This window comes from Cinclus cinclus, chromosome 12, assembly GCF_963662255.1.
Source record: "Cinclus cinclus chromosome 12, bCinCin1.1, whole genome shotgun sequence".
In the NCBI taxonomy this organism is placed as follows: domain Eukaryota; kingdom Metazoa; phylum Chordata; class Aves; order Passeriformes; family Cinclidae; genus Cinclus; species Cinclus cinclus.
In genome coordinates, this window is record NC_085057.1 from 19,889,281 (window position 1) to 20,161,107 (window position 271,827).

Sequence of the window (271,827 nt, forward strand, 5' to 3'; positions counted from 1 at the left end):
TGAGCTTCACTGGGAGCAGGAACAAGTGCCGTGCTCTCAGCCTTTTCTTTCCTACATGCTGAGATTTTCCCATGCCCATTTGCACTTCAACATTTCGAAATTACATTGTTTTCCCATAGACAAAACTGGTAGGGTTTCATTCTCTTTTTGGGTTGTTTTTTTCTTGACTTGGAATAGCAAAGTTGGCAGTCAAAGTGGAGGGTTGTGCAGTGATTGAAATGGAGTGGAACTTTTATATTATATATATACTTCAGATTCAGTTAAATCAGTGAGAAGTTTCTCTGATCAGACTTGTAACAGCCCATCCGCCTTTTGGATTGGCCTTTTAATGTTACTCTGTAATTTTGAGAGTTTTATCTGTAACTACAGAGGGAAGGCAACCAACCACTGAAGTTGAACAGTCCTTTTCTGATTCTAAAAGAAGATAATTTTGGCCAACTATTTCTTAAATCCTAGAGAGACAACAAAGTAGCTCATATTCATCAGTGGCATTGTTTGAAAGTACAACTCATTAGATAATAACAATATATTGTAAGTAGTTGAAACTAAATCCTTTGGTTGTTGTAAATAGGTCCTTTTGTACAACATTCATTTGCTACAGAAGTTAAAATGTGGTCTAAATGAACACAGTTGTTAGTGTTCTGAGACTTTACTCAATGCAGTGTCAAGTACAGAAAGATGGTTTTGTTGTCATTTCTGCTGCATGCTCTTTGTTTATGGTGATTCTTAATCTCCCTAACAGACATACTGGGAAAGACTGGTCTGCTCAAAAGCTGTTCCTAGCTGTCTGTACTGTGTCATACTTGCAAGCATTTCAAATAAAGCAGAGGCAAAACCTTAAAATGAGTCAAGTGACAGCTTTATCAGGTATATTTGATCTAAGATGAGATAGTTTTGTTCTAGGTATGAAACTTCCAGGCCTGAAACATTGACTCATTAAACAGGATTTTGTTAAGCATCTTCAAAGTAGTTCATGTTTCTATCATGTATGGAATATAAGAGGGGAAAGAAGAGTTTTTTTCCACAAGACCTGACTTGGAAATCAATGCTTGTCTCTGACAGAACCTGATTGCCATCAAGCTGATTTGTCAGCAGCAGTGCCATTCTCTCACCCCTTCCTGGGACTTGACACAACAGCTGAAGAGGTGAAAGAGGAGGATGGCTGGCCCAGGACAGCAAGGATTCTTGCATTGTATCAAATGCTGCTTCAGCTGTGTGTGCAAATCAGGGTTTTTCAGCTGCACACACTAAATCTTCCTTTTTCAACTTAGCAGTGTCTGCAGGGCATGTAATATAGAGAGTAGAATGTGTGCTAATATCTTGCTATCTTCAGTACATGTCATATATAGTGTGGGTTTGCTAAATTAAGAGGCTTTCTGCTGCTGAATGGTGTATCTAAAGAAATTGTGAATAGCTGAGGTCAAATTCTACTACAGCTGCATTGAGAAACTCTGCAAATTTTTCAAACTTATCATATTGTGTAAAAGTTTACATAGCAGGGACAGGACAAAGTCTGCAGTGGGAGGCAGACCTTCACAGGTTTTGTTAAGTGGTCCATCCCACAGACACCACAGTTACACTAAAATTGTTAGCTTTAGTCCATGTAAGAAACAAAGCATCCTTTTGAAGCATACAGGACATTTTCTGATTTTAACGTGTTTTATACTTACACATCAAAAAGAAGAACTGGCCATAAAAAACCAAAAAATTCTAAAACTTGGGCTGGTTTGAGCCACAAGCCACAAATTATCACCCCATAGTCATCTTTTAATAATATTCATTTTTTAAAGAGTTGTTGCTGAACAAACATATGCTGAGTGATGATTAACACAGACTGGCAGCGAGTGATGTTGGCTGACTGTACCTGAAGTAGAAGTGAACATTTGTGAGCTGTACCAAGGTTCCCTTGGTGCTGCCAGTCCCCTTGTCACTTTTGGTAAATAATGACAATAAAATACAGCTTTGCCTTTAGCAGGGGGTTGAGAAGGCATTGGATGGTGCTGGGGAGGGTTGGTAGGCTGGAACCTTCTGTATGTTCTTGTGTCTGATGGCCAGTGTGCTGCCACTGTTTGACAACGGTGATCTGAGAGCTGGTTAACCTTCCTTGTGCCCTTGGAAACTGAAGACAGTCTCAAGTAAGCTCTTCCCAAAGGGATATTCTTAGTTCTTAACCCTGTTGTAAGTGTTATTGCCTAAAATGGGCGGGTTGTTATTTCACTCTATTTGTGTCTCACTGCTGTCCATCTCCATGTCAGAAGAGACCATGCATTCAATCCTGCATTCTGCTTCAGTGGTGAGAAAATAACTTCTCATCTTTCACTCCCTGCTCTCTGCTGCTGCTGCTGCTGCTGGCATCTAAGTGTGGGTCAAAGTGCCCTTTTTCAAAGAGCATTTTTGCTAATGCCTTTTATGGGGTTACTTAGTGAGAATTACAGCTTAGCAGTGTCCAGGGGATGGGTGCTGGGGTTTTTGTGTGATTTTGGAATCAGGGCTTGGAGCAGGGAGCAGCTGCAGGTTTGCAGGGCACTCAGGGGTACCTGGCTGCCTGTGGAGTTCTGCCCTCCCTCAATGGCTCTCAGACTCGGTGACTCAGGCTGCTGTTATTGGCACTCTCACCACAGAATATTACAGAATAAGTGACTGCTTTGTTAGGGTTTGCTTCTGAGACACATGCAAATGGTGTCTGGATTTTTCTTGCAATGATATTTAACTTCAGTCAGATGAATTACCTGGGACATTACTTTGATGTGCATTCAAAGGTTTCATTTGTTTTGAACAGAAACAGCTGAATTGAGAGTGCATTGAAAGTAAAACACATTGGTCAATATTTCTTTCTCGGATCAAAGCTTTTGTCACTGCCTGTGAGGGCTGTTGTCCATCATAATGGCTTTGAACTCTTGGCAGGATACATTTGAAGGTAGATTGGTTTGTTAATGGTATTGTGCTTATTGAATTCGGGGATTTGTGTAAGTTCTTAATATAATTGACTTCTGTTTACTAGACAGCACAAACCAGACATGGCAATAAGGACTAGATTCTATTTCAAACTGTACTAATAATAAACTTCTGCTCAAATGTTCTCACTCCAATGGGGAATATTGCATTGGGGGGGTGGAGAAAAATCCTGCGATGGCTTGTGTGATGAAGTACATACAGACAGTTCTGCATTTTGAGAAGCTAATGGAGAATGTTTTGTGGGGTAATTTGTGATAATACAATGCACACATCAGAGCTTTAATTAAATGCACCTTCTCGTTTATGGCAGAGAGCACCACAAGTACTGAAGCACAAGGCAGCTTTGAAGCAGCAGGGTGTACCCTGTGCCAAAGGAGTGCTCACTTGAGATGAAGTTGTGTGGGGAGGCACAGCTCTGGAGAGCAGAGTTCTGGTTGCAGCCATCACTGAAAATTACACATTCAAACCAGGGCTTCGTTGTACTTGTAAAGCAAAAGTGATGTGCAAGAAATTAACTTTTGGATAGGTTTGTTCCTATGTGGAATGCTCACATTTGGCCTAAACATTTTTGCTATTTGAGTGGTTTGTTTCAGCCATCGTGTTGGGAGTGTCTGGCCATACCAGCTGCTGCAGCAGCTGCCATCCTGCTTCTTTCTGTTACTCACTTAGTTCCAAGAGCGACTTCTGGTCTGCATTCTCTGGGCTAGGTAGAGAATCTGGATCTATTTCAAGTGTAAATCTATAATTAGGAGCTAAGATCACAGTTTGACTGGTTTTAACCTCCACATTTTAAAAGGAGATGGTTGGTGTAAAACAGATGTGTAGTAATTCTTCCTCCCTGGGCATTTGTTCCTGTTTATACAGAATATTTATTTTTGAGCGAGGCAGAAGTTTTACTGGAAATGATGTTTATGAAATGACATTTTAATGCAAAAAGCTTCACTCTGTGATTTGCATTTAAATCCATCTAATAATTCATGATGCAGAGTTCCAAGAAAGTATCTGGATACTTCAGCTGTGGATATGTTGGTGTTTATGGACAGAAAAGTTTCTGGGACCAAGGAAAAAGATAAGTTTGCTGAATTGTTCTGTGAGTAGACGTGACTTGAAGAGAACCAGCTTTACATGCATTTTTCCTGAAGAGGGAAATAAATCATATGGATCCAGGGAAAAGCAGGCAAGTGAGAGAAGGATGGATTTGGCTGAGGAATTTTATGAAGAACCACTTATGCAAATGTTTCACTGTTGCAACAAATAAAATATCGATTCTTCATTAAGCTCCATTTGAATTCAGGCTGTGCTGACTACCTGGAGTGTTACTGCTGCTCTGTCACAGCCCTACTGTAAAACCTCTCTGCCTCCCAAAGAACAGAGTCCTTGGATTGTCACCATCAAGCTGAGTGGCTTTATCACCTTGTGCTGACTGGAATTTTAAGCTGGACATATTTTTGTTGCTGTATTTGTAACACTTGTGCTGCCTTTCCACAATGTAGAAGAAAAGAAATTTATTCTATGTACCCTTGAATTTGTGTTCATGCTTCTAAGGATCTGAAATACGGTGGAAAAATCTTTAAAGATGTAACAGCACAAACTTATTATATTGTCATACTTCTCTCTGCATACAAAACAATTTTTTAACAGGATTAATATAATGCTGATTGGTTCTCATGTGTGTACTATCCAGTTGTTAGGGCCTGTTTTCAGTTTAATGACTTTATATTGCACTGTTGAAAGTCCATTCTAAAAGAGTGATGAAAATAAGGCTGATTTCAGAGAATGCTCATTGCTAAAACAGCTTCTCAAGCATTTGCTCTGTTCTGCTGGGAGGATAGTTGTGGTTCTATTTTAGAATGTTGCATGCAGTTTGGGTTTGGCATTTGCATTATTTAGAAACATGTTTCATTCCTTTGTTCCAAACTAAATCTGCAGCAAACTGGTTTGAACATTTGGGTGATTCTTGTGAGCATATGTTCCCATTATCTTCATATTTTAGTTCTAAAAATGCACAGGGACGCTTGACTGCTTGTAAACTGGAGGGTTTCTGGAGTGAGAAGCAGCACTGAATCATTTCTTGCATGTGATGTTATTGTTGTATACTTCCTTTTTATATGCACATAGTTCTAAAGATAAGGTTCTGGGCCACAGGAGGAAAGGGGCTTTCTGTTTTTCTGGTTATCAAATGTCTGTCTTTCATAGTATAATTTCTCTGACAGATAAATTCTTGCGCCTCTGTATCCAAACCAGCAGCTCCTCTGGTCATTTTGCCATTAGTCAGTGGAACAGATAAATCTATACTCACAGATAAGCTTGGGATTTGCACCTTACTGGAATTCAGATTTTTTTTAAAGATTTCCATTTTGAGCTCAAATGTTGACGTTTTCTTCAATTTTTTTTTTTTTTGCTTTGCTAATTGTTTGGCAAGAAGGAAAAGGTATGAATATAAAAATGAAAAATAGTAAGAGTAGATAGTCAAACATCCTGAATAATATGTAACTTTTTAAAAATATGGTAGTTGATATAACATACTGGTGCTAATTACAGCCTATGTGATTGGAAGTAATAACTGAAAGTGGAAAATGAGATCCAGGGAAGAAAAGACCTGACAGGTTTGTGCTGCTAGAATGCCTGGAGAGGACATGTTTAATAATTTGGTCATGGCTAATCACACAACTGAAGAGAGAGACAGGAGACAGAACTTCTTCTTATTAGGTAGTTCTTGAAATGAACTCATGCCCTGAATTTTGGGAAATAACTGGAAAATCAGGACCTTTTCCCAGCAACAGCAGCTCCTCCCCTTTTTGTCAGCCTGGGTTTTTTTAATGTATTACAGGCTGAGGTTTATGCAGGAAGAAATTTTCAGTTTCTGATAAAATGTTGGTTCAGTCAGTGCTGGCCACTGTTTCAAAAAGTAATTTAGTTGTATAAAATTTTTCAACGGCTCTGATTTAAATTTTTGTTCATGCAAAGTCGTATTAGTAATACTAATTATTTTTAAAGATTTAATTTCCATTCTTCAGCTGTTCCATTCTCTGCTTCTTTCTAAAATACTTCCAAGCAACCATTCATTTTTTCTGGCTTGGCAGATAGTGAATGTCTATTTTCTGCTGAAACAGGAGTGTAATAAAACAGTTGGACTTCTAAGTTAATTTCAGTTGTTTTGCATTCTCTTAATATTACACAATTAGAATATTCAACAGATTGCTGGGCTCACTAGTAATATACAGCTGCACATTACAGGGAAATGAACCAAATTAATTCACTAGATTTTTTTAAACAATGAAATTATCAGTAATTGTACTGGACATGTCTGGTAGGTAGCAGATGTCTCAAATTGGAGACCTTTATTAAGAAGCTGTTTCTAATTCCAATTGGGACTTAATTAACATTTAATTAATAATATATCTATGTATATATAAAATCCTAAGTAATAATAATTGACTGTATTACACTGTCCATTTCTGTAGTGTGCTTAATATACTTAATTTCTCCCCCACCAGAGAGAGGCCATGTGTGCAGGGTGTGGAAGTGAAGCAGTGCTGGAGAGGTGTCTCAGCTACTCCCTCAGTCCCAGGGAGACTTCTCCTGGTTCTTGCTGCAAGCCTGGAGCAGAATCCTTGACATTTTTGTGTGCTGGCAGTTTTAATAAGTGCACAGATAAAAGCCACCCTCGTAACCCTGCAGTGACTGGCTCGTGCTCTGAGTCTGCGTGGGAGTTACAGAGTGGTGGTTGGAGAAGCTCTCTCAGGCACGGAGTCCAACCATTCTCCAGCACTGCCAAGGCCACCCCTGCCCCGTGTCCCCAAGTGCCACATCCACACGGATTTTAAACTGTCCCACCCGGGGAACAGAGCGCCTGTGCAGAGCAGCCAGTTTCTCCAGAAGGCTGAGAGAAGCAAAGGCTTTGCAGGAGTCCCTGCAGGTAACATCCACAGCCTGTCCCTCACCCCTAAAGCAGTTCACCTTGTCACAGGAGGAGAGGGGGTCGGTCAGGCAGGACTGCCTTTCCCCAGCCCAGGCTGGCCAGGCCTCATCTCCAGCTTGTCCTGTGTTGACACGCAGGGTGACCTGCTCTGTGACCTGCCCAGCACTGAGGTCAGGCTGCCACATCTGGAGTTCCCCAAACTCTCCTCCCCCCCTTCTTGCAGATGGGTGTTTTATATTTGATAACCTCCAGTTACCCAGGCCTGCTGGGAGATGATGGAAGTTGGCTCAGTGAGCACTTCTGCTAGCTCTGTGCTGCTCCCCTCAGTGGAGCAATCCCAACTTGTCATCCTTACAGCTTCACACAAGTCATATTTGTTGACATATTTTTCTTCTCCAAACATATGTAAAGTAGAAGAAGTAAAAAGCAAACTGCTTTTCTTTGCCAGTGAAGTTTCACTTTAATGAAATAATTCATATGGAGCTTCAGCTGCTCCTGGGATGCTGGGAGGAGCTGAATGGGGGAAAGCCTTAAAGTGTGTTTGCTTGGAAGGGCTGCTGTTGTGCCTGTTGTGAAAGGTAATTACTTCCATGCTTCAAAGGTCAGGTGGCAGGAGTAGACCCATGAGCAAAATGAGATCAAGCATTACAGTCAGTCAAGCATCACATTTATATCTGAAAAAAGTACAAAAGGCAGACTAAAAATTAAAAAGAAACCCTTCACTTTATAAAGTCAGAACTCTGAGCAGATGTCCTTCCAACTTCTTCTGACTAGGGCAGTAACCTTTTTGTTAAGGAAAAGGTTAAGGGATCCATCAAAGGTAGCGTTGCTAAAATGTCAACTGGAGGTTATAATCAGCATGGAAGGGTTACTAAATACTTCACCATGCAAGGGTGAGGAAGGCAGAAAATGTCAACAGAACCTAAGAAGATAATTCCAGCCTTCCTGTTAAAAACAAATTTGCCATGCTTGTATGGAAAGTACTTACAAATAAACTTGCAGCTAGGATGTGATGTCCAAAATAGCACAGCCTCACAGCTGGCAGAACAGAGGGAGGAATTTCAGTGTTTAAAGAGAGAAGTGAAGCAGCTCAGTATCATACCATGTCTTTAATGGATGCTTCAGAGAGAATGATCTGTTTGTTTTTAGCGGGTGGTTACACGGTTTCAGTGTCACCAGCAGAACTCTGGATAGTTTTATCATTTTTAAGTTGAAAGCCAGCTGTATTACAGAGGAAAAGGGATTAGTTTCCTGTCAGCTTCCTTTTTGGAAAAAGCAATGTGTGCACACTGCAAATATTTCCAGCTTGGGTTAGGTATGTTTGAAAATACCTTTTGGTTGGAGTAATATTTTGATGGGCAAAGAGAGAGGACTTGCTTTCAGTTTTACGTGTTTATAGAAACATTTTAAGAAATCTAAGGGTTTTTGTTTTTTTTTTCCTCCTTCCCTTTAAAAAGTACGAACTGTTCAAGCTGGGAAAGTTTGGCTGGGGTTAACCCTCAGCTCTTCAGTCAGTGGAGAACATTCTTTCAGAAATTGCTCTGTGCTTTTTGAAGGGACAGCTGAGAGACAACAGGAGGGCTTTGGTTTTAAGTACATGTGAATGAAGGAAAAAAATACAGGGCGTGGTGGGAATGTGGAATTTTACTTCTTTGGAGTTTGGATGTACCTTTCCTAAAACAAAAGGTAGGGGAAGTGCTGCAAATGCTTATATTCGTGCATGTGTGAAGTGTTTACTGAGTCTTTTCAGGGATTTAAAAAAAAAAAAAAGGTAAAATTTCGTTTTTCTGTCAATGCTCTGTGTACACAGGATGAGACAGACAGTAAATAGTGCTGTGAAAATTGAAAAGATGGAAAAGTGAAAGTGCATATATTGCAACATGAGAGTGCCCTCCTGCAAATACAACCCAAACACAAATTGCTATTAGTCATCAGTACTTCAGAATACACCTAGGGCTCAGTTTAAAAAGGTTTTCTATTGTGTGCCACCCTTTTACTATAAAAGGTATTTTTCCTTTCCTTTATTCCTTAGTAGTAACAGCATTAGTGTGAAAACAAAGTATTTTCTTTGCTAGATAGGTGCTATTGAGCTTTCTTCACCTGAAACCATGTTCCTTTCATTGGCTAGAAACGCCATCCCTTGGGATGCTTCACTCCAAAACCTGCCAAAAGTATCCCACGGGAGCAGTCTTTCACTTGCAGGGAAAGAAATGAGATTTCTCCTGCAAGTACTTTTTCTCAACTTTCGTTTCTAGAAACATGGTAGCTCTCAAGATCCATTAAATCCCAATCTCCATGAAAGTAATCCTTTTATGTCAATTTGCAGTATAAGGGTAAGAACATACTGCTTTCATTTGTCAAGGCAAAGAAACACTTAAATAAGCATCTGTCATTTTGAATGGAAAAGCTTGGAAATGAGCAGTCTTATAAGAAATTAGAAGTTTTCATTCATTTTACAGAGTAGTTGCTGAGTGACTTACTCAGGATGTTATTAGTAATTAGTGTATAAAGTTAAATAATGCTTGAAATCTCTATTCTTCTGTTTGAGTCATGCTCTAAAGATGTCACGGGCATGACAGATTGAGACTTGCAGAAACTGCAGCAAAAACTGGCGGTTGACATGAAAGCCACGTTACCTGTAACACCTGCATGCGAACAACAGAACTTGCTAGATGCTTACACAAAATGAAACTGAAGCAAAACGGTGCTGTTTGCCGGTGAGAATTTCGGTGTGCTGGACTCACCCGAGGCTTTTTCTGTCTCTGTTTTGCTGTGCAGTGTTGAGGGGGAGGCTCCCAGCAGCGAGACCGGCACGTCCCTGGATAGTCCCTCCGGCTACCCGCAGGGCCCTATAACTCACAGCTCCGCCCTGAGCCCCGAGCACTACGAGCACCCCTACGGGCTGTACTCCATCGCGCCGGGCCAGCAGCGAGCCCGCCGGCCCAAGCTCCAGCACTCCACCTCCATCCTGCGCAAACAGGCCGAGGAAGAAGCTATCAAACGGTCCCGATCGCTTTCGGAGAGCTATGAACTCTCTTCAGACCTACAGGATAAGCAGGTATTTGAACTCTGCTGCCTCGTTTGTGGCTGGGAATTGGGAGAAGTCTTTTCTAGCATCACTTCAGTTGGGAATTTTAACTCTGTTGTTCTTTGTCCCGCACACCTTCCCTACCTCCTGGAGAAAAGTGTAAAAGATCTGTTAATACTGTTAAAAGTAAAAACAGTTCTTGGAACTGAGATTTTATTCTCCAGAAGTGTACTAGAATCATGCAAAATATTTTTCTAAGAAAAGGAGTCATTTTGAAACCTGGGTGCTTTTGTTGTCGCAGAAAGGAAGGAAGAACTTACTGCAACTGATACTCTCTTATATCTGTGAGGTGAATTAATGTATTTTTGTATTTTTATGGTGGAACTTGCAGATGACTCTTCCATTCGTTACCGAAGTTTTGAGTTTTTACTTTCAAAACCAATAAATATGAAGTATATTAAAGTGTTTATGAGAGTTAAATGCTTTCGTGAGACTTTACCCTTGTCCCGAGGTGCACCAAGTGACAGTGTGTGTGCTCCCCTGGCAGGTGGAGATGCTAGAACGGAAGTATGGGGGCCGGCTGATCACCAGACATGCTGCCCGCACCATCCAGACCGCCTTCCGCCAGTATCAGATGAACAAGAACTTCGAGCGCCTGCGCAGTTCTATGTCCGAGAACCGCATGTCAAGGCGCATCGTCCTGTCCAATATGAGAATGCAGTTTTCCTTTGAAGGACCTGAGAAAGTCCACAGCTCCTACTTCGAAGGGAAGCAAGTTTCTGTTACAAACGATGGGTCGAAGCTGGGCTCTCTGGTACCGTCTGAGTGCGACGAGCTCGGGGAGACGGCTGCCATGAAGTCCCCGGCAGCATCCACCGATTTCACCGATGCTATAACAGAACTGGAGGATGCTTTTTCCAGGCAGGTGAAATCCCTGGCGGAATCCATCGACGACGCGCTGAACTGCCGCAGCCTGCATTCGGATGAAATCCAGAGTGCGGAGCAGGTCAGGAGCCGGGAGATGGAGAGGGAGAGCTGTGCCCCGAGCAAACCCGCGATCCACAATGTGGATCACAGGAAGCTGGATGAGATGACGGCGTCCTACAGCGATGTCACATTGTACATCGACGAGGAGGAGCTGTCCCCACCCCTGCCGCTCTCCCAGTCCGTGGACAGACCGTCCAGCACGGAGTCGGACTTGAGGCTCCGTGCCGTGAACTCTTCCCAGGAGTACTGGTCCATGACCCACAAAGCTGATAAGATAGACACTGATACGAGCTGCAGGAGTACCCCATCACTGGAATGTCAGGAGCAGAGGATGAGGATGGATCACCTCCCTCTGCTCACTATCGAGCCGCCCAGTGACAGTTCCGTGGACTTGAGCGATCGCTCCGAGAGGGGCTCCTTGAAGAGACAGAATGCGTACGACCGAAGCATCACCAGCCAGCAAGGCAGCCCCAAACATATCCCTCACAGCATTCCTGCCAAGATCATCACCCGGGAGGAGCAGGAGGCCAGGCACAGGGCTAGGCCCATAGACAGTCACTTGGCCATCAACGGCACAGCCAACAGGCAAAGCAAATCAGAGTCTGATTACTCCGATGGAGACAATGACAGCATCAACAGCACTTCCAACTCCAATGATACAATAAACTGCAGCTCAGAATCCTCTTCTAGGGACAGCCTAAGGGAGCAAACCTTGAGCAAACAAACCTACCACAAAGAGACTCGAAACAGCTGGGATTCCCCTGCCTTCAGTAACGATGTTATCAGGAAACGCCATTATAGGATTGGGCTGAATCTTTTTAACAAGTAAGTACAGCAGTTCCTGCCTTCCTCTCTGTGTCACTGAGAATGAACCAGGAATATTTTTCTTGTATCAGGTGAGGTAAGACCCGTGTCTGGTACTGACCTTTCGGTGAATAAACAAGGTGCTTGTGATGACTGTTCATGTTCAAGTTGATGTCTTCATAGTTTAACAGGTTCAGGAAAAAAGAAAAAACATAATTATATGTATAGGAATAGTAGTAAATTATTGAAGATTAATCCAACTCCTTTCTTGGGGAAAAGTATGGTGGCTTGATCCTGATCCACTTTTTGGTGTTATGTTATAAAAAAATTGGATTTCTTCCTGTCCTAATCATGTAGGTGGTGTAAAACTCATCAGATGGGAATTAGAAACAGCATGCAGCATATGATGAGTTTCCTGTTTAACACTGGCAGGGCCTGGAATTTGTTCAGTAGATTTCATTAAAACTGTGATGCTAAAAGCCAATGCACGGAATATTTTTTATACTAAATTAATGTTTATTATTTATCATAAAACTATCACACAATTCGTATTTCTGCCTATGACTGATAGTTCCCCTGTATTTTCCCTGTGGCTTGTGTGATTTCAGGCCTCTTTTTCAGGTAGCAGTGCTTTGATGTGTTTGGATTGATGGGTTGGTGGTTCCTCATGCATTTGTTGTAAGTTGCAGACAAAGTTTTTTTGGTGCCATCACATGAGCTGTGGCTTACATCCCCAAGCTTGGCTGTAAACACTTTCAGGTTTATCTTTTAATCTTGGTGAAAATGCCTTTCTGGGAGCTGCCAGCCAATTGGAATTATGCAAGTTGTAGGACTGCTGCTTGTGAAGTTGAATGGGTAGGAAAATAGATCAATTAGCTCTTTTTTAGAAGATTTGAAGATCGCATCCCTGTCAGGGCTGGCAGGGGGGAAGGTGTTGGTGCTGTTGGCTGACATTTGACATTTGGTGCTTGCCTGGGTTTTGCACAGCGATTAAGCCTCGAGCAGTCAGTGCTCAGCGAGCCTCAGGCTTGGTAAGAGTCTTTGAGTCAGCTGCAGAAGGGTGTAGGGAAAAAGTGAATGGAAAAAGTGCTCAGGCAGCATGCAGGGGTGAATGAGAGCATTGGAAGCTGTCAGGTGCTGCTAATGACACGTCAGTGGGAGGCTGAAAGTGAAAAATAAACATCAGGAACAGACAAGAATAGAGGCAGTTGTTTGAAACAGATCGAAGTGACCTTGCTGCACGGACTTGCACAGAGAGAAGCCTGCTCTCGGTATTGTTTGAGGTGATGTGCAGCTCCTCAGCAGTGAGTGCTGCAGGACAGGACTGTGCAGAGCTCCGGGCAGCACCTCTGACTGGCATCTTTTGCTCTGTGGGATTTCCTTTTCCCCGCTGTATTGTATCTCCAGCATTGAAAGCAAACTGAAGACTGTCATTACTTCCTGCTGAGTCAGTGTGATTCTATTGATTGGTCAGACAGTCCCCAAATATCCCACATATCCCACGTCTTAGGTTTTGATTGTACCCCTTCAAGTCTGAGGATTGTGACATTCTCGTTAATGTGCAGTGTCGGGTATTGAACCTACGCAGAATGTGGTGGTTCATAAATCTGTAAATTCTTTTGAAAAGGGAGCTGGAAATCCTTCAAAGCGTTATTGGTGTGAAAGCTCAGGAGTCTCTAGAGAGGGCATCAGGTGGGATTGCAAATTGTATCTTGAGGTGAGTGGTCAGTGCAGTGGTCATGTCAGTGCAGCAGAGTCACTTCGCTGTCTTTTCACCACGTTATCTTCTCAACACATTTATGATCATCAAACCAGGGAGCAGTGGGAGTGTTGGCAGCAGCTCCTGGGAGGATGTGTGCTCCACCCAGGAGGAAGCACTGAAAGAAGTGGCTTTGAACTTACCTAGTACGAGAGGGCAAGTTTTTTTTCCAAATGTCTTCATCTACCGAGGAAATTTTAAGGATGTCTTTTACAGTGAGTTCAGGTTAATTTCGCCATGTCTTTGAAATCTTCCTTGCAAATTAAGATCCCAAGCCTTAATTAACAAATGTCCTTTCTTTGTGGTACATGAAGCTTGGCTGAAATGCAAAGAATTAAGAACCTTAAAGAAGTGCATGAATTGTAGCAAATACTTCTGCTTTGTTCAGTGGAAGTGCTGCAGGGATGAAGATTTTGAAAGCATGGAAAGTCACTATCATCACAATTGAAATTTCAATTTTTAGCTTTTCTGGCTTTGCTATTTTAATAACAATTTTCAGGAGCCAAAGTGCAGTTTTCTTATCAGAGGCTCCTTGCTAGGATAGGCAGTTATGGGTGGGGTAAAAGTTGAGTACAGCTGGTAGTTCAGTTCTCTTAATCACTGATAGATGCAAAACGTTGGTAGCACAAAACTCCCCGGAGAATGGAGAACACAGGACATTGGGAGAAAATTATAGGTACTTTGAAAATCACTTTTCTGGGAGTCCTATTGGAAGAATATAAGAAGAAGTTCTATTGGAACTCATGGCGAAGGGTTTGGAATAAATCATCTTTAGGGTCCCTCCTAGCCCAAACTATTCTTGACTCCATGATTATCACTTGATCACAGAATTTTTTTCAAACTGAAACTTGGCCTTCAATTTGGAGCCTTAGTGTTGATTAAAGAAGTGCACTTTCCGAAGATCATTTGTAGTAGCCAGTAAGCTAGAAGGTAAAGCATCCCCCAAAATGGAATTACTTCTGCCAAAGAAATTGCGACTGAGTCCCAGCTTCTGTTCACTGCCGTGGCTCTGAATGGCAGCAGTGATTCCCCCTGGCAGTGGGCAGGCAGTACGTGTTGCCATTCATTCCTCCCCAAAGGAAGGGTTGCAGGTGCATGCCCAGAGTGCAGCAGCTCCCAGGGAGCCCTTGGGCAGGCCAGCTGTGTTGAATTAGGCATTTTCTTCAGTGGAGCTGGGAAGGGATGTGGACTGGGAGAATTGCACTAGAAACCATTCCTCCCTCACAGGCAGAAGGAAAACACTACCTAGAAAGGTTTATTTTGCAGGCTGCAAATCCTGCCAATGCAAATCCAGCCTTCGAGACTGGTTTGCTTACAAACAAGGCTTCAAGAGGCCTTTTGACTGCTGCTTTGAAAAGAAAAACAAGGAGAAAAAAAAAAAATGAAAGAAGAGCTGTGATTTCATTCTCCTGTTTGTTTTGACTGCAGGCTGGAAATACCAGGTTTACGAGTTATTGCACCCCATTCTGGTAGGATTTTCAGGTTCCATCCTGCTACTGATGCACTGATGGCTCTGAGAGATGAACTAGAACGGTGTGTTTAACCTCAGCAGAGTGAGGAGGCGTGTCCTGCCCTTGGGTCAGCAGTGCAGGGCTGGCGGTCTGTGCCTGTGGATTGCCACAGAGCCTTGTGCCACCAGGGGGGTGACAGCAGACCTGGGTCCCTGCCAAGCGTTTGTGGCTGCCAGGTGTGTTTGTTGCTACCACTGCCTGGAGTTACTGTGTCCCCTGCCCACGGTGACACACCTGGCAGGGCCATGACAGGGACAGGGACAGGGCAGTGCCTGCTCAGCACTCCTGGGCACGGGACACAAACACCTTCTGTGCTAACAAAGCAGTGTCAGCAAAACCGGGACAGCATCAGAGCGCTTTGAAAACTTGTTACAGAAGACGGGAGATAAGGGTTGGCATGGCCCAGACTCAGTTTTTAATCTAGCAGAGCCTGGAGTCACGTTTAGTGTCTCCTTTGGGATATCAGCTGTTGGAAGGCACTGTAAATGCTTCTCCCATCTGGCAGGGTTCCTGTGGCATTGTGTTCCTTGCCATGGGAGCCAGTCTTGCTGGTGCTGATTGCTGGCATTGCTGCTGAGGAGAGGCTGCAAAGTGCAGCTCGGGGGCTGTTTCACTGCTCTGAGCTCCGTGCCAGGGCATCGTTTGAGCTTTACATCCTAATTCTACGTGTACTTCTTGGAAGTACATGAATGTGACACCACTTTAATGTGCTAGAACAGGGCCTGGGCCAGCAATAATTTTACAATAAATTTTCCCAGATGCCTTTCACCCCCCACCTCCCTTCTTGTGTCCCCTTTTCCTCTCTAGAAAGGGCAATGACAGGTGGAGAACTGTTCCCCATGTGCCCTCAGTGCATTACAGTGCCCTGTGCTGAAGAGTTTGCTGTAGCTTCTTTTATAACGGGCCATTATCAAGGTTCCTGCTATTCCAAAGTTCTCCCAAAGGATTTATTGACAGAGATAAAAAGGCTTGAGTATCTGTTTGCAATATGCAATGATGTATCATCTTTAGCCCTGAAAGCCCTACTGGCTTCCTTTATTGCACCATGGTGATGATTTTATTCCAATTTAAAACCCACTGTTGATATGAATTGGATACTAATTCCAGGAGCAGGCTTTTTCTAACATTTCTAGATTCCCTGGAATATTAATTTAAGAAGTTTTTTATTTTACTAAGGAGATACAAGAGGAATCTGCTGGGTGCTGGTGGGATTATACCAAAGACAATATTACAAATTACAGTTTCTAGATAAATTCTTGTTGGAAATCTGAGGCACACAATAATAATATTTGTGAGAAGGCACATTTTTCATTTGCCATAAAAGCAGCTTTAACTGTTCAACAGAGATATAAGATTTCTATAATCTTCTGTCTCCAGGTAGAGACTGAAGGTAATTTGGATTCCTATGTACTGGTACTTAGAAAGTGCTGCAAGCTTGGTTTCTATTTGGAATCCTTAAAAGTTGCCAAATGTTACTTACTTGGTTTTTAAAAAGTAGTTTTGCAAGTAGTCATTATTTTAACTTCTGTAATAAGTGCACTAATCTGGTGTTCTCAGTTGACACCTATCATGCTCATAATGAATTTCAGTTAAGATGCTGAACATACTTCATGTATTGCTTAGAGTGAGTCTCATGACACCCATTCAGCATTCCAGTATCTGGTCTCTAGACATGTGCTTTCAGACTGTCCTCCTTTCAGTTTGAATTTGAAAGCTTATTAGAAACATTTCTAATGATTTTAAAATTTGCAAATACAGATGGAGTAGGAGGGAGGAGTAAATCAAACTGAGTTGATTCTCTTTACCTTTGAACCAATTCTTTTATTTTGCCAGCCAATCCCTGATACCTTAAATGATTTTTTTTGAATGATTTGACAGAAAGAGGAAGGGGGAGAGAAGAGGCTTGGCCAGGATTTCACAACAGAGCCATTTGCTGTCCTCGTGTGTGTGCTGAGAGGGACTTTGCTGTTGTTGCAACATCTGGACTGCAGATTATTCAGGCGCAGACGGTTCCAACAAAAATTAAAATCAAAGCACTCCATGTAACTTGTCCTCTAACATGCCAAGGAGTTAGTAAGAGGAGAAGAGTGTTCTTAGTATGACTCTCATTATTTCTAAAAACATTTAGCCCTAAGTGAGAACACCCAAAGAAAAAAAAAAGCTTTGTGTGTTTTGCTTTGTTCTGTGTGTGTTTTATCTTTTCTCCCGGAGGAGTCATTCTTCCTCCCTTTTTTTTTTTTTTTCCAAAACAAGTGCTTTGATTAGCATAAATTATATCCATCCAAATCAGCTGAAATGTAGAACCAATAGTAAATTGGAGCACCGGGTTCAAATATGGGCACGGGGACTCCTTTTATTGCCATTAACAGGCAATTAAACTTTCCCAAACGTTGGAAGCAAATGTGGCTTTGCTGGAAGCAGCAATAGCTGAGTGCGAGTGGCCCTGGATCTCTGCAAGAGCCATTACCTCATCCCTGCCTCCAGCTCGGGCTGCTCTTAAGCATTCCAGGCACACTCCTGCCTCCCTGCTACGTGCCAGGAATGGGAGCCGAGCTCTGACAATGCCTCCTGTTGGAAAATGAGCCCATGAATGGAGGAATTCCACCAGCTGAGCAGCTCCCAGACAGCGGCTGATGGGACTCTGGGTGCCAGAACTGGAATTCCTTCTGTCCAAAAATCTCCAGTGGTCAAATTTTGAGGGTGACAAATGTGACCAGCTGCCTTTGCAGGAATGCAGGGGACAGTTGGAATAGGGACCCTCTGAGAAAGCTGTGTAGGAAAATGAGTTAAGGAAAAGGGAAGGTCCCGTCAACTCTTTCCTGTGTAACAGTCCATATCTACCAACTGAATTGGGGTTTTGTAGGTCATAAATGGCAAATCAGAGGGTCTTTAAACTCTACTTGCACAAAGGTGTCCCTTTCAAAGGGAATGTGACTGTCAGAGTTTCCCATTTTTACTCAGCAGAGTTGCAGAACTTGAAGCTGAAGTGCTTCTGTTTGGTGTAACTGTGGTGAGGGTGTGGAAAGAGGATTTAGGGCAGGGACACGAGAAGACATAAGGACAGGGACTGTTCCTTAATTTAAAGGGCACAGTCATCCTAAAATGTCGTTCCTGACAATACTTGCACAAACATGAGGGCAATACTTACCTCTGGTGCACAGTTCTGAGACAGACAGCCAGTTTTCCATATTGTCCCAAAGTGGAATGTGCTCTGCTCTGCTGGCAGCTGCAAGCTCCTGTCCCTGCTCTGTGAGAAATGCAGTGGGGTCAGAGGAGGTGAGAACAACCTCATAGAGTGTTTTGGCCCATTAATTTAACTAAAATATATCCTTCTTATTGCCTTCTTTCTTGTGAGGAAAGAAGGAGTGGGGGGCACAAAAAAGCAGGCTGCCCACTGCCAAGAGAGGCAATAATGAGGAGGTAGGAAATGCTCTGGCAGGATGACTCAGGGCTGTTTTCACTAGCAAGGACATGTCCAGCTACTGCATTGTGAGTGCTAGGGGTGTGCCTCGTGTTCTGCCTGCTCTGTTCCTCAAGGATGGTGCTTCTTATGCAGGAAAATAGCTTTAAACTCTATTTTCCCTCCTTTATTAGAATGAGCCAGACCTTCTTCTGGGGGCTTTTAGGTGCCTTTGATACACTTTTTACCCTTTTATGCACTTTTTACACTTTTATAATCAGCTCTGATTCAGACAATACTTTTCAGACCAACCTAAACATCCAGTAGCAGTAATAGTGTTCAATATATTATTTCCCAACACCTTGTTAGGAAATGATGCCATAAAGAAACTGGTCGGTCAGGCAGAAAGTAATGGTAGAACCACGTAGGTCAGTTGCCCAATTTAATGAAAATACACATCTACAGAGTTTCCTCTCTTTATTTTGCTCCCTCACCAAACAGAACTGGGCACTGAGATCACTTCCTGGTGAATTCTTTCCTTATTGGCATGAGCAGAAATTAAGTTTTCGTGAACAGAGGTTACTCCAGGTAAATTGGTGTGATTGTAAGCGTGCCCTGACCTTCCCATCTGTGGTGGGAGGTCTTGAAGGAACTTCAGAGAATTAATATCCTAATGTGGAAAAATCATCCCCACTGGGGGCAAAGTGTAGTGCTCTTGCCCAAATCATGGGAATAACTATTTCCCCATTTCCATGAGGTGCAGAGAAAGCTGGGAGAAGTATGCTGTTTCCTGGCTTATTTTCCTGACCCAGGGATTTTTTTCTTGTAATTACCAGAAGATGCAATTTACAGCCAGTTTTTTCTCTTCATTAAACAGTTATGCAATTGAGAAAAGCACAGCTCAGGCTTCCCACTCTGTTTCTCTCATTTTTCTCCTCTCAATCCCCTTTTGCCTCGCTGTGGAGTAAACTCTGACAAGTTGTTTTGGCACTAGTTTTGGTAGTATTTTAAGGATATTGGTTTTTTCCTTCTTAGCCAGAAGGTTTAAAAGAGACCTTTAAAAGAGACCTAGGGATTCTCCTGGTTTCACTGCAGCAGCAGTGGGCTGGCTCTTCAGCAAAAGCAAAGCAAGAAATACAACCATAGAAACAAAACTGAGCTGTGTGCCAGACTAAGGAGAATGTTCAATAGCTTGTTATTGCCAGCTTGGTTATTTAAAAATATTTGACTTCTTAAATGACTCTAAGAAAAGTCTTAGGTTCTTGCTTTAAAAAAGCCATCCCTGTTTTTTTAATGCTGAAGTAATGCTTATTTTTGTGAGAACTGTAAATATTTTGAAAATGAGATCGCTGGTATCAAAGGCAAGTGAGATTTTTTTATTTTTTTTTAAGAGGGCTGGCATCATAGCAGCATTAAACTCTCTGCCCCTGACATGAAAAGATTTCTTTGGCAGCAGCATGTTTGTGAAGTGTTCCTGTTTGCAGTGGGTTTCTAACTAAGAAATGCTTGTACTTCTAGTTTGCTCATTTTCAAATTGTCTCAGTTTCCCTGCAGCAGAGACAAGGAACCAACCAACATAGGTGTGCCTTCAGAAATCCTGGTGTTCCAGAAGTGTCACCAAGCTTCTCACTCTCAGGCTGGCTTTGCCCCCTTGCCTCAGTGAGCCATTAGAGCAGTGTGTTTGTGGTTATTTACACTGTTCATAAACCCCTGCTTTAATTCAGATGATACTTAGGTATTGCTGGTTGTTGGAAATGTCCTGTACTCGTTTGTTAATTGATGCTCTCATTTTACAGCTCTCTTATTGTCTGAGCTCTAAAAGGAAATACAAAGAATTAATGTGGTTTTGGGTGTTTGTAAGCTTTTCGTGTTTAACATGTCAGGGATGAGCAAAGCTTTATTCACCTTGGTGCTGTGGTTTTGTGGCAGGTTTCTTTTTGAGGCAGGGCTTGTTATTCGTTCTCTCCTCTTGGCTGCTGCGGACACCAGCACTTTATCCACACTGTGGCTTGGATACTACAAACGATGGTGCAGCTCTGGGGAGAGCTTGACTGGACAAAGAAAACAAGCCAAACCAAACCACCAAACAAACACTGCCGAAAAAACCCACCAAAAACTCAAAACATAAAAATAACAACAAAAAATAGAAACAATAAAGAAACCCCAAACACGTTTTGTCTTAGTTCGGTTTGTCAGGAAGTCCCAAATCAGCAACAGGAATGGGAGCAGGAACTGCTGGCAGTGCCACTGGAGTGCTCACCCAGCTCAGCACTGGGGGTTACTGGGTTTGTCCTGCACCAGGACTGGCTGCACCAGAAAACCCAGGGGATAACAGGGCACGCTAAGCCTGTGCTGATCCCTCTTCCCATCCAGAATCTGACTAAAAGCTTTTCTTCTGCCAAATTCACTTTTCAGAATCACTGCAGGATTTTTTTTTGTAAAAGCAGTATTTCCTAAATGTTTAAATATAACAGCTTGGATATGTTTAGGAAGTCAGTCAGCTTTTTACCCTTGGTTTCTTCAAAGGAGGAGTTGTCTCTGCCTGGCTTTCCTGCCTTCTCATACTCTGGCAGGTCTTCTGGATATGGCCAGAACTCTCTAAGAAATGAGCTTAGTAAAATATACTGGCTTGATCTGTTATCTTGAAGTTTGCATTAATCTCTCCATCATTTTTTTCCCCCCTTAGAAGTCACTTTAAACCACCCTAAATGTCTCATTATTAATCAGCTTCTGGCAAGATCCTTAGTCCTTTAATCAATCTCTGAGAATCTTACGTAAATAATTTTGCACATCTTTTAGTGTTGATTTTTCTTCTTCTTTCAGTAGACCCTTGTGATTTTTATTTTTGTTTTGTTTGGTTGTTTCATTTTAAGTTGTGTTGTTGGGGTTTTTTTGAGACAAGGCACTTTAAAACTTATTTTGAAAGCAACCTTGTAAATATCAAAAAACTCTCTAAATAAGTACATCATCAGCTATGCAAGGTGCTAACGTTAGATGGTTTATTTTGATATTAGTTAATGTATTCAAACCTGAAAATAACTGCTCTGCTTCTGCTGCTTCCTTCATTGCTATTTATAGATTTCTTATCTTGTCTGTTATTGGTCTGTGTAATTAACAAGCCATCAGTGGGAATTTTCCTAATCACAAAAGACTCTTAGTTGTAAGTACAAAATGGTCTGTGTCCAGCTGTGAGCAGACAGAAATGAGGACATCTTATCCAGGTGTCCTGTCCCACGTTCAGTCCTGACCCTTGCATGTCCCAGTCCCTCCTGCATCCAGTCAAACACTTAGAAAAAGTCAGGGTTTTTTCAGTTTAAAACAGCTGGGTTTGCCAGCAGAGAATCCCTGGCTGCTTGTGTTGTTCAACCTGCCCTCCCCAAAGCCTGGCAGATACCTGGTGTGAAAAAACAGCTTGGGAAGGAACAAATGACTTTCTGGTGGTTTGCTGCAGGTCAGCACCACAACCTTCAGCTCTTCTTGGTGCTTTTAGGGAGCAACACCTTCAGGCTTAGTGGCATTTGAAATTTCTAGTGTTGGAGATGACTTAAATTTCCATTATCCTATTTAGTTCTTCAGTTTCTCTGACTTTGAATGGAGATTAAATGCTCCTTATGTTAAAAGCAGAAAGGGAAGGCCCCCTTGAGTGCATTTTTCTCTGAATCTATTGTTAACTTCACTTTTGAAGTAAAATTTCCTTGGAAATATAGCACTTCAGAACACTCTGGAAGAGTCATCATTTTCTGGTAAGTACTTTTCCTGGTGAAGAAGGTAATGTCCCACCTGGTGGGAGGTGTGAAGGAGCTGAAAACATAATAAAACCCTGAGCCTGCCTTACTTACCAGGTGATTGATCAAACAGGGAAGGAGCAGCCTTCATTCTTACAGCTTGGGGTTCAGGTGTTATTGTCATATTATTGCTGCCAGGTTACAGCTTTTGTAACAATCTGGGCTACTTCTAAATAACCCTAGACTGCTTTCAAATAATCCCAGACTGCAAAAACTCCCTGGTATTTCACTCCAGCATGAGGGGAGTATCGCAGGGAGAAGAGCTCTTGGCTTCCCATGTTTTGTAAGTGGATTTTTCACTCTGTTTTGGATGCTCGCCTTGCCTGCTTTGAAGGGTATTTGAATCAAGTGATTTCATATTTCCAAACCAGAGGCAAAGCTTCTTTGGTGAAAAAGCAGACCCTGACATGCAAAATTATACAACCAGAGAAGGGTTGATGAAAAAGAAATTATTTCGTCTTCGTGATGATTTTAAATGTTCAGGCTTATGCAGGTGGTAGGAATTCAAGTTGGTTTTTGGTGTAGTAAGAAATAATCCAGCATTTTCTATATGTCAAGTAAAGGTGATTTTCAGATTAAGCACTGGGTTTTGAGAGCTGTTTTCTGCTTTGACAGTCGCTGGAGAGGAGCTCTCCTGGGTTTATATCACTCTGAATTTACTGGACAAATGTAGCTCACTAACAAGGGGAATGGAGAAAACTATTCCTGTTTTTGTTGGATGCTGTGAATTTAAATTTAGAAAGATTAAGGATTCTGAAATGCAGTTTAAAAGCATATGAACATATAAATTACATTACTCACAGAAAAGGGACTTTTTAGTATGAAGGAGATTAACTTTAGAAGATGACCATGTGTGTAATCATATTTCAGATGAAAAGAGCCACAAAGCCTGATGCAAGAAATTGAGATTTGAGAACTCCCTTTTGATCAAATTATATATATTTCTCTGATCTGTCTAATTCTTAATAGGGTATTAAGTGTATAATAATGGAATGTAGAAGAGTAGGAGAACTGAATGATGATGTATTTAGCAATGTTGTTTGCAATTAAAACCCTGGGGAAGGGTTATGGTTGTGTTATCAACTTTGTACAAAAATAGCAAGGTCACCTTGTCCTCTCAGATTGATTTTGCTTGCCTTAAAGAAAATATCTTCTAGGTCATCCAGCAAGCTGCAAACCACCCGTTCTTACAGGTGGCTATTGTAGCATAATTCCTTACAAAATAAAGCTGATGATGGAATTACTGGTTCTGTAAGGATTCCCCCTGAATATTTTTAAAAGGAATGTTGGTTTTCTGCTGTGTTGAACTGCTGGATGATGCAGTGCATGGTGTGTGCTGTAAGGGGGATTTTGCAGCACTTGAGAATAAAGCAGTTATTTGTCTTTATAAGCAATATATTTATTGCCAGCTCTGTCCCAAACCTCCCCCCAGCATACACTTCTTAATAAATTAGAATGAGTGCCTTTGGTTTTGCTCTGTTTTGGGGTGTGAAAGTGGCTATGGCTAAATCTGGAGCCGTATAAAGAGATGTAAAACACTGCAGAAACTGGAAAGGTGCTTGTCTGAGGGAGGAAAATCTGGGGCAGTGGGTGTGTAAAAGGAAGGAACTAAAAGTCTCAGTTAGATGGGAGCTACACCATTTTTAATTGCTACTTTTTGCTTGACTGACTATAGTTTTTCCCCCTTATTTTTTGTTCTCTCAGCTTGCAAGTGACACCGCTTCAGATGTTTTTATTGATTAAGTTTAACTTTTGCCAGCAGGCAGGGGGGATGTCACGGGAGCTCTTTGTTTCATGCTTTTCAGCAGCAGTCTTTCAGTTCGGTTTCTGGAAGGTAACTCTCCCAGCAACAGGAGCTTTTAGTAGCTGGTGTTGGGCTCTGTTTCACTGGCAAGGGAGGCTGTTTGCATCCAGAGCTGCTCCTTGGGAGGGTTCTGGAGCAGGGAATGTGTAAAAAGAGGCAAAGATGTGTCCTAAAGCTGTCAGCTTTTAGCAGTGAACAGTGTGTTCAACTACACATTCCTGAAGCTACAACAAGCCCATCCTGCTGGGACATTGGTTAAAAGTGACTGGATATATTGACAATAATTAGCACAGCTCTTATGGAATTTTAATCAGATGTGATCAGGTGGAATGGAAGGAAATTCATACTTTTGCACTGTCATTTCTCCTCAGAAAACCTGAGAAAGGAGTGCAGTACCTCATTGAGCGAGGATTTGTGCCGGACACTCCCGTTGGGGTTGCCCACTTCCTGCTGCAGAGGAAAGGGCTCAGCAGGCAGATGATCGGAGAATTCCTGGGAAATCGGCAGAAGCAGTTCAACAGGGATGTCTTAGAGTGAGTATGGTGTGGGGAAGAGGTGAGCACTGCCCGTGGTGGGAAATCTGCTGTCTCCATGGCTGATGGAAATGCTTCTTCATTTCCCTGCCGGTCCTGTTGTTGGCCAGCGTGTTCCTGGGGGTCCTTAATTGTGCTAATTACTTCATTTTGACTCTGCACGTGTGCTTTGCACATTGGAATGGGAAAAGGGCTTTTGACACTCTAACAGGACTTGCAGTAATGGGAAGCTTGTGAGCATCATTGCAGAACTGGTGATAAAGTTAAGGTGAGGATTGCCAAGGGTGCGAGAATGTCAGGCTTGTTGTTTCATTGTGCTTTTGCATAAAAGGAAAAATACTAAAAGCAAGAAAAATAAATTACTTGCTGTTAATCTACATTAAGTACAGTGTTACTGGAAGAAAAATATGAGCTACTGTAATTTGTCATTGTATATCTATACATTTAAGAAAAAGCTTTTAAAAGTGCATAATGCTTTCTGTGGTTTCTGCATTACAGTGCTGTTACTTCCAGTGATTCGTGTCTGGTCATTTCAAAACTAAAAGCTAAGCTTAAAGGAAATTTATAAGCCTCTGATTTTAAAGCAGTCCTTAAAGAAAGTATTAGAATGACATAGTTCATGTTGCTGATTATATTAAAACGGTTCTTTGTTTTTTGGGTTTTTTTTGTCAGCACTGTATTTTCAGAGCAAGAAAGTAATTACTTCTCCATAAACGTTAACTGAAAGTCATGGCAAATGATGGGGAGATGACAATTACACTGATAATAAGAGAGTTTCCAAACCAGGTTATTTGTTTTTCCTCTGCTTTTAAGAATGTTCTAGACACAGAGCAATTTGGTACAGATTATTGTGCCTGCTGCAGGCTGTCTGAGATACGATATTTTGAGCAGTATAAACTATTTATTATTGTTGGAGGCATTGTGATAGTTGCTTGGCCTGGAAGCACAGACCTAATAATTATTTGTGGCAGTGGTACATCACTTACAATGGTCAGATATTGGTCACTCCAGAAGCTCTTCTGTTAAAAACCACAAGGATCTGCTCACATGTGCACATTCTCATTGATCTGTTATTTTCAACCTTCCTTCATGGCTTACCTGCAATTATTGCAATTGCTGCTGGAAGTTTAAAAAACAATTCCATGAATCCCTGTTAGATGGAAGATTAAAAACGTTTTTTTCTCCTTCCAAATCTTCCCTTTGGTACTGTGTTGTTAGAAATGAAGAGACATGATACCAATCTGGTTTTGTCCTAGCTGTGTGGTAGATGAGATGGACTTCTCCACAATGGAGCTGGATGAAGCACTCAGGAAATTTCAGGCCCACATCCGTGTCCAAGGAGAAGCCCAGAAAGTGGAGCGGCTCATTGAAGCTTTTAGGTAGGATGTGAAATAAATCCCTCACAAAGCTGCTGCTTTGCAGTCACACTGCAGAACTGGGGAACTTGGGCTTATCCAAGTTACTTTTATAATTATGTTTTCAGTGTCCTCATGAGCTACAAACACTTTCAAATATGTCTTGTTTGAGGGGGGTTGCTAAGTATGAAATAGGAAGTTTCATTTGCTGGTGTTGTTCATGTGTGGCATTTGTATTAATAGAACTTTCTTACAAGTTCTTTCTGGCATCAGTTGCAAAAATACTCAAGGATTTTGAACATCTCTAGGAATGTATTTGGATTTAGTAGTTTATATGAGTGGAATTATGAGCCCATGCACTTTTTAGCATATGTATACTCCTAACTTTTCATTAAACACTTCTACAACGGTGGAAGAAAAAGAGTCGCTTAACAGTACTGAAACAGGTGTATCCAGGGTAGGATAAGGTGGAAATCACCACATGGCAGTAAGCCAAAATCAGAGATGTGTTCTTACCTCCTGGTGGGATATTAATCACACACACACAAAAAAAAAAAAGGGATGTAGAAGTTGTAGTAAGTGAAGTTACAGTGGAAGTAGAGACTAACTCCTTGCACGTTCAAGGATTGCCTTACGAAAGTGTGGATGGAAAGCTAGAGTTGTGTGTGGAAAAGGAACAGCAGCTTGCTAGGGCTCTGGAAGGCAGCAGGTGGGTTATTTGGTGAATGTGAGCAGCACCTCCCAGCCCTGACAGCCTCCCCTGGTGTTCCCAGCCAGCGCTACTGCATCTGCAACCCGGGCGTGGTGCGTCAGTTCCGCAACCCCGACACCATCTTCATCCTGGCCTTCGCCATCATCCTCCTCAACACCGACATGTACAGCCCCAACGTCAAACCCGAGCGCAAGATGAAGCTGGAGGACTTCATCAAGAACCTCAGGGGTAAGAGACCCTAAGGACAAAGCTCCTAAAAACTTTTCCCTGGCACTGTCCTTGCAGGGACACTCTGTGTCTTCTGGGAACAGCTTCATGCTGCTATCACCTGACTGCCATCACTTCAGTGATTTCTGTAACAGCAAAACCAGAATTAATTGTGTAATATTTTGTCATTTTTAATCTTGTCTTTCTTGGTGGATGGGTGTATTGTCAGGACCTTTCATTTTAGGACAAGTAAAACCAAAATACTTGCGGTGTTCTGGAATTTCAGATCTTGAAAATGAAAGTCCTGGTTGGTGATTTTTATTCCCTGAGATTGATATATGGCAGCAATGAGCAACCTGTGCTTAGCAGATGTTTCAGCTTAGCAAAGTTTAAGTTATTGCTGAGGTTTTATTGTAAAATCCACAAATACTCCAAAGGTCTAATACGCATCTCTTGGCATAATGTCGCAGCTACAATTGTAGAAGTAGCCGCAGCACATTCTCTCTGAGCTCCAGCAGGCATGCCAGCAATTCTTGTTTCTGCAAGCATTTTTGTAACAGGCTACCTTGCTGCAGATCTGAATCACAAAGGGTGGGCTGTAGAAGGCTTGGCCATGTGGCACAGAACAGAGGTGGTTTTGCTTGCTTCTGTCTGCAAACAAATTGTATTTTATCGCTGTGTTTTTATGGGAGCTGTTGTTGCACTGGCTGACAAAATATTCTGTCTTTTTTTCTGAATGGGAGACAAAAGTTGATTGCTTTAAAACCTGTTTAAAAAAGAGAAAAGAGACATCTCCCTGTGCCCAGAAAAATCCAGCTTTAAGTCACTTAGTGAAATCGGACTCCTTCCACTGCTATTAAAAATTCAGGATCAGGCATTCAAGACACTGTGGCATTTGTTAGAATGCCATGCCAGTGGTAATCACACAGTGCTAAACAATAATATTGGATCCGGGCTATTCTGTTGATTTGTTTTTCCAGAGCAAACTAGTTCTTTTTTGAAATTTTATAGGAAATATTGGTTAAATAATTGTACTGTGTTTGTAAGGTTCTCACATAGGAAATTATTTCACAAACAGCTCTGAGTAACACTGAGACAGAGGTAAAATAAAGGGGTTCTTCTTCTTCTTCTTCCCCCCAGGGGTGTTCTTCTGCTTCCTCCCATTCCTAGGAGAATGTTATATGGAGGTTTTAGTGTCTAAAAAGGAATTTAACTCATTGTAGCTTTAATACCAAACAGAGGAAATATGAAAGAAAAAAAAGATTCCTTAAGGAAACATCCTTTAACAGTCTTAGTTTTAGATGGGAGTTTTAAAACAAAAAATCCCCAGACCTGGGTGATCTCCATCAATGTCTTGGTGTATGGGCACCAAACTTGTGGACCAAGATCAGTGTTTAAATCGTGTTCACACCACTTCTGAGGCAGCACAAGGACACTCTGGGGGAGCTGGCTGGCAGCTGGGAAAAGCCAGCACAAACATCAGCAGGCAGGGAGGAGACACTAGGAGGGCAGGAAAACATAGACTGTCGAGGTTTTACCCTGTGCAGCGTGGTCAGATCCCTGCAAACAGAAGCTTGAAACAGAGAGTGGCCAGGTTTTACCCTGTGCAGCGTGGTCAGATCCCTGCAAACAGAAGCTTGAAACAGAGAGTGGCCAGGTTTTACCCTGTGCAGTGTGGTCAGATCCCTGCAAACAGAAGCTTGAAACAGAGAGTGGCCAGGTTTTACCCTGTGCAGCGTGGTCAGATCCCTGCAAACAGAAGCTTGAAACAGAGAGTGGCCAGGTTTTACCCTGTGCAGTGTGGTCAGATCCCTGCAAACAGAAGCTTGAAACAGAGAGTGGCCAGGTTTTACCCTGTGCAGTGTGGTCAGATCCCTGCTAACAGAAGTTGGGCCCTGCAGGGGTGGATGATGGGGAGGACATCCCTCGGGAGATGCTGATCGGGATCTACGAGCGCATCCGCAAGCGCGAGCTGAAGACCAACGAGGACCACGTGTCCCAGGTGCAGAAAGTGGAGAAGCTCATCGTGGGCAAGAAACCGGTGAGTGCCCTCTGCTCTGCCTTGGGGCACGGGCAGGGCAGCAGAGCTCTGCTGCTCCCCTGTACACACTGGTCCAGGAATGGCAAAGGGCAGAAACTGTCAAAATAATTCCGTGCAAGCTTGACTTAAATCCTGGAGTATCCACGCAGATCACTTTTGTTTTTGCAGTCGTGGGTGACGTGATGATGTTAGGAGTCTTAAAATTCTTTATTGTGAAGCTTTACAATTCTGAAATACCTGCATCTTAGGCAGTTCTCTTGTTTATTTCTAAAGAATCAAAATGCTTTCTTAATGAACGTAATGTAATGTACATAATGTAGTGATATTGTAGAGGACCGTATTTCAAAATCTCCACTGTCAGTTATGGCTCCATAATTTACAAGAGTAACAGAGAAGTTCTGTTCACATCAGCATCACCTGCTGATGTCACCTGCTCAGCTGCCTCCATGACCTGGGATTTGTAAGGGGACATGGGGTCATTTTATCTCAGGACATACCTGGAAATCAGGTCCCAGGGATTCTGGTGCTGGGTTTAAACATCCAAAGATAGGACTGCTGTGGGAAAAGTCCTGAAATATTTTGCTATATAAATGAATCTTGAAAACATCTGTTGGAAAAGGAGAGAGAAAAGAAAGGCCACAGTATTTTGCTAGCATTCTGTGCTAGAAAAGGTAACTAATGTGGAGAGGGACCAGTGGATGCTCAGCCTTCTTGAATTCAAACCTTCATGTCAGTAGTCACAAGGAGAGCCCAGAATAAAGCCAAAAAACCCTAGACTTGCATGGTTTTGAAGCCATATATGTGGTTTTTATCAGCTCCAGGGAACTTCACTGCAACGGGGTCTGATGGGCTGGGGGATTTGTTCTTGAGGAAAAGAATGTGGAGCTCAAGATTCTCCCTATTGCTGTTAAAGGGCTTTGAATTGTAATCCCTTCTCAGACAAGCCTTAGTCAGGGGATGCGGGAAGGGAATGAGGGACCACCCAAAATCTAATTTTGGTCCGTTTCCAATAAAGAACATGCTGAGGAGATCTTTTTGAAGAAGCAGTGAAAGGACAGCAAAATTTTTATAAAAGCTTGTACCTGTTATTGAGAAGAAGGGAAATAAATATTCTGAAGTCAGTATTCAGGCACTTAATGTGAAACTTCTTTTCTGTAATTGGGAATTTAGGTTTATATATATATAAGCTTCTGTGGGAGATGTTTTTTTTCCATGTTTCTTTTTTTATTCAGACATATGGCAATTCAAATCCTAAAACTAATCCTGACCTTGTAAATTAAATAGGATTAAGAGAACAATGCCCTTGATGGAGTCCTGTCTTGAAGGATTCTTCTGGTTGGATACTTTTTAACTGTGTGCAAGGAAATGAGGGAAATGGGCAAGAGTCTTTATTGATAGCTCTATTTGTTTTTACTTTATAGGCATTTAGTCATAGTCAGAGTGTGCCGTATTTACTTGCTATGATACAGTTCTGTGTTTCTCTGAAGTTTAATCAACTTGTATGTGTCTTTCTACTGTAGATTGGATCTCTGCACCATGGACTTGGTTGTGTAGGTATTTTTCTCCTACTCCTTCAAAATTTATAGTCATTGTTACTGGCAGCATTTTCCTGAAGTGGAAATAAGGCATTCTGTTACATTTTAAAATTTTAAATTACTGGTGTTCTTTCAGGCAACATTTTCATTGCGTTACAGTAAAAACTCCCTGAAGTATAAAGATTTTCTTAAAAATTTATTTCCCAGAGACTGCTTAATTTTTTGCCAAGGGTCTTCTAGACCTTTTTAGTGCACTTTTTATTTATTTGAAATGTTATTATCACTATAGAAATTAGCCAGTAAAGAATAAGCAAATAATGAACATCAGAGTTTGCACCTCACCTTTCCACTTGAGCTGTGGTGTGTTTATTCTTTCTGCTCCATTTGAGAACTGAATGATACTGTGGAAAGATACTGCCAGTTAAAGTTCACTTCTGAATGGTAGATGAACATTGAAAATATTGATTCCAGATTTAAATTATAGGCATGGTCAGTAATAAGGCTAAAACTGTTCTTATAATGCACCAATTTGTGTATTTCTTTTGGTATTGTTAATGGGATCTCATAATTTGCATTTGAAAGAAATTAAGTCTCACTCAGCAGCTTCAGAGATACCTTCAGCAGACATTTCCAATAAGAAAATGAAAACTCAGTCTTGATTTTCTTGCCGACTTGAGAAAATTAGATTGAAAATGCATTTGCTTTGTCCGGATGTCACCATTTTCTTGGTGACATTAAGGAATGAGCAAATTAAATTAACTTGGCTGACAAAAAGTAACCTACAGAATCTCACAAAAGCTAAACTTGCTTTGCATCTTTTCTTCTAATGAGAATAAAAATGCTCATGGAAGGAACCATCCCTTGCTTTGAGCTTCCACTCAGGTTAATCTCAAGTTCTTTCATGTTTCTATTGCTTCACACAGTAAAACTCAATATCCCCAGTAGAGCTTCCATCCTGTATGGGATGCAGGCTGTTAAGGGAGCATTTTAGAGAACTTTGATGAAGTTTGAATGTCCTGCAAGTTTGTGGCATAAACTCTTTATGTTCCTGTTGTTGGTCCTTTGATGAAGAGGTCTAATGAGCTTAGAGGTAAAAATATTTGAAATATTATAAAAAAGAAAAAAAAACAACAAAGATTCTGTGTATGAAAAATGCTCTTTCTTGGCTAAAAGTTGTTATATGAACCATGAATTTTTGTATTATTTCAGGTGCTCTCTCTCCCTCACCGGAGGCTTGTTTGCTACTGTAGGCTGTTTGAAGTTCCAGATCCAAATAAACCTCAGAAGCTTGGATTGCACCAACGAGAAATATTTTTATTTAATGATCTTCTCGTGGTATGTATTTCCAGGCAGAGAGAATGAGGTATTCAGAAATCCTATCTCCATGGAATCACAGGAGATGAAGTACATGAGCATTCCTAAAAATAAATATCTGTTACCCTATATTCCAACAATCCTGGGATGATGAAGAGATTGCTATCTTAATTTTTAAAATTCTGTATAATTTGCTTTTAAACTGAAGTCTTTTATTGATGGCCAGACTCTGTAAGGAGGTATTTGATGCAGTAGATTTTACTATAGTGAAAAAAACCTCACCTCCAGTTCACCCATTGCCCTAAAGGATAAACAGAGACATCATTTATTCCATGAATAATGAATTCAGGGTACTTGTGGAAAACCAAAATTGCATCCTACTTTGTATTCCCCAGATGTTCTATAAGCCAGATCTGTTTGTGCATTAAAATAGGAATAGGATCTGTTGAAATAGATTTTACAGCTGATTTTACTTTTTAGTGTGCATTTACCCTAACAGCCTTTAACTTGACCCAGTGTTTTGAAAACCAGACACACAGAACTCAGGACAGCTTGAAATTATTTGGTTGATTTACTCCTAAAAATAGGAATATTTGTTGCACTCCATTTTGAATGCACTTGGCTGTTACCTGAGAACTGAGAACTACACTAAATAGTTCGTATTTTGTTAGGAGAAAAGCACACCTCATATACACAATTTTAATATGTGTGGTCTTTTACATACCTGCAGACCTTAAAACCAGGAATTAAATAAAAAACATTAACCCTTTTGCTTCTGAGTATAACCTAGGACTTGTAAATGGGAGCTTGAGTGGGAACTGATGGTTCATTGTTTTCTGCTATTTTTTGTTACCTACTCAGATATCAGTAGTTTTATCAAACTGTTTGGGGAATGGGTTATTTTTGGTTTTGGAATTTCAAGAAGTAGAGTTCTGGAGGAGAGAGAACTCAAAGGCCTTGTGTCTGGATAAAATACCAACCCTTCTGCTTTAGAGAGATGATGCTGCAGAGCTTTGGTTTATTCAGTAGGAGGAGATTAAATACAGTAGTAGTGTTTTTAAAAATGGAAAAAAATGGTAAGTGCATTTTTTCAGACAGATTTATAACTTTCTTTTAAATAAAATGTTTTCTCTTATGCTAATTCTTCAGAGCAACAATTTTCCACAGGCACATTTGATGGAAGGAATATTTCACTTTGTTTATCTGATACCTTTCAGGTGACCAAGATTTTTCAGAAGAAGAAGAACTCTGTTACATACAGTTTTCGACAGTCCTTTTCCCTCTATGGAATGCAAGTTCTTCTCTTTGAGAACCAGTGTAAGTATTTCCTCTCTTTTTAGAGGACCACTTGGTCATAAATATAGCAAAAATTGTGTGAATGAAAGGGATAGATAGGACTTGATTCTGAGTTTAGCAATAAAATTGCTCTGGATTTAACTTAGTTATAAAGTTTATAACAAGATGCTGTCACTATATAAAACAGAGTTTTTTGTTGCAGTCAAAAGCCAAATCTCGCCAAATGTGTTTGTGATTACTTGTAAGGAATAAAAGGATTGCCAAGAAACAAGCACATCTGTTACTGAGTCAGTGGTACAGTTAGCTGGAACTGAGTGATAATAAATAATGACTCTTGTAATGATATCAGTAATTCAAAATACTATTTAACTTATTTTCCTGATTTATGGCCTAACTTTGCTTAGATAATGTACACTACCTCAAATTTAAATACAAAGCATAAACTTTAATTTTCTGACACCTTTTGTTTATGTCTCTTCCAACCTGCATCAGTCCAATATTCTTTTTATCTTTAGTGCTTCTTAGCAGACAAAAACCCAAAAAATTTACTAAAATCTTTCTTCTAAGCCCAAATACAGTGTCAATAGTGACAGCACAGCAGAGTTGTTGGTGTGGTACATAGAGAGACAGCCTGACTGAATTCATGGTTTGTGGCCAAATCTTCACCCCCTGATAAATTGGGTACAGCCCAGTGTGAGCTGCAGTAGTTCCTGTGCTGTTCTGTCATGGAAGGTTCTTAGTTTTGCCTTGTCCTTGAGAATGGGTTCCCTAAAAATCCATTGCTGTTACTGAGTCAAAGTCTCTGGAGATTTCCAAGGGGAAGGCTTTGCAGAGCTCACAGCAGCTCTGTAGCCCACAGATTATTTCTGTGCTTACACATGCATTCTCTCTCTCTTGTGAATGCATTATATGATATAAAATTCCATTTTGGAGGGGAAGGCCAAATACGTCTGTGCTGGATTCTGCTAAAAATAGAAGGATCTCTGATGTCATGTGAAACAAAATGTATTTTAAAAATACAAGCATGCTAAGTAGAAACACTAATCAAATACATTTTAAAATCTCTATAGTGAAACAAGAAATAAAGGATTGGATTCCTCCCAGTAAACTGGAGGCATTTTAACTGAGGCTCTTCACGAGGGCTTCTGAGTTGAATTCTGTGCAGTGAATCAGTGGACAGACTGTACTCTGATATTGGTGCCTCTTAGGTGGGATGCACAATTTTCCAGCTGGGAAAGAGAAGTATTTGTCCCCTTTGATTTGTAAAACTCGATATTCTTGGTCTCCCCTGCCCCAGCGAGCTTTGGGCTGTTTTGGCCAGAGCCATCATTAACTCTGTGTGGAGCAGCTGTTCCCTGGTTTCAAGGGAATCAAAGTCAGTGTTGCTAAAGCAGAAGCAACAAAAATATTGGTTTGGCTGCTGGTGAGGTTGAACAAATGACTGGCACTGGTGCTAGAAGAATAGACTTTTAATGATAGAAGTCAATTATGTTGAGGGATGGATGAGCTCCAAAAGGGAAGACAATGTCACATATCTCTAGTAAATAAATAGGCCATATGGGAAGTATATTTTCCATTTTCAGTCAAAATCACTAACAAAATGTAGAGGGGGAGAGAGTGCGGCTGAAACCAAGAAGTACTGGTGTGAGGGTTTCCTGATACTTGATCAATGCACTGCAGAGAAGTCCCTCTGGTAATAAAATCTGTGTGTTTGTTATGTGGAAATTCCTTCCTGCTCGTATGTGGGGGCAGCCCTGGTGATTTAGGGGTTGCCAGCTTTCGTTGTGTGGTTTTGTGAACATTTTTATTGTTTCCCCTGGAGTGGTGCAGAGCTGCATTCCCTGTGCCAGTGTTCCCAACATCCCACCTGAGCCTGCCCAGCACTGGGACCCTTTGGTTGTTCTTCTGTGCGAGGTGTTGACAGCAAATCCCAGCAAAACTCCCAAATCCTTCCTCCCTCCTTCCCCTCAGGACCATTTGAGCCTCGGGGCAGTTGCTCTGTTTTCCCTGAGGATTGTAAATGGACTTGCTTCACTTTTAGTTGCAGCTTTGATCTGGGAGTTTAGGTACCCTAAAAAAGCCAAAGTTAAGGTACCCTAAAAAAGCCAAACATGTGCACTGGTTTCTCAATAGTTGAAGTCTTTTTGAAACCTCACCTTCACTTCATCTGCTGGCTCTTGAGGGAGGGAGGGAGGTTTTATTACGTGGGAGCCCTTGAGCTTGGGCTCAAACACTGAAGTAAATATTTGAGAGCTTTAGCGAACCGAGAGGGGAAGGCAGCTGAGTAAAAGAAAACATTGAGTTAAAATGCGCACGTTGAGGTTTGCTGACACCCCATTGCTCCAGGCCTGTGCTTTAAGCAAAGACTGATTTATTTTCTACAGCAGGACATATTTTCATTCTGAGTGTCTTTCTGTAAATGAGCCTTCTGTCTCAGGAGATATTTTTGCCCAGCCATTACAATTTCAGAAGTACACCTAGAAAAGAAGAAAAGACAGTTTCCTGAAAAATCTGCCTTTTATTATTGCAAGTCCATAATATGGCTCAAAAGAAGGGTGAAAAAAACAAATCAGTCCTTTTTCAGTATGTGATTTCACAGATACTTTTAACTTCATTTAAAAGAAAAAAAGGAAAGTGGGATGTATAGGGAACACAGTCCAATGGGAAATACTAAATCTGTACCTGTTTGTGTGTTTGTCTTTCTGCAAATGGTGAGTTAAAAGTAAATAACAATTCATAGCATTTGAAATGTCTTCATGTAGCCTTTACACTCAGCAAAACTTTGGTCAAGTGAGTAAGGTAGGTCATGGGATATGTTCCATGAAAGAAAAATTATCCCTTAGTTTTTTGTCCTTTTTTTCTGCTGTTTTTGATATATATTGTATGTTGTACCTTAAGGGTAGCAGCTACATAAAGATATCTCTCAATATTTGCTCAGTATTTGACTGTTGAGCTGTTCCAATGTACCTTAGGGATTTTTATTCTAATTCTATGCTGTCAAGACTTTTATTTCTCCGACTTTGTATCCTCTGTGGTAATATTAGTGAAAAGCTTTCAGTTTTGGTGGGTATTTGTATTAAAAGAAAAGTAACTAATAATCAGAGCTTAGTTTTTCTTGCCTTTTTCTTCCAGATTATCCCAATGGCATTCGGCTCACGTCAGCTGTTCCAGGAGCAGATATCAAAGTACTCATAAATTTCAATGCACCAAATCCTCAGGACAGGAAGAAGTTTACAGATGATTTGAGGGAATCCATTGCAGAAGTTCAAGAAATGGAAAAGCACAGAATAGAGTGTAAGTACAAAGGTACATATAATAGAGCATTTTCCAGCTAATCAAAATAAGAAAATTCTGAATATGTGTATAACAATTAGAACTCCTTGAAAGTTCAGAATAATGTGGGTTTTTCCATGACTTTGCCTCGAGAAGGAGGAAAAAGCCAATAATGCCTTAAGCCCCAGCTGAGTTCATTGACTCCTATTTACTGCAGTGTAGCTGCAGTGGAATTTATCCTGGACAAGCTGCAAATAACAACGGACAGAGGAGAGCTGGGCCTGTGATTTGCAGTATACATTCCAGTTAGAATTTTAGGGATAATTTGGACAGAGGAGAGCTCAGTCTGTGATTTGTAGTATTAATTCCAGTAAGATTTTAGGGATAATTTGGACAGAGGACATACGGATCTGTGATTTGTATCATAAATTACAGCAAGAATTTTAGGGGTAATTTATCTCACGCTGAAGCTGCCAATGATGGCCCTTCCAATAAGCTTCTGGATTTTTCTCTATTTCCGTGTTGCAATTCCCATAGTCATTAAGGAAGCCATGGTCCAAACCTGATGCATTTTGCTGGTAGTCCCATGAGTGTCTGAACATGAAATTTTATCTCATTTTTCCAAAAGAGGTCCTGACCCACATCCAGCTGTTGGTAGTGATGCCTGGAGAGGCTCCCTGGAACAGAGGCTGGACAGAGTTAAGGGAATAAAGCAGGGATTTCTTAAAAGCCCTTCAAGGGATTCACCTTGGGCAGTACAAGAGCCTGGCCAGGGCTACACCCAAGATGGACTCAGAGTCATGAGTGTTCACACTTCTATAGGTTTTGGTCCAGTTCCATGTTGGGGTTCATTGTCCAATTCCAGCTCCAGGTTCTGCAGTCCCATCCTCCCACATTCTCTCCTCAATTCTCTGCTGCTTGCACTTTTGGGACTGAAGCTGCAGCAGTGTCCTTGGTTCTGGGGCTGGAAAAGGGTTTTTGTCTGACTGAGCTGTGAGGAGAACTTGCCAACACTTCATATCAAGTTCAGAGTTATACACTAAGGCAGTGCAGAGTCTGGAAAACACGAAAGCTAAAACTTAAGGCATCAGTAAAGGAGCAAAGCTTCTGTCTTGCACTCGCTCCCCTCCAAGGCACAGGGATGTTCTCGCTTGTTTTATCCCGACGAACATCGATGTAAAACTAACCCCGTGTGTGTTGCAGCCGAGCTGGAGAAGCAGAAGGGGGTGGTTCGTCCCAGCATGTCGCAGTGCTCCAGCCTGAAGAAGGACTCCGGGAACGGGACCCTGCCCAGGGCGTGCCTGGATGACAGCTACGCCGGGGGCGAGGGGCTGAAGCGGAGCGCGCTCAGCTCCTCCCTGCGGGACCTGTCCGAAGCAGGTAAGCGCTGCCTCTCCTCCCTGGCTCTCTGCATGCAAAGCTGCCTCCACCATGCCCACAGAGCCCAGCTCGCTCTGGGTCTCCAGAAATAGCGGTGCTGGAATCTCACACTTCCAAATAGCTCCTTCCCCAGCACCCCGCCCCGGCTCGTGGTTAATTTCTGGGTGTTTTTCTACCCTTGTTCTGTTAAGCGGCCACTCTTTGAAAGCATTAAGGCCTTGTAGGTTGCTGTAGAAACTTTTAAAGGACAGTGAAGACAGATGAAAAATTGTAAGTTTTTAATTAAACGGAAGTTATTGACTTGTGCTAGGAGTAATTCACTTAGTTTTCCTTCATTTTTTTTCATCTCCTTTGCTTTTTTCCCCCCTCATAGAGTAGGCCTAGAAAGGGAAGGAAAGCTCCTGGTCTCTGTGTATTCTGTGCTCAAGTGTACCTGTGTTACCACCTGGATGAATGAAATTGAGTGAAGCCCTACTAAATTCTGTCTAGAGCTCTGTAACACAGTGTGTCCCTGATGCTCTTTTCTTGTTTTGTAATTCAGACACAGTTCCTAATTTTTGCAAAAAGAGTTGTTGTGAAGTTCTCTTGACAATAGAACCAAAGAAGCCCTAGTGGGTAAGAGTGCTCATAACACACAAAGCCACTGATGTGTCTTAAGTTTTATTAACTGATTAAGGACTGGAAAGCAGTGGCAGTGTGAACTTTTACCCAAAGCAAGCCAGGGGAAGTTGGGCATGTTTTTATTAGATGGTTTGCCTCATACCTGGCACAGCCATGTAACCTTTCAATATTAAAGGTTCTTGTCACTGACAGGAACTCTTATCTGAACACCATGTCCACTATTCAGAAAGTATTTCCAGGGATAGTAGCAACTCTGTTTCTTTTTAATTATTTGGTTTTTAGTTGATAGGCTGTGTTGCATACTCTGCTTTGTTTTTTCAATTGCAGTGATGATGTACAGGGTAGTCTAATTTCAATATTCTGTGTATCTTTGGTAGTAGACACTACTTACCTATTTCTTTTGCTTTTAACTAAAGAAGAGATTTTTAGCTATGCTGCAATAAATAAAATTGTTGTGAACTGAAATGATAGCCTGTGTTTTGTGGGTATATGTATGTGCATACAAATATGTAGAGAGTGAGCTCTTTCAATTATTTTCTTCTCTGTTTAGGCTTTCATACTCACATCTCCATGTGCTTCATTAAAAAGACTTAGGCCCTTGATCCAAAATCAGGCTGAAGTTGAATATTGGTGCTTGCTTGGCTCCAGTGGATTTTAGATCAAGCCCTAGTCTTCATCACTCTTAATCTCTCAGATTTGAGGATACTTCATCATCCTTTTCTGTTGTTTTGGTTTTAATTCATTAGAATGAGAACTACCATATTGTTAATATGTGAGTTCAGTGGGTATCTGAACCCCTAAATGTGATTTCTGATTAACTTTTTCATTCCATCAGAATTACTCATCTCTCTCTTTCAAACATTGCCATGTATTTGAATTCATATTATGGGTTTAATTCAACAAACCAGCATTTGTAATCACAAACACATTTTATAGGGCATGCCTACAACTGGCATGCTTATTACAGAAAATAACCCTTTTCCATGACAAAAAAGTAGAAATCACTCACAGACTGCAGGGTTTATCAATGACTTTGTTAAACCCAACTAAACTTAATTTTAACTTGAAATAGCTGAGAATTATGGAGAGTTTCTGTTTGGTCTTGTGCAGTGCAAATGACTTGAGAAATTACCAGCCTGTTATTTGCTTTGTTATTTGGTGGAGTGACTTCAGGGATGTGATCCATGTCTTTCCTGCCTTCTCATGAGGAATAGTTTGCATGTGAGGCTAATTTCATTTTTAATGTGGGAGAGGTGATCCATAGAAAAGCAGGGAAATCTCTCTCAGTTAGGAAGATACTGCACCCCAGTGATTATCCCATATTAAATTGCTTCTCTAAAACAGGACTGAGTTAGGTTGCCTCAAATCCTTTTGTGGATTTAACACAAGATCAACAAGGAAGAGGAACAGGTGTGAGTGGGCCTGTAGGAAAGTGGATTTTTAGAGAGATAATTTCTACATTTAATCAGAAATAAATCTAACAAACATGAGAAAATGGCCTGGTTGCATATTTATGCATGAAGGCAGGTAAATGTCCAATGAACACTGCAAACCCAAAATTTAAACTGTTTATTCAGTGAAGGGAAATGTGACTGAACAGCATTTGGCTGCACAGGTACGTGGCAGAACTATTTAGGAAAACAATCCATTGCTGTCCCCCAGACATCCCAGTAAATGGAGGCTGTGGAAAATTACTTTGAATTTCTCTGAGTGATGATTCAGAAGCTTCTGAGATCTAACAAATGCTGACACCCTGACTGATTCTGCCTCCTAAGCTGGAAATGCACAGAAAAGCAGGATTTGTCGATTGGGAATCCTTTCCTGAGGGTGGTTCCATGCCTTTGCCACAACAGCTCAACTCCCAGCTCTGGAAAGGGTGTGCTGAGGGTCTCTTCATCTGAGAGATGCTGTTGTTCCTTGTGGATTGACAGTTCTTTCCATGGAATATAAAACAGAATGTGGCATCCAAGTGTTCCAAGATGCAAATATGTCAAAAATATTTAGGGCTTTCTTTTTCTCTAAAGAGAAATGTATCATTTTTATTGCACATTCTTGAGCTGTAGTCAAGGAAGAGCTGAATTTATTTGTTCCAGACTTGGAAATTCTTAATTTATATTAAAATATTAGAAGCCAGACAAATTTTAATGCATCTGAAGCTGAGTTTTATGAGTTTACACAAAGTTGGGAAAAGTGTGATGTCCCCTCATGGCCACTGTTCCACAGAAAGAATGATTTGGTCACTAAAGCAGAGCAGGAAGGATTGGACTTACTGTGTTTCCCATTTTCTTTCTCTCCCACTTTTCGACACTGATTTTAGGTTCTTTAATTTGAATTCCAGACACTGAGTTGCTGAGGAACCCAGTGCTTTTACATTGAGCTTGCAGTGGAATTCAAACTTTATTCCCACATCCCTAACCTGTAAGGTGGGAATAATATTTGCACACTGAACTGGTTTAAAATTTGCACTTTTCTTGTTTGCCCCAGTATTCCACAACTGCCACAGCCAGGTAGTACTGCCCAAGTGAGGGTGGTACAGTGGTTCCTATTACTGGGAGCTGGGCTTGTCTAAAACAGCCACAGACCAAAAAAAGATTGCTTCAAAACCAAACCAAAACAAAAAGTATTTCCACGATTCACATAATTCTGTTTCAGAGTGAGATATTAAGACTGTACCTGTTTCACACAGAAAACAAGATGAAAATGTGAAGGTGATAAAGAGTTTTTTCCCCCAAAAAAGTGGTCTCTCTAATGACTGGAGAGAGGAACTCAATTAAAACTTTTTTCCAGACGTTTTTCCCCAAGACACACAAAGCCAGATCATAATGCAGTATTAAGCTGTCAGACATCTCACTGGGCCAGAAGAGTTTCAAGAACTGCAGAGCAGCAGTGAGAAACATTTCCCATGTACTGAGCTGATCTGCAGCCTAAGCTGTGAGATCACCACACATCCTGTGATGTGTCCTGCACACATCCATTCTGCAAGGTGCACTGGCTTTTGTTAATGAAGCTCAATTGTTTTGGCATGTTCAAGTTTGTAAAAATCTTGTAATCACTTCATATTTCTACTATAAATTTGAAAAATCCTTAGCCCCATATAATGCATGTTCATATATGGGACATACACTTGTATAAGTTAATGATATTTCTTGCAGGAAATATTCATATCTAAGAGATAAGGTTAAATTAATTGAAATTTAATATTATAAAATCATTAAAGCCTGCTCTAACAGCCTTAAAAAATTAAAGTAAGCATAATATATTAAGCAAAACTAATCTTCAGATTTCATAAATACCACCTTGCTTTATACCACAGCTGCTAATTATCCTGCTAGTACATGCTTAGATGCAATCCTAGTTGAGAGACACCATTTTCCTGAGATGCATGTGAAGGCTGGAGCTCTAGGGAGGCATTTCTGGAGTGGTATGCCATCCCAAAGACCATGGAACCGTGAACAGTCTGGAATAAACTCCCATTATCAAGGGGAATGCTCCAGGGGGTTTACTGAGTAGCTTTCCCATCACACTGCATGTCAGCACAGAATTGGGTTCAGTTTGTTTTTAAGAAAATTAATGAAGCCTCTGTACAGCAATGGTGCCTATCTGAGGGAAATCACAGGCATTTTAAGTAGGATTTTTCTGTTTGTTCTTGGCTTTGCAAGTACTACTTTGCCCTGAAGTTACTCTGAGCAAAATTCCATCTGTCGCTCTCTGTCCGTATTTACTGTGTCCATGGTTATTTGATCAGACTGTGACTCCTGGCATATGCAAAAGGCATTGGATTGTTGTGTTTTACTTCATTTTTGGCCACGTTTAATGCCCCGTGTCAGCTCTCAGTCTTATTTGCAACCCTGACTGCTAAGTTCCGAGGTGGCTGCTGCAGTGTGTTTGCATCAGGAAGCAAAAGTGATTGGAATGTTAATCGATACTAATCCTGTTATCAGAGCAGAAAAATATCAAAGCCTAACTAGGAGTCAAAATAAGGGGTTATCAAACCCAGTTTTTCTTGGGGGGTTCATAAGAGAGTACAGCTCTAGTTTGGCTGTAGATGAAGCAGTGAGCTTTTGACAAATGAACCCATCCAGGGGAATTGTTCCAAATCCCATATTTTACAAACACAACACCTTGACCAGAGATGCCTTCCCCTCAGTTTAATGTCACTGCAGAGGGGTTTGTACTGGGGCGCAATTCTTTATAAGAAGGGAAAATGTTCTAGTAGCCTGGATCAATAGCTCTTAAGAGAAACTTGTTCCAGGGCAGTGTCCTGTGACCAACCAGGTCAATGTTATGCTTCTAAATCTAGCAGGTGGTAGTTTTTGATCATACTGATCCTTTGGGTAGTCTGAATTGTCCTAGAGCAGTTCCAGTGCTCCCTCGTCCTGATCCCAGATGCTTTTGGGGTGCCTGTGATGAGGGTATGTCATTAATTGGTTCAGTGATGCTGAAATCCTCACATTCTCCCCCCAAACCACCTCTCAGAGTAGAAGATTCTGAAGGCAGCAATGTGTCAATGCAGGGTAGAGATTGTCTTGGATACTTGGCCTTGCCGGAAAGCAAGGAGAGACTGCTGAGAAAGCTTCGGTTTCTAAAGCCCTGCAGATTTTTGGGAAGCTCTGAGCACCTGAGGGCTCCTCAAAGCTCAGCTTTGTTTCTACACCCTGCCAGGAAAATATTCTGAAACTTTGCAAAGCAACGCTCCAGAAGCTGTCTTCTAAAAATCTCTATTTCCACTGCAGCCAGATGCTATTTTCTCTGCTGTGAAGTGAGAAAGAAAACCTGGGATCATGTGTCCTATACAGCCACTGAGGTCTTCTGGCTCTTTAGGCAAACAGTCTGGAGTTTCACCTGTGGGTTCAGGCAAATGTCTTTGCAATTTGAGACTGTTGGAGCACAAATCCAACATGCTTAAAAGATAAAGCACTGCACAGCTAAACAAACAAAATCTAGCCATAATGTCAAGACAGATTCCAGATTTACTGATCAAAAATTAAGTTTAGTTTTTTTTTAAAACCTCATGAAAGAAGATTGTATGAAATCCACTGAGGGTCAAAGCTGAAATTGAAATGATAAAATCAATGAAATTATAAAACTGATCAAGTGATAAAACCAATGAAGTTGTAAAGTTGATGAAGTGATAAAACCAATGAAGTGATAAAACTGATGCTCCTCACAGTGCTCCACACTGAAGTTCAGAATATTTCAACATGAAATTTTGCATTTAAGTTGGTGCCACCCCACAAGTACATCTCAATGTTTAAAGAAAAAAAAAACAAACCTTCATGGCCAATTTGATTCCAGGAAACCAAACCCTTTAAAATTGTTGCTGCTCAGCATCACAGCCACAGCACTAAACCTGCTCAAGCACACGCACTTCAAGAATCGTGCAAATCTATAAAAAACCCACCCCCCGCTCGTGCGAGTCAATTCCCAGCAACAACAACACCCACCCTCCAAATTACCCCTGAGCCCCTAAAAGCCCAGGCAGGTGCAGGGAGGTGCTGTCCCTGCTGGCCCTAAAGCTGTGGGGTTGTGTGGCCGGCGTGGGCGCCGTCGTGTCGCAGTCTCTAATCTCTGCTGTTGCATGTCCTGGGCAGGCAAGCGTGGGCGACGCAGCAGTGCAGGATCGCTAGACAGCAATATGGAAGTAAGTAGGAAGTTCCTGATGTCTAGCTGGATGTGATGATGTGCATTTCAAACCTTTCTTTTATATACATACATATTTTTTTGCTCTTTTTTCTTCTAACATATATATATACATATATATATAACCTGCCTGCCACGAATAAAATGCATGCCTAGGCTACTCACTCTGTATTCTTCCAGCTTAAAAAGCACTGACAGCTTGTTTTAGAGCAATGCCATTTTTGGTTTGAGCTAACCTTGTTCCCTTTGTTCCTGCAAGCATGGTTAAATGGATATGATGTGTCCTTTTGCCACCATTTCAGTCTGGTCCCAGCTTAAAAGCCCACTTGCTCTTTGTTACCAAGTCCACTGTTCTTGCTGTTTGGTATTTAGCTACAACTATTGACTGTCATGCTCAACCATCCCCATTGCTTATTTTCGAGTTCAATTGCTAAATGTATGCAGTCATGACACCATGGAATTGCACAGACAGGGCATGGGAGGATAAAAAAATTATTCAGATAGGTGAATTCAATGTGGATTTCATGAGATTTCATTCATCTTCAAACCATTTATATATACTGTTCATGTCTCTGAATTCAGCTTGCAGATTTTTTCTTTTTTTTTCTCTCTCTTTTTTTTTTTTTTTGGTGTTTGCTTTAGATAGATTGCAGTTTAAATCTAGCACACTTTGCCTAAGTACTATTGTGCCCCATGACTCTTTAAAAACACAACTAAATTCCAGGCTAAATAATAGAGAATGTTGGACCACAGGTCAGAATAATACAAGCACATAGAAGTCTTAATGGCAAAACTGGTATGGTTCCATTTAACACAAAATGCAGAGGTAGGCCTGAGAAGCAGCACTGTCATGTATAGTAGTGGAAAACTACTATAAATAAAGATTTAAATACCATTTCAAAATCTGAACTGTAACTGTAATATTTGCTGCTGTATGTTTAACTATTTAGGTTGAATTTAATGTAGCTTTATCTTTTTGTGTGTGTGGTAAAAAAGCAAGTATGGTATTTTTTGCAATATTTTAAAATGTATTTTTCCTTTAAAAACACACCAGTAGGTCTTGTTTCATGTTACTCTTCCGTGACATTTTTTTTTAATTCAAAGTCATGTCTTTTGATGTGAAAGTACTGAGAGAAAATCGCTCGGTGCTTAACATCCCCTAAGAAGGGCACCAGCGCCCCATTGGCAACTTAGGGAAGGTGGAGATAAAATTTTCCCTAGAACTCTTTAACGCAATCCACCCATTCGAACACTAAAGGAGGAGTTTGTGGGTCAGTGTGAACTTTTTTTTTTTTCCTTTTCGAACATTTTCAAGATTTTTTTTTTTTTTTTAATTTTTATTTTCTATTAATTTCTTTTTAGGGGTCCATCATTAGCAGTCCTCACATGCGCCGAAGAGCTACATCAACCCGAGAGTGTCCATCTCGCCCTCACCAGACTATGCCCAACTCCTCCTCCCTCCTAGGGTCCCTGTTCGGTAGCAAGAGGGGCAAAGCCCCATCCCAGAGCCACGGGGCCCCATCCCAGAGCCACGCGGCCCCATCCCAGAGCCACGCGGCCCCGCACCACGCCGAGGGCGCGGCGGCCCCTCCGCACCCGCACCACGGCCCCTACTGCCACCAGAACCCGCCGCCCTACCACCACCACCACCACTACCACCCGCCCCCGCACCCGCACCCGCACCAGTACCACCAGCACGGCCACGGGCACGGCCACGGCCCCTTCCTGCCGCACGGGCACGGCCCGCACCACGGCCCGCACCACCACGGGCCGCCCCCGCCGCCCGCCGCCGCCGGCACCAAGCCCAAGCACAGCGGCATCAGCACCATAGTCTAGGCCTGAAGGCCTCCTCATGACTCTAGTTTTGAACGAGGCGCTTGCAGGAAGCAACAAACCACACCGTTAGGCCGTTCCGTGAGCTTCAAGGCTTGCCGTTCCTAAATAAAACAATTCCGGTTAGCCCGGGCCATCCTGGTTTTACTTAACCTACTGGATAGATGCTCACCACCGTCGGGTTAGTTCTTATTTCCAAACTTGCCTTGAAAACGTGCTGCTTGCTGAATCTGAGGAAAGCTACCTTTTACACCCAACCCCAGGACAATTTTACACGCGTAATTAAAAGTTAGCCTATGGAAGAAAAACGGGGGAAAAAAAAGTGAGACAGAATCAAGCGTTGCATTCTTGCTCTTTTATTCTCAATGGGCAAAATACAATAAGTAGACCTGATATGGTTGATGAAAGGACGTAAGTAAACTTTATATAATATAAATATATACATATAAATATATATATATATATATACTGTATAGTTAACATTTGTGCTTGGAAAGAAATTTTTTCAGTCCACAAAACTAGCAATATAGACTTTACAAGGAATTCCACTTACTTGATAGGACAGTATAATAGATGAATAGCATATGAAAGAGTAGACCAAAAACATTAAACGTTAGAAACCAATTTCAAACATTTCAATATTTTCATCACAAGTCCCCCGGACTTGTTAAGATTTCTAAGCAATCATTACTAAATGTGCCAAGTAACATAGCATCTAAATGTTCTAGTCCAATACTGCTTTGTATAAATCCTTATTTTATTAACACAATGATATCACACGTAATCAGTATTAGAACTGCTCTGCTATTTCAGGTAAGCAAACTCATTAAGATGCAGTAATTATTCCGTAGCAATGGAGGGTGCCCTCTTACCAGGGGGCACCTCCAAGCATTGGTCACACAAGTTCTTGGACACTTTAAAGGCTGTGATAACTGTGAATTTACATGATCCACGTTTCTTTTGTAAGCATATGGATTGAATGAGCACACGGGAAGAGTTCCGCCAGGTGCATGTAAACACTGCAAAAACATTCATCTCAAACATGAAAATGGCAAACCTCCATCCTTCTCAGCTACTTTGGTTCCTGTTTACCATAATTTCTCATTTCTACCCCCAGCGAAGCTGAATTCTAGTCCAGAGTGTTTCCAGTGGAAGTGCTCTAAAACTTGAAGGTTTGTTTTAGAATTTAGTATAGGGTTTTTATATATATATATATATATATATATATATATTTAAAAAAAACCAAACAAACTGTAATTCCATGTAGCCATGTGCTAGCAATGAAGTGGCTTTACCATTTTTACTCATCACATTTGTTAGTTTGGAGCACCCAGCACTCAGCAGGCTGAGTTTATGCTCAAACCCTCCCTTCCATAATCCAGTTAGTTGCAAGACATCACATAAAAATAGGCTGTGCTGTTGTTGCTTATGTGTTGTAACCAAACCATTTGCAAATTTCTCTACAATTTGTATCCCAAAATCCTGTACAAAATTATCCATGGCGCCTACTTTGTAGTTTCAGCACTTTGAGCCACTGCAAGGACTTAACACCTAAACAGTAGAGGCAAAGGAATCACAACTGCAAAACTGTACCAGCCTAAAAGCAAACCTTGAAGAGGATGAGCAAAAGTTCCAGTAAGAGATGGGTAAAAGTAATCAAGCTCCATCCAGTTGGGTTGCTGTGTAACAGTAATAAAAGTGTCCCAGATTAGGAGGACATGGGAGCAACAGAGTGACTTGTCACATTGGCTTGCTCATGGCATGTCTAGCATGGGGAGGATGGGAGAGGTTCAGTCATTTTTCCCCTTTCATACCATGGATACCACAATACCAGCAAAACTGCAAACTGAGCACTTTGTTCACCTCCACAGAGAGGAAATACAGCAATCTAGAGTTCAGCCTTTTGTTTCCAGCAGTCCACATTTGTTTCACACATGTGCAATATGTTTTCCCCTTCTGCTCCTTCTCCTCGGAATGATCTCCATGAAAAGAAAACAAGTGATTATTATTTTTCTGTATCACTCACTCTATTCTAAATTCTGCGGCTTGGCTTAAGAGGGCTCGCCTGGGTCCCCTGAGGCTCTGTTCTTGCAGTTTAAAAAATATATACTGTTCTTATAAGGGAAAGTAGAACTGTCTGCATGTCATCTAATGTTATTAGTGTGAGGCTACACTCTACATATTGTATAATTGCAAAATATATCAGTGTAACTGTTGATATTAGTTGAAGTAAAGTGATAACATATTTCAATATGTAGACTTTTCTTCCTACATCTGTACCAATAGTAGAGTCTAACTGTAATTTAAAGGTTGTTCCAGAAAAGATAAAGAACCATTTAGCTGCAAACATCTCTGAGAAACTGCATCTTTTAATTAAAACAGAGGTGAGAAAGCTCCTTTTCACTGGGTGACAGAGTCTGTACTTTTTTCAGATGCAGAAGTATAATGAAAGTAAAATTCTGTATGTGGAATAATGGCAGAATACGCAGTAGCAGTGGAGAGGAAAATCTGACTCACTGTGTTAACACTGAAGATGTTAAATCTCTCAGATCCGCATTTGCTTTATGTTTAAAAAACCCTTTCATTCATTTAAATTAGAGTTACATATAAATATTCTGTACTTAAACAGTAAGCCACAGTTTAATGCCTGACCACTGATTTTCCATGTGCAATCAATGTATTTGTGAGCCAAAGTGCTGAGGGGATGTCACAAACATGCATGCACAGAAACATTTCCACATGGGTCCAGGGACACTGGGGAGCAGGCTGTGCCTGCCCTGGGCGTGCAGGGAGTGTGAAATCACAGATTTCGATGTGGGGGGTGTGAAATCACAGATCATTTGGAGGCTGGTTAGAAACCAAAACTGGTCATGTGAGAGCACAGGATTTGGAAACTCTATTCTTTCAAGCCAAGGAGGAGAAACAGTGGACTTGATGTTTTCTTTTCCCTAGTTTTGTTCTGTTTTGTTTCTTAGACTGTGTGTTTTTATGTATTCCAACCAACCAAACGTGTCTTGGTGTCAGCACAAGTCTCCAGACCTTTGCTGCTTATTTAGGGTTATAGTAAAACCTCTCTGACTCCGTTCTTGATCAACAGTTGCTTAGAGCAGTGTGGGTCATGCCTAGAATAGGAGAATTCCAGCACTTAACACAGTGTGGGGTTAAGAAAATTAGTTAAAATGAATTCTTCAGCCTGCAGGCAGGAGTAGAAAGGAGAGGGTTTTTTCTCAGATGCCATTGCCAATTACAAACTGGTACAGAAGTGCACAGAGTGACCGTGGTTCTCTATTCCCATAAACGATGTGGCAAAGCAGTAATGCTGATTTGAACAAATGAAAGGGAAACAGTAAAGAATGAAGGTGTGGCAACAAAAAAAAATAAATCTTTTCTGGGACAACAATCAAATATATATTTGGGGGTTTTTTTTTAAGTTAAAAATGAAATGTAAAACAATGTAAAAAACCAAAAAATCAAAGTTCATCCTGATATAATGTGCGTCTTGTATTGCTAAAAAAAAAGTCTAACATACAGTGTAGAATGATTTTCCCATCATGTACTGCATGCAGCAGAAGCCTCTTGTTTCTTGATAAACCGAGCTGAAAGACAGTCAGCAGATATTTAAACACTGAATCTCTAGATGTTGACTTGCTGTTCCATATGAAGCTGTGTGTTTTCTGCAGTTAAGCATGCATTTTGCTGTTCCCTTGTAAAATACCATCGCACTTCTTGCCTGCAAAATGGATTCTCATGTATATATTTCAAAGAAAAATGGAACCAATAACAAGATTCAATTTGGAAAAGAGAAAAGGGGGTGGTGAAAATGGGACCAGTAGGGGGAATGGAGAATTCACTAAATTGTACATAGTGTGTAAATTAGCATTACTATAAGTCTGCAGTCACTTTGAGGTTGCCTATCTCCTGCTAGGAACTTAAATCAGCTTTGAGTTGTATTAAACTGTTAGAATTAGGTCTTGAATGCAGACTGTTAAAGACTTCAAAAATCATTATGCTTACAAGAAGCTTCTGTTCTGGGGAGGCTTGAGACCCCTTTTGTAACTCTGGGGAAGAAAGGAGTGCTTTCATTTTAATATGCATTCTGTTTGTAAGTAGTAACAGACCCTATTGATGTAAAACTATAACTGTGATCATGTGGAAAAATCAAATAAATCATTTAAAACTCTTTGTTTCTCATTTTGTGCAATCCCAGAGTTACAGCTCTTCATATTTGAAATGAAGGAAATTCCTTCCAATAATATCCTGGCCCCACTGAGGCATTGGGATTTCTGCTGCTCACTTCAGAAGGGCCAGGAACTGAAGATCAGGTGGTGGAGGCAGTGAGTCTGTGACCCCTTCTCACTTGGCTTGCATTGGTGTGGTGATGCTGTAATGAATTTAGTTCTAGAGTTGCTAAAGAGCAATGAATCCAGCAGCCAGGTGTGCAGACAGACAGGGAGACACTGAATCCAACACCCAGGTGTGCAGACAGGGGGACAGTGACTCCAACATCCGGATGTGCAGAGAGGGAGACAGTGACTCCAGCATCCAGATGTGCAGACAGACAGGGAGGCAGTGCAGAGGCCCTGGTGGACAATTCCCAAACCTCTCGAGCCCTGGCCAGTGCTGACAGCTTTGAGACCTTCTGGCCCAGGAGCTGTGTGTCCAGCTGACCCCAGGTGGCCTCAGGAGCTCCTGTCCAGGGCACTTCTGCCCTACCTGGGGAGGGCCCCGTTTGTCCTCACCAGGGCCAAGTCCTGGGCTGCTCTGTGGAACCCCCCAGGAGCTGGGAGTGCCTCTGTGGCCACGGGCAGGGAGCCCTGGACCCCTCACCCCACCACTGAGTAAGTACTGCCCACTTACTCCTTGTCCTCTCTGTTGTGTGTCTCAGTTTCCAGCCCAGAATGATCCTTTGCCACACGTGGCCTTCCCAGTATTTGAGCTGCATCGTGCAGTTACACTTTGGTAATCGCCTGTGGGTTAATTGCTGTGTTCTCACCTCTGTGCATTTCCATCGTGTCCCGGGGATTGCAGTGTGCCTGTAAAGCCTGGCCAAGCTAATGCTCAGCTGTCAATTAAACTAAATTATGTGTTTGCTTCTGTTTTCTATGAATTTTAGGAGATTCTTGAATTATTTTCTGGGAGTATTCAACTATGAGCTCTTTCTGGAGGGCTGTTAATTTCAGGATGTGCATCTTCATCAATTATTTATTTTTGATAGGTAAGTACCCACTTCCATCATCCTCTGTGCCACCTTTCTGAACTGTGGGACCCCTTAGAAGGTGACCAGTGCCTCTGTACCATAGAAACACTCTCTAGTGGAAGGAGAAGAATTTGCAGAGCTGTGTTTCACTGATACTTCTATTTCTGGTTTAGAAATTGGGATTTGTAGAATTCTAATACATTTTGAGATGACAAGAGGTCTGCACATGGCAGTGCACACACAGATTGTGGGAATGAGTTGTCATGCAATAAACAGCTTTTCAAGCTCTTCTAGATAGCAACTTTTTAACAACAGGTTCTTTTCCAAGGATTTTTTTGTATTTTTTATTTGAAATAAAGAAATGCAAGATTAAAAGGACGGGAACACAAAATTAAGAACTTTAAATGTTTTATCTGTATCTTTCTTCATTTTTTTTTTACTTAAAAATCCATGAATTCTATTTTATTTCATTTTTTCCAGTTGGCCTTAATGATTGATTTTCATAAAAACAGGTATAGTATTTTAGCATATATTTATTTTATTCTAATAGTTGTGCAGTGTTTTATTCACCTCCACCCTGTGTTACAGCTGCACTGAATATACCTTTTCCAAAGGAATCTTCCTGGATTTTTACCCTTTTTAGTGATTTTTGCTGCTGTATTTTATTGACATAAAATTTCTGGAAGAGAACATAGCACAACCAATCTAACAGAAATATCTAAACCACACAAATATTTCATTTTAGGTGCATCTTTTAATAGGCCTTCTTTCTTCTTCCTGTTATTGCAAGAATTAAAGCCAAATCCTGTATTATTTAGCAAAACTAAATAAACTGCAGGATGAGGCTAGTCATGAAAGTTAGAAAAGTTTGAATTAATATTTCTACTGGAAGTACTTCCTCAGCTAAGCAAGATTTAAATGAAAGTTGTGTGGGTGATGCTGTCTTGAAGCCATCACTTTTTTCAAATGTTTAGATTTATCATATTTGTCATGTGAATAAATGCATACTTTTAGGGATAAAATGAAAAAAAATCACCTTTATTTAGTGTTCTTGCAGTAACTGAGATGTGAAATTAGCAGCATGGTTCATGAGACACAGCAGCTGAAAGCAGCCACAGGGGTGTGCAATTCATCAGCTCTGTTGGGAAATGACACCTGGAGCTTTCATTTATTTTTCATACTTGGACACAGTGCTTTAGACAGGTCTGTGTAATGAGCAAAGCAAAAATAATCTGTCTTTAATAAGCTGAGCAGAGAAAATTCATTCCAATGCAAATAAAATGTTAGGAGAACATGTTGGAAATGTCTTTGCAGCTTCTCAGCTCTGCTACAACACTGCCTCGTTTCTGATGGGCCCTGGGTTTGTGGCCAGGGAAGTGAGAAAAGCAGGGACTGTGCAGGAGTGCTGGGACTCAGCAGTGGGAATCAGAGTGAACCAGGGCTGGGAATGAATTCATTTAATCATTGCCAGTCGGATTTTGTAGTGATATTTTATAGAAGCAGAGCTCAGTTGAGTGTGGGACCCTGCAGGAAGGTGCCCACCCCGTGAGTGTCTTTCCCTTCCACCAGCTCCCCATGTGCTCTTGGCTGATTATTCCTGCATTTTGCTGGCTAATACTTCTTTATGTCCATCTCCAAGAAGAAAGAACATTTTTATTTAATAATCCATCCTGTATATTGTCCTTGACATCTTTCTGGTTGTCTCGTGTCTCTGCTTCTGCCTCAACCCTTACACCAGGCTCCAAAATGTGATTCTGCTGTAATTAAAAATAACTTCCAAAAAAGACCCCAACCAAACCCCAGAAAATCAACCAACCAAACACACACACCCCTGCAGTCACCAGTTTGAAATACTTCTGTTGTCCTTCAACCCCTGAGTTTGGAAGAGCAGCATTTTCCAAAAAGCCCAGTGACAAAAGTGCTGAATATTCCAATTCAGACACTTTAAGCATCCCAGGTGTTTATAGCCCTGAATTTTCACAGCATTTCAGCAGGTTTTAAAAATGTCCTTGATTATGTGCTAACTCCTCTGCTATGCCAGCCTGTAAATTTTCAAAATCATTTGTATGTGTATTTTATACCTAAAGGGGGAGGAAACTTTGTTTTTGCTCTTCCTAATTTTTTTTTCTACCAGTGCAACACGCAGCTTCCTGGGCTGTTGCAATATTCCATGACTCTGCTCACACATTTGCAGACTGCCAGCATAGCTTCATGCAAAACAACAAAAACATATATACCTGTCTACACATTAGTAGTGAACCACAGGGGATGTGTCCTGAACAATTCCTCTGACTGCAGGAATTTGAAATGACTTGGAAAAAAAGCTGGTGAAAAACACTGGCATTTTGGGTCATCTGTTACCCTTCTCATATGTGAAAAGGGAGAAACAGATGCCTCATTTGGGATGGAGCATTATTAATGAAATGTTCCTGAGCTCATGGGAGCTCCTTCCTTTTCTCCAACATTAGAGTGTAACAAAGTTTATTTTGGCAAAGAGGTTCTTGACCCATCTCCCTCCTGTATTCATTAATAGTGCCAAGATGTGCTTTATCCAGTTACTGCAAGGTCTTTTTATAGCCACCCTTGTCCTCTCACTCATCACTGTCACCTGTGTGTGACATAAAGCCAGCATTCTCCAGGCTGGCCTGCAGCTCCTTGGGTGCAATCCCACAGCAACAGCTTCTTTCCTGCACTGAGTTCAGGTTATCTCCCTTCACTGAGCCAGGAACTTGATTTCAATACATTGTTTGGCCTATTTTCCCTTACTTGAAAAATTAAATCCTATTTGGCTGTTAAAAGAAAAAAAAATTTAAAAGTGAAACAACATATAAAACACTTCAAAACATGAGGCAACTTAGTGCTTCCTTTTAATCTTAACATGGCAGAGCTGATGGACAATTTCCCTGCAAGTGCCACCTGAAGTTGTGAGGAATCCCTTTCACTAACTAACAGAATGTATCTTTATTTTTCAGGTGGTTTCTTAGATGGCCACAGTCCAGTCAGCGTGGAAGGACAACAACTTGGACAAATTTATTTATGTATTTATACAGTGATCATGTTAACATCTGTGTTTCAAACACATCACATCACTTCCACAGCACGTAACCATAAACAAAAGTGGAAATACCAGTTCCTTCCCTCACCTTTCCCAGGATTTCATTTGTGAACCAGCTTTTAAAAAAAATATTCTGAGTAAGGAGGTGATGCAATGAGCACATCATCACATGCCTGTGGGAAGGACATTATCAATGTCAAGTGTGAAACTTTTATACCATCTGTCAGGTTGAAAAGGAGCAAACAGTGCTTGCATAAAGAGAGGAGGAGTTTTTTGTATTTTTCTGAAGTGCTGCAAAGCCTGGTGATTGTTTCTGTAAAGTAATTCAGTGACACTTTTTCAGTAAATAAAATATCTGTGTCTCAAACAACTAAATGTAATCAGGTCATTTTATAATTGAACATCAGTTTTTAAGCAGCTGCTGGAAAAAATATGGAAGAATAAAAAGGAAAACTGAAGGGTAATTTTATTGTAGTCATTTACTGATCTCTACTTCTCTTGCATTAATTCCTTCTCAGGAAGAAATTCTTCCACTTCTGTGGGATGGGCTGAAATGGACATCAGTGTGGGAGTCGTGGTTGTTCACAACATGGGAGTTATGAGGAGCTGGAACACCTGAGGGATTAACAGGCCCAGGAAGGGAATCTGAAATAATGGGAACACGTGGACGAATACCTCAGTGGCAGAGACAGCAGAGAGGAGTCATAAATAAAAGTGGGGAAAGGAAAAGGTTGGGCATGTTGATGAAGCAGAAGGTGAAAATACTGATATTTCTTTTTTCAGTAGATTGTGCAGTTCTGTGCAAGGCAGTTTGAAGACGTATCAGGTCAGGATGGGGGGATTCTGCAGAGAACTGCAGCTGCCAGGAATGTGATTTCAGAGCTGTGGTTGCACACAGCACTGGAAGGGTTGCATGGATGGGACAAAAGCTGTGGTGTGGCGCCATCAGGAACAGAACATTCTCCGTGCCAGTTTGGTGCTGTGGATGTGCTATCACCCCCTGTGACTGGAAAAACCCCAGGTGTTTATTTAGGATATGCTCACAATGCCATCCTCATGGTTGCTGCATGAACACGCAGGGTGGGGTGTGCTGGCTGCTGCTTCAGTTCTTTTGAACTTCCTGATGAGACATATTTTCCCTGTGCTTCCCAACTGCCCAGCCTTGTTTTCACTCTTTGGGTCATTCTCTCCAAGTAGTTTTTACCATGCTCTGTTTATCCTTTCTTTCAAGCTGCAGCATCACCCCTACATCACGGGAACCTGCCTGACTTGTCTGAGGAGAGAGTGGCCTCAGTCCAGCCCTTTCATCCCTGCTGTTCAGCCTGGGAGGTGCTGTGGGACCTACACCTCCACTGACCCCCAGGACGGTGACTTCTGCCCAGAGCTGGGATGTGGCGCTGGTGTGGCAGTGCCACCCAGGTCCCCTCCGAGTGACATCGTGTGGCTCTGCCCCATTAACCCCTCGTGTCACGAGGCTGAGGCTTTTCCCTTTCTGTCCATACCATCAGCCACCTGTGGATACCCTATAGAGGCACTGACACCTCATCACTGCATCCCAAAGACTGCAAAGTGCTGCACCCAGCTCAGCGTTCCCCACCCATTGTTTCCTGGCAGGATTAGACTCCACCTCTTGCTTTTCCACCCTTCAAAACTAAAAGTAGGATGATGTTACTTAAGAAGAGCTGAGCACATCCTTACCTTTTCCTATCCCCTCACTCTCAGCCCTTCCTGTTCCCTTGCTGCAGTAGAGTCGAGAGGCAGCCAACACGGCAATTTATTTGGATTATTAGATTAAAAGATTTTAATTTTACGAGTCATAAGTAAAGGAAGCAAAATAAGTGAGTTCATTAAGCCTGTGTTTACTTGTTCTTTTTGTAAATGCCATCTTGTCACATTCTGCAGTTCCACACAGACCAAAGCAAAATGAGGGCAGGTGGACATGGAGATGCCTAAAATGAGAGAGTAGCAGCAGCCTTTAAAGGGCTTATTTTATTTGAAAAAAGTAGGTCAAATAAATTAATTCTACCCTCGAGTAAATGAAGTTTAGCAGGCAGAAAGCCCTTCAGTGTCGGTGAGCAGTCCCAGCCACCTGCAGGTGAGGCAGCAGCTGTGGGGTGATGATGCCACAAACCTCTTGTACAGAAAGGGAGCAGCGAGTGCTTCTCAACCCCATTTCAGTGTCGGGTAACCGGCTCAATAATTTCACACGGGTTTGGCACTCGGGTTTTCAAAAAAAGACAAAACCTGCAGCCAGAGGGATGGCAGGGGAAAGGGAATGCTCGGTGTAGGGCACAGTGCTCTGTCTTTGGCACTTATTTATGCGTGGAAGGCAGTGCGGGGCAGCTCAGGGGAGGGCTGGAGCTGCCGATACCATCCTGCCCCGGCTCTTGACACACGGAGCAGGGGGAGTTAGGCTCGGATGGAGACTTTTTGGGGCGATTTCCGTGCGCTCCGTTTGCCGCTCATCCCCCAGGTCCACGCGGGGACGCAGCGATCCCCGTCTGTGGCGCTGTTCCCCGGCTGGCCTGCACCAGGAAGGCGATTCAAAGGCATCCTGGACGCACCAAGAGCTGTTTCTCGGTGTGACCGCGCGGCTCATGCAGGAGCTGCCGGCCCGGAGAGGGGAGCGGAGCGGAGGGGAGGGCACCGCGCCCCCCGCCTGCGGCGCTGCCCCGAACCAGCCCGGCCGGCAGAAGCCGGAACCGCTCCCGTCCCATTCGCGGCGCTCCCTGTGACCGAAGCACCGCCCGGCGAGGCTGCGGGGCGGGGCCGGGCCGGGCGCTCGGCGGTGCCGTCAGCGGAGCGCCGAGCGCGGCCATGAGCGCGGTGCTGCTGCTGCTGCGGGCCCTGCGCTCCGCCCGGCCCCGGGCCCGGCCCCGGCTCCCCTCAGCCCGCGGCCTGCGCACGGCCGCGCCCCGCCGCGCCTTCGCCAAGGAGCTGTTCCTCGGCACCCTGCGCAAGGTGGGTCCGCGGGGGTGGGGAGGCCGTGCCCGGGGTCGCTGCCCTTTCACCCACGGACTGCGGGGAGGGCACGGCACAAACCGGGGGAATGGCCCGCCCGGGCTCGCCAGCAGCACCCCCAGGGCCTTTTCCGGCCGCTGATCCCCTTCCCCGGGGCTGCGGGGTTGGTGTGAGCCCACGGCGGGACACGGCCCCGGCCCGGCTGCCCCCGGGTCCGGCCTGTCCGGTTCCCTCCGAGCTCCCCGGGGCGGGCAGGAGGCTGCTCTGGGTGCCCCGGGGCCGTCGGCTGGAGACGGGGTCGTGCAGTGACCCCTTGGCACACTGAACTCGCCGTGTAGCTCAGAATACCCAAAAAGCCGGCGGCGGAAAAGCCGCGGGTCCCTGTGCCCCGCAGATCCCCCCCCTGGAAACACCTGTGGCACACCGCGCTCCGGGAATGCCACCAGACTTGTACCGCTTTATACTCTGCTTTTACTTCAGGGATCGAGACATTGTCTACATTTCTGCCTACAGTTTTGATAGGAAAGATTGAAATCCTTATCGTGTCTTGAGATGCCACCGGACAAAGAAGTTAAAGTTGGAGATAGAACGCTGTATTCACCAGAGTTTGTTAGTGCAAGGCTCAGAGTGTACATTTATCAGAGATTGCAGTGAGGTAGACTCGAAGGAATAACTCAAATCCACTGAAATTAGTTGAGCAATAAAGTCTCCTGCAACAGAGTTTGTCAGGTAAAGTGTTACAACAGGCAGCGCTCATGCTCCACTGTGTTAAACCCTCTTCAGATATGTCTGGGGTGGTTTTTTCTCTCAAATTTCAATACAACAGCTTTCTGAAAACCTCTAGCATTTCCCAGCTCCTGAATTTTTGATGCTGATTTTATTGCTCAGAGTATCATGAACAGATTTGTGTGGACAGAGATAAATTCTGTTTAAAAGGGGAAAGGCAATAAAAATTAGAAGTGTGCTTCTCACGTAGCCTCCCACTTCTTGTGTTCCTTGCTTGGATTTTTTATCAATTCAATCCTGTCAGGCTGCGCTGCCCCCAGTTTATGGCCAGAACACCCTGGTGATGATAAGGAGTGGTGGGACTCCTTCACCTTTGTCCTCGAGGTGGAGTTCACCATTAACAGGGTGAATTGCGAGGGACAGTGTTCGTGGGCTGAGCTTTGGGAACATTAGAACAGTTCATTGATTTTGACACAAACTAAATTCATTTTTTATCAATCCCTGAATAGGGTTACACTGACAAAGCTCATGGGTGATGGAGGATTTTTGCAGTCTCGTAGTTCTTAAAAAACCCTCTTGATTTCTCCCTAATATTTCTGTTGTTCAGATAACACCCTCTGGTCTGGTTTTTTGGTGTGTAATAAAGTTGGGTTCTGTGAAGCTCCTTTTCTGTTTTGGAACATTTTCCACAATTATTAATGGGCACAGTTTTTTAGAGTCTTTGCAAGGCATATCTCCCATAATTTTTATTTCAACTGCATGATTCATGTATTAAAAATTATTAAATAATTCTCCTATTTTAGGAAGAAGTTTTTCCTTACCCAGAAATTAGCAATGAAGAACTGGCAGAGATCAACCAGTTTGTGGGACCTGTTGAAAAGTTCTTCAATGAAGAAGGTATATTATTATGTTTTTATCCATGCAAGTAATTTAGTGATTACAAAATTATTCCGCTACAGCAGTTGAATAAGATTGTTATACTTAAAACATTTAATTTATTTTATGCATTTACTGCTGCTCACATAGTGTTGCTGATTCTGCAGCTTGTCCATTTATGGCTTTTTTTGGGAAGTGTTTTGGGGAGCATCCCGGGATAAAGATAGGATTTGAAATTGCTTTTAGCTCAGCTGAACTGTGCTTTTTACTACTTCATATATTGTGATTTTTTTTTTCCCTAAAACTTTTTAACTGTCCTATCCTAATCTGCTAAAAGTGACTGTATCAAAATGCAGCAGAGATACTCAGAAATGATGTCTTGTTGAGGACTTATGAAAAATCAAAAGCATTTTTGTTTTTTTCAGCCTTAGAGTAATAATTCTGTTTGGGAAAGGCCTTACTACCCATCTGCATTCCAGAGGGCATTGCAGGGTGTTCCTTCCATTAGTGCTGCCCAGGATAAGCCAGTTCCAGAACACCTGCAGAATACTGGTTTGCACAGGCAGCCATTTCTGAGCAGGTAGTCTGAGCATTGTCTCAGACTTCCCCTGGTTTCCCAAACACTGGAGGAGTTTGAAGGAGCCAGTGAATGTCACACATCACAATTTGTGAGATCCAGGTGGTTTTAACTGAAAAATTGTAGTGTTGCTCAGTGACAGTAAATAAAAAATTTATTCAAATTACACTTTTTAGTTCTTTGCTCTGTGGGGGAATGTAATTTATGGAGTAAACAACCTGTTGTTTAGGGGAGTATTAAAATGGTCAAATTATGGAGTCTGGAGAGAATATGATTCCTGTTTGTTTTCACTGTCATGGTACAGAGCAGCTCTCTTAATACCCCAAGAATCTAAAGACTCCTAAGAACAAGATTTTCTCATTACCTCACTTATGTACTGTTTTTGTCTTGTATTCACAATCTAGACTTGGTTCAGTTAGAAAATCCTGGAAATACGTTGCTTATTCCAGTCTTGGAACCTGCTGACATGCAGAACCAGTAGAAATGTTTGAGGAAATGAAATAAATGCTGGATTTTTCCCACTTCCAAGTCTTTTTCCTGAATGTGTCATGAGGACAAACAGGAGAGTCAGGCTGAAGCTAGAAAGGAGAAATTCTCGTGAAGCTGGGGATGGGAAGTCTCATCAGTGACCTTGGCCCTGCTGGGGGAATCCTGCAGTCTCACCAGCTGCTCTGGGCACTAAGAAACACAGTGTTGAATGAGAAAAACTTCTGTGTTTGTAGTGGACTCGAAGAAAATCGATCAAGATGCAAAAATCCCACCTGAGACCTTACAAGGACTGAAGGACCTGGGTCTCTTTGGCATGCAGATTCCAGAGGAATATGGTGAGTAAATGTCACAGAAGAACAGCCCAGTGCATTTAGGGGTGCATTTTATGTCACTTTTGTAGCTCTCTAGTTAAAGCTGCTGCACTCCTGTATTTCTGTACTTGAAATGGATTTGTTAGGGGGGAAGAGGCATGTTAAATGTACTAAAAATCAAGCCTTGTGCCTGTTGCAGGTGGGCTGGGTCTGTCAAACACCATGTATGCACGTCTGGGAGAAATCACATCCCTGGATGGCTCCATTGCAGTGACCCTGGCAGCTCATCAGGCCATTGGGCTGAAGGTAATGCTGCTGCTTTAGGGACAGTGCTTCTGCACAGATCGCATGGAAAAGGTGAAGTGAAAAATGTGGGGCTTGGGGGCAGCAAGTCAGAATTGCTGGGGAAGCAGAAATCAGGTTGTTGATGTCCCCAGCAGCCTCTGCCATTGGCTCAGTGTAAGACAGGAAGGCTGGACAGGAACTACCCAAGAAAGTTTCTAAGAATAATTATTCTTAGGAAAAGTACTTTAAGTGATCCCAAGTTGTTTGGTTTGGCTTTTTCTAATTGACCAAACTTGTTTAAAGTAGCTGGAATAAATAGAATTGAAATAAACAGAGTGTGAGGGTGGCTCAGGTGATGAGGAAGGAGAGAATTCAGAAGGGAGCAACTTTGGCTGTCTGGGGCTGCGTGTTGGGGAGGAAACTCATCTAATAGTGTCAGTTTTGAACTTTAACACAACCATAGGTATTTACCTTTTAGTGGTGGATGGATGGCAGAAAGAAGCTTGAAACCACACTACGTTTGTTATAACAAGAGAAAATTCCTCATGGAATTGAGCAGACAATGCGAATGAAAAAATATTTTAAAGTTTGACTAGTAATACAGTCTGTTGTTTATAAAACTGTCTCTTGCTATGCCATAAAACTTGCAAATGAAGTTTTCTGAACATGCTGGAGCTTGTCAGCTCCCTCTGTTTTCCCACAGGGTGATGCTGCAGATGTCTGTGCTTGTTTCTGCAGGGGATCCTCATTGCTGGCACCGAGGAGCAGAAGGCCAAGTACCTGCCCCGCCTGGCCTCGGGGGAGCACATTGCTGCCTTCTGCCTCACCGAGCCTGGCAGGTGCTGCTGCCCCCACAGCTCCTAATGGGCCTTACTGCTTTATCTGCATTGCTTAATAGCTGAAATCTTCATTATTTGGGGCCTGTGGCTTCAGTATATAAATCTGTGTTTTGTTTTTAGTTTTTAAATGAATATTCCAGACTGTGTAATTACTCTTTCCCCAACGTGCTGCTTTTGGTAGTGTCCGTGAAGTCCCTGACTCTTGTTCCCATCCCAGGAATTAATTTACTTAATTTCTTCCATGAATTGAAAGGATACTTTGTGCTACATCAGAAATAATGCCATGACTGTTCTGGGATGCTTTCAGTTCTTATTCAAAGGAGCCACCAAAACTAAAAGGAATAATTTTGGGTGTTACTTAAGTGACAGGCTCATTGTGTGTTCACACAGCTCAAAGTGTAGCTCCGAAAAGTTGCTTTTGTGGCATTCTGTACATTCTGGTCAGGTCATAACCCTGAGTACATGGTAATAATGAGCAGAAATGTCCCCTCAGGTAACTTTTAGAGCAGTTCAATCTAGTGAGCTTCCTTGTTAGTTAAACACTAAAATTTATATGCTGCTATTTAAGAACCCCTCCTTTTTAAAGGATGGGAATAGGGAGAATATGCAGGGTTTTTTTTTAAAGCATATTTATTTCATTAAACGTTAATAACTTGTTTGTTTTCTAGTGGGAGTGATGCTGCATCCATCCAGACAAGAGCAACTCTGAGTGAAGATGGGAAACACTTCCTGTTAAATGGCTCCAAGGTACCCACTTACATACTGGGAACAGGAAAGGGTTTTGTTACAGGTGTAGGAAGTGTCCTTGTCTTCTGCATCAGTCTGGAACTGGGAGGTTTCCAATCTAGAGGAGAAACGACCGTGTCAAAAAGAAAGCCCTTGTTGGTTGAGGCACAAAGAGAATAGAAAATTATTGTTAGGGAATTACTGCATTAAACTCCTGGTAAGAAAAATAGAAAATCACCCCAGGTTCCTTCTCTGTCACCCACTTGTTCCTTCTCTGTCACCCCACAGCCTAGGTAAAAGGAAACCTAAACCTGTATTTTGGCATCTCTTCATTCTTCAAGCTAGATTTTAAAAGAAAACTTGTTATTTAATTAGAATTAGGACTGCTTGGAACGTTTCTGCTGAAAGAAACAGTGACAGAAGCCAGTCTTTGAGGAATTAGAGATGTCCTGAGTTCAGCAGGATTGGATGCATTGCCAACTTGATCTGTAGTTGTTGCTCCATTTGTGGTGTGACGAGACCCACGCTGAGGGAGAGGCTGATCAGAGAATTTCTCATCAGAGTTAAGTTTTGGGCACTGGGTTTGTGCAGTCTGCATTGCCCCTGTGTCTGTCACGTGCCATCAGCAGCAGGATGTACTAGCTTTCGTGGAAATACAGTGTGGATTTTAATTTAATGCATATTGATACCGCATTCTGTCTTTAAAGTTGCTCTAAACTTAGCATGTTTGGTAAGAAATGTGCTCCTCAGAAAGGTCCTCACACTGGGAGCAGACATTCATTAGAACTGAAGGGAAGGAGCAGCAATTTTTTCAGCACTCTGTTCTTTGCCCAGCCTATTGCAAAATCTCACAAACTTGTGCTCACAAAATCAGCACAGTTACATTTCTTACTCATCTTCCCTCTCTCAAAACAGGTGTGGATCTCCAATGGTGGCCTGGCAAGTATTTTCACAGTGTTTGCCAGGACAGAGGTTGTGGATAAGGATGGGCAGGTGAAGGATAAAATCACTGCTTTCATCGTGGAGCGGGACTTTGGGGGTGTCACCCACGGGAAGCCCGAGGATAAATTGGGCATTCGGGGCTCCAACAGTAAGAATCATCTAAAATTGTTAGCAGAGATTGTTTTAATAGTATAATGTTTTAATTTTGGTTAGCTCATTTGAATTCAGATGCAAATCAATACCTACTCCATGTCACAGTATAAGTTTCATGTTTCTTTAGCTGGCTTTTCCTAGGAGTCCTTCCTGACACCAGGACTGAAATAAGAACTCCCATTTTGTGGAGTTCATTCACTGTGCAGTGAAAGAAATCTCTCAGGAGATTCAGTGGCCAATAGCTTTAATCTAGAAGTCCACTTTCATCAGCTCTTCTAAGCTTTTTAATGATTGCAGCTTTTCACCATCTTGGTCACTGTTCAGTCAGTTCCTTAGAACTAAAAATAAAGACAGAACTGTAGTTCTCTGTTTACACAGTGTACGTTCATAACATTTTTAATATTTTACATCAGTAATTGATGTCAACTACAGCCTTTTCCCAAATTTCTCACTTCTTTGGCAAAGCATGCCAAATTCTGTCAAAAAAACAATGCATTAGGAAGACTTCATATCTTACTGCAAATAGTAACTTCAGTTCCTGAATGTCTTTTAAATACCTCTCTGTCATATTTGATCAAGTGTTAATTCTGTTTCAGCCTGTGAAGTACATTTTGAAAACACCAAAGTGCCTATAGAGAATGTAATTGGAGAAGTTGGAGGGGGATTTAAGGTGAGTAGTGGAGAATAAGTACTGGTGATTTTTTAAAGCATGAAGGAGATTGTTTTCCTCCTGTACTGAAGTTTCCTCATGGGTGGGATGTGCACTGCCACACTGCAGGGTACAGGAGGACAAACTCCCCCCACTGATCTGTAAATTGGTGTCACTGGCAGTGCACAGTGTGCCATCACCTCAGATTTCTGTGTGTTTCTCCTCTTCTTGGGCTTTTGGTTGTTTGTCATGGTGTCCCCTCAGAAAAGGGAATGACTTCAGCTGCCCTTCTGACCTGAATGGGGAATGTGTCCTCTGCTGGTTCCTCCAGCAGAATGTGGAAAGGGAGACAGAGGAATGAGTGTCACAGGGAATGCTGGAGGCAAGCCCAGGTCCAAGGTGCCCTGGCTGTCAGGTGCTTCCCCAGGGCTGGATTGTTGCACAAGGAAATGCTGGCAGGACCCCAGGAAAGATACCACAGGTGGCTTTACTGTGTGACCTTTCTCTGAGAGTGTGACCTGGGGACTCCAAAACTGCTCTTACTCCTTCTCCATTTCTTACTCCTGCTGAAGCAGGCAAGTCCAGGCCTAAATGCTGAATTAAATAAATTTCCTTAATGTAGTAGAGATCAAAAGAAGATTTTTATGGTGTCTTCCTGGCAAGTTAAAATGTAGGACAGTGACTTCTTTCCTAACAGGCTTTGACCTGAGTCACCCGTGTTGAGAAACACCACCAGACTCCAAAATCTATTTTTGTACATTATTGGTCTGTATTTAATTTCTACACCTCCATTCTTGTTCCCTTCTGTGGTGTGCTGCTGAAAGGAATCTGAGGCAGAGAGCAGCCATCACAGGGCAGCTGCAGGGAGAAATATTTTGGTTTTGTTCTTCATCTGATAAACTGGAGCAGTGCTGTCTAGCTGGAATGTTGTTTGCCGACTGCAAATAAATACATTTTAATCTATATTTTACCTTCAGGTAATTAGAATAGAGATTATTTCCAAGTCACTGGATCATCTACTTCAGATATAAAATTGGATGCAATAGGTGGCAGGAAAATTCCAGTTTTGAAGCATTTTCCTTGGGATGCAGAGAGCTGTGGTGGCTGATGTGAGGGCACTTCCTAGGACTGGGAGTGTGTCCCAGTGAGGAGTGAAATCCAGGGAATACTGAAGCAGGAAGAAGCAGTGACCGGCGTGGCCTAAACCCCATCTGTTTCTTCACAGGTTGCCATGAATATACTCAACAGTGGAAGATTTAGCATGGGCAGTGCATCTGCTGGAATGATTAAAAAGTTGATAGGTGGGTGAACTGGGTGCTCTGGACAGCTGGGTTCCAGTAGAAACTGCACTGCCTGAGGCAGGTAATGCAGGACATTCAGAGTGGGAACAGGAATGTTGATCTTGTCAAAACATGCTTTGACAGCTTTAAAACACTAAAATATGTTTTTGAAAAAGATGTATTAAGATTTTTTTTTAAAAGGATTTATTAACTCCTGCCTGTTTGCAGAAGTTTGGAAATAAAGATTTTTTTCCCCTTTCATACAATGTAGGTTCAGAGTGGGTGGTTATTGCCTCTGTTGGACTTCCCTGAGGTAAAATTTCTTCCCAAGAAAAAAGATCTCTATACTATTGCTTTTAGAAGGTGTAAACTCACCTAGAACCTCCCACCTGAATAACTGGCTCAAAAGCTGCAGACAGTAATGAGGAATCAAACTGGTTTCTGCCAGTGATTTGCCAAAACAGTAGCAGAAGTCTCTCTAATCAGTGAGCACCAAAATTGATTACTTATCTAAGAGTACAAGTTCACACCTCTCGTTCAAAAGCCTTTGACAGGCTGGTTCCAGATTTGATCAACACCATCAGTGTGAGGGTGCTTTTCACAAAGTGCTGCTTCTGGAGCAGCCAGGGGGGTTCCTGGGCATAGCCTGGAGTGTCACCACCCAGGGAAAGACACCAGCAGCAGGAATGGTCTTGGTCTGTCACAGCCCTTCTGAGATGGATTTGTGTTTCTTTCTTTAAAGAACTGACATCAGAGTATGCTTGTACCAGGAAACAATTCAATAAGAAACTCAGCCAATTTGGATTAATTCAGGTAACAAAAAATGAAACTCCTAAATCTCTGTCCTGAGTGCCAGGACGGAGATTGTACTGGCGGTATTTTGGTTGTTCTGGATTAAAGGATTTGCTAGAAAATTGTGTGAAACTGGTGCTGACTACTGTACACTGATCTTTTAAATGTCCAGAATGATAAATGCATAAAAGTATTTTTTATTCATTGTTATTTTGAAGTGATACTTTTTATTGATTGATTAATTTGATGATGTTAAACATATAAAAACTGCAGGTTTTTTTAAGTTTGAGGGTTGGTTGTGGACTTCTGCATCTGAATTTCTGTATGATTCCTCACGTTGCTGTCTGGCAGGAGAAGTTTTGTTTGATGGCTGTGAAAGCCTATGTGATGGAGAGCATGGCTTACCTGACTGCAGGGATGATGGACAGGCCAGGCTTCCCTGACTGCTCCGTGGAGGCTGCCATGGTCAAGGTAAGCAGTGCTGGGGAAGGGCTCTGTGTTCATTCTGCGGAGGGCTGAGAGCTCAGGGGCTGCATTTAGACAAGTGAGAGAAGCACTGCAGCCAGGTGAAATTATAGATACTGTTCTGTCTGTGTGCCACAAGCTCAAACTCGTACGAGGTAACACCTGCAGGGAACACGTTGGGAATGTGATCCCTCCTGAGCTGGGGTCTCAACACGAGCACAGGATCACGCAGTTCCACTCCAGCTGCCAGCCTGGCCAAGTTGCTTATGTGCCAGATTTCTCAGGGAACTGGTGGCACATCACACCCTGTGGAATATCCAGGGTGTCCCTCAGGGTGTGATCACTGCAGAAAAGTCCTGCTCTGGGCTCCAGCCAAGCAGCCACAGCTGTGTGGGACTGCCCCTTTCCCTGGAATGTGCCCTTGAAGAGAGTGCCTTGTCAGTACAAGGGCACTGTTTTGAGTTTGGCCAAGCCTCCTGAGCCACAGGGACGTTGCTCAGCTGAGTTTACAGGACTGGTGCAACACACAGAAAATACTGCAGCAGTGTCCTATCGGTACAACCCCAGAGCAGGGCATCCGCATCCCGTGTTTATTGTTTAACCACCTATTCACTGGTGGTTAAACCCTGTTCCATGGCAGGTGTTCAGCTCTGAAGGTGCCTGGGCGTGTGTGAGCGAGGCTCTGCAGATCCTTGGAGGCCTTGGCTACATGAAGGATTATCCCTATGAGCGCTACCTCAGAGACACCAGGATCCTGCTCATCTTTGAGGCAAGTACCAGCATCTCGTTGTTACTGCCACCTCAGTTCACACATTCTCTAATGGTGAGCAGAAACTTGAAGGTTTGATTGACCAGGAGTTCCTTCAGCTGCAAAGCCAGTAACAGAGTAAGACTGCAGGACCAGCCTTGTTTTCTTGGAATATCAATAGTAGTTCCCTATAATAAAATAATTTACGATGTCTTTTATAGACTGACCAGAGTGTGAGTTATAGCAGTAACCTTTCCTCTTGTGTGCTTCTCACAAGTGAAGTAGGGAAACTCATAAAATACCAACTTAGAAGTCTAATTAACTTAATAATGGGCTGTTATATTAAAAGAAAGGTTGGTTCTGAACCTTGTTCACTTTCCAAGTTGGATTGTCAGTGACCCATCGTGTCCACATCAGAGTCACTGCCAGACTTGATTTTAACTCAGCTCATTTTGAGCAGTTCTACAACTATTTGAATGTTCCTTCGCTGGAACTTTTTTTACTCAAAATGCATTTAGTCTGGTTTCTTTTTCATTGTGATTCATTTTTGTGTTTAATAATGGGAGGCTCAACTTCTGCAACACCTCATGAAATCAGAATTAAAAGTGAGATAAAGCAAAAGGCAGCAATTTATGGGTGAGGAGAGTCATCATGTGGTACTGGAGCCGTGGGAAGGGCACAACAGGCCTGCTTGGAAAACACTCAGTATTGTAAGGTACCCAACTGTGTGACTTTCTCTTCTGTTTTTTTTCCAGGGAACCAATGAAATCCTGAGAATGTACATTGCACTGACAGGGATGCAGCATGCAGGGAAGATCTTAACTGACAAAATTAAGTATGTTCTTATTTATTGCTAATAGTTTTTAATAAACCAAACAGAATCTTATTACTTTATAAATAAGAGAAGAAACAGTAGGGAAAACCTGCTATATTTTCTATTTATTGCCTGTAAAATTCAGTGTTACAGGGGCTCTTTGTCTTTTTAATGGGATGGTTGGTAGATTTAGCAGTTGTAGAATTTAATGCATTTTATCTTAGACTTTTACACAAGCTGTAATTATTTCTTTTAAGACCAGTAATGAATATTTTGTATCTGAATGAAGTTGCATTGGCACAGCAGCAGTATTGTGCATATTGAGTACTGGTCTCTGGAATTCCTTGTGGGTGTCTTGGGGAGCAGCTGATGACTCTTAAGGCTCCACACTTCCCAGTTCTCCAGCCTTCACAGCAAAATCAGGATCAAGATTTGGTAATTCATGGACAAACTGCAGGCATTTTGCTAAAGTATTTGGAATTCCAAGTGGTTATATCTGAACCTCCTAGAATTTCCTTAACAGCTGTTCCTTCCCCAACATTTCAGAGCAATCAAGAAAGGAAACATGGGAGTGGCCCTGGGGGAGTTCCTGAGCAGGTTACAGGACACCCTGGGCAGGAAGGTGGATCTGGGGCTTGTAGGTGACCGTGGAGTGGTGCATCCCAGCCTCCAGGTAAGGGCCTCACTGCTGAGCTCTCATGTTTGCTCCCTTTACTTCTTGCCACAATTTGATCTCCTGTTTTTGCAAACCAAAATACGTGCTTAGGGACTGTGAGATTTTCCAGTGTAAGCAGGTGTTGACAGCATTTCAGGGTAGGAAGTTACAATTATTGTCCAGGTATCAAGGGAGGATGAAGACTGCTCTAAGCCTGTGTTTGTACCAAATCCAGGTATGGATCCATGTGGATAATTTGTATAAATTGAGCCTTCACCCTATTAAAGTGTCTGTAGTAGCTGCCCTTTGTTGTAAGGTTAGTTAAAAAACACAAGATTTTTTCCCGTTTAGTTGTAACAGGGTTTCAAATAAGAATTTCTTTGAATTGCACATACACATACTTGCTTAATCACTTAGGAAAAGGTTTTTACATAAAAAGTGAATGTTCTGTTAGTGGCAAAAAGGTAAGGTGTATTTTTCATGGGATGTTCTCTTAGTTACTTTTGTCAGCATAACCCTATACTGAAAGTTACCAAGAGTAAGCTCTAGAAAATTTTAATGCATGTTTGAGAGAAAGAGTAGTGTTTGTCTGGCTTTCAGCAGCAAACTGGATGAATGTTAAAAAAGAGAAAATCCTCTTTAAAAGTGGTGGGGTTGTGCTGATTTTTCTTTTATAAAACTACCCAAATTGTTGTATTTTCTGTCTTGTTTTATAGGAGAGTGCCAAGAAACTTGAAGAAAACGTTTATTACTTTGGAACTACGGTTAGGGGCCTGCTAAGTAGGTTTGGGAAGGTAACTGTTCATTTTGTCTATTGTCTTTGTTAGTGAACAGTTTATCCTCGGGGCCCCACTGGAACCTGCAGGGGACTGAGTGTGGCAGGACCCAGCACTTGTTTCACATGACATCTTCTCACTGGGTGTGAGAAATCACACTAAGATTCTGTACTCAATATAATGGACAAGGGACGTTTTTAAAACCAAAACCAAAGCACCAGCACCCTCATTGAAATGGTTGTTTTCTTCTTGTGTAAGCACAATTCCTGTTGCTGCAGGCATTCAGCAAAGTGGTTTAAGGCACACGGCAGTTTTACAATTTTACAAGCAGAGTGTTAAAAGGTGCAGCTTAGTTAACCCAAAACTAGCTATGATAATTTCTGACCTAGGCTAGAACGTGTTTGTGCGAAATAAAGCCGGACCTTTAAAGCACACAAAGTATGGACACTGATATTTGGTTAAAGTTTTAAACTGACACACCACAAGCTGATAATGATTTTTTCTGTCCCAGACAATAGTGGAGGAGCAGCTGGTGCTGAAGAGAGTGGCAGATGTGGTGATTAATTTGTATGCAATGACTGCAGCCATCTCCCGGGCGAGCCGCTCCATCAGCATTGGGCTCAGGAACCATGACCACGAGGTGAGTGTCCTTCAGCAGCAGCCATTCCCACTCAGGCTGTGCTCCTGGGAGCAGGCAGGCTGCCTTTGTGGGGAATTACAGTAAACTCTCCCATAAAAGTGCAGCGGAACATAGCTGACCCTTCCAGAGTGCAGGAGCCTCTCAGGGGATCTGCTTGTTCAGCTGCACACTCTCAACATTGTAAATGGGTTAACTGCACCACTTAATTAGTGGCTTGTCTTCATTTTCTTTTGTCTTTACTCAGAGTCAGGACTAAAAACATGAAGGAGTCAAATTTCTCATGTTCAGACTTGGTTGTTTATTAAATCTTTTCTGAAGTACAGAGAGTTCAGCAACACTTCTAGCTACCAGCTAAAAGCGAGCAAAATGAAGCTGAATCTAGCTAGTTAGAAGTCTTCTAAAGCTAAGCAGTCCAATAAAGAATTAACACCTATATTATTTATACTTTTGGCCCAATAACCAAACTCCTGTGACCTGCAGTGCAGCACTAGTTTTCCAATCAAAAACTTCGACCTGAAAATCATGAAGGCAGAAGAAAACAGAAAGAAACAACACCCAAAAATCCTCCATCTTGTCCCATACCTATTGCTATATTCTAAAACCTTCAAATTAAAAACCCTTTACCATGTGATATTACACACTTCTATACTAACAACACACCACTGATTTTAACTCTGTCACTCAAACTTGGAAGCCTTCTCCAAGGCCTCAGTTCAAAAGCAATGTTTTCCTGGGAGTCAGTGTCAGAAAGCACAGAAAGCTCAAAACTCCCAGGCTTCTGGGTGCCATCAAACATGTTTAAAGTACTTCTTGGACACATACAGAGGCATTTAGAACCTCATCACAACTCTCATGTTCTCTCAAATCTATTAATACCATGCAGTTCTTCCCAAGCTCTTTCCATAGAAACATCAACAATGACACATAATCACAGCAGTATTTGGGCAGTGCATTTCAGGATAGGACAGTGGTTCTTTAGCAGCTCAGTAAAGTTCCATGGTAACAGTGACCTTACAGGATAAGCAAATTTGCTACAATTCAGTGTTAAAACAAATCCAAGCTGATGGAAGTTCAGCTTTGGCCTTGAGACTTTGCTCGGTGTGTGAGCCCTGTTCTGGATTGATTCCCAATCAGTCTTGGAGCCACTCTTGGGTGAAGGCTCGTCCCAGCCCTGACCCTCGGCAGCTCTGGGCTCAAAGGGACAGCTGAGGCTGCACTAGATGTGACTGGGGTGCAGGGCTCCGTTATCAAAGGGCTTTGAGAAGTTTAAATTACTCTATTTTTACTACATGGTTTTGTTTATGAAATTCATTCACCATTTTTTAACTCAGTTTTACTCCTTTTCCAGGTGCTTCTTACAAATATCTTCTGCACAGAAGCCTATTTCAAGAATAATTATGCCATGGCTCAATTAGAAAAATGTAAGTACTATAAAATAATTTTTACACTCTTCTGTCTTTCACACCGTGATCAAAAGAAGGTGGGTTTGATGTGACCAACAGAAGAGTTTTGCTTTGCTTTTAATTCAAACAAGGAGCAGAGCTGGAAGCTGTTGAAAAGAGTCTCTTCACTTCCTAGCTAAAGCACACTGCCAGGGTTCTTTTTTTCTCTGAGGAATATAACATCTATCAGTAGCAAATACTCCCTATAAGTAACTGATATAAATTAGGGATTTGGACTCTTTGGGAAGTACTTACCAGTTGGGCATTGGCTCTTTGGAACTCCGTCTGTAATAATCGGTCTCTTTCAGAAGAGGATGTTTAGTTTCTTCCTAGCCCTCACCCTTTTGCATTTGTATTCAAAAATGCTTTTTGAAAGAAGTTTAGAAGAGCTCTTTGTGGTACCTTAATTGACTTTTCTCTGTTCCTTTATAGATGCCGATGAAAACCTGGATGATTCCATTAAAAAAGCTGCAAAGCAGGTCCTGGAGAAGAGGGCATACATCTGCTCCCACCCCCTGGACAGGACCTTCTGATCCCTCCTTGGCAGCAGGTACTGATGAATGTAAGTCAGAGAGGAATTTGCTGCAGTTCCAGTATTTGACACCTCAAAAATACCTGTTATTTAATGTTTTTGCTAAATGCAACTGTATAAAATAAAGCTTGTTTCTAACCACAACTTCATATGAAAAGGATAAATAAACAGATTTTATTTAAAACTGAAGTTACTTTATTCCTTATATATTTAGATATGTCTCTTCCCCTTGCAGCTGGATAAAGACAGGTCAGGTTTGGATGGGGAGATGTTTCTTACCAGAGAAGGGATTGTGTGCTTTCTCACTATCTTTGCACTTCAGTCAGCTGCTTATTCACTGAGCAAGTACTGAAAGACTTGGGGAATCAGACCTGTTCTGTTTGGGAGGCACCTCCAGCTCTCTTGTCCAGGAGCACCATCAGGACATTGAGTTCCCAGTGTCCAGGGATGGTTTTGCTGTCACCCCGAGGGCCACCACTGGTCACTGATGTCCATGGGGATTCTGAGCTACTGACCACAACTCTCTGGATGTGATGACCCAGCCAATTCCTCGTTCTCCAGACTGTGCCTCCATCAGATCCATCGTTCTCCTAATGAGGGACAAGGGTACTGGGCAGGGGTGATGTGTCCAGGGCATGAGAGAAGTCCAGAGTGGTGGCATCTGCAGCTCTTCCCCTCTGCACTGAAGCAGTCACTCCATCACGGCCTCTGGGTTGGTCAGACAGCACAGGACCACTGTGTGCTCCTCAAGATTTCCTTTGGCATATCCAAGCAATTAAGAGGTCAGGAGGTTTTTCTGCCGTTTATTGACTGACTAGGTCCTTTGAAAATCACAGGAGAAAGCAGACCTCTGAATTGCACATGAAGAGCAAATGGTGAAGTGAAGGCTTCAGCTTTGCCATGAAACAGAAGCGCTGTGTTAGCCATGCTCCTCCCAAGGTGATAAACTTGCAGCTGGGAAGCTTCTGCCAGGAGGGAATCCTGCCCTTGTCTCCAGCCAGAGATCACTCACTCCTCATCACTGTGGGCTGTGGCTGACAGAACCTGAGGAACACCGAAATCAGCGGATGTGGTCTGTGGTTCTCGGGGCATGTGCCAGTGCCCAGAACACAGGGGCAGCCCTGTGAGCTTGACCTAGGGGAGCTGTCCCAGCCCTTGCATAGAACTGCCATGCAGGACAAGATTTCTCCCAAAGAAGGAAAATTCCAGCCCTGAGGTCTCCATGCCACCCAGGCCATCCCATCCCACCCTGTGTTCCAGGGCCAAAGACGTCAGGGCAGAAGTTTGAGGTCACAGCAGGCTGAGGTCACAGCAGGCTCTGAGGTCACAGAGGTGCCAGAGCCCCACAGAGGTTGCACAGCACCACAGCCACCCACCAGTCAGTCCGTGACCACAACTGTTGTGGCAGCAGCAGCAGCAGCGGTGGTGGCAGCAGTGGTGCTGATTTTGGTACATTGTTGTCAGGAGAGCGGTGGCAGCAAGAGCTGCGGAACTGGCAGAGGGCAAGGCACAATGGCCCTTGCTCTGCACCTCTTCCTCCTGCTCCTCCTGGCAGTGGCCCTGCCTGCCAGGGCTGCCCAGGCAGCTCCACGACGAGCACAGGGAGCAGGTGAGCCGGGGACCTGACTCCCCTTTCCTGGGAGAGCGCTTCCTTCTCCCCAGGAAGTGGTGGGGATGGTTTTCCATAGGCCTTAAGGGAGGCTTTCCTCTGTGGGAGGGAGAGAGCCCACAGGGGCCCTGGGCTGCTCCAGCCACCCCTGCAGACATGTTGTACAGAGCATGGAGAGAGTGTGCACAGTGACCAGGAGCCAGCCCGGAGCTCCCCAGGCCCCTCTGCAGCTTTGGCCATGTCCATTGACATCTGGCCCCCACAGCCTTACCCGACCCCCTTGCAGTTCCCAGTTCCCTAAGGCAGAAGGGGATTCAAGAGCACCCTGGAAACGCTTCTGATCTGTGCTCCCTTCTAGATGAGCGGGCTGGGAATGTTATTGCAGCACCTTGGATGGATAACAGCTTTGATCATTTGGGATTTACTGGAGGCAAGTTCTCAGCATCCCTTTCCTGACTGCAAAATCATTCTCAGTGTGGCAAGAGCTCGGTCATGTGCCATTTCCCTTAAAATCATCTCAGGGATGAGGGATTCTGGAATCCTTGCCCTGCTCCCTTCAGGAGCCCTGGCTGATCCCACGGGATCACTGTGAGTGGGAGGGAGGAGCATCTGGCTGTCAATCCTCTTCCCATGTGCAATGCCAGTGCCTCCTTCCATGTGCTCTGTGCAGCCACAGAGAAGAGCAGAGAGGGAAGGGAAGGGCCCAGGGCTGTGCCACGGGGCTGTGCCTTTCATGGCTCCTTTGCCGGCCCCAGGCAGCCTGAGCTGCTCCCGCTGCCACTGCCAAGCCCTGACCATGGCCGGGGCTGGGTTCAGAGCTGCTGGCAGCTCCAGGGAGTCCTTTCTCCCCTGACTGCCCCACATGGGTCTCCTTCCATCCCAGTGTGGGGCACTGCAGGCACGTGCTCCCTCTGCCCCTGCTCCTGAGCAGAAGGCAGAGCTGGGAGAGTGCCTTAGAGCACTCACTGCACTCACTGCCACTGCAGCATGAAGGAGAAACTGAACTCCTCTCCCTTAAGGTCCTCCTAAATGGAAGAACCAAGATGTGAGAGACGAGAAATCCCTGGAGGCATTTGAACTTCTGGACAAGATGTTAAGTGATCTGGAGAGACGCCGTGGTGGGTGCATTTCCCTCAGCCTTCCCCTGACACTCCCCAGCCGGGGCCTTTCTCTGCACATCTGGGCACGCCGTGCCCGGCACAGCGGGAAGGGATCCATGGCAGCCTCTCTGCCCCACTGCTGCTGCTGTCCCAGCCTGCAGGGCTGTTTCCCAGCCTGGGCTGGCTGCAGCTTCTCCCCAGGCTCTGTAGAAAGGCATTTGGCATCAGCTGACAGGGGGCCCAAAGTGTGCCACAGGCCATGCACACCCTGAGATCCCTGCCATTTCCCCATCTCGGGGTAGATCAGGAGAGGTGGTGGTTTGGACAAGAGAGCCCTTTCAGAGCCCCAAGAGCCTGGGCCTTTTTCAAATCCTTATCCATAACTTAGACAAGCATTGCATCCTGAACATGCCACCTCCCCAAATGGTGAACGGTTCCATCTGATCCAGTTGTCCCTTTTCCTTTCTCAAGCGATGGACCAGAAGTCTGTGCAGATGGTGGCATATCCTAGAGGAAGCAATGGCTCTGGGCAAGCCCCCAGTGAAGGAAAGGAGGAGATGCCAGGCACGGGCACAGCCACAGGAGGTAATTGCTGTGCCAGGCTCAGACCTGGGCAGGGCTGTGTGGCAGCAGCTCTTCCCCCAGGGCCTGACTCTGTCCCCTCGGGCTGGGGGAGCTGTCACGGGGCACGGAGGGTCGGGGCTGGCAGTGGCTGCTCAGGGATGGCTTTGGCCCGGGTCCCTGGCAGGAGCGACTGCTCAAGGAGCTGCGCTGCCCCCGGGCTCTCCTCCTCCCGGCCTGCTGGGCTTTGCTGGGTGGCACAGCCTGTGACAAGGGGTGCCAAGGTGCCTGCAGGCCCCAGCACTGGGGGTGACAAAGAGTGTCCTGGCCGTATCCCGCGAGCTCCCAGCTCAGCAGTGGAGCACAGCACAAACTCACAGTCCCCATTGCTCCCACAGAAGCGCTGGGCACATCAGATACAGATGCTGAGAATCCACCGAGCAGCCCAAGAGTTTTCTGCCCCCAGAATGTGCACAAGTCCGGCACGATAGGCACAGCAGTGACACTGTTCACTGTGCCGTTTTCCATAATCCTGTGCTATGTGGGGTTCCAGTGGTGGAAGGAAAGGAAACAGTAAGTTGTTGTTGATCTTCACCCTCCAGCTTCTTTAAAGGCTGCTGGTAGTCAGGAAACCCTCCCAGTGAGGCTGCCGTGGAGTTGTCCACATAGCCCTGCTGAGGGTTCTGCTGCTGCCCAGTGCTTTAATTGGTTTCGTAATTCCTGGGCCTTGTCCTGGGGTGCCCGCTGGGGCTGCAGCCAGTGCTGGCTCCCACTGAAGCTGCGTGGCCAAGAGCAGCTCCAGGAGCTGCGGGCCGAGGCAAAGCGAGGTGGGGAGGAGAAACAGCAGGGAGCAGATTGCCCTTGAAAGGCAGAGGCGCTCTGGGGCCCGCTCCTGGCCGGGGAGCCTGCCCAGAGCCATCCCCTGCTCGCCGGTTCCTTGAGGGGCAGCTGTCCAGCTGGGCCAAGCTGTGCCAGCAGCTCCAGCCGTGCTGGGGAGCCTTGCCAGCTCTGGGCCCTGCTGTGCAGGAGGGTCCCTGTGTGCCACCGGCAGCCGGGGCCTCAGCCGCTCCTCTCTCCGCAGGCACCTCCTTGAGGAAAAGCTGAAAGCTGGTGGCTGGTCCCGAGACCTTTACAGCCGGAAGAGCTCCAGCAGCAGCTCGGAGTCGGACCAGCTTTTATCTGAATCCCCAAGCTTGGTGCTGCTTTGAGGCCACAGGCCCAGCCCTCCAACTATTATAAATGAGTTAATGTTCGGGGCTGGAGTTGTGGGTTGTTAATTAATTTCAATAAAGTTATTAATGGATACGAAGTTCTAAATTGCTAATTGATTGTTATGAAGTTATGAATCATGATGAGTAAGTTACAATGGACACCTTGGTGGCACTGCAGTTTGGGTGTGTGTGTGGACATTGGGGGAGGGTTGATGGGTGTTTGGTTGGCTGGGTGAAGGGAACTTTCTCGAGCGTTACTTCATGGGGTGAGGACAGCAGTTTGAGCTGAGACTGGACAAGGAGCCAGCCTGTAAGATCAAAGGACTTCAAAAGGACTGGTCCAGATTGCACCGTCATATGAACCAAGCAGCAACCAAGAAAGAAACCGATCAAAGCGAGGGTTGAACAACGCACCGATCCGTGTGGGGCCAAGACGATACAGACTCCCCAGGAGCTCAGCACCAGGTCCTTCAATGGAACTTGGTGTCCCGAGAAGCCCCCTGTGCAGCACACAGTTGTTTGTCTGCCTGGCTTGCCGAGTGGGGCCTGGCCTTATCCTAGGTTCCCGCCTCCGGTGTTTCTAAATAAAACGAGTGGACTTGTGATTTTTCTCATTCCTTTATTACACATCCAGGGCCAAAGGTGAAACCCCCACGAAAGGATTTGGAAGCGCCCTACTGAACCTTGACCGAGAGCTTCCAAAATCAGCTCTTCTGTTCCAATAAAGAGATGCAGTTGTCACCCCAGTGTCTGGTTGGTAGCACCAGCAGTGCCCAAACATCACCAGCACTGGCTGAGCTCCATGTCCAGGAGCAGCCACGGATGCCCACGGTGCGGGCAGGCAGGAGCCAGGCAGGGGCTGCTGTGACCAGCCCATGCTGAGTGTCCCTGGGCTGAGGGCACAACTCCTTCAGTGGCATCATCTGTGCCTGCACCGCCTCCACTGGCATGCCCAGGAACAGAGGGAAGCTGTGGGATACGGGATTATAATTGTTAAAGTTGTTAAGGGGTCTGTTCACCAGAAGGCCCTGTGGGGAAGGCTCGGCTGCAGGCTGGACGGTTGGAAGTCACCTGGGGGGTGAGAGGCAGTGATGAGGAGGAACGTGAGGACAGCGTACAAATGGGAAGCAGAATGGGGAAAAGATGCATGGGCAGACTGCAGCTGAGCCAGCCAATGGGTGCCCATCTTCTCTAAAGCTTTGGTTTGGTCTGGCTCAGATTGAAGGTATCAGAGGGGGGTGATTTCCAGAATAAAGCAATCTCTTTAGATGCATCAGGGGCTAAGTGTCTCTTTGCTCCCCATTGCTACAGGAAGCCATCAAGAGCATCTCCAGGGACACAGCCTGACCAGCAATGTCAGCAGGCAAATCAAAAGTTTTCCTAAGCAATGGCCATTGATCAAGCAAAACATTTACAATCAGGGCAGCCCATTCGTACAGATGGGGAGTGCACTCTGGGGGGCAGCTAAGGCCATGAGCTCACAGCGGGCTCTGGGGTCACAGCAGGCTGAGGTCACAGCAGGCTCTGAGGTCACAGAGGTGCCAGAGCCCCACAGAGGTTGCACAGCACCACAGCCACCCACCAGTCAGTCCGTGACCACAACTGTTGTGGCAGCAGCAGCGGCGGCTGTGACGGCGGAGGTGCTGACATCGGGACATTGCTGTCAGGAGAGCGGTGCCAGCAAGAGCTGCGGGACTGGCAGAGGGCAAGGCACAATGGCCCTTGCTCTGCGCCTCTTCCTCCTGCTCCTCCTGGCAGTGGCCCTGCCTGCCAGGGCTGCCCAGGCAGCTCCACGGCGAGCACAGGGAGCAGGTGAGCCGGGGACCTGACTCCCCTTTCCTGGGAGAGCGCTTCCTTCTCCCCAGGAAGTGGTGGGGATGGTTTTCCATAGGCCTTAAGGGAGGCTTTCCTCTGTGGGAGGGAGAGAGCCCACAGGGGCCCTGGGCTGCTCCAGCCACCCCTGCAGACATGTTGAACAGAGCATGGAGAGAGTGTGCACAGTGACCAGGAGCCAGCCCGGAGCTCCCCAGGCCCCTCTGCAGCTTTGGCCATGTCCATTGACATCTGGCCCCCACAGCCTTACCCGACCCCCTTGCAGTTCCCAGTTCCCTAAGGCAGAAGGGGATTCAAGAGCACCCTGGAAACGCTTCTGATCTGTGCTCCCTTCCCTAGATTTGGGTCGCAACATTGATTATTTGAAAGTGCTGGTGAAAGACGCCTTGAAGATATTGGAGAAAGCTGGAGGCATGTTTTGAATTTCCTTTTTTACTGACAGAATAATCTGTCAACCTGGCAAATTCTCACTCATGAAGTTTTCGTTGAGATCAAGTCAGGGTTAATGGATTCTGGAATCCTTGCCCTGCTCCCTTCTTGAGCCTTGAGTGATCCCGCAGGATCGATGTCAGTAGAAGGAAGGAGCATCTGGCTGTCAATCCTCTTCCCCTGTGCAATGCCAGGGTCTCCTTCCGTGTGCTCTGTGCAGCCACAGAGAAGAGAAGAGCAGGAAGGGAAGGGCCCAGGGCTGTGCCCCGGGCTGTGCATTGTGCGGCAGCTCTGTCAGCCCCAGGCAGCCTGAGCATCTCCTGCAGTGCTGGGAGCTGTTCTGTCCTGTCTTTCTTTGCAGATGAACCTGTTGGTGAAGGTCATCCGGCTTCCCAACCCACGTTCAGGGATGTGTCTCTGAGACATGGTGAGGGTAGGTCAAGGCCTTTCCCCACGGGGGAGCTGCCAGCTCAGAGCCCAAAGCTCAGGCAGGGGGGCATCGCTGCAGGTGCCAGGACAGAGCCGTGCTCGTGTGTGCCCTGGCCCTGTGCAATCCCCTCACTGCTCCTGGGGCTCAGTGCTGCCTGTGCACAGCACCAGAGATGACAGAAGCTTCTGTGCCTGTTGAGTTACAGGTGTGTCTGCCGGGAGGATTTCTCCAAATTCCTTTCTGCTTACTGCACGCAAGCCCAGCTCCCATCGCAGGGGTGAGTAGTGTGTCCCTGATGACCCCTCAGGCTGAGCACTGCATTTGTGGCATCCATTCCTGGAAAATGGAACTCTATTTCTCTAAGGTCCTCCAGCGGGAAAGAACAAAATTACAGGACACAAGAAACCCCATGAGCCATCTGCAGGGACAATGCAAATGCTGAAGGAAGTGCAGCAGGGAGGACATGGTGGGTGCATTTCCCTCAGCCTTCTCCTGACACTCCCCAGCCGGGGCCTTTCTCTGCACATCTGGGCACGCCGTGCCCGGCAGAGCAGGATGGGATCCATGGCAGCCTCTCTGCCCCACTGCTGCTGTCCCAGCCTGCAGGGCTGTTTCCCAGCCTGGGCTGGCTGCAGCTTCTCCCCAGGCTCTGTAGAAAGGCATTTGGCATCAGCTGACAGGGAGCCCAAAGTGTGCCACAGGCCACGAACATCCTGAGATCCCTGCCATTTCCTGGTCTGCTTAGCACAACAGGAGGGGCGGCTGTTTGGAGGAGGGAGGCCCTGGCCAGCCCCAAGAACCTGGCCTTTCTCCTGATCCTTATCAATGTCTTTGACAAGCATTGCATCCTGAAGGTGGGCACCTCCCCTGTGGGGAACGGTTCCATCTGATCCAGCTGTCCTTTTTCCTTTCTCCAGTGATGAAAGGAAAGTCTGTGCTGAAGACTGAGTTTCCCAGAGGAAGCATTGCTTCATTTGCAGCCTCTGCTGCAGGAAGGGAGGTGATGCCAGGCACAGTCACACGAGGTAATTGCTGTGCCTCTGGGCCTGAGCCCTGCTGAGCCTTGAGCAACAAGCTGACACCCCCTGCAATTTCCTGGTCTTGGAGTAGATCAAGGGTCCTGGAGCTGCTCCAAAAGCCTGGGCATTTTCCTTGTCCTTATCCATGACTTTGACAAGGATTACTTACGCAGGTTGCCCCCTCTCCAATGGGGAATGGTTCCATCTGATCCAGCTGTGCCTCTTCCTTTCTCCAGAGATGGATCAAAAGATCTTGCTGAAGGCAGCACTTCCCGGAGGAAGCAATGGCTCCGTGCCACCCACTGGCACACGAAAGGAGGAGATGCCAGACAGCGCCACAGAAGGTGATTGCTGTGCCAGGCTCAGCCAGGCTGAGCAGTCCTGCTTGGGGTCCCTCCATGGGAGACACTGCCCGAGACCTGGGAGGGGCTGCAAGGGGTGCCCATGGTGGGGAAAGGGCAGAGGGGGAGAGCAGGGCTCCAGTGTGTCCTGACAGGGCCTGACTCTGTCCCCTCGGGCTGGGGGAGCTGTCACGGGGCACGGAGGGTCGGGGCTGGCAGTGGCTGCTCAGGGATGGCTTTGGCCCGGGTCCCTGGCAGGAGCGACTGCTCAAGGAGCTGCGCTGCCCCCGGGCTCTCCTCCTCTCGGCCTGCTGGGCTTTGCTGGGTGGCACAGCCTGTGACAAGGGGTGCCAAGGTGCCTGCAGGCCCCAGCACTGGGGGTGACAAAGAGTGTCCTGGCTGTATCCTGCGAGCTCCCAGCTCAGCAGTGGAGCACAGCACAGACTCACAGTCCCCATTGCTCCCACAGATGTTATTACTGAAGCAGGAATATATACTCAGGATCCAGTGCAGCTTCCAAGAATTGTCTGCCCCCAGGATGTGCGCAAGACCTGCATGGTAGGCACCGTAGTGACAGTGATCACTGTGCCACTTGTCCTGGTCGGCTGCTATTTTGGCATTCGGAAGCTGAATGAAATGAGACTGTAAGTTGCTGATATTTCTCCGCAGTTTTCTTAAAATTCTGCTCATAGCGTTGGTAGCCTGGCTCTTAGGCTGCTGTGGAGTTGTGCATGGTCAGTGCTTGTCCACATAGCCCTGCTGAGGGTTCTGCTTCTGCCCAGTGCTTTAATTGGCTTCCTAATTTCTGGGCCTTGTCCTGGGGTGCCCGCTGGGGCTGCAGCCAGTGCTGGCTCCCACTGAAGCTGCGTGGCCAAGAGCAGCCCCAGGAGCAGCGGGCCGAGGCAGAAGAAGTTCACAACAATATTTGGCAATGCATTTCAGGATAGGACAGTGGTTCTTTAGCAGCTCAGTAAAGTTCCATGGTAACAGTGACCTTACAGGATAAGCAAATTTGCTACAATTCAGTGTTAAAACAAATCCAAGCTGATGGAGGTTCAGCTTTGGCCTTGAGACTTTGCTCGGTGTGTGAGCCCTGTTCTGGATTGATTCCCAATCAGTCTTGGAGCCACTCTTGGGTGAAGGCTCGTCCCAGCCCTGACCCTCGGCAGCTCTGGGCTCAAAGGGACAGCTGAGGCTGCACTACACGTGACTGGGGTGCAGGGCTCCGTTATCAAAGGGCTTTGAGAAGTTTAAATTACTCTATTTTTACTACATGGTTTTGTTTATGAAATTCATTCCCCATTTTTTAAAAAAACCTTATTTTTAAAAATCCTTATTTTTCAGTGCTTTCTCCAGTTCTTTGATATAGCGAATTCTGGCATGATCATCCCATGGCTGAATTAGAAAAATGTAAGTACTATAAAATTAAATAATTTTTACACTCTTCTGTCTTTCACAGACTGATCAAACTTACCTTGGTTTGATGTGACCAACAGAAGAGTTTTGCTTTGCTTTTAATTCAAACAAGGAGCAGAGCTGGAACCTGTTGAAAAGTGTCTCTTCACTTCCTAGCTAAAGCACACTGCCAGGGTTCTTTTTTACCAGCTCTGAGCAGGAATATAAAATTCTATCAGCAGCAAATACTCCTGTAAAGTTACTGATACAAATTAGGGATTTGGTCTGTTTGCTCACTAACCCCTGAGTTCCTCAGAGCTGCAGCTCCCTGTTCTCTTTGCAGACAGAGGCTGGCTATGGATGACAGTCGTGTGTCTGGCCTGGTGCACACATGAACTAAGGGATAATCCTTGGACGCTCCATCCTGGAAGAACCGAGCTCGTTGATAAATCTGACATAGTTTTATGGTATGACAGCAAAAACAAAATAAAAAAGGCAAAATAAAGGTTAGAATTGCAAACACTTTGCATTTTGCTGTGTGTAATGGAGACAGGAACTACAAGTTTCCTATTCATGCACAATCTGCTGTCTGAGAGCCCACAGTCCTCAAAGTCACAGAGGCTAGCAGAGCTGTGTCTGAGATGACTTCAGAAACAAAAACAACCTTTATGCGCAACAGCTGTCTTCAAAACTTTACAATACAAGTCACCAGCTGATTCCTACTGTTAACTGGAAAAAACTCCAACCAAATAACAACACCAAAACTGTGACCCAACAAAGCAGGCAAACAAAACAACCACCAAGAAAAAAATCAAAACCAATATTAAATCCCCCCACAAATCCAGAAAAATATAAAAATCGGGTGAAGGAGGACAGTAATCAAAGAGTAACAAATGGGCTGAGGAACTACAGGAAGGACAGATAATTACAAAGGACAGGTAATCAGTGGCTATGGCACCAAACTAACCTGGGGATCTGAGATCTGTTCTCACCCTTCTGAAAACATAATAAACAGAAAATAGATTATGATGCTTGTGAAATGGGACTCTGCATGGTTAGCTTTAATATATCCATTGTGTGTAAGTTCTGTTTGCCTTGTTAAGTCACAGCATCTAGCAAGGGTGTTTTGCTGTCCAAAGTAAAACACTGCAGTAATAGAGGAGGCCAGCTTGGAAAATATTAAAAGTAAGAGCAAAAAATAAAGTACTTGTTTTTAGTATGTTCTTTGGTCGGTTGCTGTTTGTTCGTGGGTTTTTATGTCTTTCTTTGAAGGCAGCCCCTTGGATGTTAATGCATGCAACAAGTCTTTTTTTAGGACTGTCTTTGCAAAAAATCTGCCAGTTTTGTGATGCAAGACAGAAACAGCTTCCCTTGGCTACAGCTGGAAGGCTTGAAAATGTGTTCCAGGAGCTTGGGAAATGACAGAGTCTGATTAACACAATTTAATGTCCTGAAGTGCAAGATGTAAGTTATCCAACAAAATACTCAGCGTTTCTATGCCAAGCAGCAGGAAAGGGCTGAGCATTGGAATGACAGGAGACAGACACAGAGTGCACGATGGACAGGTTTCCCAGCCAAAGCAGACCAGAAGCACTGGGAGCACAGAGGGACACACGGACAAGGCTCAGCAGCTCGTTGCTGAGGGCCCATTTCATGCAAGCACTGGCACTCAGAACATTAAATAAATTAAAAAGTAAAGGGTGGGGAGTGGCAGCAGTGAGGTGGCCTCAGAGGTTCAACTCTGCTCTTGTCACCAAAATTCTCATAGTTGCTGTGCTTGTTTTCCTAGAGAATTTGTAGTCAACAGAGCTTCAGTCCCATTGATCAAATCAGTCTTAGGAGCAGCTCCGGGCTGGGTCAATTCTTTAACGTGAGCACTGACTGGGCTCCAGCCAACAGAAGAACATTAGCTGCAGGCCACCCATACAGCTTTTCGTATTAATGAGCACAAAGCTTTTATTTTTGCAAAATGAGGGATATTGGGTGAGATTTTTGCACCAGGAAGCTGAGGTACAGGGCTCTGGATCTCCGCAGCACTGTGGTGAAGAGGGGACAGGTGGGGACAATCCAGGCTGTTAGCAGTGGCCCCACCCCGTCATTAGGGACATCACAATTGCTTTCAGAGCTCCTAAACCAGCTGGTGAAAAACTCTTCTTCTTTCCTCACTCTCTGCACACTGTCAGGCAAGTTGAACAGAAAATCTATCCCTTCCTGCATTATGTCTGAGCACCAAAGCAAAGAACCAAAAAAACCCCAACTAAAATAAAAAATGATTTTGTGCCCAGGCTGATTTCTTAAAAGAGCTTCTAAGATTGACTAAGCCAGTGCTAACAACACTAATTTCAACAAATACTTTTACTTCCAAAAGTATTGTGCTGAATGAAGAGTGTCACACATTATTTGCCTTCCACAAAGCATGGGACGGCTGCTGCTGTGCCAAGGTGGGTGCAGGGTGAGACCCTTTACCTTCAGAACAGGCTCTGGTTTCCTGAGGCACAGAAATTCATCCGTCAGAATCCCTTGGAGCTTCTGGAGTTGCTTTTGGCCCACCTGTGGGTAACTGGGCTGCTGTGGAGCGCCAGAGAACTTTCAGCTTGGTACCAGTGCATGGGGTCTGCAAAATCTAATCAGCATCTTTGTGGGGCCAATAACAGATTGAAAAGGAACAACCTGCATCAGGAACCTGTGAGATGGAAAACTTTTGGCTGTTTGAGATTAAAAAAATGTTGACTAAAAACCTCTATGGCAAAGAACAACCTTTCTCACAAGGATTCTGGTAGAATAAATGATGCAGGTGCTGGAATAACAGCCAGTGCCCACTGCAAAGACAATTAATTCCCTGTCCTGTGGGCTCCATAATGCACATGTGAACATGGCACTCGTCCTGACTGCTTCCCAAAGCACTTCTCTGCAAGAAGCACTGGAGAAGCGAACGGGTCTGCAAACGTTCTTGTCAATCAGGTTCCGGAGCAGCAGAAAAGTTGTAAAATATGAATGATTCTAGCAAGGACAAGAAATCAATTATTTATGGCTTGTAAATATTCCAGTGAATCTCAGATACTTCTGGCTGAAAATAAACACATGGCAAACTTTCCAAAGTACGATTTCATAACAAAATTCCAGTTTGTCCGTTCCTGCTTGTGGGAGAAGGTGAGGTTACAAGCTGCCCAGCTCAAGAAGAAAAGGATCTACACTTCCCTGTCTTATTTTCTTACTGACACAGGAATTTAGACCAAGAATTTGGGTAAACGGAGGGCTAAAACCAGAGTATGGATGAGGGTTTATATCCTAAGACGTCATTTGCTAGAGTACAAACAGTTCTCCTGTGCATAGATCTCCTTGCTAGACCTCTTTGTCTTCAAGCTCCCTTCCTCCATGGCAGAACGGAACAAGCTCCGCATGTCAGAGTTTCAAGGTAAAAGCTTTGTGATGAGTTAATTTTAATGGATCCATTACCAGTCTGTGGGGCTGCTGCCATGAGGAGCTCAGGTGGCTTCTTCTTGAGATCAAAATCAATGTGCCCTTTGTCCCAGCTCCGTCTGTCCTGTGACAGCACGGGCTCCACGGGAGCACACTGAGTGTTCTCGTGCCATTTCTAAATGAAAATTGAACTTCCCAAAGAAGCCAGGCCAAAATCACCAGAGAGCAGTCACCAAAAACGAATTTAGGCAGCTTGCTGGGTATTGATCTAACAGCTACCACCTTCCCTAAATCCAGCCTACACTAAACACAGCTATTTCCTCTGTAAGCAGCTTTTCCATTTGTCATGTTTGATAAATGTGCAGAAGAACAAAAAGCCATTTCCACTGTAGAAACATGAGCTGCAGCTTTGCAGTAAGTTGTGCTCAGGAGCTGACCTTGTGGTTTGGTTTTGAGGGGGTTTTAGGCAGGAGATACTACAACAAAATTTCACAAGAAAACTATAAAGTATCTAAAATATGCAGTATTATGTTATTTTCTGCCTCCAATATTGCTAGCACATAGCTTAAGGAAGAAGATATTTAACAACTGTCATAGAAGAAAAAAATTTAAAATTGAAAAAGTACTTTTAAGGATATCACAACCACGTCCACAAGTCATTTTCCAGCTTTGCAGGATTTCAGTTCAAAGTGAATCTAAACAAGCCAGCATATGTCTAGCAAGAAAGAAATCACAGTTCATGTCTGCTCCTAAACTCAAGCTTTGCTATATCAAAGATGAATGGTATTCTTTTCCAGCTCTCAAGAGATGTGTCATCATTTAAAAATAAACAAAATACCCTGCATAGAAATATTTCATGGGTTAGTAAGATTGATAGAAAAGTAGATTAACAACACAGAAAGCTCAAAACTCCCAGGCTTCTGGGTGCCATCAAACATGTTTAAAGTACTTCTTGGACACATACAGAGGCATTTAGAACCTCATCACAACTCTCATGTTCTCTCAAATCTATTAATACCATGCAGTTCTTCCCAAGCTCTTTCCATAGAAACATCAACAATGACACATAATCACAGCAGTATTTGGGCAGTGCATTTCAGGATAGGACAGTGGTTCTTTAGTAGCTCAGTAAAGTTCCATGGTAACAGTGACCTTACAGGATAAGCAAATTTGCTACAATTCAGTGTTAAAACAAATCCAAGCTGATGGAGGTTCAGCTTTGGCCTTGAGACTTTGCTCGGTGTGTGAGCCCTGTTCTGGATTGATTCCCAATCAGTCTTGGAGCCACTTTTGGGTGAAGGCTCGTCCCAGCCCTGACCCTCGGCAGCTCTGGGCTCAAAGGGACAGCTGAGGCTGCACTACACGTGACTGGGGTGCAGGGCTCCGTTATCAAAGGGCTTTGAGAAGTTTAAATTACTCTATTTTTACTACATGGTTTTGTTTATGAAATTCATTCACCATTTTTTAACTCAGTTTTACTCCTTTTCCAGGTGCTTCTTACAAATATCTTCTGCACAGAAGCCTATTTCAAGAATAATTATGCCATGGCTCAATTAGAAAAATGTAAGTACTATAAAATAATTTTTACACTCTTCTGTCTTTCACACCGTGATCAAAAGAAGGTGGGTTTGATGTGACCAACAGAAGAGTTTTGCTTTGCTTTTAATTCAAACAAGGAGCAGAGCTGGAAGCTGTTGAAAAGAGTCTCTTCACTTCCTAGCTAAAGCACACTGCCAGGGTTCTTTTTTTCTCTGAGGAATATAACATCTATCAGTAGCAAATACTCCCTATAAGTAACTGATATAAATTAGGGATTTGGACTCTTTGGGAAGTACTTACCAGTTGGGCATTGGCTCTTTGGAACTCCGTCTGTAATAATCGGTCTCTTTCAGAAGAGGATGTTTAGTTTCTTCCTAGCCCTCACCCTTTTGCATTTGTATTCAAAAATGCTTTTTGAAAGAAGTTTAGAAGAGCTCTTTGTGGTACCTTAATTGACTTTTCTCTGTTCCTTTATAGATGCCGATGAAAACCTGGATGATTCCATTAAAAAAGCTGCAAAGCAGGTCCTGGAGAAGAGGGCATACATCTGCTCCCACCCCCTGGACAGGACCTTCTGATCCCTCCTTGGCAGCAGGTACTGATGAATGTAAGTCAGAGAGGAATTTGCTGCAGTTCCAGTATTTGACACCTCAAAAATACCTGTTATTTAATGTTTTTGCTAAATGCAACTGTATAAAATAAAGCTTGTTTCTAACCACAACTTCATATGAAAAGGATAAATAAACAGATTTTATTTAAAACTGAAGTTACTTTATTCCTTATATATTTAGATATGTCTCTTCCCCTTGCAGCTGGATAAAGACAGGTCAGGTTTGGATGGGGAGATGTTTCTTACCAGAGAAGGGATTGTGTGCTTTCTCACTATCTTTGCACTTCAGTCAGCTGCTTATTCACTGAGCAAGTACTGAAAGACTTGGGGAATCAGACCTGTTCTGTTTGGGAGGCACCTCCAGCTCTCTTGTCCAGGAGCACCATCAGGACATTGAGTTCCCAGTGTCCAGGGATGGTTTTGCTGTCACCCCGAGGGCCACCACTGGTCACTGATGTCCATGGGGATTCTGAGCTACTGACCACAACTCTCTGGATGTGATGACCCAGCCAATTCCTCGTTCTCCAGACTGTGCCTCCATCAGATCCATAGCTCTCCTAATGAGGGACAAGGGTACTGGGCAGGGGTGATGTGTCCAGGGCATGAGAGAAGTCCAGAGTGGTGGCATCTGCAGCTCTTCCCCTCTGCACTGAAGCAGTCACTCCATCACGGCCTCTGGGTTGGTCAGACAGCACAGGACCACTGTGTGCTCCTCAAGATTTCCTTTGGCATATCCAAGCAATTAAGAGGTCAGGAGGTTTTTCTGCCGTTTATTGACTGACTAGGTCCTTTGAAAATCACAGGAGAAAGCAGACCTCTGAATTGCACATGAAGAGCAAATGGTGAAGTGAAGGCTTCAGCTTTGCCATGAAACAGAAGCGCTGTGTTAGCCATGCTCCTCCCAAGGTGATAAACTTGCAGCTGGGAAGCTTCTGCCAGGAGGGAATCCTGCCCTTGTCTCCAGCCAGAGATCACTCACTCCTCATCACTGTGGGCTGTGGCTGACAGAACCTGAGGAACACAGAAATCAGCGGATGTGGTCTGTGGTTCTCGGGGCATGTGCCAGTGCCCAGAACACAGGGGCAGCCCTGTGAGCTTGACCTAGGGGAGCTGTCCCAGCCCTTGCATAGAACTGCCATGCAGGACAAGATTTCTCCCAAAGAAGGAAAATTCCAGCCCTGAGGTCTCCATGCCACCCAGGCCATCCCATCCCACCCTGTGTTCCAGGGCCAGTGACGTCAGGGCAGAAGTTTGAGGTCACAGCAGGCTGAGGTCACAGCAGGCTCTGAGGTCACAGAGGTGCCAGAGCCCCACAGAGGTTGCACAGCACCACAGCCACCCACCAGTCAGTCCGTGACCACAACTGTTGTGGCAGCAGCAGCGGCGGCTGTGACGGCGGAGGTGCTGACATCGGGACATTGCTGTCAGGAGAGCGGTGGCAGCAAGAGCTGCGGGACTGGCAGAGGGCAAGGCACAATGGCCCTTGCTCTGCACCTCTTCCTCCTGCTCCTCCTGGCAGTGGCCCTGCCTGCCAGGGCTGCCCAGGCAGCTCCACGGCGAGCACAGGGAGCAGGTGAGCCGGGGACCTGACTCCCCTTTCCTGGGAGAGCGCTTCCTTCTCCCCAGGAAGTGGTGGGGATGGTTTTCCATAGGCCTTAAGGGAGGCTTTCCTCTGTGGGAGGGAGAGAGCCCACAGGGGCCCTGGGCTGCTCCAGCCACCCCTGCAGACATGTTGAACAGAGCATGGAGAGAGTGTGCACAGTGACCAGGAGCCAGCCCGGAGCTCCCCAGGCCCCTCTGCAGCTTTGGCCATGTCCATTGACATCTGGCCCCCACAGCCTTACCTGACCCCCTTGCAGTTCCCAGTTCCCTAAGGCAGAAGGGGATTCAAGAGCACCCTGGAAACGCTTCTGATCTGTGCTCCCTTCTAGATGAGCGGGCTGGGAATGTTATTGCAGCACCTTGGATGGATAACAGCTTTGATCATTTGGGATTTACTGGAGGCAAGTTCTCAGCATCCCTTTCCTGACTGCAAAATCATTCTCAGTGTGGCAAGAGCTCGGTCATGTGCCATTTCCCTTAAAATCATCTCAGGGATGAGGGATTCTGGAATCCTTGCCCTGCTCCCTTCAGGAGCCCTGGCTGATCCCACGGGATCACTGTGAGTGGGAGGGAGGAGCATCTGGCTGTCAATCCTCTTCCCATGTGCAATGCCAGTGCCTCCTTCCGTGTGCTCTGTGCAGCCACAGAGAAGAGCAGAGAGGGAAGGGAAGGGCCCAGGGCTGTGCCACGGGGCTGTGCCTTTCATGGCTCCTTTGCCGGCCCCAGGCAGCCTGAGCTGCTCCCGCTGCCACTGCCAAGCCCTGACCATGGCCGGGGCTGGGTTCAGAGCTGCTGGCAGCTCCAGGGAGTCCTTTCTCCCCTGACTGCCCCACATGGGTCTCCTTCCATCCCAGTGTGGGGCACTGCAGGCACGTGCTCCCTCTGCCCCTGCTCCTGAGCAGAAGGCAGAGCTGGGAGAGTGCCTTAGAGCACTCACTGCACTCACTGCCACTGCAGCATGAAGGAGAAACTGAACTCCTCTCCCTTAAGGTCCTCCTAAATGGAAGAACCAAGATGTGAGAGACGAGAAATCCCTGGAGGCATTTGAACTTCTGGACAAGATGTTAAGTGATCTGGAGAGACGCCGTGGTGGGTGCATTTCCCTCAGCCTTCCCCTGACACTCCCCAGCCGGGGCCTTTCTCTGCACATCTGGGCACGCCGTGCCCGGCACAGCGGGAAGGGATCCATGGCAGCCTCTCTGCCCCACTGCTGCTGCTGTCCCAGCCTGCAGGGCTGTTTCCCAGCCTGGGCTGGCTGCAGCTTCTCCCCAGGCTCTGTAGAAAGGCATTTGGCATCAGCTGACAGGGGGCCCAAAGTGTGCCACAGGCCATGCACACCCTGAGATCCCTGCCATTTCCCCATCTCGGGGTAGATCAGGAGAGCTGGTGGTTTGGACAAGAGAGCCCTTTCAGAGCCCCAAGAGCCTGGGCCTTTTTCAAATCCTTATCCATAACTTAGACAAGCATTGCATCCTGAACATGCCACCTCCCCGAATGGTGAACGGTTCCATCTGATCCAGTTGTCCCTTTTCCTTTCTCAAGCGATGGACCAGAAGTCTGTGCAGATGGTGGCATATCCTAGAGGAAGCAATGGCTCTGGGCAAGCCCCCAGTGAAGGAAAGGAGGAGATGCCAGGCACGGGCACAGCCACAGGAGGTAATTGCTGTGCCAGGCTCAGACCTGGGCAGGGCTGTGTGGCAGCAGCTCTTCCCCCAGGGCCTGACTCTGTCCCCTCGGGCTGGGGGAGCTGTCACGGGGCACGGAGGGTCGGGGCTGGCAGTGGCTGCTCAGGGATGGCTTTGGCCCGGGTCCCTGGCAGGAGCGACTGCTCAAGGAGCTGCGCTGCCCCCGGGCTCTCCTCCTCCCGGCCTGCTGGGCTTTGCTGGGTGGCACAGCCTGTGACAAGGGGTGCCAAGGTGCCTGCAGGCCCCAGCACTGGGGGTGACAAAGAGTGTCCTGGCCGTATCCCGCGAGCTCCCAGCTCAGCAGTGGAGCACAGCACAAACTCACAGTCCCCATTGCTCCCACAGAAGCGCTGGGCAAGTCAGATACAGATGCTGAGAATCCACCGAGCAGCCCAAGAGTTTTCTGCCCCCAGAATGTGCACAAGTCCGGCACGATAGGCACAGCAGTGACACTGTTCACTGTGCCGTTTTCCATAATCCTGTGCTATGTGGGGTTCCAGTGGTGGAAGGAAAGGAAACAGTAAGTTGCTGTTGATCTTCACCCTCCAGCTTCTTTAAAGGCTGCTGGTAGTCAGGAAACCCTCCCAGTGAGGCTGCCGTGGAGTTGTCCACATAGCCCTGCTGAGGGTTCTGCTGCTGCCCAGTGCTTTAATTGGTTTCGTAATTCCTGGGCCTTGTCCTGGGGTGCCCGCTGGGGCTGCAGCCAGTGCTGGCTCCCATTGAAGCTGCCTGGCCAAGAGCAGCCCCAGGAGCAGCGGGCCGAGGCAAAGCGAGGTGGGGAGGAGAAAGAGCAGGGAGCAGATTGCCCTTGAAAGGCAGAGGCGCTCTGGGGCCCGCTCCTGGCCGGGGAGCCTGCCCAGAGCCATCCCCTGCTCGCCGGTTCCTTGAGGGGCAGCTGTCCAGCTGGGCCAAGCTGTGCCAGCAGCTCCAGCCGTGCTGGGGAGCCTTGCCAGCTCTGGGCCCTGCTGTGCAGGAGGGTCCCTGTGTGCCAGCGGCAGCCGGGGCCTCAGCCGCTCCTCTCTCCGCAGGCACCTCCTTGAGGAAAAGCTGAAAGCTGGTGGCTGGTCCCGAGACCTTTACAGCCGGAAGAGCTCCAGCAGCAGCTCGGAGTCGGACCAGCTTTTATCTGAATCCCCAAGCTTGGTGCTGCTTTGAGGCCACAGGCCCAGCCCTCCAACTATTATAAATGAGTTAATGTTCGGGGCTGGAGTTGTGGGTTGTTAATTAATTTCAATAAAGTTATTAATGGATACGAAGTTCTAAATTGCTAATTGATTGTTATGAAGTTATGAATCATGATGAGTAAGTTACAATGGACACCTTGGTGGCACTGCAGTTTGGGTGTGTGTGTGGACATTGGGGGAGGGTTGATGGGTGTTTGGTTGGCTGGGTGAAGGGAACTTTCTCGAGCGTTACTTCATGGGGTGAGGACAGCAGTTTGAGCTGAGACTGGACAAGGAGCCAGCCTGTAAGATCAAAGGACTTCAAAAGGACTGGTCCAGATTGCACCGTCATATGAACCAAGCAGCAACCAAGAAAGAAACCGATCAAAGCGAGGGTTGAACAACGCACCGATCCGTGTGGGGCCAAGACGATACAGACTCCCCAGGTGCTCAGCACCAGGTCCTTCAATGGAACTTGGTGTCCCGAGAAGCCCCCTGTGCAGCACACAGTTGTTTGTCTGCCTGGCTTGCCGAGTGGGGCCTGGCCTTATCCTAGGTTCCCGCCTCCGGTGTTTCTAAATAAAACGAGTGGACTTGTGATTTTTCTCATTCGTTTATTACACATCCAGGGCCAAAGGTGAAACCCCCACGAAAGGATTTGGAAGCGCCCTACTGAACCTTGACCGAGAGCTTCCAAAATCAGCTCTTCTGTTCCAATAAAGAGATGCAGTTGTCACCCCAGTGTCTGGTTGGTAGCACCAGCAGTGCCCAAACATCACCAGCACTGGCTGAGCTCCATGTCCAGGAGCAGCCACGGATGCCCACGGTGCGGGCAGGCAGGAGCCAGGCAGGGGCTGCTGTGACCAGCCCATGCTGACTGTCCCTGGGCTGAGGGCACAACTCCTTCAGTGGCATCATCTGTGCCTGCACCGCCTCCACTGGCATGCCCAGGAACAGAGGGAAGCTGTGGGATACGGGATTATAATTGTTAAAGTTGTTAAGGGGTCTGTTCACCAGAAGGCCCTGTGGGGAAGGCTCGGCTGCAGGCTGGACGGTTGGAAGTCACCTGGGGGGTGAGAGGCAGTGATGAGGAGGAACGTGAGGACAGCGTACAAATGGGAAGCAGAATGGGGAAAAGATGCATGGGCAGACTGCAGCTGAGCCAGCCAATGGGTGCCCATCTTCTCTAAAGCTTTGGTTTGGTCTGGCTCAGATTGAAGGTATCACAGGGGGGTGATTTCCAGAATAAAGCAATCTCTTTAGATGCATCAGGGGCTAAGTGTCTCTTTGCTCCCCATTGCTACAGGAAGCCATTAAGAGCATCTCCAGGGACACAGCCTGACCAGCAATGTCAGCAGGCAAATCAAAAGTTTTCCTAAGCAATGGCCATTGATCAAGCAAAACATTTACAATCAGGGCAGCCCATTCGTACAGATGGGGAGTGCACTCTGGGGGGACAGCTAAGGCCATGAGCTCACAGCAGGCTCTGGGGTCACAGAAGGCTGAGGTCACAGCAGGCTCTGAGGTCACAGAGGTGCCAGAGCCCCACAGAGGTTGCACAGCACCACAGCCACCCACCAGTCAGTCCGTGACCACAACTGTTGCGGCAGCAGCAGCAGCAGCGGTGGTGGCAGCAGTGGTGCTGATTTTGGTACATTGTTGTCAGGAGAGCGGTGGCAGCAAGAGCTGCGGGACTGGCAGAGGGCAAGGCACAATGGCCCTTGCTCTGCGCCTCTTCCTCCTGCTCCTCCTGGCAGTGGCCCTGCCTGCCAGGGCTGCCCAGGCAGCTCCACGGCGAGCACAGGGAGCAGGTGAGCCGGGGACCTGACTCCCCTTTCCTGGGACAGCGCTTCCTTCTCCCCAGGAAGTGGTGGGGATGGTTTTCCATAGGCCTTAAGGGAGGCTTTCCTCTGTGGGAGGGAGAGAGCCCACAGGGGCCCTGGGCTGCTCCAGCCACCCCTGCAGGCATGTTGTACAGAGCATGGAGAGAGTGTGCACAGTGACCAGGAGCCAGCCCGGAGCTCCCCAGGCCCCTCTGTAGCTTTGGCCATGTCCATTGACATCTGGCCCCCACAGCCTTACCCGACCCCCTTGCAGTTCCCAGTTCCCTAAGGCAGAAGGGGATTCAAGAGCACCCTGGAAACGCTTCTGATCTGTGCTCCCTTCCCTAGATTTGGGTCGCAACATTGATTATTTGAAAGTGCTGGTGAAAGACGCCTTGAAGATATTGGAGAAAGCTGGAGGCATGTTTTGAATTTCCTTTTTTACTGACAGAATAATCTGTCAACCTGGCAAATTCTCACTCATGAAGTTTTCGTTGAGATCAAGTCAGGGTTAATGGATTCTGGAATCCTTGCCCTGCTCCCTTCTTGAGCCTTGAGTGATCCCGCAGGATCGATGTCAGTAGAAGGAAGGAGCATCTGGCTGTCAATCCTCTTCCCATGTGCAATGCCAGTGCCTCCTTCCGTGTGCTCTGTGCAGCCACAGAGAAGAGAAGAGCAGGAAGGGAAGGGCCCAGGGCTGTGCCCCGGGCTGTGCATTGTGCGGCAGCTCTGTCAGCCCCAGGCAGCCTGAGCATCTCCTGCAGTGCTGGGAGCTGTTCTGTCCTAACCTTTCTTTGCAGATGAACCTGTTGGTGAAGGTCATCCGGCTTCCCAACCCACGTTCAGGGATGTGTCTCTGGGACATGGTGAGGGTAGGTCAAGGCCTTTCCCCACGGGGGAGCTGCCAGCTCAGAGCCCAAATCTCAGGCAGGGGGGCATCGCTGCAGGTGCCAGGACAGAGCCGTGCTCGTGTGTGCCCTGGCCCTGTGCAATCCCCTCACTGCTCCTGGGGCTCAGTGCTGCCTGTGCACAGCAGCAGAGATGACAGAAGCTTCTGTGCCTGTTGAGTTACAGGTGTGTCTGCCGGGAGGATTTCTCCAAATTCCATTCTGCTTACTGCACACAAGCCCAGCTCCCATCGTAGGGGTGAGTAGTGTGTCCCTGATGACCCCTCAGGATGAGCACTGCATTTGTGGCATCCATTCCTGGAAAATGGAACTCTATTTCTCTAAGGTCCTCCAGCGGGAAAGAACAAAATTACAGGACACAAGAAACCCCATGAGCCATCTGCAGGGACGATGCAAATGCTGAAGGAAGTGCAGCAGGGAGGACATGGTGGGTGCATTTCCCTCAGCCTTCTCCTGACACTCCCCAGCCGGGGCCTTTCTCTGCACATCTGGGCACGCCGTGCCCGGCACAGCAGGATGGGATCCATGGCAGCCTCTCTGCCCCACTGCTGCTGTCCCAGCCTGCAGGGCTGTTTCCCAGCCTGGGCTGGCTGCAGCTTCTCCCCAGGCTCTGTAGAAAGGCATTTGGCATCAGCTGACAGGGGGCCCAAAGTGTGCCACAGGCCATGAACATCCTGAGATCCCTGCATTTCCTGGTCTGCTTAGCACAACAGGAGGGGCGGCTGTTTGGAGGAGGGAGGCCCTGGCCAGCCCCAAGAACCTGGCCTTTCTCCTGATCCTTATCAATGTCTTTGACAAGCATTGCATCCTGAAGGTGGGCACCTCCCCTGTGGGGAACGGTTCCATCTGATCCAGCTGTCCTTTTTCCTTTCTCCAGTGATGAAAGGAAAGTCTGTGCTGAAGACTGAGTTTCCCAGAGGAAGCATTGCTTCATTTGCAGCCTCTGCTGCAGGAAGGGAGGTGATGCCAGGCACAGTCACACGAGGTAATTGCTGTGCCTCTGGGCCTGAGCCCTGCTGAGCCTTGAGCAACAAGCTGACACCCCCTGCAATTTCCTGGTCTTGGAGTAGATCAAGGGTCCGGGAGCTGCTCCAAAAGCCTGGGCATTTTCCTTGTCCTTATCCATGACTTTGACAAGGATTACTTACGCAGGTTGCCCCCTCTCCAATGGGGAATGGTTCCATCTGATCCAGCTGTGCCTCTTCCTTTCTCCAGAGATGGATCAAAAGATCTTGCTGAAGGCAGCACTTCCCGGAGGAAGCAATGGCTCCGTGCCACCCACTGGCACACGAAAGGAGGAGATGCCAGACAGCGCCACAGAAGGTGATTGCTGTGCCAGGCTCAGCCAGGCTGAGCAGTCCTGCTTGGGGTCCCTCCATGGGAGACACTGCCCGAGACCTGGGAGGGGCTGCAAGGGGTGCCCATGGTGGGGAAAGGGCAGAGGGGGAGAGCAGGGCTCCAGTGTGTCCTGACAGGGCCTGACTCTGTCCCCTCGGGCTGGGGGAGCTGTCACGGGGCACGGAGGGTCGGGGCTGGCAGTGGCTGCTCAGGGATGGCTTTGGCCCGGGTCCCTGGCAGGAGCGACTGCTCAAGGAGCTGCGCTGCCCCCGGGCTCTCCTCCTCCCGGCCTGCTGGGCTTTGCTGGGTGGCACAGCCTGTGACAAGGGGTGCCAAGGTGCCTGCAGGCCCCAGCACTGGGGGTGACAAAGAGTGTCCTGGCTGTATCCTGCAAGCTCCCAGCTCAGCAGTGGAGCACAGCACAGACTCACAGTCCCCATTGCTCCCACAGATGTTATTACTGAAGCAGGAATATATACTCAGGATCCAGTGCAGCTTCCAAGAATTGTCTGCCCCCAGGATGTGCGCAAGACCTGCATGGTAGGCACCGTAGTGACAGTGATCACTGTGCCACTTGTCCTGGTCGGCTGCTATTTTGGCATTCGGAAGCTGAATGAAATGAGACTGTAAGTTGCTGATATTTCTCCGCAGTTTTCTTAAAATTCTGCTCATAGCGTTGGTAGCCTGGCTCTTAGGCTGCTGTGGAGTTGTGCATGGTCAGTGCTTGTCCACATAGCCCTGCTGAGGGTTCTGCTGCTGCCCAGTGCTTTAATTGGCTTCCTAATTTCTGGGCCTTGTCCTGGGGTGCCCGCTGGGGCTGCAGCCAGTGCTGGCTCCCATTGAAGCTGCGTGGCCAAGAGCAGCCCCAGGAGCAGCGGGCCGAGGCAGAAGAAGTTCACAACAATATTTGGCAATGCATTTCAGGATAGGACAGTGGTTCTTTAGCAGCTCAGTAAAGTTCCATGGTAACAGTGACCTTACAGGATAAGCAAATTTGCTACAATTCAGTGTTAAAACAAATCCAAGCTGATGGAGGTTCAGCTTTGGCCTTGAGACTTTGCTCGGTGTGTGAGCCCTGTTCTGGATTGATTCCCAATCAGTCTTGGAGCCACTCTTGGGTGAAGGCTCGTCCCAGCCCTGACCCTCGGCAGCTCTGGGCTCAAAGGGACAGCTGAGGCTGCACTACACGTGACTGGGGTGCAGGGCTCCGTTATCAAAGGGCTTTGAGAAGTTTAAATTACTCTATTTTTACTACATGGTTTTGTTTATGAAATTCATTCCCCATTTTTAAAAAAAACCTTATTTTTAAAAATCCTTATTTTTCAGTGCTTTCTCCAGTTCTTTGATATAGCGAATTCTGGCATGATCATCCCATGGCTGAATTCGAAAAATGTAAGTACTATAAAATTAAATAATTTTTACACTCTTCTGTCTTTCACAGACTGATCAAACTTACATTGGTTTGATGTGACCAACAGAAGAGTTTTGCTTTGCTTTTAATTCAAACAAGGAGCAGAGCTGGAACCTGTTGAAAAGTGTCTCTTCACTTCCTAGCTAAAGCACACTGCCAGGGTTCTTTTTTACCAGCTCTGAGCAGGAATATAAAATTCTATCAGCAGCAAATACTCCTGTAAAGTTACTGATACAAATTAGGGATTTGGTCTGTTTGCTCACTAACCCCTGAGTTCCTCAGAGCTGCAGCTCCCTGTTCTCTTTGCAGACAGAGGCTGGCTATGGATGACAGTCGTGTGTCTGGCCTGGTGCACACATGAACTAAGGGATAATCCTTGGACGCTCCATCCTGGAAGAACCGAGCTCGTTGATAAATCTGACATAGTTTTATGGTATGACAGCAAAAACAAAATAAAAAAGGCAAAATAAAGGTTAGAATTGCAAACACTTTGCATTTTGCTGTGTGTAATGGAGACAGGAACTACAAGTTTCCTATTCATGCACAATCTGCTGTCTGAGAGCCCACAGTCCTCAAAGTCACAGAGGCTAGCAGAGCTGTGTCTGAGATGACTTCAGAAACAAAAACAACCTTTATGCGCAACAGCTGTCTTCAAAACTTTACAATACAAGTCACCAGCTGATTCCTACTGTTAACTGGAAAAAACTCCAACCAAATAACAACACCAAAACTGTGACCCAACAAAGCAGGCAAACAAAACAACCACCAAGAAAAAAATCAAAACCAATATTAAACCCCCAGACAAATCCAGAATAATATAAATATCGGGTGAAGGAGGGCAGTGATCAAAGACTAACAAATGGGCTGAGGAACTACAGGAAGGACAGATAATTACAAAGGACAGGTAATCAGTGGCTATGGCACCAAACTAACCTGGGGATCTGAGATCTGTTCTCACCCTTCTGAAAACATAATAAACAGAAAATAGATTATGATGCTTGTGAAATGGGACTCTGCATGGTTAGCTTTAATATATCCATTGTGTGTAAGTTCTGTTTGCCTTGTTAAGTCACAGCATCTAGCAAGGGTGTTTTTCTGTCCAAAGTAAAACACTGCAGTAATAGAGGAGGCCAGCTTGGAAAATATTAAAAGTAAGAGCTAAAAATAAAGTACTTGTTTTTAGTATGTTCTTTGGTCGGTTGCTGTTTGTTCGTGGGTTTTTATGTCTTTCTTTGAAGGCAGCCCCTTGGATGTTAATGCATGCAACAAGTCTTTTTTTAGGACTGTCTTTGCAAAAAATCTGCCAGTTTTGTGATGCAAGACAGAAACAGCTTCCCTTGGCTACAGCTGGAAGGCTTGAAAATGTGTTCCAGGAGCTTGGGAAATGACAGAGTCTGATTAACACAATTTAATGTCCTGAAGTGCAAGATGTAAGTTATCCAACAAAATACTCAGCGTTTCTATGCCAAGCAGCAGGAAAGGGCTGAGCATTGGAATGACAGGAGACAGACACAGAGTGCACGATGGACAGGTTTCCCAGCCAAAGCAGACCAGAAGCACTGGGAGCACAGAGGGACACACGGACAAGGCTCAGCAGCTCGTTGCTGAGGGCCCATTTCATGCAAGCACTGGCACTCAGAACATTAAATAAATTAAAAAGTAAAGGGTGGGGAGTGGCAGCAGTGAGGTGGCCTCAGAGGTTCAACTCTGCTCTTGTCACCAAAATTCTCATAGTTGCTGTGCTTGTTTTCCTAGAGAATTTGTAGTCAACAGAGCTTCAGTCCCATTGATCAAATCAGTCTTAGGAGCAGCTCCGGGCTGGGTCAATTCTTTAACGTGAGCACTGACTGGGCTCCAGCCAACAGAAGAACATTAGCTGCAGGCCACCCATACAGCTTTTCGTATTAATGAGCACAAAGCTTTTATTTTTGCAAAATGAGGGATATTGGGTGAGATTTTTGCACCAGGAAGCTGAGGTACAGGGCTCTGGATCTCCGCAGCACTGTGGTGAAGAGGGGACAGGTGGGGACAATCCAGGCTGTTAGCAGTGGCCCCACCCCGTCATTAGGGACATCACAATTGCTTTCAGAGCTCCTAAACCAGCTGGTGAAAAACTCTTCTTCTTTCCTCACTCTCTGCACACTGTCAGGCAAGTTGAACAGAAAATCTATCCCTTCCTGCATTATGTCTGAGCACCAAAGCAAAGAACCAAAAAAACCCCAACTAAAATAAAAAATGATTTTGTGCCCAGGCTGATTTCTTAAAAGAGCTTCTAAGATTGACTAAGCCAGTGCTAACAACACTAATTTCAACAAATACTTTTACTTCCAAAAGTATTGTGCTGAATGAAGAGTGTCACACATTATTTGCCTTCCACAAAGCATGGGACGGCTGCTGCTGTGCCAAGGTGGGTGCAGGGTGAGACCCTTTACCTTCAGAACAGGCTCTGGTTTCCTGAGGCACAGAAATTCATCCGTCAGAATCCCTTGGAGCTTCTGGAGCTGCTTTTGGCCCACCTGTGGGTAACTGGGCTGCTGTGGAGCGCCAGAGAACTTTCAGCTTGGTACCAGTGCATGGGGTCTGCAAAATCTAATCAGCATCTTTGTGGGGCCAATAACAGATTGAAAAGGAACAACCTGCATCAGGAACCTGTGAGATGGAAAACTTTTGGCTGTTTGAGATTAAAAAAATGTTGACTAAAAACCTCTATGGCAAAGAACAACCTTTCTCACAAGGATTCTGGTAGAATAAATGATGCAGGTGCTGGAATAACAGCCAGTGCCCACTGCAAAGACAATTAATTCCCTGTCCTGTGGGCTCCATAATGCACATGTGAACATGGCACTCGTCCTGACTGCTTCCCAAAGCACTTCTCTGCAAGAAGCACTGGAGAAGCGAACGGGTCTGCAAACGTTCTTGTCAATCAGGTTCCGGAGCAGCAGAAAAGTTGTAAAATATGAATGATTCTAGCAAGGACAAGAAATCAATTATTTATGGCTTGTAAATATTCCAGTGAATCTCAGATACTTCTGGCTGAAAATAAACACATGGCAAACTTTCCAAAGTACGATTTCATAACAAAATTCCAGTTTGTCCGTTCCTGCTTGTGGGAGAAGGTGAGGTTACAAGCTGCCCAGCTCAAGAAGAAAAGGATCTACACTTCCCTGTCTTATTTTCTTACTGACACAGGAATTTAGACCAAGAATTTGGGTAAACGGAGGGCTAAAACCAGAGTATGGATGAGGGTTTATATCCTAAGACGTCATTTGCTAGAGTACAAACAGTTCTCCTGTGCATAGATCTCCTTGCTAGACCTCTTTGTCTTCAAGCTCCCTTCCTCCATGGCAGAACGGAACAAGCTCCGCATGTCAGAGTTTCAAGGTAAAAGCTTTGTGATGAGTTAATTTTAATGGATCCATTACCAGTCTGTGGGGCTGCTGCCATGAGGAGCTCAGGTGGCTTCTTCTTGAGATCAAAATCAATGTGCCCTTTGTCCCAGCTCCGTCTGTCCTGTGACAGCACTGGCTCCACGGGAGCACACTGAGTGTTCTCGTGCCATTTCTAAATGAAAATTGAACTTCCCAAAGAAGCCAGGCCAAAATCACCAGCGAGCAGTCACCAAAAACGAATTTAGGCAGCTTGCTGGGTATTGATCTAACAGCTACCACCTTCCCTAAATCCAGCCTACACTAAACACAGCTATTTCCTCTGTAAGCAGCTTTTCCATTTGTCATGTTTGATAAATGTGCAGAAGAACAAAAAGCCATTTCCACTGTAGAAACATGAGCTGCAGCTTTGCAGTAAGTTGTGCTCAGGAGCTGACCTTGTGGTTTGGTTTTGAGGGGGTTTTAGGCAGGAGATACTACAACAAAATTTCACAAGAAAACTATAAAGTATCTAAAATATGCAGTATTATGTTATTTTCTGCCTCCAATATTGCTAGCACATAGCTTAAGGAAGAAGATATTTAACAACTGTCATAGAAGAAAAAAATTTAAAATTGAAAAAGTACTTTTAAGGATATCACAACCACGTCCACAAGTCATTTTCCAGCTTTGCAGGATTTCAGTTCAAAGTGAATCTAAACAAGCCAGCATATGTCTAGCAAGAAAGAAATCACAGTTCATGTCTGCTCCTAAACTCAAGCTTTGCTATATCAAAGATGAATGGTATTCTTTTCCAGCTCTCAAGAGATGTGTCATCATTTAAAAATAAACAAAATACCCTGCATAGAAATATTTCATGGGTTAGTAAGATTGATAGAAAAGTAGATTAACAACACAGAAAGCTCAAAACTCCCAGGCTTCTGGGTGCCATCAAACATGTTTAAAGTACTTCTTGGACACATACAGAGGCATTTAGAACCTCATCACAACTCTCATGTTCTCTCAAATCTATTAATACCATGCAGTTCTTCCCAAGCTCTTTCCATAGAAACATCAACAATGACACATAATCACAGCAGTATTTGGGCAGTGCATTTCAGGATAGGACAGTGGTTCTTTAGTAGCTCAGTAAAGTTCCATGGTAACAGTGACCTTACAGGATAAGCAAATTTGCTACAATTCAGTGTTAAAACAAATCCAAGCTGATGGAGGTTCAGCTTTGGCCTTGAGACTTTGCTCGGTGTGTGAGCCCTGTTCTGGATTGATTCCCAATCAGTCTTGGAGCCACTCTTGGGTGAAGGCTCGTCCCAGCCCTGACCCTCGGCAGCTCTGGGCTCAAAGGGACAGCTGAGGCTGCACTAGATGTGACTGGGGTGCAGGGCTCCGTTATCAAAGGGCTTTGAGAAGTTTAAATTACTCTATTTTTACTACATGGTTTTGTTTATGAAATTCATTCACCATTTTTTAACTCAGTTTTACTCCTTTTCCAGGTGCTTCTTACAAATATCTTCTGCACAGAAGCCTATTTCAAGAATAATTATGCCATGGCTCAATTAGAAAAATGTAAGTACTATAAAATAATTTTTACACTCTTCTGTCTTTCACACCGTGATCAAAAGAAGGTGGGTTTGATGTGACCAACAGAAGAGTTTTGCTTTGCTTTTAATTCAAACAAGGAGCAGAGCTGGAAGCTGTTGAAAAGAGTCTCTTCACTTCCTAGCTAAAGCACACTGCCAGGGTTCTTTTTTTCTCTGAGGAATATAACATCTATCAGTAGCAAATACTCCCTATAAGTAACTGATATAAATTAGGGATTTGGACTCTTTGGGAAGTACTTACCAGTTGGGCATTGGCTCTTTGGAACTCCGTCTGTAATAATCGGTCTCTTTCAGAAGAGGATGTTTAGTTTCTTCCTAGCCCTCACCCTTTTGCATTTGTATTCAAAAATGCTTTTTGAAAGAAGTTTAGAAGAGCTCTTTGTGGTACCTTAATTGACTTTTCTCTGTTCCTTTATAGATGCCGATGAAAACCTGGATGATTCCATTAAAAAAGCTGCAAAGCAGGTCCTGGAGAAGAGGGCATACATCTGCTCCCACCCCCTGGACAGGACCTTCTGATCCCTCCTTGGCAGCAGGTACTGATGAATGTAAGTCAGAGAGGAATTTGCTGCAGTTCCAGTATTTGACACCTCAAAAATACCTGTTATTTAATGTTTTTGCTAAATGCAACTGTATAAAATAAAGCTTGTTTCTAACCACAACTTCATATGAAAAGGATAAATAAACAGATTTTATTTAAAACTGAAGTTACTTTATTCCTTATATATTTAGATATGTCTCTTCCCCTTGCAGCTGGATAAAGACAGGTCAGGTTTGGATGGGGAGATGTTTCTTACCAGAGAAGGGATTGTGTGCTTTCTCACTATCTTTGCACTTCAGTCAGCTGCTTATTCACTGAGCAAGTACTGAAAGACTTGGGGAATCAGACCTGTTCTGTTTGGGAGGCACCTCCAGCTCTCTTGTCCAGGAGCACCATCAGGACATTGAGTTCCCAGTGTCCAGGGATGGTTTTGCTGTCACCCCGAGGGCCACCACTGGTCACTGATGTCCATGGGGATTCTGAGCTACTGACCACAACTCTCTGGATGTGATGACCCAGCCAATTCCTCGTTCTCCAGACTGTGCCTCCATCAGATCCATAGCTCTCCTAATGAGGGACAAGGGTACTGGGCAGGGGTGATGTGTCCAGGGCATGAGAGAAGTCCAGAGTGGTGGCATCTGCAGCTCTTCCCCTCTGCACTGAAGCAGTCACTCCATCACGGCCTCTGGGTTGGTCAGACAGCACAGGACCACTGTGTGCTCCTCAAGATTTCCTTTGGCATATCCAAGCAATTAAGAGGTCAGGAGGTTTTTCTGCCGTTTATTGACTGACTAGGTCCTTTGAAAATCACAGGAGAAAGCAGACCTCTGAATTGCACATGAAGAGCAAATGGTGAAGTGAAGGCTTCAGCTTTGCCATGAAACAGAAGCGCTGTGTTAGCCATGCTCCTCCCAAGGTGATAAACTTGCAGCTGGGAAGCTTCTGCCAGGAGGGAATCCTGCCCTTGTCTCCAGCCAGAGATCACTCACTCCTCATCACTGTGGGCTGTGGCTGACAGAACCTGAGGAACACCGAAATCAGCGGATGTGGTCTGTGGTTCTCGGGGCATGTGCCAGTGCCCAGAACACAGGGGCAGCCCTGTGAGCTTGACCTAGGGGAGCTGTCCCAGCCCTTGCATAGAACTGCCATGCAGGACAAGATTTCTCCCAAAGAAGGAAAATTCCAGCCCTGAGGTCTCCATGCCACCCAGGCCATCCCATCCCACCCTGTGTTCCAGGGCCAGTGACGTCAGGGCAGAAGTTTGAGGTCACAGCAGGCTGAGGTCACAGCAGGCTCTGAGGTCACAGAGGTGCCAGAGCCCCACAGAGGTTGCACAGCACCACAGCCACCCACCAGTCAGTCCGTGACCACAACTGTTGTGGCAGCAGCAGCGGCGGCTGTGACGGCGGAGGTGCTGACATCGGGACATTGCTGTCAGGAGAGCGGTGCCAGCAAGAGCTGCAGGACTGGCAGAGGGCAAGGCACAATGGCCCTTGCTCTGCACCTCTTCCTCCTGCTCCTCCTGGCAGTGGCCCTGCCTGCCAGGGCTGCCCAGGCAGCTCCACGGCGAGCACAGGGAGCAGGTGAGCCGGGGACCTGACTCCCCTTTCCTGGGAGAGCGCTTCCTTCTCCCCAGGAAGTGGTGGGGATGGTTTTCCATAGGCCTTAAGGGAGGCTTTCCTCTGTGGGAGGGAGAGAGCCCACAGGGGCCCTGGGCTGCCCCAGCCACCCCTGCAGGCATGTTGAACAGAGCATGGAGAGAGTGTGCACAGTGACCAGGAGCCAGCCCGGAGCTCCCCAGGCCCCTCTGCAGCTTTGGCCATGTCCATTGACATCTGGCCCCCACAGCCTTACCTGACCCCCTTGCAGTTCCCAGTTCCCTAAGGCAGAAGGGGATTCAAGAGCACCCTGGAAACGCTTCTGATCTGTGCTCCCTTCTAGATGAGCGGGCTGGGAATGTTATTGCAGCACCTTGGATGGATAACAGCTTTGATCATTTGGGATTTACTGGAGGCAAGTTCTCAGCATCCCTTTCCTGACTGAAAAATCATTCTCAGTGTGGCAAGAGCTCGGTCATGTGCCATTTCCCTTAAAATCATCTCAGGGATGAGGGATTCTGGAATCCTTGCCCTGCTCCCTTCAGGAGCCCTGGCTGATCCCACGGGATCACTGTGAGTGGGAGGGAGGAGCATCTGGCTGTCAATCCTCTTCCCATGTGCAATGCCAGTGCCTCCTTCCGTGTGCTCTGTGCAGCCACAGAGAAGAGCAGAGAGGGAAGGGAAGGGCCCAGGGCTGTGCCACGGGGCTGTGCCTTTCATGGCTCCTTTGCCGGCCCCAGGCAGCCTGAGCTGCTCCCGCTGCCACTGCCAAGCCCTGACCATGGCCGGGGCTGGGTTCAGAGCTGCTGGCAGCTCCAGGGAGTCCTTTCTCCCCTGACTGCCCCACATGGGTCTCCTTCCATCCCAGTGTGGGGCACTGCAGGCACGTGCTCCCTCTGCCCCTGCTCCTGAGCGGAAGGCAGAGCTGGGAGAGTGCCTTAGAGCACTCACTGCACTCACTGCCACTGCAGCATGAAGGAGAAACTGAACTCCTCTCCCTTAAGGTCCTCCTAAATGGAAGAACCAAGGTGTGAGAGACGAGAAATCCCTGGAGGCATTTGAACTTCTGGACAAGATGTTAAGTGATCTGGAGAGACGCCGTGGTGGGTGCATTTCCCTCAGCCTTCTCCTGACACTCCCCAGCCGGGGCCTTTCTCTGCACATCTGGGCACGCCGTGCCCGGCACAGCGGGAAGGGATCCATGGCAGCCTCTCTGCCCCACTGCTGCTGCTGTCCCAGCCTGCAGGGCTGTTTCCCAGCCTGGGCTGGCTGCAGCTTCTCCCCAGGCTCTGTAGAAAGGCATTTGGCATCAGCTGACAGGGGGCCCAAAGTGTGCCACAGGCCATGCACACCCTGAGATCCCTGCCATTTCCCCATCTCGGGGTGGATCAGGAGAGCTGGTGGTTTGGACAAGAGAGCCCTTTCAGAGCCCCAAGAGCCTGGGCCTTTTTCAAATCCTTATCCATAACTTAGACAAGCATTGCATCCTGAACATGCCACCTCCCCAAATGGTGAACGGTTCCATCTGATCCAGTTGTCCCTTTTCCTTTCTCAAGCGATGGACCAGAAGTCTGTGCAGATGGTGGCATATCCTAGAGGAAGCAATGGCTCTGGGCAAGCCCCCAGTGAAGGAAAGGAGGAGATGCCAGGCACGGGCACAGCCACAGGAGGTAATTGCTGTGCCAGGCTCAGACCTGGGCAGGGCTGTGTGGCAGCAGCTCTTCCCCCAGGGCCTGACTCTGTCCCCTCGGGCTGGGGGAGCTGTCACGGGGCACGGAGGGTCGGGGCTGGCAGTGGCTGCTCAGGGGTGGCTTTGGCCCGGGTCCCTGGCAGGAGCGACTGCTCAAGGAGCTGCGCTGCCCCCGGGCTCTCCTCCTCCCGGCCTGCTGGGCTTTGCTGGGTGGCACAGCCTGTGACAAGGGGTGCCAAGGTGCCTGCAGGCCCCAGCACTGGGGGTGACAAAGAGTGTCCTGGCCGTATCCCGCGAGCTCCCAGCTCAGCAGTGGAGCACAGCACAAACTCACAGTCCCCATTGCTCCCACAGAAGCGCTGGGCACATCAGATACAGATGCTGAGAATCCACCGAGCAGCCCAAGAGTTTTCTGCCCCCAGAATGTGCACAAGTCCGGCACGATAGGCACAGCAGTGACACTGTTCACTGTGCCGTTTTCCATAATCCTGTGCTATGTGGGGTTCCAGTGGTGGAAGGAAAGGAAACAGTAAGTTGTTGTTGATCTTCACCCTCCAGCTTCTTTAAAGGCTGCTGGTAGTCAGGAAACCCTCCCAGTGAGGCTGCCGTGGAGTTGTCCACATAGCCCTGCTGAGGGTTCTGCTGCTGCCCAGTGCTTTAATTGGTTTCGTAATTCCTGGGCCTTGTCCTGGGGTGCCCGCTGGGGCTGCAGCCAGTGCTGGCTCCCATTGAAGCTGCCTGGCCAAGAGCAGCTCCAGGAGCTGCGGGCCGAGGCAAAGCGAGGTGGGGAGGAGAAAGAGCAGGGAGCAGATTGCCCTTGAAAGGCAGAGGCGCTCTGGGGCCCGCTCCTGGCCGGGGAGCCTGCCCAGAGCCATCCCCTTGTCGCCGGTTCCTTGAGGGGCAGCTGTCCAGCTGGGCCAAGCTGTGCCAGCAGCTCCAGCCGTGCTGGGGAGCCTTGCCAGCTCTGGGCCCTGCTGTGCAGGAGGGTCCCTGTGTGCCAGCGGCAGCCGGGGCCTCAGCCGCTCCTCTCTCCGCAGGCACCTCCTTGAGGAAAAGCTGAAAGCTGGTGGCTGGTCCCGAGACCTTTACAGCCGGAAGAGCTCCAGCAGCAGCTCGGAGTCGGACCAGCTTTTATCTGAATCCCCAAGCTTGGTGCTGCTTTGAGGCCACAGGCCCAGCCCTCCAACTATTATAAATGAGTTAATGTTCGGGGCTGGAGTTGTGGGTTGTTAATTAATTTCAATAAAGTTATTAATGGATACGAAGTTCTAAATTGCTAATTGATTGTTATGAAGTTATGAATCATGATGAGTAAGTTACAATGGACACCTTGGTGGCACTGCAGTTTGGGTGTGTGTGTGGACATTGGGGGAGGGTTGATGGGTGTTTGGTTGGCTGGGTGAAGGGAACTTTCTCGAGCGTTACTTCATGGGGTGAGGACAGCAGTTTGAGCTGAGACTGGACAAGGAGCCAGCCTGTAAGATCAAAGGACTTCAAAAGGACTGGTCCAGATTGCACCGTCATATGAACCAAGCAGCAACCAAGAAAGAAACCGATCAAAGCAAGGGTTGAACAACGCACCGATCCGTGTGGGGCCAAGACGATACAGACTCCCCAGGAGCTCAGCACCAGGTCCTTCAATGGAACTTGGTGTCCCGAGAAGCCCCCTGTGCAGCACACAGTTGTTTGTCTGCCTAGCTTGCCGAGTGGGGCCTGGCCTTATCCTAGGTTCCCGCCTCCGGTGTTTCTAAATAAAACGAGTGGACTTGTTATTTTTCTCATTCGTTTATTACACATCCAGGGCCAAAGGTGAAACCCCCACGAAAGGATTTGGAAGCGCCCTACTGAACCTTGACCGAGAGCTTCCAAAATCAGCTCTTCTGTTCCAATAAAGAGATGCAGTTGTCACCCCAGTGTCTGGTTGGTAGCACCAGCAGTGCCCAAACATCACCAGCACTGGCTGAGCTCCATGTCCAGGAGCAGCCACGGATGCCCACGGTGCGGGCAGGCAGGAGCCAGGCAGGGGCTGCTGTGACCAGCCCATGCTGAGTGTCCCTGGGCTGAGGGCACAACTCCTTCAGTGGCATCATCTGTGCCTGCACCTCCTCCACTGGCATGCCCAGGAACAGAGGGAAGCTGTGGGATACGGGATTATAATTGTTAAAGTTGTTAAGGGGTCTGTTCACCAGAAGGCCCTGTGGGGAAGGCTCGGCTGCAGGCTGGACGGTTGGAAGTCACCTGGGGGGTGAGAGGCAGTGATGAGGAGGAACGTGAGGACAGCGTACAAATGGGAAGCAGAATGGGGAAAAGATGCATGGGCAGACTGCAGCTGAGCCAGCCAATGGGTGCCCATCTTCTCTAAAGCTTTGGTTTGGTCTGGCTCAGATTGAAGGTATCAGAGGGGGGTGATTTCCAGAATAAAGCAATCTCTTTAGATGCATCAGGGGCTAAGTGTCTCTTTGCTCCCCATTGCTACAGGAAGCCATTAAGAGCATCTCCAGGGACACAGCCTGACCAGCAATGTCAGCAGGCAAATCAAAAGTTTTCCTAAGCAATGGCCATTGATCAAGCAAAACATTTACAATCAGGGCAGCCCATTCGTACAGATGGGGAGTGCACTCTGGGGGGACAGCTAAGGCCATGAGCTCACAGCGGGCTCTGGGGTCACAGCAGGCTGAGGTCACAGCAGGCTCTGAGGTCACAGAGGTGCCAGAGCCCCACAGAGGTTGCACAGCACCACAGCCACCCACCAGTCAGTCCGTGACCACAACTGTTGTGGCAGCAGCAGCGGCGGCTGTGACGGCGGAGGTGCTGACATCGGGACATTGCTGTCAGGAGAGCGGTGGCAGCAAGAGCTGCGGGACTGGCAGAGGGCAAGGCACAATGGCCCTTGCTCTTCGCCTCTTCCTCCTGCTCCTCCTGGCAGTGGCCCTGCCTGCCAGGGCTGCCCAGGCAGCTCCACGGCGAGCACAGGGAGCAGGTGAGCCGGGGACCTGACTCCCCTTTCCTGGGAGAGCGCTTCCTTCTCCCCAGGAAGTGGTGGGGATGGTTTTCCATAGGCCTTAAGGGAGGCTTTCCTCTGTGGGAGGGAGAGAGCCCACAGGGGCCCTGGGCTGCTCCAGCCACCCCTGCAGGCATGTTGAACAGAGCATGGAGAGAGTGTGCACAGTGACCAGGAGCCAGCCCGGAGCTCCCCAGGCCCCTCTGCAGCTTTGGCCATGTCCATTGACATCTGGCCCCCACAGCCTTACCTGACCCCCTTGCAGTTCCCAGTTCCCTAAGGCAGAAGGGGATTCAAGAGCACCCTGGAAACGCTTCTGATCTGTGCTCCCTTCTAGATGAGCGGGCTGGGAATGTTATTGCAGCACCTTGGATGGATAACAGCTTTGATCATTTGGGATTTACTGGAGGCAAGTTCTCAGCATCCCTTTCCTGACTGAAAAATCATTCTCAGTGTGGCAAGAGCTCGGTCATGTGCCATTTCCCTTAAAATCATCTCAGGGATGAGGGATTCTGGAATCCTTGCCCTGCTCCCTTCAGGAGCCCTGGCTGATCCCACGGGATCACTGTGAGTGGGAGGGAGGAGCATCTGGCTGTCAATCCTCTTCCCATGTGCAATGCCAGTGCCTCCTTCCGTGTGCTCTGTGCAGCCACAGAGAAGAGCAGAGAGGGAAGGGAAGGGCCCAGGGCTGTGCCACGGGGCTGTGCCTTTCATGGCTCCTTTGCCGGCCCCAGGCAGCCTGAGCTGCTCCCGCTGCCACTGCCAAGCCCTGACCATGGCCGGGGCTGGGTTCAGAGCTGCTGGCAGCTCCAGGGAGTCCTTTCTCCCCTGACTGCCCCACATGGGTCTCCTTCCATCCCAGTGTGGGGCACTGCAGGCACGTGCTCCCTCTGCCCCTGCTCCTGAGCGGAAGGCAGAGCTGGGAGAGTGCCTTAGAGCACTCACTGCACTCACTGCCACTGCAGCATGAAGGAGAAACTGAACTCCTCTCCCTTAAGGTCCTCCTAAATGGAAGAACCAAGGTGTGAGAGACGAGAAATCCCTGGAGGCATTTGAACTTCTGGACAAGATGTTAAGTGATCTGGAGAGACGCCGTGGTGGGTGCATTTCCCTCAGCCTTCTCCTGACACTCCCCAGCCGGGGCCTTTCTCTGCACATCTGGGCACGCCGTGCCCGGCACAGCGGGAAGGGATCCATGGCAGCCTCTCTGCCCCACTGCTGCTGCTGTCCCAGCCTGCAGGGCTGTTTCCCAGCCTGGGCTGGCTGCAGCTTCTCCCCAGGCTCTGTAGAAAGGCATTTGGCATCAGCTGACAGGGGGCCCAAAGTGTGCCACAGGCCATGCACACCCTGAGATCCCTGCCATTTCCCCATCTCGGGGTAGATCAGGAGAGCTGGTGGTTTGGACAAGAGAGCCCTTTCAGAGCCCCAAGAGCCTGGGCCTTTTTCAAATCCTTATCCATAACTTAGACAAGCATTGCATCCTGAACATGCCACCTCCCCAAATGGTGAACGGTTCCATCTGATCCAGTTGTCCCTTTTCCTTTCTCAAGCGATGGACCAGAAGTCTGTGCAGATGGTGGCATATCCTAGAGGAAGCAATGGCTCTGGGCAAGCCCCCAGTGAAGGAAAGGAGGAGATGCCAGGCACGGGCACAGCCACAGGAGGTAATTGCTGTGCCAGGCTCAGACCTGGGCAGGGCTGTGTGGCAGCAGCTCTTCCCCCAGGGCCTGACTCTGTCCCCTCGGGCTGGGGGAGCTGTCACGGGGCACGGAGGGTCGGGGCTGGCAGTGGCTGCTCAGGGATGGCTTTGGCCCGGGTCCCTGGCAGGAGCGACTGCTCAAGGAGCTGCGCTGCCCCCGGGCTCTCCTCCTCCCGGCCTGCTGGGCTTTGCTGGGTGGCACAGCCTGTGACAAGGGGTGCCAAGGTGCCTGCAGGCCCCAGCACTGGGGGTGACAAAGAGTGTCCTGGCCGTATCCCGCGAGCTCCCAGCTCAGCAGTGGAGCACAGCACAAACTCACAGTCCCCATTGCTCCCACAGAAGCGCTGGGCACATCAGATACAGATGCTGAGAATCCACCGAGCAGCCCAAGAGTTTTCTGCCCCCAGAATGTGCACAAGTCCGGCACGATAGGCACAGCAGTGACACTGTTCACTGTGCCGTTTTCCATAATCCTGTGCTATGTGGGGTTCCAGTGGTGGAAGGAAAGGAAACAGTAAGTTGTTGTTGATCTTCACCCTCCAGCTTCTTTAAAGGCTGCTGGTAGTCAGGAAACCCTCCCAGTGAGGCTGCCGTGGAGTTGTCCACATAGCCCTGCTGAGGGTTCTGCTGCTGCCCAGTGCTTTAATTGGTTTCGTAATTCCTGGGCCTTGTCCTGGGGTGCCCGCTGGGGCTGCAGCCAGTGCTGGCTCCCATTGAAGCTGCCTGGCCAAGAGCAGCTCCAGGAGCTGCGGGCCGAGGCAAAGCGAGGTGGGGAGGAGAAAGAGCAGGGAGCAGATTGCCCTTGAAAGGCAGAGGCGCTCTGGGGCCCGCTCCTGGCCGGGGAGCCTGCCCAGAGCCATCCCCTGCTCGCCGGTTCCTTGAGGGACAGCTGTCCAGCTGGGCCAAGCTGTGCCAGCAGCTCCAGCCGTGCTGGGGAGCCTTGCCAGCTCTGGGCCCTGCTGTGCAGGAGGGTCCCTGTGTGCCACCGGCAGCCGGGGCCTCAGCCGCTCCTCTCTCCGCAGTCGTCACCGTGCTGCAGCTCCAACATTCCATCCAGGATGGCGTGACCTTCCCTCACCCTCAGCGAGCCCAAGGACTGTCCTGTTTGACAGCTCTCAGACGTGCCCTCAGTGGCAGCAGTCGCCCAGGAAAGCGGAGCACCAGCCCTCTGGGCCTCCCCCACAGCCCCCCAGCCCAGTTGTGAAGCAGAAGCCCCCCAAGATCCCTCCACCTCCTCCCCTGCTGAGCCAGCCACCCTGGTCCAGTTAGGACTGAAACTGGGCCTGCCACTCAGGACTTGGGCCACCAAAGGCTTGGGACATCTGCTGTTCTCTAAAAATAGCACGTGTTACCTGTTGGCAACATCCAGTGGCAGTTTTCATACTGCTGTACATTCAACAGGAAGGGCTGAAGATTCCCTGTCTCATCCTTTGCTGTTTTGATTTTCATACATCTGGTTGCTGGCTGAATCTTTTCAAATCACTTTCTTAGCACTGCATGTTTTGCCCCAAGTCTTGGGGCAAAAAATAAAAAAAAATTTCTTCAGTTCTGACTTCATTTTCAGTGTGGTTGACAACTCACATTTTGAGCAATTAATTTTTCATGGTACCTCTTCCCTTTTCCTTACTATCTGTAAAAAGTGCACCTGAACAGAAAACTACCACTATTACTGAGATTGAGCCCAAAGCCCAGAGGGCACAAAATATTCTCCCTGTGTATTGCACAACTAGAAATATTCAGAGGAAAACACAGTGGCAGCTGAGGCTTGTGGAACTCCCAGCATACTGAGTGAGCCTGCAGAGGAGGCAAACAGCCCTGGCAGTAGCTGAGGGGACTTCTCCTCACAGCCTCCTCTGAAAGTGTGTCACTTCAGGAGGGGAAGGCTTTTGAACCTTTGCCTTTCCTTCCTCCTGTGCTAGAATGTAGGGCTCCTCCTGACAAGATACTGAGCTACAAACAACTCTCCATTCCTTGACAAAACTACTCAGCTGCTCAACTTATCTTAAAGAGCAAAACCAAAAATGGTCTGAACTTTCCCATCAAAGTCTATTTTCCGAGAAACCCCACCATATGTCAGCAAATATTTATTAGCATCAGTTCACTCAAAAGAAACCCAACCCTGTATTAAGCAGCGTTTTAAATGAACTTGAATTCTCTTGCCTCACATATCAGCTGGACTGGTTTGCTCCTTCTTTGTCCTAGAGAGAATATCAGAATGATTTGCTCTTGACAGGATTCCTTGGATGGTCCCCAGACCTGGCTCCTCCCCACGCCTTGCCTGGGCTCTTAAGGCAGTCTGTTAGCACCACCGGACTTTGGCAGCCTGTTCAGAGCTTGGGCACGGCTGGTGCCACGGTGCCCTCTGGCTCCTGGCGTGTCCCCGCTGCTGGAGGAGCCATGCTCACGTTGCTGCCTGCGTTCAACGATGCCGGTACTATTCGCCAGCCAAAGAGAGACTAAAATCACTGCTTTGGGCAGCTCGTTTGAAGGAGTTTAAAACACTTCCTCATCTCGAACACAGACCTCTTAACGGCCACCTAGCAACAGCAGAGGTGTCTCCAGAGGTGAGGAAGCCCGAGAGAACAGAAGGTCGGCATTCAAGCACATTGGGGATTTAATTTAGTGGAAGCACTCACTCGTTCACAAGTCTTACTCGTCAAACTGGATTGTGCGATGCTGTTGTCTTGATTGGGTTAGAGAGAAAGCAAGGAGAAATTAGCTAAGAAATCAGAACGACACCTGGGGCTCGGGCTTGGCAGACAAAGGGAGCAGGGTGGCACCTGCCCGCTTTGGCCGAGTCCCTGCTCCTGCCGGACAAAGGCGGCCGCTCCGTGCGCGGCGCTGGAGCGGCGGCGGCCCCGCCCCGCCCGTCCCACCCCGCCGCGGGCCGGGGCCGGGGCCGGGGCCGGGACCGAGCGCTCGGGCGGGCGGCGCTCAGGATGCTCGGGCAGCGCCGCGGGCCGGGCGGGCGCGATGGAGCCGCCTGAGGGCTGGGACCCCTACGGGCGGCCGGCCCGGCGCACGCAGTGGCTGGTCAGCGCCCTCGCCTACCACTACGGGCTGGACCGCGGCGTGGAGAACGAGATCGTCGTGCTGGCCACCGGCCTGGACCAGTATCTGCAGGAGATCTTCCACCACCTGGACTGCGCCGGGACGGGCCGCATCCCCGGCCAGGACTTCCGCACGCTGTGCCAGGTGCTGGGGCTGGAGGAGGCGGCGGAGCCCGAGGAGTGCGCGGGGCTGTGGGACGGGCTCTCGGCCGAGCTCACCTTCCGCCAGTTCCACGCGCGGCTCTGCGGCCACTTCAGCAGCCGCGCGGGGCCGCGGCTGCCGCTGGGCCGGGAGAGCGAGCACATCGAGACCCAGATCCGCCTGCGCAGCCCCCGCCGCCGCCACCGCCCCGCCGAGCCCGAGCGGCGGCCGCCGGGGCCCTGCTCCCGAGAGTGCTACGAGGAGATCGTGGCGCTGGAGCAGGCCGAGGACCGCATCGCCAAGCTGGAGGAGGAGAACGGCAGCCTGCGGGAGCTGGTGGAGGACATGCGGGCCGCCCTGCAGAGCAGCGATGCGCGGTGCCTGGCGCTGCAGGTGAGTCCGGGGCGGCTTCTGCACCGCGCTCCCGGGGACGGCTCGGGTGGCCCCGAGCGCTTCAGCAGAGATGCTGCTCTGGGAAAGTCAGTGCTTATACCCCCTCCACCTCCAGACTGAGACCCGAGCTGCTCCTTCGTCCTCGGCATTAACTTTTTTAGCAAAGTTTACTTACAGGAGGGCTTTTAGGAGAAATGTATGGCACCGGTGTGCCATTAAATATATTTGTGATGAGCACTGTTAAAAGTGTAGGGGACTTCAGCTTAACAAACCCACATGTGCAGTGCTGCTGCTTTTCCTGCATGTGCAGCCGGGATGTGCTGACACCAGATGCTGGATATGCACCACTGCCAGACTTTTCCCGAAGTAAGAAAGAACTTTTGGATTCTTACCTGCACAAGCGCACGCACTGCCTCGGTCATAAGTGCCTCAGAAATATGAAGAGTGAGTCTCCTTCAGAGTGTGGTCACAAGGGTTCAAAGTTGGACCCAGTTCTGCGGGCAGGCTGATGAATAGTCTGGGGCTCCTCTGCAGAGCCCCCTTAATTCTGGGGCTGCTTTCTGCTGGTTCTGCTGTGCTGGCTCCAGCAAAATGCATACACCCTTAACAGCAGTTAAATTACTCTGGCATGAAATAGCATGAAACAGGCAGCATGGACCAGTTGTTCTGGCAGGTCTGATGAGCTCTGATTTAATACTAACACAGCACTGACAGAACTCTGCTCCACCTGTAACACTTCCACTTGCTGTAGACGACTGTTCCTCTTCACAATGTCCAACAAGGCAGGTCAAAGACACTTTTTCCATTTTCATCTAAAAAATGGAGAGGAAATCAGCAGCAAACATGAAGTCATCAGTCAGAAGTGCCAGGAAGAATCAAAACGACAAAGAGAGCTCCAGAACAGCCCCAGGGGGTCTGAACAGAACTTCATTGGAAATATGTTTATCAACATGCTACGTGACTCCTGAGTACAGACCATAGTAAGGACATTAAAGCTATGTGCAATAACATAATAGTGAGTAGTGTGAAAATTAAATGTATAGCTAGGCATTAAAAAGTAGTTTCCAGAGATTGTTTCCTTGTCTCTGTATATGGCAAAGCTCAAGTAACTGTAGTTGCTGATCAACTGTGTGTGATTTTTAAAAAGCCCAACAAAGCACAATCCAACCACTTTCAGTCCTAATGAAAACACATCAGTTTCTCCCTGCTTTGTGCTCCTGCTCATTACAGGTGGCACTGCGGAAGAGCCATGCCAGCCATAAAGAAGAAGGATCCTGCTTCCTAGGGAGTAAGAGACCATTAACACAGAAGCACTCCCAGACCAAGTGCCTCCAAAGTGTCCTGAAGGAAACTGAGCTCATGCGGAGCTCCAGGGACGGGCAGACTGAAGAAGCCATCAGGTTCAATCAGGAGCTGGAGAAGGAGCTGAAGAGCTCTCAGGAAGCTCTGGTCAGCCTGGAAGATTGCAACCGTAACCTGAAGAGGGAGCAGGCAGAGATGAGGAGGAAGGTGGAAGAAGCCAGACACGCTGTCCTGAACAGTCTTGGCAAAGTGAAGGAGCTGGAAGTGAGAGCTAACGAGGTGCCACATCTGCAAGGATACATTCAGCAGCTGGAATCACAACTGCAGCACTACAGGTAGGTGGGAGTCTCAAAAAGTGCCTATAAAATCCCAGTATTGGGACACAAGGGAGTTTGAGCATCTCTGCTTGTGGCTTATTAAATGTCTCCAAAACACCTTGTAAAATCTAGCCAGAGGGAAATTAGAAGCTGCTTGTCAATTTTCTTGGCTGGGGTCTGTAGGAGATCTGGGAGCCTTCCAGGCTAAAGTCAGGGTTCAGATCTCCAGAGAGCTGAAGTTACTCCTCAGACACACAAGAACAGAACTCAACATGGTAGTGCTTCAAGAAAGCCCCAAAATAAATTCCTGACAGTCCTTCAGAAACCATTTCCAGCACACTTCTTTTTTTCACTACATTTCCTGGTAGTTAGGTCCCTTCCCAAGCCACCTGTAATCAGATGGCTGACACTCCATTTCATAAAAAAACTCTTCAGCATTTCCTGTGAACTGGGGAAAAACACACAAGGACAATTTCTGGCCAGTGGTTTCAAACTTGCTGTGACTTCATTGTTTCTTCACTGACAGAATAGGTAATAGAAGAGAGAAGCTGAAACGTTCCTAAACCCACATTATATATATATATTCTATATATATATAATATATAACCTAATATAATACAGTGGGAATCTCAAACAAACATTACCCAACTAAACCCTACTTTTGTAATGGCATAAAAAAATCTTTCCAGAAGTCAGAAAGTTGGTCATGAATTTAATAGTCCACTGCTTTTGTTGCTTTTTGTCTCAGACAAAACTTGGACTCACTAATAGTTGTTAAGTGTTAGGCATTTCTGCCCAAGTTTCAGATTGACCTATGGAATAAAATCTAGTTTATATTTTCACTGACCCAAATCAGAATCAGTACTTTTATATATTTTTTACTTACACTACTAAATCTAGTATTTTAATAAATTGCATCTTCTGAAGATCTTGCCTCTTCCTAAACTCACACTTCCTCTGTTTGCTTATAAGAAGAATTCATGCTGAGTTATTTGTGGCATCATAGCTATTGTACTGTTTTATGAAGTGAGGAAATTCTAAAAATAACCATTTTATCCAGTGTCTTTCTCTGAGCATTGTGTATGTTAATACTTGCATGCTTGCAGAAGATCAAAGAAAATAAAAGAATTTATTTAAACATCTGTGGGATTTAAGAAACACTGTGAGGGCACGTAATGTTGAAGATGACTGTCAGAAGTCTCTGGATGAATGCTACAAGTCCTGGTGCTAAAAGGGACCACAAAATTTGTCAGGTCTGTCATGTTCTCCAAGGCATGAGCACCAAAGATTTAAGATGAGTTCCTGTCCTATGGAATTGCTTTTCCAAAGTACAGTGAAGGACAAAAAAGATCACCTTGAAACAGGTTAAAGGCAATAAGCAATGTCCACTGGCCTTGCAGAGCAGGAACTTTATGGGTTACATCAAAACAAAGAGTGTGACTTTAGAAATGTAAATTATGTATATGTTCCTTGTAAGATAACCTTCATTTATAATACTTACCTTTAAGTTGCATGCTAATTTAAAGTGAGTGTCAAGCTCAGGAATGGTGCTGGACTGACCATTTGGGAACTACACCCCATTTTTAGCCCTGTGGCAGATTTAGCAGAGGTCCAGGCCAGCTTCCACCCTTTGAGATTCTCTGTTGGCCCTGAAGCAGCTGCACCTCCCCATCCATGTAGACCAGCTCTCGGTGTAAACAGTTTAACTTAGAGATGCATAATAATGATAATTGTGACTTGCATGCCTGTGGTCATGTTCCATAACACACGGAATCCCATCATTCCTCATGTTTCCAGAGTGGCACAGAGGTGTCCAAAGTGGCAGAAAATGGTGAAGAAGCAGCGCAGAGCTGTGTGCTAGGGTGGGAAAGGTTCAGCAGCAGCTCTGCCCCACACAGCCTTGGCTGTCCCAGCTTGTCCCAGTGCCTCCACTTGCTCACCCCGGTGCTCAGGCAGCACAAACTCCTCCTGCTCAGAGAGAATCACTTTCTCCTGATGTGCAGGAGCCCACATCCATGGGTGCAGCTCAGGTGAGGTGCTGGAAGTGCTTAGTGAGGGGAAGAGATGGGTTGGCTGAGGTGCGGAGAGGGAGGGACAGCTGAGAACCCGCAGGGCTCTGACTGTCACTTGGCAAGGGTGTCATTTGTCCTGTTGGTTAAATCAGGCTGTGTTTCAGATGCTGTTACCTGTACTGTGAGTTAAATCAGGCTGTATTTCAGATACTGTTCCCTGTGCTGTGAGTTAAATCAGGCTGTATTTCAGATGCTGTTACCTGTGCTGTGAGTTAAATCAGGCTGTATTTCAGATACTGTTCCCTGTGCTGTGAGTTAAATCAGGCTGTATTTCAGATGCTGTTACCTGTGCTGTGAGTTAAATCAGGCTGTATTTCAGATGCTGTTACCTGTACTGTGAGTTAAATCAGGCTGTATTTCAGATACTGTTCCCTGTGCTGTGAGTTAAATCAGGCTGTATTTCAGATACTGTTCCCTGTGCTGTGAGTTAAATCAGGCTGTATTTCAGATGCTGTTACCTGTGCTGTGAGTTAAATCAGGCTGTATTTCAGATACTGTTCCCTGTGCTGTGAGTTAAATCAGGCTGTATTTCAGATGCTGTTACCTGTGCTGTGAGTTAAATCAGGCTGTATTTCAGATACTGTTCCCTGTGCTGTGAGTTAAATCAGGCTGTATTTCAGATACTGTTACCTGTGCTGTGAGTTAAATCAGGCTGTGTTTCAGTCACCACTCCAGTGAGCACTATTCTCCCTTGCCAAGTGCCACACAGAGTTTGTGAGCAGGGTGTATGTTTGGCAAGAACTAATGCTGCAAGGTAGTGGTGTAGAGGAATGGGGGGGAGGATCTGGATGTTCTGCAGAAAGCATTGACAATTGCAGATCTCTCCTGAGAATTTACCTTAACTGGCTTGGTGAACCACAGGTTTCCTCCAGCTGAAGTAAAATTTCTTCCAAAGAGGATTATATTCAAGAATTAATCCAATCTATAGGCTTTACACACTGTTTATAATTTCATATTTATAAAGGAAGTTATTTCTTCTTTTTGGTTCAGGTTTTAAAAGCTCTTTTTGTGTCTAAATCCCTCTTTCTAGACCTTCATCTGAGACCTACTTGCTATCACTTAGATCTGGAATCCAACCATGACCTTAAGTTATAATCCCTAGTGCAGGAAACAACACAGTTTGCATTTAGTCAAGAAAGTGTTTAAGTACCTGCAAGTGATTAAACATTGCCCTGACTTGGAGTGTGTAATTATAATCACCTATTCCTGATTTAATATTCCAGATTCATATTTCTGCAAATCTGTATGATTTAAACATCATCTCTTTCTGAGTGCAGCGGTTCCTGTGCCAGGGTTTGAAATGTCCCTGTCACATCATTAGGTTCCTAAACCAGTCTAGTTGACCAAATGGTTCATAATTCTTGTCTTCAGGTGCCCATCCTAGTCTTCCTACTCTGATGAATGTGTCAGGTTTCTGTCTGGACTATCTTTCAGCTTTTATTTTTTAATCCTTGTCAAGTTAGTGAGTCAGCTCAACTTTAAAGGTAAATGTCAATAAATTCCTTACTGAAAAGCTTGAGTTCAGTTCATTTCAGAGGAAAAAGACATCACAAGAAATTGTATATTTATCATTGATACTATATTAAAAGTGTGTAATTCCCAGTGCCTGATTACAGGGGAATTTAGGAAATCAGGCAAATCCCATTTTTATGCAGTGCCCAGGGAGTTATTCCCAGAGGACAAATCATTAACCTCTATTCCCTAAATTCTCTTTTTCCCCCACTAGATTTTGCTCCAGCACAAAGTGATACCGGCCGTGTATTCTAATATAGTCCTATGATTTTTAAGTATTGTTTATAAAAATACCACACATGAAAATGTTACTACAATAAAAATTTCACATCTACTGCTTCTTTCATCCATTGAGCCATTTGCCCTGTCAGAAAAGGAAATTGGATTGCTTTGACATTAATTGTTCTTGCCAAATATGAGTTGGCTCTGTTTTCTGTACTATGTTGGAGGTGGCTTAGAAATTGATTATTTAGTGAAGTATCCATATTCTTTTTCTCTTTAGTAGCATTGGAGGGAATAGAACAATTTAACAAGCATGTTTTTGATTCCAGTGTAACAAATAAAAAGAAAGGTAATTTGGAATTGAAATAAACTTCATGATAGAGATGTTCACAGAGGGTTTATGTTGCTGCATTAGTCACCAGCACAGTAATTACATAGGTCAGTGAAGGAGGTCATAAAATACCAAAAATGCTTCCCATATGCATGGTCTGTCTCCCAAATTACTTAATTATCCATCAGCATTTCTGTGTGTTAATGAGTAGGAATCCTTTTGGCGTGGAGTGCAGAGAGGTTTGTTTCAGCCCCTCATATTCCCCTGTAAATATGAAGACTGAGGCCTCTAGCATAATTTTCTCTATTTATTTCATCAATGTCAATTTGTCTAAAAAGTTATGCTTTAGGTTATCTCATACTGGAAACAGTTCAGGTTTTCTTTCTTTCAGGTTTTCTTTCTTTCAGGAGACAATGCCCTGATTTTTTCAATAATTTCTCAGGTTATCATTCACTCTGTGAGATAGAGCAAGATGGACCAAATCAATAATCCAAGAACAGGAGGGAAACACGGAAATATTCCTAGCTGATACAGGATCAGCTCCGTTAAGTGTCGAAAAAAAAAGCCCTGGGAAGGAAACACTAATCCACAATAGAAGGTGTCTACAGTAGGTTATTTCCAGTCAGAATGATAATGATTTCTATTTAGGCACCATAGAACTCTTCTACTTTAAGAGTTAGACAATAAAGAAAATCTGGACAATTTTTGCTTGACTACTGTCATCAATACCAACTTCTTGCTGTTGGGAGGTGAGAGGCATCTTGGCAATTTGTCCAGGTGGCACAAAATTTGGGGGGAAGCTTTGGGTGTGTGTGTGCTGGACAGACCTGCAGGGGATAAAGACATCCTCGGACAGGAGCAGGGGCCAGAGAACTGGTGGAACTCAGGAATCTGAGCTCAGAGAGTGAAATGAAATGTTCAATTTGCAGAGCCTCATCTCTGAAAGCACTCAGATTCTTCTGGGTGAACTGATGTAATCTCATTTTATTTTCTAGCAAAGTTGCCTGGAGCTGATATTGTTTTCTCCTAAAGGATGTAAGAAGTTTTGTATTACAGAGAAGTCTGCCAAAAACCACAGAGCTTCAAGTTTTGGAAGAAGTTACTGTAGCAGGTGAATATGTTCCCATCATATGAAGCTTAGACTTCTCGTGGGTCTCTAGTTATAGAAGCATCATAAGCTAAGTAAACAAATGAGACTACTCTCACTGGGAACACTTTAAAGGAGCATTTTGACTTTACAAGAAGGGATGATGGAAGGTGTTGTTATTTTTGGTAAAGAGAACCATACAGAACAATTTAAATAGATTAATATGGCAGTGTAGAAAATGCATAGCATCTCTTTCTGTGGAAGGGCTACTTTTATTTCAAATGCAAGAGTTTTTCAAAGGTTCCCATAATAATAATAGCAAAGTCTTGACATCAGGTCCAGTCACATAACTGCAAGTTCATTTATCCCCAAGGAACTGCAACATTATCCCCAGTGTGCTGTGGCACAGGAAGTGTAGCCGTTTCCCTGCCTTTTTCCATGCTGGGCTCTTACTGACAGTGTTTATTCCTGGGAGGCTTTCCCTGGCTTCTCGCTAGCTCCTCCTTTCTGTGCCTGGCCGTGTTTGCTGTGTGGGAGTGAATCAGTGGCAATGCCACACACAGGGACACCCCTGTGTCTGTCCCTCCTGGCTCCGTTTGCTGGCCCTGCTGGAGCTATCCCCCAGCTCATCCCTTCCTGGGCATGGAGGGGTGGCAGTGCCCTGCCAGCCTTGCTGCAAGCCCAGTGACAAAACCCCAGCCCAAGGCAGAGCTGGTGCTGTCACCCCTCCCCAGCGAGCCCTGCCTCTCACGGCTGCCTCCTCTGCCCTTCCATGCATGATTTGGATCATGCTAACCCCTCCTAGACCAGAGGGATTTGTTTTTGGCAAGGGGATGTGCAGTCAGTGTTTCTGCAGCTTTTCTTCCTGAATTAGTGCCTGGAAATTCAGGCAGCAGCTTGGTGACAGCTCTGCATGTCCCTCCTTCATCTGCCCGCCCTGACCTTGGAGAGTGATCCCAGTACCAGACTCTTACAGCACAAACTTTCTAGGTGCTCAGCAGATTCCCTGTCTTATGTCCCTCCCAAAAAGATTGATTTCATACACGAACATCACTTTAAAGAAAAAAACTTCCTCTCTTACCCCTTTCAAACCCAAACCCATGAGAGGCTGTGACCCTCAGAAAGCAGAGCTCCCAGTCCAGAGCCACTGATCTGGGCTTACAGCAAGAACCAACACCAGACACGGTCCTGGATCATAACCAGCCCTCAGCCATGCTGTAGATACCCTCGTGTTCCTCAGGACCCTGCCAGGAGCAGAGGCACCTAGGGCGAGCCTGTCAAGCAGCATTTAAACCTTCCTGGCCTCTGAGGAGGCTGGGCTGAGCTGATAAATGTCACTGATGGGAGGAAATACAGTACAGGCAGCTCCTGTGCTTCCAGTCACTCAAGGCAGGTACTCAACAGCCCTGCAAATACTTGTTCTCTTTTGGACTCCTGAATCACTGCCCACGTTTGCTGTGCTGTTCCCTTCATCCTCTTGGGTATCCTTTGAACTTCGTCAGTGTCTCATCTGCCTGCTTAGCAGCATGATTAAAATCCAGACTGATATTTGCCTCTCTCATGCCTTCCTGGGGGTGTCCTCTTTGTGGTACTCAGCACGTTTCCCTGGATTTGCCTGGGAATCTGAACCTCAGCTATTCAGAACTGCAGCCCCTGAAAAAACCTAAGGAAAACTGCAGTCGCATCCTAAGGAAAGTGGAAAAAAAAAACCAGAAAAAAAAACCCCACTAAAAAATGATGTCCTGCACTATAAGTAAAGCTTGGGTTAAAAGGGTCTGGTCTTACAGATTCATGTCCTGAGAGAATCGTAGACTGGAAATTCAAAGACTGATGGTGACTGTGAGGATGGGAGGCAGGAGGAGAAGGAGGACAGGAGGAGGAGCTGGTCAATGTATCTGTTTCAGTCTTTATTACAGGAAAGAGATATCCAGGTATACCTAGTTCCACCTCCCCTGTGGCAGGGGAACTTTAACCACCTAAAGATCAACTTTAAGGTCCCTTCCAACCCAAACCACTCTCTAATTGTATGATATTTTCACAATTCCAGATGTGAAACCTAATCTGTGTGCTCAAGTTAAAGGAACCTGAGAGTTGTAAAATGCATTGAGAGACTGGCTTTAGCTCAGAGACCTGGTCTCTGAAATAAGAATTTTTATACATTTTTATAGCTTTTCATAATCTGAAAATGTGTCAAATTTGGATAAAAATGAATTGGTGTGTGTGGTCTTAAGGCATCACAAAGTTAATGCTCAACTTCAGAGACTGAAAACATAAAGCATGGACTGAAGCTTGACCATTATTGCAGGTATCTGTTTCCCAGGATCTGCCTGTGTTCTGTGCACCATTCCACAGAGGAGTGTACTTTATAAAAAAAATAAATGGTCGGCCAGTAAATGCCAAATGTAAGCTTTGAGCACAAGGCATCATTACAAAGTTACTTCTACGGAGCAAAGAACTTCAGCCTTCACAGAATCATACTTAAACCACTTGAAAAACAAGGTGTGGAGGCTGTGACTGACCGTGGGTTGCAGTCCCTCCTTGTTTGAGGAGAAAAATATTCCCTGAAGGCTGCCTGAGCTTGGAGTGCTAGTTGCCATCACAGCACCCACCATCCCTTTCAGGAACAGAGGTGCTGGGAGTCAGATTTCAGTGGAAAGAGCCCAAACCTTTCAATAAATCTGTAAAATCAAAATCGGGCCCTGTGCTTTGTTTTGTGCAGAGCCTCTGCTCAGAGCAGAATGCTTCAGGGAGGGTTCATGGTGCCCCATTAATCATAACACTGAAAAATCTGGTACTCCCTTCACATCTGCTCTGCTTTGACTCTCTGTACTTGACCCCATCACACATCCTTGGTGTGAGCTCACACAGCATAAAAGTACATGGGGCTGCACAGGGGGAGGTCAGCCAAGTTTAAAGCACAGCTTTGGCAGGTTTAAGCCAAGCTCTGAGTACAGCATTTTCAGTTTCCTGGAGCTGGTAGGTCTAAGGGGCACTGTTTGGCACAAAATTGCATGAGGCAGAAATAGGAGTAACCAGAGCAAAGCCATTGCTCGTGAAAATTGCAGAAGAGGAGGTTTTGCTACCCATTTCTGTGCCAACAAACAGGCAAGGGTGGCATTTCCATCAAGGGTGCACCTGTGTTTTGTGGGGCATCACTCTGTTGTGACCCATGAGCCCCGTGTCACTATCTGAATGACATTAATAAATCAAATTTCAAAGTACCACTTTAAGATGCAAAAAAAAAAAAAAAAAAAATTTAAATACTTCACTTTGGTTTCATGTTGAAGAGGCAATTTCCTTAGTTGCAAAATGTATTTCCTCCGATTTTTAATTCAACCAAACAAAAAAAAAAAAAAGGAAAATATTCAAACTGTTATAAGCAAAAGTTGGGAGAGAAGGTGGTCCTTAGTCTGAAAGGTCTGTGTTTCCATTAATGAATGTACATGGCTCTGCTTAATTTCCAATGCTGTCCACGTTCCCCAGGGACAATTCCTTCAGCAGGGAAAAAAGAATAAGAAAAAAAATACTAGAAAAAAAGAAAGAATAAGGATGTTCTCAGTTTATTTTGTCAGTAAAATTGTGTCTGTGCTGCTGGAGCCCTGGCTGGGATGTGACAGGTTTTTCAGAAGTCTTCCAGCTGTGAAATATTCCCACCACTGGCAGGATATTCCTGGGTAAATGCACTGACTTTGAGCAAAAGACCTTTCACTGTAGCCAGGGGTTGAGATCTCTCAGAAAAGCTGTGATTCATCTCTCTACAGCAGAATTATGCACCAGGTTTATTTCTGTGCTGTCAATCTTACACTTTGCTGCTTGCCTTCCTCTCCCCTTGTTCCCTGCCTGCTTTGCTCTCTTTTGGTTTGGGGGTTTTTGTTCATCATGATTTACAGTTTCCAAAGGATGCTTCAAATGCATTGAAAAATAGGAAACTTGAAAATTAAATAAGTACAAAGCTTTTGAGGTAAATACTATGTGGCATATGAATGATCTAAGCTTTGATTTCACAAGACCCCATCACTAAGGATCTAAGATCCTTGGAGATTAGACCTGTACTGTTTATAAAATCGAGGAACTGTCAATCCCTAAGGCTTGGCACTTGTTTTGAAGTATTAAAAGTCATTTATGCTTAAATTGCAGTTCACCAGCCTTACCAGTTAGGGCCCTGCTTCTGCAAGCAGCAATATCTTGCATCAAACAAGTATTTTCTCCTAGTTAGGGTACACCTTGTTTATAATCCAAATTACCTCTTTATCAAATGATGTTTTTTTTAGAACAGAAAATTATTAATGCTAGAAAGGCAGCATTTATTCCTTCTCCTTCCAAGCAGAGGGAGCTTTTCTGTGGCAGGTTCCCATGGACCAGCTAAATTAATGGATCTCTGTTTCCTGAGGGAGCATGACTCACAGAGCAGAAATCACCAGGAAGTAATTGATGCTTTGCTACCTCATGTCCTCAAGCCAAAGCTTTAATTCTATTAATCCACATTTACCTGTCATTATATCCAAGGAACAAACAGCAAATAAGCCCTAAACAGAGCAATGACTCCATGGGCAGAGCCCACAAAACAGCTTGAGCCCTCCAGTTTGTCTGGTCAGTGCCTGGAAGCAGAGCTGAATTCTTCCTTTCTCTAAAGAAAGAAGAGGCAGAGGGGGAGAAGGAGCAGCTCTGCTCCTTACCATGAGAAAGGAGCTGCCAAAGCATCACCTTCTTCCATCCTTCCTTCCTTGCCAGCCTTTTTCTGACCCGGGGAGCTCCAGCCAAAGCCTGCTCTGAGGGATGGAGCTGCAGGGAGCACTCGTGGGCAGCGGGGTGGACAGTGCCAGGCAGGCACAGCTCAGCTCTGGCTTCCTCCAGCTCATGGGGCAGAGGCTGCAGCCTGCCCAGCCACGGTGGGCAGAGAAATCCCTCCCTTTTCCAGCCCTAATCCTGCCGGGAAGGCTCCTGCGTGGAGAACAGCGCAGCCAGGTGTGGATGTCACCTGTGCTCCAGGGGTGTCCTTGTCATGGGCACCTGAATCTCCTCAGGCAGCCTGCAGAGAGGCTCTACATGAAATTTAAATTGCTACGTTTAATTGAGTTCTGTGTTGTAACTGCTCACAGTGGGCAAGATGAATATGAGCTGGGGGAGCTGCTGAAGCACATAAAGAAAACCAGGCACTGCCATGTTTCCCAAGGCAGGTTTATGAACCATCCATCAGCTCAACAGTTCACTTTCAAGGATTTATTATTTTTGGTGATGTTAAGCAAACCAATGCTCTCAGATTTGGGTTTGCATTTTAACCAAGTTTAGAATAAAGCAACTTTTCAGTGACAAAAGTCCTCCCAGGACTCTGGGAACATATGCTGCTGTGCCAAGCTTTACAAAAAATGCTTCATTTTTTTCCATTACATTGTAAGTGAAACTGTAAACCCATGATCTGGCCCAGAATATAGTATATAAAGTGCCAGGTCAGAGGTGAGTGCTATAAAACAGGTGTAAAAAAGCTTATGTGGCTTAGATGGTGTATCCTTAAATTTAAAGGGCTTCCCCTTCTTCCTTGATTAAGCAGATTCATCTACACACATTGGTAAGGTACTTAGTGGTTGAAGTGCATTGCAAATGCATTCTAGATTTGATATTTTAGAAGATTAATTGGTGCTTAAAAAGCTGCACCCTGTCTGATGTTAAACCCCAGGGTATATCAGATTGTTTCTCTCTCATTAAACTCTTCAGAAGAGACCATTTCTCAGTGAGGAGTCTGAACCAATCCCTGCAACTAAAAGCAGTGAAGTTCTACCTCAGTAATTTGGTTCATGCCTCCACTAAAAGTGCATTGCAATCACAAAGCTTGGATTCAGATCAGAATATCCAACGAGGGGGAGAAGGATATCTAACTTTGGCTTTATTTTAATTTTGACCACAACTGGTAGTCTGGAAAGAAACATGTTTTGTTTGCACCGTTTTAGTTCGAGAAATCTGCTTTATATCGCATGGTAGGGAAAGCTACAATATTGTGATTATAATCTGATTTTTAGGTGAAATAATACTGAAAATAAAGATTTTTAAATTGTTCAGTCGGTCAAGATACGAAAAACCAGGATCAACTGTGAGGAATTGCAGAATGATCTTAAGACACTGAGTGATAGGATGGTGGCAGGTACCACATAAATGAAATCAGATGTATTTTGGGGGCTAAAAAACAAAACCAACCCCAAACACTTTCAGCTTCAGTGAAACAGGCATAGTAATGAAGTCAGAGTGTATTACAGATGCTGAAGAATTATATCTTTGAGCTTTATAACTCCAGGAGTGTATCTGTTCAGTTATTAGGCTGCTTTCTTTTTCTGAAAAGAAAATAAAATATTAAAATGTATTACAAAGGGAACAGAGAACAATACAAAGAAAATAATTATGCACATTCACAGAACACCTGTATCAGAATAAAGAAATTAATGATCCTTCCACTGAAACCAATTAGACTGGAAGAGGCCTAGAAGAGGGAACAAGTATGGGAAAAAAAAAGGCATGGAAATTGTTTTAGCCACTTGCAGATGTGGAAGAGAGATAGCTTTGGAGAGATGTGAAATGGATCTGCAAAACTTTCTTGCGGAAGATGAATAGGGGAGAATTGTTCAGTCTCAGCACAGGAAGTGTGAAATGAAAGCAGAGGCAGGTTCAAAGCAGACAGAAAACAAAATTATTCTCATCCAGTGGGTCCCACAAGCTTGGAGCACCTTCCTGCACAGTGCTGAGCTTGAGGAGAGGCTACACAGATTATACAAGCAATTAAAATACCAATAAAAAAACTAAAAAATAAATCCATTTAGCAGCAATAGAAAGATAACTCCAGCTGTGTCACCATGGAAATTACTTAAATACTGCAGTGAAAGGCCAGGGGAGGACTAAGGATGCACCAGATCCATGATGAGCAGGGGAAACATATCCCTAGGTATTGTCTTTGGGCCTTTAATATACATAAAATGACAAAGCATGGCCTTGGCTTCATGTGCAGGAGTCCAAGGTCACAGCTCTGAGAATCAAGCTCACCTCACACCTGTACTCGCAGAGGGCTCTAAGCTGAGCCCTGACTCACTCTCCAGACCACAGCTTTGGATGTTGTTCCTCCACATCAATTTCTCCTTCTAAAAAGCAATTTTAACGACCAGAGAAGAAGGCAGCTATCACCTTCATCAGTTACTGCTCCTACAATCACCTTCAACATGACCTCCAAGCTTAGAGATGCCTTTAATTCTTTTGTAACAACCCCCTCTCAGATGCACAAATATCACTGATAGCTGGAGATCAGAAGGATTTAAAATTAAACAGGGTTAACTGTTCCTCTGGTAAGGAGAATTTCTGAGCTACAGTGATAAATATTACCTCAGATTTGGGAAAATCTCTCAGCTTTAGCCCAAATTTCCCCCTTAGCAACCTCTCACAGATTTCTTGTGCACCCCTCACAAGCTTCTCCATGTGAGACATAATGAGTAGAATACAGGATTAGGTGGCTGAAGAGCCCAGCCCGAATCTGGCGTGACAAAACCCTGCACAAGTCCCTGCCTTTAGGCCAGGCTTTCCTTCTCTGGCTGTCCTGGCGGATGCCCATCGTGCAGCCTGCAGCCACCCCTTTAATGTGCATTGAGAGCCCAGGAGGGCACCAGCACAGCCCATTCAATGGACATGGCAGCCTTTGTGGCAGACACAGCCACACCAGTATTGCCAGGAGCCTTTTCAGCCCTTCCTGCCTGCAGCAAAATCTCATCTGAAAAGCTAGGCTTAGAGTTTCTGACATGCTGGCACAACAGATATTTCCCCACATAATTGAAAGACGTCATTTGTAATAAAAGTGTTGTCCCAGAGGTTCTCAACACAGGCTGAGATCTGGGGGCAAGCAGAGCATTTTCAGAGCACTGTGTGTTTATCAGAAATAGAATATGTGCTTTAATATTTCCATTTACTTGGCCTTCATGCTGTTTGCAGCTGGCTGTCACAGACATGCACTGGTGTTTCTCTGTGCACATTTGCTCACTTCACTCCAAGCTGCTTTGTATATGCATGTATATTAAGTCCAATATTAAAGATTCTGCTCAATGATCTTTGTGAGATCATTCATACCCAAGTGCCTCACCTCTCTCTGCCTATAAAGGCAGCTCTAACTTGGTTTCTTACACCCTGTTGGGACTGTCAGGCAGAGAAAACAGTGTTTATAACCCTGGAAAGAGGGATTTTTCTTATTTCTAGTCCAGGTAGCCCTGAGATAGAAATACAGCATTTTATCTGATTGAAAAAAGGAGTGAAGTATTAATGGGGGATCCTCTCTTCCTTTAAAACCTCTCTGAGGATACAAGAATAATCTGACTCCACAAATGGAGGAGAACCAGACAGGAGAGCTGTGCTGTAAAACACAAAACTTAAGCAGATGACACAAAAGGAGTTATTAACTGCAGGGCACACCCTGCATTATTCACTTCAACAGGAGCAAATCATTCCAAAGGCATCCCAAACTTCACTTATCCCAAACCTCCCCCACCAGCACTGTTTAGGAATACAAAGAGCTGGATTTTCAGCAGTGCCCCACAGTAGAGGCTTTTATTGATACATATTCTGCAACCACTCAAACCATACTATCAGATTATTTCATTCATTGTAACAGCTCACGTCACCAGAAAAATAACTGCTGGTTTAGGTGGCAAAATAAGAAAGTAACTTTGTGTAATAGATTTTATTACTTTGTACTGTCCAACCCTGCCCAGGGATTTAGGAATATTTTGAATCTGACACTCAAATTTGTTATTTCAGAAATCTATTTTTATAGAGGTTACACTGTCCTTGCCAGAACCATAGATGCAAAATACAGGCTGTATCCTGAATATTTTAGTCCTAGAGAAATGTCTATATGATAAAGGAGCATGATGAAATTATCTAGTTAGATTATTCAGAAGAATCTCATTTAAAATGTCTTCACATCAATGCATGTCTTGAGGAAGGCTGTGTGCTATGAATCCTAGAGAACTCCATCATGAATATCAAATCCAGATGATTTAAAAAGGAAGCAGTAATTTAGAAGAGTTACACTTGGACTAGCTGATGGCTGTCAGTCCCTTCCTACTGAACCGTTCTATTCTAGAAGAAGAATTAATTAGGTTTTTGAACATGGCATTGTAATTTTCCTCTTCAGGAAATTTGTTTTATAAAAATAAACCACGTTCTATCAGATTTTGAAGCTGCAGGTCTAATCCTCACCAGAGGACGGAGAAATTTTCCTTTGTGGGCTGTTTTGAGCTTTTAATGTAAGGAACTTTTTTCCTTTGTTATTGATGCTATGCTGGCACATAAGTACAAACGCATAACTGCACATGCTGCTCTACTAAAATTTATGTGGTTTTTTGGTAGGTTTTGTATATGATGACAATGTCAGTCCTTAGAGCACTTTCCAAGTGTTCACAGACCCACAGGCAATGAAAGAGAATTTGATTGAAGCAGCCTAAATGTGGATTCCAGAGTGATTGCTCAGGGAATGACCCCCTGCACCAGCTGACATAGGTCTGAAGGCAGGCTGAGGTCTGCACTGGCAGGTCCTAAGATTTGATTTGGGTTTTAGACATCCTGTAGGAAAAAAGTCAAATGTGTTGCCTCGAAATGATGTTACTCTGATTTCAGCAGCTTTTGTAGAGTTTATGGAATCTCTTGGGGAACATCAGGGATCATTTGGAGAGGTGTTAATTACCCTCAGGTCCTGCTGGCACCCACAGCCCTCAGGCACAAGGACAGGGAGCTCTCAGATCTCCATCAGCCTCATCAGGGAAGTGAGGAAATCCAAAGGATCCATGGAAGATGCACCTGCCAGAGGCAGTACAGCCATTGTAATTATTGTTTTAAACTAAACAGGCAAAACCTAACAACTGTGAAGAGTTGCAGGTACTAAATCCTTGGAAGGCTTGCAGTGATTACAGTAAATATCTTTCAAGTTGGCATCTCACAGATGTTGGGATGTCTCTACATTTTCTTCTGCAATAATGGAGTGATGTGAGAAGTCAACAAGAGCAGCACCAGCATTATGAACTCTCTGCCCTGGTTTTGGAAACAAATACAGTTCTTGCAGAAGTAACAGACCCCAGAACTTCAGATGTGATGGTTCTGCTGGGTTACCAAGGAAGGGAAGACTCGGGGAACAATCCTGCAATTATCTCCATCTATAGCCACAGGTTAGTCCCAACCAGAGCAGACAGAGGAGAGAAGCAGCTCTTGTTTAACAGCAGTTGCATCAGGAAATTCAGAATATTCAACTGAATAAGGGCAGACTGTCCATGACAAATTGCACATGGCCAGAAAAAAGTATTTCCTGGAATCTTGCTCAGTCTTGGTGGGGAAACACAACCACTGGAAGATCTCCACAGAATCCCATTGACTGGGACTGACAGAAAAGCTGGATACAAGGAGCTCCTCTGGAGTAAAGGCAGGCCTGGAAGCTCTGCTGCAGGCCAGGGTTTTGTTAAACCCTTTCCCAAACATCAGTGATAAACACTCTAGAGTCACCTTTGATCCTGCATGGCCTTTCTAGAACTGAAGTATACAGAGGTTTTAATGGGTATTGGGAGCTTACATTTTGTCTCTCCTACACCCCTGTGGACCCAAGGGCTTAAATTCCCATTATTCTGCTAAATGTGTTTAAATGACAATTCTTGAAGCAGGTGCCAGCACTCTCACCATGAGATACTGTCTCTGGTACTCACACCTGGAGGCTGCGTGAGGCACTGGGACATGGTGTGGTGCAAAGTCATCTGAGACACATCTGCACGTGGAATATCCTTTATTTCTGCCCCTAATGATGTGTTTGGGTTTTAACTGGAGATCTGGGGAACGATCTGGCATTTTAAACAAATGCTTCTGCTAGAAAATGGAATTTATGCACCAGTTGGGGGTTTTTTCCTGGCTTTGGCCCTTCATCAGATCTGGAGCCTGTCACTTCTCAAACCAGCATTAATAGTGGCCCTCACATCTGGAAGTAAGGGCCTTTCTGTTCCCCGAGGGATGAGAGCCCTGAAAATAAGCAGTATTTATCCTGACTCTCCCAGCTGTGGGCAGGATTAGTGCAGTTCAGTGAGTCTTTGCTAATGCAGAGCAGCTCGTGGGATGCTGACATTAATTCTTGGAGAACAGAAACCTAAAGCTGCCTCAGTTCACTGCCAGCAGCTTTCTTTAATGACCCTCCACATACACAATGTTTGTATATAATAGACTCCTGCTCTTTTGGAGGCATTTCCAAGCCCAAAGGCAGGCAGAGCATGGTAGATGCCACCTTTAGGTGTTCTTGCCAGGCTGACCACTGCAGGTGTGAAAATGCTCTCTCAGGGCACTGTTAGAGCTCCCTCAGTCCCCGAGCCCCATGGCACATCACAGGGCAGCAAACATTGCTGCAGTGAGAGATCGCACTGATTGGATTCACAGAAATCAGGAGCATTTTAGGGAACTGTAAATAATGCTTTGGAGGGAGAAGGGCGCTCTGCTGATAAATCTCAGGCTTAACTCTGCAACAATACTGCACTTTGCACGGACTAAATTGATTTTTTTCCCCATTTAGTTGTTTCAGGTATCTACAGAAACTCAAACCAAGCAATATCTCCATTCACTCCAAAGCCCTGCTGCTGTTTTAAAGCTCTCTCAGATGAAACAGTCACTTGACAAACACCAGTGCTTCCAGTAGTTTTATCTTGAGCAGCAGCCCAAACCCATCAGGCTTTCTTGTGGGACTGAGCTGAAAGGAGCCCAGAACTCTGCAGCACATCACTCCTGTTTGTGCTCTAACCTCAAAGGGACCCTCTCACATCTCCAAAGCCTTCTGCGCTTGCTCTGATGGAAACTTCCAAAAGTACAATGTGAAATGTTCCTGTGGAATTCGGGGGTGTTGCTGGTTCTCCTTTAGAAATCCAACCAGCAGCGTTGTCAGCTGAGTGGAGTGGATAAAAGAGATTTTGTTTCAGATGCTTTTGCATTTGTGAGGATGTTAAGCTTTTATTTCATGTATCTCTTGAAACACAACGTGTCTGATTACTGAAGCATAGCAGTGGAACTCAGAAACATCCTCTGCTTTCATTTTTTGCCATTTTGTGTATCAGAAATGAGCACAGAATATATTATCCCTAAGTTCTCAAATGCAAACAACATACTGTGAAACCCAAATCCATCTTCTTCTTTCTGATGTTTGGCTTTATGAAATGAAGAAAGTGACAGTAAAAGTAAGGTCAAATTTCCTTTGAAGGACTTACAAATTTAAGAGTTTCTCCCCTCAGAATTGTCATTCCACATGTTATATCCCTATTTTTGATGGGCCTGTGTCACCTTCCCAACACTCCATAGCCTAGGAAGATTCCCAATGCAGCCAGGTGTATGAACTGGAACATTTTTCAAGTGTCTCTGCACTTGCTTTTAAGGTAGAGAACTACAAATTCCCCCTCTCTTTTCACTACCCACAGTAAAATCTAGAACAACTCCCAAACATCTGGAACTTTGTGGGAATTTGAAGATGGATCAGAAAGGATCAGTGCAAAACCTCTAGAAGGTTTTAATTAACAAATATTTCTGCATGTCAGATTTTGTCAAATTTTATCCTGGCCTGTCTTCTCTTCTAATGCATAAATCTCAGGATTTGAAACTGAATTACAGAGTGTCAAAAAGCTAAGGGAAAAGATTAAGTCTTATATTCAGGGCAAGAGGAATGGAATCAGCATTAAATAGTTTGGGATCCCATCCAAGATTGAGACAGATGGAAAGTTTTCCAAAAGGGTTGCCCAGGGCAGTAAAGTGAAAATAGAAAATACGGTGTAAAAACCTGGTTCCACAAGTTTCAGTGCTGGTCACCTACTGTCAACTACAATGAAAAGCTAAATATATTTTATAAACACCTGAGGTTTTAAATTCTGCTGCAGTTCTATGATGTTAAATTTAATCACTGTTTTTACATAACACCACTGGTATCACCTACTGCTTCAAACAACCCCATTTATTTTAAGTCTTCCTCCTAGTGCTGATCACAGAAAGCTTCTGAGGACTGCTTCCTGTTTTTCATACAGGTTTCCCTCTTTTTCCTGTGGAAATCTATAGAGGAAGCTCTCTGAAAACAAGAGGAAGTATCTGTTTCTAAATACCTGTGAGAGTGTCCAAAGGAAGGGTCTTTGCCCCCTGTGGGGCTCCTGGGGAGGGAAGGGGCTGCTTGTCCCCCCAAAAAAGCTGCATCCCCTCACACACAGCTGGGATCCTGCATGGAGAGGCTCCAAGAAGGAGGGGAAAACTACAATTAGGCATTGGCTTATTTTTTTTTTTTTAAGAGGGAGAAGCAAAGAGTCAAAGCCTTTTGTTAAATGTTATTGACTGGGAAAACAGGAATCCCCATGAGGAATTTTCCTGTAACTATGACCATCTCTTTCCTTCCCTTCATTTAGTAGCTCTGCACTGCAGCCTGTGATGGCCACGTAATTACAGCTAAAACTAATTAAACTGGGTTTATGTCAATGAGATGCAATAATTGGCTAAAATTATGCACCTGCTTAAGTGTTCTGCTAGGAAGGAGTGTGTAAATTTAAACTTAGGTAAGTTTAAGTGAATTTGGTGATGAATACAACATGAACCTGCTTGGACTGGGGTTCATCAAAGAAATGGGAGGTGCTGCTGAGACAAGCAGAGGTTCAGCCATGAAGAAGGGAGAGGAGCCAGAGTGCTGAGCAGTGGTAGAAGTCAGTTCTTACACCCAGAGAGCAGCTACAAATGGTCACATTACACTCTTGTCAGTGGCTTTTTGACCTCCCATAACTTTTTTTATTCAACCATATCACAAAAAAAAATACAAAATAGAAGTTTCTGTAACTGCTGTCAAAGCACAGGTAGGATCCTAATAAACACAGAATCACCAGGCAGCATCTTCTGGTCTCTAGGAACTGGCAAATAACTTTACAAATATTTGCAAAGGGAAATAATTGACCCTGAGATTGGCTGGGTTGGTCAGAGCATGGTGTTGAGAATGCCAGGATTGTGGGCTGGATCCAACTATGGGCCATTAACTTAAGGCTGAGCCTTGGGAGCTCTTTTCAATTCAGAATATTCTGAGTTCTGTGAATCAATTCAGGAGTTACTTTTCAGTCACCAACCAGAACAATATTTGAAGAAGGCAAAGGACAGGCTGCTGTCAGGGGAACTTAAACTTTCGAAAGGCATCAAGATAGCAGGCACGGAGCTTAGGCTGAAGGAATGTGCAGAATTGCAGAGTCCCTGGTGGAGGGCAGCACTCTCTGAAATTCTGAGGATGTTTTGACCAAGCAGCAAACACAAGGGAGTGAGGTAATTGTTGTTTCCTGATGCAGGATCTGAGTGAGTGCCTTCCCCACGTCCCCAGCAGACAGCTGCTGCCTCTGACACCTCAGCTCAGCTCTCCCCATGCCTCCTTTTCCCCTAGCACAGCTCTCCTGGGCAACCTGCGCGCATCGAAAACCCTTCACACAGCTCCAAAGAAGTTCCCAGCTTGGATGCAGAAGTGATGCCCCTCCCCTCACTCAGTCCTGTTGGATTTTTCCAAAAAACAGAAACAGCTGTTTTTTTTAGACAGAAAGAGCTCACAGCCAGCTGAAGCACGATGTTTGCTGTTAAATGAGCCATCTTTCTCTTCTGTCACTCCGGATCCACGACGCTCGAAATCTGGGAGGTGCTGAAATAGGTGCTGAAGGAATTTCCGTGCCAGTGAGTAGGAGCTCTCAGAGTCTGTACCACGCTCAGGGAAGCTGCAGTTTTGCAGACATCAAAAAGAACTTTGGCACATTTTTAAGCTTCCAGAGTGGAATCCTGTAGGATCTTTACCCAGCTCTTGAGTACTCTGTTAGGAAGAACCCTTCTGAAGACACTAAGAGGCTCCCTGGCCATTTGATTTTTGCTGGCATACACTGCAGCAGCCAGGAGATAAGGGAAGGATTCCTGGGGATTAAACAGCACATGTCTACGTGAAGGAACACACGAGGGTGAGGGCTGCTACACAGGCAGTGGCAGAAGGAAATGATCCACAGGAGCACAGCTCTGCTTTCTCTGGCTTCTCTGATTTGTGTCAAGTGCCTTGGTTAGAGCTGTCAGTGCCCAGAACACCACAGTATTTTAGTTATTAGCTTTTGATTGTAGGCTTTCAAGCATCTTTCTGTAAAATCCAAGGTCAGGACAGCAGGAGAGACGGAATTCCGAAAAATCTGAGTTTGAAAAGCAGGAAGGACAAACAGAATGTATCCAGGCAGTTCTGTCATGGGCTGTGGGGGTGTGTTTGCTTCCACATGCCTCTGCTGCTATTCCTTACGGACTGGGACGAGAGCAGATCTCAAACAGTGCCATTCCACAGTGTGTGCACGAAGGATTCTGCTGTCTCCTAAATGCTCAGAGTCCCCACGGGAAGGACAGCAAGGCACAGCCCTGCTGTGTGGGGCTGCACCAGTCCAGGATTTGCCAGCTTGTATGCACCATGCAGGGCGATGGAAAGGTTTGCAAGAAAACACTTTGCCATCACTTTACAGATTTTTTTTTTTTTTTTCCTAGAAGCTGGAGATTTTGGCAAGAAAATGAAAATCATCAGCCAATAACGGGAAACCTCCCAGAACTGTAACAATTATAGTTGAAGTTACAACTATGCTTTATAATTGCCCATATAAAGCCAGTATATTTAGTGAACTTTATTGTAGTCATAATATGATTTTATTATATTAAAAATTCATGCTTTTAAACATTTATCTTTAAAGCCTGACAGATCAAGCTATTTAAAAGCTGAGATTAAGCATCTGGATTGATCATAGAAAGTTCATTCATAGGATTTCTGTTGGAGAGGAGCTCACAGCACCAAGCAGGGACTGATGTATTCAGAAAATCCACATAAACACTCAGCTCCAATGTGAAAACATATCCTCAACAGCAAATGAATAGTCATAAATAATTAAAAATTGTGCACACTCAGAGTCTCTAATTCCCTCAGGGAATAAGCCAAATCTGAACACATTCTGAGTTCCCTGAACTCTGACAGTTTAGGTAAAATAGTACAAAACTAAAAATCACACCTTATTTTGGTTAAAAACCATAAGTCCTACACTTTGAAAATGAAGTATAGCTCTGAGTGTAACTGCACTCAGGGCAATGTCCACACACAGCTGTTTGATCTGCTCCACGGAAATCTCTAAAAGAGACAAGTTAAAGGTCTGTGAACGACAAGTTAATAATTCCTCAGAGTTATTTTTTGATCAGTCGGGAATTATTTAAGCCCAATATATGCTCAGCACCAGAAGCAGGTGGGTTTTTCTGCAGCTCGAAGTTTCCATAACAATAAGGCAGAGCCAATTAAAAGCCAATTAGTCATGGACATTACTTTGAGGTCCAGTACTTTGCAAACTCTCCCCTCTTCAGTGCTGCTGTCCATTATGCTGGGGACAAAGGCTCTGGGATGAATGGGGGCTGTTTCCCTGTCTCCATGGAAGCCTCACCAGCTCACCCCACACAAACCTTCCCAGGCACCTCCAGCACTGCTTCCCCCTCTGATCTTTGCCCCAAACAAATGTGCTGTTTATTCACTCTTCTCCTCATTTATAGAGACCCATTTGATGCTGTATGAATAGCAATGAGGAAAGAATTGAACCTGTGTTTGAGAAGAAGTGAAGATCCCTGCTTCCAGCTCTTCCTTGAATCCCCTTCACCCACGCCTGCTGGAAAAGATTTTTGTGATACTTGAAAATTCTCCATGTTTTATAGGTTAAAATCTTAATCACTGCAATAACTATTCACTGAAATATCGGCATCTGTGTAATGTGAACTAACTCTAGAATCTGAAACCTGAACAATCTAAATTACACTGCATCTTAAAACAGAGCAATCTGCTCAGACACCAACTACTCAAGAAATTGTAAGGGATTCCTGTAGAGTACCAGAAGATCAGCATATTGCATGAAAGTAAAATGCAGTGTCCCTGTGAAAGGAATATCCCCCAGTAGCTGTCCAGAACTCTGAAGCTCTGTGATGCTTTTCAGAGCCCCCACTCTGTCCAGGCTTTACAGTGCATTTTATTTGTGCACTACTCCAGAATTACTTCTTCCAGAACTGATGAGTGTCCAGACTCCTTTCTGGGGATTGCTATTTCCCTTGGCTTTACAGGAAATCCAGTTGTTGCTAAGCTGAATAATGCCATAAATTGCCAATGAAGCAAGTCATTAGTTTTCAATGCAGTCAGCCCTGCTCAAGGGAGTAAAGTGCTGGCTTCTCAGCGAGGTTTAGCTCGGCTTGTCCCCTGCAGATGTTTCCAAATAGTGACTTTTGTAGCTAAATTCATGATCTTGTTTACTCCTTACAGTTTCACAGGCAATAAGGGAGCTACCATTGGTGTGGCTCCCCAGGAGCAGCTGAGTTAAACAAAGGCTCTGCAATTCTGGTGTCCAGTGTGGCCTCAGCTGCTCTGTCCCTGCAGCCAAAGTCCCCTCCCAGCTGCAGCTGAATCTAAAGGAAGGAAGCACAAGATTTGTACAGAAAACTCACATTATACAACTTGTGTCAGCAGGACCCACCTGCCAAGCAGTTCAGCTCTTCTTTTTTTTGCTATTTAATGTGTTAGATAAAGGAAATATTCAGTATTCACCAGACCAAAACTAATCTATGGAAGAATATGGAGGGAATTTGTCAACTTTGAAAAGTCCTATTCCTCAGTTACATTGTCCAATCTGTGTCCCATCCCTTGAAAGCTATTCCTTTAAAACATAAATGTGTTATCCTCTCACTGACCTCAGATAAAGACAATTCCAAAGGAGACTGTCAGCAATGTTGACACCCATTCTGAGATGCTTCTCACCTGCAAGTCCCTGGTTTCCAGGTGTGCCACCATTTCTGGATCCTTCTTTTTGACTGCTCAGGCTCTGACTCTGCTTCATCCCATCACTCACAAGACATGGATCAAACTCCCTGACATTTCTGAGCCCATGGGGCTGGGTGCAGTTACCTGTGGCCACAGCAGGCTACTCCATGTATGTTTTCTAGAGGTCTTTGAGCTCACCTCAGAGTTATGGGTACTGCTCAGCTCTTCTTATCGAAGGACAGCTGAAATCCCCCTTCCTTTGGTTGTCAGGGAAGTCACCTCAGTCTTGGGGTTCAGGTTGATGGCCCCGTTCTCCAGCAGGTCCCAGCAGCTGCATCCCACCAAAGCCATGCTGGGCACACCCTGGTTTTCCAAATTTCCTGTCTGGCCTCTTTTTCAGGTTGGCATTGGAGAGGTCCCATCTTGGCCAGCAGAGCAGCCCTGAGCAGCAGGAGGGAGCAGCCATGCCCAGGGGCACCCACGGCGTGGCCGTGGCACCGAGGGATCGCCGCTCGCCTGCTGGCATCACCCACCACGGTACCCACCCCGAACCCTGACCACCCCAAACCCTGACCCACCCCGAACCCCAACCCACCCTGAACCCCAACCACCCCAAACCCCGACCCATCCCAAACCCTGACCACCCTGAACCCCAACCAACCCGAACCCCGACCCATCCCAAACCCTGACCACCCTGAACCCCGACCCATCCCAAACCCCGACCCATCCCAAACCCCGATCCATCTCGAACTCCGACCACCCCGAGCCCCAACCCACCCTGAACCCCAACCACCCCAAACCCCAACCCACCCTGAACCCCGACCACCCTGAGCCCCAATCCATCCCAAACCCCGATCCATCTCGAACCCCGACCACCCTGAGCCCCAACCCACCCCAAACTCTGCCTCGCCTCATCCATCCAGCGTGCCAGCAGCAGCAAAACTAAGCTGGCTGAAAGTGCTGCCAACACCAGGCTCATGAGGACTCAGCACCAGCTGTACTTGAAGTGTGGCCTTTTGTTTTCTTGGTTGTGCAGTGTGTGTGACAGTTGCCAGATTGCTGAGCATGAAGGTTTCAGAGGGGTTAATAGAGTATGGAAACAGCCTTACAAGAAGTTCATGCTGATGAAAATAGAAATTATTATTGAAAATAAGCTGCAAAATTCAGATAAATGCTAGTTCTGCTTGTTTCCTATCAGGTGTCCAGAGAAGTGGCTGGTGGTGTCTTCTGCTTTCTAGATTGGGACACTGAAAAACCAAATCTGGCTGAAGATGTTGCAGCTCATTGCAATTAGGAGCACTGGAGTAGAAAGATTACTTAACCCTCTAGCTCTTGTAGGTTTTGTTTTCTGCTGCTGGAAGCCAGGATAGACCATAAACCAATCCTAGAGAGTCTTGGAACCCAGACCTACAGAAAACCTTATAGCCCAGATTTCCACTCCTCACTCCCCACATCATTTTGTGTTTAATGAAAGACTGAACTTATCACTTAGAGCTATGATTTAAAACTGCTTTTTTCCACATGAGTCATCCCACCAAAACTATTTTTTCCCTGGCTTAAAAAGTATAAAGATTTCATTTCTTTTTAAATAAAAAAGCAGAACCTCACGGAAAATAATTTCCAAGGAAAAAATTTGCAGTTCATATTCTGTATGGCCACACTCCTTGGAAACATCCTGGCTGCTGCAGTGACTCTGGACAAGCCCAGACTGTTTAGTACATGTAGCACCAACAACTGCCATAACATTGCACACTTCGACTTCCCTGCAGCAATTTATTTTTTTGGGCACATCCAGTTCAAAGACCACAAAAGCACTTGTCTGACAATAAGTCTGAGTTACAAGGCAGCTCTACTGCAAACTGGAGAGCTGTTCGTTGTGACAAAAAATTGGATTTTAGGTGTGTGTTGAAAGGAGCTGGCAAGAAGCTGTTTGGGAATGTTAAAAATAGTGACGCATAAATACAATTAATATTGTGGCATATTCTTCATCTGGTTAGACTTGGAAAGCAAACCTGCTTTTACAAATGTTGTTATCAAATCGCACACTTTGCCAGCTCAGAGTTTCCACATAAAATTACACTACCCATATTTCAAGAACAAACAGCTTTATAGCAAAATGTTTTCATACAAATAACTAATGGGTTTAGATATTCTAAAACAGGGGAAAATGTTCCATCAAGTAAAATAGGATTAGTTAGGCAGAAAAACTAACTCAGAGAGATGAACAAGTAAAGAAATTGTGTACTTGAACAGTAATTTCCCCCCACAACTGATCCTCCACACTTATCCTTACCTTAGAGTAGCTCAAGAAAAGAAGAGAGTTGAGGTGAAACAGCTCCAAGTTACCCACAAGCGAGTCTGAAATGTTCAAGACTCTTAAAATAAGGATCTTGGCTGCAGCTGCTTTTGCCCCTTCCCAGGGATGCTGGAGGACCCTGCCTGATGTTTCTCTGAGGGTTTGAGCTCTCACTTCTTTCTGGCTCAGACTCAGGGTTTGACTGGGGCTGTTGGGGTGCTGGTGAGGGGTCCCTGTGATGCCTGGAGAGGCTCCCTGGAACAGAGGCTGGACAGAGTTAAGGGAATAAAGCAGGGATTTCTTAAAAGCCCTTCAAGGGATTCACCTTGGGCAGTACAAGAGCCTGGCCAGGGCTACACCCAAGATGGACTCAGAGTCATGAGTGTTCACACTTTTATAGGTTTTGGTCCAGCTCCATGTTGGGGTTCATTGTCCAATTCCAGCTCCAGGTTCTGCAGTCCCATCCTCCCACATTCTCTCCTCAATTCTCTGCTGCTTGCACTTTTTGGGGCTGAAGCTTCAGCAGTGTCCTTGGTTCTGGGGCTGGAAAAGGGTTTTTGTCTGACTGAGCTGTGAGGAGAACTTGCCAACACTTTATATCAAGTTCAGAGTTATACACTAAGGCAGTGCAGTCTGGACAATGTGAGAACTGAAACCTAAGGCATGACCTGTGTCCCAGCAGAGGATGAGCTCCTCCTCTCTGTGGAGGGCCAGGCTGCCTCGGACCAGGAGGACAAGCAGTGCCCAGGTGACCCCACTCCCCAGCTGGACCACACCAAGGACAGCCCGGCCAAGCTCCCTTGCTGTGGCAGTGGGTAAGTTTAATTCATTATTTAATGCCCTTTGAGCCCTTTGCAAGTTAATTTCAGCACCTGTGGCTGCGGTCAGAAGCCTTTTGCCCGTCCTTCCTGGCATGTGGGGAGCAGCCTGCTGGACATTCCCACCCAGCCCTGATTAGTGTCTGAGAAGACACTCATTTGTGACCTGTGCTGCCAAGAATTCCACGGGAAAACTGGTTTCCCCAAACACAGACCTCTACTGTGAGGTCTCATTAACTCTTTCCTCTTGATGACGTGTGTAGATGTGACGAAAAGACGTGGAGGAAGCTGCTGTCCTACCTGGAGACCAGCAGCACTGATGGGAAGGACCATGGGGAGCTCTCAGGGACAGTCTCCCCTCTCACAGAGCACCCAGAACTCAAGGGCCACCAAGAGAAAAGACTGGAAACAAGCATGGAAGAGGTAACAGGTGCCAAGCAGAGTGTGAAAGAGTTGTTTGTGCATCTTTGGGGAGCTGCGTGTAAATGTATTTTGTTTTATCCTGGCCATTCTGCTCTCTGTCACTGATGTTTCTTGCTGGGCTGCAGTTTGTCAACTCAAACATCTCCAGCTTTCTTCCAACACCTGCATTTCTACTCCGGTTCCTACCCAAAACTGCCTTTGGAGGATGAGATATAGCCCAGGTCCTTCAAATACTGTCCTTGATTTACTGAGGTTCTCCAGCTGTGGATGAAACACTTCCCATATCCTTAGGCATCCAGCACCTCTGGGAGCAGAAAAACTTTCCAATAAATTCCTCAGGCTGGCTGAGACTCCCTGTTTTGGAGTAAAATATCCCATTTACTCTGTCTTTTTCTTGGGCTTAGACTGATATATTTCTATCATAATATATCAATCTAATAGAATATATCAATAATATAATAAAATATGAATAAAATTAGTTCTCAGGCTAGCAGCATGTCCAGCTCTCCTTGAGCAGAGGTTATAACCACATCATTTAAAGCCCCAGTATTCCAGCAGGTCCTGTGTGATCTCACTGTTTAAATTCTGCAGATTTCAGCCCCTGATAAGCACAGATTGAAGTGCCAGCAATCTTTCTGTGTAACAAAAATAGTGCATTGCCATGGTCTGCTTTCTCCTGTGCTTGTTCAGTATTTTATACCCCATCTTTAAACAAAGCTAAAAGCTTTCAGTATTTCTGGAAGGATTATGTGAATCAGTGAAATATTTAAAGTAAGGGGAAAATATTCAGCTTCTGTACATGTTGCCATCTTTTATTTTACAGTGTTGTATATAATTTTCTCCCTTGACTAAACTAAATGGAAGAGTTTACTTTTTACGGAAAAAAAATACAACCAGAGTAAAATCCTATTTCTGCCTTTCTACACAGTTTGCAGTACTTGATGGCAATTTATCCTTGCAGCATTCTTTAGAGAAACATGAAAGTTCCTTCTCTACTGCTTAGCATCAGTCCACAGGAAAAAACTACCTGCAGGTAGTGCCAGTTTTCTTCTCCTTTTTTCCCCATTCTGAGGTGGTCATTATTTTCTGCAGCATCACACTGCCCTCTTTTTCATCTCTGCTGATGGATATTAGTTCTGTGCAGCTTGTCTGGAAAAGCACCATTATGAACAGATTAAAACAAAATTCCAGAAGAGAAATGGAATCTGTTGCTCTTGATTTAGAGGCAAGCAGGGAGGTGAAGAAGACATAGTGCCAGCTCACTGTGACATGAATTAAATAGCAGGAAGATGAATCATTTTGAGCCTGTTAGGAAATTTATTCTTAAGCCCTTTTATATTAGCCAGCAGTTATAGGGGAGGAATTTGCTTCTACAAGAAGGACAAGTAATAAAAAATCCTTGTCAAAAAGGTGACTCTCCTTGTAATCAACAGAAAAGCAAATAGGAAGGCTGAGAAATTGCTTTCTCAAGCACCTTCTAATAAATACATTGGCTTAATAAATAAACCACCAACACTCTCTCTGAAGCTGACAAAAGTGCCTTATACATTGCTGCATATTCTCCTGTTTGGACCTGCTCAATGTGGAAAATCAGACAAATAGCAACAAGGGTAACAAGCAAGAGACTCAGCAGGCAAGTGAAGGGCAGCACTCTCAAATACTGATTAATAATTGCTCCAGTCTGAGGCTTGTAAAACCAGAGGATGAGAGAGTTCTGAGATTTGTCTTGTCTAGAAAGTTCTACCTTCCAACAGCCAAACACTTAAAAATAGCTCCTCCTGAAGACAGGGTGGTGACCTGGGGATGGTAGATGGGGAGAATATGAGTGAAGTCTAAAAATAAAGTGTTATGCTGCCGAGTGTGGTGTTACAAAGAATTGCCAGTTATTTTCTATATGAGCTTGCATGCAAGCTGCCAGCCTAATTAAAAAGGCAATTCATTTATGAACTGTCGTACAGGGTCAAATGAGAAGTTTATCCCAATATCTGGAGAAAATCAAGGAGAAACAGTGGGGGTTGTTCCTTTTGGTGTTCCTCACCTGGTTCCCCCTGCACCAGGGACAGACAGACATCTTCTTGTCTCACTGAATGTGCAGATGATTGCTATGTAGAAGCTGCTGATTGTGGTGAGGGCACATAAATTAGTTTTGCTTTATAGAGGACAACTGGAATGCGAAAGGGGAGAAAGCTGACATAGCAATGCTAGTATATAAGTATAAAATATATAATAAATTTAATATTTAAAATTCCTGAATGGCCTGCCCGCACCCAGTGATGAATGAACTCCCATTGCACACAAGAGCAAAGCACTCATTTCCTAACAGATCCTGATACCTCACTTTATGCAGCACATTGAAGAATATACTTCCCTTCCAGAGAATCTTCTGAGTGAACCCCATTTACCACAAAAGAGGGGGAACTCAGCTTTGCAATGCTTGGGCAAGAAGGGAAAATCTCCAGAGCCTTCAGTTTGCTGTGTTTTGTGCAGGTGAAAGGCCCCTTGCTCGGGGAGCTGCAGCAGAAGGTGGAGGAGACAGAAATGCTGAAGCTGGAGCTGCAGATGTTGGAGACAGAGAGAGTTCGGCTGTCCCTGGTGGAAGAGAAGCTCATGGATGTTCTGCAGCTTCTCCAGCAGCTCCGAGACTTGGTATGGTGAGAAAGCAGTCCTGGGGCTGAGAGCTGAGTTTTGTACTCCTTCCCAAACTGAGAATGTCTTAATCTCTTCTATGAAGTAGAAAATCCTTCACAGCAGGACAGTATTTTGCATATGTGTGCCCTGGGAGCTGCCTGGTGGTTGCAGAGAGCATTTGGACCCCTTTGGCTGGCTTTCTAAAAGCCTAGAGATCTCCTTGGAGCTGAACCTTCAAGCTCATTACCCTCTAAACCAACATTGAGGGCAAACAAAGAAAACAAAGAAGTGAGCAGTCAGGAAGATTCCAGAATATGTATTTTCCTTCTAGATCAGCACCTTTGTTCAACTGCATGCTAATGTAACTCTGAGTCATTATTAAAGAGATAAAACTCCCAAGAGAGTTTAGCAAGAATCCCCTAAATCCCTGGTGGGATATACCTAAGAAACCTTCCCCATCAGAACCTGTGGGTTTGGGTGTTACTTCTCCAGCACATTCACCTTCATGTCTGAAATCTCTCATTCACACCAGAACCTTCCACCAAGCAGTGGCTGTCCAAAGGCACACACACATCCTGTCAGCACTCTTACAACCCCACACTGTGCTGCTGAGGCCATGTGAAATCCTCAGACTGCTTCCCACTCTGCCCCAGTCCCCCCAGGGGAGCTAAGCAGGGGGAAGAGGGAGCAGGGCCAGCTCTGCCTGGAGGTAACAGCATCTTCCTCCCAGAATTGCTCCCTTCCACTTCCACTTCCACTTCTCAAAGTTTTAGCAAGAACAACCTGTCCCTGCAGATACAGGCTCTCTTAAGTGCTAATTAAACTAATTGCAAGACCATCTCCCAGAAAGCACAAACATTAAGAGAGTTTGCTTTACCAGGCACATTAATGTCCCACCAGATTTCTTATGTAAAAGCACCACTGAGAGACCATCCAAGTCTTGAGTAGTTTTTACAGTGCTCTCACTTTGGCTAATGTTTATTACATCTCAGATCCAGCCCTGCCACAGCACATTTGCTCTGTCCTTCTGCTGGGTCTGAGAAGACCCTTCCTAAAATAACACCACCAGGTCCAGTTCAGCTTCCCCACAGACCTGGCAGAGGATTCAAAGAACTTTTGCTCTGCTTACCCTCCTTGCCACCTAGAGCTGTTTGGGCACACACTCTGAAAAATTCTGTATTTTCCACTGAATAATTGTTACTTCTATTTCCACAGCCATATTAAGGAATTCCAACCCCCTACAAACTTGCTGTCTGAGCAGGGTCTAAGATAAAATGCTTGAAAAAAGCAAATATCAAATTAATCAGGATTCAGTGTCATTTTGCTTTAGTTTCCAATTGCAAATACCCTGCACATAGATTCTGTTTCATATCTGTAAACCGATGAAGGACATGCTTGTGCCATAATGTTGTTTTGTTTTTTTAAAGAACATATCTAAGCGAGCCTTGGGGAAAATCCTGTTGAGCACTTTGGAATCCTGCCATGACCCCCAGCCTGGTAAGAAAAGAAGTCACATCTAAAGACCAAGAAGCATGAAAAGTGTCCTTTTGGGACAAACACTGGGTAACACACAGATGGGTAGGAAAAGGATATTTCAAATCCTGGGCTACAGGCTGGGGAGAAGGAGGTAGTTTGCAAGAAGATTACCTATAGAAGGTGATGCTTTCTAGTCTGTGATGCATCAAAACCACACACAGGGTGCTTTTTCTGTCAAATTTTAATTAAAGTGTGGCCTTTGGGGGGTAACCCAGTATCCTTCAAATGTTTGTAGGGTTTCACTGATGCAAGAAAGTGTAAAAATGACCAAGTGTGTAAGGCTGCTATTTCTCAGGTTTGCTATCCCAGTGTGTTGTTGATTTACCCATCAGGATAGTTCTGTAAAAACCAGATCAAACCTGCACTCCTCTAATCATTTTGTGCTCCTTGTGTGAAAACTAAACTTGCAAACTCCTGTCCCTTGCCAATAGTCTGGAGCTGCCTTTGCAGGAGCCGTGCAGGGATCACAGCCCCAGGGCATTGGTCTGATTACTTTGCTCCTATTAGCAGAGCATTTGTACTTACCTCCAAGGAATGAACATCCTGTCCCAGGAACGTGGCTTGGAGGTGCTTTTAATAGGCAGGCAGCAGTCAAAGACAAGATTAGAAGAGACCAGATGTGGCCTGGGGGCTCAGTTTTGGAGAATATTATTTACAGGGATTTAGGGAGGAATAGCATGGGAACCCTTCTGGGGTTTGCAGTTTCAAAGCCTGTTTTTCCTCGTGCTCAGCAATCCAGGGCACAGGCAGCCCAGAGCCAAGCTGTGCCCTTCAGCTGCAGAGGGAGCAGAGAAAAGAGGGCAAAGACTGACTTTGGTGGTCTCCAGGACACCAATACAGAGAGAAACCACAGCTGAGCCATGGTTTGATGTTCTCCTGGGAGAACAGAAGAGGAGGCTGTTTGGATCCACAGCACAGTGTCCAGAAGGTGCTGCCAGTTATCCTGGACAGAAACAGGGACTCCAAGGAATGCTGCTCAAAGTTCCTCCCTCTGAAACAGCAGCACAGCTCAGCTCCCTAAAGCTCCAAGTGCTGCTCTCTGTCCATTCTGCATCACCACTGCCACACACAGCTCACCTGCTCTGCTTTCCACTGTCTGGCTGTGCACCTGGAGAGAGTTAAGCAGATTTCCCAAGTCTTTGTAATCAGTCGTCTTTCTGTGATGAGCCAAAGTGGATGGTTGGGTTGGCAGTGGTGCTGTGAAATACTCTTTGCTCACACAAGGATATGGGACCTCAGTGGGCAGGGAATGAAGCAAGAGAAAAACAGAGAAGAAAGTTGAACCCAGATTTGCTCACGTTTTTTATGGACAGGAGTTCATTATTTGGTTGCAAAATTTAGACATTTTATTATAGCCACTTCAAAGGGCACCTATGAAGAAAAGAGCCTGTTGTGATTGTGAAACTGCAACTTCCTTACTTGGTTGAAATTCTAATGGTTGCAATTTTCTTTCCCAAGGCAAGGCCCAGCTGCTGGAAGTGCTGGACACCCTTCAGCAGGAGCTGACAGCCTGTGAACTGTTGCACAAGCAGCCCATGGAGCAGGCACAGAGCCCACGGTCCCTGTCCAACACCCTGGTGATCTCCTGCTGAACCCAGCCAGCCCCAGGACAGCTGGAAGGAGGAATGGAGGACATTTGTCCAGCTCGGCCATGCCTGGACTGACCAGGAGTGAGGACCAAGGGAAGAGCACCAGCCCTGGGCTGAGCAGAGCCCTGCCTTTCTGGACTGCACACCCCAGCCTGGGGTGCCCCTGGGACTGGACTGGCAGCAGACTGTGCCCACCCCATCCACCTGACCACATGGATTTACAGCCCTGCAGAACTGGGACTGGACTGGCACCAAACCAAACTGTGCCCACCCCGCTCACCTGGCCCACACACATTCACAGCTCTGGGTATGCAGGGGCTGGGCACAGTTTGCAGCCCTTGTGGAAGCCCCAGTCCAAAGCCAAGGCAGCCTGTGCTCTCCCTGGGTTTGTTGTCCCTTACCCTACAAGTGACAAACAATGATAAACACACCCAGGAGTGTGTGCCAGCAGTGCAGGTTTTAAAGGCTCTGTGCTTGTCACTCACTTATTCACCTTATTTAACTCTGAAGCTAGATTTTTTTATTGCTCTGCTGAATTTTATATTTGCAATTACAGAGATGCCTTAGGAATATGCAGCAGGCTTTCCTGACAAGTCAGATTTTACATAAAAAGTTAAATTTAGGTCCTTGAAGAACGTCCAAAGCAATCTTGTTCCCCAGCTTTCAGGGAAAGGAAGGGCTGAAAAATGCACTTTGCTGTCTTTCGTGCAGTGCACAAGTGAGTTCTCAAGTTGCATTTTCCTCAGTGCAACTGCTGAGACACAAAATTAGGCCCCACATGCAGGCCAGTTAATGTAAAGAGCTGGGTCTAATCCTGGTGCCATGGAATGTCTTAATCAGCAATAAAATAATTCCTGGGACAAAAGAAAAAAAAAAAAAAAGGTTTCTTCCAAGGTGCTTTTGCTGTGTCATTCACCTGCCAAACAGAGGCAGAATTCCTAAAAGACCCAGCTGAATTTATGTTATTGAAAACGTGCACTGTGCAACTTTAAGAATGTGAAATGATTTGCCTGAGATAATGCCAGCAATAAGATCCTTCAACTGTATATGTATGAATTTTTTCCCAGGAAAATGGTTTTCATACAGGAATGAGGTCCAGAATGCAAGGTGGGGAATAAGATTTCCATTGCTTTCCATACAGAACACACTGTGTAGCTCACACACATCTCCATTAAAAATTGTGGCACGTTTGAGCCACATCAGGATCAAAAAATTTGTATTATTTAAATTTCATTTTAAAGCAGAGAAAAAAGGTGTTATGCAAGCAATGAAACAAGTTCTGTTCAGTGAGTGGTGTTTTACCTTTTTTTTTTTTTTGTGGTTTAGCAGAGGAAGATTTTTAGAATAAATATATATTGTTAATGCCCATTTTTCTTAAAGATACATTAGACAGGATATATATGCATAGAACAATATTCACCCTCTAAAAAGCAAAACTGTCTCTTAATGCTAAGTATATTACTAACAAAATACCAGAGCATAATATACTATTACTGAGGATATACTGAGGTTTATGCTAGTACTATATCCTACAGAAACAGCCTCAAGTTGTGCCTCAGGTGGAAGTTTCAATGAGCAGAAGTCAGATCCCTGCTTGGGTTCATTTGCTGAAAAACCCATGAGATGTCAGATTTTGTTTTGTGCAGCTCTCTCAGACTTTCCCAGGAATATGGCAGAGGTGGAAGGAGGGAAGATGCCAGGAAATCATGAAATGAGCCTGATGTGTGTGTTCAGGTAGCAGGTGGGACATTCAGGAGTGGGATTCTACTCCTGAATATACAGATTGTGTATCCTGCAGATACACCCCTGGCTCTGGATCCTCATTTACTGCAGGATTCTGGCAGCATTTGCATTTGGAACCATCTGGACCCTTTTTCCTCTTCCCACATCCCCCAAACCTGGCAGTCTGTTTCTCGCAGGCTTTGCATTTCCTTGGATCCCCACAAACTCCCTCTTAGTTTATTAGTTTTCTGTTAAACCCACAAACTGCCCCTCAAAGGAAACTTGGATATTTTTCTCCCCTGACCTCCAGCGTGAAGTTTTTTGCTTTTTTCCACAGAATAAACTTTCTGATTTGACTTCATCCTCAATGTCCTTTCCCCTCCCAACACCCTCCTCACTGCCCATTTGGCAAATTTCTTCCTGGAATAAACTCTGAGGGGTTCACACTTCCAGCACAAATTACATTTTTCAAGGAAAGTTTCTTCCTCCCATTATTTTTTAGTTTATAGGAGGCATTAACTATTAGTAAATTACAGTCCACCTGATCTGCAAAGTTGTTTAATAATTGTACCATTTATTTATGAAGCTCTCTCTGGAGTATTTGGCAGTAAGGACTCATCACAGATGTTACTCTGAGTCACAGAATTTTTGCAGCAGATCAGAGTGGCCTAGTCCAGCCAGAGCTGCTCCGAGGGGTTCAGAGCATCTGTGCACACTTTGGAAGGAAAATTAATTTAATTCCATTATTTTTTGGAATTAAAACTCCTCCCTTTCATGATACTGTCCTTTAATCTGTTACATGGTGATAAAAGGAGCTGGGATTAGGAAGAAAGGAGCACTTTGAAACAGTGCTGCACAAAATGGAATTGCTCAGTGTGAGAGTGACACTAAACCTTCACAGCGTGCCTGTGACATGTGGCACTACCAGCCACAGGGCCTCTCTCAGATTTATAATTCCATGGAGTTTAAGTCGCTGAATCCTTTAGTATTTACATTGTTGTATTTCCTTAATAATTTTATGTATAATTCCCCAAAATACAGAAGTTATAGAGTGTGTTGCCTAGTGTGAAATTAAATTTAAATCATCCTTATGTCCTTAATTACACTTCACTTTCAAAAGACTGGGATTTTCAGAGGTCTTGGGTTTCTATTCTGCTTTTCTGTCTCTTCTTTTTGCCTTAGCATGCCAAAAGAGCTCAACTTCATTTTGCCTCCTCAACTTTTTTTAAATCACCTTGAGGCTGAAAGCATCACACCCCAAACCTGGACAGAGGTACCCACAGAAGAGCTCAACTTAGCAAAGCAAAAACCCCTTCGTTTTATGCAGCTCACTCATTTCTTCACTTAAAAGAGGTGTCTGAATTACAGCAAACTTCCCTGAAGTGATAGTCACTTCTTAAACGACATTATTTCCTAAAATTCTTGTATTTTTTTCACTGTAACAATTTCAGACTCTCTCAGGAGAATTGCCTGCTCCTAGGCTTGATCTCCCACCCATTTCCAGACTGTAGAGCAAAAGAAGAGAAGGAAAAGGCTGAGAGGAATTCTAAAATTCCTAAACTGGCTTTTTAGACCCAGTCACCAGCTGGACAGCAAATTCAATTCATTTTTCCTCCTGCCAATACAACAGTATTTTTGTCTAATGAAACTCCCACAATGACAGCAGAGTGTCAGAATCAGTAGGAAAAGGACTCCTTAAATTCCTGCCTCTGCCAAAACCTGCAGCACAGAATACAGCCAGCTGTTGCGTTTTAAATTCAATAATAACCCAGGAAATAAAGCAGAATTAACTCTGCATGACAAGAAGGCTTTGGGGAGAGATGAGAGCCCCTTCCAGTGCCTAAAGGGAGGCTGGAGAGGGCTTTTCATGAAGGTGTGGGGTGAGAGGGCAAGGGGGGATGGCTTGAAGCTGGGAGAGGGCTTGGATGGGACCGTGGGAGGAAATTCTTTACTGTAAGGGTGGTGAGGCACTGGAATGGATTGTCCAGAGAGGTTGTGGATTCCCCTGGGAATGTTCCAGGCTGGGCTGGACTGGGCTTGGAGCAACCTGGTCTAGTGAAAGGTGTTCCTACCCATGGTGAGCTTTAAGTTCCCTTCCAACCCAAACCATCCTGTGATTCCATGAATATTCCACAAATTGTCCCGTACTGCTCCTGTGAGCACTGCTCCTACTCAGGGTGTAGCTCCTCCTCATCCTCACTGCAGGGATGGACAGCCCAAATTCTTCACTCCAGGCAGCTTCACCTGGGTCACAGCAGGAACGACTCAAACCTCACGGAGTTCCTGGGGTGTACAAACCAAATTACATTCTAAATTACTGCTTTATGATTCTGCCTCAAAGAGCTGTGAGGTAGCTTATCTCTGTCAAGGAGTAAGCAAGGACTGTAGGATGACATTGAAAAATTACCAGTATTCAAGTGGTTTCACCCACATGCACCCTGCAAAGCAGAAAGGTCATGAGAGCTGAGGGTTTGTGTATTATAGTTCAAGATAATTTCTGTACTTCAAGGTTTTATTGTTTGATAGCCTTGGTTTTGCTGATTGCTTCTCATTGATTTTTTTTCTACAATTACAAGTGGAAAAATGGTCTCTAACAAAGGCAGTGTCCAGTCTTTTGTGAGGAATTTTCTACCTCGTAAGATTGCCAACAGCAGATAAAGAAGAAAGAGAGAGAGAATATGTGGAGGCTGATACAATTTGATTTAAAATACCATTTAGATTTTTTAAAAATGTTACTTTTAAATAAAGAACATGCAATACCCATGGGAGGATTTTTTTCTTTCTGAACTGATTATGGGAATCAAATCCATTGCACAGGCAGTGCCAGCCCAGCTCACAGCAGCACAAGTTGCTTTCCTGCCAGGTTCTGCAGCTCTGGGGACAGCAGAAGTCAGAACAGCCTCTAATTGCTCATGAGCAAACATCTGTCATGCCCAGGGCTGGGACACAGCACTGACTCATCCACCAAAGGATTGATGGGCACCCAAAAACCTCACCGGCTTTTCAGAGTCATTTGAAAGTCGCTGATGGATGGGCTCAGGTTTTCAATATCTTTTTCTTCTGCCCTGCCATGAGCAGAGCACAGAGCACATGGAAACCATTCCTAGGTCACCTTCACATCCCAGAGCAGGGAAAGCAGCGCTGACCCCGCCACTGCAGCACCCTCCTTGCAACGAGGATTGCAGCAACAGCTTCACGTTTCTGTCATTAATGTGACACAAACAAACACGGTTCCTCTCCCCAGCCTGGGTATGGGGGGGAACAGCCCATGCAGGCTCAAACTCTGCCTGTTCCACCTGGAGTCATTCAGGAGGGAAACAAAACCATTGCTGCTCCTCTGCATCCCTTTGTCATGGAAATGTAGCAGTTTGGATGTGTTCTCCACTAATTGTGTGGAGAACATCATCAGCTCTTGAGAGAAGCCACCAAGAGGGAACAGAGGTGCAGCTGGAGCTGCCTTCACACATCTGACTGGAGCCACATACAAATAAAACTGACAGAACCTGTAATTCAAGTCACCAAATCAGATTTAAGGAGCTATTGAGCTGTACAGAAATATATTGAGGGGAGAGAGAAAAGAGACAGGAAGAATTTTAAATCCTGAAATATGGAAATATTTCAGGACATAAGAAGTAAACAAATACAAGAGTGATTCTTCCCTGCTCAGAAAACACCAAAGAACAACTGATGCAGGAAAAAGCAATTTAATTTTCACATCAGCTGTTAGTGAACATTAACCTTAAGCATGAAATCAGGATGTCCAGATCTGCAAAGGAAGTGTCTAAAGAAGACACTCTCTGGAAAGGGAAGAAAGACAAATTTTTCATACTGCATCGATAAACCTGGAAATTTTCATTCTGTGGTGATAATTTTAACCACAACAAGCTGCTCTCAAGAGCTAAAGTCTGAATTTATACTGCAGGTCTCCTAGTTTATGTGCAGGGCACAGTCTCCATCCCAACAGCCACAAGTGCTATTTTTTTATAGCTATCATTTGTTTTCTTTTCTGTAGCTCTACAGTTTGTTGTGTGCTTTTCCCCCAATCAGGAATAGTCTATCCAGCAACCCCCATTTCATCAAAGGAAATAGTTGCAAGTCACAGTAGACTGACCTCAACCTGTACCAATATTTCATTGACTGCACAAGTCATTCCCAAACTCCTGAGTGCCACGATCACGAACATTGAAAAGTACAGGAAGAGAGGAAAACAACAGGGCTGAATCTCTAAAATAAATCATTCTTGGCAATTCTGAGTCTACAGAAAAGGAGATTCTACTGACAAGAACTGTAAGAGGAAAACCTCTCTGAATAAGTAGCAGAAATCTGCATCCCTGCATCACCAGAAACTCTGTCTTTGACAAAACATCTCCTTAAGTTCACTTAAATTCTTCCACTTCCACTGAATCCCATTGTGTGATGAAAAAAAAAAAACAATAAAAACCAACAATGTCATGAGAATCTAACCTGGTTTATGATGTAGAGGCCTTTAAAACCTTGGTTTTCTTCATTCCTTTGCTCATGCAAGAAAACAGCAGCTCCAAGCCTGCTAACCTGTTCCTATTTTTTAAGCAGAAGGGAACCTAAAACTAAAAATTAGGAATCTAACAGGACATTTGACATTGCCTTCTGATAAAAAACAGACTTAATTACAAAAAACAGCATATAGGTCCAGGAACTACTGCTACTAGAAATGGAAAGAACTAATTCCAGCAATTTGTATGAAATCTCTGGAAATTCTTCATTGCACATTCACTTTATTCCCACACAGATGAATAAACACCACAAATAGTTTCAAAGCTGCATCTGCTGTAGAATGATAACATTATGGAGACCTGGTCATAACTCCTGCTGAAAATAAACAGCTGGAGATCTCTGAGGGACACTGGAATTGCAGTTTAGGCTATGGCTGACTCATAAATTGTCACACAAGCAAAGGGCAAATATAAGTCACACTTTTCTTTCTTTCTTTTCTTTTCTTTCTTTCTTTTCTTTCTTCCTTTCTTTCTTCCTTTCTTTCTTCCTTTTTCTTTCTTTCTTTCTTTCTTTCTTTCTTTCTTTCTTTCTTTCTTTCTTTCTTTCTTTCTTTCTTTCTTTCTTTCTTTCTTTCTTTCTTTCTTTCTTTCTTTCTTTCTTTCTTTCTTTCTTTCTTCCCCATCACTCCTTGTCCAGCCACTGCCAAATAAAAATTTCCATACAAGTTACAGCAGGTATGGACACAGAAATGCTGATTAATCCCTTCATGGCCCCACTATGACCATTCTACAGTGCAAGGGTGCTAATAAAGCCCCCCAAAAGTCTTGGAAGTATTTTGCACGATTATGAGAAGAGACATGACCTTGGTGCAGAAAGATTAACCTCTGCCCATCTCAAAGCAGTGAGGTTGTGGGTGCACAGTATGTGCATGGACCAGGGGCTTTGGGTGCACCCCAATCCAGGGCCAGCAGAAAACCAGGACACCCTAAAAGTTGCCTCAGCTTGTGTGAAAAAAAAAAGATATTATTTGCTTGCAATTAAAAAAAAATCTGGCTTGAATAATAAAGAGGGAAATTTTTATTTCAGTTCAGAAAGCGTAAAAAAAAAAAAATCAAGAAGAGGGAAAAAATCAAAGTTACCAGACAACAGAGGAGAAAATGATGTCACCATTTCAACAGAGCTGACACTAAAAGAAATCCAGTCTGGCAAGTGAGTGTGCCCTTCCCAAGCTGTGAAATTAATCCTGCACATGGCAAGGATTGCTAAGCACATCATTATGGAAATTGGGAGCTCCCAGCAGGAGCTGGGAGTCTGAGAAAGGTGGAAAATCAATGCAGTGCATGCTGGGGTGAGGAATGATCCCAGCAGAGTGACCTTTAAACAAGGGGACAGGAGGGGACAGGAGGGGACAGGAGGGGACAGGAGGGAGGGGAGCACAGGGGAGGCACCAGGGCACAGGGTGGGAGCAGGACAGCACAGCCACACTGTCCCCTTGCACCTGGCACCCCAATAGTCAGCCTGGCTGTGGTTCTGAGGAGTAAAAGTAAGAATTCTTCCCGTGTGTTGGTGGGTAGCTATTTACCAGTAATGCATGTTGATTTGAGCAGAGACAGACCATGGAGGGCACCCAGCAGGACAGACAAGATGGATTTGTCAGAGCCTGTGCTGTGGCTGTGCCTTCCAGACAGTGCCAAGTACTGGAAGGTGCAGTCCTGGGGGTGGCAGAGGAAGGGGAGGAGGAGGAGGAGGAGGAGGAGGAGGAGAAGGAGAAGGAGAAGGAGAAGGAGAAGGAGAAGGAGAAGGAGAAGGAGAAGGAGAAGGAGAAGGAGAAGGAGAAGGAGAAGGAGAAGGAGAAGGAGAAGGAGAAGGAGAAGGAGAAGGAGAAGGAGAAGGAGAAGGAGAAGGAGAAGGAGAAGGAGAAGGAGAAGGAGAAGGAGAAGGAGAGATGATGCATCAGTCCCTCCACACAGCTGGAGCAAGGACAAACCCAGTAAACAGAACAGGAATTTTCCTGAAGTGAAATACTTTGGCCAGAAAAAGTGCACTTCATCAAACTGCACTTGATGTTGTTGATATGAGTTGCTCCAAGAGCTCTGCAGGCAAACCAGCACTCCAGGGGTGTGGTTCTCCCCCAGGAGGGGAAGACTGGATTTGGCTGAGGAGAGACTGAACTCTGGCCTCCCACAGCATCCTGAATTCCCTGTCCTCTGCACTGCTGACCTGCTGGCTTCTCTCCAATCTTCCCTTCAATCTTCCTCATTGGAGCTGCTCCAGTTTGCACCAAGAACTGCATTTTATGGAATTAAGCCCAGTGCTGCCACATCCTGAATGAAAGCCCTGATCAATGGGGCATTCACCTATGCACCTCAACTTGGCATCCACCAGTTTAAATCTGCTTTTGAATAAAGAAAAAGTTACCTCTACCAGATCAAACAACTCAAATCTGAAATAATCAGATGGTTCAAATGATCTTCCTATTGTTTCAACTATTTTAAATAATTCTATATGCATTTACATCTACTTAAGTGTATCTGGTTTAGATTTCCTCTTACCTACGGTTTACATGGGGTGCTTCAGTGTTAAAGCACAGTAAACATCCTTTAAAATACCTATTCAGAAAGAAATGCAATTTATTGAGATATGTTTTTCCTTCTCATCACAAGCTCCATATCTACAGAATTATAATAAATGCCACAATCATTTAAAAATCTTCAAATATGAAGTATTTCCCTTTTGCAACAAAGTACTTTAAATGCAGTCTCCCAGTAAGAACACTGACCTTCACCACATTCAATAAATGTAAATCTCCAGCACTGCTGATAAAAATTGTTGCAGAGATTCTTATGAAGCTGAGATTTGCATAAAAGCTCTGTTCAGCTGCAGCAGGGCTGGAACTGGAGGCAGCACAGAGGGAACTGGCCCCGTATTCTGGAAAGGGGATCTCCCTGCTCCAAGTCTGGTTTTATTCATAGAGATTAATCAGAAATGCCACAGAATTTGAAGGAGAAAAAAAGGGGGAAAAAATTGTGTTGACTAGGAAACATTGGAACATTCAGAAGAATGGAGATGATGAGTAAAGGCAAAAAGCAAGGCATGGAAGCAAAACCTCAGGCAAAGCACTCTGGTCTCACAAACATGCTTAGATCACAAAGAAAGGTGCTCAAAACAGCACAAAGTGCCACTGAAGGGAGGCAGTGGGTAACACTTAATGGAAGTGGAATCCCAGGGATTTCTCTTTCCTCATCCTTTTAGCTGAAGTCACCTCATATTTCAGAACAGTTCATGGGATGACTCCTCATTTAAAAAAAAAAAAAGTAAAGTAAAGATGACAGATTTTCTGTAGTCATAAAACCTGAGCAGTGCCCTTTAGCTGGAGCAGCTGAAGGTGCAGAAACAGCCAAGGCACGAGGAAAACACTGAGTTCAGAGGTGCTGACGATTAGAGAGGACAAGGAGCTCTCCTCTCACTCCAGGCTCTGGTTTCTCTACTAGAGGGATGTGCTGTGTCTGTCAGCCTGGAGAGAATGACTCCACGAGTGGCACTGCAGGACAGCATCAAACCACCAGGATCACCACAACTGATCAAGAAATAAATTGTAAATAACATCCAACCAGCTCCATTAAATGTAGAAGTTTCACTGAATACAGTCATCAACACTGGGCTAGAGACACCAAATGAAGGCAAAGAGATAGTTAGATCATGGAGGAAGAGCTTGCAGCATCTTTTAATGAATGTACAATTCTTCTCAGAGGAACTGCTGCTTATTTATATACTGCTATAAGGGACCATGTGATTAATTCAGCTGCTAGCTTGATCAAACTGATTCTCCAAACTGTTTGTATATCAGCATTCAGTGATAGGAAATAATAGGATTAGCACAGCAGCATTTTCAGCTCTTGAGATTTTATCACAGGTCACACTATATAAAGGATTTCTTTCAGAACCCAAGGCACCTCTAGGTCAGCTTTCATTAGCAATCTGCAGCCTTAAGGACCAGGAGCAGGACTTGCAAAATGTGAACTTGAATGGCTCAAAATATCCAGCCCATTAAAAAAAAAAGAAAAAAAGAAAAGAAAAAAAAAAGTCCTACATTGCTTTGAAATGCAACTATCAGAGTTTGAGGATGCAATGCAAGAACTGGAAACTGGGGTTGGCAGTAATGGTATCTCACATCCTGCAGCAAACATTGTGTGGTTGCAGAGCTGGAGATTGCCCAGGACTCCCCTCCCAAGCCCAGGACAGCTCTGCACTCTGCCATCTCCTCCTGGGTGAGACATTCCCGACCATCCAGCTGCTGGCAGCAGGAATTCAGCAGAACGGGACCAGATCTTCCTGCAGTGACTTCCTGGGGCTCTCCGTGGGTGATCAGGAGTCTGGGCAAACTCCTGCAGTTCACTGTGCACAGCAAACAGCTGGGCACATCTGCAAGGGTGGGCCCTTGTGTGTAAATCAGGGTGTAAACACAGCGTTAGTGGGGCAGGAGCAGTGGGACTGGAGCTGCTCTCACTGGGGAAAATTAATTAATCACTGGAACTATGCCCAGAGTTGACTGGTTTATTTCAAACCCCATGAAGTCATAGCTTTCTAAAGGATAGTATAAAAATAACCATTTTATCAATCATGGACAGTGAGTGACATTCTACAATGAGTTCCCATGGTAAACTCCTCACCTGGGCTTTCCCAGTGTAGTCTTTTACATCAGACACTAATTAATATCTAATTGATCTCTCTTAGAGCAACTGCTCAGTGTGGCCATAAAGTTCAATGCCCTGCCTTCGACATTTCCAACCCTTCAAGCAGAAAACAGCAGGGCTTTTCCAATGGTTTAGCTGATTTTGTTTGTCACCACTCCCCTTCCACCAGGAACACACCACAGCACTCAGAGTGCTGAACAGCTCATGCATTTCACAGCCCTGCTAGAGATGCTATGCAATAAATTGGTGAAGATGCTTGAACACCTTTAGCAGGCTTACATGAAGAGTTAGCAGAGCACTGGACCAAAGTACAGCCATGGGCAGTTCTTTGTCACACTGGGAATTCAACAAACAATGGCCCAAACAGCTGGAACAGAGCAGTGGAATAATCTGGAGCTAAGGATATCACATGCAACCATTTATACCAGGAGAGGAGGGGATGGTTTGGACTATCTTCAGGCTGCTCCAAGCACTGAACCTCCATTAGCACTAATTCCAGGTATCTCCAGAGTGGATGTTGCAATTTAATTTAATATAAAAGGCATGCACGAAAAACAGAGAGCAGGAGATCTGCTCTGACAGCTCAATCCCAACCCTAAATAAAACATTCCCATGAATGCAGTGTTGTGTTGTGCCTGCCTGGAACACTGGACTGTATTTTTAATGACAGTGGCTGTGCATAAAGAGCTAGAAAAAGACCAGATTTCCACTAGAGCAAAGCAAGCAAGGCAGAGAGGGGCACAGAGCCTCCAGTTTGCCCAGCCCAGGGCTGTGTAAATCCAAACCTACCATGAATATTTTCATTAACAGGCTCAAGACCCTCTGAGGTCCATAAGACACAAACAAGTGCTTTTAGCCCTCTGATCTAGACGTATCTCTTAATACACACATTTTTGTACCTCGGATTTATCTGTATTTTAGAGACAATGGAAAATAATATCCTAAAAAGAATACAATATTTAGTTCTTTCAGGCAATTCTTTTGAATTGAGGAATTGTAGCTCAGGGGCCGATTTGGGGGTGCGGGGGGGGGGGAGGGTGGGAAGTGCTCAACATTTGAGAACAAAATAACTTGGATGACACCTAGTGGGAAAATAAGAAATCACGGGCTGAAATTCTGAATGGAGAAAACGGCAAAGAGGGGAGGCTCTTCACGACAACAGGCAGGAGGAGAGAGAATTTCTTGATAAAATGGGTGGAGTACAATTTAGGAGAAGAATTTCCTAAATGGCAAGACTTTATCTGCCTGTGAAATAATCTGAGGAAAAGGGATTTTGGATTTGACAGAGGCAAAACTACATTAGGCAAAACCCCATTAGGCCAAACCACGATAAATGTGCAGCAGGAAAAAATATGAACAGGAAGAAACTCTGAGTCTCTTATGTGGAAATACTCAGAGGGCTCTGACAGCCAGTTCTGCAGAGTGAAGTAGGTAAGAGGAATATTTTGACCTTCAGGCAACAATAGCTGCTGATTTGAGAGAAACCACAGTTTTTCCTTAATTCATTTCTGCCAGCAATATTCCTTGATGTGAGAATGAATTTTGTGATTGATTTTTTGGTATCCTTCTTCTTGCTTATTTGTAGAATTCATGAATTACCAGTGATTCACATCCAATTACAAAGATATATTTTGGCTGGTCTGTTCTCACCAACGTATTTAAAAGTACAAAAGAACAGAATTAATCAAGGTGAGAGATTTTAAATGAGAAGCTGTCCATTGGCAATGTGAGGTGGGCAGTTTTTTCAGCATTGGAGATAGAAACAGTGCTTGAGAAAACTTCTGCCTTTATAGGTGAAGAACAGGTCACTGATAGCAATAAATGACTGCAACCCCTTAAAAGTGACTAGAAAAGATAATGGCATTTTCTGCCTGAATTTGCTCTCAGCTGGTCACGCGTTTGATCTGCAGATTTATCTCCAGCTTGCAGCTTTTATTCTGAACCACAAGGAAAGCAGTAATCTCCCCTCAGCCCTTCCCTCCCTGAATAATCATCACAGCCCCCATGGAGAAGTCAAGGCCTCCAGAGAAAGCTGGTCCAGAGAAATGGAATGGAGAAAGGAATTATTAATGCCGTCGGTTTGAAATAGATGAAATTGTGTTGAAGTCACCCGAAATACAGTATTTAATTTGGGTCACCCATATTCAAAAACGATGACACCAGCTAGTGAAAGGAAGGTTTCTGAAATGATCTGTGGGTGTTTGGCTGCAAAGCCAGAAAAAATAGGATCATACAAGTTGATAATAGTGCTCATCTAAACAAAGAATGCCCTGCCTGTGTGGAGGGAAAGTAAATGTAGGATTTACTCTTCACTTTGGATTGGGTATGCAGGGTTCTGGCTATACGTTTCCCTTTGCTTTCAGGGGCTGAGGTGAGGAGAGAAGGGTTGTTTGGGAAACAGGAGTGCCCAGAAATCCCTCTCTACTGAGAGGAGACAGAGCCTCTCTCATTCACAAAAACTTCAAATTGATTCTCTCAGTGTAAAAAAGTAATTTCATACTCTAACAAGATTATAGCAGATTATAACTATTTTTTTTTTCAAACTGGCTCTTAATAAATCCTCTTAAATGAAGAATCCTCATTTGGCCTACAAAAAGCTATAGATCTAAAATCAGAAATGCAAATGCCTGGTGCTTCTGCCACATACTCCCTTCACACCCTCACATCCACATATATGCTTTTTTTTTTCATATAGAAAAGATCAAAATTCAACCCGGGTGTGAAGTATTTTTGTCTTTTCCCCCGACACTGTCGGAATTGCCTTTTCAAATGCTAAAGGGAAGAAATACATAATAAAGCATTTACTGAGGGAAGTTCCTAACAAAGTTCAGGCTCCTGGTAACTCGTTAGACCTAATGAGGAAAAGTTCTTTTAAAATAATCAAAAATTAGGCAACAAGAATTGTAGCCAGGATAATTTATACACCAGAAATTTCCCTTCCTCCCAGGAACAGCCTGCTCTAAAGAAAGGACAGCTCAAGAAACACATCTGCACATCTGCAACATGTAAACCTCACCTGGGCTTCATTTCCAAAGGCAGAGCTCCAAGTCTGTCCCCAGAACAACACCCCACAGAACTGGCCTGGAAACAGATCCACAGCCAGCTGGGATCCCAAATGCCAGCTGCCATCCGAATTTTTGAGTGCTCGTGGCTGGTAACTAAAGCAAAGGGAAACGTATAGCCAGAACCCTGCATACCCAATCCAAAGTGAAGAGTAAATCCTACATTTACTTTCCCTCCACACAGGCAGGGCATTCTTTGTTTAGATGAGCACTATTATCAACTTGTATGATCCTATTTTTTCTGGCTTTGCAGCCAAACACCCACAGATCATTTCAGAAACCTTCCTTTCACTAGCTGGTGTCATCATTTTTGAATATGGGTGACCCAAATTAAATACTGTATTTCGGGTGACTTCAACACAATTTCATCTATTTCAATTCAATGGCATCACAATTTCCTTTCTCTGTTCCTGTCTTTCTCTATCCTTTAATGATGTCACCTTTCTACCATGGTTATTTTGATGCTATGCTGTGCATTTATAAGTTTTGTTGAAACTGTGAGAAGGCAGATATTAAACAAACCTGGCTGACTAATACAGAAAAATTCCATTTCACAGGCTAACTTCATCTCCCTCATCTGCTGGGGCTTGTGTGTGTCAGCAGCTCAGACCCAAACCAACTTTTATACCTGGAGATTTTTTGGAGGGAAAAATACCCCACAAATTTCAAATTAGTTTTTTCAGATACTGCTAGAGCCAATAGGAAAAACCCATTAGAAATAAAACAAAAATCCCAAAGCATTTCCTCTTGCCTGCAGCATACACAAGACCCAGCCCAAGCACTTTATGCCACGGCACAACCATAAATAGCAGCTTGCTCTGGGATGCTGCCCCATCCTGCACAGGAAAAAGCTCATCTTCCCTGCCACACTTCCTTTGGGGACTCTTGGAGCACTCAGCCTGCGCTGCCATCCACACTCCAGCACTGCAGCAGGCAGAGGGAAAGGGACCAAGAGGGATCAAAGAGGGTAAGTGTCAGCCAGGCACCTCCCCAGCTCTCCCTTCTTCATTTTTGCCACAGTTCGTGTTTCTGTTTGAGTTTGGGTTTCTTGCTGTTTCTATATTTAAGCAGACGAGATCATCTTTTCCATAAATATCACTTATTTTTTTTTTAGCCAGCTGTCATAGTCTGTTCTTCTAAGATGTTTACTTTGGGGAAAAGAAACTCTGGTAGATTTCTTGAAAAATCACGGATGAGTATCCGAATTCAGAGCAAAGATACTCAGAATAACTCACTGGCATAGGAGATGGTTAAAATTAGTGTTTCAGCTTCAGAAAGAAAATATTCTCAGATATTTACAATTATTCAATCCCTTAAGCTTCATTTTGAAAACTGGTTTAAACACGCAATTTTAACACTAGATCTATGAAGACATGGAAGCAGAATAGAAACCTTTGCCTGAAACTAAACTGTTCTTTCCCATCATCTCCTGGTGACATTCTGTCCCAGAACTTTGATCAATAATATTTTTTGTACCATTATGAAGGGAAAACAGTGAAGTAGAGAGGAAAGGGAAGAAGCGTGCTCTGCGTTCAGCGTTTGCGCTGGAGCTGGGGAGAGCGGTTCTGTGCGTGGGACATAGAGAAAAAGATTTTGGTACAGCTATGAATAGGAAACAGCGAAGCAGAGAGGAAAGGGAAGAAGCGTGCTCTGCGTTCAGCAGCTGTGCTGGAGCTGGGGAGAGCGGTTCTGTGCGTGGGACATAGAGAAGGCTCAAGGTTTTACTCCAGAAACCAAAGCCCGGGGCGGGAGGGAATAGCTGCTGGGGCTCTGCTCTCGGAGGCAGGGTGAGGAACCTGACTCGCTGCTGTTTGCAGAGCCGGAGATGGAGCTGCTGGCCGCTCTGGGCTGCGTCCTGCTGCTCCCCGCGGCTCTGGGGCAGGACTGTCCATCGCCGTGCAGGTGCCGGTCCCTGCCGGAGCCGGGGGCGCTCCTGGTGGACTGCGGCTCCCGGGGGCTGCGCTCCGTGCCCGCGCTGCCCCGCCGCGCCCGCAGCCTGCTCCTGCACAACAACAGCCTGAGCTCCGTCCCCGCCGGGGCCCTGGACGGCCTGGGCCACCTGCGGGACCTGCGGCTCGGGGACAACCCCTGGCACTGCGACTGTCGCATCCTCTACCTCAAGCTGTGGCTCCAGGATTTCTCCGCTCCCGCGCTCGCCCGGCTCAGGTGCGCCAGCCCCGCTCACCTGCGGACGAAAGCCCTGGCGCAGCTGACCGGCAACGACCTGGGCGCTTGCACGAGGCTCCCCCCGACACAGTGCCTCCAGTTCTTCTGGAGAGACCTCCTTTTAATTGCTGGAGCCGTGATTACCCTTCTTTTAGCGGCGTGGGCTCTGAAGTTCTCCAAAAAGCTGGTGTGCCAGCTCATCCTCGGGGGCCGGCGGCTGAGGAGGAGCATCCCCAAAACCCGCAAGACTCAGTGAGCTCTGCCCTGTCTGACAGAAACTCCCGACTCCTCCACAACAAAGAAAAGCAACGGAGCTGCTAACGCCGGTTTGAATAGTCAATGCTTAAAAAAGAAAAAAAAAAAGCTCCAAGTCTGGGTCCTCAAGCAAGTTTGATTTAATTTTTGTCCAAAAAGAAGCTTGGTGAGGTTTGGACAGACACCTTTCATCCTGATGCCATCTACGCATATGAAGAGCAGCTTCCACATTTTAAAAATAATTTAACTTAGTGCTTTCCCAGTGAATTCTCAGCTCTTATAGAAAGATTTACACTCCCACATCCTTCGATTTTTATATACGGAGATGAAAATCAATTGTATTACTGTAACAACTCCTTTCTCACTCGGGCTCTGCGAGTTTTACAACCCATCACCATCCCTCGGTGTCCCAGAGGGTTTGGCAGGACCATTCTGGTGCAGAAAAACTCAGTCATCTCTTCCTCAGGTTCAGGAGCTTCCTCCCACCAAAACCACCGAGATTTTATAGACCAGACACTGAATGTATCCCCTGTTGAATGCAGTTAAAGATGGACTGGTAAGGAGAATATAGTCAGCAAAATAATTTTAAATCTCACTGGATTTCCTGGAGGGTGAACAATAATAAAGCACTCTATGTAAAACTCAAATAATGGATGCTTATTGAACATTCACATTGACCCGAATTTGATTTCTTTCACGATTCTAAACATTTCTGATTTGATTTCTAAGATATTTGCAGAACTTGTCCTCTGGAGGTAATTTTAGAATAATTCCCCTTCACTGAGCTTTTCAATTTTTTTAAAAGACAACCACCATTCTGTAGGAATGAAGAATATTACAGAAGAAACGCACTCTGCCATCCCTCACGGAATTCCCTACATTTCTCGTTTCCCCAAAATGAAATAAATAATAAACACTAAAACCTTATCAGTCTTTTCTGTGCCTATGAACGAGACATGCATAGAATAGTAAACTGCTTTACTGCATGGCCTCAATAGTGCAAATATTTTTAAAATGAGCAATTAGCAAACATTTCTGCTTACACCAACACATCAAATAAGATGCACAGAACACAGGAAAAAAAATAGTTGAGAGAATTTTTCTGTCCTTATAGGAGGAAAGAGGAGGGAATTCCTCCATGACAGTAGTTCACATTCTACCAAAAGTGCATTGTATTCATAACTTTTCATCCATTTGGGTTTTATCTGAAAAAAAACCCTCTTCAAAGGGGACAACTGGAACTAACCGAGGGCTCAAAAGCAACACTCAGTGTTTATCTGGAAGGGCCCCCATGTCATGCTTAAGCCACACACTCCAACAAAGTCATAAATAACACCACGGTTGCTAATAATGTGCAAAGGCAGGAAAATACATCAGCTATCAAAATGAAACATGCAGGCAGCACTCCCAAAATGGGTTTGGAACACACCAAGAACTGTCACTGCATCCTGCCTGCAAGGGACAAACTGGTGGCTGTGTCTGCTTCCACAGTCTGGGAACACGTGTGATTGCTGGGATGACAATGAATAAAATAAAATAAAATAAAATAAAATAAAATAAAATAAAATATAAAAAATATAATAAAAAATAAAAACATAAAAATATATAAATATATAAATAAAATCTAAACATAAAATAAAAATAACAAACATATCATAGAAGAGAATAGAATAGAAATAGATAAAATAAAAAATAATAAAAATAAAATAAAATAAAATAAAATAAAATAAAATAAAATAAAATAAAATTATATTTGCTTCCACACTGGGCGGGGCAAGTCATCAGAGTCAGCATTCTTGACCAAAACCTCACTGTAGCACACAGAGAAGGTTTGTGTGAACAGCAGTTCTGTGTACATTGAAATTCAGTTAATGTGAAGAATACTTGCAGGTTTCATTCACTAAACAGCACAGTATGTGAAAAACCTTTTTGCCTATAAATTCTCTTTATTTTGTTAACACTGGAGCAAACAGCATTGCTCAAGCTGAATTACTTCAGTTCAGCTTCCACTTACTTTCTGCCAGGCTTTAGTTTGAGTTTATTCCAGGTCTGTTGTTTGAGCTCCTGCACTAGGGCAGTTTGCAAGGCTCCATCATCACAGAATGCTGCTCTCCTGTGTGCTGCAAGGACACGGGATACCATCCTGGCAGAACATGATTATTATGGTCCATGTGCTACGAGTCAGCTCTGGAACTCCCTGAAACACAAGGCAGCTCATTCCCTAAGAACCACCCTGTCTCAGCTCAGAGCAGGCTGAATAAACCAGCTCAGAGCAGACTGAATGAACCAGCTCAGAGCAGGCTGAATAAAACAGCTCAGCTCTACCTGATGGAATAAACCAACTCAGAGCAGGCTGAATAAAACAGCTCAGAGCAGGCTGAATAAAACAATTCAGAGCAGGCTGAATAAAACAGCTCAGGTCTACCTGATGGAATAAACCAGCTCAGAGCAGGCTGAATGCAACAATTCAGCTCTGCTTGATGGACTAAAACAGCTCAGCTCTGCCCAGTAAAAGTGGCCCTGCCTTGAGGAGTCCAGCTGTGCTGGTTTGCATCACTGATGTCCCTTCTCTGGGTGCAGCTGCTCTGGGACTGACTGCTGAAGTCAGCTACAAATACTCTTTTCTGCACCAGGACTGAAAGAACTGAAGCACTTCTGCTCATTTGTAAGACAGAAGAGTTTCCAAATCCAGAAAGAAAGCAACAGCAGCTGCTGAGGTCACTGCAGCTCCTGGGAATGCACAGCAGGAACAGGGGAGCCTGGGGAGGAGCTGCCCAAAAGATGCCAAGGGTGGAGCTAAGCAGGTGGAAAAAAAACAGTGGCATTGCCATGGACACTTGATATGCCTGCTTTTTTATGTAGATTTTTTTTTTTAATGGAAAATACCTTCTTCCTGCCTGCATAGGGCTCTGGCAGCTGCCTGCTTTTTTATATATGATTTTTATTTTTATTTTTAATGGAAAATACCTTTCTCCTGCCTGCACAGGGCAGTGGCAGCTGCCTGCTTTTTTATATATTCATTTTTTTTAATGGAAAATACCTTCTTCCTGCCTGCATAGGGCTCTGTCAGCTGCCTGCTTTTTTATATATGATTTTTATTTTTATTTTTAATGGAAAATACCTTTCTCCTGCCTGCACAGGGCAGTGGCAGCTGCCAGCAGCTCCAACCCAAGTGCCACTGCCAGGGAGGGCTGGCCACCTGGGCAGTGTAGGAAATGACATGGCTTGGGGAATGGAGCCAGCTCGAGCCCTCCTGCCCTGGCAGGAGCATCTGCTCACAACAGAGAAGCAGAAGTGTCTGCATGTGATGCAAGTTATTATTTAGAAGAGACGCTTGTTCAGAGCAAAATTGCAATATTTTCACTAAAAAGTACCTAACGTTAGTGTGGAGTCACTGAATTTGCATGTCCTAAGGATGTTGGTATTTTAAAAACATACATTTCTCATGTATTTCAAATCCCACCTCCTGCAGGTGAAGGTTAAATGATGCATGAGATCTAAGTGTACTCCACAGAGTTTTATTTTTTTTTCCCCACGAAGTAAAGAGGAAGAAATCTGAAAGCAGTTTTTTGTTCCACCCTGGGGTCTCTCACATGCTTTGAGAGTCAGCCCAGCCTTTCCCAGGAGCAGCTCCACGATGTGGATACATGGCATTTTTCTGTTCTGACAGTCTTCTCTTAAGGGTAAGGGAGTGTAGGAAGTAGATTTGAATTTACATATCTCCATGGGCTCACATTCATATCTAACCTTGAGAGGATTTTGACTGTAAATCTGCCTTAAGGTTTGCTCAGCAACCTACATAAAATCAATTCACACTAAATTCATACTAGAGAATAAGCACAGGAATTAAATACATTGCAAAGTTAACCGGCTTGTTCTGTATTTATCATTTGGTTAAGCAGCTGTGCATTTAAGGATTCAGATTTAGTGCTTCCTTTCAAAGAATTTAACTACACAGAAAATGAGTAATACAAAGTAAAATATTTCTTTCTGTTCAAAGGTTCACTGTTGAAATTCTGCTCACTGTCTCTTTCTTCAGTTAAACCCCAGCTATGTCACAAGAGATATGTCACATAATGACAGTAATTTTCCATTTTAGTTGCACACCTCTGCTTGCACTGACCAAATATGGAACTGCACTAAAAACCACTAGACTAACATATCCAATAAAAAGAGAAAAACTCACCCAAGAAAAAGTTTCAAACAGCAGAATACCAAGACTGTTCCTAGCCAAACAGAACAAGAGAAAAAAATAGGCACTCCCTTAAGTGAACAGGAAATTTCTTCTATTTTTGAACTAGTAAACTGTAAGAACTAAATACTAATTCAATGTACAAAATACACACAGAATGCAGTGAAACAGATCGTTGGTTGGTCTATGCTGCCACTCCTGTATCCTAAATTAATTAGCCAATACATATTCATTCTCATGCTGGTTTATGTTTAAATGCACTGTTTGGAATAAAATGCACTGATGGAATAAAACAGTTCAGCTCTGCCCAGTAAAAGTGGCCCTGCCTTGTGGAATCCAGCTGTCTGGCTTTGCATCACCGATGTCCCTTCTCTATTATTAAAACAGAATTTGAGGCTTCACAAAACTGCTGTAAGGCCCACACACTTGCATGTTGTGAGTTATACCTGAATGACAGGATTTTTCCTTGACTGCATGTGAAATGTCAGCACTGAAATATTAACAATTCCTACCCAATGATTCCTTTGATGGTGCTAAGTTTACTGTAATGCTTAGTAATGCTAAGTTTATTTATCTTAATGCCCTTTCTCTCCAGAGCACAAAACAATTTCCCAAAGTGCTGCAGCTCTGTTGTTGGAACTCAGGTAAATATTTTGCCACTGCGCTGACTCCAATGAAATTCAGATTACTCTCGATAATGGGTGTGACAACAAATTGCTCCAGTTTCATAATGGCCACATGGCTGCTATTTATACTGAGCTCCTTCCCAGGGGCAATTTGCTCCTGATGTGGCCTCTCCAGTGCCTTCCCAATGCTTATCCCACTGATGTCACAGCTGCTGCCTGACCTGGCATCTTCATTTTAGGCAAAAGAAAGGGGATGTGCCTGGCTCAGAGTTTTGCTCAGATTTCATTTGGCTTGGCTTGTGTGACCAGCAAGCATCCAGTTCTCTAGCAATCTGGAGTTATGAAAGTTGAATGGTGCATCAAGACATTCCCTGGGAAAAGTGGATTGAAACCTCTTGTCTCAGAATACTATTAAAGAATAAGGCTACAGAAATACAGAGCATTCATCTTAGTCCAAGGGGAAAAAATTCAAATGAAGCCCTTTCTCAAATGACCTTGATCTCTAGGGAAGGGAGGGTCAGCAGGGATGGATTGCAGCTTCCCTTTTCTCCTTGAATCATCTTTCTTGTCCCTCTTTAGGGGTCAAAATGGTTTTACCTCTTAACTAATAATTTATTTATTGACAAGGATTCCTGGATTGCCTCTTATGGCCACGGAGAAGGCCTCTGGAACCTGACACATCCAAATAAAATCGACCTTTGCAACCCTCTCCCATCAACAGCAGGGCGAAGCAGAGGGATCACATCACATCACCAAAGGCTGCCCTCATGACAGCAGAGCATTTAGAACTGAGGGTGTTTCTGACTTCCCTGAGCTTGCAAGGACACTGCAAAACCCAGTAATTTTATGTTCAGATGCACTTATCAAAAGCTGGATTATGGAAGGACAAAAACGCAGCCAGCAGCAATTAGAACCCGAAGGAAAGAGGCAATGAAAGGACACAAACTGCACAGCAAAATCTCAGAGCCCCCAGGGGATTCCTCTGCTCCCAGGCACCGCTTTGTCCGACTGCTCTGAAACCGGACCAACATTGGCACCTAGTGGCTGCTGAATTCCACAGGGACACAGGTTCCCTGAAGTTTGTCAGCCTTTCCAAGACCTCAGTGATGGGCTCACATTTTCCAAACGAGCTGCCAATTACTGCCAGCTCTTCCCGGAGTTTCCATACAAGTTTTCTGCCCTAAAGTGGCAGAAGGTGCAGGACATAAATTGTTTCCTATTGGCAGAAACGTGAAGTTATTATAATTGTGGACGCTGGGCAATACAATGTCCATTTGTTTTTTCACTGTGGTTAATCATTTTTAGACATGCCTGGAATTTTCTGCTGCTCCCAAAGCCACAGCTCAATATTTACATTGAAACTTGGCCGAGGTTTTATTCCTTCTGTTTTCCTAAAGTCATGATGAACTGCAACGTAAATTCAAATTAGACTAATAATTTTGGTACTATGGCTTCATCCTATCAAAGTGTGATAAAACAAAAGAAAAGGGAAAAAAATGTATATTAAGTAAAACAAAATAATGAAATCAAATCCCTTTGTGGGTCTCTTCCCCTGCCATTCCCCTACCTAACTGATGTGCAACATCATTATTTTAAAGGCCCAAGTATATTAACACAAGTTGAGCTCCCTCAGCAATGTGTACCAGGGAAAAGCTACCATCAAGAAATCCAACTATTGTGATAATATCGGGGGATCCCAAACGGACACGAGGAGAATGAAAGCCCAGATTTTAGGATGTCTGATAAAAAGAATAAAGAGCCAGCAAATGCTGCAGACTTCCAGGTGTTTCTTCACTGAGTCTTTAGCACTTTGTGTAGTATTTCATGGCCATGCAGCCTCAGGCCAGCTGGTAAATCCCAGTTCACTGCTGCCCTGTGGGACTGGCTGCACTGGAAATGCCTGGCAGGAATCCTGGTGGTGCTGTTAAAGGCACCCAAAATCTCCCTGCCCCTGCACTCCTGAAGGTGCAGCTCCAAGCAAGGTCACCAAGGAGCTCAGGGAACCGCACGGACACCCTGAACAAGGGGACTGCCTGTGAGGATTACCCAAATTAACCGAGGGGTTTGGTCCCATCGGCCACTCCGTGTCTGAGACCGACCACCGGCTGGGTTTGAGAAATCATCTCCGTACCTGGCATGGCTCTGAAGTGGGGTGTGTGTCCTCACACCCCTGAGATAAACCCATGCAGTGGCTGCCTTCCATCCTCTATAGAGCACAGGCAAGGAGAAAAGGATGGCTGACCAAGATTGCTAAAAGCCAAGCAGAGGAGGATTTACACTTCATTCATTCTGAAGATGATTAAGCTGTGTATATGAATATAGTATTTCAAATGACAAAGAGGCCAGTCTCCGCAGCTGAGTCATCTGAAAGGAACTGGAAATAGCTGATGGTTTCTAACATTCAAAATGCCTAACTTGGAAAATGTCATGAATACAATTACAATTTTTTTGTTCCTCCCAGCTTGTTCTGGAGCTAGGCTGATAACAAACGTGACACCCGCGCAGGGTGAGGGGCACGTCACACGTGACAAAGTCACACACTTTGCTGAACTGCAGCAGAACAGAAACTATTCCATTGCTAGGAGTCACCAGAAAGGAGACATTTCCCATTTTTCTCATAACAAGGGGAGGCTCTGCAGGCTTACAAGAAATACTCAATACAAATCCTTGGCTGGAGAAGTTTTGGACACCGAATTCATTGCTGTTTATTTGTCAGTAATTTCCTTATAACTTGATGGTTCTCCTGCCACCTGTGCTACTACAGAAAAAGGACACCAGGCAGAGGCAAAGTTTCTGCTAGAATGGGTCTAAGTGACATCACTTTCTGGGATTCCAGGAGTCCTCCAAGTGCTGGGATAACAGCTGCTTGGAAGGACAAAGGGTTGAGTGTGGACAAGAGCACATAAGGAAAACCCCACTGTAACAATCCCAGCTAAACACAGTTCTTACCATTACCCCAAAGAGCATCTCTATCCATGTGCTGCTCCCCAATTCCTGCTCACAAACATGGGAAAAAGGAAATTCCAGCAGGAATTCCTGCATCCTGTGCAGCAGGAATAATTACCGGTGATGGGTAACAAGAAACACCCATCCATTTCTGTCAGCCCTTTGTGAGTTAAAAGCTCCACACCCCAGCCACAGAGAGGACAAAACATTGTCTCTCCTGTAAACATAAACACTCAGGTACTCTCCTCAAGAAGGAAAGCTCAAAATATTTAAAAAATTATATGACTGGAACAAGAGCAGTTTGCTTTCAGAAACTCAAGAATCAGAGCATGTATGATGTAATAAGCACAGTAAGAATTTATGCATCAAATCTATGGGGTTATGTCAGGTAATGCTGAGTATGGGAACGTGGTTTTATTACTTAAAAAAATATAAAAGCAACCAAAAAGACCCAAATAAGTCATCACTTTATATATATTGTATTTATTATAAAAGATGATCTTTAAATATTTAACAAATAGCTCTTTTTGAAAAGAAATTACAATATATCACTACTTTTGTTGTCTGAAAGAACTCAGTCTATTCCAGCTGACTCAGCTGTAAAATCAGTAGACCGTAAAATTATATCAAGAGCCACAGATGCTTAAACATTCTCTTAACCAAAATCTAACCAGGGAAAGGCTGTACCACAAAAGGAGCGCTACCAAATCAAACAACACGCCTGCATTGTCAATACCAAATGTTGAAATTTGCTGGAACACAGTATAAACAATGTGCCCACCAAGCCATAACATGGTTTTCATGAACAATTTTGGTGATTGCTCTACATCCCCACTGGAAGCCACTGGGAATGAATGCTTGCTACTGCAGAGAATTCAATAAATAATAAATTCAATAAATTCACTGTGTCCTCACGGAGTTACAGAATTTACTTGGAACTCCTGCTCTTGTGCTGGCTCGTAGGAGATCACTGTAGATGTTTATTTAGAAGGTCAGAACTTAATTAATTTCCTTTTTAGCTTCAAGTCTCCAGCAGCTGCTTTGAAACATAACCCAGTCCTACCCCCCAAATCCAAGGTGGAAATTGCCAACTTCTACCTGCGCCCAGGGCTCTGCAGCTCAGTTTGGTGGAGTTGAAATTTCATTTTCCCTATGGAACTGAGAGAACAGGAAACTGTGGCTAAGGCCACTTCAGGGTTTTTCTCCCAGGTTTTAGTCCTGCTTAATTCAGAGTTGCAGGAACAGAAAACCTTTGGTCCAGCCTGGCTGAGGACTCAAACCTCTTCTCTTGGCTGGAAGGTAACCATGGATCACCAAAAATATATATCCAGACCTGAAAAGGAATAATCCTGGGGCCACCCAAAACCAGATTGATTTCAGAGGCAATGCAAGCCAAGCTGGCCTGGTTGGCTGTGCTAGCTCAGAAATAATCAGGTTGCTCTCCTCCTGCACAACCACCGCCAGGACAATTTAACTCTCACTCTTTGCCATAAAAGAGTTTCATTTCACAATTTCATAACCTGAAACGATGAGGATGGAATTGAGCTGACCTTTGGTGCAAAGAACGGAATGATGAAATGCATTCTATCAATGTAATTAATTAACAAAGCTTATTTTATTAGCATTTTGATCTTCCACATAACCTAAGGGAGAGTACCTGTTGAAGAGCACTTTGCTTCGTAGATAACCCAGACAGCAGCTCAAACAACTAATTCCAGACTCCCGAGATATATTTATCTTGATGCACAGAAGCAGTGTGCGGTGTAAAAGTCACACACAGACACGTAGCTGGATGTCAACAGCTCCAAAGGCGTCTCGCAGAAGCACGGGAACCTCACAAGGGTGAAAAGCCATAGCCCTGAGCCTCGGCCCGTGCCTGTGCAAACAAACCACACCCAGCTCAGAGCCGAAAATGAAAACCCAGCGAGGCGAGCTGCGAGGCTGAGCGGCGGCTGCACCTGTTTGTTTCTGCAAAAGGAGTACAGAGAACCAGCAAAACGCAGCGCAGAAATCCGTCACCCCGCGAGGATGCGGACGAACACAGCCGAGGGCAGACTGTCCGCCCGGCAGCGATCAAGGAACGGTTCACCAGCACCCCAGGGTGGGACCGGGACAAGGGGACCTGCGGCCAGTCCGGGACTGCCGGGCATAGTGACCGATCCCGGGCATAGTGACCGATCCCGGGGCAGGGACCGATCCCGGGGCAGGGACCGATCCCGGGCATAGTGACCGATCCCGGGCATAGTGACCGATCCCGGGGCAGGGACCGATCCCTGCTTGGTGACCGATCCCGGGGCAGTGACTGATTCCCCACCCGGAGCGGCCACAGCCCGGCCGCGGGAAGGGCCGAGGCAGGGGCGGTCCCGGAGCGGGGCGGTCCCGGCTCGGTCCCGGCAGGGGCGGTCCCGGAGCGATTCCGGGGCGGTCCCGGAGCGGGGCGGTCCCGGCTCGGTCCCGGAGAGGGGCGGTCCCGGAGCGATTCCGGGGCGGTCCCGGAGCGGGGCGGTCCCGGCTCGGTCCCGGCAGGGGCGGTCCCGGAGCGGGGCGGTCCCGGCTCGGTCCCGGCAGGGGCGGTCCCGGAGCGGGGCGGTCCCGGCGGTGCCGGCGGCGGGCGCTGCGCAGAGCCGAGCCGAGCCGAGCGGAGCCGAGCCCGGCCCAGCCCAGCCCAGCCCGGCCCGGCCGGCTGCCCTCGGCCGCAGCGCTCCCCGCCATGCCCGGAGCGGCCGCGCCGGGCGCCGGCCCCGACCCCGAGGAGAGCTACGATTTCCTCTTCAAGCTGGTGCTGATCGGCGATGCCAGCGTGGGCAAGACCTGCCTGGTGCAGCGCTTCAAAACCGGGGCCTTCTCGGAGCGCCAGGGCAGCACCATCGGCGTGGACTTCACCATGAAGAGCCTGGAGATCCAGGGCAAGCGGGTGAAGGTGAGAGCCGGGCCGGGAGGCACCGAGCGCATCCGTGGGCGGGCGGGAGCGGCTGCGGAGCCCAAACCGGGCCGGTTCCGCCCGGAGCCCGGTGCCAGGCCTCGCTCAGCCTGCCTTGCCCTCTTTCCCCAGGCTTCCTTCTGGCCCCGGGCTGTTTACAAGCCAGAAGAAAGCTCAGCTGGGCTGTAGTGTTTCCAGAAAGGGATGTGCAACTGGCAGATTGAGAGAAGGTTCTTAAATTAGGAGTGTTATTATCTTAAGACACTGTTTACAGGGTGTCACAGGAAGTGCCGTTTTTACGGTTCTTCTTTATAGGACCAATAAATTCTAAATTTGACATCTGGTTGGGTTGGTTTGTTTTTTGGGTTTTTTTTGTGCTGGAGGAAATCTGCTGGTTGGTAAGGTTAGAAAGAACTCGGACGTGCAGGATCTATCCTCAGATTCTCGGTGGCACAGATTCCCTACAGCTGTGCTCACCCTCTGAGCACAGGAGTGCAAGTGGGGGGGAAATGTTTAAAGCATCTATGGTTTATTGTAGATGCTTTAAACTGGAATCAATCCTTTCACCAGCCCCTCCAGAATGGGGTTGCACGACTATCTTACTCCTAGTTAGACTAAAAACATTTAATTCAGTCACCGCTGGAGAAAGGCAGTGGAATTGTAAAGCTTTTGGTGACACACAAATACAGTGATGCGGTCAAGTTTTGGCCTGTGTTTATTAAAGTAGGTGTCAAAGCCCTCTGTCGTTTTTTTTCCTATAAATTAACTTCGGTGAACAGAATACAAAGGTGAAAAAGTTGCATGAAACAGAAGAGATGAAGGCTTACATTTTTTAGGAAAAGAGAGGGATTATCAGTTCCACCCAGCAGCAGTGTTTATTTTCTTGTTGGTATCTCAGCTTTCGCTGTGACGTCTGGCTGGGGCTGGGGAGCTGAAAAGCAAACTCAGATTTTCTGTTTGAGCTGTCAGTGCCTCTTCCACACCTCTTGGCAAGTGAGGAGTGGGGGTTCTCCTCTAGGAACCTGCCTCCAATTAATTGCCAGACACACAGAAAGGGACAAATGAGTGTTCCTGGTGCCAGGGACTTCAGGAGTGCCCCAGGCAATCAGCCAAACCTCCTAGGTGTGCTTTTCCAAATTGTCACCACTTACACCTGAGTGTTCCTGCCTGTCTGTAACCAAACCTGTGTGCTATTTCTGAGTATTTTGCAAAAAAAAAAAAAAAAAAGAAAGTGTGAGGTCCTGAGGCTTTCTTTTCCTTTGGGTTGTTCTGTACTTCCACTTAGGAAAAAGATGATGAATGCACATATTGAAGAATTTAAAGTATTACTTTAGGGAAATGAATCCAACACTTGCTGATTTACCTTACAGATACTTTTGTCAGCTGCTGAGTCAGGGACACAGCCTGAATATGAATATGAAAGCACTTGCTTGGGAGGTTGGGTTTTTTTTTTTTTTTTTTTTTTTTTTTTTTTGTTTGGTCTGTTATGGTGTGAGGCAAGTGTGAAGTTTAAATCAGACTTGTCCAGTTGGATTGAGATTCCAGAGCAGCCCATCTAAGGTTTGCTAACCCTGCTCTTGGAAATGGGAAATAAGGAAGCATTTTCTGATACTTTTTTGAGCTGACTTACATACACTACTTGCACTTCTTGCCTTACAAAAGCAGGCCAGGTAATTGTCTGCTGCTTTGGTTTCATTTGGGTTTTATGCTACTCAAGACAGTGTTGTTTTCTATTTAGCAAATGGTGCAGGAATGAGAAAAATCCTGTTTTTGTAATGTTTTAGAGGCTCATATTTAGAAGTTCCCTCAAAACAAAGTGTCTACAAAAACTTGTTCCACCTCCCTGGAGGCCTAAACTTCACTTTTAGGCTGGCTAAGGGTAGTATTGCAACCCAACAACACTTTTTTTGAGAATGAAACAAACAATTTTAGGTTAAATGTGCCCCCTTCTGTTTCAAACTTCAAATGTTCCTGTCACAGTTACATAATGTTTCTGGAACATTTGGAGCCCAAGGAATTGAGGTCTCACTTTCTTTTGATGTGTTTTGGTGGGGGTTTTTTGTTTGTTTTTTTTTGTTGTTTGATAAGGGAAAATATGCCTATTTGAATACTGAAGGTTAAGGTGCTGCAAATAACTTTTTTTTTTTTTGTAATTATTTATGAACTTGAGGCTTTCCTTGCACCTTGAAGCCGTGTTCTTTCAAGTCTCACATGGTGTTCCATCTTCTGCTGCTGAAGCTGACTAAACTTCATCTGGAAAGAGATCAGCTTTATGAAATGTCTGCAGGCTGTCTTCGTTTAAAGAAATGTTCTAGCACATGCTGTTTGAAATTGTGGCATACTGCTTTCTCTAAAAGACATCCTTCCTGGCTGGCTAAATCCTAGAGTACAGACTATAGTGCTCAAAAGTTGGTCTTGTTAATCACTCAGAAGTGTTTAGAAGTGGTGTCAATCACTTAATGTATAGTGATTAAAGTCCTAGTGATAAAATAATTACTTGTTTTTTGAGCGATAGAAAAAAATCTGGCCAACAGAACAAAAATGTTTTATAACTTTTATGTTACTGTAAGAAAAGATATTTATAAAATTCTGGGACCAAGATTTTACATAATGATAGGCAAGGACATTCCTAAGTCCAAGTCCATAAATCATGGTTAGTAATAACAAAAGTCTTTTTCTTTTGATGAATTACGTCCTGTGAGCTGATTAATTGTCCTTAATGTCTACTTTATGCTGTCATTTCCTAGTGTTTTACATAAAGTATTTTTCCTCTATGCCATAGTTTTTCTCTCTCAGTATAACTTTCAGAAAATAGCAGAAGAGAACAGTTGAAAACACATTCCTTTTACAACAAAAACTTCTTTATGTACCATTGCACTTCTTCATTTACAAGCTTTTTCAGCCCATATGTTATCAAGATTATTGGCTTTGATTCAGGCCTCATGGCTGTGAACTGTATTCCTTTCACAAAATGTATTTTGTGTCATGACCTGGCCAAATTGCCAGTAATACAGAGTTGTGACTTGTTAACTGTCTCCTGACTGGGGATTTAATAACTTGGCTACACAGATAAATGCAGAGCTACTGGAAGCAATATTCTTTGATATCCAGAGGAAAATATTGCTCTCTGTCAACTCACTTGGACACTCATAACCTGGAGCAAACGGGAATACTCCATTCCCAAAAAAGAGGGAGTCCTCATTCTCTGAAAGTTGTGTAGGGAAACATTTGAATGGAGCTGTTTATCCTGACTCTTCAGTCTCTGAATATCACTTTAAATTGAAATACACTGCCACAGAGATGTTGCTTTTGGCAAAAACTGCATGGATTAAGTTGCAAAGCAGTTTCAAGAAATGTTTTTAGGAGCAAGTGGTGTGATTTGCCATCCTACAGGAATGTATATTATTGTCTGCCATTTGAGATGACAGGATGCAGACACAGTTGGTTAAGATTCATTTAGCACAGTCTTCAGGTCCAGTATTTCACTGCTGGGAAATTTTATGGAATATTGCTGCAAAAGTGACATTTCTGCTTTTGTAAAGGAAGGTATCAGCTGGAGGATGTACTTAGTCATTATTTATGCTGCTCCACAAGCAGAAGAACATCTGAACTCCTGTGATACTTTAGAAGAATCAGGAAAGTACTTAATAAATTATGTAGGAAGAAACGAAGGGAGAAATTATTTAATGTGTCTTGAGGCCATCTGCTGAGCATTATTCTTTGAGGAAGAAGCAGCCACGTTGGTCCATTTGATAATGATCATTTACTGTGCTCTTTGGCCAGCCTGTCACTCACCATCTTGAATGTTTTGTCTTTTTCTGTAGTTCAGAATCTGCTTTCTGTTAGCCCAAGCAGACATCCCAGAATGATCTTCCAGAGGAAGATTTTACAGAAGTTTTACCACCTTCTGTTTTCCTCCTTATATCCAATTGAAACACTCATTGTTTCAGATTTTTTTCCTGGTGTCTCTCACTGTCCTTTATGTGCCTCCCTGAAGAGTGTGGCTGTCCAAAAAGTTCCAAGCCAAGAGCAGATCAAAATAATCAACTTCTGTGAGTAAATGAGTATTCAGTAGTGAAACAATCAGCATGAGCAAGGTGGCTCCTTTATTCTGCCATATTCCTTCTGAGCCATGAGTATTCATTCCCTGTTCTTTACCCTGTTCTCTTTTGTTCCTAGCAGTGGTGCCCCTGAAGGCCTGCCACCAATCTCTGATTTCATAGGTGTTTTTAATTAGTAGTTTCAAATGAATTCAGCACAGTTCTCCAGCAATCCCAACTTCTCTCTGCCTTCTTACACCAAAGGAGTTGCCAGAGTAATTGCAAAATCAGGAGCTGCTTTAAAAGGTTACTGAGTGACAGATGTGGCTACCATCATATTATTTACAAAGCTGAAGCACTTAAATCAAGGAAATAAATAATTAAGAACTTTGTGTCGTTTACAACATATCATACACTTGTACAATACAAAAGAATACATGACCATGTCTTTTTTTAGTAACCTGTGGCTAGTACAGTTCCTGTGGCATTTAACTTTTAACTTAAACTGAGGGACTTTGGAATGAGAAATACTAAGGCTACATTTTTTTGTCCAAAGTTTTCAATTGTTACTTTTTGTCAAGAGTTACATACTTGTAAATGTAGTTTAACAGAAATATATAAAACTTTTACTATGCATGAGCATGTTAAAGTTGTAGCTGTGATTGGTGTTTTTGTATAGTTGTCATGGTTTTTTTTCAGTAGAATTCTGTGAAATTTCTCTGTAGGCATGCTGGAGAAAACAGTGATCAGAACTGGTACTTATGTAATTACTTTAATTATATTTTTAACCATGTATCAGACGGATTAATGTTACATGGAAATATTTATCTTAGAATTTTCTAAAGATGCTCTCAAGCAAACTAGCTGTATTTTTCCTTTAGAAATACAACTTGCTTTACATTAAGTAATCTGGTTCATAATACTTCGTTGCTGTGCCTAGAGTGTGTATTCTTAATGATAGAAGACTTTATTCAAATTAGAAACGATGTGACAAGACAAGGTTCTCAGGCTTCCAGACTTGGGGGGAGTTGTTCTTAGCTCAGTCACTCTGCACTTTTATTTACACCACGTGAAAAGTATAAGTGAAAACAATTTTATTTTTTAATTCAAATGTTTCTAATTTGTCTGTATGCACAGAATCCCTCAGAGTAATCATCATTAGCCTTTTCTAGCACTTGACCTAATCAAGTATTGAGATTTAACAAACACAAAGGTCTGGTGGGAGACTTGAGTGCAGAGATCATTCATAAACCTGGCCCAGATTTCCTTGTCCCTGGTAATTGCTGTTGACTTCTCTGAGCCATTATCTGTTTCATTAATAATCATTGCTCTGTGGTTTTCTGAGTCCATTGCAGTCCCTTCCCCTGCTCTCAGAACACTCTTACCAGAACTGAGAAGTCCTTTTTCATTGGCTTGATTCCTTTTAAGCTGTACATATATCAGCTGGGATCTGAATGCTTGCTTAGCACAGGAAATGAGATCTTATCAGCACTGCCTTCTCCAAAATGAAATTTGCTGCTCAAAAATGCAGCAGAGTCAGAAGATACAAAGAAAACACTAATGTGCAGAAGAGATAAAAGGAAAAATGATTCCATAATATTTTGTATTAAATAGCACTGGCACATTGTGCTGTCAACAACACTTTAAAATAAGGGGGTTCAGAGAGAAGGGAAATAATAAATAAAAGGTCCATGCTATGAGAGGTTTAAAAACCCCAGTAGAATTTTCTTATGTCCTGTTTCAGTGGTGATGCAGAATATAAAGAATGGCACAAAAATACAAACAGTGGTCTCTCTGTTATCAGCTGGGGATAGAGAAGATGCAAATGCAACAGAATATAAATTTATGAAAGGAAATTCTTTCATTTCAGTGTGACTATATATTGAAGCCAATAATTTTGGAAGATTCAGAAAGAATTAGAGATTTATATGGAGGGTGAGAACATCCACAGTTACTTTGGATTAAAAGATCCTGGAATACAAGACATCACATTCCAGGACATTAGACAACCTATAAAACAACAGGATTTACAAAGAAATTCCCTAGGAGCAGGTGTCCACTCTGAATTACTTGGTTTCTTCCTCTGGAACATCTCGTACTGGGAACTCAAACTCTGATACCAAACTCCTAATTCTCATGCTGCTGGATTTAGGCAAAAGTATATAAAGCAAGCATTTCTTCTTCCTGCCCAGATGTAATGTCTGTTTTACCACCCAGAAAAGGACAGGTGACTAGACTGACCAGATCCTTGACTGACTTTATTGAGACCTGGGATTGCTGGCATTTCATTATACACTCTTTTGTCTATATTTTTTTAATTGTCTCCTATTTCCTTCTAAAACAGCATCAGTGCTCTCAGATTATGTGACTACATCCTGCTCCCATTGTTCCTGCCCCTGTGGCAGAACCACAGACAGTGTGGTAGCCAAAAGCCACCTGTAGTTCAGTGACACACCAGGTGAGCTTGGCTGCAGGCTGGCACCTTGTTCTGCTGCCTCTACTGCAGAGGGTGACAAAGGGGTAGGGCACAAAAGAGAATTCCAATATCTGCCACAGAAGGAGCTCACTGGCAGGAAACAAGGGTCCCAACTGATGCAGGTACAAACTCTGAGCAGCCAAGTTCTCAGCATAGATTACATATCTATGTATATGTAATTATTTTATATCTGTTTTTATCAAGGTTCTCAAGCATATATTCTCATGCTTAGGTCATGAACAAAAGGCTAGATAAACACAGGGCTAGAATGTATTGGATATACAGGAGATTTGTATCAAGGCTCTTGGATCAAGTCCTCTCTCTTTGATGCCTTAAGGGGAGAAATGATGCCTTAAGTTTTAGCTTTTATATTTTTCAGACTCTGTACTGCTTTAGTGTATAACTCTGAACTTGATATGAAGTGTTGGCAAGTTCTCCTCACAGCTCAGTCAGACAAAAACCCTTTTCCAGCCCCAGAACCAAGGACACTGCTGCAGCTTCAGTCCCAAAAGTGCAAGCAGCAGAGAATTGAGGAGAAAATGTGGGAGGATGGGACTGCAGAACCTGGAGCTGGAATTGGACAATGAACCCCAACATGGAGCTGGACCAAAACCTATAAAAGTGTGAACACTCATGACTCTGAGTCCATCTTGGGTGTAGCCCTGGCCAGGCTCTTGTACTGCCCAAGGTGAATCCCTTGAAGGGCTTTTAAGAAATCCCTGCTTTATTCCCTTAACTCTGTCCAGCCTCTGTTCCAGGGAGCCTCTCCAGGCATCACTCTTGGTTGAGGAGAGCAGCTACTGTGTGTCCCTGTGTGTACCTGTGCTGTGTGTCCCTGTCTCTCACCTGTGCTGTCTGTCACCTGTGCTGTGTGTCCCTGTGTGTCACCTGTGCTGTCTGTCACCTGTGCTGTGTGTCCCTGTACTGTGTCCCTGTCTCTCACCTGTGCTGTCTGTCACCTGTGCTGTGTCCCTGTGTGTCCCTGTGCTCTCTCACCTGTGCTGTGTGTCCCTGTGTGTCCCTGTGCTGTCTGTCACCTGTGCTGTGTGTCCCTGTGCTCTCTCACCTGTGCTGCGTGTCCCTGTCTGTCACCTGTGCTGTCTGTCACCTGTGCTGTGTGTCCCTGTGTGTCCCTGTGCTGTCTGTCACCTGTGCTGTGTGTCCCTGTGCTCTCTCACCTGTGCTGCGTGTCCCTGTCTGTCACCTGTGCTGTCTGTCACCTGTGCTGTGTGTCCCTGTGTGTCCCTGTGCTGTCTGTCACCTGTGCTGTGTGTCCCTGTCTCTCACCTGTGCTGTCTGTCACCTGTGCTGTGTGTCCCTGTGCTGTGTGTCCCTGTCTCTCACCTGTGCTGTCTCTCACCTGTGCTGTGTCTCACCTGTGCTGTGTGTCCCTGTGCTGTCTGTCACCTGTGCTGTGTGTCCCTGTCTCTCACCTGTGCTGTCTCTCACCTGTGCTGTGTCTCACCTGTGCTGTGTGTCCCTGTGCTGTCTGTCACCTGTGCTGTGTGTCCCTGTCTCTCACCTGTGCTGTCTCTCACCTGTACTGTCCCCCAGCTGCAGATCTGGGACACGGCAGGCCAGGAGAGGTTCAGGACCATCACACAGAGTTATTACCGCAGCGCCAACGGGGCCATCCTGGCCTATGACATCAGCAAGAGAGGCTCCTTCCTGTCCATCCCTCGCTGGATCGAGGATGTCAGGAAGTATGCTGGCTCCAACATCGTGCAGTTACTCATTGGTGAGTTGAAAATGTCACTGCTGCTTTAATATGGCCACAGGTTTTGGTTTTGGTTGAAGTTAAGGTTTGTGCAACACACCTTGGAAATTTTACCAGAAGAGCTGATTCACTGAAGCAGAGATGTTTTGCTTTGATTGACTTTTGTTCAGAAGTGGACAACTTTGAGTTCTTTGAATCTTGTTTAATGGAGAACTGGGATGCCCAGGATTTCCCAGTTCTGAGGCACAGCTGCTGTGGAGTCCTCGTCCTCCTTTTTCTCCTTCTCTTCCTCCTCCCCTTTCATTTTTCATTTCATCATAAAGATCTTTAGGTTTCCAGGGCCCAGGGAAGCTCCATCATAGCAAGCTGATGTGTTTTGGTGAGTTGGAAGACACACCCACTTGAGCAGACAGGGAGTTTTGGAAGGACTTTGGGGCAATCAGAGTTTGTCAGTTCTTTGCTGGAAGTTCTGCTTTCCAGCCCAAATGTTTTGGACTCAGATGTGGCTCTTGGAGCCTGTAGAGCTGCTAATACAACAGCAGTACCACTCTAGATTTCCCTAGGAATCAGCAGACAGCTGCTGTTTTTACAGAATGGTTTTAACTTCAATTTCTAGCCTATTCTCTTCTGTTGGCGTCTACAGCCACTCTTCAGTTCCTTTTTCTGTTCTTTATGGGTAGTACAGAAATAAAGGTTGGAAAGGGCTGGGGAGATGATCCAGTCCAAGCTCCTGCTTGGAGCAAGGCCAGAGTCAGATTGGTCAGGGCCTTTTCAGTCACATTTTGAAAATCTGCAGAATGGAAATTCTTCAGCTTCCTTGGGCAACCCAGAACCTCCTGCCAAACACTTCCTGTGACACAAACAGCCATTAAAAATCACTCTGTTGTTTCCTTTCTTTCCAGGAAACAAGTCTGACCTAAGTGACCTTAGAGAGGTTCAGCTGGCAGAAGCCCAGAGCCTGGCTGAACGCTATGACAACATCATCTGTGCCATAGAGACCTCTGCAAAGGACTCCAGCAACGTGGAGGAGGCTTTTGTGAAGATGGCCATGGAGCTGATGATGAGGCATGGGGGGCCCATGTTCAGTGAGAAGAACACTGACAGCATCAAGCTTGACAGCAAAGACGTTGGGGAAAACTGGGGCTGTGGTTGCTGATAAGAGCTAGCTGATATCCCTAAATTTACTGGAATTTAGATGGTGCTTCACCCTAATGCTGAGTAGCATGGTAGCCATATTCTCCTCCTCCTCCTGTGAAACCAGCAATTTTGTAGAAGTTAGACACAATCCTGTTTGCTTCTGTGTCTTAGTTTTAAAAAGGGACTTTGGAGAGGTGGTTCTAAAAGTCAAACCCTCTGAAAAACTTACTCAACATTTGTCCCCACCATTTTATTTTCTGTAACCTTCATACGAGTTACGAAAACGGAGGATGATATGACTTTGAACTTGGTATTTTGGGGTGGGAAGACATTTTTCTGGGGAAGAGACTGATGCAAACCCAAAGGTCTGAGCATTAACATGGAGGTCACTTTTGGATTAGGCAATCTTGACAGCGTCTCTTCAAATCCTCAGCACTCCACTGGAAGTGGAAGTGTCAGTGTCTTTGGTAATGGTATTTCAAGGGCCATAATAGCCAAGATTTTGATTACAGGACCAAATAGCAGTCACCTGGCCTAGGGCATGTGAATTGCTAGTTGCTGTTGGAGCAGGCCCAGGTGGGGGAGCTTCTCTCAGGTTTTGTTATCATTTGAAGTTAGTGTTTTAACAAAAGCAAAAACCAGCCTGAGCACTATCACAAGCAGGATTGGACCAGGGTGGTGATTTAAAACGGCCTCGAGGAGAGGGAAGATGTATTTCATTTGCCTGTTGTTTGCACAGTGATAGCTCCTTTTTCCCAGTGGAAGCATCACTGAGGTTTTGCCCTCGGGTCTCAGTCATTTCATTCCACAACTCAAGAGCTGCACCACTGGAAAGAGGAACTGGAGAAACCTTGGACTGACTGAAGCCAAGATCTCAAGATCTCTTGCCATGTGCCTAATGGTCAAATACAGGGTTCATTCTGGTCAGACATGTGATGTTATGTTACCAGAGTGCATAAGTGGATTTGATTTTTTGGTTGGTTTTGTTTTTTAAACCATCTCTTTAAATACCACATGGCATATAATGGGAAAGAAGACCTCGGAACAGCTGAGAACTGGATGATTGCAACTTCTTGGTTGTGAGAAACCAGGGTCTTTTTTGAGTGGTTCCCTCTCAGCTTTGTACCCAAATGTTCCCCTCTCCCTATCACAAGTTACCAGTTGCTTTTCATTTCTTGAAAACACTCAGCATGAAAAATCTTTCATAGTGGATCAAAAGTCATCATAAAGTAAAATAGATTTAATAATCCAGTTCTTTCAGCTGCAGCTCTGTAGAGTATCTTGTAGATGTAGCCAAGGTCCTGATGGATTCCTCTGCATTTACACTCTCAGGCACCTTAAAAAAGTGGATTTGCAAAGAGAGCAAGAGCAGCAATATTTAAAACTCTGCAGATAGAGCAAAGATGTTCAGGGATGGCAAGTGATTTCTGTGATCCTGGTGATTTGAAGGAGCTTACTTTTCAAAAAGCTCTCACTTGAAGTCACTTGACTCTGAAAAATTCAGAACAAAAAGGACTTAAATTGTTTTGCTATTAGGCATGCACCAGTTTAGTCATCCAGCATATCCAGTGTCATGAAAATTAGGAAGATTTAGAAAAGGGCTAATGGATACCAATTTTAATACTATTCATCTTCCTGTAGCAAATATTGAACCATTCTCTGCTCTTTCTGTTTTTTTTTAAGCTGTGAGGTAGATAACTGAGGAGTAATGTGTGCTTTGTGGCCTGTTTGCTTCTATCTAAAGGGTTAATTTTAAAATTATATAGTTGTGAGAATGAAAAGGCCTTAAATTTTTCAACTAGTACAGTTTTCACAATTCTGGTATTTTCTACAGAAGGGCAGGCTGAGCTGCAGTTCTTGGTAGTGTTTTTTGGATAGTTTTCCAGGATATTCCTGCTTCCAAAGATAGTAGGCAATAAATGTCCAGCTAGACATTTGGGGATTTGAAAATGGGAATTTTCCAAACCCTAGAGTTATTGGTGTATTCCCTATATTCTGCTCTCAGGAGAAACTCTGAAGACAGTCCAGGCTAAAGCTCAGTGCTGGTGACTGCTTTTCCTCCTGGTGAGTTCTTTAAGGTACAGAATATTTGCAAACATTTGACTTTCTGTCGTGACCCATTACAGTTTTTATCTGTAGGTCATGGTCCTGCAGTTCTGCTTGAACAGGGACCCCCAGATGAGCTCAGCCCCCCACTACCTGCAGGATTAGTGCCAAATTATTTAATGCTGAGAAACATCCACATGCATTTAAGAACAGTATTGATACTTCTCAGACTGAAACCCATCGTTTACAAAGTAACTCATCTTAAAACTGGAACAAGAAGCAGAATGAATATGAATCCTGCTTCCAGTACAGCCAGTGAATGACTGTGTTTTTATAGTAGATGAAGAATGGGGGAATTATTGCTTCATTTTCTTCGTTTTGAGGTTTGCTTAGTGAATAAGTAGACTTAGACCAGGCACTACACTTTTCATTACAATTTGCCTGGATTTATCTCTTAAACTAGGCTTGAAGGGTGAGGCTCTGTCTGCAGGTCAGTCTGTTCAGTAACAAAATGTGCAATACAGCAGCAGTGACTTGTTTTCTGTACTTTAAATGAAGTGACCAATTCCAATTAGTTTTCGGTTTCCTGCAGAAAACTAAAACCATGGCTTTAAATCAGTTTTAACTCTTGGCTCTTCTGTGTTGTAACAAGTGGAGTACAAGTTTGCACTGCCCTCCTAACTGAACTTAAGAAATAGAAGACGACCTGGTTTATTTTTAAATTTTTAGTAATTTTTTTTCAGAAGGAAGCTGAAGATTTGCTTTATTTTTTAGGTTAGCTGCTGCTAGTGCTTGGGCTGTCAGTAGTTAAAGTTTATTTTGACTACCAAACCCTTCCTTTTGTCACTGCCCTGCTGAAGACTTTATCAAACCTGGAAGTCACACACAGCTATGGAATTGAGGCATTAAAAAGACAGTTGGTTTAACTCCATTAATCCTACTGAAACCAAAAGGATACCTGGGTGAAGGGAGTGAGGAGCAATAAACCTGTGATTTACGGGTAAAAACCTGAGTTTCAGCTCTCAGGGTGCAAGCAGGCAGTGATGTTCATCAAGTGAATAATGCAGTAGTGCCTGTTCTGAGTTCACAGCATAAACATTTGCCAAGAAATCTGTTTACTGCCAGTTGAACATTAACAAGACTATGATGCAGTAATTGCTTTTAAGCAGATCCCCTTGGCTGATCATGTATTTGCATTAGAATTTATCATTTCTTTTTGGCAGTACCAAAGCGTGCAAAAATATTACAAAAGCACAGGAGGGGACATTGATCTCTGCCTTGTAGCACTTGGGAGTGGAATGCAGAGGCACATACTGAAATTAAATCATCAGCAGAATGTGGTTCCCAGGAGCCTTTTTTACCCTTATTATTGATTTTAAGCTAATTTTTATCTCCAGTTTCTCATCTAGTCCATCATCACAGATGGAACTTGTACAAATATTTATAGTTATGTAAATATAAAACCAAATAAGTGTCAGCCCAGAAACGTGCTAATGTTTGCTTTGCAAAACAAAATTTGAGAAAAATGAGAATACTTAAGAAGAGAGGAGAAGTCCTGATGATAGTCTTACTCTAAGTGTACTGGAAAAAAACAGGGGGAAAAATCTAAATAAAGCCCAGCTAAAACCAATAGCTTTCCTGTTGGCTAATACTGATAGATTTCCAAGAACTTCACCAAAAGTGGAGCTCTTGTTTGTATTGGGTGCCTAGACTATCATATGTGAAAACAAGGGCTTGGAAGATTGTCCTTTGGACATGGCATGCAAACTTGTCTTGAAAACTTGAAGACATTTTTGGAAAGTGAGCCAAGAGGTGAATTTACACGGAAATGAAAGCTGCAGACAGATGCCTCCCAATGTCTTCAAAAGCATCTTGGTACCATTGCAAATAAAGCACAAAACTTGTGTGGAAGTGGTTTTGCACTAAAGGGAAATAATTATCAGAGAAAAAAAAAAAATCATCAATGTGAAAGGCAGAGCATCCTGATCATTCTGCATTTTTCATGTTCATTTCCTATGTCAATGCTGTGCATAAGTAAGATTTTTTTCCCTTTATAAATGTTATTAAAATAGATAAAGTGTGAAAAGTTGTTTGATACTTGACAAAAATCTATGCTTTCTTAAGAGAGAGTGATAATATTGATGGGGAGGATAACTTTGCTGATAGAGTTTGGTGGTGCAGCATCAGGGATTCCCCACAGAGTTATGCTGGAATGGTGTGAGACACAAAAACCATTCCCAAACCAGGGGAAGCCAGTGGGGGACCCCAGACCCTGTCCTGCCTGCCAGACAGAGAATAGAGAGGCATGTACTGAGCAGAAGGTGAATTTAGTTCTTTGTGACAGTGTTTAAAATGTTCTGTTTCAGATTTCTGATAGGCAGATGTGCTCTGTGCTGTCAGTCAGCTTTTCCCTCTTCTGTGCCTCACCTGCTGAGATCTGACAGGTAAAAACCCCACAGCTCCAGAGCAGGGAGCATCCCAGCCAGTCTGGCTTGCACACACCTCTTGGGGGGGAAGGAAAAAAAAAAAATCTCTAATTCATATTGAATTCATTCACTGCATTCCAAAATTATTTTAGGGGTTTGGGTGGTAACAGTGTTAAAATGGTTCTGCATTTTCTAGGACAAATCTGTTGCTTCTCAAGGTTTCTTTGAGAGATGCAGGCTGTACATTTCTAACCATCAGTAACTACTTTGCTTTTAAACTTTCTTATCACAATACTGACTAAATGATTTGGAATATGAGGAGAGAAGGGAGCAAGCTTGCATACTATGGTAATTTTTTATACTTTACCTTCATCTATTTATGAATTTATTATGAAAAGTATTTTTAAACATGAAACCTGCTTTTGTTGTGAATTTTAGCAAACTAGTGGATACATTGTACTGTGTATCATTAAAAAGGTTTCATTAAAGTGAACATTTGACAATTAATACCTTTTGTTGTTATTTTATGCATGTACCTTGCTGTGGTATATGATCAGAACCAAAATCAATTTTAAGAAATTATGTATCCTATCCTACAGTGATGTATGGTCTACTTTTACACAAGACATGACCTAATGTACTCTTAGTTAAACAAATGGTGCTGAACTAACTTCCTCTTATCCTCCCAAATGTCCATCACTTCCAGAAATGCATGCACTTTCAATTGTTCCCACTTAGCAAACTCTCCAGCAGAGCTGTCAGGAAGATGAAGAATGAAACCCAAAATGCTCAGTGTTGGAGAACTGCAAATTACTTTTCCAGTGCTTGCAATTAAGTGTGAACAATGTAGTTAAAACTGTACCTCCCCAAGGGAACGTTTAGATCCTGCGTTTTATTGAAGTGCTGTAAATTAAACAAAGCAACACCCCTTTCTTTTTGCTTGGCTCTTTAATTTGAACGTCAGCAGATGGGCATTTGTGATCCACGGGGGCCAAATATTGAATTACTTGGTTTGCATTGTCTGCTGCTTCAATAACAGCCTCGGGTATCAAAAGAGGAGTTGTCAGTGCAGGGGCCAGGCTCTAGAGCTGGTTCCTCAGAGCTCTGGGTAGAGCTGAATTTGTCAATTAATTCTCTTTAAGGACACGTTTTTACTGCTGAAACCTTGTGGCTGTAACTGCCCTGGCACTGGTGTGCTGCAGAGTCCATGTGAGAGGGAAATAATTAACAACAACCTGCTCTTGGGAGGAACTGACCTGGATTTTCTCAGGACTTCTACACATTTATACTGGAGTTTCTAAATCTGTGTGGGGAAAAAACACAACCTATCCCTTTTAATGGCTTCTTATAAGTGCATGTGATGAGCACTTAGAAATTATTTCCCATTTCTGGGAGGGAACTCTCCCTGGAATTTTCTAAGAATGTGAAATAGTTTGGATTCAAGAGATCTACACACACTACAATAATTTTTCATTTGCTGTGGTGAACTGACCTTTCATTATGTAGCTTGTACCTGCAAAAAAATACCTCTATTTTTTGTAGTTTAGGTTCAGTGAATATTTTTTCTCCACATCTATGGGCAGGAAGTTAGTTGTAAAACTAGTAGAATTTTCCCAGACACAAGTGCATAAAAGAAGACACCAGTCCCAAATCCTATTGAAAATCTGATTCTCAGATTCTTACCTGTACAACAAGTGCTGATTCTGCTTCAGGAAAAGGTCAATTACTAAACCAATAAATAAATAACCTGCTGGGTGTTAAACTGTAAGGAATGTTTACCATGATCCCAGATTCCAGTACTGGGTTCTGAGCTTGGCATACGAGACCAACACAATGCAAGGAGGAGAACTTCTAATTAAGACCAGCTGAGTCCCAGGTGTTCTGAATTGGACAAATGAAACCAAACCAAATCTTTACACCAAGTAAACCCACCTGTGCTATTTGGAGTATGCATTCATCTGTTTTATTCCCAGAATAAAACAGAGACACTTTCCTGAAACTTTTAAAGTGTGCAGCTTGTTTCTGTCAGCGTTGGAAACAGGATATATTTTATCACCCAAGAACTCATCCTTGTCTAGACAAAAGATTTTAATGCAGACTGTGGGATATGCTGTGATATCTGTTAGTAACCAGTTCTGTTCAAGTTACAGAGCATACAAGCACATCACTGAATTTCAGAGAAACTCCTGTAATCCCAGCTTCTCCCCTTTTCACTGACAGAAAGACGTTTCCACCTCTTTTGGCAACTGCCTTCTGTGTGTAGTGCTATCCAGGTCACTATTTCTGATTTCCTTTATTTCCTTCATCTGTTGTTTTTTTCAGCGTTTTGGCTTTTTGAGGGTCTGCCAGTCACCAAGCTGCAGGCCAGTCCATGGAGCTGGAGAATCTGGAATACCCTGAGGCTTGGAGAACTGCACTGGGGGCAAGGGTTTTACATTTTACTGGTGATGTGACAGAGAAAAAGGGACTGTCTTCCTTTTCTGTAAAGACATTTTATGTTAATGTTTCCACGGGGGATGAGATTTAAGAGGTCTATATACAGTTCCTTCATGAACCTTTTCAAGTGTTTATCCACATGGTAGAGAAAGAAAGGAGAAACAAACAGAATATTTTTTGTTCTTCAGCAACTTCCAGCATTTTTATTCCTTGCTTCACTGATTCTGGTAAACTTAAGAGAGTTCTGCAACAGGCTTTAGTACTGAAACAACATGACTTCAAATCATTGTGACCTTACAAAATTACAGTCTTTACTTAGATTTGGCAATCTTTGCAAATATTTGGTATTATACAAGAATGTGCTAAAGAAACAGGTAGATATCTGTTTGTTGTACCAATAAAAAGGCAAGAATATGCTGCTGTAAATACTTTTCCAGTGAAGAAGCAGGAAATAAACTGTTTAGAGCAGTGTCTTTACACTGGATCCAGACACTGAAATCTACTTAGGAAACATTACAAGAGATGAATCAAAAGTCCTGAGAGTACATGAGACTGGAGAAGGGATTACAGTGCTTTGCAAACAGAGGAAGCAACAACACAGTCTGACTTCACAGCAGCTGTGAGCTCTCAGAGTTGCTGTTGGGATAACAAGCAGTGAAGGATTTGGCCAGGAAGTCATTCTGCCAGCCCTGCAAGAACCCGGCAGAGATGAACACCCAGGTTTTTGTTTGTACAGTTTGTAATTTGAAAAAAAAATCCCCAAAAAAACCAACCCTAAAAACCTGACTAGTCCCTAATGTGAACTGATCTTTTTGTGTAAGTTGACTTTGGTTTTAAAACAATTAATTGGGTTATGTTTTCCTATCTTATGTCACAAGTACAACACATATTGTGTTATAACCACACTGAAATATTTTTAAAGACACCTTTGGGATTAAAACTTTAGAAGTATTTTACAAAAATAACAAAAAATAAATTACTTTTTCTTTCTTTTTAAACAAACGGCTATAAAATCCATGAATCAAACAACATATAACACTGACATGAGATTAAATATATTACACTAAAGGCCAGCTGATCACCACAGTGGTATGAGGCTTCAAGTAAATTAGGAGGCACTTTCTGGCCGAGCAGTAGTCACCGATTCAGTGGAAAGTCCCAACTCACAGGAACACCTGACACAGAACTGCTACAGCTTTCTGATTCTAAATTCCTCAAAAAAAAAAAAAAAAAAAAAAAAGAAGTGCAGACAGAAAGGCAAAGAGCACAAAGGTCACAGAGGGTAGCCAGGTCTGCTGCTCTGCTGCTTCCCTTCCAGGACTATGGAGTTCTAACACAATTATGGCTTCACACAGCACAGGGGAGCAATAAAACTCCAGGGACATGGGAAAACAGACACAAGGAAAGGCAGCAGCAGGTTAGATGAGAGCAAGTCCAAATGTGAACAGACTGAACTCCATTCTGGAGGAGCACTCAGCACTTGGCAGTGCCAGGCACCAGTTCATGTTGTTGTGCTCTGTACCGGCCCACGTGGAACGGACTGAGTGACCCCAGCACCACAATCTGATATCCTCTAGATCCTCAACACCTAAAAACTAAATCTTCCAGCAAACAAAAGGTGGTACTGTCATGGAGGGACTGAAGTACCGGTTCATGAATAGACTACTATGAAATATTGCTATTAAAGTACCTAACATAACAAAGAGGAAGACAACAAAGGGCAACTCAAGCCCGAAATTACATATTTAGAAGCACTATAAAAGTATTATTGATATTTAATATACTTAAACAGACACACGTACCTACATGTACTCCTGATAAACATACCTAATAGAAGACTGTATTAATTTAGAGGTTAAAAAACGTAGAAGGCAGCAGCTCGTGGCACCCTTGTTAAGCACGGAGTGTTTTGGGGAAGAAAAGCACGGCACTGAGCGATCCTTAAGAAGCCACGTCACCTCAACGAGGTGCAAAGTTCTCCAGCTGGAAGACCAGGTCTACAGCAGCATCCACATCTGGCACAACGTGATCCGGCTCCACCAAGGCAGGGTCGAACCTGAAATCCCTGTGGCCGTGGAACACGGTGCCGGTGATGCTGTCCCCGGTGTCCGGGGGCACCTCGGGCTGGGGGCTGTACACCCCAGTACAGACCAGCACGGACCTGCAGCGGGCGGCAGCAGCCCCGGCCTGCAGGTGGGACTGGGAGCCCTCCTGCAGGTAGCGGTTGTACAGGTTAGCACCGTACACGTCCGTCATCACATTGTCCCTGCAAACGAGAAATTCCATCAGCCTGCAGTCGTCTGAAAGACGCTCTCACCGTTTCCATTCAACAGTTCATTGCACGCTTGACACAACTTTAGGTGGAATTGGGTAGACGGGGAGAAACCCAACCCTGCAGCTATTTTACTGCATCATTTTCATGAAGCGTGACAGGATCACTCTCCATGTTGCAGAGTGGGGTGAGGGGAGAGAAAATCAAGGTATGAGTAGCCCATGAAAGCTGCTTATTATATTTCCAAACATCTTGGAGGTTCTGGAACAGTTTAATACAATACAGCTTTATCTTCTCCTCCAGAAAGGATTCTATGATAGGTCATGTGCTATTGCTGCCCCAACCTAAATGACCTCAGAGATAATGTCCAGCTTTACAGTCTCTAACTGTCCTTTGCTCAAAGGCAGTTGGTGTTACACCACTAAACCTAGCAGAATAAACACCCAGGCAAACCCCTTTTGTTAGATTTACACAGCCTATTACAGGAAAAAAAAAAAATCAGGAGAAATCTAAGTTGCATATAAAACCTTTTGTACTTCTGTAGAAACTACACATAAAAAGAGCAAAGCATCATTAATTTTTAAGATCAGAAATGTCATAAAAATATACCATAGCACCAAGAAAGTTAGAAAGATCTTAATGGTAGGAAAAAAGCTGGTAAGAGTTGTGTGTTTTTCTTGGCTGGCATTTACACTGTGTATTTGTCAGAGCCAGCACACCTTACCCCACAGCATAGAGGGTCTGGATGGGCTGGGATTTCCTGCTCTACCTGTCACAGCCAGCACACCTTACCCCACAGCATAGAGGGTCTGGATGGGCTGGGATTTCCTGCTCTACCTGTCAGAGCCAGCACACCTTACCCCACAGCATAGAGGGTCTGGATGGGCTGGGATTTCCTGCTCTACCTGTCACAGCCAGCACACCTTACCCCACAGCATAGAGGGTCTGGATGGGCTGGGATTTCCTGCTCTACCTGTCACAGCCAGCACACCTTACCCCACAGCACAGAGGGTCTGGATGGGCTGGGATTTCCTGCTCTACCTGTCACAGCCAGCACACCTTACCCCACAGCACAGAGGGTCTGGATGGGCTGGGATTTCCTGCTCTACCTGTCACAGCCAGCACACCTTACCCCACAGCATAGAGGGTCTGGATGGGCTGGGATTTCCTGCTCTACCTGTCACAGCCAGCACACCTTACCCCACAGCACAGAGGGTCTGGATGGGCTGGGATTTCCTGCTCTACCTGTCACAGCCAGCACACCTTACCCCACAGCACAGAGGGTCTGGATGGGCTGGGATTTCCTGCTCTACCTGTCACAGCCAGCACACCTTACCCCACAGCACAGAGGGTCTGGATGGGCTGGGATTTCCTGCTCTACCTGTCAGAGCCAGCACACCTTACCCCACAGCACAGAGGGTCTGGATGGGCTGGGATTTCCTGCTCTACCTGTCAGAGCCAGCACACCTTACCCCACAGCACAGAGGGTCTGGATGGGCTGGGATTTCCTGCTCTACCTGTCAGAGCCAGCACACCTTACCCCACAGCATAGAGGGTCTGGATGGGCTGGGATTTCCTGCTCTACCTGTCACAGCCAGCACACCTTACCCCACAGCATAGAGGGTCTGGATGGGCTGGGATTTCCTGCTCTACCTGTCACAGCCAGCACACCTTACCCCACAGCATAGAGGGTCTGGATGGGCTGGGATTTCCTGCTCTACCTGTCAGAGCCAGCACACCTTACCCCACAGCATAGAGGGTCTGGATGGGCTGGGATTTCCTGCTCTACCTGTCACAGCCAGCACACCTTACCCCACAGCATAGAGGGTCTGGATGGGCTGGGATTTCCTGCTCTACCTGTCACAGCCAGCACACCTTACCCCACAGCACAGAGGGTCTGGATGGGCTGGGATTTCCTGCTCTACCTGTCAGAGCCAGCACACCTTACCCCACAGCATAGAGGGTCTGGATGGGCTGGGATTTCCTGCTCTACCTGTCACAGCCAGCACACCTTACCCCACAGCATAGAGGGTCTGGATGGGCTGGGATTTCCTGCTCTACCTGTCACAGCCAGCACACCTTACCCCACAGCACAGAGGGTCTGGATGGGCTGGGATTTCCTGCTCTACCTGTCACAGCCAGCACACCTTACCCCACAGCATAGAGGGTCTGGATGGGCTGCTCCCAGCTCCTCTGCAGGGCCTGGGCCCGGATCAGGTGCTCTGCATACTGGTATGTCAGCCTGCTGGGTTTGCCCATCAACGCCTCGTACTTCAGGTCTTTGCCAGTGATCTTCTTGTAAATGTTTTCCAAACAAACCATGAACGTTCCATGTCCAAACCTACACAGATATAAATCCAAACCATGAATGCTCCACCCCCAAATCTACAGAAATATAAAACCAAATCAAATTACATTAAGTACAGATTAAAAACATTAAACGAGGCTTTTTATTTCATTATTTTTTTTAGGAATAAATCGTGTCCTGCAACTGTCAAATTCTCCTCAGCAACATTTCTGCAGATGGTTCACTGAAAATTAAGTGCTGATTAGCAGAACAGTAGACAGCACAATAAACCAACATTACAGATTTTTCTAATTTTAAAATTGCTCAACTGAATGTATCCTGGCTGCCTTACTGTAGCCTAAAGCCATCACACATATATTTTTCCAGTGGGCTAATAAGAGATGGCTTTTGCTTCCAGAGACAGGTATCTGAGCAGATCTTTGACCCAGAACTGAGGCAGCAATCCAGCCACAGTAACAAGTTTCTATTTCAAATTACAGACCGAGGGAGCAGAAGGGAGGAGAAACAAATCTATTAAAGAAGTGCCTTCTACTGAAAGCAAAATCAAACAAAACCACTTTAAGAGGTCCTGGCACCTTGCTCTGTGTGTTCTACTTGTTTTCTCTCGTGCTCCTTAAAGAGCTCTCTGCATTGTCCTCAGCTCAGAACCACTCACTGCTTTCAACCAGCAGGGTCAGCTCTTTACCCTACCAGGAAAAGAGAAATACCAAAGAGGGACCCAAGGAAATGAAACAACGACCTGGATAAGTTTTTTCATTTTTGCCTTTGAACCAAGGCTCTGAGGCCCTCAGGAAAAAAAACCCTTTCTTTCTCCACTGTTCTGGGAGTGAGGAAACAAAAGGGTTTAGAGTTTAAAAGCAGCTTTTCTCTTGAGTAACTCATTTCCTGGATGCAATAATGCAGCCAGCAACAACAGCAGCATTAGCTGAAAGTGCATTAGAGATGTTGCATTCAAAGCCAAGCCCTGCTGTCAAGCTCCATCAAGCATTCTGCATTCAAGTGTTGACTCTGGACCCTGATGGAAAAATGAGGATGCCCCAAATAAATCCCAATTATAGGAATAAAGCACTTACCTTGGGGACTGTGCCTCAGCCACCCACATCAGGTCCATGTTACAGGCAAGCACAGGAATGTGAGGGTAGCTTTCCTGCTCATAGGGATTTCCAGGATAGCCACTGGTCAGCAAAACATCAATGATCAGCTGCAGGCTGGTTTCCCATCTGACTGGCTCCCCAAACAACACCACAGCTGTGAGAACCACAGTTACAGAACAGTCATGGAACTGTTAACAGCACTGAACATCTGACACTCGGCTAAAACTTGGCCTAAAGAGACTGAACAAGTAATTTAATATAACCACGAACTGATCAAACAGTCACATTAATTTAGGGGTTTAATATAAAACATGCCCATCCATTCACAGAAAATCTCAGAAGTAACAAGACCCCACTGCAAAATCTACAGGTTTAGGAATTTTATTTTACAGGTGAAGTCTCCCCAGAAGTTACAATATTAACTTCTAAACTGTATTTTTAAGTCTTCCATAGCTTATGAGTTCTCTGTTTACACACAGTATTTAAATACACCACCAGAGATGTTGATTCATTCATCTTAGAACAAAATTCAGACATTATTTTTAAAAATTTCTTAGGTCTCCAGCAATAATCTGACATGGATTTTTTTAAATCCTAACATCCAATTTTTACTTTCCTATAGTTCAGGTGAGATGAGAGTGAACACAAGACCCTTGTCATTCTACAGCTCCATCCTGACTACTTGTAAGAATAATACCAATTATTTCTGATTCATGAACGTCAGTTCATTCCTGCTTTTTGAAAGGAGGGCAACAAGAGCCTGTTAAAGGCAGAGGAGAAGGAAAGGAGACCTCATATACCTTTCAAACTTCAAAACCCAGTGGTTGAAAACTGCACACATTAGAAAAACAGCTTTACAACACGATGCTTTCAAATTAATGAAAGATGTCACTCACAAAGAAATTTCAGGATTGTCTCAGACAAATTTCTAAAGTGCCCAACAATCTAAATATAATTTCTGAAAATAAAATAAAGACATTTCATTAATTAATGGACAGATGAAAGTTAAATAAAGATAACTGACCCTCAATCTTGGGAAGCTCCACAGCAGAGGGGGACTGCAATAAGAAAAAAGTGAAAGTTTTCTACAAGATGAAACATCTATTTTTAACAGAATAAATTCAAGCTCAGTTCCCACAGCTGCCTCCTGCTGCTCTGACAGGAAATGCACTCTGTATTGGTGTACACCTCACATCAGATCACTCAGAAACTTGTGTTTCCACTCTGAAGTGGCATCTCTGCCACAGGGACAGCAGTGACCTGCACCAGCCTCCTGCTTCTCCTGGGCTGCCTCTGGAGTTTTTTTAACTCCAGTTGTTAAAATTACTTGTGTTGTATTTTTAATTGGTTAAATTGCTTGTTTAATTAGTTGCTTAAATTGTTTGTATATAAAAGTATGGATGTTTATTTTTCCAGGAGCAGTAAGAGGCCTCCAGCAGTACTAAGACATTTGAAAAACAGTTTTAGAGTTGTTTTTCTTTAACACTTCCAATAAATAATGCACTGTATAACATGTACTATATCTGCTAAACAATTAAGAGTTTGCATTTCATCATTTATTCTCTGTAGTGACAAACACTTTAACAGGTTCTTGACCTTCCCCATTCACTTGGGTGAGGAGCCCAGCAAAAGGTGACACAGCTGAGTTATGGATTCTGTGAGCCACAGAGAAGGTCCTGATTGCAGCTGGGGAAACCCACTTTGTAGGCTGGCTCTGAACATGGACAGCACACCCAGCTATTCACTTCTTTAAATTCTGCACAATTCAACTGGAACCACTGTGCCTACTGCTAACATTTAAATAGTGCCACAAACATCAAAGGCAGGCTTTTGAGGGAAAATTATTACTCTTCAAAGCATTCACTTACAATCAAAGCAACCTCATGGCTTAGAAACAATACCAACACAAGCATATATTCAGAGAAAAGCTTTTATTATCTTCCACACTTTCTGAGGAAGTTAATCAGCTTTCCCAGACAGATTTTGCATTAGACATCTGTATTAGATTGTGAGTTTTCCTGAAACAGTAGGTTACAAAATCAAAGGCTGGGTTAAAGAATTACTGCCGAGAGAAAAGAGTTATTCTTGAGAATGCTGCAGTAAAACAAATAAGGAAGCAGAAAAGCAAAGTCAAAATACAATGTAAGAACAGCAGCATGAGCTTGGGAGTTAAATATTGACCCCTGTTATAGGATGTCGTGCAGTGAGCAAACAGGAAGGTTTTTAAACAAAAATCCCCACTCACCAAGACGTTGGGTCTCCTGTCATGGTCAACTGCATCGAGCAGAGGGCGTTTCTCCCTCAGGGTGTCAATGGTGATGGGCTGGCAGAAACCAAGGCTGGGACACACCAGCTAAGGACACACAGCTGCTCACAGGAGAAGGTTTTCAAACTGCTAATTCGCTCGAGCCTCTTCAAGGTACTGAATTTACAAATCAGTTAGCAATGAAAGCAACATCAAAGACAGACTTTTCCTTCTGTGAGACAAATAGATGATTGTCCCACTGCTGATGAATGAGAGACAAAGCTCTTCTATTTTGTTTTCAGTCCTCTCATCTACTTCTCTCTTAGCCAAGCCTAATGAATTCTGACCATTAACTGGAACGTTCCTTCAATACCTTCTTAATTTTGTACTTCAAATAGAGCTTATGATTAAAAGTTTCATATACATTTTTACAGCTTATGATTTACACCAACTTTAATGAAAATCCCACTAAAGGAAGAAGTGCAGAAGGGACTTAATGGAAGCCTGAGAAAAGCTTATGCAAAAGCTAAGGTTATTAAGTTACAGTTTGAAAATTTGATACCACCATAATATCAATATAATTCAAGTTCCTTGGGCACTTAGTATAAAACCACACTCAAAACATAAATTTGACACCATATTAGGAACTATCATTACTATTTATTGCGGCATTTGGAGGGTTGAAATATTTGATTTTCACTTCATCCACAGGATCCCCTGAACCTGATTAAGGAAAACACTTTGACAGAAAGTTGTTGGTTTTTTAAACTCTTTTTTAAAAGATACTCTTGAGCAATATCAAGAAGTGGTCCTTGTCCAGATACCAGAACACATTTTTCATGATAACGCTTGAACATCCTCAGAGGACTGTGTGACATCATCACTTGATCTTGTGAAATCTGTTTGGGATTTAAAAACAAAAGGAGCCTGTTGTTTTTCAGGGTAGCTGTTTATACATAGATTCAATTAACAGATGTGACAGATTCCAGGAATTACAAAACAATCAGCATTTTCTCCTTTCACAAATGATGTATTGATAATATGCCAGAAAAAAGTACCTTACTGACAAATTGTCACAAGTACCCCTTTGAGCTCCCAGCTCTATTCAACATGAACAAATTTTTCTCTCCTAGTTTTATAAAATCACTAAATTAATTTGGAAGCAAACAGGGAAGGAGAATCAGAACTGGATCCAGTCAGGGGCCCTTTGCTAAACTGCAGCTCTGATTCAATTGTACCAGAGGATCACCTGATTTTACCTATCCCCACCCCTTCAACAGGACAGGATAAGATTATTATCCTGGAAAGAAGCTCCTGTGAATCACTACTTACCACCTTTCCAAAGAAATACCTTTAGCTTTACTATTGGAAAAATCAGTGCCTTTACCAGTGGAAAAGCCATTAGCTTCGATGAGCATTTTTTACTTGCAGCAAAGCATGTCAGGGGGCTCAAGGGAAAAGCAGAGCTGATGAACTGAGCAGCAATTAATGGAAGATAAGACATCTGACACGTTCAACATGCTAATGAAATAAATGGGATTTAGGTGACTCACTGGAACTCCCAGCAGGTGAGACAGCTGGTCAGCTTTTTTCTGGCGCAGGCAGTTCCCTGCGTTGGTGACAAAGACCACGGGCACCAGGAACTGTCCCTGAGAATTGACCAGCTTCTGAAAGGCTGTTCTGGCAGCAGGAATGGGAGTCTTCCCTCGCACCAGCACCCCATCGATGTCAAAGAGAAAGCCAAAGGATGGCAACACGCTGAGCTGGAAGGAGGGATGAAATCAAAGGGTACATTAGTCATGCCTGTCCTTACATATATTTACTGGAGTTTACAGCAGCTGCAGCCCCTGTGAACAGACACCTCCCGTGAGAGCAGCGGATCTATCACTGCACATCTTAATGTGCCTTACAGACACATCTTCATGCTACATACATGTTGACACAAGGAGCACAGCTCCCTCTATCTTGTGCATACAGATGCATGAAAGCTACTTTGCCTTACAAATAGTTCCAGACTATTTCAGGAGATAGGGGAAAATTAACTTAAACTGATGCCAAGAGGTACAAAATATGTGCTGCTGTGCCAGTGAGTCTTGAATGGCTTGACCCCCACAGAATACTAACAAGATATATACAAAAGCAAATTTTTCAGCAGTAGGCAGGTCTTGGACACAAGTATTGTACTTGGCTCCTCCCTTACAAGGTGTTTCTGTAATAAAATTATTCTTCTCCCCAGGAGTTTGATTACAGCCAAGTGGCTGCTGTGCTCCCACACATGGCTTCAGTCCTAGTTTCACACAGGGCAGACTGACTGGGAAAGTCAGCACCTCCTTACACAGAGGTGCTGCTCCAGTTACTAAAATCTATCTCCTTGCCTGCCTTTGGGGCAGTGAAGAGCTGGAGCTGGTGAGCCCCGGCAAGGAGAGTGAGGAAAGATGAGCTGGGTGATAAGGCCAAGAGGCAGAGACAGAAGAGGACTGTTGAGCAGTGAAATTGTTACTGGATCAGGCTGGAAACGTACGGAACAAAATCTATCGTCTAAAGTTCAGTGCTCGCCCGAGCCTAAAACAGGAACAGGAACCTTGAGATTCATGATCAGCGATGAAAGGGAGGGGTTAAGGGCCGAGGCTGAGCGTGATGGGGGAACGGGCACAGAAAGGACTGCAGCCACCGCAGGTGGGACAGCCTTGGCTGGCGGAGCTGCTCCGGGCACGCACCCCCAGCCACCGTGTCTCCTCTGCGGAGGAGAAGAGCACTTTGCCTGCTCAAGCAGCACTTTGTTCCACATCAATTATTCACCCGCCACATTCTCCTGCAGCCGGGCACAGCACAGGGACAGGCACCGCTGGGAAGGGGGATGCAGCTCAAACGACAGCGAAAATCCACTCCCCTGCACAGCCCGAGTTAATAACGTCAACACTGTAAATATATCGCATTACCGTTCATTTAAATTAGCCTGCGTTTTTGTCTTTGCACGCAAGAAGTCCCCCTGAAGCTCTCTCCTCAGTAGAATCATCAGCCTTTTAATTTATAGAACAAAACCCCTGAAGTCCTGGTCTCCACATAGCCTGCAGCCGTTTCAGGAAAGCTAAGTCAGAAATAACCCAGAGATGCTGCTAGAGGCATGCTAACAAATGTACAGCAGTCTTCCAAGACTTCGTGAATGGGCACATGAAACTGCTGAAATTACAGCGGTATCGGAATAATTTTGTAGCAGATGCGATTCTTTACGTTAATTTTGCGACATATTAAAAACAGATGTATAGATAACATTACGAATGGGAATTTTACAGCGAGTAACACAAGCAGAAAGAAAAAGAAAGTATTACAGAGGAGAAAAACACTAAGGGAATAATTGAACATATATATATATATATGAGATAGATTAGATAGATAGATAGATAGATAGATAGATAGATAGATAGATAGATAGATAGATAGATAGACAGATAGATAGAAGAATGTCAACAGCTTTGTTTCCCTTTTAACCCTAAAGAAACTGTTGGTGACAGGAGTGCTGTGCCTCGCTGCACAACCAAAGGGACGGACGGAGCCGGCAGCGCGCGGAACGAGTTTCCCTCGCTCGCTCAGTAAGAGCAGGAGAACACACAGCCCCAGGACAGGAGCTCCGGCCGGCAGTGCCCGGGAAATCCGTCCCGGCGTGCGGGGGAAGCGAGGATGCCCCCGGGCATCCCCGCTCCGGGTAGGGAGGGTGGCCCGGCCGCGCTCCGCCACTCCCCGCGCCCGTTTCGCTTTCGCTGCGCCCCGGCCCGCCCGGCCCGGCCCGGCCCCGGCCCCGCTCACCGCGCTGTGCCCGCTCCGCTCGGCCAAGGGGCCGCACGTCCCCCGGGGCACCGGCAGCCGCGGCGGGCGGGCGGCCCCGAGCAGGGCGCGGAGCGGCGGCAGCGCCCGGCGCATGGCGAGCGGAGAACGGGGCCGGCAACCGCCCCGCCCGGGCCGGCGTGAGCTCACGGGGCGGTGTCACACGCGTCACGGGCAAGCGTCGGCCCCGGGCCGGCGGCGGAGCGCCCTGCCAGAGGCTCCGCGCCACGAGGCTCGGCTCCGCCGGCGCCGGCAGCGGTGCCAAGAGCAGTCAGTACAACGTTCCGACCGAGGAGGTAACGGGTTTTTAATTTGGTAACATATCAGAAGAAATAATTCTGTCTGGATCTGCCTGGCCAAGGGAGGAAGGGACTGGAGCATCTCTCTCACGAGGAAAGGCTGAGGGAGCTGGGCATGTCCAGCCTGAGAGGGAAACCAAGAGGATGGAGCAGGCTCTGCGTGGTGGTGCCAGCCATTTGGACACGAGGAACGGGCAGGAACTGAAGAACTTCTTCCCTGTGCAGTGACTGAGCACTCGAATACATTGTCCAGAGAGGGTGTGGAGTTGTCTCACTGGAACTAGCTCAGAACTGTCTGGACAAATCCTGTGCCACGTGCTCTGGGATGGCCCTGCTGGAGCAGATGCCCCACGCTGGTCCCTTCCAGCCCGACCCATTCTATGATTTGCTTTTGGGAAAAAGCCTGTCACGCACAAACATCACAGTCCCTCAGCTCTGGACCCCTGCAACTAGACTTGAAAGTGAGACAAGCACAAAATGTCATTATTTAATGGATACTCTGCAAAGCTGTCTCTGTTTACCTTGCTCATCTGCTAATGCAGATTAGGTAAATCTGCATTAGTGCTGCTAACAAATATTCCTCACCACCCCTCTGACTGCGAGGAGAAACTGATCCTTCAGTGACTGCACTGAGCTCACCAGGACACAGAACAAGGAAGGTTGCCTTCAAACTGCACCACTGATGTGGCTGGCATTAAGTGAAACACACAAATGCATTTCTAAGGGACAAAAGCAGGCCCAAACAGATGCAACACACCAAGCAATTAAGAGTTTATCCCCTTGGTGCTCAAGCCAGGATCACACAGAGGGCAGAACTCTGAAGCAGACATGTAAGAATACATGAAGTATTTGTTTTATAACCTGGATGTGCTCAGCGCTGAGGCATTCCCGAGCTGGTATGAGCCATAAACCTGGCACCACACACACATCCCAGCATAGCAGCACGCTCAGAGCTGAGGCAGAGCCTGCCCACTGCTCCTTTCTCCAGGACAAACAGGATCAGTTTCCTGGCTGTGACCACAGCAGCTTCCCCACCCTGACTCCACCAAGCAACTCCACAGCCTGGCAGGACACAGGCAGTTTGCTATAGGCCACTGTGGTGATTACTCTGCAATTCGTTCCCTCAGACACAGCCAAGAGCACTCGGCTCCAAAATGCTTCCCAGAGCTATAGAGAGGATCTGGCACAGCAGGGCCAGGCAGCAGCCAGTTTGCCTTGCAGTTGCAAACTGCATTTCTGTGCATTTATTCCTTTTCTGTGCTGGCTGGCAGAGATCAGCCCTGTCTTATAAACTTGCCTTTTACATCATGATGTTGATCATACTCCTTTGAACATTAATATAATTACAATCCTGTTGTTTTTGTCTCGTTCTTTCAATTTATTCTTCTTCTGTTATCATCACTCTGTCCCTGATCTGCCTTTACCCTTGTGCCTTCTTCTGTCTTCTAGATTCTATGGTGACAAAGTGATCAACCACTGGTATTACCAAGCCCTCAACCCGTACCAGGCTATAAAAATTTGCTGTTCCCCAACCCCCCCTTAAATCTAGTTTGGTTATCTCCAACATATAGTTTAGAAAATCTACAACAAATTATTACAAGCCATAAATACATTATTTGCTGCTTCCTTACAAAGCAGAGAAAGCTGCAATGCTGATAGGAAGAGGGAAGTGATGTGCTTGTGATGTTAGTTCTCTGCTTGCTACCAATAACTGAGCTTTTGATTTATTCTGGGGGTCTTTTTTAAGGGTTTCAATTTGGCAGCTATGCTTTCCACTTTTTAAACTCTGTTTTTGTTGTTGTTGTTGTTTGATCACTTGCATCAAGTAACTCAAAGCTTATCTCAGTAGTTCAGAGCTTTGATTGCTCTGGAGTGGATCATTCACCATAGATTATAAGAGATAAATACTGAGAGCATCCAGAAATCTTGAAGGGTCCCAGACTTGGCTGTTAAACACTCCATTCCTCAGACAGAAATACTCCATAGCTGCAGATGTCCAGTTTCAAACGCCATTCAGACCTGTACAACAATATTAGTCACCCGTAAGACTCTGACCAGGCTCTACCTTGCCTCTTGTCCCAAGATTCATGAGTCAAGAGCAGTAGGGGATGCAGAGCTTCAAATCCCAACAGGGATGGCTGTCTACGATTCCCATCTTTGGCTACCATTAGGGAATTATCACAATCCTTTGAGCTAGAATTAAACAGACATCAGCTTGTAAACAAGTTTTAATAAAAACATCTGAACAAGGTATTGCAAAGTTTTTTACAGTAGCTGCTGGAATATCCACCATTTAAGCAGTGCATCCAGGCACAGTTACAAACCACAAAAAGGGTAACAGGTTTTAGACACTGCATGTGTTTTAGAAAGAATCAAATCTCCTCCAAAGTCACTCATAAGATCTGCCTTCAAGGCACCTCTAGACAGATTCCAGGTTATTCTGGTCAACTAAGCAGGTGTAATAGTGTAAGTTACTTCTCAGCTCAACAAAACCCAGCATGAGAAGATGTACACACTGGCAATCAGGACACAGCAGACAGGACAACAAGTCATCCTACATGAGAAACCAGAAAGATGGTTCTCCTTCTGCACACCACACTGTAACTCCAGCAGTTTGCTCCACATCCAAAGGAACTTTCAAAGCTAAAACCCACTGCTACCAGAACTTGGGAACCTGTTGCTTTCAGAGGGATTACACACAAAGCAGGACTGGTGCAATGTTACAATCCTAAGAGTGTCTTTGCCTCCTCACTCTGTGCCAGGAGGGTTTCACTGGCATACTTCTGGAGCAGCTCCATCTTCTTTCTTCGTACAAGAGCTTCCTCAATCTGCAGAGATAAAAATAAGGTGGATTCAGCTCACCTGAGGTGCTGAAATCTCAGATGCTCAGCTATACCACAACACTTCCCAATTTATGGAATACTCAGGAAGGTTTTGAAAATTCTCAGGTGAAAAGGGTTGTAGCATTTGCAAGAGGATTAAACAGCTGCAGAGTCAAGTCACAGAAATCAGAAATTTAGGGCAATTTTACTGATGACCTGATGCAAATGAAGATATGTCCTGCAAAAGCCAGTGTGCATCTCTGCAGCTGAATGTTGTTATGCCTTACCTCCTGTTGAGTTGGCACTGGAACATGTGCAATAAATTTCTGTTGGCCGTCTTCACCTTCTCTCTCCTTGCCACCTTCCTCATCAGACTAAAAAGTGAGAAAATCACATCAAGTTTATTTTCTGTAGAGGTCGTTAAAAAAACCTTTTTCACTTGCTTTGCCAGAAAGAAAAAAGCACGGTCATCACTACAAACACAGGAATGAGTGAAAAGGACCCAGCACAAAAGGAACACAAGGATCACATGCAGGTCCTGCTCCTTGGCATTTTCAGCATTGCTGCTTCCATTTCTCATGTGGCCTTTGCTCTGCTGTGGCATGGGCATGAATGTAAAGCTGTTATTTCCTCCCCTTCCATATCTCTGGCTGTCACAGCAAAGCTGTGAATAGCAGAGGAGCCAGCTATGCAAGAAGACAGCAAGTGCTTTTAAAATATAGGTACCACTTCCCTGTTCCACAGCTCTGCACTGCTCTGGTCCCACACCTAATTGCTGGGCTCATGAACCATGGGATAATACAAATAAAACAAGTACTGGAGGAGCCACCAGATCAATCTGATGGATCCATTATCCTTTTTGTCCTTGTGCTTAACCCACTTAGAAACAGACTGGGAAATGAAAACTTGTTTCCATTACCCTTTTCCTAGATCTTACTAGGAGCAGGGAGAACAAACAAGAGTCATGTCACAGCAGTGACAGCAGCACCAGTAAAGCCGTGCTGCACCATGATCCAAGTGTAAACAAGGTCCTGCACCCCTTTGGGTTTTCACACAGTGGCAGTGTGACATTATTTATTGACAAAACCAGTGCCACTTCAATCACAGCAAAGTGTTTCTCGCTCCAGTGAAAGGTCTGTCCTCACCTGCAAGCCTCCAGCACTGCCTAAACTTGGCTCAAGAGCACTCTCCTGCTACTGATGCTTACTAACCTGAGTAGTGGGTCAGGTGGGGAGAAGGGCAGGGCAGCAGCAGATAGGTCCTTGGCAGAGTAACAGGAAGGGAGCACAGAAGACACATGAAAAGTCACAACACCTGAACCATCTCCTACCTCTTCCTCGTGGACAGCATAGATGTTTTCTTCCTCCTCCTCCTCACCTCTTGCAAGTCGTGCTTCTCTCTCCATCTTCCATTTTTCCACCGCTTCTGCTATAACTGGGGAGCAAAAAATACGTCAAGTGTGGCTGAGAGCCAGTCAGAGCAGCATGGTCTGATTGCCAGAGCTTTTCCAATGGACTTAAACTTCTTGCCTAAATCATCTACATCAGAAAAAAGGGGTGCCTTAACTTCAGAGTCCATCATCAGCCCTTCCTGGGCTGCTCTGTGCAGGTTTGGAATCTCACATACCTTTCTTCTCATGCTCCTGCTCCAGGGGCTCCAGAATCCCATCATCTTCATCCCTGTAGCCGTAGTACTCGGCGTCGATGTCCTTCATAAGCTCAGCCCGAGTCTTCCGTGGGGGTGGCAGGGCTGCAAGAACACCACTGTCACCCACCAGGTCACCTCCATCACCTGCTGAGTGTCCCCAGCTTGTCCCCACCCTCACAGCAGCCAGATATGCCAGCCAATACCCACCGTGATGGAGCTGCTGCCAGCACTGGGAGCACTGGTGTTACCCTCTGGCCTGCACAAACAAGTTCCAGGACATGACACAATGCTTGCCCCACATCCTGGAGTACTTCTCAATTTGTCTTCGCTTCACTTTCAGGCTCAAGCAATTCCCACTCATTCCATGACAAAGTTTCATCCCCTTACATCCAGTTTTTCATTATGAAAACTCATTCCTGCTTCTAAAATTATGGTCAACCCAACCTTCCCTCTTTCTTCATCTTCTTCTAGACCTGAACCCAGTACTATTTACAACTTCTTCAATAAAGTTTGCCTGTTATATGGAAAGTTTCTACAGGACATCGGTCCTTACCATTTGGAATTCCCAGTAAAAACCAGTTTACTCCTTTCTTTATTTCCTTAACTGCAAACATCCAAAGGTGCTTTTAGGATTTCATAATCCCAGCATTAACCTGTGCTCAGTGTTTCACTGAGCTGACCTATGACATTCAGAAATGCTGTTACCAGCAGTCCCCACAAACTAACACATCATTTTACTCAAGATATTCTACTACACAGATTTATGTCTGAGAAGAATTACTTTTTACTTACGTTCCTTTTCAAAAAGTTCTCTAACTCCTGGCAAGTCCTTTGCAGCCCCAAAGTACTTGTAGCCTCTGTTTCCTGGAACTTCTTTCCCTTCATGATCTAACATTTTCGGGCCAATCCTCTGGAAAATAAACAGAGTTCATAGTTTAAAACTTTCTTCTAATACAGCCAAAGATTTTAGGGGCTGAATAAAAATAACACTGGCCAAGCCACCCTTGGGTAACTAAATGTTACATATTTTTCTCAGCAGTCACTTCATTTGTAAGCAGAACAACCATGTAGTACACCACATTCCACACTTACAGCATAATCAGGACCTCCCAGCTCCTTTATTCTGTACTCCCAGTGTCCTTTCTCCCTCAGAAGTTTGTTTATTTCATCGTTCAGGTCCCGAATTCTGAATTCACCCAATCCAGCTGTTAAAGAGGAAAAAAACAATAAATCAGGCAGCTCACAGAAACACCAGAGGAATTTCAGAATTTATGCAATGGAAACAGCATAGTTCACATGAAATGGGATTTTTACTGTAACTACTTATACTACTACTGGATATTCAAAAGAATAAAACATAGTTAGAAAAATCTTACCATTTTGGATCTGTGCCACTTTCTTGGAAATCTCCCCAATGATCTAGTCAAGTAAGAACACAGAAATTAATTTCTAAATCAGTGGAGGGAACAGAGAAGACGGAGCCAGATTGTTTGGGAAGTGTGTGGCAATAGGAGAAGTAGCAATAAAATACAAGTTGAAACTGGAGAAATTCTGATTAAATTGAAGGGGAGAGAAATCATTCAGAAAATAATCAAACACTGGAACAGAAGACCCAAACACCTGGAATCTAAATCCCTGAAGATGTTAAAGACTCAGCTGGACATGGCCCTGGGGCAACCACACATGGTAGGAGTTACTTAGAACGCTGAGCTATACAGTCTTAGAAAATGTTCTGTGGTTTAACTGTCAGGGTATTGCAAGTGTGGAAAACCCCTTGTAAGCAGGTTATCTAATAAGGAAGTGTAAAGTTCTGTTTCCTGTAGAATGAGAAAATCCACAGGTTGACATTACCTGTCTCCTCCATTTCTCAGCTTTGGGCAGCTCATTACACTCTGACGCAAGGAAAGGCCTTCGCTCCTGTTAGACAGAAAACCACACACACCAAATTCAACTTAGCACTGACACACAGCATTTCACACAGCCTTTACTGCTCCATGAATGCCAACTTATGCTACCAAGCTCCAGGGCCTTCTGCTCCCATGGATTTTTAGGAAGTGGAGAACAATAATGGTTTACAGCCTTGACAAATTAGGCTACCACAGACTATAAAGACCTACTTAAATCCACTTTATCCAAACCAAAACCTCTCACCCGTTTTTGTTCAAAATGCCCCATGATCCTCTCCAGTACAACAAATGTTCCGTTCAGGACAGTTTTGCCATTTTCAGCACATACCACCTCCTTAAGTTTAAGCTTTTCTCAACTGCTACTACTAAACAATGTAATTTTTTCCAGTTTATACAGAGTACCTTCTTCTCAACCTTCTTCACATTCCATTGGCTTGCTTACACAAACTAATGCACCATCTTGCTTCTAGGGTTTTGTGTGCAGTTATTTTGTCCCTTTCCCCACAATTTTACTTTTTATTAAAAGGCTCTAGCTTTCTACTAAAATCTCTACCTTTTACTAAAAATTACCTCTGCATAATATGCAGTATAAAACAGAAAAGTAAAAAAGGTTTGCAGAGACTGTAGTAGAGAATTTTCCTGGTTGAGTGTGAAAGAGAGTCAGCTGCAATATTTTCCTTCCTAACTGGAGTCAAGCACAGGACACCTGGGCTCTGAACATGGGCTGCCTTCCTCCCTGACTTGAGCTACCAAACCTCCAGGGCTTTTATATATCACCTTGACTTTGCCTTCCTCAAGCTGGGCCTGCCGAAATCTTGCCAAGGCCGTCCTAAAGAGAAGAAAGCAAATTTATTTTCACAAATCCACATTCTAACAGGAACAAGTTTTGCTCTGGATGTTCACTATGGACTTAATTACAGAAAACAAAGGCCTGAACACATTCACTGACCACCTCCAGCTCTTCCACCTAACCACTTCTCAACACTAGAAATCCTCAGAGGTTCATTCTCAAGAAAAGCAATGCTGACTGATTCCTCCTGTCTGGCCTCCTATCCTCCTATTTCTGTTCCCAAAAAGGGAACTCCCTAAAACCACAATGGTCTTTTATAACACATTTCAGTGTAATTACCCCTCAGCCTACAGGGGGACAACTACACTGCTGCAGGGTCTCTCCTGCACAGAACCACCTAGCACAGCTACAGGGGCTCCAGAGTACGTGTGTGCAGGTGCCCTCCCATTCCCACTGCCTCGGGGCCAGCACGTGTACAACTGAGTACCCAGAAGCATCATTAAACTGTCGGTGCTTTAAAAGAGACTGAACAGCGAGCTCTGCGGGCCAGCCAGGCACAGCCAGCAGGTGTGTGAGTTCAGCTATAGCCAGGGCCAGCGACCACGGATGTGTGAGACCAGGTCCGGCCGCAGCCTCAGCCGAGGTGGCCCAGGCCCCGAGCAGTGGCAGTGCTCAGTGTCCCCGCTGCACTCACATGGCCTTCTCCGCATTGCGAGCCTGCAAGACACAAACAGAGCGGCCTAGGTCACCCCTGGCCCCGCCGTGCTCCCCCTGGGGGTCCCGCCTGCGGCCGGTCCCCTCTGAGACCCTCGCCGGGCAGCAGCACCAGGGGACAACAAGTCCCGAGCGGCCCCTCAGCCCTTAACTCACCACGGTTCCGCTGTGTCCTTCAACCCCAGTCCCTCACTCACCATGGTCCCGTTGTTCCCCTCAGCCCCTCAGTCTCCCACTCACCATGGTCCCGTTGTTCCCGTCAGTCCCTCACTCACCATGGTCCCGTTGTTCCCGTCAGTCCCTCACTCGCCATGGTCCCGTTGTTCCCGTCAGTCCCTCACTCACCATGGTCCCGTTGTTCCCCTCAGCCCCTCACTCACCATGGTCCCGTTGTTCCCCTCAGCCCCTCACTCACCATGGTCCCGTTGTTCCCGTCAGTCCCTCACTCACCATGGTCCCGTTGTTCCCCTCAGCCCCTCACTCACCATGGTCCCGTTGTTCCCCTCAGCCCCTCACTCACCATGGTCCCGTTGTTCCCGTCAGTCCCTCACTCACCATAGTCCCGTTGTTCCCGTCAGTCCCTCACTCACCATGGTCCCGTTGTTCCCCTCAGCCCCTCAGTCACCATGGTCCCGTTTTTCCCCTCAGCACCTCAGTCCCTCACTCACCATAATCCCGTTGTTCCCGTCAATCCCTCACTCACCATGGTCCCGTTGTTCCCCTCAGTCCCGCCGCTCACGCCGCCGCTCCCTATGCCGGAAGTGAACGCGGCCCCGCTCCCCAGCGCGCCTGCGCGTCCCGCTCGCGCTGATTCGGTGACCCCGCGCCGCGCATGCGCGCACTGAGTGGGCGGGGCCTTGCTGGAGGTTGGTGCGCGAAGGGACCTGGGGGACCCTGCAGTGCCACCCCTGCCATAGCCGGGACACTGCCAGGGGTCCAGGGACAGCCACAGCTGCTCTGGGCACCCTGTGCCAGGGCCTGCCCACCCCCACAAGCAAAGCAGCTCCTTCTAATATCTGATCTAAACTTGCCCTCTTTCAATTTGTATCCATTCGCTTTTGTCTTGTCACTCAATTCCCGATGAACAGTCCTTCTCTGTAACCACTTCATGAGTTATTTGCCCTAACAAATTAGATGCCTGTTTTAGTGAAAAAGATCAACATGAAACATACAAAGAATTGATTTGCCCCATGTCCCACCATGTATGAAATCGCCATTTGTTCCTGTTCACGTGGGAAGAACTGACTATGAACAGCAGCATCAATGTTCTAAAAGAAAGATGATCAAGGAAGAGATTTCTCCTTTTGAAGTAATTATCTTCTTCTGGAACTCACAGTCTGGCTTCCTCAGCTTTTAAATCTTCTTTGTATAAAAATATAATTTTTTAGAGGAAAACCCCACTTTGTCATTTAAGTCCCAGAGAGTTTCAGGTCTTTGTAATCAGAGAGGTCCAAACTTTACTGCTGTTTAACTGATAATTGTGTGCAAGTACTTAAATTTGTCCCATCCTACCAGGCTGAACTATGTGCTGCGTATCTGCACTACCTGTCTTAGGTTGCAGTACAGGATGCGACCAGAAGTATGCATTCTAGTACCATCTGTTGAAAACAGGTGGGACAGAGTTCTTTATCTATTTTCCACCACCCATCCCTCCTCCAGGAAGATATTGTCTGTTTGATGGGCCATTGAGTCCCACTGCATGGCTGATAAAATCACATCATGCCATTGGGAGATGCTCCACCCAGGAGGAGGAGCCAAGCATTTCCCACCTAGATAAAACCTGAAATTTGGAACACCAAAGCAGCCTTTTTCCACTGGACTCAGACAAAAACCAGACCTTTCCACATAATCACTGGAGCTTTGGGGGAAAACTGCACCTTCCACAGGAGCGCTGCTCCAACACAACCACATCTGTTACTGCAGGAGGATGCAGCCACCATTTAATGGGACTGCTCCAACACCCTGAGTGACTGACGGGGGGTCAGCTTGGATTCTGACTCTGGCAGTGTTTTGGTTTTTTGCATTTTATTACAATTTTCCTAGTAATGAACTCTTACTCCTATATCTTTGCCTGAGAGCCCCTTAATTTCAAAATTAAAGTAATTTAGAGGGAGGGGGTTTACATTTTCAATTTCAAGAGACACTCCTGCCTTTCTTAGCAGACATCCATCTCTCAAACCAAGACACGACCCCCAGGAGAACCCAACACATTTCACCCCTGCTTCCAAAATTAACAGCATTGTAACCCTGACAGTGACTAGTAATGATAAGAGATACACAAGTGCCAGTGCCAATTCAGTTGTCTCCAGCACAGCTGCAGACTGCCAGTCTGGTACTTCTCCCTGTAGGGACAGACTTCACAGAGGGCTTCTCGCTGCCACAGCACACACAGCCCTTGGGACTGGAAAGGAAAACCTTTAGTGACAATTCAAACACAAGCCCAGCACACCATCCCTGCCCCCTAACTGCAGGTTCCACAGGATCTGCCAGAGCGTGAGCACAGCCAGCAGCTCAGAGGCACTCCAGGCAAACCCCATCTTCATTCCAGACACCTCTCCTCCAGTCCTGCCTTAGGGTGAAGCACTGGTCACCCAAGAGTTCCTGCACACCAAGACTTTATTCACTGAGTGAAGATCCACTGTTTGTCAGCTCCTTTCTCAGCTGGTCACCGACCCCCAGTGAAACAACAAAGCTCAACCCCCAAGGGACAGGGCAAGGGCAGATGCTTTAAGTTCTTGGTGCCACTGCAAAAGCTCAAATACTGCTGGACAGAACTGACCCACTCAAGAGTTTGGAACTCCCTGCACCTCCAGCAACCTCCTCCTTTAACCGTTCTTCCATGGAATGCTTGAACTGCACCAGCACAGATGTGATCAGCCCCTCATCCAGACCCCACTCCCATAAACATGTGCACACAAGACCTTAACATGAGACAGTACAAAAGAAAAGGCCAAGCTGAACCTCCACATACCCCTTTTAATACGTTATTTTGCACTGTGTACAGGAAAACCAAAAATAAACAAAAGGAACTTTAGCCAAACTCCCCTTCCTCCTCCAGCTTTATTGATAGTTTAAAATTACATTTTCTATGTTCTAGGACTTCAATTGCTCTTACCATCTTACTTTAAAAACCGATTACAAGCAAATGAAACTCAGTTGTCTAAGTGATATAGTATACAAAAATAACATCTTGATTTCTGTGAAAATGCATTTATTTGCAACTCCTGAATAACTCCAAATTGTTTATGCTATGAGCACTGATGTCTGGGTTTCAGATTGACTTTGAGATATTTATTCAAAAGCTTCCCATTGCGTTCTGTATCTCCAACGTTAACATTCACTGACTGAATTACTGTTACTTTAAGATTTATTTCAGATTTCTCTCTCTCTCTCTCATGGCCATTAACAGGCATGTGCATCTTGTTTGTTTACTCCCACTCAGCTATATGCTCTAGGTAGGGCCTGATGCAGATATCACTTGGTGTTAACAGCTACTGAGGTCAGACAATTCAAGGCCATTGTAATAAAATAAAAGTTATGAGGAAGTTTAGACACTTCCAGATTTTCTTTCCTCCTGCATAGGATCACTTCCCTGTAACCCAGAGAGGGTTTTTACTGGTCTGACTCAACTCTTCCCACTCATCAATCCCTATTCACCAGTGGCACGGAAAGGGGGTTCTTTAACAAAGCATTATACATAACACCTCTACCAAACTAAACATAAACATTTTTGTAGTTAAATGCAGAAAGTTGATTTTTCCACCCCTTTCCTCCTTTAACACGGCAAGTAAAGCTCACTGGCCTGGGAGTAGCCTCTATCTGCCAACCTTTGGCCAGTGAAGAGGATTCAGAGAAAAATAATACAACCATCAACCAGAAAAAGGAGGGGCGACAAAGGAAAATAATTAGGCTGTAGCTTCAATTGTGCATTCCCGTGCAAGGTGCCCTGACTCGCCGCAGCGGTAGCAGTTGACTTCGCTGGTCTTGCTGCAGTTGATGGCTACATGGCCAGTTTCACCACACCTGCAAAAGCAAAGCTTGTGTCAGAACAGCCACAACACTCACAGCAGCAATTCTACTCTGTCCAGGACATTGCCTACTTCAGTTTCGTGCAACTCTAGCTCTGCATCCGAGGCTTCTGTTCCAGAACTCTCTGACATGAAGCAAGTCTGTCTTCAGCAGAGCCATGAACTGCTCCCAAAATGATCAACTCACATAAAGCACTGCATGTACCAGAAACCCTGTATGTCACCTTTGTGTGTTTGCAGGGCTTTTTCCCCAACTGTGTCCTGGGTTTTGCCTGTTCCCAATGCTTATGCCCGCAGTTTAGCCTTGCTTTGAGAATAATTAGTTTTAACTCAAACACACCACGTTCTCTCTCCTTCCTCCACAGAAGAGAATGTTGGTGGGGGTGAAGAATACTGCTCTCAGGAACGTGCTGTTTCTGGTATATGCCTGCATTCAAAAACCAGGCAACACTCTGAAGATGGCATTTCAAACCATTTTAACACCCACTTCTAGTCACTGCTCCCATAACCAAAGCATCTTCAGTGCGCTCCTGCAGGGGCTGGCTGTGCCCGTCAGCTGGGCTGTACAGCTGGAGTTTGTTAGCTCTGGCAGAAGACACACGGCACCCAGCTTTGTGCTACAGCCAAGTACCTCCTGCTACCTTCTGCAAAAGGACACGACCCTTTCTGTACAGCTCAAAGGACTGAACACACACCTGCTTTGGGTGGCCATCGAGAGATACACTATGGAATCTGTACCCCACCTTGCTACTAAGTGCTGAACCCCTAGTTTTGAACAACAGTGGGTAGCTGTTCAAACAAACTGTATTTCCTAACCAAAACCAGACACAGAATGCATCCAGCATGAGGTGCATCTTGCAGCTGCCTCCTGTCAGTCCTTACCTATAGCATTTCACTTTGGTGCAGTCTTTCTGAATGTGCCCGAACTCTCCACAAGAATAGCACTTCTGCTCGTCTGCATGGTCGCAGTCGCGGGCCAGGTGGCCAGGCTTGCCACAGTTGTAGCAGCACTGCTCCCTCTCCCTCTTGGGCTCCTTGCAGTCCTTCGCAATGTGGCCACCTCTACCGCAGTTATAGCAGGCTTCCACAATAAGAAAAGCATACCAAACAAGACTATAAAACCTTGGTAGTGTGAGGGACAGCATGCTGTGAACAGGGCACGTGCATGCACAGCTTGTTCCCAGGGAATCCCAGCACCCTTCTCCTCAGCCACAGAGCTCTGCTTGGGGCATGAAGGGATGGAATATTTAGTGATACTTACCATCCTCCTGAAGGTCACAGTCCTTGGCAAGATGGCCAGACTCACCGCAGCGGTAACAGATATCCGGCAGAGACGAAGACATGAACTGGAAGCCTGCTTGAAATGGGTAAAAGAAAAGTACTAAGTTCAGAATACTTTTAAGAATCAATCACAAACTGAATTGGTAAGTTAGCTTCACTCTCGGGGCCCCTGGCCAAACTCTTAGGTAGATGTGAATTCCCCTGGTTTTTATCACCAATTTGAGTCTGAACTTCTTCACTCAGGTCTTCCAGAGCCAGCTTCACTCACTACACACAGCAGCCAGCCGGTGATCTGCTGTCCAAACAAGCAGAAAAGCACAGCCACCGCTCACCTCTGCCACGGCTCCTCATCCCACGGCCACGGCCCATCCCAGTGGGGCACTCCCGGGCCCAGTGGCCAGTACGGCCACACTTGAAGCACTCGTTGCTGCTCATGGCTGCAGATCACCTGTCTGAACAAGAAAGACATTTTTGAGCACCTTCTGCTCCCCCAGCCAAAGGCTGTAATAAAATGAGAGATTTAGTTTTCCAGCCTCTCAGCAAAGACAATGGAAACCACACAGGACTTCCAGCCAAGTCAATACTTTGTTGTACATTATCTGATCATGACCACGCAAACCACTGCAGAGGATAGAAGTTTGCCTCCACTTTGCTTTGAACAGACACTGTGCTACGTCACTTTCCCCTCTATTTTGTAGCCATCCTTTACTTCAAGAACTTACCAAATGTTCAAGGAGAGGGAAAAAGTGAAGGAGATACCTTTAACTATTGTAGTAGCAGCCTTAATGTCATTATCCCTTTCAGTAAAACACCTTCTTCCTTACTGTTGAGAGGTAAACTCAAAAGTCAGTTACTTAACCTCTACATGTTATTTCCTCCTGGTAGTTGTTACATTTTCTCTTGAATGATCTGTCTGGCAGCTACTACCTCTATTGACTGGAAGACAAGTGTAAGAATAGGTTTTATGTATTAAACCTAAAGCATTCAAAAGCCCTTTAGCTTAACATTTGAAGATTTTAGGTCTTCTACGACCTGAACAGCAGTTTAACTCTGAAAAGGAAAACTACACCTTGTAATTAACCTATAGCTCAGGATGCATATTCCACTCCAGGTATACATGAAAGAAAATGTTTTAGTATGTTAACAAAGCACATACTTGCCAACTACGTAGAAGGCTAACTGGGAAAAACATCCTCAGAACGCTCTGGAAGCATCACTCTGTCCAACAGCACAATCCCTGCTTTGCCCATACCAGGAATGGAGGTCAGCACTGCATGAGCACAGCCCTCTGTGCATGGGGCACTGTGGCTCACACTGCCACACCTCCCCTGAGCTGCAGCACACTCACACACTTCCAGAGCCAGAAAGAACAAGAAAGCTGCACATTTAAACTGTAGTCTTTTTTAAAGCGTGCTTGAAGACAAGATTAAAGTACACTGGTCTAAAAATACGCATGTCAAGCTTTGTTTTGAAGTAGTCTCCTGAAGTTTAAATACCTCACATCCTCTCTTCCCAATTCATTCTTCTTTATCCAACAGAAGTAGAATCATTATCTGGCATGTTTGGCACTTCACCTGATCCCCCTTCATGGTAATCCCCCTGTAACCCTGCAGTTTATTCATGTCATAGAACGATTCCACTCCTCCCAGACCTCCAGCATTCCAGATTACAGGAACATCCCAGGAGTCGAGTCTTGAAGAAAGCCACTACAAGAGCAGCAGAACACATGACCTCCAGAATGAACCAGAATTAGCATCCTGACATTTAGCTCTTAAATACTGAATGTGCATCTAAACATGAATTGTTATTTAGCTATTTCTGAAGTACCTCAAGGTTTTACAAATTTACTGTGGCTTTTTATCCACTCCTCCCTCAAAATAGTTCTCTCTGATGGTCTTCTGCACAGAGTGGCTATTCCAACAGTAGATGGCTGAGAATTTAAAATACTAGAGGTACATACTCCAGCATGTCATCTCTGTAATCCCACACTTAATTTCCAGCTGAACCAGATGATGGTTTTTGCCCTCAAAATGAATTTCTGGAGTTAACAACTACAACAAGATCTTAGACACACCTAAACAAAGTTAAAACTGGTTGTTGGAGCACTTGAAAGGATTCACTTGATTTCACACATAACTCAGTCTTCTCTGGTTCATTTCAGTGTTCAAGATTTCCAACATCTTCTGAGGACACCAGGGCTGAGCACAGCCCGCTCTGCTGGCAGCAGCTGGCACTCACTGTGCCATTGTTTATGCCTGTTTTCATAGCAACCATGTTGACACTGCAAAACAGGAAAAACACAGGCACAGCCAACTGCAGGAGCTGGGCTCAGGCACTGGATGCTGTTTTTTGTTTGCAAGATGGGGGGGGGGGGGTGTGTCTCTGAATTTTACATGAATATATATACTTCAGATACACCCTAAGGGAGCTTTTATACCAAGATTAATGGCAACCTACAGCTAGTCTGAACTTCCGCCAGTCTGGGTCAGAGGCTGCATGAGGGACAAATGCTCGCTCCTCACTGCCCCAAAGGAATGTCAAAAGAGAAGTTTTGAATCTGATTCAGAGGTTTTTTCCTTTTTAACTGCCCCTTCAAAAGGAAAACCTCAAGTTTCTCTTCCTCTGCTATACAGCAAATTGGTAAAGACTACACAAACTGAAGCAGAAATCTAAAGTCAAACATCAGTCTCTGTGCAAGGATCCTTCTAGACAGAGATTCATTCAAAAACCTTTACCTTCAGAGGCCCCTACTGAGCTTGACAGCACTGCAAGGTTACAGCTGCCATACAAACATGATTACAGAGCATGCTGCTCCATCCTCAGATACCTTAAACATATCCAGACACAGCTTGCCTGAAGCTTCTCTTCCTCACCAGTATTTCCACATTAAACTTCTGCATCCTTCCTGTATAGGATCTGGAACTGCAAAGGGGCTCACCAGCAAGAGGTGGCTGTAGCTGACACTGGTTTTACTTGCCTGCGTCCTAACAAGCCTAACACAGGACAGAATTTCCCAGCAGTGTGAACTTTAAGGATTCAGTTTTCAGAGAAAGCTAACAGCCACCTTCAAGGAGCAATATCCAGAAAAGGCTGGTTCAGAAGACAAGTCCTTAAATGGAGAGCCTCCAAGCACTCTGGACACCATAAGAGTTTTCAGTCACTTCCAAGAGAAAAACATGAGCACAGTAAAAACCACCCAAGCTCAAGCACTTCTCTGTTAGTCAATACCCCTCCATTTTGTCATCACAGGCAAGTTTCCAGCAGTTCCTTTTATCTGTCAAGGCCACCTTAAGTAAGCCTTCTGCAAGAAAGCTACCTAAGTCTTCTTGGAAAGTTTTCAGTCACAGCTATCACTGTTCTCCACAGCTCAGATGTGTTACACAAAGCAGCCTGTCCTGTCTGTCCATGTGTCATCGTCCCCTCCCTCCCTACATACCAGAAGGAGATTTTTACCTCACCACGGCAGGAAAAGTAGTAATGGAAAACAAACTACAACTACAGACTCATCTAGTATTTCTGATACAGTTCAAATTCTGCAAGATACAGCAAAGCACTGTCTCCTGGATTAGCTCGCAAAACTTGTCCAAAAACTCAAGTCCAGTTGTGCTTTTTCACCTCAAACCTTACCTTTCTAGAAAAAGGAGAATGCAGTCATTTACCTAAACTGCTCCTACACACCTCTGTAACTGCAGCTGGAAGCTGAAACATTTTTCAGAATGAATTTTATATCTTGTTCTCTGTGATGGCCATACTACTGAACAGCAGGGACTGGTGACAAAGATCCCTGTGCCACCACAGCACTTTCCTAGATCACATCTGAAGTTTCTGAGTGCAACTTGAGCACCAAACTTCAAAGTGGGTGTTTCTTGGTGATTCTCCTAGTTGTAGGAGACACCTCTGACACAAGAAGTTTCCTGTCTCATACTCTGAGGGGCAAGACTGTCTTTCTGTGGCTTTGAAGTTAAAAATATATTCAAGACTCTTAGAACAGAGTGCTATTAATCTCCAGCGTTCACGTGAAAGATTCAGCAACATTCAGATCTGTTTTAGAAGCCTTACTAGACCTGATGATGTAAAAACTGCCACAAAGGTCCACTGTAACGCTCTTCATTTTATATGGCTTTTAGCCTAGATGCCTTCCAAAGAAGCAGCTGTTTTAACAAACTAAAATACAGCTAACTTGGACTCCAGATATTAAAAGGGAAACTATACTTCACCTCTGAGATTACTCAGGATTCTTCTGGATATCGGCAATTTCTTAGGATCCACCAGCCCAACAGAACAGGGGCAAGTCTCTTCACTCTGCTTCAGTGCTTCTTTTGACCTACAAACAGCACTTGCAGCCGGTATCAGCAGGACTTCACTCCTTCAATCCAAGGACAGAGCAAATAAAAGCCACTGCTTGAGGCAGCACACACAAAGCCCTTCAGCAAGACAGCTGTACTGGAGGCACGCGCTGGGAAATGAACAGGATCTTCCCAGGCTGCTGTGACCAACCCACAGCACCACACCTGAATTGGACAAGCCACAGATGAGCATGATGAAACCCCCAATGTGACAGGAAGTGCAACTCTGCTGTCCTCTGGAGCACTGAAGAGGCAGAAAGGCTAATCATAATCTAGCATTTAGTTTCAAAAGAGAAGTCAAAGCATTACTCATTTTACAAGAAATACCATCTGTGAGTTTTTATTTCCCAAGCAACATGTTGTAAGAATTCTTGAACACAGGATACATGACTGTCACTAAAGCCACTCAGTATTTAGCAGTTAATTTCCACATTGCAACGTGAAAACCTGCTACAGCAGAGTTACTGATGCTCCCGTCTGCCTCCTCTATTCTCACTAGAGCAAGATAAAAAATTAAGGATTCTGACCAGCAGGTAACACCACCCCAATTCTGAAGGAAACCAGTCTGAAAATTCAAGGAAACCTGCCAAAGTGAAAAGGCAATCCCTACACTCCCTTTGGGACGCCTCAATACATTTCACAGCCAAGCTGACCCAGGACTGCTGAACATTAACTAAGACTCAAGAGGGGACAGAAACCAGGACAAAAGGACACCATGACTCCACCTCGACAAGCAATTCTTGGATATCTCTGTTGACATAAACAAGAAAGAGAACAAAAGTTCATCAAAGAGTGACTCAGTAGCACTTTCTGCCTATCCACACTACTTAATATGGAAAGGGATAAACGATATTGAACAAATACGCACATTTAACCACCTTCTCCTTTAATTTTTAATGTCTACTTGTACAAAATTTCAAACTTAGACTAAACACCACGAGCAACATGTGAGGCGTTAAACACAGCATTCAGCCCAGACATTAACAAAGTCAGTTTAACGGCAGGTTAAAACTGTAACTCTCAGGACTGTTGCACATCACACAAATAGTGAACTTATTTAACCTCTTCACTCTGAGGATGGATGCAGGATTGCTTCTCTAGGCAAGTCTGCACTGAAGAAGGAAACAAGGACTAGGCAACCCCAAATCTGCGTGGCTATGGGATCACACGCAGTGCAGCCAGGAAATCAGAACCCACTATTAGGTTTAATAAACCGTTGCGACAATGCTGGCTCCTAAATGACTAACAGAGGTTACTTGAGAACTACACCCGACAGGAACTCAAATAAAAGGCCGCCCCACAGCCCGCGATCTGCAGATGGCACAGGCGGTTTTTCCTATCCATTTATAGGTCACATTTGGATTTAGAGCAGGCCACTATTCGTGCCCGTGGTCGGAGCAAACACTTGCGACACCTCGACCCTCTCGCCTCCGGCAGCGCCTCACACGTGGGGAAGCACGTGGTGCGCGGGCCGCAGCCCCGCTCGGCCCCGCCGACGGGAGTTTAGCGGGGACGAAAACTTAAATCTAAAAGAACAACTTAATGAAGGAACTATCGAATTCAATTGTGCTCTCCGCAGTCTCCAGGCTTACAGGACGTTCTTTACTCCAAACTCGCTGGCTCACGGTTGGGCCGGCCGGGCTCCCCCTCCCCACGCCCAGGCGGCCACGTGCAGCGCTGCCCCGGCCCCGCCGCCCACCACCCGGGGCCAAGAGACCGAGTGCGAGTTCCCTTCGGGCCGCGCCCGGGCGCAGCAGAGCGGCTCCCCCCTCGCCCAGCACCCCGGCCTCCCTCCCCCGAGCGGCGCAGGCTCCCTGGGCGCTCCCGGAACCCAGACCTGACTCACCCGCCGCCGCCCGCCGCCCTCTCCAGGCCTGCGGCCCTCAGGGCTCTAACGGCCTTAACGGCCTCCCCGGCGCGTCACAGGGCCGGGAATGGCGCCCGCGGCCGCCCGGCCGTACTTTCCCGCGCGCTAGGCCGGAGTGCGCCAGCGCCATCACCGTCCCGCGCAGTGCCCTCGCTGCCGTCTCGGGGCCCCGCAGGACCCCCGGCCGCTCCCCCGCGGTTCCCTCGCGGCCTCCCGGCGGTACCTGCGGTCCGGTTCCCCGCGGCCGCGGCCCCCGCACGACTCGACTCAGCTCCGCTCGCTCGCTAGCTCGGCCCCGCCGGTCCCGCTGCCTGCGCCACACGCGGTGTGCACACGGCCCGATGGCTCACCCCGCCCCACCGCTGTGCGCACGGCTCGCCGGAGCCCGCCTCGGCCAATGGGCGCAGAGCGGCGCGGCGGGCCGGCCAATGGGAGCGGCGGATGGGGACACCCAACAGCGGTGGCCGGAGGGTGGGCGGGGCGCGCCTCCCGCGCGCTGGCCGGGGGCGGGCGGGGTGGCCATGGCGGCGCTGGGTTCGCGCTGTTTCCCCGTGATTCACCGCCCGCTGCCGCCCGCGCCGCGCACAGCGAAGCCGGGGCGCAGCGCGGCTCTGGCGGCGGCGGCGCGGTTCCGCACGCGCCCGAGAGGCTGGCGGGAGCGTCGGAGCCCTTGTCCGCCTCACTCCCTGGCCGGCCTGGCCCGGCCCGGCCTAGGCTAGTCCGCTCCGCGCGGTGACTCCGTGTTGTTCCGAGGAGCCGCATTCTGCCGCACTCCTCTGTCCCGCACGGATTCCCGCGCCGAGCCGGGCAGCCCAAAGCCTCCGGGGGAAACCTCGCACGCCCCAGCCAGACCTGCCCGGGACTTGCCGCCGCCCCGTCCCCCCGGCAGCTTCCGCCGGCCTCGGTCCCGCTCTCCTCGCCGCCCTGCCCGGACACCGCCAGGCCCCGGTGCCGCGCTCGGCACGGCCCGCGGTGCGGTTCGGGCTGGGACGGCCTCGGGGGTCGGGACGGGGCCTCGGGGAGCGGACATGGACCGTGTCCCGCCCTCAGCCGGCCCTCAGGCGCCGCCGCCATCTTGGCAGGGCGCGGGCGCTGCCGCGGCGCAGGAAATGGAGGACGCGGGGCCGTGAGGGCTCCCGGGGCTCCCTCAGCGCTGAGGGCTCCGCTCAACACCCGCGCCACGGGGGCTTCCACGCGCGACAGCCAGCACACTGCAGGGGGAAAAAGTTTTTCGAGTTGCCGAACCGAATTTGCTGTCTGTGCGTTACGCGAAGCTCAGAAATAATGTTACCACTTAGTTCAGCGTTCTGAGGATGTTTTACATAAATCTTTTCCCTTTTGCCTGGAAACTTTGTAAATTAATCAGTGGTCAGTTGTTGCCCCAAACTGCACTCCTGAGTGGATAGTGGTGCAAGTACAACATACCAGCGTTACCCACAATTAGTTACCATCTTTTGGTTTAAATGTCTTTCCCTTCCTGTTCATCAGGTACAAGAAACCCCCACCGAGCCCCCGGGCTCAGGAATGAAACGTGTGAAGGAGATCGTGGAGACACTTTGGATTGACCTTTCCTCAAGCTGTAAATCTAATATTATAGCAGTGTTAAGTTTCTTTAATTAGACTATGAGTAACAACGTGTGTCTTTTCCTCCCTGTTAAGTGCAGCTCATTTAAGATGGACTTGGGTTTATTTGTGTTTTGAGTACTGTGTTTGCCTCTCTGTGGTGTGGTTTATAACACGCTGTATTTTCCATAGGACTAAACCCATCCCGAGCTGTGAAAATGGGATGAACCTCTCAGTAAAACACCAGCATCACCAATGGGCTTTGAACTCATAATTTTTCCCAGTAACAGCACTTCTTCCCATTAATTACTTTTTAAATATCTATGTCATAGTCCTAGTCCAGCATAATTTTCCTGGCCTTTGGTTGCCTTGGATACATTACAGTCCTGTTCACAAGTAGTCCCACTTTTAGTTTCAAGCAATTATTGCTGTTTTCAGGTGATAAAGGGAAGAAAAATAGCGTGTGGAGCTAAGGAAGAGCTCAGAGCTTATAAATTATCTTTTTTTTTTTTCACTGTATGAACAAAAATCCAAACCAACAGATCAACGTCACTCCTAAAGGCTGCAGAAACAAAATCATATAATTCCTTTTCATAAAATCTTTACTTTTTCTGAAGTAATAAAACCTGGCTTCTCTCTGCTTCTTTGTAATAGGACTCAGGACTGACAAACCTCTTGTAATAAAACTTTTCTAACAACTTCTTGTGTTTTGCTGGTTGTGCTTCTGGAACTGTCCTTGAGCCCAGGAAACTCCAAGCCTAATCTTGGTGGCACCCGTAGACTTACTATCATAAAAAGGTTTTGTGACTGATACAGCTGATAAATTGCCCTGAGCAAATCAAAACTCTTCATCTAAAAGAGCTTCAAATCATTCCCTGGACTCTCCCTTAGTTGAAGTGGAACCAGGGTGCAACCAGTGAGTGAAAATGCTTTACTCAAGAAGTGCTACTGCTGGTGACAAATCAATTAATCATCCTCTCTAAGTGTACTGCCTCACATTCAGCTCCAGTGTTCTTATAACACAGCATATTTTTAGCTATGTTTCATTATAATGGAGGAAATTCTTCCCCAGCAGATAGTAAGAGAGTCTTTCAACAGCATTTAGTTTGTGTACTTGCCTCAAGAATTAGTTTGGCTTGTTGTATCTTCATAAAACTTGTAATTCTTGTTTTGCAAGTTTCTCCTTGATATTTAGGCAAAGGATAGTCTTGCAGTTAGAGAACAAAGTGAGGAGCATGACATCTGTTCTTGGCTCAGTATTTCCTAGAGAAAAAGGAGACAGAAAACAAGGTGCAAGTACAAAGTCTCTGCATTTCTTGCACACAAGGAAAATGCAATTTTATGTCAGGTCCACTGTCTGCCCCAAAAATCTCAAGGTTCAAGAGGAATTAGTGAATAGCTGTGCTCAGAGGAGCTCCAGCTGAAGGTAATCTGTTGTGTCAGCAATATATCTTTGCTAATACAGTCCCTAGAAGTGTTGGACAAAGAGCCAAATCATTTTCAGACCAAATAAAACAACAAATCACAATCTGCAACCCATGTTGTTGCATTGTTTTCCTCGGAGTGGTTGGAGCTGGGGGTAGAGAACCGTTCCAGTTGCTGGCTGATTGTCATTCTTTTTCTCGAGAGTGTCTATGCTAAATTAGCTATATACAGTCTTCTAGGGCAAAATGAGTCTGGTTGAAGAGAAGCAATCATACTGACTGATTCCCAGTGCTTAGTCCATTTTGATATAATTAGGTGATGAGATTTCCAGTAATTACTTATTTAGTGTATATAATAATACGAGAGTGATGAGCTAACTCATGACTGTTGCACAGATACCCACATTTAGAATCGGGCAAAAAGAACTTCCTTTGCTAAGGACTGCAGCTACACAATTGTCCCTCTATTTCTCCAAAGTGATTGAAATCAGTTAATCAGGAAGTCCTGTGGAATAAATAGCCACAACTTGCATGGTACAAGGGGAGCCCTTCAAGACTTGGTGCCTGGAGCAGCATTGGTGTCACATGAGAACGGGAAGGTAAAAGTGCAGGTGAAGTCACCACGAGGCCGTGCCCAACATGACCAGTGTGGCACAGGCTGAGGTGCTGAGAAAGAGTCTCAATGAAATATCTTTAAAGCATATTCTGTGACAGGGCAAGAACATGCAAACCTCCTCATGCTCTTAGTTTTAAAACAACCTATGGGATAACCTGCTGGGTGCCAGCTGCTTGTGATACCTTTTTTACACTGTGTCCACCTTCCAGGTGTCATTTATTTTGGTCACAGGGGCAGTTCAGCACTGAGTCCAATGTTATGCTAATGTTAAGATGGCTACAGTGTTAAAAATCAGCATTTGATGGCGTGTGTGGCACTGCAAAGACCTCGGCTGAAGGATGGCTCTGACACCACACACACCCCAAATATTTTAGGATAGCCTCCAAAACCTGGAGCACAAGAGGCACTGTGCCATGAGGGCAGCAGAGATGTTTACGTGCCCAGTGTTGATGGAGCTCTGGTGTCCCTCTAAAACGGGAGGTTCGACTAAAGGGGCAGATTTGGTCATTCTGCTGCTTCTATTTGTGAGCAGTGCCCTGTGGTTATCCAGGCCAATGTGGAGCCCGTGTCAGGAGGTGCCTGGATTGTGCCCAGAGTGCTGGGCTCGCTGGGTCTGTTATCAGCCGGCTGGCCTCAGGCATCTGCCGCAGTCAATCTGCAGCCCCGGCTCCTCCCTTGCTTCAAACGCTTTCACACTGCTGCCAGCCACTTACCGGAGTGATTCCAAAATGTCAGTTCTACTGATGAGGACTCAATGACCAAACATCTCTGTGCGGTGTATACTGCAAATGCACTAGAAATTATCAATCATTAATTTAACATGACTGGATTCCATAAGCCCAGGCATTCCATGATGTTGATGACACCAGCTGAGTGCTTGTGCCGTTCTGCCTACTCTGACAGGGCATCTCCCGAGCTGTGACAGCAGAGGAGGATCAGATCCCACAACTAAACCTTCTCTTTGCTGGACAGTCCTACTGGGCTGGATCTAATGGATTTTGGAGCCTCCACTTGAGCTTTCGTAACCAGCCCATCTTGTATCAGTGTACGTTTGATATTGAGCTACTCTACTTGGACACCAAAGGCTTTGAGAGGCCATCCCCTCGTGACTGTTCCAGTTAACTCCGGGAAGGAAAAAGAGTCTTAGGAAAAAAATAGTATGTCAAGAGGGCAGTTGCAGAGCAGAGACATTCAGGTGCTGGAACAGCTTTACCAAGTTTTCCAGAGCTGGAAGCAGAGGAAATGGACTGGTCTAGGCTGACTTGACTGAAGAGAGTACAAGGCAAAGCTGCCTTGTCCTCTCACGCTGCCACAGCTCCCAGCAGCAGGTTCCTAACCTAGTTTGGATGCAGCAATCCTCAGCTGGGATCCAACACTGAAATCAGCCCTTTATCTGTACTTGACCAGGCTCCAAGTGATTTCAGTAAGAGGAGGCTGAGTCAGGACTTGGCTATAGGTGGATCAGAGCCTTTGCAGTGTTTATTTATTAAATATCTCCCATCTGGTGTCCTGCTTGCAGCCTGCCAAAGCAAAAAGAATTAAAACCTTGCCCCCCCCCCCCAACATCTCGTTACTGAAGTAATGAGTAGAACTTTTTTTCCCCTCTACATTCCTGGAATAAGCTGTCAAACAAGCAGTTGAGCTGTTGCACCTTACCACAACCTTTGCCAAGAAAGATTTAGCAGCATGATAATTTAATGGAAAATATTATAGCCACATTCCTTTCAGACATAAATTCTCTGCAGAAAGATAGATATCTAATGGGAAAAAATCTGTGTTAATATTACAGTGGTTTATCTGCTTTATTGTTTTTTCCAGTGAGGTGTTTCACCCAAAATAGTGCAGAGGATATAGGAGAGTGAGCTAAGTGAGGTTATCCCGCCTCAGATTGAAATGTGGCTATAAATCTGACAGCATCCTTTCAGCTGCATTAAATAATACATAGAAGTACAAAAATAATGATGAGACATACTCTTTAAAAAGAGATGTTCACCTAAAGCTGTGCAAAGCCATGTTAGGGATATGCCTGTCAGGAAGGAGCAGTGGGAATAACTCACAGGAGAGGAGAAATTATCTAAGAAATGTAAGCATTGCCACAACAAAAAGATAACTGAATTCCATGGTAATTTCCACCAAGCAACAAATGAAAACAATTGGGCTCTACCAACAGAGATGACAAACAGTTCTGTAGTTCCTAGAATATTTGTACGTGCTAAAAATAAGCGTGGCTCACTTTAATTGCATGAGAAACTACAAGCTGAAGATGAATAAAAGGTCATAAAGAGGTGCTGGCTTGGAGGTAGAAAAGCATAGGAACAGGCATATCCCAATTCACAGTTGTGACAAAGGCGTGTGTGTGTGTGAGATATGCTGTTAATAGAGTTGCTTTAATTATGTTATAGGCTCAAAGTTGGAGCAATAATGCAGCTGAGGCAGTTTTAAAGGTTAAAAAAATCCCCAGATACTGTGGGGTTCCCCAGCAATGCAAACATACGGTGTTTGGAATTGTAAAAGTGAAAATTTACAGTTGAAAACTCCTTTAATTCCTCTCACTTTGACTCTATTCATGCCAACTAAATATAAATTAAATAGAAATCAAACAATTTTCTCCTCATAATTGTATCATCATATAATTTTTCAACACTAAATTTACAATGCTAATTGTTATTACAATACTAAACAATTACAGTACTATTTAGAATTTTCCATTCTAGTTGTTTGATTCAACCAAATACAAAAAATCCTCAGCCTAAATCCTTATGGTAAGTGACAACATCCTAAACATATGAAGCAGCTTTTTCTCCTCAGTGCACACAGCTGGGTCCTGCTCTTCTCTTGGGATGTTCTCAAGCTGTTTTAAGGATTTCAATCCCAGAAATACAAATGGACATTGCAAAACTGTACTGAGGTCTTGGGGTTTCACTGGTTTAAGCAAGACTTTTACTTAGGAAGGAACTGTATTCATTTCCTAGGCTTCTCCTCATAAACATGTATAAAATTTAACTTAGTGAACAGCTACCAAAGTTTTGAGTCTCAGAAAAGGACTTATTTATGAGCACATATGGCCTGCTATATAAATGCATAGTTCATCATTCCCAAGAGGTGTGATCTTCTCTGTATACATAAATAATTTTCTGCTGTTTTTCAGCTTTTTGAATTGATTACTTATAAAATCTTGTGGTGCATTCTTAGGGAATCCAGGAATAGCTCTCTCTGGCACGTACACTTAACACTGTCATATAAACTCTGATTTGAATGCAGAAGGGGCTTCCATCCAACTTGTCAGGCATTGGTCCCCCATGGAACTTTGTGATCTTTGTGCCTTTCTAGTGTTTTCTACGTTTGTCTTTTGGTATTTTCCCCCTCACACTGTGCAGTTTTTAGGGTTTGTTTTTTATTGCATTTCCCCCTCCTCTTTTTCAACCTCAGGTGTTTTACGGGGAGAACAGAGGTGCAGTGGCACAGGGCAGTGTCCCGGGGCTTAGCTGCTGCAGCTCTGTTCTTCTTCTTTTCTCTCTCTCTCTTTTTTTTTTTTCTTCAGGATGGCAAGCTTTATTTTAAAATAAATGGCTACACAAAACCCTACTCCAAAGCACCCCCATTTATGGATCCAGGTGATCATGCTGTTCTTTAATTATTATACAGAAATATCCCCATCATGGAAAGCGGCTGTAATTGCAGTCATTGAGAAGGAGGATGTCCTCAGAGTTCATAAAACAGGTTTAATGGCAAAAGGCTTCACCCAGAGCAGCCCCTGCATCCACTCGATGATTCTGCCCACTTCCAGCTTGCTTTCAGGGACCCTGCAGATGCAGTTGGTCCCAAAGTTGGTGTCCCGAGTCTGGATGCAGCGCAGGCAGCAGAGGTTCTCACAGCCCTGCTCTTTCTGCTTGGCAATCAGGTTTTTGTCAGCGTAGCCCTCGTTGATGCAGAACTCACAGAGCTCTCTGCTGATTGCTTTCCTCTTGTAGAAGAGATCAAAGATGCAACGTGTTTTCTGGTGGTGGATCCTGAAGATGGGCCTCTGCTTCCCTCTTCCCTTCGTGCAGCTCCATCTCTGCTTCTCTCATCTTCTGATCCAGCTGGTCCAGCGTGGGCTGGATGAGCTCCCAGCCATCTGGGGGAGGCATCCTGCTCTTCTTCACTTTGGGCATTGCCTCGGGAACGAGCGGGCTGAAAGGCAAGGGGAGCTGCCACCACTCCTCAGAATCACTCCCATACCCAGCCCGTGGCTATCCTCCCTAGATTACGTACAGCAATAATTTTAAGTACTTAACTAAGTCCTATAACCTTGAATTTTATCTGCAGCAGTTCTTTCAAGTTTAGACATAATTAGCTCATGAGAAAACTTTTACTGCTCAAGCCGCCAATGTTGTTTTAATCATGTACCTGGTTTAGTGTCACAACTTTAGAAATTTATTTATCTAAAAGTGTTTGCAGCAAGAAATCTTTAATCTTTTGTTATACCTGAATCTACATTGCATAAACTTACAATGGAATTGTCATATTCTTTTTCATCCCTCCAAAAAAAACATTGTGTACACAGATTGTCTGTAGATTCATTGTTAATAAGTTTAAGCAAAATTAAGGTCCAATATTGTCAGATTTGAGTATTACTAAGATATGTTCTTTTAATTTGATTAAGGATGAGTTCTCTTCAGTTGATTTTGTTAAATTAATTTCTGATAAGTTTGAGTGTTATTGAGTATGGACAATGTCCAGTTTAATTGTTCTTCACTTTAAGCTATTTCCTGTTTTATTCCAGTTTTATTGCCATTAATTTTCACTTCTGTCATGCTTTTATTTAGTGCAAATTAAGTGTTGGCAAAATTGCATAAAGTTAAGCCTCAGTGTTGTCAGATTTTGAGTAATGTTAAGTTACATCCTATTAATTTGATATCCTTTTAGGGCTAAGTTTTATTAAGATAGTTTTGTTCTGTCAAAATTGATTTCTACCAAGTTTGAGAGTTGTTTAATCTTAGTCATTTTAGATTTTGTTAATGTCTTGGTTTGAAAGACAGGTTTCTGATAAGGAAGGCAGGAGCCTCCTTTGGAATGGAAAATGTAAACCCCCTCCATCCAAATTATTATAATTTTGAAATTAAGGGGCTCTCAGGCAAAGATATAGGAATAAGAGTTCATTACTAGGACAATTGAAATAAAATGCAAAAAACCAAAACACTGCCAGAGTCAGAATCCAAGCTGACCCCCCGTCAGTCACTCAGGGTGTTGGAGCAGTCCCATTAAATGGTGGCTGCATCCTCCTGCAGTGGCAGATGTGGTTGTGTTGGAGCAGTGCTCCTGTGGAAGGTGCAGTTTTCCCCCAAAGCTCCAGTGATTATGTGGAAAGGTCTGGTTTTTGTCTGAGTCCAGTGGAAAAAGGCTGCTTTGGTGTTCCAAATTTCAGTTTTTATCTAGGTGGGAAATGCTTGGCTCCTCCTCCTGGGTGGAGCATCTCCCAATGGCATGATGTGATTTTATCAGCCATGCAGTGGGACTCAATGGCCCATCAAACAGACAATATCTTCCTGGAGGAGGGATGGGTGGTGGAAAATAGATAAAGAACTCTGTCCCACCTGTTTTCAACAGATGGTGGTAGAATTGAACCAGAATAACTCCTGGTTACATCTTGCATTGTAACCTAAGACAGTTAAATACTACTTTTATACATTGTAAATATGTAGTTGTTTTCTTTTAACAGATAGGACGACTAAAACAGCTGTGATTAAATGCTGATAAACACCTATTTGTATATAACAAGGATACAGCATGTTCACTCTTGATTTTGCCAAAGATTCTATTGCTTGTTACAATCTCTGCTGTTTTATATTCCATAGGTAACACAGAAGAGTCAGGGATGATTCTACATTATGGCTGTTATTGACTGTAAGCTGTTTTAGTGTTTTCCTTTGTTTCATTTTACTGTCATAGGTACATGGCTGTTTAGAAAGGTGTTATCTCAACTTCTTACTGGTATATTGATTACATGATGTGAATTTACTGATTTTATAATAGGCATCATTCATAAGATGTTATTACCGTATTTACTGCCAGCTTCTCATATGCTTTAACATCTCTTTCTGTAATTATCTAAAGGACACGTGTCATTTCAGGATCCTTCTTTTTTGTTCTCTAGCTGCTTATGCATGTCTCAGACCAGGTTAGCTCTCTGGCTAGCCCCTGCACTGGTTCTGTGGTTTGACCCAATGCTGTCTCATAATTTTAAGTATTTTTCAGAGTTCCAAGAAAAGATGACTGAGCTTTGTTGAAAGCCTCCTCTGAACTGCTAGTCTTGTGGCTTTTCCCAGTTGTTATTACAGAAGCACTCTAGCAGTTTGCTGTGTTTGAAACATCTCTATCCTGAAGGAAACTTTGGAGGGATCTAACTACTAGGTGATTTGATTAGTCTTTAACCCCAAGGCCTTTACTCATAACTGCTATTCTTAAGAGCCTTGTTTTAAAATGTGTTTAGGGAATTCCCTCTCAGCTGGAGCTTGGGCGGTGGCCAGGCCTTGGCTCTACCTGGATGGAGAATTTGCCAATAAACCCAGATGTTTTCTGCAACAAAATTAGATTCAAGAACTAGATTCACTTTGACTTGGTGATTTGACCTTTTATATGTGACAGATGAATTATTTTTAGAGTGAGCTTGGGGATTATTATCCAGAAATAATTATTATCCAAATCCTCACTGCATTGAGGTTTGTCAGCTGTTTGCACACTCTGGGGTGTTGGTACAATATTTTAGTGATTAATAATCATCCAATTTCACATGTGTTATTAATTATGTGTATTATCTGAAATCTTCCTAATTGTTGTACCTGACTTATTCCTGACTTCTGGCAGTTTCTTGTTTCACTATCTATACTGTTTTCTTTGTTATTCCCTCCATGGTCTTAGCAAGAGTCATGCATGCTGTTTTCAAAACATAAAGAAAGGGGAATTAGCTCCTAAAGAAGTCCAAATAATGCAATATTCATGCAAAAAAAAATTTTACAGGTTTTTAGGTAAGGACCCTCATGTGAATGTGTAATGGCAAGGCCTAATTAATTCATTAACTTAAGGAAAAGGTATGCCTGTGTTTTATAATCAACAGGTTCCAAATAGTCACCCGTTCATTGGATCAGCCACTGATGACCTCTGAAAAATTGAGGCCCAGTGAGAAGAGAAATAACCTAGTCACCAGGCAGCCTTGGTGGCCACAGCAGGAACAGAAGTAGGACTGCCAAGACATAGCTGTGTCTGCAAACTACAGAGGCAATTTGCCAACAAAAGCCTTGTGTCATCATCATGGTACAGTGTTCCTAGCACCCTTCTTCAGTTCTTCCCTGCTCCAGGATCCAAGAGCACATTCAGTGGTATCAAAGATCAACACGTCCAGCTAATGGACTATCTGCACTTTAAAACAATAGTCATTTATTTCCATTTCCTTAGGAGACATTGGATATTAGTCTTTTGTTTTCTCATGCTGCAAAGCCCTGTGTCAATGACATGGCAGAATTTGCTAAGTTAAGTTTTGTAATCGGTCTTTTATGTATCTTATCCCATATCTAACAGATAACCAGTGATAACTTTAATGAGATAACTCCCTCAGAGGGGTGAGCTGTTCTAACATCAGAACATCTGAGCCTTTTTTACATTAGCAAAAAGGGGGAGATGTCATAGGCAGGTAAAAGAATTATAAAAGAAAGGCCTGATGAAACCAGGCCTGGCTCTGCTGAAATGCCAAAGCTGGCCTGTCACTTCTTCCAAGTGCAGTTCAATTCCCATATGAAGCTATTTTGAGAGTGAGAGTTCGTTAACACAATAATCTATTCTGAGGGTGAAAAACAAATGAACCTGCAATGACAAGGGATTTGTCCCATGAGAACCAGTAGAAAAAATATGCAAACTAACTGAAAATGCAGGAGTTTGATAGATATGCAAAATACCATGTACACACCAATAAACTAGGTGTAAATGTATTGTCAGCCAATCAAATATGACACAGTGCCTTCTGATAACCCTATAAAATATGACCTATACAATAAAGATTTGGCTTTCTGCATGAAGACCATGGAGTCTCAGCTGATTTACTCTAACACTTCATGACTTTTCAATACAAAATAGTGGGTTTTGGAGGTCTTAAGGACTGATGGAGGAATCAGAGTAAATCCAAGTCCTTTGGCACATGTGGAAATGCTGTTTGAATTACCCAACGCATGAGCAACAAGACTTTACTTTAAAGGCATTTTTCCCCAGTGCTTTGTGATTATTTGACCAATTTATGATTTCTTGGAATCAAGGAATCATAGAATGACTTAGGTTGGGAGAGACTTTCAGGATCATGAAGTCCAACCATTAACCCAGCCCTGGCAAGGACACCACTGCCCCAGGTCCCCAGGTGCCACATCCTCAGAAGGAGATAAACAGGGCTTGGTATATTTGCAGAGTTTATGAAATTGTGTGTATGGACTTATGAGCTGCAGCCACAGGTCTTTCAAAACATCCCTGATTCCTGGTGGATGGTAAAACATATTTATTCATATATAAGACTGCTTTGGAGTTCCTGTAAACACCATAAAAGCAGATAGAGTCACCTAAGAGAAGGATGGCATTTGGTTCCAGCGTTTGTTATTCAATAAAATGGAGTATAAAACCTGTCATTGCTCAAGAAGTATGGCTTGTTTTTCCTCACTGCCATCCTATTTTGATAATACAGTAGTTAAATATGCAGTAACTCATCTGAGACTCATATGATTAATGTTATCACCAGCTTTAACAGGCATGCTTCATATTAAAGTCTCCTTTGAAAAATTCTTCCTTTAAGATTCAGGCAACTGGAAGTCTAGTCATCAGTATAACATAAATATCTGTCTCCAAGGTTAGTCACACTAATGAAAGGAGTCATCTAGAAGGATGTTCTATCCATGGGAGCCTGAAAATGGCACAATACTGGTATCTAGCAAAAGATAGGGAAAAGGAGGTTGTGTGTGAAATTAGGAGAAAAATCAGCTGTCCCTGAAAACTGAAGAATAAACAGAATTACTTGATTTTTTTTCTTTACAGAAGGAAGACATTATTTTTCAGAAATTATCACTTATTTTTGTCTTCAGTGTCTACCAGGATAAAACACATTGTCTGCTCTGGCCGAGGTTATTTTCCTGGAAGCAGCTCTCAAACTGGGAAAAGCCATAGAAGCAATAACAAATGGAAAGTACCTCAAGAATGTGTTTTCATGTTTGGAGTTGGGAATGACCTTGGGTGTTGGCTGCTCCCTCTATTGTTCCCAGGGTTCATGCAGTGAGTAACGTTGACACTGCAGCATTCAGAAACAAACACATTCATTAGCCAACCTGATGAGCAGGTTTGTGGGCAGGGAACTCCACTGAGTAATGAAAGCTTGAGCTGTTGGGTTGGGAACAGAGACCTGAGCTGCAGGGAATGTGCTGTGGGCTGACTGGAGCTCCCTGGTGTGGCTCTGCTGGGGTCACTGGCCTGATGGCTCCCAAAAAGTGGGTCTGGGCAGCTTTCCAAGCTGAAGGAAGAACTTAATCAAACAGCTTGTTGTTCCTTACCTGCTGCTGGCCACGGGGATCTCTTCCCTTGTTCGAGTATAAAGGGAATGTTTGAGCCCACTCCATTAAATTTTCATTTCGTGAAACGGAACCTCCTGCTACAAAGGCAGGAAAGGGGCTTTGGGCCAGTCCATTAGTGCTGGTGAATAAAATTGTTATTCCTTCCTCATACCTGAGCACTGCTACAACCGCAGAATGTTGGTGAAGCGTGTGAATTCCTAGGAAAAACTCATCCAGAAAACACAGTTATTAAAATATGTTAGAACACAGATCAAAACGGGGGCATGTTAAATTTGTTTGTAACCTTAATTTAGGAACCTTGTGGACAGATTTACAGCAGCCTTCAGCAAAATAGTTCAGTGCTGCTTTTTCCCTGCCTTCCTCGGAGTCAATCAGGGCTGCTTGCTAATGGAGAGTTTACCTTGTTGGAACAGCTGGGAGATGCACAAGGAGACTACAGGAAGGGGAAAGGACAATTTCATGGCTCAGAGAACCAAAACGTGTCCAGCGTAACTTAATCCTGTCCTTGTCTGCGTGACACATCTCAGGTGTGATGCCACACAGGTCACAGAACCTTTTCCCAGGTGGTGACAATGTGCCATCTGGCACTTCTTTTCCAGGGGCTCTGTATGTGACACTCAGGAGTCAGAAATGACCAGAGCTGTCAGCAGCTCCTAACCCTGAAGCACAGGAGCCCTGAAGTTATCAGGAAAAACGTCACAGGAACTTCTGAGCCAAGGGTCATCCTTGGAAGTCGCTGAATCACTTTATTTGGTTGTCTCGATGTTAACTAGTATGTGTCTCACCAGGTGGGGGGGACACATTCATCTTAAAAATATATGAAAATTACTGAAATTTGGGAGAGTCCTGAGCAACCCACCCCACAGCCTTCCAGAGGAGAACATGGGTAAATAATCCATAATACTCTGTCAGTCTTTGGGCTGCTTCTAGAGACAGGGGAGCCAGCAGGAGAGATGGGACTGAGGAAAACCAGGGAACTTCTGCCCTTCCAGTTTTAAAAACTGGGACACTGATACAGCACGGGCTAAACAACAAGGTTTTAGGGAATGTAACAAATTTCTCACAGCAGTGTCTCTGTGCTGATCACTCCTTTGAAACAGGGGCTGCTCCAGTGCATTTCTGCCAGTACACATCCTAAAAACCCTTCAGGTGCTTTTCCTGCAGCTACAGGCAATGTTCGGCTTTCTGTCTGCTTGTCCATCCCCCGTTAATCCCAGTGTCCTGATGTTTATTCCGAGTTCCAGCCAGGCCTTTGGCATTCACTCCAGCCCAGGGGATGGAGGGGAGCCTGCCAAGCCCTGGGTACTCAGCTGGCAGGGGAGGGCTCCACCCGTGGCATCCCCGGGGCTGACCCTGGGCACAGCCCTAGCTCTGGGGATGTCCCTGCTCCTCCTCCCCACCTCCAGCTCCCTGGAAGCTCCTCAGTGCACACCGAGCTGGCAGCAGCAGCGACTTCAGCTGCCCCGGTGAGGGGTCCCAGCCGAGGAGACTCACCTGGGCTGGGCACTGGGGATCAGTGGTCACAGCCAGGAGTCCTCTGTGAACCTCTCATTGTCCACTCTGCTGTGGGGATCTCACAGCCTGCAAAACTCCCACGATTTGCTTTGTTCCCCTTTCTTTTTAAAGAATAATTAAATAGAAAAATTATTCTCTCCACAAGTAATAAATTGTGGAGTACTTGTAGACTGATGGGATGAACTGCAAAGTCAGTGATGCTCTGTCTCAGTGTTGCAGTACAAATAAAAACACAGACTCCTTGGCAATACTAAACTTGTCAAAATCAAATCTGAAACTCCTGGTTTGTTTTTGTTTTTGACCTTTCTCTTTCTGGGTTTTACAAAGAAACTCAGGGGAAAAAATACTTGTGGAAAAAGGGTGAGTGAAAACTGATGAAAGGTGTTAAGCAGAGCCAGGGGAATCCCTCTGTACGAATCAGCCTTCCTCCTGTTCTTGCTCTGAGAACAAGACCGCTGCCCATATGTCATGCCCTTATTTTTGTGCCATCTCTGAAAACAAGCAATCTGTTTCTAAAACAAAAGAGGATACAGAGATAAAGACTTTCTTTTGCCACTCACTGGCTTCCCCATCTCGAATAAATTTAAACAAACTGAAATCACAACCTGTTTGAGGGGTAACTTCAGAGAGTTCTCATAAAATACAGTCCAGCTTCTTTTCTTTATCATATCCTAGAAAGCCACTGCTCTAGTTTTGCACTTGGGAGTGTGACTGGATCAGGGGAGTGATTCTATATTTGAATAATGACCAGGCAGAATCCCGTGGTACAAGAGGTGACAGTGGTCCATGCAGGATGAAATCCAGAAAGTGCAAGGGCCCGTTTCACCCTGTTCTCCTGACGGAGAGCGGGGTGTGTGAATTCCAACAGATCCCATTTCAAGTTAACTCCATATTTATACTCCTGGTGCTCATCTGCTCCACCAAGAAAAGATCATCTGAAAAATGTGATCCCTGTTAAGAGGCTCATTCAGCTCATCAAGCGAAGCAAGCAGAAAGCTGCTGGCAGGAGCAACAGCTGTATGCCTGACCTTCCCCACTCCCTCTTTTCCCTCTCTGCACTCAGGACCAGGCTCAGGCATTCCTAGGAGCTGTGTATTTCGAAAAAGAGAGCTATTTTTATTCAACATGTGGTTTCTCAGCAGAGAGGTCTTCAGGAATATTTCCTTTCACGTCAAGCCCTCTAAACATTTTACAGAGCGGAGTCTGTTCTGGGAAGTCAGTAAATTTGAATTCATGTTTTGAAGTTTTATCATGGCTGGGAATATAACGTACAGAAGGCAGCCAGCAGGGCTGATGAATAAAGCAAATGCAGGCTGTGTAGTCCTGCTAAAGCTATTACCAGAGTATTTTACATTTTCCGTGCACCCAAATTAAACCCTTTAAACAAGCAGAGTAATCCAAAACCATCTGGCACTAGAATTTGGGATTTCATAATGCTTTAATGGAAACCATGTGAGCAGGATGTCCAGAATGTCTGTGTCAGTGGCTTGAATGAATAGATGAGAAGAAGATGAACTTTGCAATAGTTTTGTCCAGTTTTCATGTGTCCAGTCAGTGCCTACCCTCCACCACTGGGGCTGAGCAGGGATAACTTCTGCACTGTCACCTGGCCTTGCCTGACCCCAGGCACTTCTCTGCTCCTGGACATGGAGGAAAAACCAGAGAGGAGGAGCCCAACTCTGAAGCCAGATGTACAATTCCAGAATAAAACTAAATAATTTTTTCCATCTTGACACAGAAGGACAGTTAGGATTTGTTATATAATTGGTCATCAAAGACCTATTTGGCCCTCAGGATGGAGGAGATGCTCCATCCTCTGCCAATGCTGTCCTGAAGTGCTTTCCCACCCTCCACTGCAGTTCAACAAGCACTGGGAACAGCTGTGACAAAGGGAACTCAGGATCACTTGGAATTCAAGGCTTCTCTTTTCTCCTGTCAGGGCTCAGTCTGGCCACGAGTCCCCAGGGGCGATCAGGCACAGCCTGGTTCTGTGTGAGGGAGCCCAGCACTCTCAGACACAGGGCAGGTCACAGCCAAACCAGCTGCTGACACATTCAGTAGGCACCAACTCTGCCTTCCCTGGCTGCTCCTTTCCAAAATGTGCTGCAGGAGGCTTTGCTGTGCACCCTTGAGGTCCCGGCCTGTGGATTCTTCATCCTCTTCCCCCTGTGGATTCTTTATTCTTCCCCACACATTTTCTTTGAGGGCACTGCCAGAAGTCCCCTGCACTGCCCACACTGGTCCTGGGCACTGAGGACAGCACCAGTCCTCAGCCATTCCTCAGTTTAGAGCACCACACTCTCCTGGAAGGAGGTGGATCCTAACGAGATGCATCTCTAATGAGAAGGAACTGGGAGATGCCAGATTCCATTTGCACTTGGGAATATGCACAGTATGGAATGGGCAAATCGTGGAATCCCAGAATGGTTTGGGCTGGAAGGGATCTCTTAAAGCCCATCCAGTGCCACCCCTGCCATGGCAGGGACACCTTCCACCGTCCCAGGCTGCTCCAAACCCCAGTGTCCAACCTGGCCTTGGGCACTGCCAGGGATCCAGGGGCAGCCACAGCTGCTCTGGGCACCCTGCCCACCCTCACAGGGAGGAATTTCTTCTTAATATCTAATCTAAACTCTTTATCAGTGGGAAGCCGTTCACCCTTGTCACTCCATCCCTTGCAAACTGTCTCTCTCCATCTTTCTTGTAGCTCCCTTCAGGCACTAGAAGGCTTCAATTTGGTTATCCCAGCTTCTCTTCTGCAGGTGAATAATCCAAATTCTCTCAGGCTTTCCTCACAGGAGAGCTGCTCCAGCCCTCTGACCATCCTGCTGTCCCTGAAGGGAACAGACAGATCTGCCCTGGCAAGGTGGAGCACGAGAGCAGAGGACTCAACTGGCACCAAGCCTTTCTAGATGACATTTTAAATTAAAAAAAACAGTAACAGTGCCAGTGAAATAATCACAGCAATTACATTTCTTTGGGATGGCACGACTGAAGTCCTTATGGCTACGTGAAGCCAGGAGAGCTGGAGAGGGACTGGGGACAAGGGATGGAGGGACAGGACACAGGGAATGGCTTCACATGGACAGAGGGCAGGGATGGGTGGGATACTGGGCAGGAATTGTTCCCTGTGAGGGTGGGCAGGCCCTGGCACAGGGTGCCCAGAGCAGCTGTGGCTGCCCCTGGATCCCTGGCAGTGCCCAAGGCCAGGTTGGACATTGGGGTTTGGAGCAGCCTGGGACAGGGGAAGGTGTCCCTGCCATGGCAGGGGTGGCCCTGGATGGGCTGTAAGAGATCCCTTCCAACCCAAACCAGTCTGGGATTCTGTGATGCTATACCAGCAGCCAGTACATTATCAATTATATAGTGACTTCACCAGCAGTGTTTAATGGTAATTTAGCAGTTACTGTATTCCAAAATGATTATAAATTCCGTTCGTCAAATGAACAACTTGGAGTATTTTGCAATTCTCTCTCGATAAAGCTGTCTTCCCATATGTTCGAACACAGCAGTAACAGCCGGTTTCCTGGCCCTGCTGCCAGGGATGTCTCAGGACAGCCAAATTAATCAGTTTTTGGGGCACTGGGAATGCCCGAGTCCACCACGAGAGGGAGGACGTGCCCTGTGCCACGCTGGATTCCAGTCGGGAGCTCCCAGCTTGCAGCAAAGTCTCACTCGTTTACACTGAGATTCTATTTTAAATCAGTGCGGCCAAAATCGGTGCAAGATGTTGGCTGACATTTGTAGTCGAGTGTAAGAATAGCTTATTTTGGGTTGCCATAAACACATCCCAAGTCGACATAAACTAAACTAAGAGCCTTTACAAAGTGTTTATACCAGTTTCACTGGGCTGGTTGGAACCTCCGTGGGAGATTAACCAGTGGGATCTTTGTGTTTGGATAAACACTGAGCCTGAAATACACTAATTTAGCTCAGAATGGGAATGAAAACTCTGGTTTATCTTCAGAAGTAAACGGTGCACTGTGTTCAGCAGCAGCTTCACAGAAAGTCCCTCTCGAAGAACACACCTCATCTGTATTTGATTGTTTCTTTCTGAATATTTTGCAGTAATTTTTGTCATTGGTTCTGCTTCCAGACAATCTCTTACCACTGGAGCATTCTGTGAATGCAGCCACTCGTCTGAGGACAGGGAGAAAATATGTCCTAGCACTTGGCTGCTTGAGACCTTTGTGTTTAAAGCAAAATTAGAATTTACTGAGGATTTGTTTCAAGCATGGTGCTGAGGTTTGTTTCCTCTCCTGCAGGGGGAAATCACAGGTTTGAAATGTCTGGATCCGTACAATATCTTCTGAATATTTTTCCCATCCCTTGCTTCTCTCAGTTAAGATCATCTCGTTCTGTTCCTCCCTTTCACACGCTTCCTCCTGGGCTTTGCAATCTCCATTGCCCCAAGGAAATGCAGCTGTCATGATGGTTCACAGATCAAAATTCAGCCTTTAATGTAGCTGAGGCTTGATCCATTAACCACTTTGAAGATTATGACCAAAGCCTGTAGCTGGCATCTGAAATACGAGATTCAGCAGGAGTTAATGAGGCCCAGGGAAGCTGCCCAGCAGCTCTGCTGTCACAGGGGAACTGGGCAGAGACCAAAGCAGCCAGCACTGCAGCAGGAGAGGCAGCCTCAGACACCCCAAGCAAGGTTAAAAATCAGCACATTTAGAAGTAGGAAGGGAATTTTTGGCTACAGTATTAAACAGACATGGAAAGGAGCAAAGTCTGGAGGCAGGAGCGACCCGGCTGTGCTGAGATTCCCAAGTCAGGCAGCAGCAGCCAGAGTGATCAGGAGTCACCGGGAGCAGTGAGGACACAGGAGAGGCTGTCCTGAAGCAGAAGGATGCACGGTGAGATTCCCAGGATGCACAGGAGCCACTTGCCAGAGGAAGGCTCTGGTGATGTAAATGGCAATAATTTGATTTATGCACCCTTGGTTCTGTCAGCTGAGAGGGGATGCAGGGAAATAACCCACACTGAGCTGGAATGGAGCACTGTCCACCCTGTGCTCAGATCTGGGAGTTCCTTTTTGGTGAAGAAAGAGCTCCAGTTCTCAGAACTCCTGTTAAAAGTAAGCTGTACCTTCCTGTTGACGAGCACAGCCCCAGAGAGCCAAAGGTGAACCTACTGTTTTCCTGAGCTGCAGGAGAAAATGAGCAAGAAGGAGTCACCCACAGCATAAATTAAACAGGATTCATCTCACATCAGCCTAGGGAGAGTTGCTAAGATCAAGGATCCACCAATAAGTTTCCAGTGAATCAACACTTTCTGATGGAAAACTCAGAACATTCTGTGATTCTGTTCTGTCTGGAAAAGCTGCAGCATCTCAAGTTATTACATTGAAAGTACCAGTTACCATTTCTCCATTCCACAAATACCAAATGCTCACGGTTGCTGCCTTTTTGATTTTATTATAATTCTAAATATGATCCTGCTGTGACCCACTGGAACAGAGCAAATGGCAGAAAATGTAAATTGACAAAACTTGGAGATTTAGCCATTAGAATTATTCCAGTCAGTGTATAATTCAGGCTCCCATTACAAAAATAACTTTAAAATTTTGTTTTCAAATACTCACCTCTACTTGTGCAAGGCAAAGTCAAGTCATTGCAACTTGTTTGTGATCTTCACCAGCTGAGTGAACATATTTCCATCTGAATAGTAAGGACAACAGCCTAAAAAGGAAACTAATTAATAATTAATAAAATAATTAGTAATTAGTCAAAGTTTTGCATTTTCAGTTGGGTGATGTATTAATGAACAACCAAATTTTTACCAGCTGACAGTGAAAATGCAGATAGCCTTGTTCATACAACTAATCCTAAATTATTCTTCAGCCTTCCCCACCGAGTCAGGCAGGATTCAAAAAAACAACATATCTGAGGTGGCACGTCCTCACCCAACTGAAAATGAGCAATTTTTCTGTGATTGGAGGAGCACTGAGCCTGAGCTTTAAGGAATTTCCTTCCAGTTCTATGCCCTAATCTGGGCAACTCTATGGATGAACTGAGTCCCTCAGTTGTAGTGAATGAACTAATGAGCAGAGCTGGTTCACAGCAGGTTGTCAGTGCCAGAACAATTACACCACAGCCATCTCTGTGACCTTCTGTGCAGGGGACAGCTCCCACATGACTTCCAAGAAATGAAACTCCAGTTTAGAATTGGATATTAACTGCTTGCTGCTGGTACTTTTGGTTTGAGCAGGTATTTATTTGGTTTCATTCAAACTGCTGGGTCAGCTTTGGCTCCCTGTGGCTGGGAAGCAAAATGGGAAGTGCAGCTCTATTTGATATAGGGACTTTTGGAGTTCTTTTATTTCTTTAGTGGCCGAGGTTTAGGGGAAAGGTGTAAATATTTGTGTTGTTTCCCAGGCCTCAGCCCACGGGTCATGACAAAAGCACATCCTTTGGGTCATGGACTGGACTGCTCAAGGTGCACAGCTGCCTTGGAGCAGCACCTGTGTCCCTAAAACAGCACAGCCACTTGTGCCACCAGGCTGGCTCAGTCCCACAGGCTCCAAAACCATCCCAAAATGTGGAGTCCCCACTCCACGTGCAGCTGTGCTCCCACATGTCCTTTGTGTCCTTGCAGTTGGAATATTTTAGTCCAGAGCCAGGACATGCCAGCTCCAGCACTCCCTTAGCACCAGTGAGCTCAGCACTGGGACTGGGATTGCTTTGCTTTTGTTTGCTTAAGCATTAACGAGCCTTTGTGAAGCAGGATTTCAATAAAGACCCACTGACAGAGTGACTGGAAGAGTGACTTCAGACCCTGAACCCCTGAACCCCTTCCAGCCCACCTGCCACAGCCATTACCTGCTTCACACACAGCCAGCAGAAGAATTTGCTGCTGCTTGTCTGCAGCTGCACAGAGCTTCTCAGATGCTCCCCATGCTCCTCTACCTCTGCAGGTATTTGTTTCTAGCTGCCTGCAGATATTTTGCAGGAGAATTCCCTGCAGGGCAGCAGGGAAATTATTGTTAACTCTTCCCAGGCCAATCTGTAATCTGGGAGCCAGGCAGAAATCTTGGATCAATACCAGAATGTCAGTGTTTTGTTGAGGAGCCCTGACACCCGAAACCTCTGGAGCAGCCAGCAAGGCCCCTGGCATTGGACGCTCCCTGTCAGAACTCTTGGGATGTTGGCACTTGCAGTGTTTGCCCTTCCTGGTGCCCTGTTTGAGCTCAAATCTGAAACGTTGCCATTTCTAATCAACTTTCAGGCATGTTTGCAGAAGTCTGCTCGGACTGAGGGTTAGCAGCTCTTGGTGCTCTCAGTTCTCCAGGACTGGCAGAGGTTGCTTTGGAAACCTCGTCCCAGCTTAAATGGGCTCAGTGCTAAGGTGACACAAAGCCCTGGGGGTTGGATGTCAGAACTTCCCAGGGTCAGCCCCGCTGCTCTGCTCGTCTGCACAGACCAGACCCTGCCCCTAGAACCCAAGCATCTCCTTCCTCAAGGTGATGCAGAAGCTCTCCCCTCTTGGTACCTCTGCAGGCATCTGAGGAAGGGGCATGGGAGCAGGAGGAATGAGCCCAAACCCCACGGGCTGAGCGTGCAAAAATCAGTGTGAATTTTCTATTTGTGGTCACGCTGGCTCTGGCTGTGAGCATTTCCCTCTGCAGGGTAAAGCTCAGCTGTTGCTGCTGTTTGCTCTCTGCATACACCACAAAGTGTCCAGAATGTGAAATGGGGAGCACACAGAGAGGCAGGAGCACCTCTCACTGAAGGACTTTTCTCATTTAATACTGCACAAAGGTGAAAGCTTCACTCTGGTGTGGCTGCTGCCCCCAGTACTTGACCAAGGAGTCTCCCTGCATTTCTTCTGGACACTGAAGGCACAGAACTGCCCCAGAGTGCCCCAGAGCTGGGCCTGAGTCAGCAGCTGCCTGTGGCTGTGTCAGACAGCCTGGCTGGAGAGCCCAAAAACGTGCAGAGCACATCAGCACCTTGCCATATCTGCCAGCTCCCTTTGTACAAAAAGCCTTAGGGGTAGGTGTCATCTGGAATTTAGGCCCGGTGTGAAATAGTTTAGGCAATAGATGAGTCAGGGCTGGTGGCTCTGAGCAAGCCCTGTGTCCCCACAGGCTCAGGTGCCTCTAGAGGAGCTGGCACTCCCTTTGATCCCAGCTATCAGAGCCCATGGATGCTCAGCACAGGATTCAGAGCAGGAGCTCCCCGTTCTGCATTTTCCAGGGGGGTTTTTGCCCAGCCTAACACACAGCCCAGGCAGGGCTGACAGCTCTGCAGGGGCATTTCCCAGCTGTGACCCTGGCAGGGACACTGGGGACACTGCTTTGCTCCAGCTGCCTTTTCCTGGGGCTACAAACTGCCCCAAGCCCAGCAGGTTCCTCCCCACTCTGGCTTTGGAGATGCGGAACTGGGACTCGTTTAACCCCTGGTGGAAACTCAGCTCTTTTCTGACCAGAAAATACCTGGCACAGCTGAGCACACATTTCCCAGGGACCCTCCTCCTGTCTGAGGAGCCTCATGAGTGGCTGGAGGTGACTGAAATCCTGCACAGATACCCAAAGTGTCCCCACCAGACCAGAAAGAGGTTTTAGAGTTGCTGTCACTATTAGGAATAACAGGCTGCCACTAGCATGGAGAAATCTAAATGTTCAGAATGGCCAGAGGCTTTTTATACCATAAGTTGGTTTTCTACTCTGTTCTTTGAGCTTGGGGAAATCTCATTTTAATTAGTATTTCTTTCATTCTTTCCCAGATCTTCTATTTTTTTTTTTTTTTAATATTGCAAACAGCAAGGAATGAGTGAAAGTTCAGGCTGTCGCACATTTGAACTCAAAAACTGCAAAAAGTTCCCATTGTCACCTGTGTACTGCCCTTACAGTGCTGTATAACCTTCCCGACCCACAACTGGCTTCACTTCACACCAGTCTTTGAGGAAAGTGCCGAGCAGGACCCACGAGCCCCCTAAAGTCACACGAAAAAAGCTCAAGGCTCTGTGGCTTTGTGTGGAGTTCTCTGGCTCTGAATCTGTGCAAGAAGCTCTGTGCTGAGATATCAGGGGTGGCTCTGAGGTGACTTACACGGTTAGAGTATCTGACTCCAAAGAAGAAAGTTCTTATTCTCAAGTGGTTCAATTCTTAGATCTGCAACTTAACTGCTATTTTAATTTTGATTAGAGCTCCTCAGCTTTTGGAGCCCTCTGCACAGATTGGAGCCAGCCCCACCAGGAGCCGCAGGGAAATGGAGCACTGGAATTCTGCCAGCTGATAACAAGAGATGGAGCCCGGGCACTCCTCCCTCCCTGCCACATAAAACCAGCTCCGAACACCAAGGATCCAGTTTCAACCACAAAGCACCGGGTCTTTATCAGCCCAAGGAGTGCCTTTGTTCTGCTGCTGGCTCCTGACCTGCATCAGGAAGGCAAACTCTGCAGAGTTCCCTTTCCTGTGTCCCAGGTGTGAATGAACAGCTGGGTGAGGCTCGAATCCTTGTTCCAGCACACATTTCTGAAAATCCCAGTTTTCTGTATCTTCCCTGCTGCCCTTGGGATGCCCTGTCTGCTGCTCAGTGCAACATCCAATACTCTATTATTTGATAAATTGGGGCATCACAGAGAATTCATCCATGGGCAGGGGATGGTAGAGGGACCAAACCCCAGATTTCTTTCCCACAGATCCTCATTTTAACCCAGGTGTAATTACTGACTGGGAGGACTCTGGGATCCTCTCTTGGTTTTGCCTCTCCTGAGCTGCTCAAGTGCTCTCAGGGCAGTTTATAAATCCAAGAGTTCAACGCTTCCTGCTGCACTCCTGAACTCCTGAACACCCCAGCTCACCCCAAACTATCAGAATCACCAGAATTATTCAGGCCGTCAGCTTTACGAGGTCAGGAAAAAAAAAAAAAGAGTTCTTTTTCCCCAAAATGATATTACTTCTGCATAGTTTTCAGGCTCAGCCCTGTCCCAGATGTACCAAAAAAAAAAAAAAAAAAATCCAGTTTTCTATTTAGCAATATGGTGTGATTGCTCTCTTCTAAAAAAAGAGATCACTGGTGATACTCCTCAGTGATGTAATGGTCATAGGGGAGTTCACTCCCCTGCTCAGATTTGGCTCCTGCTCTCCAGTGTCTCCTCTATAAAGCAATTTATGTTACATGGAGGCTTCAAGGGCGTGGGAGCCTGCGTGAGAAAGGCAAACAGAAAGTTAATTATTGCATCATCCTCCAATAGCCAAGTGACCAGGTACAGCAATTGCTGTAAGAAATCCAGGATTTGGCTCTTTAATTTTAATTTTGCTGAGTATTAAGCTACAAGAACGAGAGCATAGGGAATATTTTAATCAATAGGGTTTGCAGTTATGTTGATCAGAAGGTGAGAGATATAAAAAGAGACCAGGTGGGATGGCCTACTTTGTTTCTGAAAAAGAAATACTTCTTTAAGCATTGCAATAAGCCATCTAAAATGAATTTGTTTGCTTATTTTAGTAGTGACATCCTTAACTGCAGGCAGTATTCTGGTTTGCTGCAGACATCCAGGCTGGTACCCACACTTCTGAAAGCACTGGCCTTCCTCTGAGCTGCATAAACAACCAGAAATCAGGCCCCAAACCAGAAAGAAACCAAATGAAAACATTGGAACAATACTCAAGAAGCAAGTCCAAGTCAGTAACAGAGTGGTACTGGTAGGAACCTGAGCTCCTTGAAAATATTCTTTAGATAAAGAATACTTTTTCATCAGTGAACTAATTCAGGCGATTCCTCTGCACACAAACATTAGGTCAAAGGTAGTACAAAATGCATATTATTAATGAATGTTCAGTTTATGGGTATGTCCAGACCATGATACATAAAAAATGAGGGGTACACTTCTTGCCCTGTTTAAGGAAACACTTAGGAAAGTCAGTATTTCAGCATTTTGGCTGATGGCACAAGTGACAGGCAGATCGTCAACTGAGATCTGGAACTGCATGTTAAAAATGTGTCCATGAAAACCATGGATTGAGCAAAGCAGCTCAGGGAGCTGGATCTGGTCAACATTAGAGGAGCAATTTTTCTCTCCCAGTGAAATAAGAGAGAGGAAATCACAGCCTCCCCAGTCTGAAGTCAAATCCTCATATTGAAGGAATTAATGTAAAATGGTTTGTCTCGGCTTGTCCTGGCACACTCAACAAAAAAGGAGAGACAAGATCTTCCATAAAATAACGTAAATAAAAAAATGAGAGTGCACTTCTTTCCTGAGAGACCCCAAATGCAGATACTGCAAATCAGACTGTGTGGATACTCTCATCCCTGCTGAAAAACACAATTAAAATTGCTCTCTCTGAAGTTACAGGACTGGATAAAAACCTTTGGAATTGAACTTGAATTACCCACGCCTTCCACAATTATCTCAGTATAACTGGCTTCAAACAGGGCCTTCTGTCCAATACAGATTCTCAGATTAACGGTTTCTACCACGTCCAAAAAGAAATAATAAATCAACAGAGCAAAGGACATGCCAGGGCAAGAAGGAAACAATCTCTTTGTAGGGGTTGGTGTAAATAAGCTGGTTTTTGGTGGCAGCTACATAGATTAGGGTTTGAATAAAATTCCCTTGCGTTGGAGAACAGAGCAGAATTTCTGTTTACCCTGATGTACAGGACTCTCTATCTGCTGCACAAATATTTACATGGCAGGAGCTTAAGGCTTCTTGTGTGTCCTGCACTCAGGGGCTCCCTTGTCCATATTTCCTTCTGAGAGAAATGCAGAAAGCAGAGGAATGAGTTGTGGCAGAAGTGTATTGGAGTCAGTTCCAATAAAAGTGCAGATGACCATGGCTTACGTAGTGGTGAGTAAAAAGTCATCCCCAGAATCCTCCAGTTCCAGTATGTTCATCATTGCCAGAAAGTTCTCTGCTTCCCTTGCTAGCTTTGGTTCCTTTTTGCTTCAATAATTGTAATATTCCTAATTGCCCTACTTTATTGGACTCCCTCCCTAAACTCCACCCTAATCCCGCCCCTCTCCCAAGTTTATAAATATCCCTGACATGCCTTAACACCTGCTTTTGTCCATTTGCCCTGGTGCATGGAACTAGCCTCCATGTGCCATCTTTTTACCAGTTTGTTCAGTACAAACTGTTCAGCTTGCTGGTTGTTATTTTCTAGTATTAAAGTTTTTAGTTCCTGAACAATCAGGTCAGATTTTCTTTCTGTATAAAATCTCCGAGTTCTGTGCAGCCACTGACCCTGACAGCTGGGCCAGGGTTGGAGCTTACAGAAGTGGTAACTGTGCTCCATCATCAGCACCCCCTTTTCTCTCCACAGCTGCCTCGGGCTGCCCTGTGCACATCCTGGAACATTTGCCTGCTTTCCCTGCCCAGCACAAACACTTCTGCACTGTCTGGCATCCAAAAAGCACTGCCCTGCACATGCAGAGCTCTGCATAAACACAGAGCACATTTTGCATCGCTTTTAGCAAGGAAATTTAATAAACAGGTTGTTATATATCCCCCCCCCAGTCACTCTTTGGGTTTCGGTATTTAAAGGGACTGTATTGTGGCCATCCATGGAATTTATCAGGGATAAATTCTGATTCTGATGGAATATTTTCCCAAGCAAGACAGTGTGGTATCCCAGATTTCCTATCCTGCTGCTCAGATCTGCTTTGGGGCCAGTCCAGAGGAGGCCACCAGGTTGTTCAGAGAGCTGGAGCAGCTGTGCTGTGAGGAGAGGAGAGGAGAGGAGAGGAGAGGAGAGGAGAGGAGAGGAGAGGAGAGGAGAGGAGAGGAGAGGAGAGGAGAGGAGAGGAGAGGAGAGGAGAGGAGAGGAGAGGAGAGGAGAGGAGAGGAGAGGAGAGGAGAGGAGAGGAGAGGAGAGGAGAGGAGAGGAGAGGAGAGGAGAGGAGAGGAGAGGGAGCTGGGGTGGCTCAGCCTGGACAGCAAAAGCTTTTGGGGTGACCTCAGTGTGGTGTTCCAGTGCCTGAAGGGAGCATGGACAGGATTATTTACCAGGGCCAGGAGGGACAGGACAAAGGGGAGTGGGTTTAGATGGAAAGGGATAGGCTGAGATTGGACACTAAAAACCACTCCTGACTGGGAGGGTGGGCAGGCCCTGGCACAGGGTACCCAGAGCAGCTGTGGCTGCCCCTGGATCCCTTGCAGTGCCCAGGCTGGACAGGATTGTGCTCACCTTAGGGGGCTCCTTGGTGCTGGATAGTCCAGAGCTGCCCCCACTTGCCCAGGGACCAGCCCAGCCTCAGCACTCACTGGGTTTTCTGCCTTGATCCCTTCCTCCAAGCCCTGTGGACCAAGCTGAGAGATTTCTGAGACAGCTGTGGTATTCCAGAGCTCTGCCAGCTGCTGTGTCAGCTCACACTCCCTGGCACAGTCTGTGCACCCAGAACGTCAGAAACCAGAAAAGTTAAAGAGCAGATCAGAAATTCTCTCAACAAATCACCATTGCTCTTCTACCACTTAAAAGAGCAAGGCAATGGGACATGGGCATATTGCCAATTTTTGACTCATCATTGAGCCTGAATCTGAATCATTTTCAAGGAGGTGTCTCAGGCTGCCAGCCAGCAGCAGGAAGAGAAAGTGAGGCTTGGGGTCACTTAAGGAAAAATCTGGATGAGAAGAACAATTCTATGGCAAATTTGCATTAACATGAAAAACTAGCAAGTTTTAGACTTCAGTTGTGCTTGATGTGATGAGACACTGCAGCATCACAGTGGCAAAAGCAGCTCCTGAACTCTGATATGCAGCTCTGAGGGGAAATAATGTCACTTTTCTTGTGGTTCCTTTTAGGAGTTTGCTAATTTGGACAGAGAAGATGAAGAGTTTATCGGCAATGAGCAGGACCAAGGAGAACCATGAGGAAACGTGATCCAAAGAATATCTGAAAAGCGAGAGGATGAGGACACAGGGTGGTCCATGAGGTGTGTTTTCCCAGTCTCTTTCCAGTCTGTGCCAGAGCAGAGCAGTGAAGGCAGAGCAGCTCCTGCCTCTGTGTGGGGTGGCACCAGGGACACAACTGCTCCCAGTTAGGTGAGCAAATATGGAACAATGCCATCTTTGCCAAGGAAACGTGCTCAGGTTACTTCATTTGCCCAAACCAGTTTTAAATATGCCAGGAATAAAAAACCCCAAACCTGTAAGCTTTATGCAGTGCAGAAAACTGACAGCTCACTGTTGCTCTGTTAAGATCTCTGCTTTCAACTTGTTTTGCTCTGAATTTGTTACTTATGAAAGGGCACAGAGGCTTCCTTGCAAAAAAACCCTAATTTTCAGGTGATGTCAGTGTCACACGCGCTCTGGAGATGCAGGAAATACATCCTGGCAGCTCAGCATTCCCACGTGGAGCTCCGTGCTGCCCCTTGTTCCGTGGCTACCCCAGTGCTTTCTGTTTTCCTTGACTTCTCCTCTTTCCTGGCAGCAAACACCGAGCCCTGCCAGGACACAGCCAAACAGCAAAGTGCAGCGAGGGCAGGACGGAGAATTCCCAGCTTTTGGAACTTTTCTTCCCTGGAGGCTGCAGCAGGGATGGGCAGGCTGAACACTCCAGGCTCTGCTGCTGCCTCACCCCGTCACCTTGGGGAAGTAAAATGCCTCCACACACTTGTGTTTTCCTCCTTGGAGCAATCACACTCTGTTGTAGACACGTTGCCCTGGTTGCAGGTCCTAGAATAGTCAGGGTGAACAGTTTCTCAATCAGATAAATTGGCAATCCTTCACTTGGGTTCTCTTCTACAGGGCCAGAATAGAAAACTAAAACGTAAAATCAGGTTAGGTGATTCAGCCAGATTTATTCCAGTTGTACCGTGTGGAAGGGAAAGGTAAAAACCTGACAGCTGGGTAGGAGATGTGGCCTTTATTTATCTGGAACAGCCCTGGGGGCTTCAGTTCTGTGTGTGTAAAATGAAAATCTGCCCTGGAAGGTGGCTCTCAGCAGTGACCTGCTGCCCTATTCTTATTTATCCATCCAGGCCAACCTTGCTGACAGCAGCCCTTTCTAAAGACAGCCTGCTCTGTGCATGCCTGGCCTGTTTCTAGGCTACTGGAGTGAAATACCTTGGCTTTTTCTGCAAACCCCTGCTTTAGGAAATCAACTCGCACAGATCAGTCAGCTCACACAGACCTCTTTGCATCTCTGATTTCTGTTTGCTTACACCCTGACCCTTCCCAGCTCTTCTCTCCGTTTGAAGAAGTGCCCTTGCCTGCTTTCCCAAGGCAGGAGATAAATTCAGGATTCAGGCTCCCAGGTTTTGCCCAGTGCCAGGGTTTGTGCTCTCTGCTGCAATTCCTGGCTCGCAGGGACTCGGCATCCAGTTACATTTGCTGGCGTCAAGCAGGCTCTGCAGACCACTGAGAAATGCTGCAGCTAAAAATAAAAGAAACAAAAAGCACAAACCCCGAAGAGAGCGGGATATTAAAATTCCAGGAAAACTGTAGGAAAAGCTGGAGGAGGCTCACGGGCAGCCCCAGGGGGGAAACACCAACATTTTGGGGCTGTTTAAATTAAGCCTCTGGGTTTGCCTTTTTTTTTAGCCCTTTCACCCATGTGACCCTGCAGGGCTCAGGCTGTAGATCCAGGGATTTGTGCTGGCACAAAGAATGCATTGAAGCCTTTAGGGAAGCAGAACCATCCCCAGCTCTCCCTGGGAACTCCTGACCCCAGGTACACCTGGCTCAGCACTCCCAGCCGGGTCCCTTTTGGATTTTCCTTGGATCCAAAGCTCTGGGATGGTGCCCTGGGTGTGGGAACACGGTTCTGGTGAGTCCTAAGGGCTTGGGAGGGGGAATGGGGCTTTCACAGCTTTTGCAGCACTTTTAATTGTCTGGAAGGTTAATAATGGATCTGTGAATCCAGGCTAAAGGGTCAGGATTAAAGACTCACCGGACCTGCTTGCAAAGGTTAAATTAATTAGTCTGCAATCAGATGGAAAAGCCCCAGTGCTATTTCTAAGGGGAATTTTATGAATTTTTTTATTAAGGATTTGGTGGAATTTTCCACATTTTTTGAGCAAAAAAATTAATCATATCTAATAGTGTTTGAAATCGTAATTTTCTGTTGAAATATGAAATAGATACAGGGATTAATGTTTACCAGGTACAAGTTGTATTTTGAACTGTGGCTGCCCTTTTCCTGGAGCAGCACAGCTCCATTTCAGGCTTCCAGACTGCTTGCCTTTGCCTTGTCTGCAAAAACCCTTTCTAGATTTAATCAAAGCCTCTTTGCGGGAGCCTTTATTTCTGCCTCCTCTCTGGATGCTTTGAAACAGCAGTGTGAAAGTGAGGTTTAAAAGCAGCTGTGTGTTTACATAACAGTGAATTATCTCCACACAGTCCTGGGGCTCCCAGAGTCCATCCTAACCCGGAGCTCCCTGCGTGTGGGTCAGGAGATTCCAAATGATGGCTGAGATTAATGGGGATAAAGGCCTGGGGTTTCCAAGTGTGCCACAGTTTAATCCTGGCTCTCGTTAGGATTTTGTGAGCGCTGGGAATCACAGAATGAACTGGCTTGGAAAAGACCTCCAAGACGATTTGGTTCTGCTGCCCCAGAGCCAGAGCTCAGCGTGGAGCAGCCCTGGTCAGGGACTGCGGAGTCTGGGCTGAGCAGGGGCTCTTGCAGGGGACGGGGCAATGGGCCCAGCACCTTGCTCTGGTGTGCAATTTTGAGGTTTGTTCTTCACCTCAAGAACAGCGGCTCTTTCTGAGGGAAGCTGGAGGTGATCCCCTGCCCACGGTAGGTGGGAGTTTGAAACTGCACGGGAGTTTTTAATGGGATCACAGAATATCTGAGCCAGGAGGGACCCACAGGATCGTCCAGTCCAACCCCTGGCCCTGCACAGACACCCCAAAGCCCCCCATGCATCCCTTGGGCACGCAGGGATGTGCAGGGTATAATGTGTGTCACCTTCTCGGGCAGCTGCCACACCTGCCTGGCTGCCTTCCTGCTCCGTTCCTTATCCAGCACTCTTCCTCTTGGTCGAAGCTCTGTTTCACAGAAATCAGCTCAGTTTTTGTTAAGAGCTGCCTGATCCAACTCAGGTGTCTCCACGTTCATTTTCCAGCAGCAGGTGCTGGGAACAGCTTCAAGGTGTGCCCAGGGTGCAGTCAGAGCTACCAACATCCTCTGGTTACTGGATAGAAAAACCCCATTATTAACTGAAAATCTGCAATGTTTACTGACCTCTAGATTAGCCCTGTATTGATGTGTTTTAGGCTCACCTCACTTCTCCAGCAGAATTAGCATTAGCCCTCCAAAGACCTGGGCCAGACTTACTTTTACTACTTCCTGAAGCCATTAATTAAGGTAGCAGCTAATTTTGTATGGGGCCCCTTATTTTTTGCTGTGTTTTATAGAATGATTGCTGGAGCAAGTTGGATGTGTTGCATCTTGAGGATTATTGAGGCTGGAAAGTGGCCAGCACAACCAAGGAGCAAAACTTCCAAGCAGTTTTCCATATCTGCAGTAAAACTCAAGTCTGCAGCAAAGTTATCTGAGGAATTCAGGCTGTGAACAACAAATGGAAAAGGGAATGACACAGATATGGGGGGGGGGGGGGGGGAACCACACAAAAAGTGAGGTATTTTATGGTTTTGGACAGCTTCCTGCAGTTATGTCACTGCATTGCTATTATTCCTCAGCAAAATCAGAGTCACCAGATTGCCCTTGAGCAGCTCCACTCCTGTTCTCGTTCTCTGGCAACCTGGGGAAACCCAAGTGAGCTGAGAGAGGTGGATCAGAGGTGATTCCCCACCTTGCCCATTCATTCCAGAGTGAAGTAGCCAAGGACCAGAATGCTGTGGATATTTCTCAGTTTTTTGATTACTTTGTGCCTCATCTTTGTCGAGTATTCCACGGTTTTTTAAGAACAAGGAGACCGAGCTTACTGTGTTCTGAATGTCAGAGCACATTTCAAGGGGAAAAAAAAAAAACCAAAAACATTGCTCCACAAACAGCAAGAGTGAAGCAGTTCCACCACAGATTTATGTGGTCTCACCCCTAAAGCACCTCTGCTCTGATAAATAAGGATTTCAGAGGGCAAACCCCTCAAGTGCTGGGGCTAATTCAGCCTCAGGTACATGGCTGTGGCCAGCCTGCTGCATAAACAGGAATATTTGGTGCCTGAGTTCTTTCTTTCCTTCAGCTGAGGAATGGACAGGGTTCCGTTTTCTGTCTTCAGTTGCTGACTTCCAAGGAACTTTAGAAAATTAATTCTTCTCGAGGCCTTGACTCATGTGTCAAATATGTATGAAATTTGGAGCAAGAGATAGACTGAGCCATTACATAAGCTTCCTCTCCTTAAGAAAGCAACCTAATCAAGCTTGTTCCATAAAAACTTCCCACCCAAATGACTGGAAATGGAGGTTTTTTACAAACACAGACCTGTTCCAAACAATAGCCATCAGAACCCCTTTTCCCAGTGTCCTTTTTCTTGGCAGAGATAACTGCTTGTGTTGGACAATGGAGCACGTTTTGTCCTCTGTTTTGAAAGAGGAGTTTACAAGTTAAATCTAATGTCAAGTCATATTCCCAGTCCAAATCCTTAATAAGGTACTATTGGTCAGACTGGGGGGACAGAGAATGAGATAATGGAAGTGCATGAAGTTTTTTTCCCCAAAGGTTATATTCGAGGAAATAAATTTTTATATTTCTATTTAATATTTATATGTATATTGATATAGTTATATAGATAACATAAATATAATTAGTTATATTTCTATAGATTAGTTATATTTATATATATTTAGAGCTGTATTTTTCCCTCTAAGCTCCAAGGCCACATTGCATTTCCCTTCACTGACAGGTATCCCATACTTCCTCAGAATCTGAAGGGGAAAGGCTGGGATGAGTATTTTGGGCATTAAGGACTGCAGTTAATGACTGCAGTTAATTGATGTAGGCTCCCTGCCCTGCACACCATGGTGAAGCCAGCACTCCCTCAGCTCCTGCTGGGTCTGGGCTCTCTTGCAGTTGGTGTGGTCACTGCCTCCTGCATTTCTGAAGCCCGAATGTGAAATTTTCCCCATTTTTTCGCCTGTTCCTCTGGTTTGGATTGTGCTGTGTGCTCCTTTCTCTGTCTGAGGGAACATGAGAGTATTTCTGTGCTTTTCCTCCTGAGCACAGAGCTGCCACATCACTCCTGGGGAAGCCCAGTGGGGTGGTGGTGCCAGAGGAAGCCCCAAAGAGGAGCAGAAAAGGTGCCAGCAAAGCCCAGGGATGGAGCAGCACTCACTCCAAAATCCCCTCTGCCCCTGCACTCACTGAGCCTTGCACAGAACCCTGCTGTAGTTACACAGTTCTCCCATAAAAGATGTGTTCGGGCTTATTTCACTTTTAGTCAGAGTGCCCTGGAAGTTTCATTAAATCCTTGTTCATTTTGATATTCAGGGTGATATTAACTTTTGCAATACCAGCAGATTCAGTTTGACACTCAGGTTTAAGACTTGCTCATTTTGATCCCACAGAGTGTCCAGGGTGTTCTGCTTAAAGAACCTCATATCTGAGGGTCCTAAGCTTGACCCCTCCTCTGAATATTTCCAGCCAGGAATCATCACTCTTTCTCCTTGGCCCAAATATTTTGTTACCCTGGTAGCAGGAAGTGTATCAGGGATCAAAAGAGAAAGCTTTTTACTTTGGAGGCTGCAGAGAAAGAGTCCAGAATTCTGTCACAGGGTTTTATCCTATTCTATCCTGTCCCCTTAGCAAGGAAAGAGTGTAATAGAGCTCCATAACGAATGTGGACTTCTATACAGAACACATCCCTCTGGTGCCCAAACACTCTGGTATGTGAAATGATTGTTTGCTTAATAAAAGGAAAACAAAAAATGTAAAGTTTTGGCAAGCCCTGGCTTTGCGTGCCCCAAATGCCAGGTAGGCACCTGCACAAATATTGTTTGCATACAAATAAATCTGTGTACACAGAGGTGGAGAAACAAAAAAAAACCTAAAAGCTGAACCACTCTGTAGGAGCCAAGCCCCAGCTCTCCAACTCTTACAGTATGTAATTACTGAAATAATTACTGAAGGAGCTGTATTAAAGGAAAAAGAGAATAAACATTTTAAATTAATGCTGGCAGGTTCACACTTCACTGGCATTTTTAACTCGTTGATGAAGTTGAAGCAGATTATTTTTAGCTGCACCTGTAGGTTGTTTTTGCTTTTATAAAATGTCTCCACACCCCCTCCAGCCTCTCCACCCACTGTCTCCAGCGTGGAAGCAGCACACACACACACAATCACCCCACAGACTGGCTTTTTTCTCACTTTGATTTCTTAGCACATACATGGGAATAATTTCACTGGTTTCACTTATATTTATAATCTGTTTGTCCACCAATTCACCAATACCTAAACCAGCTGGCTAAAACTTGAGTATTCTCCAATAAATTCCGTATTGAATCTTGTTGCACTTTTTTTTTCTTTTTTTTTTTTTTTTTTTTTTGGTAGGAAATCTGTAGTGGATTTGAAATGAACTTTGTAGTTTTGAGCACTGAAAGGCAGGGAAGAGTTTTGGGTACAGAAGCTTGACTGCTGAGGCAGAGAAAGCAGTGCTGCTGTCTGGATAAAGGTTATTCCAGGCTTTGGTACAAATCCTGTCCTTCCAAAAGCCAAACTCCAGGGGTTTGGGATTGATTATTTTTCTGGTGTCACACATGGAACAAGGCAGAGGCCACAGTGAAAGAAGGGGCTTGTTACCAGGATGCCAGCAGGGAGAAGTTTCTCAAAGCAAGGAAAACGAGAGGAGTTGGAATTTTCATGTTTCAGTCCAAGCCCTTTCCTTGGTTGCCACAGACACACTGTCACTCCATGCTGATCTGCATTTAATCCTCCAGCCTCCTCCCCACTTTTCCATGGCATTGGCCTTGACCAGCTCCTTATGAACAGCAAATCTTTCCAAACTGAGGCAATGGAGGATTCAAGGGAATGCTTCTGCCTAAGTGCAAAGTGCCAAAAGAGAGAACAATCCTGATTTTGCAAAAGGGGGAACAAAATATGTGTCAGGATGAAGGTGCTGAATTGCTCAGCAGCAGCAAGTGCAATTGTGCCTTACTAAATCAAGTCAATACATGCTCAATGACCAGACTCTCTCCCAGTTTCAGTCTTATGGTAGAGCTCCACTAAGGGGTCACTGTTCTTCCACCCAGAGCTCAGAAACCCTGCAGAGATGGGGCAGGAGTGATCCAGAGCTCAGAAACCCTGCAGAGATGGGGCAGGAGTGATCCAGAGCTCACAAACCCCGCAGAGATGGGGCAGGAGTGATCCAGAGCTCACAAACCCTGCAGAGATGGGGCAGGAGTGATCCAGAGCTCACAAACCCTGCAGAGATGGGGCAGGAGTGATCCAGAGCTCACAAACCCTGCAGAGATGGGGCAGGAGTGATCCAGAGCTCACAAACCCTGCAGAGATGGGGCAGGAGTGATCCAGAGCTCACAAACCCTGCAGAGACGGGGCAGGTGTGATCCAGAGCTCACAAACCCTGCAGAGATGGGGTAGCAGTGATCTCCCTGCCCAGGGGTGTTATTGAAACCTGGCTATTTGGAAATTCATCCCTCCTTGGTGATGAGAACACCCAACCTGAAGTCAGCTGTAGCAGATGAGGAATTCCTTGGGTGTACCACATACCTAAATTACCTTTGGGCAGATAGCAGGAGAAATTGCAGGTTAGTGAGCAAGTTCAAAAGGGAAAAGTCCCAGGGCAATTAGAGAACCCTTCATAAGCAGGAGATGAATTCCTGCCAGGCTGCATTCTGGGATGCTGGCACCAGCTCCAGGGCCAGCAGATGACATCCAGAAGAAGTGCAAGGCTTTGATTTTGAAATTCTACACATAAATACAAACACATGGACACACACATACATATATATTTTATTCAAAGGAGGATCGTAATCGTTGTTTAATCAAAGGTGAAATTTTCAAGGTGCAGAAGGAACTCTGCTCTTCAGATTATATATTAAAGTTGGACATATATTTCTAAGTCGTCTTTTGTTGTCTCAAAACATGGATATGTTTTTACTTGCAATATATAATATATTGGAGAATATGAAAATATATGGTTGCTGTCCAGAGAAAGCCATTTAATGTGTGATAAATTTGGGCTATGTTAGTTGTGAAAATAAATACCATAGTTAATTTTGCACATGGACTGGAGACAGCTCTAGTCCTTTGTGTGGAAACACAAGAGAGGCAAGAGACCCTTGAGACAGTTTTGTGTCCCTTTTGAAGGCATTCAGCTCCCAGAATAAATACATAAATAGTGCTCAGAACTGAGCAGATATTGACGCCTATGTTGAACAGCCAGAGCTGGGGAGTTTACCCAGCCCCTGCAGTTAATTCACACACCAGGGGATGTGCAGTCTCAATGGCTGTTTCAGCTCTTCCCCTGCCCAAATTAACTCCTTCCATCAAAGTTTCCACCCCTGCACTGAGGTGTGGCTGATGCTACAGGAGTGTATGGGCACATGGAAGAGGGGATTCTTGCTGCAGGTTTATTCCTGAGAAAATTCTACCAGATTGCATTACAAGAGTCAATGTTCCTATGTACTGAGATTAAAAAAACCCCAAACAATAGATTTGATAATCATCCCTTTCTCCTAATTCAACCGAAGGAACCAGTGTCTGAAAGGCTAATAAAATGATCAAATGCATTATATGCTACTTTATTATTAATTTATTATTAGGTTTTCACAGGATTGAGTTCTCTCAGAGGAGTTCAGTCTAGAACCAGATCAGTGTATTTTTTGTAGGTGGGTGAATGAAGGAAATTCCTTTCTCTGTCCTATCCAACAAGTTTTTCTGTGAGGACGCTCGAATCCGCAGGGCTCCGGGATCCCATTAGGGCAGTCAAAAGTGTCCTGCTCCTGTGTTATTCCCAGAAGGCTGCTCCTTTCTCCTGCACATCAGAAGCTGCAGCCAAGGGATGTAGGAGTGACTTGAACATCTGCTGGGGGAAAGTGGCTGCAGTCTGAAGGAAGTGCTTCCCCTGGCTACAAAAGCCAGGCTGGCAATAGCTACCTCTGATATTTAATATAACATAATAGATACCTTTGCAGACAGGCAGCCCTCAATTTCAAAACAGAGTTGAGAGTGCCCTGCCCTGCTGGGTAATTCTATGCTCACTTGCCAGGACGAAGCTGTAAGGACCAGCTCGGTGTGGAGCTGTGAAAAACAACCCCAAACCTGACTGAATTCCCCCCAGCCTCTCACCTCAGCCCCCCTGCCAGGTTCCTGGGCTTAATCACTCTCCCATCTTGCCAGCCAGTGCCTCCCACTATTTTCCAGCACCTCTGTGAATCTGGTTTCTCTCACACGCTTTGCATTTGGATTCCTTCACCCATTGTCAAAATCCCCCCAGTCCTATCCTCAAAATGCCAGAAGAATGCTTTGCTTACCTTTTCCTGGTTCCTTCTTTGACCCAATTCTACAAACACAGAGCTGAAGGAATGCAGTGACAGCCTCATCTCTGCCAGGAGAATTCCACCAATTAATATTGGTTCAGGAGGTGATGAAACTGTGGATGAGCAGATGCCAATTCAATTCAGAATTGATGTGCTAACAAGGGATTCTGGGAAATTCATTATTTCACCAAAGAATTACTCAAATTCTTGAGTGCAGGCTAATGAAGAACTACTGCTACATAAAGTTTTACACAGTCAGGTGTTAATCAGGAACTTGTGCAATGTTGTTTAGAGAATTGTCCGGACTTTTGTTAAGACTAAAGTAGATGCCATGGCACAGAACAAACACTGATATGTGATCAGAATCACTGGAAATGAAGTGATTACTGACTAAAGTGTTTCTTTATGGACAAAGATACCAGAGATGAACCATGGAGTCAGCAGGACCATCATTCTTTGATACCGCTGAAATGAATCCTCTGTGTGAAATGAATCCTTCACACTAATACTTCTTATCCAGTGCCTGCCTCTCTTCCTATTTTCCACACCTTTATCACATCAGCTATCAATTTATATGAAAAATGTCCCTTAATGTATTGCTCTGTGCCCCTCTGATTGTGGTAAACTGCTCCAAATCCCACTTTCTGCATCCTGCACCTCCAAACGTGAGTGGATGCACACTCAGCAGAGCCATTCTGTCATCAAAAGGCAGTTTTTTATTCTCCTGGTTTCAATTACACGCTAAATACTGAGATTATAAAAAGATATGATCTCATTGCTGAAGTGTCTCCAACCACCAGTGGACTGAAATGGTTTTTCTTATTCAACAAGCAAAATGCAGCATTTCACAGCTCTTTTGAACATGGTTGTAGAACTCTTGATTCACTATTAGTAGCTTGTAGACCCCTATTGTGCTGGATTTTAGAAAGGCCAGAAGGGAAATGAAAATATATTGGCCATGTCAGCAGAGGTGTGGTGGTGTCTCTTCTCTGCTCTAGGAATAAGACACAGGATGTTCAAGTCAGGAGGGAAAATCATTGAAAAATTGGGAACTTACGGTTCTTGTCTTGTCCACGGTCACTTTTGTGCAAAATGGTGACCAGAGAGCATCCAAGAAAAATGTATTTCCCAAATCTTAGGGCCAGTACCAGTACCCAGAGACTGAATTAAGCAGTAAATTCCTGAATTAGCAGTAATTCCTGAACTGTTCCTACATCACCAGCATCAGACCTCTTCAGATGCTGCCCTGGAGTCACACTTGGAGGGTGTTTCAACACTCCCAGCAAAGCCTCCCTGTGTGGGGGCACCTCTGATTTGATCTTGTTCCATCTCCAGGATAATAAAACTCACTGGAGTCACCTCAAGCAGAAATACATGGAGCATTAGGGAATATGCATTACTGACAGATCAATTATATCAATATATTAATAGTGACATATTAATGTTATAGACATTAAAGCTGCTTTCTAGGTTGCCATTCATGATACCTGTTGTTTTAACTTCAACTCCCTGCACAAAACCTGGCAGGGCCATTTTGTGATCACATCTTCTCTTGCAGTGGAGCAGAAATTGTGAGCATTCAACTGCAAAAAAGCCTCTTTATGTATCTAGTTTGAAGTGAGCACAAACATAACACAAAACATTCAGATTCTCTTGTGTTCCTCTAATTTCAGTGCTCAGGGTCCCATAAATTATCATTTGATGGGCCTTTAAGATTCAGCTTCAGTGGAATTTATTGGGTAATATCTAAAGCAAGCAAACAAGTTGAGAATGAAACCCAGCTTCCAATCTAAGGGTAGTGTTCCAAGCTGAATTGGCCACAGAAATTGTAATTGCCTTCTAGCAGGAAGCAGAAGATGTTAAATCTCTTTCAGAAGTAGAAATTAGTCATGCACAGATCAAGATTTATTCATATGCAAAGACCACTCATCAATAAATTGCAGCTGCCTGAAAATAACTACAAGTCAGTGGAGGATGCTTCTGTGTATTTGTCAAGTTAATTACTTACATAAAATTGCATCTGTTGGGTGACACTGATGAAGCTCATGATTTGCAAATATTTCCTTGGCCTACAGAGTAATTACTCAAGAAGTATTTCTTCAGAAGAAGAACTCATCAAGGATCTTTTCGACAAAACTCTTTTTCATTGGATAAACGAGATTCACACCCAGTTTTGCATGGGAAGTTCAAAGTTCTGCATGGAAACCAATTTACTTTGGTGAAGCTTTTGTCAGGGAAGGTCTCAGAGTTCTAAAGCAAAGTTTCTGGTTTGGATGAGGCATTCCTTCATTCCAAATGATCACATAGTCTAGGCCAATTGCTTGGAACAGAGAAGTTCCAGGATTTTGCTCCTATTTTTGTGCATTTATACAAAGTAAAATAGTTCCATGAGGAGAGACTTAAAGGAAAAAAAAAGAAAAAAGAAAAGAAAAAAGAAGAACCAGCCAGCAGAGGTGTAGGAGCTGCCCTGAGTGGCTCTTCCAGAGCCCCTCACCCAAAGCCCAAATCCAGGGACACGTGAAAAACTCACAGCAGAACTGGAGCTTCCACCTCAGCCTTTCTAGCCCAGTGCCACCAAGCCCTGTGACTTCCTTGGGTCATATGAGGATGGGCCTTGGTCTTGTGAGGATTTGAGAAGTTCCAGCTCCCCTGGGGATTTCAGCCTTGCTCAGGACAGGACAGAAACCCTGGGAAATGCTGATTTCCTCCTTGCTGTACACTGCAAGCAGCAACACAATAGCCCAGAGTGAAATGTGGGGCGCTGTAAGAGCTCTTGAATTTGAACTGAGGGTGGTGGTCATAATCTGAGATATCCCCTTATCTTCACAAACAGGACTAAGCAGGATTATCTGTTTTTATTTTCTCTCAGTTCTGATTTGATGCTTTGGAAGCTCCAGGTGTACAGTACAATAGATAATCCCTGGTTTTATTCCTTGCTATTTCACACTTTTCCCCAACTGGTTCCCACTATCACTAACAAAGTCATTTTGCCATTCTTGGAAATCTCTTTATTGCTTTTAACTTAATCTCAGAGCCAGTAAAACATTAAAGATTTGCTAATTTCAATTACTCCCTTGGGTGACTTGGCAAAGTAGTTTCTGGTAGAGCCATGATCTGAGCCCTCCACTGCTTTACATCCAAAGCCTTTGTCGTTGTTGTTCATTGTCATCTAAAATTTGCCATGATAATGTTGTGTACATTTTTATTGTGCATTCTATCTTAAAACCACATTATTTCCTTATTAATATATAGCTCTACGAAGATAATTAAGTGGCATAAAGCATCACACTTGAATATTCAGGTAGTCCGGAAAAGAAACCTGGAATGGACAGAGCTGGATAATGAGAGTGACTTCAGTAACTTCAACAAGCAGGAGCTGTGACAGGTTCCACAGCCAAACGAGGCTGTTGTAAATTCCTCACTGCTGCTGTGATGTGGGACAAATGCAGAATCAGTTCATGGGCTGATTAAAATTCAAGACCAGTTCTAAAAGGTGGACCTGGCAAGTCATGTTCAGCTCAGAGCAGAGCCACTTTTTTTTTTTGTTGTTGTTTTTTTTTTTTGTTTCCATAAAGCACATTCTAAAACCTTTTTTCCCCTGTTCTGGCCATATTCCATGCTGGAAGGAGCAGTGCTTCTCTCATGTGGTTAGAAATACCCACTTGGCCAATGATCTCAGGCAGCAGGGCTATGGAATGATGCTCTCTGCTGCCATCAGTGATTAACACTGTCCAGCTATTAATTATCTTTAACCAGCTCAGCACTCTGGTTTTTTCTAGTGTATTCTAATGGAAATCTCAAAAGTTGTTGTATTTTTTTATTGTCTTTCACCATTCACAGCTCAGCACTCTGGTTTTTTCCAGCGTATCCTAATGGAAGTCTCCAAAGTCGTTGTATTTTCTTTCTGGCTCACTTAGAAATGGCTTGGGATTATATTTTTAATAAAGGTTCTTTGAAATACTTCAGATTTTGGGAAACCTTGTCCTGGAGCACATTACTGTGTAAGTGCAGGCTGGCCAGACTGAAATGCCATCACTGCTCTGTGCTGAATCCTGATTTCCTGGGTATCTTTATTTCCAAGGACAGATGAGAGAAAACAAGAACTCCTTTGTATTAGAGAAGCCATGAAGTGCTTTCCTGAGGGCACAACCTCGGAGTGGGGTTGCTGGACACTCCATATCCATTTTCTCCAGGAACAGAAAGACTTCAGAAGCTTTGTGATGATGCATTTAATCAGAAATAAAGGTGTTACCATCACCTGCATGCAGGGATTTCTCTGTTCTGCCACAGGACACTGGTGGAGCAGCAGGGAGGCACAGCTGAACTCCCCTGACCTGGGCCACTGCTGCTTTTTGTTGCTTTGTGCTTCTTCCTAGAGCTTGGCTGAATATAAAATTTTCAGTTTAAAAAAAGCAAGGATTTATTCCACGTTCACATGACATCACTTCATGTGACTCCTTGAGGGGTTATTTTTGTAGCCTGTGGTGATATCACTGAGTTCCTAGAATCAGGCTGATAAATTTTAGCACTGAGCATTTATTTAACTGGGGAACTTCTCTATTTTTTTTTGTTTGTTTGCTTTGTTTTTTTGTTTTTCGTTTTTTGTTTTGTTTTTTTTTTTTTTTTTTTTTTTTACTGCAGAGTTCCTTATTTTACATCTCTTTTATTCTGGCTTTCTGCAAACTGTCTGTTGGGCTGAGTTTGCTGTTGTCTCCAGAACACCTGCATGGGAAAATGTTATTTCTCTTTCCTCTCCCATCCTCTCTCTCTCCTTTTTTTTTTTTTCCTTAATTTTATTTTTTTGTGAGAAATCTGGGATGACAACCCTGTGTGTTTTAAACTTGCTTTTTAGAAACATGTTGCACGCTTTCATGGGGCTTTGTGTTGCCAAACTCTATATAAACAAAAACTCTCAGTTCAACATCTTTTTATATACTCTATGCACCTTTATTCCAGAATTAGCACCCCAAATGTTTCTTTAGGATTTACCTGTCAAGGATTTTCAAATTATTTGTAAAGTTTTGGTGAAAACAGCACAGATTTTTAACCCTTCAAATCAAACCATGTGGGTTTTCTGCTGTACTGTCAAAACTGTTTTAAGTATTGTTCTGTCATATTGGCATTTTTTTTCTGCGCTGGAGAAACAACTCTGTGTTTATCCTACTTAATTAAACAAAGGTCAGGCATGGCAAAATGTGCTCTCCAGGATTTTGGGAGGGAACAAGAGCATCTCTAAAGCTAAGGCATAATTATTTTGAAAATCCTAGGCTGTCCTGGCTTAGCAGATCCAGGTTCCAGCAGCTATGGAATATTTGGAGAACAGATCTGCCTCTAAATCTTGTGTCCTAAATACTTCTCAAAATAGGAGATGCACAAGTAATGTATATTAATAACACATTACTTCAGTAATAGATTATTGATTCCATCAATATCTGTCTGCATTTTGAAGTAACAGCTAAAAGGATAAAATGCTTGCAGGTTGTTCAGAGACTCAAGATAATCTATAGAGATTTTTATTTAAAGAAAGGAACTAAAAGGATCTTTCCCTCCAAATCTAAACAGGATAAACTAAGAGCAATATTAGCTGCCAAGAAGTCCTTTGTCACAGTGTAAGTTGTTTCTAAATGACAATTTAAAAGCTCTTGGCTCTGGTATTTAAAATATAAAATCACAGTAAACTACACACAAATCCCTAACGGCAGTTTAGAGAAATCAGAAAAGAATTTTAAATGCCCAGAAATAGAAAATCAGCCTCCAATTCCAGAAAACCTTTCAACCATTGCGACAACACTGGAGGTCATAGTAGGAGAAAATACACAGAATTTTGTGTTTGCATGCAGCTCCCTTCCTGCTCACCTGCCACTGGATTTGTCATGGCTGGATAGAGAATATCTACAAATACCCAGCACAGTCCCTGTTTCCTGAGTTTCTCCATTCCTTACTCAAATCTTCTCAGTCCCCACAGGATGACTATGCAGGCATGTGAGAGGTGCTTGTCTGGTGAAGACAACTTTATTTTTTCTCTCATCCTTTTCCCTCCCCAGCCGAAGATTCCTAATGCCTTTAGCTGCTTATCATGTAGGAGCTGGTTTATATCTCTCCAAATCCCTGGTGCTCTTTTCTGTTCCTCTTTACTCTGTTACACATAAATGGCACTGGAGGAACAGACCTCTGTGCTGTGTTCAGCATGTGGGTACATCCTTAAATTCTACGCCTTCAGTAAATACTCTCTTCTGCTTTGGTGTCATCTCTCTGCCATCCTAAGCTGCTGATGTTGTTTCTTATTTTAACCACTGCTGAGCACTCAGCTCTCATTTTTAGGGAGCTTTCCCAGTAAATCCCACCTCTCTATAACTGGTTGAAAAGAGCAAAACCAGAACCCCTGACTGATAACACACACACAGTTTAGGTTATCTTTCCCCAGACTGTTGCTTTGCATCCACTTTCATAAGGTGTATTCAACAACTTCATCACCTAATATTGCACTTCTTCAACGTCTGTGTTTTTATCTCAAGTATCTTGAAAATTTCGTTTATCAGCATATTTTCTTGCCTTCCAATTTACTCCCGTTTTTTATAACATTTTGAAGAAGTCACATGGGCTTTCTTCAAACCAGCTAATACCTGTGGCAGGTAAATTAATTATAATGTATATGGAATTTTGAACAATAGATTAAAAAATAATTAGCGTCTTCAGCTCTGACTGCACATAATGATATTGCTGCTCATGTGAGTGTGATAAACAGCTGAGTAAGCAGGGCTGGCCTTTGAGATCGACTTTGCATATGCAAAAGCTGCTCTTTGTGGGATCAGTTTCCAGCTGCTCAGGCTGCAGGTTCCCAGCCAAGAACTCGGCTCCGTGGGCTGCTGCCAGATGGGGAGATTCCAGTCCCTGCACACCTCAGCCTTGCTCGGGGAGCGCTGGGATGCTGTTAGTCAGGAAAAAGAAAGAAAAGATAAACCCTGACTCAGGGTGGGGAGTGCTGCTCCAGGGTGAGAGGGGCTGCAAGGGAAAAAGGGACCGTCCCTTTGGCACCCTTTGGGTTTTGTAGTCTTTTCAAGTCTTTTACAAAATACTATCTTCGCTACGTTCTTATTTGTTTGAAAGACTGCCCAGGTTTCTGCAGCGGCAGAACAATCCCATTTACTCAGGAAATAATTCCAGTTCCGCGTACTGTTCAACTGCACCTCAGCCCTAAAGCAGAGCACTGCCCCTACTTTTATTCACAGAGGAAAAGATGAGGTTCAGAGAATTTAACCAAACCCTGCTTTTCTCCACGTTTTCTTGAGCAAACCTTGGTTTTCATGCCGCAGAGTCCAACGGGAGCCTTTGACAAAGCCAGGAATGCTTGTCAGAGCCGGGACTCGCTGTGAGCGCATCACCTCTCGGCAAGCTCCACTCACACTGCCCGTGCTCCTGCCTGGAGATTAAGCCAAAAAAAAAAAAAAAATAAAAAATTAAAAGTTCTTTAAGGAAACACGCAGCCCGAGTCAGTTAATCGGTCTGAATGTGTGAGTCTAGTAAGAATTACTCACCGAGCTTTTTTAGGCTGTCCGGAGCAGCTCCGGCAGGGCTGGGCTGGGGCAGGCACCGATCCAGCGCCTGGTGATGTTTGTGTACTCTGAGAGCATCAGCCACGACATCGGAAGAACAAGCTCGGGGGAAGCCTGAAAATCCAGCGGTTGAGGCTGTGAGCAGGCAGAAGGTGGGTCTGAAATAACTGTAGTGAAGGGACGACGCTTCACACCGCCTTTCCTAATGACAGGCATTAATTTGGAAATGCTAATGGAGAGCAGGGCTGTTAGCCTTACAGTGAATAGTTGTGGTAAGAATGGTATTTATAGGGCTTAGTGCTTTGAAAGTTTTCTGCTTGGTGAAGTTACTGTGAAAGGATAATTCCTTATTCTCGCCTCGTGTGATAAAAGTTTTCTTGGAACTGTTCTTTCAATGGGGAACACGGTATTGAATGGAAAACTACCCATTTTCATAAGAGTATAATTGTTAATTTCAATAGGCTGCATAAAGGATTATTTACAATGATGTTCAACTTTAGCTACCTTGGATTTTATATCCTTGTCAAATCTTTTCCAAAATAATTTTCTCAATAATTCCTATTTTTTGAAAGCCTGCCCAGGTTTCTGCTGCAGCAGAACAATCCCATTTACTCTGGATTAGTGAATTCTACAATACCAGCTACTTCCAGCCCAAAAATTGCAAAGTAAAGGTAATTAGGACATCGTGGCTCCTTGCCAAATTCCAAAGCAGCCTTCCTTGGCAATTATCATCCCTGCTGTTTCATATGAGTTGTTTCACAGCAGTTCCACTTTCCTCTAGGAAAAGCGATTTTATAGAAAGGGAGTCTGAGCAATCCCTACCTCTTGCCTATTTTATTATTTATTGTTCCATATCATCACACAGCAGTGGCATATTTTGTGTAAATTCTTTCCATTACTCACAAAGCCACACAAACAGCTCGGAGCTTTCCTCAGAGAATTCTTCACTTCCTGCAAAAAAAACAAGCAACAAAAAGCTACCAGGAAAAGTAACCAAAGACTTTTAATTGCTTAAGTCTGTTTCCTGTCCCTGAGAGAAACTAGGATTTTCCACCTGCTTAAGTTAAACAATCAAGTGAATTACATTATATTAGACTAAATAAATCCATGGTATTTTATTTTGTCAAATATGAAAATGGATCCTATTTCTTATCCTTACTCAAAGACTTCCAAGGATTGCTCCAGAAATGGCAATTCCTTTTGAGTAGCTCTGTTTTATACCATCTCAGTAGTATACATTACTCTGATAGCACTTAAAATCTGAATGTAGGCATTTGGTTGTAATGAAAATATCCTGAGCTCTCCTGGTAAAAACAAAGCAGAGGTGAAAAATTATTTTATAATAGATTTAATGCATAATTATACAGATAGTATATATTTGAAATATTATTACATTTGCATATAAACTATAGCATTTTTATTTTAAATAAAACTATGGCTATAACCATCAATACTTATTTAAGAATAAGTGCAGCTGACTGTTATCAAAAGATAAATGAAGAGGGAGAGGGGGAAAAAAGAAGGCAAATAATTTTGCTTGCATTCTTGTCAGCCAAGAGCGTGATCCTACTTGAAAACTTGACACATCAAAATCCATTTCTTGAGGAAATAAATTATTGCTTTGAACTGAATGTTTCACCCAAAAATTTAGTTAAAATAGGTAATTTTGAAGTCTGGAAGCTACAAGAAATTAGATAATTTATCCAGAGGGTGCTGGGGGCAAGGCATCTGAACATTGCCTGCACCAACATAAGATATGTTTGGTTACCCTGTTCCTTATTTACAAGGCTAAGGTTTTCACAAGAGGAGGAGAAAATCTACCTTGGTTTATTTTCAAAAGACAGCCTTGAAAGAGGTGAATCTGTCAGGTGTGTCTGGGGAGATGTCTCAGCACTGAACCTCCCCAGGTGGAAATAAAGCCTTGGAGTTTCACCCTCCCTGCCTCAGCAGAGCTTTGGCTTTCCTGCAATTCCAGAGCCAGCAGAGAGCCCCTGTGCCTGTGACCCTGCAGCAACACTGCTCAGAATCCAGGTGACAGCACAGAATCCAGGGAAGGACTGAAATGGGGGGATGCTGAAGTCATCAAACCCCAAGCTGGAATTATAAGTAAATACATTATTACATACTAACAACAAAATATTGGTAATCCTTTCAATCCACTCCACTTTGCATGTGATAAGGGGGGAAAACACCCCCACCTTTTCTTTTCATTCCCTGTCTAGAATTCAGTGTGTGAACATAGAATCAGTTATTCCAAGCTACAAATACATGCTGTATGAAAAGCAAAGGCTTTAGCTTGCTTTAGATTTTGCTTTTTTAGTATTTCTTTGCCTTCACTATCAAATCAAATGGATGTCTCAGCAATGATGTTCCAGCAGTTACTCAAGCCCTTGTGTCACTGTTCCATTTCTGTGGAGGGCAGAAGAAAGCTTTGCATAATCTGTTGTAATGCAAAGCTTCTGTCTCCACCAGAAATAGGCTTGAAGGTGAGGAATGTCTGAATAAATGAATGTGAATACCTGTGAGTATTAGATGTGTATCTCCAAAGTATTAAAAATACTCAGGTACAAGCAGACATGTCCACACTCATTTCTGTGCAGTTGCTGAGAGATGGAACAAATCTCCTAACACAGCACACTGGGCTCCTGCTCTGAGCTCCAGCAGGAGACTTGTATGTTTGCATTCCTTTGGCCTGATGTCTTTGCTAATTACTGCTCAAGTAATTTACTTGTTTTGCTCATAGCATTGTTTTGGGTTTTTTATTATCTTGCAAAAAGAAATTACAAAAGAAGTTCGTTCAAAAATAAGACCAAAGTGAACATCATCGTTCATTTAACCAGAGCTGAGTTTTCTATTGAAGCAGAAGTGTATCCTGAAATATATAATCAACCTGGTTACCATTGGGCAGTCTGAGAAATTAATATGCAGCAGCAAAAAATTCCTTAACAAATGAAACATCTGACAGAAACATCCCCCACCTTTATAATCGGACACCAAATGAGCCATATACGTATTCAAGTTTTCAAAAAATAGCATGGCTACACTGGTGTATCGTGTTGGAGCTTCCCGGGGGGGTCTCCTGATGCCTTGTGCTGTGATAGAACAGTGCTGATCCCTGGAAAGGATGTGTGCATCAGCCCAGAGTGAGATTTCCCCCAGTGTGGCTCTGGAATGCTCCGTGCCTTGGACGGGGCTGGTGAGAACTTCCCCTTGTACAGCCCCCAGTCCTCACCAGCTGCAGGACCCAAGCCCTGCCCTGCACACCTGCACACCTGCATGGGGGCACTGATGCTGGAGCTAGGTGCCTGCAACTTGATTTTTAATTGTCTGGGCCTCAAAGCAC

The 271,827-nt window shown here is 45.0% G+C and overlaps 8 protein-coding genes and 1 pseudogene across 15 annotated transcripts in view; 5 read left to right on the forward strand and 4 right to left on the reverse strand.

Annotated features, from left to right (window-relative positions):
• IQSEC1 (IQ motif and Sec7 domain ArfGEF 1) overlaps positions 1–45,848 on the forward strand; it is a 271,228-nt gene extending 225,380 nt beyond the window's left edge. For both annotated transcript variants that reach the window (XM_062500432.1, XM_062500433.1), the window contains 13 exons: positions 9,656–9,935; positions 10,453–11,717; positions 24,327–24,488; positions 25,745–25,867; positions 26,617–26,783; positions 28,664–28,803; positions 30,324–30,353; positions 31,548–31,673; positions 32,870–32,969; positions 36,081–36,242; positions 37,425–37,601; positions 43,814–43,863; positions 45,225–45,848. In XM_062500432.1, the coding sequence (XP_062356416.1) occupies positions 9,656–9,935; positions 10,453–11,717; positions 24,327–24,488; positions 25,745–25,867; positions 26,617–26,783; positions 28,664–28,803; positions 30,324–30,353; positions 31,548–31,673; positions 32,870–32,969; positions 36,081–36,242; positions 37,425–37,601; positions 43,814–43,863; positions 45,225–45,698 (3,256 nt within the window). In that variant the 3' untranslated portion in view covers positions 45,699–45,848. The remainder of the gene's footprint in view (positions 1–9,655; positions 9,936–10,452; positions 11,718–24,326; positions 24,489–25,744; positions 25,868–26,616; positions 26,784–28,663; positions 28,804–30,323; positions 30,354–31,547; positions 31,674–32,869; positions 32,970–36,080; positions 36,243–37,424; positions 37,602–43,813; positions 43,864–45,224) is intronic.
• Positions 45,849–56,366: 10,518 nt separating this feature from the next.
• Positions 56,367–71,786, forward strand: ACAD9 (acyl-CoA dehydrogenase family member 9). Its single transcript, XM_062500606.1, is given in 20 exon segments — positions 56,367–56,704; positions 56,706–56,748; positions 56,750–56,908; positions 58,438–58,531; positions 59,810–59,911; positions 60,087–60,193; positions 60,911–61,011; positions 61,680–61,758; positions 62,653–62,827; positions 63,429–63,502; positions 64,707–64,782; positions 65,504–65,574; positions 65,905–66,024; positions 66,659–66,787; positions 67,522–67,601; positions 68,127–68,253; positions 68,952–69,029; positions 69,523–69,651; positions 71,000–71,072; positions 71,526–71,786. Coding segments are annotated over 20 exon segments (2,256 nt in total). The 3' UTR covers positions 71,627–71,786.
• Positions 71,787–113,538: 41,752 nt separating this feature from the next.
• EFCC1 (EF-hand and coiled-coil domain containing 1) lies at positions 113,539–148,113 on the forward strand. Its single transcript, XM_062500657.1, has 8 exons — positions 113,539–114,150; positions 115,381–115,787; positions 139,221–139,357; positions 141,796–141,931; positions 142,198–142,357; positions 144,845–145,003; positions 146,413–146,482; positions 147,980–148,113. The coding sequence occupies exons 1-8, from the start codon at positions 113,539–113,541 to the stop codon at positions 148,111–148,113; spliced, it is 1,815 nt and encodes a 604-aa protein (XP_062356641.1).
• A 14,772-nt stretch (positions 148,114–162,885) lies between these two features.
• GP9 (glycoprotein IX platelet) lies at positions 162,886–166,692 on the forward strand. The gene is made up of 2 exons (XM_062500904.1): positions 162,886–163,028; positions 163,879–166,692. Exon 2 carries the CDS (start codon positions 163,887–163,889, stop codon positions 164,481–164,483), a length of 597 nt encoding a protein of 198 aa, XP_062356888.1. The 5' UTR covers positions 162,886–163,028; positions 163,879–163,886; the 3' UTR covers positions 164,484–166,692.
• An 8,243-nt stretch (positions 166,693–174,935) lies between these two features.
• Positions 174,936–189,903, forward strand: RAB43 (RAB43, member RAS oncogene family). 2 transcript variants are annotated; one of them, XM_062500935.1, is made up of 4 exons: positions 174,936–175,166; positions 183,237–183,420; positions 184,302–184,447; positions 189,813–189,903. In XM_062500935.1, the coding sequence occupies exons 1-4, from the start codon at positions 174,957–174,959 to the stop codon at positions 189,888–189,890; spliced, it is 618 nt and encodes a 205-aa protein (XP_062356919.1). In that variant the 5' UTR covers positions 174,936–174,956; the 3' UTR covers positions 189,891–189,903. The 2 variants fall into 2 exon arrangements, with proteins under 2 accessions (XP_062356919.1, XP_062356918.1); XM_062500934.1 differs by lacking the exon at positions 189,813–189,903 and having other exon boundaries at positions 184,302–189,094.
• A 1,732-nt stretch (positions 189,904–191,635) lies between these two features.
• LOC134048682 (haloacid dehalogenase-like hydrolase domain-containing 5) lies at positions 191,636–203,281 on the reverse strand. Its single transcript, XM_062500607.1, has 8 exons — positions 203,168–203,281; positions 200,917–201,126; positions 200,150–200,262; positions 199,364–199,457; positions 198,143–198,176; positions 197,098–197,272; positions 195,869–196,057; positions 191,636–193,710 (listed from the first exon to the last, which is right to left on the reverse strand). Exons 1-8 carry the CDS (start codon positions 203,279–203,281, stop codon positions 193,404–193,406), a joined length of 1,236 nt encoding a protein of 411 aa, XP_062356591.1. The 3' UTR covers positions 191,636–193,403.
• Positions 203,282–205,694: 2,413 nt separating this feature from the next.
• Positions 205,695–212,279, reverse strand: ISY1 (ISY1 splicing factor homolog). The gene is given in 13 exon segments (XM_062500761.1): positions 205,695–206,312; positions 206,594–206,680; positions 207,637–207,740; positions 207,933–208,055; positions 208,746–208,863; positions 209,046–209,158; positions 209,330–209,372; positions 209,805–209,870; positions 210,638–210,689; positions 211,345–211,367; positions 212,068–212,136; positions 212,138–212,239; positions 212,241–212,279. Coding segments are annotated over 13 exon segments (1,047 nt in total). The 3' UTR covers positions 205,695–206,204.
• Positions 212,280–214,320: 2,041 nt separating this feature from the next.
• On the reverse strand, positions 214,321–223,202 carry CNBP (CCHC-type zinc finger nucleic acid binding protein). Of its 6 annotated transcripts, none has more exons than XM_062500448.1 (5): positions 223,110–223,202; positions 217,006–217,125; positions 216,654–216,746; positions 216,275–216,476; positions 214,321–215,387 (listed from the first exon to the last, which is right to left on the reverse strand). In XM_062500448.1, the coding sequence occupies exons 2-5, from the start codon at positions 217,106–217,108 to the stop codon at positions 215,270–215,272; spliced, it is 516 nt and encodes a 171-aa protein (XP_062356432.1). In that variant the 5' UTR covers positions 217,109–217,125; positions 223,110–223,202; the 3' UTR covers positions 214,321–215,269. The 6 variants fall into 6 exon arrangements, with proteins under 6 accessions (XP_062356432.1, XP_062356429.1, XP_062356427.1 ...); XM_062500445.1 differs by having other exon boundaries at positions 216,654–216,749; XM_062500443.1 differs by lacking the exon at positions 223,110–223,202 and adding an exon at positions 220,891–221,199 and having other exon boundaries at positions 216,654–216,749.
• Positions 223,203–229,693: 6,491 nt separating this feature from the next.
• On the reverse strand, positions 229,694–230,643 carry LOC134048858 (protein BUD31 homolog; annotated as a pseudogene).
• Between the last annotated feature and the right edge of the window lie 41,184 nt (positions 230,644–271,827).

Coding starts and splice junctions, on each gene's coding strand:
- EFCC1 (XM_062500657.1), top strand. CDS start 113,539: ATGGAGCCGCCTGAGGGCTGGGACCCCTACGGGCGGCCGGCCCGGCGC. Junction 141,932..142,197: donor CTCCCTTGCTGTGGCAGTGG/GTAAGTTTAATT, acceptor TGACGTGTGTAG/ATGTGACGAAAAGACGTGGA. Junction 146,483..147,979: donor CTGCCATGACCCCCAGCCTG/GTAAGAAAAGAA, acceptor TTCTTTCCCAAG/GCAAGGCCCAGCTGCTGGAA.
- GP9 (XM_062500904.1), top strand. CDS start 163,887: ATGGAGCTGCTGGCCGCTCTGGGCTGCGTCCTGCTGCTCCCCGCGGCT.
- RAB43 (XM_062500934.1), top strand. CDS start 174,957: ATGCCCGGAGCGGCCGCGCCGGGCGCCGGCCCCGACCCCGAGGAGAGC. Junction 175,167..183,236: donor TCCAGGGCAAGCGGGTGAAG/GTGAGAGCCGGG, acceptor ACTGTCCCCCAG/CTGCAGATCTGGGACACGGC. Junction 183,421..184,301: donor CATCGTGCAGTTACTCATTG/GTGAGTTGAAAA, acceptor CTTTCTTTCCAG/GAAACAAGTCTGACCTAAGT.
- LOC134048682 (XM_062500607.1), bottom strand. CDS start 203,281: ATGCGCCGGGCGCTGCCGCCGCTCCGCGCCCTGCTCGGGGCCGCCCGC. Junction 199,458..200,149: donor CTTCTTGATATTGCTCAAGA/GTATCTTTTAAA, acceptor GGTGTGTCCCAG/CCTTGGTTTCTGCCAGCCCA. Junction 193,711..195,868: donor CAGACCCTCTATGCTGTGGG/GTAAGGTGTGCT, acceptor TCTCGTTTGCAG/GGACAATGTGATGACGGACG.
- CNBP (XM_062500445.1), bottom strand. CDS start 217,108: ATGAGCAGCAACGAGTGCTTCAAGTGTGGCCGTACTGGCCACTGGGCC. Junction 216,477..216,653: donor CTGTGACCTTCAGGAGGATG/GTAAGTATCACT, acceptor TTCTTATTGTGG/AAGCCTGCTATAACTGCGGT. Junction 215,388..216,274: donor ACCAAAGTGAAATGCTATAG/GTAAGGACTGAC, acceptor TTGCTTTTGCAG/GTGTGGTGAAACTGGCCATG.